This window comes from Lacerta agilis, chromosome 9 (assembly GCF_009819535.1).
Source record: "Lacerta agilis isolate rLacAgi1 chromosome 9, rLacAgi1.pri, whole genome shotgun sequence".
Lineage (NCBI taxonomy): Eukaryota > Metazoa > Chordata > Lepidosauria > Squamata > Lacertidae > Lacerta > Lacerta agilis.
The window spans coordinates 53,843,508-54,131,865 of NC_046320.1; the positions used below are offsets into that span (position 1 = coordinate 53,843,508).

The 288,358-nt window shown below is 41.8% G+C and overlaps 2 protein-coding genes across 6 annotated transcripts; one reads left to right on the forward strand and one right to left on the reverse strand.

Moving 5' to 3' along the window:
- The first annotated feature begins 49,963 nt into the window (after positions 1-49,963).
- PPP3CA (protein phosphatase 3 catalytic subunit alpha) lies at positions 49,964-230,407 on the forward strand. 5 transcript variants are annotated; one of them, XM_033160409.1, is made up of 15 exons: positions 49,964-50,777; positions 135,166-135,366; positions 163,541-163,665; positions 177,681-177,792; positions 179,811-179,956; positions 184,693-184,832; positions 191,987-192,064; positions 196,385-196,479; positions 202,679-202,804; positions 206,467-206,541; positions 212,755-212,781; positions 217,573-217,657; positions 220,580-220,677; positions 224,449-224,478; positions 228,669-230,407. In XM_033160409.1, exons 1-15 carry the CDS (start codon positions 50,720-50,722, stop codon positions 228,863-228,865), a joined length of 1,593 nt encoding a protein of 530 aa, XP_033016300.1. In that variant the 5' UTR covers positions 49,964-50,719; the 3' UTR covers positions 228,866-230,407. The 5 variants fall into 5 exon arrangements, with proteins under 5 accessions (XP_033016300.1, XP_033016301.1, XP_033016304.1 ...); XM_033160410.1 differs by having other exon boundaries at positions 212,758-212,781; XM_033160413.1 differs by lacking the exon at positions 224,449-224,478 and having other exon boundaries at positions 49,965-50,777.
- Positions 230,408-245,566: 15,159 nt separating this feature from the next.
- Positions 245,567-246,574, reverse strand: LOC117052601 (olfactory receptor-like protein OLF4). The gene has a single exon (XM_033159570.1). The coding sequence runs from the start codon at positions 246,572-246,574 to the stop codon at positions 245,567-245,569; it is 1,008 nt and encodes a 335-aa protein (XP_033015461.1).
- Between the last annotated feature and the right edge of the window lie 41,784 nt (positions 246,575-288,358).

Genomic DNA, 288,358 nt, shown 5'->3' on the forward strand with positions numbered 1-288,358 from the left:
AGAGCACAGTCATTGTGGCTGACCCAGTCATTGTTGGAAGAGACCCTGAGGGTCATCTGGTCCAATCGCCTGCAATGCATCTGAAAGTTGTTAGGTGACCCCTATTCCTCTCACAGAACTACATCTTCCACAGTAGTTTAACAATCAACTCCTCTTTGGAATAAATTCTGTTCCAGCAAGTCTGGCCAAGCGTGCAATTTTGACTTGTGATTTTTAGACTGTCCTGTAAACCATGTACATGTGTTTTGTTCCATTAAGTGGTATGTCAATTTTGTTAAATAAATAAGATGTTAAAAAGGTTGACAATCCTCTGCAGTTGCCCACATTCCCAAACCTCAGCCTGGCACTGCCTGGTTGCATCAGTGTATACTACTATCTATTAGAAGAATCACTTGTGTTAATGTAGGTTACTGCAATAATAAGATGCTTGTTTTTTATGACCTAAAGGGCATCTGTCCTTCATTTTCAGCTGCCAAGGAAACAGCTTGGCTTAAGGCAACATTTTAAGAAGCAATTCTGTATATCCTAAAATATGAGATCGCTAATCTGCATCCTTTGATTAATTGTAAAAATGAATTAATAAAAAAAATGCAGTGGATAAGCATAATCTGTGCAACATTAACTTTATTTTCATCCTTAATAAACTCATTTTAGTTCTTTGGGAAGGAGGGCTGGGTAGATGTAATTAGGATATATTGCAGTAAAGGTCAGGAGACAACTAATATTTATACAAATATATCATCACTTATTCCCACACAAAGGCTTAGCAGAAAATCTGTTTAAAATCTATTTAATATGTGTAGGGTGAGATTCTTGCAATATTCATGCTATTTTATCTGTTTAGTACTTGCATTGCATTGTCAAAGATATATTGCAATGATACCTCCTGCTGTTCCCTGCTAGCATTGAATGGACTGTGTCCCCAGTTCTCTACACTCATTTGAAAGTAAGCCACACTTCCACATAGCTGTTGATGGGACTCAGAGCCAATTTATATGTGTCTGCCTTCCCAACGCTGCTACCCCATTGTTTGCCTCCATGTTCCTTTGGTAAAATATGGAAAGCTGGCAGGGCAGTTTTAGGAGTGTCAGAAGTAAGCCCTACTGAGTTTAATGGGACTTACTCCCAGGCCGTGGCATAGTGGGGGGGGGCACAGGGGCAGTTGTCCTGGGCACAAAATTTCAACACCCAATGCTGTTCCAATACAGCTGCATGCTTCTGTTGCTGGGCTCCATGGAAAACAGCTTCTACATGTGAACCAGGACATGACATCTCCAGACAATGGAATGACTCTTCTGCAGCTGTGATCTCCTGGGTTATGCAAGACACCATTAGGCAGTTGAATGCATACTCCATCTGTTTCCCTCCCTCCTACCCAGGGGTGTCAACTTGAATCAAATGATGTGGGGGCCCAGGTAAGCACCACCAAACATAATCGATTACATGACATGGTGCACACACAACATTTTGATGGCAATGCCCATAACCTGCCCCCCGTCCCCCTCAAATATTTTTTTGGGGGACCAAAGACCTCTTGGCCCCTAGGAGTTGGATAGAAGCGTGAGTATCTGGAGGCTGTTGAAGAATGGATGGTGGCTAACAGCTTGATGTTGAATCCTGGCAAGACAGAAGTACTGTTTTTGGGGGACAGGGGGTGAGCAGGTGTGGAGGATTCCCTGGTCCTGAATAGGGTAACTGTGCTCCTGAAGGATTAGGTACACAGCCTGGGAGTCATTTGGAAGGTGCAGGTCAATTCTGTGTCCAGGGCAGCTGTCTACCAGCTCCATCTGGTACGCAGGGTGAGATCCTACCTGCCCGTGCACTGTCACCAGATTGGTGCATGCTCTGGTTATCTCCCACTTGGACTACTGCAATGCACTCTACGTGGGGCTACCTTTGAAGGTGACCCGGAAACTTCAACTAATCCAGAATGCAGCAGCTAGACTGGTGACTGGGAGTGGCTGCTGAGACCATATAACACTGGTCCTGAAAGACCTACATTGGCTCCCAGTACATTTCTGAGCACAATTCAAAGTGTTGGTGCTGACCTTTAAAACCCTAAACAGCCTCAGCCCAGTATACTTGAAGGAGCATCTCTACCCCTATCATTCAGCCTGGACACTGAGGTCCTCCTCTGACGGTCTTCTGGTGGTTCCCTCACTGTGAGAAGTGAAGCTACAGGGAAGCAGGCAGAGGGTCCTGTGGAACACCCTCCCATCAGATGTCAAGGAAATAAACAACTATCTGACTTTTAGGAGACATCTGAAGGCAGTCCTGTTTAGGGAAGTTTTTAATGTTTGATGTTTTATCGTGTTTTTAATATTCTGTTGGGAGCTACCCAGAGTGGCTGGAGAAACCCAGTCAGATGGGCGGGGCATAAATAATAAATAAAATAATAATAATAAATATAATAATAATAATAATAATAATAATAATAATAATAATAATAATAATAATCCCATGCTCCAGCCCATCCTTCCGCACAGCTCCAGGCACTGGCAACCCAGCTATGCCACTGCTCCCAGGTAAGTGTGCCTTGGATTGCAAGTTTAGCCACCCTGGTCACATTCCTATATCAGAAGCTGGGCTGGGAGGAGTAAAATTATTGTGTAGAAAGAAACAATGTAATTAGAGTGACCCAAATTACCCTACTTTCATAGGCAGCCTGCATCTAGATCACAGCAGAGCAGGGGGCTGGTCTGTTATTTTTTCACATATCCCATAGTTGCTTGTGAAGGTGGGAAGGGGCTTTGTACAGGAAACCTTCAAGCAGGGAGGGAGTTGTCGAGGAAAGCCTTCCTCCTTGGAGCCAATGTCTGCGAAACCTTAAGCAGCAGGCTGAGCAGAATATACGGAATTGAACTAGGTGACCTGCATACAAGAGGGCAGTTCCTGTCCAACTCTAGTTACTCAGACCCTGCCATACACAAGGACACAAAGTGATCCGTTTCCGTCTAACCAGAGGTACAGTATATAGTGCTGGAAGCACAGGAGGACAGCAGGCAGAGAATCCAGAGCATCCGTTTCCTTTTCAGACTCACTTGCCATTTATACTGCAGCCCCGAGAGGGTTTTTTTTAAGTGTTTGGTTTCATCAGGGCAGCTCAGACACTTTGGGAAAGGGCAGATTCCTTCTGGGGCAAGCAGCATTCCCAAGGAATGAGACACCACTTCTGCAGCTTCCATACAACCTCCCCCCCCCCCGCCCCCATCCTCAGCCATGCTCCTGGCTGACCCATCTCTGCCTCAATTTTTTTTTTTAATGATCCTATCAGTATTGAATACAATGCAACTTAAGTAACAAAACTGCAATCACAATCAGATCTGTTGAAACAGCCTAAGGCACCATTCATTCTTGGTTGCTGTTGAATATTCGTTTTTAATTTTTTTTAAGTATTACCTTTCCATGCATGCATGCCTTTATGCTTTATTGCAATTCCCCCCCCCCAATGATGCAAGGCAGTCATTTTCTTATTATCCACCTCTCTGGTCATTTATTATAATAGAACAAAAGAAGAGCTTGTTGGATCATGCTGGCAGCTCATCTAGTCCACCCTGTGGAACACCCTCCCATCAGATGTCAAAGAAATTAACAACTATCCAACTTTTAGAAGACATCTGAAGGCAGCCCTGTTTAGGAAAGCTTTTAATATCTGGTGAATTATTGTATTTTAATGTTTTGTTGGAAGCCGCCCATAGTGGCTGGGGAAACCCAGCCGGATGGGCAGGGTATAAATAATAAATTATTATTATTATTATTATCATCATCAACACCCTGTTCTCACAGGTGCCGGCAAGATGCCCGTGGAAACCAAGCACAAGAACGCTCTCCCCTCCAGCAGCTTCCATATACAATATGCAAACCGTTCCTGCGGTTTTGCTGTTTTAGCAAAGCAACGCTAAAATGCTTTTGTTTGCAAAGGGTGCCAAGAATTTAACGTGCAACCGAGAAAGTGGTGTGATGCTTTAGCAATGTTTTCACTCAGATTGCTCTTTCATCTTGCAGAATTATATATTAGTTTTCAACTCCGCTTTCTCTCTGGAGTAGGTGTAGTGTGGTGCATAAGAGGGTGAGCTGGGGTGGGGAGGAGTCCAGAGTTCAAATTTCACCGCTGCCACAAACTCAGTAGGCAGTTTTTATGGAAGTAATTCTTCTTCATCGTCTCAGAGCCACACACTCTTATCTGAAGCATTTTGAACACTAGGGCTCTGTGTACACCTTACAGTTAAAGAACATTTCCCCTCAAAAACAAACCCGGGAAGCTAGTTTCTAAAGAGATCTGGGGATTGTAGCTCCTGTGAGGGATAAACTATAGTTCACAGGATTCTTTGGGAGGTACACAGCCTAGGAACACACCCCTATTTTCCAGGGACAGTCCCATATTTACAGAAGCCATCCCAATTTCTGATTTGAACCCGGAATGTCCCCCTTTTCCTTAGAATGTCCCTATTTTCATCTAATAAATGTTGGAGGGTATGGAGTTATCCAACCCCTGAACCAAAGAGATAGTAGCTGTACAACCTTTAGAAGACATCTGAAGGCAGCCCAGAAGAGGGAAGTTGTTTTTTTAATGTTTGATGCCGAATTATGTTTTTATATATCTTGGAAGCCACTCAGAGTGGCTGGGTCAACTCAGTCAGAGGGGCAGGGTGTAAATAATAAACATTTTATGGAATAGGATATCCCTCTTTTCACTGAAGAAATGCTGAAGGGATGTAGGTATTTATTGCATATGTACTATTAAGCTCTTTGCCTTGCTTGGATTTAACTTGCGCAATTTCAACCAGATTGCCTTCAGTCACACACAAATTCTATGTGCGTAAAAAGTGGTCTTATGTATGGTGTGGATTTTAGTGAGCACAGCATAAGAAATGGAAAGTCTGCTTGCATGGCATGGACATTAAGGCAACAACTGTTGAATCTGCAAACTGCCCTGAGATCTTACCACGAGGAGTGGTAGATAAATCTAAGAAATAAATAATAAGCTTAACTTACAAGTTCCATGTTTTTGCTACATGAGTGAATTTGCAAGTACAAACTCGTAACTTAAACTGAAAGGTGCTTTTTTTCCACCCTGTAATTATTTAAACCAGCTATTTAAATGACCTTGATTGAAACCAACCCCACCCCCCACCCCTACAATTCATGCAGGGATTTTTTCCTTCTGTAGCTCTCAAAAGCAAAAAAAGGAACATTTAGCTTCCAGTTCTCTGTGCTTATTGCACCTAGGTGGCTTTAAAGCTGAATCTTGTGCCTCGTCTTTCATATGCCCATGTTTCCTCATTTGGTCCCTGCTATCCTTACGTTCCTCTCTCTGGGCCTCCTCTTGGGCTTCTAAAGTCCCAGAGCACACAGGATACTGCGAAGCACTGTATTTTGACATGTGAAGCAAGCAAGCAGCATTCATTTAACTTTCGCAGTCCCACTTCCATCTCCCATTTTGACCCCACTTGGGGACAACGGCAGCTGGCACACGAGGCCCGTCACAGTAACCTACCAGCATTTGTGCTGCACGGCACGTCCTCTTTGCTATGCACAAGTCACAGTTGTCCTGATTTTGTTACAGCTGGATGCTGCAGAAGCTGATATTTAAATCTATAGGCAGTCTGGGCCTTATAGCTTGCTACTGTAACGTGGCCATTTATAGTTGACAGATGCCCTCTGCTTGAGGGCATCCTCTGTCGGAAGGGCTGCCCAGATCAAGTCTGGTTCAAAGATAAAGAACCTTAGGAAGGGAGAGCAGGAACCTTGAAGATGTCCAGCCACAGGTAGCATCCAGATAGCAGACTATGGGGAGATGCATTGTATTTCCAATTATAGTAATTCTGTCTACATTTTCATATCATGAATGAGAAAATGCAAATTTTATGCCAATCTGTATTCTTATTTGGGGGGGGGGGGGAGAAAGTACTAATTCATGACCCCAGAACATTTTATTAGTTTTCCAACAATAACAAAAATAATACAAACGGCAGTAATAAAAACAAAAACAAAACAAAACAGATTGACTTCCTTGGTTCCATTGTATATCAATGTGCTACATGTCCATTATAAAGTTTTAACCATTTAAATTGCTTATTGTCCATTCATAATAAAATTACAAGGGGTCTTAAAACCCTGCCAATGTATTAACCACTGTACATTGCTTCTGTAGACAGTGATACCTCGGGTTACAGATGCTTCAGGTTACAGACTCCGCTAACCCAGAAATAGTACCGTGAGTTAAGAACTTCAGGATGAGAACAGAAATTGTGCGGCGGCAGCACAGCAGCAGCAAGAGGCCCCATTAGCTAAAGTGGTACCTCAGGTTAAGAACAGTTTCAGGTTAAGAACGGACCTCCAGAATGAATTAAGTTCTTAACCCGAGGTACCACTGTATATGCAATAAAGTCCTTCCATCCTTCCTTAAATTTGTTGTCATCTCTTCCTCTTAATTTCATTGTCAATTTTGCCATTTCAGCATATTCCATTAGTTTTACTGAATTAGTACTTTCACCTTAGTGTGCTTTACCAAGGGATTTTAGTGCTCTTTATTTTGCAGCTGCTGTTTTGTTCGCTTCTAACATTGCAGTTGTTTTTCCTGGTGTTTTGATGTTGGTGGGACATAATGTAGAAAAGCAACTGATAACTAAAAGGATATGGGAAACCACCCGACTAGAAAACTTATCTGACAAACTCAAACTTGCATGGGGACAAGCAAAGCAGGATGCCTTCACCCCAGTGTGGTTCCCCTTTGTCACATACGCAGTATAACTGGACAATGACTTATCCCCCATAACAGCATACAAATCAATATGGCCAGTGCTTTTTTTCTTTAAAAAAATGTTTAGGGGTACTCTCATTTTCCTACTCATATTGAAATACTGCCCCTCAACGAGGCCTAACTTAGATTCACAAAATGTTTAGGGGTATGAGTACCCCTATGTCCCTCTCCACTCAAAAGCACTGAATATGGCTAACCAGATCCAACAACCTACCCCAACATACACATACAGTGGTACCCCGGGTTGTGTATGTAATTGGTTCCGGGTTACAGTTCGTAACCCGAAAAATACGCAAACCGAGCAAGCATGCGAAAAACCCGGAAGTAGCAGCTTGCGCATGCGCGAACTGTGCAGAATGCTTTTGTGCATTCACGCATCACACGCGTTCCGGGTTACCAGAGTTCGGGTAACCCGAAAAGTACATAACCCAGAGCGTACGTAACCCGAGGTGCGACTGTACAAACAAGCCACACTGCAACCAACTGAATTGAACCAACTAAGCTCTGGACTCCCTAACCTCTTGCAACGTCAAAAGGAAAAGAACACCACACACCCCATCTCTCTCCTCTCTTTACCCCCAATTGTACTTTTGCCACTTACTTGTCTGTTTTGCAACAACAAAATCCTTAATAAAAACAGGGTTTTTTAGGGAAAAAATGTACAAAAGCAACTAGTTATGGTAATAAATACAAATAAAATAAATGAAGCATGTCTGGAGCAAGCTAATGTTTCCAAAACTAGAATTGCCTCACACTTCTCCTGTAGGGGATGGAAGGAGGATGGATACAGAGCAAATAAATCAGTTCATGTAACTCAGCCAGAAGGCCAAAACAAGCAGCAAAGGAGCAATAAGAACAAAGAAAAAGACTGAGAAGTTAGGAGAAGGGCAAGAATAAAGATAAGGAAATTTAGTTTACTAATTTGACCCAGGGTTGTGGACTTCCCAGTTTCCCTGGGGCAAGGCTCAGGACAGGGTTAAACCTAGGAAAAAGTGGGTTTGGGCCAGTGGTTATAGTGGTATCTCAATCGTTTCCAGCTGTGTCCTGTCTTTGAAATGCACTTTCGAAATGGTCACTTTAAGAACTGCAACTGCATTGCAGGTTGATAAGGACAATCTATTACCAGACAATCTTTACACAAAATAATAGACACAGATTTTAATCTGTTTTAGAATTTTAACTTTTGTGTGTTTTAAGGCATGGGTGTGAATTTTCATTGATTTTCTCGTTTCTTTTGTAAACCACTTCAAGGGTTGTTTTTTTACACTCAAGCAATGTACAGTGGTACCTCTGGTTACGATTTCCGCTCGTATCCCGGGGCAAAGTTCACAACTAGGGGCATCTACTTCCGGGTTAGCGGAGCTTGTTACCCAAAGCATTTGTAAGGAGGATGGTACATAACCTGAGGTTCCACTGTATACATTTTATGAAATTGAATGAAAGGACACCAATTTGTTATTAGCAAAGGTAACGGGGGGGGGGGGGAAGACTGCAGGGGAACATTTTCATCTTCCCGGCCATTCAGCTGCAGGGCTCTTGCTTCTCTTTCATTCAGAAGGGCGACTGTGAAATATGAAATTCACTGAACTACAGAATCATGGAAACAGTCATATGACACAGCAGAGAACTGAGACAGTCCTGTGCTGCTGCAGCTGTTGTAGCTAAGCCCATCATGTGAACCTATTTGTATGTCTGGCACTGGCTGCTACCCAGGGATCGAGGGGAATTGTGGGGGAGGGGGACCTTGAGCCCCACAGCACTCCTTAAGGTTATACCTGTTATTAACTGTGAAACACCAATGTTGAACCTCCCTGAAATGTTGGGTGCTGAATGTTGCCCTCATGTTAATGATCAAGTGATCCAGGTTCCAGGATTTTTTTTCTAGTATCACAACCATTACAATAGTATTATGCAGTTCAGCTTCAGATTGTACTCTTTACATATTTTTGACAGTGAACTATGAAAGCTCTGTTCCAGCATCTTGTATTTCATTGTGTCTTGTTTCATCGTTTCCTTAGTAGCCTACTCTTTTCTTATCATTAAAATGGCAGTGTTTTCCTGGTGCGGATAGTGTGAGCTGAAGTCCTCTGCTGAGAGCTCACCACGGTCAAGCCTCAGATACAGCCACATCTGCAGCACGGATGTTGCAAGACTACAAAAAGTGCTTTGCCCCTGCACCCCAAAATATACACAGTGGTGAGCTACGGGTCACAACTTTATTTAACAAACCTTATCTTCAAATTCAACATAGTTTGTCTGCAAGCGCTGTGAAGGCAAGCTTAGCACCCAGCATACTCAGGCATCTGCCAGGGTTCATGTGCCCCAGTAGGTACCACCACGACTGATGCCTTTCTCCCCCCTGCCCACCACCCCCCTAAGCATTGCCACAGTCTTCAGTCACCACCTGTCCTGAACCCCTGGCCTACCTGGCAACGATTCAGTAGGTCAAGTTCAAAGCCATACAAGCAAAGTCCAGGAAATGCAGCCCACGGCCAATCCAAACAGCCAAGTCTGAAGTCTAGTGGTCAGGATACAACCCAGAGTCAAACCCAAACCACAGTCCTATAGAGATCCAGGAGCATCCATGTCAAGGTCCACCAACATGGCCAGTTCAGCAGACATAACACCTCTGGTTCCTTTTTGTACTTTGTGTGCTGATTGCAGCATTTGGGCCTGATGAGGCATGTGACCTTCACCTGCTCCAAGCCGACTCCAGCTGAGGAATCACACACCTTCCCCAGAGCTAGTGAGCCCCACCTGGTCAGCGAGGGAGCTGGGCTATGGGCCCTTGCCTGCCTCAGCCTCCTAGAGTGCCACTCCCACTGCTCCCTACGCCTCAGAGCCTGCCATGTTTGTGGAGAAAGGGGCCCCTCTGGTGATGGGTCCTGCTGCTCTGGTTCCTGTACACTGACCTCCATCCCCTCGCCATCCTCTATCACCCTGTGAGTACTTCCTTGCTTACCTCAGTGTGTCCCAGTCCCAGCCACCACCTTTTGAAAATTTCCAAATTTTGCATTGCAGTTCCCTGGGGAAGTGATGCTTACAAAAGTACATACCAGGTTAAAGGGTAGTTATTAATGCATGCGTTTGTGAAAATAATGTACAAAAATGCAGTACATATGGAAAAATTGCTTTGCAAAAAATGTGCATATTAGAGAAGAAGAAGAAGAGTTTGGATTTGATATCCCGCTTTTCACTACCCGAAGGAGTCTCAAAGCGGCTAACATTCTCCTTTCCCTTCCTCCCCCACAACAAACACTCTGTGAGGTGAGTGGGGCTGAGAGACTTCAGAGAAGTGTGACTAGCCCAAGGTCACCCAGCAGCTGCATGTGGAGGAGCGGAGACGCGAACCCGGTTCCCCAGATTACGAGTCTACCGCTCTTAACCACTACACCAAAATTGCATACAAAAATGTGGTATCTTAGGATACATCAGCACTAATGAATTGCTGGTGAGTTTTCAAAATGTGGAAAATGGAATATAATGAGAAACTGAGAGAAATTGAAACAGAGATATTTAGCCATCGCTAGTCAGAACTGAAAGAGTCAAGGAAAATATTTAATTCATAATTTCTGTGAATGATATTTGCTTTAATGCTACTAAAAAAAGGAGGGTTTCCTCCACCCTACCCCTTGCCAATGAAAGGAATGTGGCTGAGGAATGAGAAATTGTTGGATTTGTTTTCTGCAGCAAACAAAATATCTGTCAATGCCAAAATACCTTAAAGGGATGAAGCCAAACACTGAGAAATCTTTAAAGTAGTGGGAGGACCATCTGACTTCATGGTGGGGGAAATCCCTATTACCCCCCCCACACACACACACACTGGATAATGGAGACAATGAGAGTCAGAAAGAAGCTATGAGCATTTCCTATAGCCCACATCCAGACTCCTTTTCATCAAGAAAACTTCTGTATATATGAATAAGATTAGAGAGGATGAGTCATAAGATAACATTAAACCTCATTCCCTTTAACTAGATAATTCCTATCTAAAACGCTTGAGGCAAAAAAGAAGGAAATACACTGCACACTTTCACAATATGCCGTAAAAATCTGGAAAGTGATTTCTCAGATGAAGGACACCTCAAGGGGAAATGAACAACTTTTACAGGTTTCAAAGGCTCTGGTGGAAAATTGTGCATCAATTCTCAATAGATTTCTGCTGTTTGGTACTCTCCAAGAAGAAAAAGGATGCTACAGAAATTGTGGTTTTCTAGCTTTCAGACAGCATTTTGCATAAGCTTGCATGGAAATAGACTCACATAGCCACAACCCAGAACTCAGGGGGCAAAATTACAATCCCTGGTACTTTTGGATTACAAAATTTCAGTAGAAGCAGACTTGAAATATAGTCCTTGTATATATTGGCAGAGGAGCAATGTCCCCAAATTTCAGCAAGGATCGGGTCTTGTAGGACTCAAGTGCCTCCCCAGTTCAATCCTGCCCCCACCCCATCCCTGGATCACCCATTTTTCAGGGTTTACACCAGCATAAAATCCTCTGGGCTCAGCTGAGTCTGCTGAGCTGGGATGAGGGAGTTATGTCAGTGTGTCTCCCACTGAGCTGGGGTTGGGGAAATACAGCTGCAGAGCCCACCTAAGCCAGAAATTCACTAGATCCTAACTTGCTCCTCCTGGCTGATCTAAGGTTAGAATTGCACCCTTAGAATTCTATCTGATCTGCTGTTTCTCTTCCAGTTATGTCACTCAATATGTCTGCACACATAATACCCAATTTACTAATGTGTAATGATTCCCTTCCCATCCCCAAACAAAAGAGATACAAGTTTTTGTTTACAGGCTTTAATTGTACATTACATCATCTTAAATTTAACTGACAGCACTGGCAACCAATTACCGGTAGTGTCCAGGCTCAATTCAAAGTGCTGGTTTTGACCTATAAAGCCTTAAACGGCTCAGGACCGCAATACCTCAAGGACCACCTCTTCCCATATGAACCTACCTGAGATCATCTTCTGAGGCCCTTCTTTGTGTGCCTCCTCCTTGAGAGGTCCGGAGGGTGGCAACACAAGAATGGGCCTTCTCTGCAGTGGCACCCCATCTGTGGAATGCTCTCCCCAGGGAAGTTCGCCTGGCACCTTCATTATACACCTTTAGGCACCAGGCAGAAACATTCCTTTTAAACCAGGCCTTTGGTTTATTTGATTAACATCCTGTGCCCTTTTAAAATGTGGTCTCTCTCTCTCTCTCTCTCCCTCTGTGTGTGTGTGTGTGTGTGTTTTGTGGTTTTACATTTTGATTTTATTCTGTGAACCGCCCTGAGACCAGCGGGTATAGGGCGGTATATAAATTCAATAAAACAACAACAGCCACCCTGTGCTTCTGATAACAAGAAGGAAGGTGGCTCATTTATTCTATTGTATTTTTTTAAAATGAGACACTCTCAAGATCATTTTGGATTAATGCCAAAATAATCTGCTGGATAAAGTGGGCCAGATTTGGCCCCATAGGCTGGAGGTTGCCCATCCATGCCCTACTTCCTCTTACTTAGTTGCTTTTACACATTGCTGAAATGATGCTATTAGCTGCAGACATGAAGTACTCTAGTACTGGTGCTCAAATCACAAGATGGGAAACAGAGAAGTCCTGACTCCTGACACCTTAACCTTTTGTGATAGCCCTAATAGCTGCTGTTTTTAGAAAGCTTGTGTGTGTGTGTGTGTGTGTGTGTGTGAGAGAGAGAGAGAGAGAGAGAGAGAGAGAGAGAGAGAGAGAGAGAGAGAGAGAGAGATCTGGCTAGAATTGAGCACAGAGAAGTGTTTCAGGAGGACAATACAATTTTTTTCATATAGGCAGCATGCAATGCACATCCACCATACCCTTTCATATTTGCCATTGGTGATCACCACAATGTATGGCAGAGATGAATCGCCATGAATTAGTGCTCTGTGCCCCCTTGCTGGTTTGACAACATAAAAAATCATTATCACCGTGGGCTGGCTTCCTTAGCAGTCTGAGCAGGGAAAGCAGGAGGGGGTGGAATCCTTTTCTCGTTCAGGGTCCCTTGTTGACAAGACAACAGGGCAGCCTTTATTGACGGAGACAACTCTGCTCTGAGGATAAACAGGGATTTTGTTTATACCCAAACACCTGTCCAACATCAAGAATTAATGTATAACCGGCAGAAAATATACTCTCCCAAACAAACATCAAAAACTAGTTCCAAGGATACAGAAGGTGTTAGACTGAAAGTTCTATTTTAAAAACCACATTAGTACTCTCGGCACCAATGTGTGAAATATTCTAGTTCAATATTCTTATGTAACATCCCTGTGTGTGTTTTTAAGAGTATTTGAGAACCTTTCAGTTTTCAAGATCCAACTTTTTCCCCTTTATCAAAGCCAGGCCCATTTTTATTTTCGGAGCTCCCGTTCCTATGTTTTGTCTTATGCTGGGCAGCATAACAGTATTTATTTATGTTGTCATTTAATAGCACATTGGCAGAGCAACCTGCGTATGCATGGTCCTTTTGAAGCACATTTATAGCACATGGCCTCTCCCAGAGCCATGGTTCTCAGGATGTTTAACAAACTACAGTTCCCAGAATTCTTTTTTTCTTGGGGGAGGGAGTGATATTAATGTGCTTTAAGTGTATGGTGTGTATGTAGCTCAATAAGGGTTTAGGGTGCTTAGCAACAACAGAATGCTGATCGGCTGTTGGAGAGGGGAGGAGGAATGGAAGGCAGTATCCTGAAAGATGGATGGATGGCAGGCTGGAACAATGAGCAGAACCGTTACACATGGCAATGTTTTGTTGTGGGTCTCGGTTGTGTTTACTATCTCAAGATGCAGTTAGGAACCCTTGTGGAAAATGTAAAAGGTATCTTGGTGGGACTATTGCTGGCAAATAAGGACAACTGAAGAGTATGAAACCCTCACTTCTTTACTCTTTCCCATTAAATCTTTGTCCATGGACTTGGAAATCTCTTGACTGCATTCTCTAGAATACAGGAGATTTGCACAACCAAAGAGCTGCTAAGCTGTCTCCACACACCTCCCCAAAGTGCAGGCAGCAGCTCACTTTCCAAAACATTTATGCATTGCTGGGTCAAGTTCCCCTGGAATTTTGGCTCCCTAGTTTAGCTGCCTAGTTTTCCACCATGGTGTTGTGCAGGCAATTCTGACATGTAGGCAAATTCAGACATGCCTTGAATACCATGTTTTCATACCTGTGGTTTTCCAGCACAAGCATAAAATGGAATAAAACAGCTATTGAACTCTTGCCCCCTTTAAAAATCATATGCTTTTTTCTGTTTTTCACAAAATTTCCTTTACCATAGCCATATGGATTTTTTTTCTTTCACCAAAAAACACACATACACGCACCCTCTCTTTTGGTCTGTGTATTTGCCATTTGTAGGGCATAGACTGTTGCTATTTTCAGGTGGGATTCAATCACGTACTGGCAAATCCATGTCTGTCTGCCTCAGTACGTTGTGTACTCGATACATATTGCAGTTCATACCTTCAGTCTGTTTTCTGCAACAGGATGGATTGGCAGTGATCTACTGAAGGGTGGGTGCCTTTTATCCCATTGTCATGAGCAGATCACTTCCCGGTTAAATTTGGAGAGCTGGTGATTAGAATGACCATCTTACAGAGACGTGTGGAATATGATGGATTTCTGAATAATCATAGCATCTCAACTATGCAATAGCGAGATGCAGAGAGCTATCGGCAGATTTCTTCTAAGTGCCCTCTCAGGTACTGTGGAGCCTAGAATGATTCCCTGTGGCGTTACAAACTGGACAGGGGGGTGGAACGCAGATTATTATTAACATACAATCTATTCAGTTTAAATCCTACTCTTCCCTCCAAGTGAGTCCAGGGCAAAAAACACACATCGATAACAGTGTCATTAAAAAGACTCACTCCAACAACAACACCTTTGATGCAAGTCTAGTACAGTCAGCTATTAGAGACGTCTAAAACTATTCATCATGACCACTTTTCAAAATGTCCCTTTCTTTCCAGCCTCTCCTGCTGCATCCTTACTTTGTAAACCCTTCCAGCTGGCCGTGTCGCCTCTTAAAAAGTAAAACACCAATTTGCTCTATGCACCTAATGCTGTACCAGGGGAATGAAATGTTTTTGTTGGGTGCCAAAATGAAACCTGTGGCTTATTACCACAATTCATGCTCTTTTACCCCACTTGTGCATCTGTGTGATTGGTGATCTTTTTAATGCTTCTAGAGCTGGATAGACACACTGTTATATTCTTCTATTCCTATATTCCCTTACCTAATGGAATAATGAGGTGATCTAATGTTATGCAAGCTGGGATTTATTTGAGTGTTGAATAGAGTATCCTTTCCCCCCATTTACAGAGCTGGGCAAGCAAGGCCAGAAAATTAGGCTGCATTTGTAATCCCATTTATCTGGGAGTAAACCCAGTTGAATTAATAGGACTTACTTCTGAGTAATCCTATTAGGTGTTGCACTTTGCGTTTTCTGTTCCTCTGTTGTTGTTGTTTTATTTGTACGCCACCCATCTGACTGGGTTTCCCCAGCCACTCTGTTCAGCTTCCAGTATATACAGAAACATAGTAAAACCTTAAGCGTTAAAAACTTCCCTATGCAGGGCTGCCTGTGTATAGCTTTTTGAAACTTTGATAAGATCTTCAAGAAAAACAGTGAGAAATATAATCCTACGCAGGCAACACTGTTCTGCTAAACAGAGCATGCCCAAAACACAAATGAAACACGTGTGGAGTGAAAGGGACACGGATAGAAGGAGGATGAACTCTCTCACTATTTACCTCATTGTGACCTCATTGCTCCCTAGGTGCTTTTCTTCTTTCAAGGCTGACTCCTCATATTGGAAGCAGGAATGCATGTCTTGGCCCTGCCTCTGACAGAGGGTGCCCTGCTGCTCCGTCGGCACCTTAACCGTCAGCATGTCCATCTGCAAAGGCAAAGCCTACGGCTGAATGCGTGTGGGTGTCCTCACAATGAGGAACTTTGATTGCTAGTAGCTGGGAATCACAAGTGCTTGAAGGCACCGTTGCACTCAGGTGCTGCTTGCAGGTTTGCCATAGGCATCTACTCTGAGAAAAGGATGCTGGACTAGATGGGCCTTTGGCCTGATTCACCAGGGATCTTCCGATGTTCTCAGCCCTGCATGATGAAGATGTCCAACTACACGGAAGCCCAATCACAGTCAGTTAGATGCTTCCCTTTGTAGATTTGGTGCTTGATATGTAGTCTTCCAGAGACGGGGTGCATGGAATTGGGGGTTGGGCAGCACAGTTCCACTCGCCATGTAGCCATACGTGTTGTGGAAATACCTGATCTTCTACAGCTAGTATTTTAACAACAATGAAATAATCCAGCTAGACACATTGAATGGGACCACACCTTTCACATCCCGTGTAGTTTGGAAGCACTTGTGCAAATAGCAGGCAGTCAACAAGTTGTGTGCCATTTGGTTTCAGCGGTGATGACAGGCAAGTGTTTTGAGAATCCAGATGCTGCTTTGCTTAGAAAGTAATCACACCATCTACCTAACCTGCAAAGTAGCGCCAGAAGGAATCATATAAATAAAGGAAGAAGATCCAGATGAAGGGAATGAGCAGCTTTCAAATCCTGTTGGGAGTGTTGCCTCACCACTGCAAGGAAGCTGCTGTTGCTAAACAAGCTATTTTTCACAGAGCTCACCAAGGAAGGTTTAATCATCCAGTGCATGGTTTAAAGAGGGGTGGGGGGAACTGGCAAAAATAAGAAAAATAAGGAGCTGCTCCTGGGGAACCTTGAGTTTGAAAATTAGATCTCCCTCCAAGCCACCATAACCTATGCAAACAAAAAGCCGCAGAGCTTCTGATTATGTATGTTGTGATGTGTTTTTGCTATGATGGATGTATTTTGATGAGTTTGCCCTGATGCCCACAAGGTGTGTGACATTTTTTGCACAATATTAACTATGATTGTCCATCCTTTTCTTATGCATGTGTACTTGACAGCAAGTCCTCCTGACTCCATTGGGATTTATTTCTAAGTGAGTGTGTGCAGGATGTCAGCCTTAATTGTAGTAGCAGCCCGTGTGATGCAGTGGTGCCAGGGAACCAATCTCCCAAGACCTGGGATACTGGGACAGCTGAGGAGTAGCAGGGTGGTGGCATAATCAGGCCTCATACTGAAACGGATCTCATGAAGTCAGAGAAGATACAGCATCCTGGAATTGTGACCCCAACAGTGCCGTCTGAACCCCTGCAGAGTCAAGTGACAAAACCATAGGCCAGATGGTCACAGCAGGCCTCCATTGCCTCCAGAAACCCATCCCCATCACCAGGTGATACCAGATTCCAAACAACTCAGAAAAGCTCTTCTGGGCAATTACTTGAGAATGCATTAGAGACCATGAAGGAGGACCTTCTTCACCAGGCTTCCTCAACCTCGGCCCTCCAGATGTTTTCGGCCTACAACTCCCATGATCCCTAGCTAGCAGGACCAGTGGTCAGGGAGGATGGGAATTGTAGTCTCAAAACATCTGGAGGGCCGAGGTTGGGGAAGCCTGTTCTTCACTATCCTCCTTGCCACCTTGTAGGTGTAGTTATGCATTCTAACCAATGTTAAGTAAGTCTTGGAGTGAGTTCGAGAGTTGCCGTAATAATACTGTTCTGTTCCATTTGGAACAGTTTTACTTGTATTATAATTAAAATGGTTTTATCTGCTTTTAGAATTGCATATTCCATATGCTAAAGGAATAAAGAATCTTACAAACAAATAAATATTTCAGTCTTCCATTAAGGCAATTCGATTTTTGCATGACTGGACTGGACCGTAACGGAACAAAGCTGTCAAACTGTCACCGAATGGTGAGTATCTGGAACCAAGGTTTCCGTTCCCAGTTGAAATCCTTCTACAATACAGCTCCTTCTCACCCCTCCCTTTTAAAAAATGTCATGTGTCTTACTTACAAAAACCTTAAAATAGCCCAATGCACTGGGGAGTTAATAACCAACACAAGAAAGCAGTAAAAACAAGATAAATAAAAACGGGGGATAAAGATGGTGGCATAATCTTGCAATATCTTTTGGAATATCACAATGTGTAAGAGACCAAATGCTGAAAGGTTGAGTCTGCACCTCATTGTGCTTAAAGCATGAGTGGTTTGATCGCTGGCAACATACAGTATAGCACATAAGTAACAGCTTCAATGAACAAAGATCTGCATTGTTCTTGCCTGGTGAAAGGCACTAGGTCCAATGTGGAATAAATTGCTTCATCGTTTTAAAAAAGGCCATGCAAGGTCAAGATTTACATATAATGACCCCCCTCTATTATAGGTTGGAAACAGGATGCTGGAATAGATGAGCCACTGGCCTGATCCAGCAAGCTCCTCTTAGGTTCTCAATGGCATCCTCTTGTCCTTATGTAAACTCAGCATTCACAAATGATAATCCTGTTCTCCAGCTTCATTGATGCATAAGCATTTGTCCTCATGTATTGCAGAGATACTTATGGTCCTCTTTTTGCAGTGATATGAGCCGCTGATGAAAACTCAGTGAGGTGAACTCTACTTGTCCATTATTGAATAAACTAATTATAGATATTTTTTTTAAGTGTATGAAATAATTTGGGTTGTAAGTAATGCTGTGTGCACAGAGTTCCCTCCATGCAGCAGGATTTCCCCTTCATCTCATTTCCTTGCACTCACCCATTAAAAAAAAAAATCAGAGGATTCCCCCATACCTCTTGAGCAGAGGTATGCTCCATCTTTTTCTCCGATAGTGATTAACCCAAAGGGCAGGATTCAGACTTTACCAGCTGAATTTAAGCTCAGTAAAGCAAAATCTCCCTTCCGATTGGCCATGCATCTGATAAGATTCAGTGGGTCAGATCGGATTTTCACAAAGCACAGTCACAGAAGAACAGGAAAATTAATTGGGGAATTAATTGGTGCACAGTACGATCAAAATACGAACCAAGAGAAAGTGTGGCTATTACCCACTGACTGATTGTTGGTAGATGCTTCAAATGTTCTGTCGAAGGCTGGGAAGGCCAGATACAAATGTCCTGATAAATAGTTTCTGATTCTAGCAGGCATATAAGTTACATAACTTACCAATGGTGGAAAAACATTTGAGAGAGACAAGAAAAGGGGCCTTTTCAGTGGCTGTGCCTAGATTTGTCCCCTCGTGAAATTTGGATGGCCCCAGGAGCAGCTCACCTAGTGGGTAGAAGTCCCAGTCATAACCTCCTGGCAGCAGCATCAATTGCTGATACTTGGAGGGAGAGCGGAGGGGAGGTGGTGAAGTCAGGGCTGTGTGAGTGCATGGGCAGGAGGGCTGGATTGGCTCCGCTGGGGTGCCCACACAGCTCTGACCTCACGGCTGCTCCCCCGCTCCCCCTGCTGGTAAGTGACAGTGATGCCACTGCTGGGAGCCTATTGCTGTGGCTTTGCCCAAGCCGCCTTTCGTCATTTATTATCAGGTGTTTGTTGTGTGTTGCACAGAATGCTTTTATGTTTTGGTTTTTACTGCTGTTCCAGTTTTATATTGTTGCGTTTATGGGATGGCAGTGAGCTGCCCTAAGTAGTGTTTCCGCACCAGAAGGTTGGAATATAAATGTTTTGACAAAATAAATAAATACTGTAAGCAGATTTGCATAGCTACGTACATAGTGCTTATATTCAAGACAAATCCAGGAAACTTTTAAAAAATTAAGAGGGGGAAATAAAACCCATCACTTTAGCATTCGTTAAAGACATTTGGGTTTCCCCTTTGCAAAACACCAGAGGTTTTGAACAGAATGGCCTATTTGCTAACAGAGTGAGGCAGGTGAGTTGTTCTGTGCTGGATTTTTTCATCCCAGCATGAGAGTTACCTCAGTGGATGCCTTCAGGGTTATCACCCTGATATACAAGCAGACATAGACTTGCAGATGGACATGTGTAATTAAAGCTGGTGCTTATGAAAGTGTTTAAATTTAGAAACCTTGACATGCAAACAGAAAACAATCAGTGTGTGATCCTTCTTATTTTTCTTCCTTTACACTGCTACATGTCTACGCACACTTTCCTGGGAGCAAACCTCGTTTGGCAGGATTTACACAGGACTAGCCCAAAATAATTTTGTTATCTGAAGCAAAGGAAAATACCTACCCCACGCCACCCTTTCACATACAAAAAGCAGTCAGGTTGGTAGTGAAATTGTTATATATTGAAGTTCTCACCTTAGGCCACTAGGGGTGTGTGTGTATATAGTTCATTCTGCTGCAGTTCTCTCTCAGGTCCACACATGCAAATGAGGGATTGAAAGTGACGTTCAGGGATTGGGTAACTACAGAAAGTTGTTACTGTTGCTTGTAGCTGAGTTCTATATAAGCAGGCTGCTGAGCCCTTCAGTTCAGCTCTGTTCCAGCCTGAGAATAAACAGAGCTGCTTGGAGAATCACTGTGTCGTCTGCTATGTCCACCCACTATTTAATAGAAATGTTGGTGATGTGACATCACACCAGAGGGCAGCAGGCTAGATTTGGGGAATACCACCTCCAACATCCTGCTATTCCCAGTCCCACATCCACCAGCCGAGGTGGACACACCATTTTGCCCAACGGTAGGGCTGTCCTGGTATCTCTGAGGAAACTTCCACTGAATTGCACTGCATATCTTGTAGCTACAGCAACTCCAATGAAACAGGGAATTGTGCCATGGTTTGGCAAAAAAGAATAGTAGTACCAACTCCAGACCAAGTGTTTTCTGTTGGTATTTCTGAAAATGAATTAGCTGTAAACAGGTAAAACACTGAATTTCTCTCCCCCCCCCCTTTCTTGGCTGCAACTCAAGCATTTTGACTGATTAATTCTATCAGTGAAATTAATTGATCAATGCTGTTTGCATGCAACGTGCAAGATTCCTGAAGTAAGAAGCATACTTCCTTCATTTGTATATGTGTCAGAGCAGGCATTCATCCTGATTTCTTTGCATAAAACTTATGTGGAGGTTATAGACTATATCTTTTTTTCTTTTTTTGTAAATAAAATTTTATTGATTTTCTTTTCTTCTTTCCACAATAAAGTAATAATTCCACAAATAACATCAAAAACAGGTGTCCCCCCTTCCTTTCCCCATACATACATTTATCCTTTCAACACTATCTCTTGTGAGATTCTTAAAATCTCGCAATATCCCTCCATTCCCACTTCTGGTTCCTTATATATACCAAATTCTTCTGCATTTCCATATGTACGCTTAACCCATTATTATATCTTTAATTATCCAAATTTCTGGTAATTGCAAGTGTTTAGTTGAAGCCTGCTAATGTTTCAACTTGTTTACAATATTTTTGCACATATACAATAAATGTTTCCCACTCTTTTTTTAAACTTCTTATTATCATGGTCTCTGAGCTTTGCTGTCAGTTTTCCCATCTCTGCATAGTCCATAAGTTTGATTTGCCATTCTTCTTTTGTTGGTATCGTTTCTTCCTTCCATCTTTGAGCTAACAGGATCCGGGCCGCTGTTGTGGCATATATGAATATCCTCTTCTATTCTTTGGGTAGTTCATCTCCTATTAATCCTATTTGGAAAACTTCTGGGGTTTTTTAAATAAAAGTCTTTTTGAACATTTCCCCCCAATTCATTATAAATCATTTCCCAGGCTATACCCAGTCTTTAGCATTTGTTTTCATCTGTTTGTGGATTATATAAGGATGTAGGAATCCTGAATTCATTCTGTTCCACCTGTGGGATGTTTACACATCTTCCCATTGATCATTTGTTCATCACACACTTTTCAGTGTCTTTCCCAGGCACTTTCCTAACCCTATAAAGTCTAGGTGCTGTTGTTTTTAAGTATATATTTTTTTCCTGCCAAGGTGACAGAGCACTTTAATTCCCTTCCATTGCACCAACCAAAAATTCATGTTATATGCTCACCTTCCTCCTGTAAAATACTGATAGCCTGAGGGCAACCTAATATTTCCCACATCACTTACAACAGCTGATTCACAACAGATTCGTCTAAATATCCTTCACTGTGAGCAGCATCCTGTTTTTGTTTTTTAAAAAAAATAAATAAAGCTGCCTTACCTTCCTAGTGGTCTTTGCAAAGCACTCAGCTACTGCTACCACTGCACACTCTCAGTATCTCAACAATCGATAGCAGGTGCATTTTGCCAAATGCAAGATGGCCATCGCAAGGATGCACTTGGCAAATATGTCCCCACCTTCAAAAAGAAAAAGAAAAAAACATTAGAAAGCCATCTCCCAGCTGCTCTACATGTCTTATAACCAGCTCAAAATAAGGAGTTGGCAGATGAAAGGCCATAGTAGGTTCAATAGCCAATAATAGATTCATGTGATAATAGGTCAGAGCAACACACAAGAAAGAGCATCCAGGAACCTAGGAAAATCAGTGGTCCAGCTAGCTCAGTATTACCCATTCTGACAGGTGGTGGCTGTCCATGGTTTTATACAAAAGTTTCCCCCACCCTTACCTTGCAGACACAGAGCCTGGAGACCATCAGCAAGGTCATGTATCCACAGCAGCGACCACAGGAGGAATGACCACTGCAAGGAGTGTAGAAAGAAGAAACGCCATGGTACACCTGTATCACCACAACTGGACACCTTCATCTGCCCCAACTGCACCAGAACATTTCTCTCTCATATCAGTCTCTACAGCTACAGAAGATGCTGTAACTCCAACAGTTTGACTTCAATTCTAATGGCACACTCCTCCATTATCTCCCAAGACAGATGGATGCCAACCAGTGATACGTTGAAAGAACTATGATTGAACCTGTGACTTTTGGTGTGCAAAGCAGTTGCTCTACTACTGAGATGGATAGTTACTTCCCCAGCCCCCCAACACACACACACCTGTCTTCCAAAAAACCCACCTTATGGCTCCTTGCACATAATCTAAGCACCATTTTATCTATTCATTCATTTATAATAAAAAAAAAAAATTATATACTGCTATTCATTAAAAAAAATCACTAAAGTTTACAAAAATTATACATTAAAGCATGCAATAAAATCCAAACTGAAATGTTAAAATTAGAAATTGGCTATTATGGAAAGATGTAGTCTTGATTGCCTGCATAAGCCTGATGGAACAGAAACACTTTCAGCAGTCATTTACAAGTTGAAACAGAAGGCACTGCTGAATCTCTGTTGGCAGCATATTCCATAATACTGGGCCAACGACACTAGAGACTCAGTTTCTCTATGTAGTCAAATGAGCCTTGGCAGCTCAGAGAATGACCAATAATGCTCCTGCAGATGATCTCAGTGATGGAGCTGGGATATAAGGGTTCGAGTGGTCCGTGAGGTACTCCATGTTGTTCATGGCTTTGTAAATAAGGGCTTTTTGCAAGATGACATGTCTTAAAATCAGGCCCAGAAACCTGACTTGAGTTAATGTAGGCAAGAATTCCATCACACATGATGGATTGGATACAAAGCATTCATGTCGAGGTGTGGTGGATAATTGGTGCCCTGCAGATGTTGGATTGTAGTTCTCATCAGACCCAAATAGGTAGTATGGTCAAAGGTCTGATATGATGGGAGCTATAGTCTGACAGCATTTTCAGGGCACCACATTGACTATTCGTGATACTACTACTACTACTACTACTACTACTACTATTCATTCATTCATTCATTCATTCATTCATTCATTATCATCCACCCTTCAGCATAAGGTTCCAGGCTGGAGTACAACAACATAAAACACAATATTTAAAAGAAGTTAAAACAAACTATACTAAGAAGCATATAGTGGATCTAAAATGTGTCCCAGTTGTCAAAGGCTAGGGTAAAGAGGCAAGTCTTAAGCATAGAAGAGATTTTGTATGTTGACTTTTGGCCTGAATACAATGAAAATCCAGTCTAGCTGGTGGAGTAACACTGTAAGGAATTAATGTTGTCAAGCCCATAAGTCAAAACGGTAAGCCTTACTGTTTAAACATATGTATAACTCAGTAAACCAGAATATCATGCAGCGCAGAAACAATCAATTACATCTTCTGCTTGAAATTCTTGGGGTGCCCTGGCTGCTCTGTGAACAAAAGAAGCAGCTTTCTTTGTGATGTTTTATATTTCCATTAGCACCCATGATCTTGCTCTTTGGCTAGGCTGACCAATGATCCTTTCATAAAAGAAAACTCTCTGTAAATTTAGAATTTATTTTGCAGTCTGGGGGTTTTAGTTTTAGGTATTTCTTGTTGCAGCCCATCTTTGGGGGTGTTCAAGAGCATGGAAATTGACAGTGAAGTCCAATAGAAATAGTCAGCACTCTATTGTGAACTGGGTATCTATTTGGGGCTAGGAGCATGTGCCCTGCACATGGGGGGGGGGAGAGAAAGGAGAGTAAAGTTCTGTTACACAAGTGCAAATCCTTGCCCTAATGGAACAAGTGCATTCAACCAATAAATATTGTAAATGTAGGCTGAGTTTCCTGGGGGGCTGCCGCTGTGGCTTTTGCTGTCAATGCTAACCATGAGCTCTGGGGTGCCAGCAGGATTTTCTGGAACAGCAAAAGAGGTTTAAAGGCATTTTCAAGGCAAATATTTAAAAATGCAGTATAAGCATGGATAATTGGGAAACACTGGCCTGCGAGCACTCCAGTTGGAGAATAGCCTCTATCAAAGGTTTCATGGACTTTGAAGTAGTGTGATGCCAGGACAAAAGGGAGAAACATGCTAAGAGGAAAGCACACTTGGCAAATCCTCACCGTGATCAACTCCCACCCAGAAATCTATGTCCCCACTGTGGAAGGATGTGTGGATCCAAAATTGGCCCCCATAGTCACTTACGGACACACTGTTAAGACCATATTCACGGAAGAAAAAGCTTTCTTGGCTACGAGTGATCACCAAAGAGAAAAGAGTTCCCCTTTCTTTTCCAGGGACATTATATGGAAAAGGTAATGTCTGGGCCATTTTCTTTCCCAGGGGCAGGCAGTGAGGTTTCAGTTTGTATTGTACCTTAGGAAAACGAAAGATGAAAAAGAATGGAGTATTTTCCCACCAGCTATCTCATCTCATTGTAAAACTCCACTCAAAAAGAATCATGATGTACATTCTATTTATTTTGAATTTATCTTGATCAGGGTAGGGGGGTTGTAGGGATAATTGAATTTGCATGGAGATAATTAATTAAAGGAAAATTGATTTTGAAGCAGGATCAGGATGATCTAGGTAAAAATAGTTAACTGGAGTAAATTAATTGAAGAAGGACTGATTTGGTGATCTGGGGTTGAGTGAAAATTAATTTAATAATTTGGGGGGAGTGATTTTGATTGGAAATAAATTGACTTGCCTTTTGTGAAATTTAAATTATAATCATTGGGGCTTTTTTATTTGCATGTATACACATATGAATTAGTGGATGCAAATTGATGCCCTCCTAAGATTCTATAGATTAAAAGATAGCGCCTTGAATTGTATCGTGAAGCCAATGTTAATATAATAGTTCAGGAATCCTTATTTATTGTATTTATAAATAGCTTCTCCACTTGAAAAAAAAACACGTTGCTGGGATGATCTAGAGCAGAGGTTTTCAACCTTTTTGAGTCTACGGCTCCATTGTCCAACCACATTATTTAAAGGGGAATCCCCACTTATGCAGGAGTTCCATTCTGGGCCACCACACACATCACTGGAACACGTATAAGTGGGGATTCCTGTTTCACCCCTGCCCCTTTTTGGTGCCATTTTCAGCATGTATGTAAGCGGGAGCATGCATGCCAATTACGTACAAGTGAGGATTCCCCTGTACCTGGTAGAAACTTGTGTTGTTTTGTCATTTAGCGGTTTTGCCTATCATTATTTTCTAAATGATTAGAATTTCAACTGTTCAGCTTTGGAAAGGCTTTTTTAAAATTGTGAGCCATTTATTGCCCACCTCAATGTTGTTTTTGTAAGGTGGCACCTAATAAAAGAAAACCAAGACAGGTTTCCTGAACAGCCCCAGCTGGCAGTGACTCAGGCTTGCCCTCAGCAGCCAGGATCATAGAGATGGGCTAGAGAGGTGCCCATTAGGGCAGCACTATTTCAAAGGCAACCAGCATTGCATAGCACAGAGATACATAAAAACATAGAGAAACACGTCTCGTTTGTCTGTTTGAGCAAGCAGTTTCTGACTTTGCTTAAAAGCCAAGTTTTTTTTCATTCATCAGAGAAGGGAAGGAAGGAAGGAGGGATGGGGACCAGCGCTGGTCACGGCACCCCTGGCCATCATTCAAGTCACCCCAGGGTGCTATGGTGCACTGGTTGGAAACCACTGATCTAGAGGGAGAAGGGTGAGTGCCACTTCTTCCAGTGTTCCTCAGAACTAAAAAACTTTTCTAGTCACAATTTTTTAATTGCCAAAAAATGAAGGTGCTCCAGACAAACTAAAAGAAAATAAAATCAAAGAAACGAGGAACACAGATATTCTGTCATGAATAAAACAAACTATGTGTCTGACAAATGTGCCAAAAAAAAAATTCACAGGATTAATGCCATCACAGAAACAAGAAGATGAAGATGAAGAAGAAGAAGAAGAAGAAGAAGAAGAAGAAGAAGAAGAAGAAGAAGAAGAAGAAGAAGAAGAAACAGCAATTTTAAATGACAGACTTGTTGCTGGTATATCTGGTATATTCAAAAACCAAGATACCGTGAAGGCTGTTACAAAGCTTTTTGACTGACATTCACTCGGGAACATCCTAAATAAATTACTTGTCACTTTATGCCTATATGATGAACTGAGTTGTCCAAAACACTTGTTGATAAGGCTGGCATAGCATACAGCACAGGCCTATTCTTATCAGTATCCTTGTGTGATTACCACCTACACAGTACGGGCAGACATCTTCCACATGGTCTGTCACTGTGACAGCCGCATAACAGCAGACAGGCAGAAGGGCTGGCTCAGCCTCACAAGCAACCATGGATGATGGGAATTGTAGTCCAGCAACATTGGTGGGTGGCAGGGGGGGTTCCCTCACACCTGATCTAGAGCAAAATTATTTCCAGGGTGCCAGTAGGAACGGATGAATCTGTCTGTTTTGTTTTCTCTCCATTTCTAATTTTTGCAGTCTAAAGTTCAGCTCAACCCATTTCCTCATCAGTTTGCAATTAAAAAAAAATTAAAATGGTGTCTTCCACAAGAGTCACTGAACATATGGCACTGAGTGGAGAAAAATATAAATAAATAAAAGGCAACCAGTTGCCTCCAGCACATAAATTTGCCAAGGAAATCCAACCTTGCAGGTTGTAGAAGGATACTTAATTCCCCATCTACCTGGATCCCACTGTAATTGGGAGCTCTCAGTTATAACTTGCCTGAAATGCTGTTGTTGTTTTTTTAACCAACACCAGCCCTTAAAATCAGTTCTGTTTCTCTGTCTCATCTATTCTATATGATGCCAGTGGCAAAAGTTGCTGTCTATTAAATTTCTGCCTTAAAAAAAACATACTGTGAGATCATTGATGACTGCTAGAACATGTTGCTTGCTTTCCCAAACTTTGTTTATTTCCCTTAAGATCTCTCCATCTGTTATGCTCAGCTGCTCAACAAAATTTTCCATGTTTTACAGTTTTAACTCTGGCAAACATCATATTTTCCCTTGGTCTTTCCAGCCTTAACGTGGTGGCTATAGTTCAGTCAGCGTTTAGTACAAATAGAAGAGTCCGATCCTTTGGGGTATGGTCCATTGCTTTTCCTCTTCTGATGGAAGGCCCTTTGATCCAGTCGAGCCATTCCTCCTTCCCCATGCCGCCCCACACACCACCTGCCATGCTGTTGGGGAACACCTGGAGCTCAGTGGAAGTGCATTAGTTTTGCATGCATAAGGTCCCAGGTTCAGTCCCTAGCATCTCATGGTACATCTGTGAGAGGAACTAGTCTGAAACCACTCCCAGTCAGTGTAGACATTGCCAAGCAAGGTAGACCAACAATGGTTTGACTCTGTATACAACAGCTTCCTGTGTTTCCAACCCTCCAGAGCAGATTTTTGGGGGAATACAGGAGCCACAAGGAGAAGGGGGTATCATGGAAGATCTCCTGGAGCCATGTTCAACCCACTGATCACAGATTATTTACTGAAACTTTGTCTTTCTTGAACTACACTAGTGGACTGTGCTGCTGGAACTAAGGCTGCAATCCTAGTCCCATTTGCCTGTGAAGTAGTTTCACTGAATTCAGTAGGATTTACCTGGGAGTAGATTAGGAATGTGCTGCTGGTCAGTTTAGGTTGACTGCTTATGGTATTAATGGGACTTGTAAGTGCTGAGTTATCATTGTGCTCTTAGCCTGCCTCCATTTCTGGTTAGGTCTCCATGGACCAAACAATGAAATTAAAAACATAAAAGTAATTTTATAACACAAATGAAGTTTATTACATTAGGCAAAATACTAGGATCTTTTATTTAAGGCCCATTTGTTTTTGCTCATTTTACTTTCTCTGTGCAAATATAGCTTCATTCTCCAAATATACTACAAAAATTATGATCCATTTAAAGTTATTTTTTGTTATCATTATCCTCAAATGGATGGTTTGAGGCTTGCCATTTTGGTTTTGGTTTCATAACAGATGCTGTCAACAACTGAAACAACCATGTGGTTCACTGTATCACATTTGTTTAGGGTTACTGTACAGTATTCTATTTTAAGAGGTTGAAAAAGAGCATTATTGGGAGTGGTTGGCACTTTGAAGAAGAAAAATGTTGAGATTGGGAGTGGGATTTTTATTTATATATATATATAAGCCAACAGGATATGCCTGCAGGATTAGTCCGCCTACATAGCTGGTTTGGGCTGCTTCCCCACCCTGCAAAACTGCAAGATCATCTGGAGGGTGTTCTTGGGTGGTTTTGCTTGGTTACCCCATCGGAAAGTGGGTGACTCATCAAATTACAACCGCAGCTTAGCTGTGTGAAACTGCTTTGTTCCCTTTGACTTGGAAATGTGTATAAAACACACATTTTGTACAAGTGCTGCTTGAAATATAGCAAGATGAACTGCTTGAAATGTGTAATCAAAATGTTATAAAAAATAAACAGTATATGAAGTGCTATGAGACTTTCAAGAATGTATTCATCTATAACCCACAGCGTCAGGCCTCAAAGCTCCATATAAACAGGGCTTTTTTGTTGTGTTGTGTTTCTCTTTCTCTCTCTCACACACACACACGCACACACACACACCATAACTGTAACTAGGGATGGAGGAGAAATTCAATTTGCATTTAAAGATGAACCTTCCTAATTTCCCATCCGGGGAACTGAGATCTGACCACAACAGAGTGCCCACCTTTTCTGTGCTTCAGAAACTTGCTGCCACCAGTTAAAATAGGCCCTACTGGAATCTTTAAACAAAGGTTATAGTCATTGTGGTGCAAATATAAGGCTTCTAAGAGTGTGTGCTATGTGATGCTTGGTAAAATCTCACAAGCTGGGAACCACATAGGGCTTCTTAACATTGAAGACATGTGTTTCGCCCTGATATTACCAATAGCTAACATAGGTAAAGGGACCCCTGACCATTAGGTCCAGTTGCACACGACTCTGGGGTTGCGGCGTTCATCTTGCTTTATTGGCCGAGGGAGCCAGTGTACAGCTTCCGGGTCATGTGGCCAGCATGGCTAAGCCACTTCTGGTGAACCAGAGCAGCGCACGGAAACGCCGTTTACCTTCCCACCGATGCGGTACCTAAATTAGCTACTTGCACTTTGACATGCTTTCGAACTGCTAGGTTGAAAGGAGCTGGGACCGAGCAACGGGAGCTCACCCTGTCACAGGGATTTGAACCGCCAACCTTCTGATCGACAAGCCCTAGGCTCTGTGGTTTAACCCACAGCGCCACCCACATCCCTTAATAGCTAATATAAGCAGAATAAATTTCACAAAGTTAGCTGATGCATGCAAAGATCCTTAATTTTTAGGTACTATTGTTTTGTTGTTGCAGAATTATATGGGTGATTTTTCCCCCCTAGCTCATACAGAGTTCTGATTAAGCACCTCTTAATTAGTGCTGTGCCAAAAAAATATTATCCTACATTCTTTTTCAACCATTGTCCACCAATTAATGGGAAAAGAAATTGCACTTGGAAATTGTCAAAGGGGAGGGGGGAATTCAGTGAAATTCTCATGGGGGATGTGTGTAGGGGTTTTGTTGTGCTCATCTTACTTTTGAGGTGGTTGAGGGGTGTTTGTGATGATTTTTTCTTTTGTCCTACAAATCACTCGACAGCTTTCCCAGGCTCCATTCTTCTGTTAAAGTCCAAGTTACTCCTCCTATGGGACTTTTTCAGATCAGGAAATATGGACAGGTCAGGGAGGCTACAGAGCGCCATAGAAAAGTATACTAGAAAGAAAAATAAACACATCACCCTCAGCCACTGCACAGTGCTGTAAGTTCAAAACCCCACATCTACTACCCCACAATATTGTTTATTTAAAATATTTTATTTTGCAAACTACATCAGAAGAGAAAAGCGGTGAAAGATTAAAACATCACCAGATGACATTAGCAATAAGAATATTCCATCAATCCTAACTTAAACATATAGATTAATATGTCCAAATATGAATCTAAACAAGATTGATGATTATTAGTCATGCATTCCAACGCCAAAAGGGTACCATGAGATATTCAGTGAGGAGTGAATAAAACTCTAAAGAAATTTTAAGCTGCCCTGAGAAAAGTGGTGAAGAAAGCTGTTCAGAAACTGGAAGGCAGATTTTGACACGGCACTAGTCATGTCAGCGCAATGTTTTCTGTTTGTGCAGTGGAACTTTCTGTCCCCTCCTCTTCCCTTGTGCGACCCGCAGTTTCCTCAAATCTGCTCCAAAGCTTTGAGGGAGCCCAAATAACAGATTTAGGGGGCACACAGGGGAGGAAAGTGGGGACAGTTCCATTGTGCAAGTGGAAATCCTTGAGTTGATTTGGATGCGGTAGTTGGAGACCACTCATCTTGCAAATCCGTAAACTGAAAATAGCCCTATTCGGGCATTCAAAAGATGGATGAAGGGACAAACCAGATAGGAACCTCTGCAGGCTTCTGCCCACTTCCACTCCCAACCTTCACATGTTGAACATTAAGGTCTGAAGAAAGATTTTACAGTCGTGCTTTGAATCCTCCTTGCCATTGGGAGTCTTTTGCCTGCCCCCACATGCCCTCCCCCAGATTGTGCCCTCACCTGTTCTTCTGCACACCTAAACAGAACTAATGAATTCACTTTTGCTACCCGATCCAAATGTACTTCCTTTGCTTCATTAATCCAGAGAACTGGATCTGGGCTTCTCTTCCTCAGTCGAGAATTTGGTGCTGCAGTTGTGCTACTAACTAGTTGCCAGCCTCCTACTGGAGGTCTGGCAACCTTTGACATTGTCATATTTGGGTAGTTTTAAGCGCTGTTAAAAGATGGAATCCTCATGCGCCATGTCAGTTTTGCTTGCTTAACATGATCTGTCTCTTTGTCCGACAAAGCACATGATTTCCTCCCCGCTGTTGCGTTAAACTTTTCTGAAATGTCTTCGTATCACATTATGTAGTGCAACCGAGTGTAAAACAACCCCTTGACACTTGCTTTCGTTTTGTCAAGTTCTGTTTGCAAATTCAAAAGGACCTGACATAAATAGCTGTCATCGCTTACTTATTACGGTGACACACTCCACCACTAGCATTTGGGTACATGCAGACACGGCTTATCTCCAAAGATATTGCGGTTCCACACCACCAACAACACCCTCTCATTGTGCTCCAATTAGCTTGCAAGGGAAATCCAATCATGTCACTCAAGACACAATTGCTCGGTTGCCAGAACAAGACTGCTGAGAAATGATACCACCTGTCCACTTTATGGCTCTGACCTCACAGAGTTGAAATACGTTGTGGAATTGTAAGGGCCATTCCTGACTCCTTTTTAATGCAGTTCTGGTGTTTGATGCTCTCCAAGAAAGTGTTGTTGTTGTTGTTGTTGTTGTTGTTGAATACTAATGGGATTTTATGGTTATTGCTCTTAGTGATGGTGGGTGGGTGATATAATGCTTTTATATCAAAGCACATGGTCCCCTGCCCTGGCAAAATAATTCTGGGTATAGTAGTTGAAGGATGCGGGGAATTGTAGCATTCTCAGTTCCTAGAATTCATTGGCGGAATCCACATGCTGTAAATGTGGTTTAAATATATGCTGTGTGCAGAGGCACAGATAGCAGCTGGGCTGATAGCTGAATCTAAGTTTGTTCCTAATACTTGTCCTAAAGAAACATTTCATAAATTGGAAAAAAATAGTAATAATTGTAAAACTGGATGTGGGAGTGTATAATGGATGTGTTCAGTCTTATTTGTTTTCTACTTTCTTGTCATATTTTTGTATTATAAAAATAGTAAATAAATACAAAAGAGTCATTTCATTAGGGAATACCACATGAAAGATTGAACCTTTTCAGTATTATTATTAAATACAGAAGAAAAACAAAGATGTTCAATTTAATCCAATACCTTCCAAAATATCTGAAAGTTAACACCAGCCCCCTGTTCTTTCCAGTGATTTTTAAAACTTCCTTTTCACAATCTGCATACTTAATTTTGATTGCTTGAGTACAACACTCTGAAGGGCATAACAGATCAACAATAGTGCATATACCTACAGCTCCATATGGTTATGTAATGACATGGATATTAAGCAGAACAAACTAGTAAAATTATTTAGTGGAACACAAGGTGAATATTTTATCAATACATCTTTCCATTCTCTAATAACTTACATGTGAACAGACCCATATCCTTCAGAAGACTATCCATGCCCTATTCCATGTGATACAGACACGCTGCATTCCCTTCTCTGTTAAATATTTATGCCTCAGCTCCAGTTCACTGAACTAGCCTGACTTAATCTTTCATGCATAGCCCTTGTAAAGTGAAAAAGAAAACGGTTATGTAATAATTCCACAGAAGTCGAAGGAGCAGTGCCTTGTGACTGTGAAGACTCTCCAAGTGATCGCAGCTCACAGAACAATGAAAGCATAATCATTACTCATTCCTTGCACAAGATACAATGTGAAGTTAGTGCTTCTTTTAGGACACATCACATTGTCCCAGAGCTCTGACTGTTGTTTTTTTTGTTACTAGAAAAAAGTGAGTTTCTGTCCCTCTCCATCTAGAACACACAAACTATATATTAAAAAAATCAGTCAAGTATTGACCATAAAAAGGGGGAGAAGCTAGCCAAATCAGGAAGGCAAGATGCAGGGATGCTGTAGCCAGGTCTGTCAGTCAGGAGCCTCAAGTCAGAGCCCCCCCCCCCCAAAGAGGATCCCTCGACAGCATTCCTTGAACCAAATTCCACTGGAGAACCAGCTGTCTCCACAATATGGGTTTGGAGCTCCCCAGTGCTGGTCACCAGTGCAGGCAATCCATTGGGTGAAGGAGTCTATGACAGCTAGTCAGATTCAGGAGGGATATAAGGTCTCAGATGGGCTCCAGGTTGACAGCTTGGAGCTGTCCAATGTCCTGGGCCTCCAGCTAAGCCCTACATTCTGTGCTGCTGGCTGACTCAAGGTACTGATCCTTTGGATGCCATGTATGTATGTATGTATGTATGTATGTATGTATGTATGTATGTATGTTATTTAACCACCCTTCACCCAAGGATCACAGGAGAGTTTACAGCATAAATACACAAAAAATAACAAAAAAAGCAATAAAGCCATAATGGCCCCCGTCCAAGTATAAAAGACCATAGATTGTTTAATTAGCCAAAGGCCTGGGAGACAAGGAATGTTTTTGTTTGGCACTTCAGGATAAGTAACGAAGGTGCCAGGAGAGCCTCCCTGAGGAAGGCATTCCACAAGTGGGGAGCCACCACAGAAAAGGCCCGTTCTTGTGTTGCTGCCTTTCAGACCTAAATTACTTGCTTAGCTGTTGTTGTTGTTGTTCAGTCGTGTCCGACTCTTCGTGACCCCATGGACCAGAGCATGGCAGGCACGCCTATCCTTCACTGCCTCTCGCAGTTTAGCCAAACTCATGCCAGTCGCTTCGAGAACACTGTCCAACCATCTCATCCTCTGTCGTCCCCTTCTCCTTGTGCCCTCCATCTTTCCCAACATCAGGGTCTTTTCTAGGGAGTCTTCTCTTCTCATGAGGTGGCCAAAGTACTGGAGCCTCAACTTCAGGATCTGTCCTTCTAGTGAGCACTCAGGGCTGATTTCTTTAAGGATGGATAAGTTTGATCTTCTTGCAGTCCATGGGACTCTCAAGAGTCTCCTCCAGCACCATAATTCAAAAGCATCAATTCTTCGGCGATCAGCCTTCTTGATGGTCCAGCTCTCACTTCCGTACATTACTACTGGGAAAACCATAGCTTTAACTATACGGACCTTTGTCGGCAAGGTGATGTCTTTGCTTTTTAAGATGCTGTCTAGGTTTGTCATTGCTTTTCTCCCAAGAAGCAGGCGTCTTCTAATTTCGTGACTTGGTTAGCTGCTCTCCTCCAAATCTTATTTTTGGTGGATCCTCCTTTTGCATTATGGGCAAGACAACCTGTGATATCACTAGTGAATGGTTTTATTAGCCTTTAATTATTTATTTTCGATTTATCTGCTTTATTGGGGGTATGATTTATTTATTTTTTAAAGTGTCAGGGAAGTAGCTGTGCATTTCCTCCCAGGTATTTTACTTTACTTTATTCATTGCATCTATATCACACTTTTTTCTCCACAGAGATCAAGTTGCATTTGGTACCAGTGTCTGAGTTATGGCACCTTAAAAAAATTTAAAGACTTTTATACCACTTCTTAGAACTATTGCCTTACAAAGTAATGTACAATCCATAGCAGTGCATCAGAATGGTTAATATGGTAATAATGCAATGAAGTCTCATTTACAATAAAGTTGACTAAAATCAGCCTCATTGTCCATTATCCCAATTTTTAACCCAAAGCCTATTCTTTAAAAAAATGTATTCAAGGCTTGTTTAAAGGAAATAAAAGAGGGTTGTTCAGTCGTTCAGTCGTGTCCGACTCTTCGTGACCCCATGGACCAGAGCCCGCCAGGCACGCCTATCCTTCACTGCCTCCCGCAGTTTGGCCAAACTCATGTTAGTAGCTTCGAGAACACTGTCCAATAGGGCGTGTTGAATTTTTCATCTTTAAAAATCCTGATTTGAGGGGTGTTAAAAAGTTGTGGTATGATTAGGTAATTTGAAATATATTTTGGTTACTTGTAAATATTTAGGTCTTGCTTGGTAAATATCTATGTGAAAAGTTCCTACTTTTTAATTTTTTTTAAATTTTTCTGTCATTTAAATGTATATGTTATTCCCAAATTTTCATGAAAACAGATGTTGATAAGTGCCTAAAATTGATTACAAGATATTGTAGTTCTGTTATATATGTATTGTAGTTATCTGTATTATTAATATTAATATTAATATTATTAATTATTAATATGTAGTTATCTGTATTATTAATACTGGGTATGTTTAGCCTGGAGAAGAGAAGGTTAAGGGGTGATATGACAGCCATGTTCAAATATATCAAAGGATGTCATATAGAGGAGAGTGAAAGGTTGTTTTCTGCTGCTCCAGAGAAGCGGACACAGAGCAATGGATTCAAACTACAAGAAAGAAGATTCCACCTAAATATTAGGAAGAACTTCCTGACAGTGAGAGCTGTTCGACAGTGCAATTTGCTACCAAGGAGTGTGGTGGAGTCTCCTTCTTTGGAGGTCTTTAAGCGGAGGCTTGACAGCCATCTGTCAGGAATGCTTTGATGGTGTTTCCTGCTTGGCAGAGGGTTGGACTGGATGGTCCTTGTGGTCTCTTCCAACTCTAGGATTCTATGATTCTAATATTATACAATGGTATGCGATTTCTTTTTTGCTTTGTACAACCAGTGATAACTGCTTCACTATGACTACAAAGAAGAGAACAAGGCAGGGAACATTCACACATATGAGCAACATTATTGGAAGTGGAAGAGACATGTTGCCTTCTGAATTACCAACTTTGCGAGACATGTTAAGATATGGACTGTTGCTGAGAGAACAAAGTAAGTGAGGATATGAGAAACTATCCAGCTGCCAGTGTTGCAAAAGACTTATAGCCTAAAGTACTTGAAAAATGGGAACGAGCAAACTGTTCTTTTGTTTTCCCTGTTGTGAATTCAAGAGTTACGGTATTAGCAAAGATTCAAGAAAGTTGAGAGCAAGCAGAAAACATATCTCTTGGAAGGGGCAAGTTAGATATTAAAGAAGCCTTTGCTTCAAAACTTGACAAGCTCTTTGACATTCTCAATTGCAAATGTGAAATCATTATGTGCTCTGAATTTGGCTGTGCTACAGATTGCACAAAAGAAGCTCACATTAATTGCACATGCTCTAAAGACAAGAAGATCCCAGTGAAAGAACTTGCTTTCATTAAAGGCCAGAGAAACAATATTGGTTCTATTGGACCACACCAAATTGGTTTGCCAGATTTTCCAGAACATAACAGACTGATAAAGAAGCAAAAGCGAGGAGAAGTTGAGAGAACAAGACTTGCTGATGCTGAATAGAAAAAGGAATGTTTGCAGACTTCTTCACTTCCACCACATGAAGAAAGTTCCTCCGGGGTTGGAAATGAGGAAAAAGAATCTGATACAGAAGATGGAAGTGAATCAAATTATGATTTAGCAGCTCCTTCAACTTCTAATGGAGAGAAACAGTACAATACATTAGATATTCCTAATGTTGCTATGCAGAGCATCAGATACGGTGTTGGTCTTCGTGCCACAGCTGCAATTACCACCGCTGCATTTATTGATATTGGCTTGATCACTGAAGAGAATACGAAACTTGTTGTTGACCACAATAAAGTAAAGAGAGCACAGGAGAAATTGATGTCATCATTAGACAATGAATTTGAAGAAATTCAAATTCATTGTCTAATGAATTTGAAATTCAAATTCATTGTAAGGTGGCTTACAACAGCAAACAGACTTTGTCGCTTGTGAGTTTCCAAACATGGCCTAAAAGGCAAAAACCTCAATAATTTAAGGCTGATTGTAGAATACATTGTTGGTGTGTACTATCTATGTTGGTTCAATATAAAAGTAAAACATTTGTGGATAGAAGGCCCATGTCATTTGTTGTTTCAATTGCAACAGCTTAGACTGCAAAACAAGGCTGCTGTTTTGCCGACTGTTAAGCGTTCAGCGTGGTATGCATTTAGTGAAATGTTAATTCAGACACTGCTGTGCTCAAATAATAAGGAAGAAAGGAGACCTCGAATTCAAAAGATCATCGATTTGAGAGGTGGCAATGATGATATATTTGGAGATCTTTCAGTACGTCCAAGGAAGACACATTCTATAAACACCTCTGCTTCAAACTTATTGGAGTTGATAGACTGGTTTGATGGAGTTTATGAACCTCCATTAACATGCAAAATGACCTTGACAGAAATAAAGGAATTTATTGACAAGCCTATGCAAGTTCCTCAGTGGCCTTGTCATGGTCAAGGGATTGAAAGATGTGTGAAACAAGTCATGGAGGCTACAGAGAGGCCAAGAAGCAGGTCGTCTGCTTTTGTCAAGAAATGAATCAATACAGGACTTGATGAAACTTGTTATTAATTCCAATTAATGTTATTCTTTTTTTTAAAACTATAATAGGACGTTATAAGATAAAGTGATGATATGTTGTTACAGCTGGAAATAAAATTTCTTTATATTTTGCTTGTATAAAATGATTAAAAACTTTAACTTTGCTTCAAAATGCGAGTTTTTGGCTTTTTTTTAGTGTATTTCAAACAAATCTCAATTTACCAAGCTAAACATCAACCAATCATAAAAATAATTGCAGATTTGGATTCCTCATGTGCAATTACATATTTTTAGACCCCCTCATTGAGCAAATTCACAAAATAAAATTTTCCGTCCTTAAATGACACGCCCTACTGTCCAACCATCTCATCCTCTGTCGTCCCCTTCTCCTTGTGCCCTCCATCTTTCCCAACATCAGGGTCTTTTCTAGGGAGTCAAAGAGGGTACCTGCCTAAATTTCTGAAGCCCTTTGAGAACAATGGATTGAACATGCCTAACTCTTCATAGGACCACACCATTAATGTAAGAAAAGTTGGAGCAGGTAACTGAATGAAACAACAGCAGCCTTCAAAGGACTGAGGTAAGATTATATGAGCTTACTCAAATATGGGGTTGGGAGAGAAGGAGAGTCTGGGCTATCAGTTGTTAGAAAGGACAACTTAGGTAAAAGCCAGGTTATCTTGCCTTCAGAAGGAAAGCAGTCAGATAATTTATGCCCCATGAAATGGCAATGCGATGCTAACAGAATGAAGAAGGAAACCTGAGAGGACTTCAACATGGATGACAAAAACTGAACTCCTTGTTAAAGCTTTAGGCTGCAATCATAACCCTACTTGTTTGGGAGCAAGGGGCATTAAATTCAGTAGGACTTACTTCTGAGTAGACATGGTTAGCACTGTGCTGTTACAGTTGTTGCCACCCAGAGTAAACCCACTGAAATTGATGGACTTCCGTTAGTCATAGCCATTTCTGTGCATGTATGTATCTAACTGTGTGGAATGGATAGAATTCCTGATATCTGCAGGATGTCCTCTTCTGCAGAACACAGTGATTGGCTGAGTACATAAGGTAGGCGGCCATTGCGCAAGCAGACCTCATTCCATTCTTGCAACAACTTAGTTGAATCCTGCCCTGAACTTTAAATTATGAGTTGCTATCTTACCAGCTCTTAACTATCCATAACTATTTATTTGTCTTTTCTTTAATTGTGTTGCAACTTGCTCTGGGATCATCACACAATGAAGGGTGAGTTCAAAAAACACTTATTGAATAATATAATACACAATATATTTCCGTCATCCTTACCCAACCCATTTCCCCCATGTCACTGCAGATCCTCTTCACCCTTATTATTGTTAGCAATTTCTAGAGTGATATTACCTTGCTTGCCTCTGATGTCTCTGGGCACTGGGCAGATGGAAGCCGACTGCTTGTGGATTGCTCTTGGCAAGAGCTGCACACATGGAAATGCCTTCATAATTTGACATGGGGGGTGGGGGAGGGGAGGTAAGATAGGCGATTACCATAGCTAAAAGTTCTATATTTGAAAACCATGTTAGAGACAGAGGAACCTAGAAAGCTATATTATACCTAGCAGCACCATTGGTCCATCTAGCTTAGTATCATTAATGCTCCCTGGCTGTGGCACTCTAGGTTTTCAGGCAAGTGAAGTGCCTTTTCGCAACCCTACCCAGAGACACCAAGGACTGAACCTTTTGCATGAAAAAGCATTTGACCTACCACTGAGCTAACGGCCCTACGGCTCATGTTGCCAAATCTCCTTGCATATTTATTTGGCTGGGCACTTTGCCATGCACCATGCCAGATTGAGGACAATTCAGTTCAAATGAAACAAAATAAAATAAAAAATTCCTTCCAGTAGCACCTTAGAGACCAACTAAGTTTGGTCTTGGTATGAGCTTTCGTGTGCATGCATACTTCCTTCAGATACCTCAGTGTGGTGCCTTCCATAGTTGAAGTTACAGGTAGGTAGCCGTGTTGGTCTGCCATAGTCAAAACAAAATAAAATAAAAAATCCCTTCCAGTAGCACCTTAGAGACGAACTAAGTTTGTTCTTGGCACGAGCTTTCGTGTGCATGCACACTTTTTCAAATACACGAAAGCTCATACCAAGAACAAACTTAGTTGGTCTCTAAGGTGCTACTGGAAGGATTTTTTGTTTTTGTTTTTTGTTTTGACTATGGCAGACCAACACGGCTACCTACCTCTAACCAGTTCAAACAAATTCTACTTGAGGTACAAGGGAGTAATATAAGATTAAGAGACTGTGGATTATTTTGGAAGTATTTCTGGACAGAAGCAGCTTCCTAGTTAGGAACTATTTTAATATGGCAAAAACTTTGCAGGGGAGACAAGTTTTTAGAAAAACCAAGTATGGATAATCCAGATGAGTGTTTATTGATGGATGAATGCTCCTCAGGCATGCAAGGTTTCCCCACCCCACCCCGAATCCACAGGAAGTTGTCATTAAAATGCTGCCACACACCCCCTTTAATCTGGATTTACCTTTCTGATAAATCTGATAATAAATCCGACAAGTCAAAAACACAACCCATACTTGTTGCCAACAACCTGTTTGTGCACCCTCAGTGGTCCATTGGCAATACCATATTAATCCCCTGCTTGGAAGCACCCTGTAGTTTCTCATGCCAAGGCTACATTAGAAGATTTCAACATTCTAAAATGTGTTTGATAGTTTATATTTTTAGTTCCTTACTTAGACCTGCTGCGTGACTAGATAAACTGGAAATCTCACATCATAAATTACACAGAGAATGCTGTAGAGGTAGTAGCCCTCCATTTATCAGAGGTGAGTGTTGAGAGAAGGTAAAAAAACAAAACAAAAAAACAGCAATTTTCTGCAATACTCACTACTTTGTATGTTTACTGGAAATCACGCATAAATTAGCACATCATATCTGAAACAGAGCCCTTCAATGGCTTCCATCTTTACTTTGCCAAATCCTGAAGGAACAGGAATTCTGACTTTGAAGCGTATTTGTTCAACAGGGAGGAGGCAGGCTTGGGTGTAGCAAATTCATCCCAGTTGTTTAAACCATTCCACACTAATGGGACCTGGAGGAAAATGTGCCACTGTATTCTCTCTACTAAAAGGAGTTTTCCTATTCAAGGGTGCATCCAACCAGTTCCTCTAACCAGGCATGTCCAACAGGTAGATCGTGATCTACCAGTAGATCACTGGACATCTGTGGTAGATCACTGGCTCCCCCCAAAGAAGCTCAACAGCTATGGCTCCCCTAAAAAAATCTCAATATTTTTGCCCTTTACCTCCAAAAACTGGGGCTTTCCTTCTCCCTAAAAAAAAAGCTGAACAACTTTGATCTGAATGCCTAAAAAATGGGCCTTCCTCCTCCCCCAAAAAGCTGAACGACTTTGACCTGAACCCCTCAAAAGGGGGTAGATCACTGCCAGTTTTTAACTCTGTAAGTAGATCGCAGTCTCTTGGGAGTTGGCCACCCCTTATATTCCACTCCCCACCCCACCCCCAGGTTCTGTTTTCTTTTCCAATTGTTAATCTAATCTACAATTGTTAGTGCCTACTAAGCATGCTCATTCCTCTTTTTGTGTCGTGTGTGTGTGTGTGTGTATGTGTAATTAAATTCATGCTTTTATAAATCTCAGGGTTTCCATAAGTACGCTGGCATCTGATTCTTTGTCTCAGACTCCCTGTTTTGGTGAAAATTCTACCAGCACCCATCACAAGAGTTCATTATTAGAAGGAGCGATAGACCTTCCACTTCAGCCCCAGCCTTCTTCTCTTCCTCTTCCTACTATTTTGTTTGTTTGTTTGTTTGTATTCCAAGCTTTATATACTCAATTGTTATAAAACTTAAAAGTTGTTTCCAGAAAGAAGAAAACAACAAAGCCACTGGTAAAAAAAAACCCCCAAATACTTTAAACATTCAAAAAATAATTTACATTGTTAGATTAAAATTATTTAAATTTAATCCCCATTATCACTGCTGCTGCTGGCTTCAAAATGTTATTGTACTCTTACATATTATGCATTGCCTGAAGACTGTGCATTACAAAAAAACAAACGAGCCCCTGATTTTGTGCCATGTTTATTTTCTGCTATTTGGTTTTTTTTTTAAAAAAAAAGGTTTTTGCTAGTATGTTTTTGCTAATTAGTATGCAATGCTGAATATTATTTTTAATCACATTTCTGCTGGTGACCTGGGAACACGATTCTGTTGAAGGTGTGGGATATAAATAACAAACAAACGAAAGCACCCTGGAATCAATTTTGAAGAATGGGGCTACACATGTTTAAAATAAACAAACCTCCCCAAATAAGGGGGAACTTGTGTGTTTGTCTGTTTGTTTGTGTGTGTGTGCTGTTTGTTTCATGTTGCTGGAGTCTTCAATGTCATGGAGGAAAATGATTATATTGGTAATTCATCTGGGGAGGTTAGTTTTGCTTTCTTTAGTACCAGTGATCTTAAAATAACATCAAATCATGGTTACGTTGTGTCCGTGTGTTTTAATGTGCCCCTGACAAAAATGTTTTGGACCTAATGTAAATGTTTTGGTAAACCTACAGATCTCCTGCATGCAGAACCCTTACTACCATAAGGCATAGTGAGGCACTCACCTCAGGTGGCAGATGTGGTGGGGCGGCGGCAGCAGCAGCAGCAGCTTCCTCACCGTTGGTCCCAAGTCTCCTGCAGAACAGGGCCATGGTCTGTCTTGTTCCCCTGCCCTCAATTAACTTTCTGCATCTGATGCAGTGGAGCTGCCATAGGCAAACTTGGCCCTCCAGATGTTTTGGGACTACAATTCCCACCATCCCTGACTACTGGTCCTGTTAGCTAGGGATCATGGGAGTTGTAGTCCCAAAACATCTGGAAGGCCAAGTTTGCCTATGCCTGCAGTGGAGGATGCTACCCAGTAGCTACCAATGCAGTAAAAATGAATTGCCAGCTTCTGTATGTGAAATGTCCTTTGCCTCAGACACATATCTGCCTACATATTTCACCCCAGAACCTATGGCTGGGGTAAGCAGTGTGGTGCCATCCAGATGCTGATGGATGATGAGAGATGCAGTCGCAACAAAACCTGGAATGCACCACGTTGGCTACTCTTGCACTACAGGTACAAACAATGGGAAATGTTTGCACCTAGCAATCAGAATGTGAGTTATGACGTTTGCTCCAGTGAACTTGTCCCAGCATTCCAAATCACAGCGCACCAAGTTGCACGTAGGGTTGAACAGGGGTGGGAAATTCCTATGCCTTTTTTGGGCTTGGATTTCAGGGAAGGGATACTTCCAATAGCAGCCAGAAGCTTCTTTTACTAGTATAAATATACACACAAGATGGTTTGAGCATTGTAGTAGGCACGTTTCAAAGCAATTATGTTCATTTAAACCTTTTAGGCTTGACAATAACCTTCAAGGTTCAGTGTGCTGCTTTGTAAATATTTGACTTTTTATAGGGGCAGATTGAGAGCTAGCTGCTCCAGCATTTATTTTTCCATTACAAGGTAGTATGAAATGGCTGCCTGGGTTTGGGGATGGGGGCGGGGAGCCATTTACCAGAATGTGTACAACACTTAATATTCTAATGACCTGAATAATGCATCGCAAAGTTTTTATTTCTGGATAACATGGCAGCTGAATTAACACTCTGGTGCCTATTTCATATAAACTGAGACCCTTGTTGCTGTTCCTGCTATTAAGTGTGCATGTTTTAATATTTAGTGGGATGTGTCTCCTAATGAGAAGAGGTCACTGCAGAGGTGGAGGGCTTCTGGTCCTCCAGTTGGGGCTGATGGGAGCTTTAGTTCAAACCCATCTAGAGCACTACCAGTTCTCCATTGTTGGGCTGCTGTCCAACATGTGCCAGCAAATCAGTGATCATCTTAGCAAAACCACGGGACTCGCTGCCCGTGATAATAACTGTAAGCATATTTTTGTTTCATTATGTAGCTTGACGCTGATGGCTGAACGTTTTTTGCCTCTCCCCTTGCCATATCCTTCCCACTGCTATGGGATTATGAAATTGGATCAAAACTGAACAAAACGTAACCTCCTGCTTCTCAGATAAATGAAAGATAGCCTTCGTTGAGACAGGCACACGCCGACACAGCCAGGCACTCATACGCCTATTTACGTAGGCTAAACAAGTTCATCTGGCAGATAAAACTGATTCTCAAGGACATTCCTATTACTGTTAATCACGTTCCAAACAAATAGAAGCACCATCCAAACAAGAGTTTATATTTCAAGCCAAAACAGGGGTAGGGAGAAAATCATAGCAGTTTAGTGGTAGAACACATGCTTTGTCTGCAGATTCAATCCCTGACATTTGCAGGTAGGGCTGGGAAAGGCCTCTTCAGAGAACCACTGACAGTCCGTGTTATCAATATTGACCTAAAAAGACAGTATAAGGCAGGCTTCCTCAACCTCGGCCCTCCGGATGTTTCTGGCCTACAACTCCCATGATCCCTAGCTAGCAGGACGAGTGGTCAGGGATTATGGGAATCGTAGTCTCAAAACATCTGGAGGGCCAAGGTTGAGGAAGCCTAGTATAAGGCATCTTCCAACACAGGTGGATTTAGAATATTGTGATCAGTTCTGCAGAACTGGGCGCCAAGCCTAGGGGGTGGCGCAGGGCATCACAACTATGACGTAGTGAATTGAGCAGAATGGAAGGTGAGAGGTAGGAGGGTGCCAAACTTTGGCCTGGCTCAGGGTGCCCCTGAAATATGAAAGAGCAAAGCCTGCCCCTGCTTCCAATGTTCTTAAAGACACTCGTGTAGGGGAATGGCTGCTTGTTTTCCCCAGAACCTAGAACCAGCCAGGAATTATGCAAATGCACATTTCTGTAATGCTTGTTAATGTCTCCGGTGCAGCTCCTTTCCCTCAGCCAACATGGGCGGGGGGAATCCCTCCCAACAATTGCCCCAGGGGCAAAAAGATGCTTAGCTTTCTCTTCCTCTCCAAAGTGAAAATGGAAGAAGAGCATAAACCACTCCCCCACCCTCTCTTTTTTTGCGGGTAAACTTTGTACATAGTAGATGCACCAGTACCTGCATCAACAGTGCAAGACTGAAAGAATAAAATTGTACTAAAAACTTTTTCTAATGCCTTGGAATTGGCTATATTTATTCAGTTTCAGAAGAAAGAAGTGCAGCACAGTCCAAACATTGTAAGACCTGAGCAAGGAAATCAAACCTCAGAAAATGAAGGCACAATGCAATTCTTGAGGTCCTCCCCCAGATGCTTCCTTTGAGGAGGAGAAATAAGCAAGTCAGTTGTATTGTGCTTAGATCTGACTTTATAGAATTGCTCAGGGAACAAAGGCAGGGCAGTGAAAAGGCTTCAGGGCACAATGGAAACCTGAATTCTGAAAACCTCCATCCCGGTATTCAAAAGGTATATGGGTATTGGGTGGAATACAGCATCAAGCTAATGCAATTGTTCTGCCAGTGCAAGCATTTCCGCTTGCCAGGTGGAAAAATCTCTCCTCTGCTCCCCTGCCCCATGATGCTCTGGGGGTTCTCCCAAGCAGATTTGGGGAAGAGGACAGCACCATACTAGCAGAACTTGTTGCATTGGCTTTCACTAGTACAACGTAGCTGAATCCAGCCCCATAGACCAAGGTTTAGAATCCAGGCCTTGACAACAGCAGCACATTAAGATCAGCAAATCTACTATAGCATAAAATTTCAAAGTCTGGTGTTCTCTTCATGAGATGCATGAGGTGTTATTCTCAGTTAGCAAGTATATGTATACTTGTATATATACACACACAGACATAGAGACCTATAGAGGAAAAATGAAAACGGGGGTTCAAGTAGCAATGAAGCACAAAAGCAGAGTCTGCAAAAAAATCAACTGAAGCTTAAATATACCCAAACAAGCATGCAGTTATTCACAACAGCAATAATTCATAACAAGCATGCTGTAATTGCCGTGGCGATTGCTGTGATCTTGCTTGTCAAAGACAGAATATTCTCTCTTTCACACTTCTCTAATGGTGTTTTTGCACTAGGCAACTTTTCAGCTGAACGCCCCATAGAAGTACCCTTACTATTGTAAGATTTGCATTTATTTTGCGTTAAGTTTTATTATTTAACTTGCAAAATTATTCTCGTCGCGATGCCTCGCGTGTTAGTATGCATTTTTCCTCTATTCATGGCTGCACTTCCAGGTCACAGCTGCATGGGTTGCTAAGGCACCATCGCCGCAGGTTGAGAGACGAGCACAGCTTGTCTGGAACTTGTACACACTGCACTTTCCTTGTCGTGGCAGCTTGATGACATGCTCTTCTCCCCCTATCAATTTTCTTTGCATAGAGATGAATTGTCCAGACACCCCACTCTGTCAACTTTTAAAAAAAGAAAAGGGTGTATAGCCTGGGGGAGAGTTGAGGGCCTGAGGGATAGGCATGGAACCTGGCTCATGGGCTGCATACACCCCTGCTATATACAAAGTCACAAACTGGTTTCCACAACCAGGTGTGTTGTTCAGATAGTCAGGTGTAGGAATGACTTTGTCTGAAAATATTGATGCTAAGCTTACCCATGTTTCTTTTTTTCTAATTCCCATGTTGTTCCTTGATCTTGACAAGAGGTGACTTCTTCTCTCTCTCTTTTTGTGTGTGCTAAAAATACAATTAATTATCACACATTATATACACCTATACACACATATAATACACATATATATTTCAGGTTTCCTAAGTGACCAGTGCATATAGATATGTACAACAGCGCATAAAAATACAGTAAAATATCAAGTACTAATAATCCACAGTCCACTATGTTGGAGAAGCTGTGGACAGTCAGGTAGCTATTTCCATATCGATTCAGGTCATGCTGGAATTCGGGGGCAGGGAAAGGGAGGTGGGAAGATTAAGAAGACAAATTGTTATCTGAATGGCACTAGCAAACTTGAACAATTGCATCGATGGAAAAACTGACAAAGAAGCTGGAAGATGGGAAGAATTTTTTAAAAAGCAACATGGTATCTCTTTATTGTATATGTAGCACGAAAAGAAAATACCAGACAACCACTGGCAGCAAACAAAAATGGAGAATTCCAGTTATGAGAACAAATGTTTAACTGTACAACAGAGATCACTGCTTTTAACTATATGGTATTTATATACTGTATCTATGAAATTGGTATGTTGTTTTGCTTTTACCAGAAAAGCAAATCAAAATAGTTTTGTCTAAAAAACTGTAACAACACTTATATATTAACACTTCAAAAATTATGTTGCAGGAATACTGCAAGGGACACAATTATTTATACACGCAGTGTATATTTGTGTATCGTTTTATATACAAATAGTCCAGCTTTTTTTTTTTTTTTTTTTGAAGAAAACAACCACCACTGCATGAGCAGCTTGGACACAAGTAGGTGAGGCAAAGTCATCTGAGCAAAGCTGAATTGGATTGAGAACCTGCCACTTTAATATGGATTCTTTCTCCATCCCTAGTCAGAGGTTAAAAAATGGGCTTTTCCTGCCAAAAATTTATATTTAAGCAGATGTACACCTGAGCTTCCTTACATTGCATTGACATGTGCTTATTGGTGCAAGTCTGTTAACCGAGTTAGCTTTGAATTTGGGGTGTCTTTCTTCCTGCCCGTTTAACTCTATTACACTTAATTCTGACTAAGCCAGCCTTAATCCAGCGCTTACATCACAGAAAAGATCTACCTAACGGATTAACCCAGATTAAATGGTTCAAAATAACTAACAATGCTTTAAATTATTTTGGAAAATGTGTGGGAAGCCAAGACATTAAATAAAAACATTAAATAGGGAAAAGTCCTATTTAAATGGAAAAGTCCATTTATGTAAGCAATTGTTTTCATTAGCCAATGGAGTTTAATATATGAGATAAGACTTGGGACATGCAAAGCGAGATATGTAAAGCTTTTATTTGTTATAATTGTGATGATTTTGGCGTCCAGCTGATTAAAACCCCAAAGTTGAGATTGCGAATTTGGGGTTCTCACCAGCTGTAAGCCATAATCATCACAATTATAACAAATAAAGGCTTGACGTATCTCGCTTTGCATGTCTTGAGTCTATCTCATATATTAGTTTCACCTTTTAAGTTGAATTACTGAAATGAACCTTTCCACGATATTCTAATTTTTCGAGTTTCACCTGTAGATGTACTTGTAAGTACAACTGATTAATTAGCTAATTATTAAATTTATTACACTTCCTTCACTGGCAGGTCTTAGGGTGGGTGACTACCATTTAAAATTCAGAATCAAAACCAGTTAGAACAGAGTCCAGTCACAGGAATATAGTGGGTCCTGAAAACACTAATGTCAGGTGTTGAAGGACAGGGCAAAAAGGTGTGTCTTCTGCATCCATAGTCTAGGCACCTGTCTCACTTTGGCTGGTAACTGATTTTAGGGAGCTGGAGCTGCAACACTAAAAGCCTGGTTTCTAGTACAGGCTAAGGGTACCTCTGGAATAGATTGTACTGAGGAGCACAGCTGCTGGGCAGGGATATAGGGGGAAAGTCATTCCCTTAAGATATCCTGGTCACAGGTTGTTTCAGGCTTTAAATGCTAAAAGCAAAAGCTTGAACGCTATGTGGGAGCATAATGGAGCCACTGAAGCTCCTTCAGCAGAGGTGTTATATAATTTAGACAAAGTGCCTCAGCTGCATTTGCACCAGCTGCAGCTTATGAGTTAAGCCTAAGGGAAGCGCCATATAGTGTGTGTTGCAGTAATCCAGTTTTGAGGTTACCCATACCAAGATTACAGTGGGCTAGCTATCGCAGTCCAGGAATGGCCATAGCTGACCTATCAACTGAAGCTGGTAAAAGGCACTTCTCCATCAGCGAGCCAACCAGCAACCAGAGCATGCTTGGCCACAAAATTAAGATGTTTTTGGAGAAACAGAGCTTTATGTCTCCAATACTATGTAACAACTGGAGCTGTTGAGAGCAGTCATTAGGAGGTTTGGAGCAAAGTGTCCTCACATAGTGCCCTGCAGCACCACATAACATAAATGCCAAAGGGCTGGTGAGCAGTCCCTCAGTTGATTCTGGAACAAATGGAGGAGGTAGGCTTGCTGCTGCTGGTAAAGCAGTGTTCCTGGCCCCAATCTCACAGAGCCCAGGAGAATACCTGGGGCCACATGATGGAACTAGGTGAGACTAGAGGCAAAAGTGGGCAGAGCAGCAATGTGACACTGAACCTTCCTATGCAAGGCTACATTCCAGCCACATCAAGCCCGTCAAGCAATAAGCACTATCAAGAACACATTCTAGCAAGGCAAAAACAGTCAAGTGAGAGGTGGTGTGACCTGGGGAGTCAAGGGTGGCCTCAGAAAAGCCTGAGCACCAGAAAGGCCCCATGGACCAAAAGGATCCCCATTTCCAAGCTTATTACTTCAAAATGCCCTGCTGCGTTTGGAGACTCTAGTGGACTTCTGCTCCAAACACCTGTCCTACCGCACCACCGATTGCATTGGGGACGTTTGATCTTTTTTTTTTTTTAAGTCCTAAGATTCATCATTTTATGGTAAAGTTATGAGCGCCTCCGTTTCGATTTCAAAGCTGCCTCGTCTTATTTCCTCAAGCGCCACATTTCCCGATTGAAAGCCGCCGCTGGCGTTTCCTCGCGAGCGCACGTGGCGCTTTCAAAATGGTAGCTTTCCCGACAGAACACCCATCGATCATCACTCTTCGCGATTCAAGTAGCAAGGCAGAGAAAAGCCCTCTCCCTCCTCGAGCTAGGCAGTTCCTCCTCCTCCTCCGCGGAAAAGCAAAGCCCGGGCTGGAGGTGGGCGAGAGGAAGGCCGAGCTCCTCTGCTCAGAGGCGGCTGGCGCGAAGAGGGAACCAACCTTCCGGACTCCAAGGCGGCCTGGCAGCTCCCCCCAGTTGGCCGCAGCACCGCATGGAGAGACGTGCCTGGAACAGCTACAAGGGACACGCAGGCGCGATCCTCGCCCGGGAGCTTCCCCCCGCTCTCCCCCCCCTCCTCCTTCCCCCGCTTCCTCTCCATTCGTTCTGTTTGTAGCAAAGCGCGGATACAGTGGCTGGCAAGCCGAGGCCGCCTCCGCTTGCTAATGATACACCCAGGCGCCCTCCTCGCGGCTGCCGGGGCGGCACCGGAGATGCATGGGGGCCGGCGAGAGAGGGCAGCGGGGGCCGGGGAGAAGAATCCGCGGGCCTTGTCCCCTCAGAAAAGCGCCCGTCCAGGCAGCCGCAGCGGAGTCTCCTTCTTCCCCAGCCCTTCCTCCGCCTGAGGCGAATGAGCGCTCTCCTCGCCTTTCGCTCCTCCTGCTCAACCAAACCCTCGCAGGGCTCGAGTTCCCCGCCCCCCTCCTTTCGCTATTGCCGCAGTTCTAGTGTGTTTTCCCCCACACCTCCTCCTCCCGGCAGGACACCCCCCCCTGCCCTCACCACCCCCTCCCGCTCATTCCCACGTCTTCGCGCCATCAAAGCGGCGCGCGCTATTGCGCATGGTGAAAGCGGCGGCGGTGGCAGCGAACACCTGAGGGGGGGGGGAGAGAAGAGGCGTTTCAAGAGGGTGGGAGGAGAGGAGGAGAGTCAGGCTACATTGACAGTGATTGGCAGCCCGGCCGCAGCCAATGGGTCCTGAGCTAGCGTTTTGGCAACGGGGGAGGGAGAGGCAAGTGGAAGCCTTTAGGCGGCGAGGGTAGGTTGCGCCTCGGACTGAACGGAGCTCTAGTGGCTGCGGCTGCGTGAGTGAAAGGAGAGACCCTGCGAAAGGGGTGGCGGCGCTGCGAGAAGGAGACGACGACGACGAGCAAGGCGACGCGGCGGTGGAGGCGGAGGCGGAGGGGAAGGCACGGCGCGGATCCCGTGCAGCGGCAGCAGGAGGAGTCGGAGCAGCAGCGGCGGCAGCACTTCGTCTTCTCCGGCGCCGTGTGGACTGCTGCGTGGTTTTGTGTGTGTTTTTCTTCAGCCGTGCGCTTAATCTTCCGGCTTCGCTGCCCCCACCCCGCGCCTTTTAATTCCTCGCCGCCTTCGACTGCGTTTTCTCTCCTCAGCACCCACCCCCACCCTTCAGCTTCTTCCCTTCGGCCACTAATTCTAATAAAAGAGAGGCGTGATTGACATAAAGAAGGGGGCAAGGAGAAAAATCCGGAGGAGGGAGGAGGAGCGGTGGAAGCAGCAGCAGCAGCACCGGGAAAAAGAGAAGGAGCGAGCGAGCGAGCGAGAGCAGCAGGCGGAGCAAGGCGTGAAGTTGAACCGCAGCTGAGGCGACCGGGAGCCGGAGGGACGTCGTTTGCGCGGCCGCCTTTGGTGCTGCTGAAGCCGCTGTCGCCGCCGCCGCCGCCGCCTTCAGCTTTGTGTCTGGTGAGGGAGAAGAGAGTCGAGCCTCGGCTGCCTTCCTCCTCCTCCTCCTCCAGGCGACGCTGGAAATGTCTGAACACAAGGCGCTGGATCCGAAGTTGTCGACGACGGAGAGGGTGGTGAAAGGTAAGCGGGGAGCCCGTGACTTGCGGGCAGCCCGGGGTGGGGGGGGGAGCCCCTCTGAAGGGGGAGAGGGCGTCGCGGGCGGAGGATTCTCGTATTCACACACACACGTCTCTGCGCTTTCGTGAGGGGAAAGAGAAAGGGAGGCTGGCTTGGCGCGGGCTGCCTGTCTCTTTAGCGGGGCTGCGGTTGCCAAATGGGCAAGGCGGGGTGGGGGGGGGCGGGGGAGGAAGGAGTGCGCGCGCGGGCAGGGTGGCGGTGGTAGAAATAGGAAGCGAGTGCCCGACGATGGGGATGGTGGAAGGGGCTGCGTATGCGGCTCGGCAGCACTATGGACTAGTAACGTAGGCGATTGCAGGGGGGGCGCAGTTTTCTTTTTCTTTTAATTAATCCCCCACACTGTAGATCTCGAGGTCTCTATTCTAATGGCACTCCTGCTGCTCCTCTTTCTCTCTCTCTTGCTATATTGCAGCAGTTTCCCTCCCTCCTTTGGAGTGCTTACACGGGGCTCGCGAGAGGCAAATCGTGGGGTGGGGGGGTGGAGAGACTGTTGGGGTGTGGAAGGAAAACCCTCGGCTTCGTTCTCCTTTGCAGCTGGAAGACCCGGAGAGGAGTGTGGGACACACACACACACAGCAGGTTCCCCCCTCCCTTTCTCTCCGTCGCCCCCACCTCTATTCCTTGGGGGCATTTCCACCTTCCCTCCGCCCACCTTGGTGTGGGTGGCCTTCTTGGAAGCCTCTTCTGCTGGCTCCCTGAAACGTATTTCAGCTCCCCCGCCTGTAGAAATATGCCTCTCCCTCTCTCTGTGTGTATCTTCAGGTTTTGACAGCTGGGTTTGTCTTCTCTCTTCCCCCCCCCCTCCAATCTCCCGCACCCACCCCCTTGACACAGCTGTTTTCCTTTCCTTCCATTAACATACTGGTTGATGCAGATAACCTAGAGATAGCAGTTGATTGGTTGGGGTAGGGGGAGAAGGAAGGAAGGAAATGGTGGTGGTGGGTTCTTCCCTTTCTATTGGCTGTCCCTTTTGGCCCACTTGTCTGTCCTTCCCTTGCAAGCAGAGAATTCCACCTGTACGTGTACAGCCATTTCCTCCTCCCCTTTGTCTTTTGCTCTTAGCCAGTGCTGGTATGGTAACAGGCAAGCTTACTGCAGCAGCAATCTTTGAGCGATGCCATCCTATCACTAGCGGGATCCATTCCTTTCGTGGATGAGGATTGCAGATTGATTTGTCCAGAATTGGGATTTAAGAAATGAGTGCAGATGTGCTGCCAGGGCAATCCCTCTAGCAAAGCATTACATTGTTTCCACCACCATTTTTTGTTCCCCATCCTGCACTCTACACAAACCCTGGTAAATTGGCTTGGCTAGATATGAAGTTATCTTGCAGACATATTTGGCTACTGTGTCCATGTTTCTCTATGAATGTGTGCGTAACTTTATAGGTTTCAAAAACCCATGCATTTAATTTTTGAAATGCTATGTTCAAGGTGCATGATTTCTTTTTAACATCCATTGAAATTCTCATATATATATATATATATATATATATATATATATATATATATATATATAAACAAGCCATTGAAGAGTGTGTGTGGGTTTTCTCTCTTGCACACATGCATTCACATGCACACTGTAGAAAAGGCTAAATGTGTTTGTGCAAAAGATGCTAGTGTGTGTAATTTACCAATATTAGCCATGTTTATCCAGAAATCCACAGTAATTTAGTTGCATTGACTGCCTATAAAATATGCATAGGATTCCTGCCTTACATTCTGAACCTAAACTTGGAATATCATGTCCTAGTAATTTCACTGGGCTTCTTTTGTTACAAGTTAAATTGTACAGGATTGTCACCAAAGGTCCAATCCACTTCCCACTAAGATCAATAGCAGCATCTCTGTTGGCATTAATGAGGCAGGATTACATCCTTGAAGGCTGCAGTTCCTAAACACACCCATTGAAACTGGTGGCATTCATCCAACGAAACATACATGCTACTGGGTTGTAAGAGTATGTTTAAGTGCGTAAGCATGTTTTTATAGGACAATGGCTTAAAGTACTCTATTAAAATGCAAACCCTTCAAGTCTTTTTTAAGGAAAGCAGGTTCTATTTATTGCTGATTTTGCTGTAAAATCCAAGAGGCCTAGAAATAACATTGGTTAAATGATCCCCATTTCAACATGCACAACACGTGTTTGCTTGCAAATCAGTGGAAATATTACCTAAAATATTGATGTACAGCTGTTTTGTATTTTCATACTAGTATTGAACCAAGTTTTCTAAGGGCCTATCCTTACATATTGGTAGGCACCATACACACACAAGGCAGAGGTTTCAGTAAGCTTGAGGGATCCCAAAGGTTTGTGGAAGTGTTTTCCACCCCCTTAAGAAAAGCAACTGTGAGGGGAAACCCTAGTGGAGCTGTGGGCACAGAATGCTAGCCAGTTGTGTGGGTGGGTGGGGGATGTGGAATGGAGTGTTCAGGGTGCCTAGAAGAGGCCTTGGCTAGCTGGCTGGAAACCTGAGTAGGAGCAGTTCACACTGCAATATTTTGTTACAGTTCCCACTTGTAATCTTCTATACATTATTATATTACAATTCAAGTGAAGGAGAACATTTTGTACTATGCCACCTTAGGCTCAAATCCTGTATGCATTTATGTGGGAGTTAACCTGGTTAAACTCTGGGGGTACTTACTTCTGAGTAAACATTCTTTGCCTTGTACTGTGAGACTGCAGCCAGTATGCATACTTGCCTAAGAGCAAAGCCATTGAACTTGATAGTTACTTATTGTGGTATCACAATAAGTAAATTTAAAACCCTGTGCCTGTAACATGGTTGCAGTGTTGCATATTAGTGCAGCAGATGCTGTATAAATTTTGGGAGTTGGAGGTTGAAGCAGAGACTTCTGAAGTGTTGTGGAGGATCCCCTGCAGCTCTAGCAGGAAATTTGAGTAGGAGTTATTGGTCAAAAAATTGGACTGAATTGATTTGTTATCTCTGAATATGGGCTGCACTCAGATTTGGCTTTTGGTCAATTTAAGTGCAAATGATAAAATACTAAGGGTTGCAGTTCTATTACACACTTACCTGAAGCAATCTGTTCCTAATTTGGTAGGGCTTGATTCTGAGTAAGTATATACAGGATTGGCCTGCAATTGTAAATAAAGTAATATGGCAAGGCTTCTTGCATTTATTTTCCAGATTAGGAAAAGTGAACTCTGAACAAAAGAAGGGGGGATTTTACATAAAGGTTCTTGTTTCATTGGGCTCCTTACATTCATGCCACATCAACAAACACAGGGCTTGCAATTCTGCCAATAACTTTTTTCCTACAACAGAAATGCATTGAGTTTGCCATAATTCGTTAACCAGGCAAACCTTACTATCTATTTGGGCCATGTAGATCCTATATTCCTGTAAGAATAATTCATGAAAACCTAGCCTGCATACTTCCTTGAGAGTAACATCCACTGAATTTGATGGGATTTACTTCTGAGTAAATGTTAGGATTAGGCTGAGTAGCACAGGACTTGGCATAGATTAAGTTGTATTTCACATATTTGTTCAGCTGGTCTGATGGAGATCATGGTGACATTTTATCAATAAGATATGAAATGATTTAACCAACGTTTATTTCATTGTTTGAAAATAATTTAAGTTTTTAAATATGGAACCTGGAGGAAATGGATACTAAGGCTCAAAATGAATACGAAGCAGAACAGACCTCATTTTGTTAAATGGCATTTTCCCTGTACTGATGCAAAAATGAAGATGCATTGTAGAAAGAAAGAATTTGTTTGCCCAGTTGTATTATATTAGCAGTTCAATAACCTATAGATCTTGTTGGACTGAAACTCCTATCAGCTCCAGATAGCATGGCCAGCAGTCAGAGAAGATGGAAACAGTAGTCCAACAACATCTGGAGGGCACCACGTTGCCTACCTCTGTAATATAGTATGTAATATAGTAGCAATATATGTAACTGTTCAATTAGAATCCTGAATTCTCTACTTGGAAAATATGTTGTACAGCTTAATCCCATGCACATTTACTTAAAAGCAAGTCCCATTTTGTTTAGTTGTACTTGCAGCCAAGTTAGTGTACATCTGATCGATGCCTTTTCCCCTCTCTTTAGAAATGTTGATCATCAGGCTCTGAATACTTTCAAATATTTTAAAATTACACAACTTCTTGGTTATTTTGGTTACCCTCAGGCAAGTTTTTCTTCTTGTTTGGTTTTGTGATTCTTAGCTAAGAAATCTGGGCAAAAATCATATCTGGATTGAATATAAAATGGGTCAACGAAAAATTCTCGTGACACCTGGTTTTGTATTGAGGACATTTATTTGGGAATAAAATTCATTTGTGAGCAATACATATCTTAGCTTTGATTCATTCTCTTGGCTATCTCAGGAAAAAAAAATGGGCCAGGAATTTGCCTGACGGCAGAGAAAGAGAAGCAGGGAAGAGGTAACGTGTTAAGATATTGCTAATTTTGATAGGTCACAGTTACCGGTACCTAGAAGAAGACTGGAGGTGTTATAAGAATTTAGTTTTTAATATAACTCATAGGTAGGTAAAGGTAAAGGTAAAGGGACCCCTGACCATCAGGTCCAGTCGTGTCCGACTCTGGGGTTGCGGCGCTCATCTCGCTCTATAGGCCAAGGGAGCTGACGTTTGTCCGCAGACAGCTTCCGGGTCATGTGGCCAGCATGACAAAGCCGCTTCAGGCGAACCAGAGCAGCGCACGGAAACGCCGTTTACCTTCCCGCTGGAGTGGTCCCTATTTATCTACTTACACTTTGATGTGCTTTCGAACTGCTAGGTGGGCAGGAGCTGGGACCGAGCAACGGGAGCTCACCCCTTCGCAGGGATTCGAACCGCCAACCTTCTGATCGGCTAGCCCTAGGTTCTGTGGTTTAACCCACAGCGCCACCTGGGTCCCATATAACTCATAGGTAGATGCTGTTATATAATTACATGTTGGGTTTACAGTTCACTTCAGTGCTATGCAACATAGACAATAGGCAGGCATGGTGAGCAGTTTTTATGGGGTTGACAGAGGCTGGACCAGGCATAGGCAAACTCGGCCCTCCAGATGTTTTGGGACTACAACTCCCACCATCCTTAGCTAACAGGACCAGTGGTCAGGGATGATGGGAGTTGTAGTCCCAAAGCATCTGGAGGGCCGAGTTTGCCTATGTTTGGGCTGGACCAAACTGATGGGCAACAGCTCTCCAGTCTTCCCTGGCCTTCCCTAGAGATACCAGGAAGTAACCTGGGTCCTTGTGCATGCAACACAAGTTACTGAGTGATATCTTAAACCTGGGGTGGGGAAACGTGTGGTCTTCCAGATGTTGCTGATCTTTCTTGAGTATATTCTGTGCTGGCTTGAACTGATGGGAGTTGGAGAGGGCCAAGGGTACTTCATTTCTTGAAAGCAGTACATAAGTGTTTCTGGGGTTGGGAATGGGGGTGGGGCAGGGAGAAGGATGGAACAAATGCTCTATTGGCTTTCAGAGCATTGCTGTTAAGCTTTGAGAAGCTCTGAACAGACAAGCTGATAGATGTAGGGCCATAGCTCTACTTTGCCTGCATGTCCACGTAGGACTGGGAAACCCCAGAGAGCGAATGACACTAAGTGTAAACAGTACAGAACTGGATGAACCAGTGTTCTGATTCGGTATGAGGCAGCTTCCTATGCTCAGCAATCCCAAGTGAAATGGTGTCTCAGAAATGGCAGTACTAGAATACACATGTTAAGGAGGAAGCCAAAGAAGGCTGGTCAAGGGATGTGCTGTTTCTTGTAAGGACATTTACTTTACAACCAACACTTGGTACAAGAACAAAGGTGGCTTAAGTAATTTTTGAGGGGCTAGCAGTATTTTAAAAAATGAAGAAGGCATCTTCAGAATCAGATTTGACGGAATCATTATTTTTCCGCTGCTTTTGAAATATGTGAGAGCCTTAACACACTCACACACACACAGCCATAGCTGCAGTCACTTTTCCTCATAGAATTGGAAGGGATGCCAAGGGTCATGTAGTCCAACCCCCTGCTATGCAGGAATCTCAACTAAAGCATCCCTGACAGATGGCCTGTCCAACCTCACCACTTCCCAAGGGAGTCAAACAGCTCCTATTGTCAGAAAGTTCTTACTGATGTTTAGTCTGAATCTCCTTTCTTGTAACTTGAAGCCATTGTTTTGAGTTTTACCCTCCAGAGCAGGAGAAAACAAGCTTGCTCCATCCTCTATGTGAAAACCCATCAGATATTTGAAGATATTATATTTGCATGCTTCTTTACACTTCACACTCAAACTGTTCGCAGTGCATTGCTCTAGTCACATTAATCTTCTTGGGATCTATCAGCAATTGGGATGAGGCAATAGAGGGCATTACTCAGTACTGCTCTGCTGTGAGCTTAGAATTGGTGTTGGGATGGGGAAGGCAGAGGTAAGACCCGGTCCTTAAAACCCTTGGGCACCCAATAGCTAGCAATTTAAGAGAGCTCAGTGGCGTAGAGCACATGCTTTGTGGGGAAAAGGTCACAGATTCAATCCCTGGTGTCTCCATGTAGAGCGGAGACAGACTCCCTGTCTGAAACCTGGTGAATCCTCTGTTGGTTGGTGTAGGCAATAGAGAGGAGAATGGACATATTGTCTGACTTGGTAAAAAAACTCCCTATGTTTTCAATCCTCCTCCTGAGCTTTCTATGTATTTTACGTTGGTCGGCCTTTCAAAACACTAACAGCTGTTCTTTGGTTTGTGTGCCTGTGTGAATTCAGATGCTATGGAAGCCGAAGGTTTTTGAGCTAATACGACTTTCCCCAAGGGTGTCTGTATTTGCGTGTCATGGTAAGTCATGCAATTGGCTCCTCCCAACTGGCACATGGAGGAATCAAACTAACATGCCCAGGCTTGGCATTGTGCCCAATTCAGGGATTATGGCTTGTTTCACTCCAAGCAAATCATGATGGTAAACCAAGAAAAACGTCTTACCTTATGGAGTGAAACAAACCACAGCCCCTGGTTTGGATGTAATGGTGAGCCAGGGATTGTGGGTTGTTTCCCTTGCATGCTAGCAGATGATGAGCAAAGTGGATGCGATTTGATTGTATGTGGTAATCCATGGTGAAGGTGATGATATTGTGGAAGTAGTCATGCATGCCTAGAGTGTAGTGGTGGCGGTGGAGCTTTCCCATAAAGACTGATGGCTTCATAAAGCACATTGAAAGAATGAGAGTATGAAATAAAAAACTTCACAGAGAAGTGAGCTGTCCCTCCTGGGTTTCTGAGCACCACCATTCAAACTGCAAAGGTCTGTTGGGGTGCATGACTCATATAGCTATCCAGATTGCACTAATGGAATGGGCCTGGGAAGCATGTCACTATTTCATACAACTTTGTTCCAACTCTTATGTAATGAGTAGTTGGCAGATTAATATGTGTCACCGGGTGACTCATTATTAGGAGCCAACGTATTATAGCAGTTGAAGCCCTTTATGAAGGAGATACCTGGCTTTCTGTGCGGTAGATCAAGAAGACCAGCTTATTCTGTACATTACAAAGAGAGCTGCCTGGGCCCTCACCATCATAGTAAGATGCGAAGTTTATTTTAAGAAACTTTGTGGAGAACTGTATTGTTCTGCTACAATGTTTTGCATTCCCAAAGACACGGAAATGATTGTTCTAAGAGCACAGAAGAGTCATTTTGAGGACAAGTTTTAAATAACTGCTGGGTGTTGGATTCTCACCCTCCAACCACATGCATGTTCACTTAGAACTTAATCCCAAAGATTTCAATGGGACTCCCTAATAAGTGTGGCAACCTAACATTCTCTTGTGGCTGCAGGGGACTATTGCTAGTGTTGGGTAAGTTGTCCTCAAGGGAAGCTGGTATGTCGTCATTGGTTTTCTTATTGGGGAACTTCTGATAGTCATCCAAGGAACATCAGTGTGAGTTCCTCCCTGACCTCTCCCACTGTGTCTTAGTTGAGCAAGGGGTTAAGAGTGCAAATACTTTCTCTCAGGCTGTCTATTGTAGTGAGCTACAGTATATGGTCTTCCTTCTATTAACCACTGTGCAGCAGCTATAATAAATGAGTGTACAGTACAGTAATTCAGCTGAAAGCCAGGCATGTTGAAATCCTTTAAACTTCGGCATCAGAGTTGAGCACTTGTTTTAATACCCACCTATAACCACATTTAATACCCACAGTGGGAGCTTAACTGGCATTTATTTATTTATTGCAGTTGTTAGTTACTTTGTTAAAAACAAATATATGTCTCCACGTGACTTAACAAACAAAAATGCAAGTAGATAAAAATAGGTTAAAAGCAACTTTTTAAAAAAACAAAAAAACAAAAACATACAATACAAAACTCCTAAAATGTTCATTCTGCAATAGAGACTAACTTAACCATAAAAATGCCTTAGCTTTAACGCTGTGTGGATTTGCGGTTCATTTATCTTTAGCTGTTTGTATAGCACTTTTCAATGCATGCAGCGATTTACAACTCCCTCCATTGTTTTCACCGCAGTCCTTGATGGTAGCAGGACTTGACTTGAGAGACGGTGTCTGGCTATGTGTACTTACGACAGAATAGGGATCTGTTCTTGGGATTCTCACATTAGCAATAGGCAAGCAGTCACCTATGCCACTAATGGCCCTAGTGCTTGTTTCTGCTTTGCTTAGAGCCTTTTGCAGAAAGTTGGTGCCCTGCATGCTCCCTTGCGCTTAGCTGAAGTACAAGCAGATCTAGCTTATTTATATTTGGAATCCACCCCATAACATGGTTTTCTGGGGAAGGGCAAATGCTGTTTCTTCCAGCTGTATCAGGGAAACCCAAACACTTACTTGCCTTTAAGGCTAATCTAATCTAACGGGTGGCGCTGTGGTCTAAACCACTGAGCCTCTTGGGCTTGCCGATCAGAAGGTCGGCGGTTTGAATCCCCGTGATGGGGTGAGCTCCCGTTGCTCGGTCCCAGCTCCTGCCCACCTAGCAGTTCGAAAGCACGTCAAAGTGCAAGTAGATAAATAGGTAAACAGCATTTCCGTGCACTGCTCTGGCTTCGCCAGAAGTGGCTTAGTCATGCTGGCCACATGACCCGGAAAAACTGTCTGCGGACAAACGCCGGCTCCCTTGGCCTGTAAAGTGAGATGAGCGCCGCAACCCCAGAGTCGTCTGCGACTGGACTTAACTGTCAGGGGTCCTTTACCTTTACCTTTACCTAACATTTCAGTATCCTCATGGGTGATGGCTTCATGCCCAGGAAGTAATGTCTAGCATGGATTCCCCTTGTGTACATGGAGTGTTTTATACCAGTGAGAAATATTAGAGGCTTGTTTTTTTTTAATTATCTGTTGTCCCCGGGACTACAGCTGGTTCACCCCTTGACCATACAATTGCCTTGCATTAAAAGGCCTAGAGATGATGTCCAGAAAAAAGAGAGAGAAAGAATAATGCAGTCAAAAAGGAAGGGTTGCTGAACTGTCACTATCCTCCATGTTAGCCAAATTACACAACTTATATTATCAAAGCAAAGGCTGCTACTCTGCATGGAGTTCAGTGGGCTGCCATGAAGTTATGAAGCTTTGATGGGTTCCTGATAATACTGAAGCACTGCAAATTTCATTTCAGTTCAGTGCCATTTTTTACAGTTCATATTTGAGAGCTGCAGTGCTAAAGAGCAGCTTGGCTTAACTTTTTTTTTTGTAAAAAAAGAATGTTTATGCCATTTTGTACAAATGAACAATGGTAATGGGGCACCATATTGGCTTAATGCCTGTTTTTGTGAGATGTTGGATTGAGGGAAGCTGAATTTAGATCAACAAGCACCTGTGTGTTTGCCTCCTTTAAAAAAAGGTATTTGGTTTCTTTTTTTCTTTTTGCTTATTGCCAATGAAGAAATACAGACGTGTTGTGCATAATATTCTAATGCTGGATGGTTCTTTCGCCACTGCCAAGAGTCACAAGACAGCTTCTTATCTGATGATAAATAATATGCTTGCTAGAGTAATGCATGATGATTTGGAGCAAAGACTGGACGCTGTGAGATAAGCTACAGTAACAAGGCTCTTAAACTCTTGTGAGAGTTGCTTAAGTGGTTTGTGCCCCTATTTTAGTGACCATTAAGCTGTAAAACTGAAGGTATTTCACTCTGTTTCTTTAAAGCAGAAAAGTAGGACTCTTGGTGAACAGCGTTGGTTGAACCAAATTTGAGTGTAAAATTCACATTTTATTTGAACTAGGTCTGGGGATGGGAATGGGGATTTTTTTTTGCAGAAATGTTAGTTGGCATCAAAAAGTGGCCCTTGTTGGTGATCATTTCAAAGGGGAAATTGATGCTCTTCATACTGAGGAAAAATAGCCCTCTTTCTGAATAGTCCTGACTTTTTGTGAATGATGTCGTCCTTTAGCCAAACGTATGTTTTTATGTTGTATGGATGCTGTTTATTATCTGCCCTATGGCCTTCTGGTGAAAGGCAGTATACAGATTTCTTAATAGAATAAATAAATTTGGCAATATGGTGTTGTGACATTTGCTACATGGTCTCTCACTGGCTAGGATCCTTCTAGAAAGGAGTCGGAAGCCCTGGCTTTGTGGGGCGAGAGTGAATTGGAAGTATTTTTAAAAGATGTTTTAAAACTTTATTTAAAATTTAAGAAATGTTTTTTTTTACTAAGTTTTAAAAGTACCAAAAAAACCTTATAATATATAAATGTGAGAAATGGGATTTGCTTAGGCAGCCAGCCTTTTGATAATAATAATAATTAATAATAATAATTAATAATAATAATTAATAATAATAATAGATAAATAATAGTAATAAATTACAGCTTTGTCCCCCCCCCAAAAAACTTAATTTTTCTTCCCACTTTATGGTTTACTGTTAAGTTTCTTTCTTCTTCGTTACTCAGTTGTTCACTTGATATTACAAAATATCAGTAGAAACATATATTTTTATCCCCTCCTCATCTTGTAGAGGAGACAAGGAAAGTCTGAGGTAAAATTAAAACCAACCAACCAACCAAAAACACTAATCTGTTTGTACAACTCATCAGGATGTGCCTGAGTTCAAGCCCATTCATTATGTTCATAGCAGCCAGAAAGTTTTGCAAAATATCCGAGGTATTTTAATTTTGGACCATGCTCTCTTTTTCTAATATGAAACATAGTCCACAAGTGCTCCGCTCCATTTACCTGTTTTTGTCCCCCATCTGTCTCTTTTCTGCATCCCCTACAATGCTGGATAGGCAGTTGACCCATGGCAAACCTCAGACATACCTGGAATGTGGACTCACTCCAACATCCTGTTCTCGCATTGACCGGCCACGTGCGTATGGGAAGCCCATAAGCAGAACCTGAGCACAACAGCACTCTTCCCCCACATAGTTTCCAGCAACTGGTATTCAGAGACAAACTACTTCTGATAGTTGAGCAGATTTATTCTTTAGCCAGGTGCTGCCGTGTTCCTAGCAAGGAAGTTTTGCAAATAAACCTTGAGGAAAACTTTGCCCAGATACTTCATGTCTTCTGTGCAATTATCTCTATGACAGTTAGCCTTGTTCCATGGTGTTCTGTCCCCCCACTTTTTCTTTTTTACACCCTCTAATTAACACAGTACTGGGACTGTAGGAAAGGCCAGTCACACAGCTCATGCTAAGCATTACAAATTTGAACAGCAATGAGCTTCCTAGCTTGTTCCTGGTGCAGAATGCTTTGTAAGGCAGCCGTGCTCTGTCTCTACTTCCTTTCTTCCTGTCTGAAGGGTATTTCTACACGCCAACAACATGAACACAGCTTTGCCCACTTCCTTATTGCACGACACACATGCAAAAAAAAAACCAGTGGTCAACTTGTACATCCAAACATGCCATCTGGAAGTTTCACTGAAGACAGTTTATTTATAAAATGCACAGCATCAGAGCTGTTGGTAATTACAGCTTAAGGATCAATTGAGCTGGTGTCAGATAAAGCAATGGATTACCGGTAGATCTTGCACTGAACTAGTTGTTTCTGAATTCGTCAAACTACTCATCCTGAGCCAATCATATGTATACTTGCTTGGAAATTAAATCTCACTGTATTTAAGGGGGCTTGCTTCCTAGCAAGTCTGTTTAACTGCACTTAAAAGGTGCAATCTTGGTCAGGATTGGGACGATAAAACATTTCACGTTCTTGACTCCCCCCCCCCAACACTCTCTTAGCTGCAGTACTTATAAGTGTGTTAGTAATGTTTCAATTCCTCTCTAGCAGTTTAGTATTAGATTGTAAATTTGCTCTTAATAGTATTTTTATGTGAGTTCTAGACAGAGTTGCTCAAACATGGCAAAGTAAGCTTTACAGCTGAAGGCGATGTTACTTATAAATCATGTTGAAGGGTATATTTATTGCTCTTTTGTATCCTTCAAGAAACCTCATAAAGACAAATGAACGAAGCCACAGCTTGCAAAAGTGGTTGCCACTTCAAGGCAGAACTTAGCAAGCATGCTATTTTATGTGGTTGCATGAGCTCAGATTTTAAGAAGCAGCTTTGTTTTCTTTTTTTTATTTACGGCATGTCAGATGGCTCCTGCTTCTGAGACTGTGATTTGTTTCTTTTCCATAATGCAACCTGTGGTTTAGAAGCTGATAAAAGCATCTCATACTTGGACTGTAAATGCGAGCAGGGGGTGGACCTGTGTGCGGTTGGAACCATTGGAAAGGTGTGTTTTAAACCTACAAAGTAGGGGTTTAGATGAACCAGAGGCTCCCAACCACTACTTTAGAGGTTTAAAACACACCATGGAAGAACTCAGTTTTATTCACCTTTCTGCCCAACATCTCTCCTTGGAAGAAAGGGAGATTGCAAACTCCATGGAGACTTCTGCTCGTGGAAAGAAACACTTGTGTCTGGATAAAAGGTGAAATGCATGACATACCAGCAATATTCTCGGGCTTCAGGTCCTTCATGATGACTGCTTTCTTCTAGGAAAAAGTAGGCAAACCAGCCTTGTATAGCTTGTATTCTATAGTGGTTGCCCATGCTGGCTATATCCACAGAGGTTGGATTAGATGATCCCTGGGATCCCTTCCTTCCAACTCTACAATTCTGTGATTTTGGATTGTGCCTATGGCCTGGTGAAAGATGACACCATTAAGTATCAGTTAAGAGTTATTCTGGCTGGTTGCATTTTTTGTGGTTTTTGTTTTTTTTGCAGTGTTGTCTACAAAGAGCTAGTTGGGTGGTAACTGGTAATTATTTGTTTTGAAGCTATTTTGTTAATACTATCTCTCCTCCCCCCTCCCCTCAGTTTCTTTTTTATCTAAAATCATTATAGTCTTTTGATCTATTGAAGCTGATTGCAAAATTTCATGGGAGCAAAGCCACCTCTTTTGAAGAATGATGCTCCTTAATTGCTTTTTTTATCACTTCTCTGAGCCATTTTGTTTACATTTGGGGCATGGCTGACTTATCCCAGGGCAGGTCTGAAAATAGCCAGCTGGTATGACCTGAATTGAATAGCTAGCTAGGATCTGAGTGCACTGAGTTCACATGGTAAACTTGTTGTCTCCATGTGCTTCTTTTCTTGTAGGCTTCTCTTCCTTAATGATCTGCAGAGGTGTAACACGACAGCAAAAATAAATGCTATGACTGTGAATCTTTACTTCATATTGACACTTACGCCGCCACTTTTCACAGTCCTTGTTTACTCCAAAAGTTAATATTGTTGAAATAATAGCTTTAGTCAAACTCTTCCACTTGCTATTTCACATGTATTTTGAAACTGGCAGTGGAGCTTTGTAAACACCGAAGGCATTGTTTCCTTGAACACTTCTCCACAAATTGGGAAACATTTAAATTGGGGATGAGACACCTGTGGCTCTCCAGATATACATGGACACCCATCAATCCAAGCCAGTGAGGTCAGGGACGATGGTGCAAAAACATTTGGATGATGACAGGTCACCCACCCTAGCTTAAGTGACCCAACCCTGTTTGTGCTTGATGGTGTGAGTCTTTGCTGTGGAATTGATGATTTATGACTTATCCCTCCTCAATCAGGAGGGTGGCAACTCCATTGGGAAAACCCATTGTGCTCGGTTCGTTTAAACTGGTGCTTCTCAAGCTATCTGATGCGGTGATCCAATAGTTCAACCTCCCCCCCCCCCAACTTTGTCAGGGACCAGTACCATGTTTGGTCTCAACCTGGGCTGAGGTGGAGTCCCAGGGGTTGGGCAGCCAGTGGCTCGTAGACTGGCATCGGTCCAAAGACCACCACTTTAGGTAGCACAGATGGACAACTGAGCTCCCATGTATAGCCAGGGTAACATTCAAATAGTCTGTTATAGCTTCTTTTTTCAGGCAAGGCATGTTGTTGTTGGCATAGCAACACTGCTGTTTGGAAGTCAACATGGATATCTTATTATTTTGTTAAAGATTTTACAAGACTGCCAACATCAAGTCCCAGCTAACTTGTTTATACAAAGACCTGGGGTTAAGATGCCAAAAGCCAGTCACACAAATAATTTTTCTGATTTATAGCTTGGTTTGTGTGACTTATGGGAGTGAGATGCCAATGCTTGCTTTCAGTGATCCTGTATGTTATGTTGGGGCATAAAAACCTCTGAGACCTGAAAAATGATATGCAAACAGCTTCACTTTTTTTAAAAAAAAGAAGGGGATAAGCCCCAAAACATTGAACTCATTCTGCAAATATCTGTCTTGTATAATGGTTAGGAATATCCCCTCTAATTCTTTTAACTTAGTAGTTGTTTTAATGTCACCCCCCACTTCATCTCCGCTCTCTTCTTCTGTGGACTTTCAAGCATCTCCTCTAGAACCCAGCCAGATAAATACTTCTCTCCTCACTTACGTTTGCAGAATTAGTGGCCTAGAACAGAGAACACCTGGGCGTTGGATGTTGCATTTTTCAGTCCAAATGTTACGCTATTTGAGCACGATAAGGCTCAAATAATGTCTTTCATGAGACTGAATCTGTGTCCCCTAGCCCCTGGATTAGTGGGGGTGCTTTTTGCTGGATTGATTTGTGTTCCAGACATTGGGAGCACCAGCAATTTCCCCTCCCAGTTTGGGTGGAATTCTCTGACATCCTCCTTAGTTAAAAGTTTTTTTTATGCAAATGCCATGGGGCCAGGATGGATCTGCCTGGTTTTTGCATTTGTCAGCTGCTTCTTGAATGGTAAAGGTTTGTTGGAAGGCTGTGGTTTAGGGATAAGCTGCTTAAGGTAGCACAGTCTGCCAGGGCAAACAGTTTTTGAAAGACATATACAGGATAATGCACCATGCTCTTTGATCACTGGTGGTGCAGTATGACCTAGGGAAGATGAAGGCCTTGTAAATGTGCGCATCTTTCCCTCCCTCAAGTTTGCCTGTTTTTTTCTGTTTACAAAATGCAGCCTTTGGGTGTTGGCTCTGATTTCTGTTGTACAACTGTTGTATGGAGTAGCAGGCTTGGAATGAAAAAGGATTCTTGAATTGCTAACTGCAAATTTTGATAAGGTCATCTCTTGCAAGGTTATCAATATATGGTGTTTGTAAGATGGGAAGACACTGTCTGAAATGCACCAACTCAAAAGATGTCAGGAATGATTCCATATCTTTATTTCCCCTCCCCCCCCCCAGTTCATACGTATGGAAAGCTGGTTATGCATCTGGATCTGGTGTTAATATCAAAAATAGTGCTACTCTAGGCCGTCAGTGTTTGTTTACATGCAGATGGTACCCAAAGAATGGACATCTGAAAGAAACAGTACTGAAGAAGCAAATAACTCTTTTCTGCCTCTAGTTAAAGTTGTCATATTGCAAAGTTTCTTGTCTCTCTCCCCCACCCCCACCATGCTGTGCAGCATTTTAATATGCCAGGGCAAAGGTATGCTGAAGAATTTGCAGGCTAAAATGCATCATTTTGTCCACACACTGGCACATTTTTAATCTATAATGATTCTTACTAGCTTTCATCTTGTTTCCTTTGGTCTCTGCCACCTAAGGTTTCACTTAGTAATCCTGTGAGAATGTCTCTAAAGCTTGAGAATGGCCTTTGAATTTGCTCCAATTACAGATAATTCTGAATCAAATATGGCTTGGCTGGATTAGCACATAGGCTGCCAATACTGCAGTATGGTGCTCAAGACGGATGTGGGCTCTCCCTATCATAAATGTAAACAATTTGTGAAAGCACTTCCACAGTCACCTTACTGCTAGAATTAGAGGATTTAACTTTTCTGCAGATCACTCATATTTTCCTTCAATGCTCAATCCTTACTACTACCTGTATTATCTTTGTTTCTCTAGTAGGATGCTGCAGTGGGTCAATTCATGAAACACTTACTATCAGTGCCTTTTCTTTTCTAAAAAAAATGTTTAGGGGTACTCTAATTTTCCTACTCATACTGAATTGCTGACCCTCAATAAGGCCAAACTTAGATTCACAAAATGTTTAGGGGTATGCGTACCCCTGCGCCCCCCCGAAAAAGCACTGCTTATTATCATTTGTCATTGGCTATCTATTTGACCACAGTCAAATATCCCCCAAATGTCACTGTATATGGCAGCTTGCATTAATTTCTATTTTATTTTTGTGGCCTTTGTTCACAGGGGCAGCAATGTGGGCAATATTTAGCAGCGGAGGGCAAAACTAGCAGCATAGCAAAGCTTCTCTTACTAGTCATTTGGTGTGATTGCAGGCATTAGAAGTCATCACTTAGCAAAGGCCGTTGACTAGTGAATAGAACAACTTTCTCCAACATGAGATGCTTCAGATGCTTTTGACTACAGCTCCCATCAACCCCAGTGGATAGGGATGATGGGTGATGTAGTCCAAAATATTTGCATTGCAGCAAGATGAGGAAGAGTATTGGATTAGGACCAAGGAAGCTGGGTTCATAAGAACATAAGAACAACCTGCTGGATCAGGCCAATGACCCATCTAAGTCAAACTTCCTGTTCTCAAAGTGCTTGACCAGATGCCTACGGGGAAACAATGATTTAAACACATTTGAACATTATTTCATATTATCTGACCGATCACAACCCTACACTTCTTTTACTGTTGTATTTGAATTGTATTTTATGTTTTTAATTATTGTAAACCAGCCTTCCTGCTCGCCAAATGTTTTGGACTCCCATCAGCCCTAGCCAGTGTGGCAAGCAGCTAGGGATGATGGGAGTTGTAGGTCCAGAGCATCTGAAGGACACTGGGTTGGGGAAGGCTGTTGTAAATCATCCTGGGATCAATAAGATGAAGGGTGGTACAAAACTACACTCCGCAGCTCTACTCCTGACCATTGGAGGACAAGTTGGCTGGGGATGATGGGAACTGAATAATATCTCAAGGGCCACGTGTTTCCCACCTCTTCCTTGAGTTGCGAATGGTCCACGGTGGGGCTGCAGTTGGTCCATAGCCTTATCCAGCTTGCAATAGGGAAGAGGCAAACTGACAGTGCTGTCTTTCAGGGAAGCTTCTCTGCCATTATTAATAACAACTGTATATGGCTATGCATATGAAACATAAAATGATTAAGATACAATGATTAAATACCAACCTTTTCTCTTCAGTATTTATAAGCTTTCAATAGTAGGGGTACTCAGGGTTATTAGGATCTCAGTCTTTAAATGGTTGGGTTTGCACTGTCAATGGTTGTCTTTTGTAGCTCTTGTGGAATGGTGTGTTGAAAGCCTTACTCTTTCAGAGAGGCCAGTTTGGGTCTCGGCAATCCCCTGGATGCTTGTTTTAGGACTATTACGTGAGGTTTGAAATTGTGGATTGTGTAAAAAAGAGGTGTCCCATATTACAAATCCTTTGACTCCTTAATGACCATGAACCGCCATGAACCATAATTGCTGTAGTAGCCACATAAGCAGCTTTCTTAATTAATTGTCGTCATTTTCTTTTCTTCATCACTCTTTTTGGTTGGAATTGCAAAGCAGGTATGTTGTTTTCATTTTGAAATGCAAAGGGACAAGCAAAGTTAATCTATCCCTGAAGAAAATGTGTACATTGGGGAATCCCTGGATCTGGCATTGTTATTTCCCTAAGGCAGTGAACCTCAGGTGTAGCTGTCTCACAAGTAAACAGTATTCGCTGTTGATTGTATAGGGATTAGAAATAACATTTTCATTAGAGAGAACACAAGTTGCTCTGGCGTTAATTTCAGATTGGTCATACTATAGTACTTCATTGCTTTGACTGATCTCAGAAAAATGAATCACTTCAAATGAAGCAAACCAGTGTAAAAGCCTACGCAGTTTGTCAAGTAGTTCCCATGGTTTGCTAGAAACTCTGGACCAGTGTCCAGTGTTGTTTTAGTGTTCATAGAAACTTTCACCAGCAATGTTCATTCCTTCTCTAATTCTGTAAAATACTTCCAAGATATCTTTCTGTTTAATCACAATAAAAAGGAGAAATTGGTAAATAAATACTGAGACAATTCACAGAAAGGTAACAGTGTTGGTATTTTGCACCAAAAGCAATTGAGTTTTGTGGTAACATAAAAATCAACAAAATTTTTATTATGTCATTAGCTTTCTTGGTCTAGAGTTGCATCTAATGATGTAGATGTTTGCCCGCAACAACAAATTTGTTAGTCTTTTAAGTTGCAACAAGATTCTTTGTTTTGTAGAAGGCATCTAGCGATGGCTTGGTGTGAATCTTCTCTTTTTACCATAACATGCCTGAATCACTCTTACATGCTGTACCTATGCCAACATTTTGGTAAGATCTTAAAAGGTGAAAGGTGGCTGCTGTTTGCTCTTAAAACTAATCATTGATGAGTCTCAAAGGAAAATTAAACTGGTTGCTCTGGGAGAGACTTCAGAAGAGGTTGTAAATGAGTACTTTCGAGTGATGCTGGATAAGATGGAACATTATATTTGTGCAATCCAAGCAAGAGACAGAAACTAGAACACTTCCAGTTCCCCCCAACAATGATTCAGTGGCAAGTAGGTTTTATTTTGTTCGAATCCGTAGCAAAAGCTACAGCCATCTTTGTGATTTATGCCACAGGATTGGTTTGTATCATCAGTTTGTGGTTTGTCTCAGCTTTCTCCCCACATCTGTTTGTGTTGCTTCAATCATTATTCACACCAGGCTACACTGCATGTGTGCAAAACCTGTCTCTAGATTCAGACAGTATACAAAGTAAATCAGGGATGGGGGAACTTGTAGCCTTCTATAAATTGTGGAATTCCAACTCCCATTGGCAGTTGGCTATGCTGGCTGGGACTGATGCAAGTTGGAAGTCCAACATCATCAGGAGCAGGCTCCCCATCTTTAAAGTAAGCCATGCTTTGTCAACTCTGGTCAGTGACTATAAATGGAACAAATGACCTTGTAAGAGCCTTAAGCTTCAAAAGAGTAATCTCATATGGAGCTGCTTTTACAGAATTGTGATTGCCACTCTCAAACTTTAGTGATTCAAAAGTTGGTCTTGCTCTGCTATAGCTGAGATCAGGTATCCGGTACAGTTGGCTCATGTTACAAATTGTTTGGCTTTTTGCTTTGTACTTGTATTTCAGCTGCAGAATGTTTAATCTTACCCTAAGGCTGGTGGATAGAGTATGCATGTCTTGTGGCAATTAGAACAACATATAAACGTTTTTGCACCAGCCTCATTCCTGTAATAGAGAGTTGGCAGCATCCATCTGGCACGAGGTAGTTGAGTTGAGCTACTTTAGGTGGCATTTCATTCTGAGCAAAAAATAAAATAAAAAAATTAGATCAGTTTTTGTTGCTTAATCAGTGCCTCCCTTTTTGATGCAGAGACTTAATCCCTCTGGAAATAAGTAATTTTCTGTGTAAAGGATGTACAGTGTACCTCAGGTTACAGACACTTCAGGTTACAGACTCCACCAACCCAGAAATAGTACCTCGGGTTAAGAACTTTGCTTCAGGATGAGAACAGAAAGCGCATAGCGGCAGCGGGAGGCCCCATTAGCTAAAGTGGTACCTCAGGTTAAGAACAGTTTCAGGTTAAGAACGGACCTCCAGAACGAATTAAGTTCTTAACCCGAGGTACCACTGTATTGCTTCACCTAACTTATGGACTGCTTACTTGGCCAGCAGCTGCAATGATAATCATGCCTCCTTGATACACATTAGTCTAATATGTATACACACACACACACACACCCCAAATTGAGTTAACCAAGAGCTTTCTTGTTCCCAACTAACTTGAGTACTCTCAGTTGCCTCTCTTCTGTTTGAATATGCAATCATGTAAACACCAGGCAGATTTTATGAGCATGCCATAAAAATGTAACGTGTAACGCAGCTTTGAAATACAGACTTAACTGAAGTTCACCATTTGCTCCAAGCGCAAAGAATGACATGGAAACTGAACAAAAGGATATGACTAATACTTGGGCTGTTTTAGGATTCCTTACTTGTGTGAACATGGCAACTTGAATCAGGGTGATTTTCCTATAGAAATCTGCTGAATTCAGTTTATATCCATCTCATGGCTACTTAGCACCAGCTAGAAGATTTTATGTACAATCCTTTTCTACATTAACCATAATGTGGGAGGGGGGGACCCAGAAAGCTCAGCATTTGATATCACCCCTCCAGCAAACATCAAGCCAGGACCCTGGAATACAGGAGATAACAGTGTATCATCAGAGATGTTTTCTTTACCCAGTGCATCCTGGGTGTGAGAAAATAGCTCTTACTGGGTTCTCCATTTTCCCTTGTGTGTATCTTTTTTTTTTAAGGCAGTTAGACAAATTGCAGTTTGGCTTCTGACATGTTTGAGAATTTGTGTACAGCTTGCAGAATTAAAATCCATGCAGTGCAGAGATTATTGTGTATGGCTGAAACATGTTCCTTTGTACAGAACTTACTGCCAGTGCCATCATGAATTAACCCTTTAAGATAAAGTTACCTTAGAGTATCTCTTGAGCAACACACTGCTAATTTTGGGTGACCTCTTGCGTTGCTGCCTTCCTTCCCATAGATTGCCTGCTTACAATGGCCACTGATAATTCAGTCCTTTTTCAAACGTACATAATTTTGACAACCCGCAATAGCAGAAAGCATGAACCATGCTAGGAATGCTTGGCCATGGTGCTGGTGCTGCCTCTGCACAGGCTGTTGCACTCTCACAAAGGCAGACTTGGTGGTAGTTCAAGTGTGATATTGTCAATCTGTCCTGCTTTTTTTCCAATGTGATTGGTGTTCCTGCTTGCAAAGGGCGTGATAGGTCAGCCGTAAAAATTTTCCCTCTGACTTGCTAGCTGCCTCTTATGCTTCCCAGAAATGGCACTGATCTACTTCCATCACTTAAATAGCCTTCTGTTGCCTTCTACAATCACATAGTTCTTTGCTTTCCTTTGGTGAAGGCTTTTTTACATTCTCAAATGTTTTTCCCTGGCATTTCAGCAATCATATGTATTAGAACCAGATGCAAAGTTTTAAAAAAAATATTACAGCAATACTGCATGGAGCTGAAAATTGTTTCTAACCTGGGATTTTTGTCACTACCATTCCTTACCCCCTATAACCAGTGCTATTTTTCTAGAAAGATAGATGCTGGAACTCACCATGCACAGCTCCCTTGTACTCGAGAAGTGCTGGAACTGAGTTCCAGCTGAAAACAAGCCCTTCTTATAACCAACGTTTGAATGGTTTATGCTGCTTTTCTATATCTTGGCATTGCTTGTCTGCTCATCTACCATTCATTTTTTTTTTTTTTTTTTTTTTTTGCAACAGGCTTTGGCAAGTGGTTTTGGAAGGTCTGGGAGCTAATCTTCACCCCCTTCTGGTTCACCACTCTTTTCATTCTTGTTGTTGTTAAGTGATGATGTGGCATACTTGTCAAGAGACTTGGCTGATGTTACTCTAAAGATAAAGAACCCCTGGGTGGTTAAGTGCAGTCGAATTTGACTACGGGGTGCGGCGGTCATCTCCGTTTTCAGGCCAAGGGAACCAGCATTTGTCTGCAGACAGCTTTTCCAGGTCATTTGGACAGCATGACTAAACCACTCCTGGTGTATGGAACACTGTGACAATTGCCAGAACATATGGAAATGCTGTTTAAGAGTAGCACTCTACTTCACATTCTGATTGTGTCTTTAGTTTACTGAACTGGGTGCAGATCAATTCAGGAGGGATGGGAAGAAATGTAACCTTGCATTTTTCCTATTGCAAGGCCCACAGTCCCTCCTGCTGCTGTCCAGATGTTCTGCAACACTTCTTCAGCTTCTTGTTCTATAGCACCTGAACCACAGACTGGCTGCTTGAGGTTGATAGCTGGCTCCAAAGGTAATGCTATCTTAAAAAAAACAAAAAAACAAAACAAGAAACCTTGGAATTGGGATTTCTAACTTTGAACTGAAGGGCTTGCCTTTTGTTTAGTCTTCAAAGGGATTTGTTATCCGCACAGTGTTTCTTCATTTATGTGCATGTAAAGCTTTTTGGTAAGAAGCCAGGGACTTGACTACTAATACAATGCATCTCCACATTTTGTCTTGGCTTAGTAGCCAGTCATTTATTTGTTGTTCTGCTCACCACTTCCACTGATTCCGCTTCTCTTTCTTGCTCTGGCTCACTTGGAGAGCTTCAAAATGGGATGGATATTTTCTTTGCCTTTTACACTGCTGTAACAGGACCTCTCCGCTCACCCTCAATCATAACCCCCAGAATCTTCTTCCTTGTGTTTATCAAAAGTTGTCAGAGGGAAGAGTGTTGGCTTCTCATGGACTATGCATTAAAATTTAGCATTATGTCTAACCTCATGCACAAATAGAAAGGGAATTTTGTTTCAAAAGCCTCCTCCTTTCCCTGCTCTATAAAGCTTGACTTCCTATTTCCTAGGCCAGAAATTCTTCCAAAGGGCACATATTTGAAATATGGCAAATCTAAAAGTGGTAGGGTGCACCAGAAGTGAGTTGGATTTTGTGGATGTCTCTAATTGTGAAAATAGTATCCTACCACAAATAACAGCTCCAAGTGTAATAACTAAGTTTGGATGTTTTGAGGTTCATCTGTGAATGAAAACTGGGGCATCTTAAAAAGCACCAAATACCATAGGGAATGACTTGAAATGTGCCCAAGGACAAATGTACACTTCACTCATTTGAGACACAGGGCACCTTTTTTTTTGCACTGCTTGAATCACAGAGGAATTGAATCTCTGATCATTGCAGGACTACCTTTTTGCAACACTGCTTCTCAAATTTGTGTGCTTTAATTAGCATCCGTGCCTGAATGTTAATACTTCTGCATCCGACAGAAAACAGAAAACAGAAACTTTAGTCCCATCTACATTATAGATTTATAGCAGTATCGAAACAGTCATAGCTCCTTCCAAAGAATCTTGGGAAGTGCAGTTTGCTAAAGGTGTTGAGAGCTGTTGGGAGACCCCCATTACCCTTACAGAGCTACAGTTCCCAGAGTGGCTAAACATTCAGTCTCTCTTCTGAGGAAGCTGTAGGAATTATAGCTCTGTGAGGGGAATAGGGTCTCCGAGCAACTCTCAGTACCCTTAATAAACTGCACTTCCTATGATTCTTTGGGGGAAGCCATGACTTTTTAAAGTGCTGTGATACTCCTGTGCATTCATAGTGCAGATGGGACCTATGAAAGAGAGTGGCTTGTCTTTGATGACCCAGGAATCCATAAATGAACAGTGCCTTATTCACCTTACATGATAGGGCTCTTGATTTATGCTGAATGTCATGCATATACCATATAGCAGAGCTCTTCATTCCAAACAAAACAAAGTGTCCTTTGTACCTTAAAAAGAACTATAAGATGATACCCGAATTGTGCAATCAGCCTGAAGATCCATCTAGCCCTGCATCCAACCAGTGGCCAACCAGGTGCCTTCTGGAAGCCCCCTAAGTAGAATATGAGGGCAACAGACCTCTTGGATTTCTCTGTTCCTCAGGCAACGTGTTTTCAGTACCATGCTGCCTCTGAATATGGTGGTTCCATATAGCCATCATGAATAATAGCTATTGGTTTATTTTCCTCCTCCATAATTTATACAGTACCCTTCTTGAAACCATCTAACACCACATTTTGTAGCAGCAAATTCCTTAAGTCCCATCTAGTTCAGCATTGTGTTCTGCAGTGGACAATCAGATGTCTGTGGGAAAGCCTGCCAGCAGGACATTGAGCCCAACAGCACTCTCCCCCACCCCACCTCACTTGGGATTCTCAGGCAACACATACTCGGAGGCATAACCTCTTCAGTAACAGAGGTTGAACATGTCCATCCCGGCTGATAGCATTGATAGCTTCACCCACAATTGATTTTTCTTATCCTCTTTTGAAGCTGTGGAGGTCATGGTTGTCACTGCACTTTGAGGTAGTAAATCCAGTAACCTTAACTTTATGCTGTGTGAAGAAGTACTTCCTTTTGTCTGTCCCAAATCTTCCAATGCTCGGCTTCCTTGGATGATCCTTTGTTCCTGTATTATGACAGAGGAAGAAAAGCTTCCCAGGCTCAGGTTTTATGAGCAAGTGAGTGTAAAGTGCTTTCTTTCATATGGTGGCACTGAACTCTAGTATAATGAGAGTGGGAGAAATCAAATATTTTGTGACTATAATGATAGCTTCTTTAAACTGAATCCATGAGCTTCTGCCAAACACAATGGTCTGGTTCATATTAAATGGCAAACTACCACTTAGCATTATGTGTTGAAGCCTATGGGTATATGTGGCTGCCACCCTCTCCTCCTCTGGTGCTACTGCAAGAGTGAGATTGGAAGTTTCCGCTTCTATTTTCAGCTAACCATGGTTTGCCTGAATCCAAACAAACTGTGGTTAAGTGTTGATTATGCTTAGGGAAACAATCTGACTTCAAACCACAGTTTCTCTTCTTTCCCCTAAACCATGATGAGGAAAACTTGGCCCTCCAATTGTTGCTGGATTCCAACCTCCCATCAACCACCATGGCCAGTAATGTGGGATGTTGGGAATTGTAATCAGAAACACCTGGAGGCCACCACTTTCCCACCTTTCCCTTAACCATTCCTAACAGTAGTCAGAGTTCTCAGTTGGAATGAGATTAATGGTGGTGAAGGGGAGGAAGCAGGCTCTCTTTCATAGCACATAACTATGGCTTAGTGTCCCATGTGAATGTGGACAATGAGTTTTTGCTTTCTCTAGAAAGGAATGAACCAGGGGCCAAAAATATGTGAGCTGAGCTCTAAAAACATAAATGGGACGTAATACTAAATCAACAAAGCACGTTACTGATTTCAATATGTTGATTATAATATACAGATTCTGATTCTGTACATTGCCTGCCTGTGTAATAAGAGTGCTGTAGGCATTTGAATGAAATATGAACTATCATCTTATAATGGAAATGCAGCTTTATCTTCGCTCAGAATTACCTTCTCAGTGTCCTATTTTATATGGGTTGTAGAGGGTGAGCTAGGACTACTGTGATTTCCTCCTTATTCGCTTTGCTCTGCTGCCAGCACTCCATTCCACTTGTGCCAAATCTGACACATTTTTTTTCCTGGTCATGCTCAATGCTGCATATTAGAAAAAGCCTCAGTTCAGGTTTTAGGCTTGGCTAGTGCAGTTTATAAGCAAGGGAAATTAGGATGCAGTTAATAATGCATGCTGTGTTCCACAGCGGATCTTGTTCTTGATGGGAAAGTGGCATAATGCATCCCTGTGTGCTGGATAATTTATTGTGCTTTTTGAGGTGGGGGTGGGGAAATGATGTGATTGAGTAGAGAAAATCCTCTTACTGACCTAGAAAAGTCATTTGGAGTGTACATTTTCAAAATAAATTGTTTACGTGATTCTCGGATTGTGATCTGCTAGGATGCAGTTGCTGCTTAATATGGGAATTATTTTTGAATGTCTGCCTGTCTGGTTTTGCTTTTGAACACTTCCAATTTGCTATTCTGATGGCAGCTACGGCTGTTTCAAAAGCTGGTTGAGGGAAGAATGTAAGAGTTATTTTTAAAATTATAAGTATATGGAGCATTTTGATCGAGACTTTGAGAGCCAAAGTAGTATAGTCATTAGAGCAGAGTGAGGAGATTCAGCTTTGTAGAACTCCCAACTCCATTCAGCCCCAACCAGCATGGCCGGTGATCAGGGATAAGGGGATTTGTAGTGTTGCAACAACTGGAGGAGCATGGGAGCCCATCGCTTAGCTAGAGTGTGGAACTACAATTTGGGGAATTGACGTTTGAATCCTCACATACCCATGAAGCTCACTGGGTGGCCTTGGTGTAAGGTTCAAGTGTCCCAGGTTCAAATCCCCACTTGGCCGTGAAGCTCTCTGGGTGACCATGGGCCAGTCACTTACTTTCAGCCTAACCTACCTCACAGGGTTGTTGTGAGGATAAAATGAGGGAGAAACCATGCACACTGACATAATCTCCTTAGAAGAAAGGTGAGATTTTTTATTCCATTCATGTTTGAAATGTGGAAGATAGGACATGGAGACATAGGAGCCTGCATTGTGTGGAGTCAGACCATTGATCCATCTAGCTCTACAGTCTACACCAGGGGTGGCCAACTTCCAAGAGACTACGATCTACTCACAGAGTTAAAAACTGGCAGTGATCTACCCCCTTTTGGGGGGTTCAGGTCAAAGTTATTCAGCTTTTTTAGGAAGGAAAGCCCTGTTTCTTGGGGTTCACGTAAAAGTTGTTGAGCTTCTTTAGGGAGGAGGAAAGCAACACTGAGCTTTTTTTAGGAAGGAACGCCCTGTTTTTGGTGGTTCAGGTAATTTTAGGGGTGGAGGGCAAAGATGTTGAGTTTTTTTTAGGGGAGCCAAAGTTTTTTAGCTTCTTTGGGGGGAGCCACTGATCTACCAGTGATCTACCACAGACATCCAGTGATCTACCGGTAGATCACGATCTACCTGTTGGACATGCCTGGTCTACACTATGTAGCAGGGTTTCATACAGGAGCCTTTCCTAGCTCTCCCTGGGAATGCCTGGAGCTGAAACTTGGACTTTCTACATATCTGCCACTTAGATATGGTCCTTCACCACTTTACAAATCCTTGTTGTTTGGTTTTTTTGTTTTTTTGTTTAAATTCACTTCCCAAAATGCCACAGGAAACTTAAGTCAGGAACATTCATAGTGGAGCTTTCAGATTGTTGATACCCTTCCTTTTCTGTTCTTTCCAGGCTCCTGCATTTTGTTATTTACAATATCCAAGCTTGGCTGGCTGTATCCCAAATTTCTTAGGCAGCAGGAAATGGACCTGAAAGGCACCTCAGGGCAAAAGTTGCCCATTCTCAACGGGAGAGAGGATCTGTTGTACATCCTGATAACATTTCCAAACAGGGTGTGTTATTATAATGGGATGTCCTCGGGTCTCCTCAGCTTCATCTCTTTATTGATACACATTACACATATTGCAGGGAGAACAAGAGTCACTGGGAACATTCTGTTATACTGAAGGCTAATTACAAAATGGAGCTGACTTCTAAGAATTGGGAAATCATATTCATGTCAGAACTGTCTCTCCGCAGGGTTCACAGGTCCTTAGGTCACTCTAGTCCACAACTCTTCCTCTTCAACTCTTTGTTTCCCTCCCCAAACTCTAATATGCACTGAAATATAAATGGTGGCCCTCTCAGGGAGACCGCTCAATAATATTTTTTAAAATTATTAGAGTAATTGTTATTATCCATCATGTAATGGTGTAATAAAGTACAAGAACATGCAGACCCATACGCGCTTTAGGAACACACTGGAAGGTTGGGTGGATTCGTACGTATGTTCCACCTGGATGTACGCAAAGATACATCTCATTTATTCATTTATTCAAAAATGTTTTTTTTTTACTCTTTTATTTCTGCTCATTGTTCTTGCTATTGGTGATGGTTTTTCTTATCTTTTGGTATAATCAACAAAATATTTTAATGTATTTTATGGTATGTTAATATGCTTCTTCTTTTTCTTATTAGGGTTAATATATTGTCAATATACTTTGATGCTATATTTACTACTAGGACAAAGTAGTAGTAGACCTCTGTGCATGGAAGGGCTTCTGATCCAGTGCAGACATCCACTAATGGAAGAGATGGGGTGGCAATTTTACAATTATTCGTCCCATTCTGGAAAGTTCCCCAACTTTCTGGATCTGATTTTTGGGGTTGCAGGGTGTTGGAACTGCAGGGCAGAGAAGGAATCAGCAAAATTTTTTGCCTCGCTTCATCCTGTTCGAAGAGACCTCTGCTAGGCCATGTTGGTTATGAGTCCTTATTTGAACTGTGAAAAGGCAGCATACAAATAAAATTATCCATTTATGTAGATCAACATCTTTTCAATGACTGCAGGAGCACAGATTGGATTCTGCCCATAATCTTGGAGCCCTATATATAGAATGTGCCTATGACTTCTTCCACCCTTTTCAATGTGTGACCTCACCTGAGCTTCTTGTGCACAAAATGATCCTTGGAAAGTGCAGAGCAACTTCATCCAAAGGCACATCTTTTTCTTTTCTTTTTTAAGCCACAAATGTTGGTACTTTCTCTTGAAAGGGTTTCAGATTCCTCTCCTGATACTGGCCAGGAACACTTTTTATTTTTATTTTTGCCCTTTCCTCGAACAATTTCCTCCAGAGCTTCTTAGTTTTGCTTGTAGGATGAGGTTGAATGGATGGTCTTTTATTTGACAACTTCCTGGTTGCTTCCAACTCTATTCCGCTAACTTCCTTTTTTTGTAGCCATGCAGATGCTGAACTTACCACGATATGCAAACTTTGGTGTAAAAAAAAGGGTACAGCCAGATGGCTGGGAGGTGTGAGTGCTAAGGAGTTCCCAGTTTGCATCCTGCCTGAACTCAAGTCACTTTAGGCAAATTATTATTCTGTCAGACAGTAATATGGGAAGCTTAATACTTGCCTGCCTTTTATAGGGCTGTTGGAAAGAAAACTGAGAGTGCATGTGGAGTGATCTCTGAACACTCCTGAATAAATGCTAAGTGGTATTATTAGAGCGGAGTAATATATATTATGTGGCACTGGATGCATGAAACTGCTTTCTTTCTTTTAATGTTCATATTTGGTCATCTGTAAATGTAAGACTCAAAACAGATAATGTGGTCTGCATTTCTGTGCCAACCATTTGTAATCTACAGCTTCGATCAGACTTCAGAGGGCATATTATTATTACTTTGTTTTCTTGAAGTCTCATTGTATTTGACTCATTTTTAACAATCTATAGTTGTGCCCTATTTAAATTGGGAGTGATGGTTCAGACCCATAGGTACAAAAATTAACTACTCAGTTGCTTGTTGAAAGTCACTTTTAATCCGGCTGGGAGGACATTGGGTATTGCTAGGGAGGAGTCTATTTAATCCCTTATTTTCAAGAAGTCTCCTTTCCTTGACTGGTAGAGATGGTCCATTCTCCTCAAGAACTCCCATTGGAGCCACAGTTGTGATACACAATGGAAAACTGCTGGCTAGCACCAATACTTAGGGTTGCACCATTGGGACTGGTTGGGAATAGATCAATATGTTTTCAGACTGTTTAGATTTTGCATGTGCCCATTCAGTCCTGTTTCCACATTACTCTGTATTTTTTTTTAATAATCTGAACCAAAAATCATCTAAATATGCATTCTTACCACAAAATGCATATTTAAACATTATATTATCTTAGTTTTAAATGTTTTTCATCCTAAAATACATATTTTAAAAGACATTTGTTGCTTTAAAAATAAAAAATAAAGTAACTTACCGGTAGTAAATTTCAGAGAAGTATGAAATACCTGTTACATTCAAGTTTGTACATTTGTTCAAATGATGCACTTTTCACATAGAATTCAGAGAAATTGAATTATTTATTTATTTATTTATTTATATTGAGGGGCATGCATCCAGCACATAGAAATGCTTTGGAAAATCTTGCCATTGGTGGCAGTTCTTAGTGGTGGTCATTTAAAAAAAATGAAAACGAGGAGTCTCATATTTTTAATGAACACTAGGATTCACATGTTTGTAGATATTAAAAAAAAAACTTTGTGGAGGCACATATAGACTCCAAATGGCTCAGTTCTCTTTATGGGCTATAGAGAAGTACAGAAGATCAGACACACAAACACGCTCTGTCAAGGAAGGAAGATGATCGGCATGTGTTTCCTATGTTATAACAAGTTTGTTCCTTAGCTCAACTTGACAGATCAGAACTTTTTTTAAAAAAGCAGATTTCCTGCTTACTTGACTGTGCTTGGAAGATTTTGCATTGTGAAATAATTTGTGTGATTACAGTTTATGCATGTAGTCCTAGCATATTTTCCACTGGGTTGAAAATGGTGTGGATAGGCAGCAGCACATGGAATAAAACCATAAATAATACAACAAATCACAGCAAACAGTTAACAAAAATTACAGCATAAAAACAAAATAGAACTTGACAGCCTGGGCAAATAAATAATTGCAAAAGGCTTATTTATTACAAGGTTGGGCTTGTATGTACTCAGAGCAGGGTCACTTAGACTAGTTTCAATGCCAGACTAGTTCATGTTGATATTGTGGTCCCTGTTAGGACTTTATACAGTACATTAGAAAAACCACACACAACCCAGCACTTGGAATTTTGCTCAGAAACAAACTAGTGTAGCTGTCCCAGATATTTATTTGCCCCATTCCCTTTTTGTCCTTCTATCCTAGCACAGCATTGACAAAAAGGGTGTGCACATCTCTTATTTTGGGCATGCTAAGTTCTATAATAGATTGTATACCAAGATAATTATGTTTATTCCTTTTTACTTCTCCCCATAGTAACTGAGAAATGCTGATGTGCCTGTCTTGCTTGGCTTTGCACATTATTTGGCACCATCCTTCTTTTGAAACGAATTGATCTGGGCAAAAATGTAGACTTGCAAGTCACTATTGAGCCCCTTACAGTACTTCCTCCTTCCTGGTTTTGTATGTTACTTACGTTGAAATCTTAAAAAGAAGATGCAAACTTCTATCATTGCTCATATGATCCAAGGAGATACTGTTGCAGTCTGAATTGTTTAATGAAACTTTATTTCCTCATGTTTCAAAAACCAAAAAACAAACAAATAAACCCCACCCCACCCCCATATATATATATCCTTGCTTGCTTTTTGCTGGAAATTGCATCTGATACCTAAATAGGACTCTGGGATTTCTGAGTGTTTTCATTTGTTTCAGGAGTGCTAACTTCAAAGTCAGTGCATTGTGTTTCTCTGCAGCTAACCTTTGGCCCTCCAGGTGTTGGGCTACAGTTCCCATTAGCTCCAGTCATCATGGCCCAATGGTCAGAGATGAGACCTGTAGCCCAACAGCATGTGGAACAGCTATCTCTGCTCTACACATAGGTCCTTTACAATATTTTCCTGGGTCAACACATTGCAAAGGTTTGAAATGATGTTGCCATTGACTGTGTTAATAGGTAACGCCAAGTCACAACATTTGTCTTGTTTAACTATCTGAGCTATGTACTGGTGCACCACAGAGTGGTTGGCTTAGCATTTTGTCTGAACCATCACTCTTCGTTAATTTCTCCAAACAAACCACGATCTCAAGCCAAGCCTTGTTCTCAGAATCGTAGAATCGTCTTCGAACCATAGAACTTTTGCCCAACGTGAGGCTTGAACCCACAGCCCTTAGATTAAGAGTCTCATGCTCTACCAACTGAGCTGTGCTTTCCCAATCACAGTTGGTTTGGAGGGAATGTACCCCAAGTGCTGGTTCAGGCAGAATGCTAAGCCAGCCACTTCATGGTTTGTTTCCCTTCTCAAGGGAGGAGCACAGCTGGAACACTTTGCACTGCATGCACCAGTACTTGGCCTAAGCACAGTATGGTTAAACAAACCATACTTTGTGGCTTAGCATTGCATCTGACCACAACCATTGTCAGAAATAGATGTTCAATGTGGGAAGATGAATTGTGGGCCTCTCTAGAAATCACATTGGATAGTTGCCTGATTACATTTGCTTTTAAGCAATGGAAAGGAAGTGAAACTGGCAAGTCACAGAGAGCATGCAGGGGCATGAAGTGAAGGAGGGGAGAAAAGGCACATCAGCCTGCAGGTTGTTCTAAGTACAGGATTATACTACTAGTTCACTTACATATGTAATATTATATTGTAGCATGTACTTAAAGCTACTATACCAGTTGTTGGAGGAAGAAAAAAATCGCCCCTTTCTTGTGCAGCTTAGTACTTAACAGTCTTTTAGTTCTTTCTTGGATTGATCAAAGCTATCAGAAGGAAAGCAGCAAATGAGAAATATGTTTCAAGTACAACTATTACAGACCAACCAGAGAAGGAGTTTTGGTGTGCTGTGTAGGTTTTGGAATATGTACCACATATTTTGAAGAGGAGCAGGTGGTAGTGACTGAATTGCTCTGGAGTGGAAAATAATGATTGTTGGATCTCAGAAATTTAACTACTCAGTATAAAAAGAAATGTGATATTTAGATAGATGATCTAAAGCAGGCAACCCCAACCTACGGCCCTCCAGATGTTTTGGCCTACAACTCCCATGATCCCTAGCTAATAGGATCAGTGGTCAGGGATGATGGGAATTGTAGTCCAAAACATCTGGAGGGCCAAAGGTTGGGGGTGCCTGATCTAAAGTACTGTCCCCTTACGAAGAGATTCACTGTTGCGGTCCAGAGAATATTGGTGGATTTGGGGGGCCCAGAGCAGGGTTGAGGATGCTGATGCTGGACTCCTGCTTCCATTTGGGTTTGAGGCAGCATCGCCAGTGGTCAGGGATGATGGAAGTGGCTGCAACATTATCTGGAAGACCCAAGCAGTAGCAAGCCCTACCCTAGAACAGCCTTTGTCAAACAAGCACCAATACTTAGAAATATTTTCACGCCTCCCTGAGTTTAAAGAAAAACCTACAGTCCTTGAAGAAAATGGCTTACTGTAGCCTGGTTTCCATTTTTTTACATTTACAAGGAGATTCTTACATGAGGGCACATTCAAACACCCTATACTTGCTGCTCTTCCTTCCCACTGCACACAGTTTGCTGCAGTTTCACTCCAAAAGGCTGAACTATATGCCCTTGCCAGTCATGGCTGCTGGCTTGGAAGGCAGGGGGAGCAACAGCAGGAGAAGCCAGAGCTAATGGATAGTGCAGGCAGCTAATTCTAGTTTTGCCTCCCACCATCCTCCTTCCTGCTGAGTTTTGCAAGGGCAACACGAAGCCTAAAAAGGAAGAAATGTGGGCTGGTTGTAAGCTGGCAAAAAGATGGGGAACTGACTTGAGGGCAGATTGAGGTTGGTGGGGCAATGCGCCATTCATTTCAATGGACCAGCATCAACGAGTCAGTTATGCAGATAGTTCTGTTACTTGGATATTAAAATGATGCTACACTACGGAATCGATGAGATTATAAAGTACTTCTGTATGAAAATACTGTGTCTGTGTGAGTGTACTCATTTAGATAGCTTGATAGATACAACATATAACTTTTCTATATATTTTCTGTAGCTTAAATTGTTTGAGTCTTCTTAACAGTGAAAACAAAGCCATATAAACTTTGTCAGCCAGGAAAGTTTGGGCCTATTCAAGAGATGGCAATGGTCTCAAAATGGGGGGGGGGTTGCTATGAGTTCCAGACATCTTTATTCTCTGTTAATCCAGGTCACCGGGGGGGGGGGAGCTGCTGGCTTTCTGTCCGCTGTGCTGCATTCCACTGCAGATGGAGAATGGTATTGTAGCTAAGAGTGCAGCAGGCACCAGGTGTCACATAAAGGACCAATACGGTGCCACCTGGTTTTAAAAAAAAAAGAAAATGAAAATGAAGCTGTTGCATCTGGCCTGGTAAACTCATTACTCAGGTTACAGATTGAGCTGCTTTTGGACTGTCTACTCTGTTTGATTGCCTGCCTGTCTGCCTTCAACCCATTGTGACTGATTGACATAGTAAACAGTTATGCCAAGAATGCATAGTGTACATGCCTGCAATTTCAGGATTGAGAAACAACCACAAAGCATGAAATTTGAGCCCGCAGGTACAGCAAAATGTACTGCAAGCCCTTAATTAGAATATAGATATAGATGGGCAAATGAAAGGTGGTTTCATCTCCATTCAGTTTTGTAAGAATTCCAGAAGTTTCCAGAAAGTTAAAGGATGGCTGAGTTTCCCCTCTAGTACTTCTTAAATTGTGATAGGAAATAGGTAATAAGTGGGAATTGGGGGGAAAGTTGGCGTATGAAGTGTTCCTGTTCAGGATTCTCCATTCCCTATGCCCCTTCCTCCCAGTTTCCCATTTCTCTCTCCCTCCCCCCTTAACTTTCCATGTCCACAATGCAAGCTTGGGCCTCATTAGACCATTTTGGTTCTCTTCCTCTCTCCCTCTCCCCAGCATTTCCCTCTATAGGTTTCTTGGATTTATACAAACCTTGGAGTTCTTCTTTCTCTTGTGCTTGGATGGCTACATAAGCAATGGCATTCTAAGCTTGAACATTAGCAACAGAGGATATGGTGATAATGCATGTAGACAAAAACAAGAGCTTATTGCCTCTTAAAATGGAGAGGGTCATTTGAGCCCATTTGAGGTCGCCAACAAGCCTGTAAATAAAGACAACGGTGTGAATATAATCAACTTAAAAGAAAGTCTTTCTTGCAATTCCTTATAAAAACTCTTACTACAGTGAAGCAAAAAATTAGAAAGCACTTCAATGGATTTGTAAGAAAAATATAATATCAAGTTAATAATATGCTCTTGGACCGAAAAGAGGTTAAATGGCATGTTTTCATCCAAGACCTGCTGCTTGCACATGTACTGCACAACAATAAAATGTTGAGAAGAAAAGCAGAGATCAACTTTCAGTGACATTTAGCAGATGATACACAATTATCCAAGCTTGTTTCATCCAGAGCAGGCTGTGAAGAGTTGCAGGAGGATCCCATAAAAGCTGGAATACATAAAAGTCTGTGCCAAATGTGAAATGGTGCAATGCAATGCTCACTGAAGTAATCTGTTTTATATCTGCAAATGCTTGGGTCCTTCTCTCCCCCCCCATAACTTTTTTATTAATTTTCACATATTGAAACAAATAAAACTTATTTTCTATAACGAGAAGTATATCTCATTAGTAAAAACATATATAAAAACTTTCTTATCCTTTCTCACTTAGTTTCATGACTTCCTCTAATCCCTCTTTGCTGATTTCATTATAATACATCTTTAGCAGTCTTCCATCTCATTTTAAACATTCTTATTTCAAATCCTCTAATTTAGAAGAGTTTGGATTTGATATCTCGCTTTTCACTACCCGAAGGAGTCTCAAAGCGGCTAACATTCTCCTTTCCCTTCCTCCCCCACAACAAACACTCTGTGAGGTGAGTGGGGCTGAGAGACTTCAAAGAAGTGTGACTGGCCCAAGGTCACCCAGCAGCTGCATGTGGAGGAGCGGAGACACGAACCCGGTTCCCCAGATTACGAGTCTACCACTCTTAACCACTACACCACACTGGCTCTACATTCTTTCTCTATCTTTCTCTATCTTTACTAACTATTTTCTAATCATTTCCAATTCTAAATACACACCTATGCCTCAAATTCTTCCAAAAACTTTCCTCTTTAACAAATATTACAATATTTTTTAAAATACACTTTAAAATTGCTCCAGTCTTGCTCTATCGTCGTCTCCTTCTGGTCATGGATTCGTCCAGTCATTTCGGCCAGTTCCATATATTCCATCATCTTCATTTGCCATTCTTCTATTTTTGGTATGTCCTGTATTTTCCAATTTTTGGCAAGCAATATTCTCGCAGTTGTTGTGGCATACAAAAAGAATTTTCTATATTTTTTTGGGCAATTCCTCTCCTACTATTCCAAGTAAAAAGGCTTCTGGTTTTTTTTAAATAAAAGTACTTTTAAATACTTTTTTCAAATCATTATAAATCATTTCCCAGAAGTCTTTTACCCTTGGGCAAGTCCACCACATATGATAAAACGTTCCTTTTTCCTCTTTACATTTCCAACATTTGTTATCAAGTGTATGATACATTTTTGCTAATTTCACAGGTGTTAAATACCATCTGTACATCATTTCCATCATATTTTCTTTCAAAATGCAGCAAATGCTTGGGTTCTTCATTACCACAACTCTGTTTTACTTTGCTACCTACCAATTTCAGCCTTGTAAAGTTGGCCATCTTCAGTCAGATGAAATCCCTAACCATGGATCTTATTTATTTGGGTTTGTTGCTAGCAGTTATAAATGTGATCCAAAGAATTACTTTTGACGTGAGCAAACCTAGTGACCTGCCTGATTCCCACCCTCCGCCCCTTTAAACAATAGAACTCATTGTCCTCTCACAGATTGTTTTGCCATAGGAGATGAGTGCTGCTTGAGCAACATAAGCTGTAGACATCCTTGAACATCTGAATTAGTTTAAGAGGTTCTTTGGATTCTCCTGGCCAATATCTAAGGTCTGCTACCACAGACCATTGTGATGAGTGGTAAACAATGGCCTGTTTGGACATTCAATTCCCAGTTTGCTAAACTATAGAAGACAGTAACTAGCAACAGAAACATGCACTCACTTCTCATGCTTCCTCTCTTCCTTAGTGCCCACATCCCAGATTAATGAAACTATAGTTAGCTGTTACATTAAAACAAGGAACTGTAGCTTAATAGCATTTTGCTAACTAGGATATTAAACCTACTTCAAACAATAAGTTTATCAAGCTGGGGTGTGAACATCTGAACTGGGTCACTAAGGCAAGGAACTGTGGCTTAAACTGATTCCGTTTGGTGCATCAGGTGCTGTGGGCAGGGATATTTAGGAACAACCAAAATAGTCTGATTATGGACATGCTTAAAACTATTCATCCCAAGACCATTGCTGTGTGATAGTATATTGAGAAGGAGTGGTGCTCAAGAAATGGATAAACCACTCGCTCAGCCTTTCTCTGATTTTCCTTTTCCATGCCTGCTAAGGAAAAAACAGCTGACTGTTCCAGCATGGTGTTCTGTCCCTGTGGAAGTAGGTTGTGATTCCTTAAAACCATCTGCATTTGTTTTCTTCCCTCTCTTCTGAAATGGAATACACAATTACCAGCCAGAACGTTGCAGGCTTTTAGTAGTTTAATGTCCAGAAGATTAAAAAGATACTTTTAAAAGCATTGATTCATAATTCCCTTGGTATACAAACTCATTCCTTGCTCTCTTTGTCAGGGCGATTGTCCAATAATTTCATTGATGCAAAATTAAATAAAAAAGAATTTGCTGGGATAAATTGCGAGAAGCTCAGCTACTTATGGCCCTACTAAGAGGTGTCTCTCCCGATGATTGAAGTGACTGGGGCAGGGGGGATACAAGGCAAGATGTTCCCGAAGGGATATAATGTTAGTAGAGCCACAGTTGGCTCCTGAAGTCATGTGGTCTCACTGGGCTGACCAGGCACTGCAGTATACATCTTAGCCATTATTAGGGTGGTGCTATAGAGCAGCAAGCAGTTTCTTCTACCTGCAAGCTGTGGCATAGAGGTGAGGTACATGAAACCTGCTGGTATACATCTATTTGAACAGGACCTGAGCACAACAGCACACTCTCGACTATTTGTCACTCTAGCATTTTGCTGTTTTGCAGTACCAGCTTTAAGCTTCTTTCTCATCGTACCTTTCCTTATATGGCAAGATTGATGTCATAATAAAAAGTAATGTTTTTGAAATGTTTGTCTTTCCTCTTGGCTAAGGGCTGGAAAGATACAAGTCATGAAAAAAATAAAATAATATTTTCCAATGCAAAATCCTTCTTGGAAAAATGTTGGCTGCTTTGAGACCAGTTTCCCTGTTTGAAAACATACAGTAGCATAGATGCGTTCAGGGTTATAGCTTAACTACAGGTGAAACTCGAAAAATTAGAATATCATGGAAAAGTCAATTTATGTAAGCAATTGTTTTCATTAACTACTGGAGTTTAATATATGAGATAGACTCATGACATGCAAAGCGCGATATGTCAAGCCTTTGTTTGTTATAATTGTGATGATTGTGGCGTACAGCTGATGAGAACCCCAAAGTTGAAATTGTTAATTTGGGGTTCTCATCAGCTGTACGCCATAATCATCACAATTATAACAAATAAAGGCTTGACATATCTCGCTTTGCATGTCATGAGTCTATCTCATATATTAGTTTCACCTTTTAAGTTGAATTACTGAAAGAAATGAACTTTTCCACGATATTCTTAATTTTTCTTTTTTTCCATAATCATTTTTATTAGTTTTACAAACATACAATATATTTTACAATTTATTACATATTATCTTTTGATATTTTGGCTTCCTTTAGCCAGGACTTCCCCCAATCCTTCCATCTGGTTTCCAAAATTATTTCCTTTTTGTTTTTATACTTCTTCCATATATCATTGCTTTAATATTCATATCTAACATAATCGTTACTTATTTCATCTTACAATAATATTTATTCTTTACTACAAAACCTCTTGCAATCCTATTAACGTATTCAATTGTGTTTCCCCCCTCAAATAATTTACAATTTTTTTCCAATCTCTAATGAATTTCTGATCTCGCTGTTCTCGAACTCTCCCTGTCATTTTATCTAATTTTTCGAGTTTCACCTGTATAACTGAATAGCACAGCCATTTGTTCAGGACCCAATGCAAATTTTGGGTCAAACCCATGAAACCTAATGAAAGCCTTTGTTTGACTCTTCACCTTATTGGATCCCCTGCTGTAAATGAGTACTTAGAAGAATTTGCATGAAATTCTGTGAAGCTAAGACATTGTTTTGCATCGTGCAGGTTTGAATGCCCAGCATTAAAGCTAGGCCTTAAAAAAACAAATTTTTACAACCTTGTGTTGCTTTGAAAAGGTATTTGGGTAGATATCACAATTTTGAATTTGGTATCTTGGGAGTCTAAAAAGTGCTATCTGGCCAAAGCAAATGCAGTTCAGTACTTTCCTCACAGGGGCTATTAAGACACAGAGATAAGTACTCCATCCAGAATAAGATTTGTTTTGTATTCATACCTATTTTAGATCTTTTCTTGAAAGGGCTTGTCCAAATGCCTTCCCTTGTTCATTGCTCCACATAATGCAAACTGGCTTCTCAGATGCAGAGAACAGCAGATGTTGCCTTCAGACTGTTCTAGCCAATTCACAATGAGTTGCTTTTAAAGACCTATTTCTTACTAATGGACTTGAGACGAAACAAGACATGCATTTTTTAATCCCATTAGTTAAGTATCTATCAGATATATGCCCCTTCAGATGATAGCATCCAATGTTGCATGCATGTTTCATCTGCTGCATTTGTGTGCATGTTTCGCCAGAGCAAAGTGGTACAGCTAAATTGAATTCAGTTTTGTTTCCTGCTTCACTTCATCCCAAGTTCCTTAACTTGTTCCTGAGGTGCCTATTTTTAGCTCAAGCCACTACTCAAGTGAAGTTGCTTTGCTGGCAGCGCTTGGGGGATTCCTGAAGGTGACATCATCTAATCAACAACAAACCTGTCTCCAGCTGTCATTACAGTGTTGAGTTGAGGGTTCAGAAAAGGGGAAAGCCACCCTCATCTCATACAGAAGCCTGTTTATTCAGCAACAAAGTCTAATTTAAAAATGTAACTACCTCAGCTTTCTGCTCAGTTAATAATATAGTCAGCACTTTAGCTATACATAAATTTGGGCAATAGATTAAAAAAAATACTTAGTTTCTTGGCTGATTTATACTGTTCCTTGTTCCCAAATCTGAGGAACCATCTGCAAAATGGACTGCTGCTCTTAGAGAGCTGCAAAAAGGTTGTCTTTATGAGTAAATAGCTGCTAGAATGCTTATTGATAGCCATAGTGAGACAATTGTATTTCATATATTTCATTTAATTATTTTGGGTGGGTGGGTAAACGAAGGCATTTTGGGGCTCAAATTATCATCATTTTAATTGAAATTAAAGGGGAACAGGACTCAGTCCAGCTATGAGTAAATTTGGGATTCTCTTTTGACTGCTAAAGCACTAGGACTTAATGGAGCTTACTGTTGTTTGATTTTTTTTTAAAAAAAGCCCACCGATTATTCTGTACATTTTACTTTGGCAAATAGAAAAGGCAGCTAATGAAAAATCCAAATGACAGTCAATTCGTGTTTTGTTTTGTTTTAAAGCCATGTTGTGAGATCAAGCATTTCTGCTGTCTGTCCTCACCTACACCCAGAAAAAGGTCTGAAGCCCTTAGCTGAAAAATATACCAGGAGATTCTGAAGGCGCAAAAGATTCCAAACTCAGCTGCTGAAAAATGATACTGGGATACCATAGATAATATGTTCCTCCAGTGAGTAGTTTGAACCCTGTCACAGGTGACAGCTGACCTACTTACTAAAACCTTGTTAAAAGGATCTAGGCAGCCCTGGTGCCTTCAAGTAATATGGACACGCATGGCTGCAGTTGTTCTGTTCCAGAGTCTGCTCCTGCTTGCTCCCAGAACAACGGCTTGCTGTACAGTCGTCTGTATCTTTTGTATAATTGGCACTGCAGCCGTGTCAAAACAGCATCTTGGCAGTGTTTCAGTGGCGTTTAATAAGGGGAAGAGCAAAGTTCATAAGGACACACATACCCCTCCCTTTTAACTGTCTTCAGGTCTGTAATGAGAGAAGGGTTCACTGGTAGCTTAGCGAGAAGGCAGCAGCATCTAATACCCAGAATGGAATTTTATTTATGTGACTATTACCATTTAAAAGACACTTAATGGATGGCAACCAACGCTGACGACATTTTAGAACTGTCGGCTCACAAATGACACACATTACTCTTATGCCACCAGTTCTGTTTTAAAGGTTTGTTTTAAAAGCAAGGGTAAGACACTTCGCCTTGAGCATTTTTTAAAAAAAGTTTCAGACCCGTGTCCTGATCTTTCCGAAGCGACTTTTATTAATGGCCTGAATTCACTTTTTAATTGCTTTTAAAAGAAGTTGCAGTCTCCTTTCTGAATGGATAGGAGCTGCGGCTGAAATAAAAGTTTCCTCGCGGCTTTTAGCATTTGTGCTTTGATCAGCTGCATCTAGAAGAAACAGTCAGTTCTCCTTTATTTCTTCCAGAAGGAAACACATTATGCGTCCTCATTAGTTAAGCAATATGACAAATGCCATTTTGTGTGGCATCAAAACAGAGGCATTGTGTAGAGAAGTCATGGCACATAATAGGATTGCTTTATTCACTTAGTCTGTTAGAGTATGCTATATGCTTTGCTTCACACATTTAAAAGGGGGAATTAGGAGGCCAGCAAACCCAAGAAGAGATGGGGGCAGCATGGGATAAGGATAGCACTGTAGAGAACACATTGCATCATAGTTGCGAGACTGACAAAAGGAGAAAGCCCCGGGGAATTAGTTTATGCTTCATTTTATATCAAATACTTGATGTGGGATTCACAGAAGAACCTTTAACATTCCTTTTTCATTTTTGAATCCAAAGTAGATTTAATTAAAAAGAAAGCCTCCATAGATTATTGGTTTGCTAATGAATTTTAACTGAAGTTCTCCATTCAATAGGAGTGTGCATGGGCTTGGTAGTTCCAAGTGGTATGGAGGACACCTGTGCCACTCTGTTGTGGATCATCTTGGTGAAACTTTAGAGAGGATCTATATCATTTAATTCTGAATGAATTTCAGGATTAGTTTCTGACAGCTGCCTAAAATTTAGGAAAGGACCATTAAAGGAACGCTAATACAATTCTCTGTAATATCTATTATGAATGAAATAATTTTACTGATCAAGGACAAGCATAAAGAGGCCAGCAAACTTTTCTTCCTGCTTCTGAGACTGCAAGCCTGTATTCAGGGATGTATCTGTGAGTAAGCCCCATTGAATTCAGTGGGATTTATTTCTGAACAGACATGCATAGGATAGTGTTGTTAGTGCATATAAATCCTTCAAGAGCCACATAACAAAGATATCTGTTGGGGATCTGGCGATGGTGGTTCTTAATTTACACAAAGCTCTTAAAAAAAATCTAACTGCTACTGCAGTTTTTATAATCACTTAATGTTAACATAATCTGCCTAATCAACTAATATGTTGTTTAAAGTTTGCCTTTCAGTGATTTAATCTAACCAGTTAATTGAGTTAAACGTTGCAGCCTAAATTATTAAGTGTTTTGCAGATTACAGTAATAATAGCTAAGCAGTCATTTAAACATTTCACCCTTCACACACTCCCCGACAACAACAAAAGATCAACAAAAAGTTTTTGGATATAGAATAATCCCTGGGGTGATGCTTGGGAATGAATAAGGCAGGTGGGCCACAAGCCCATATCCGTCCTCCCAGTTAAATTCCTTTTGTCCCTGGCCCACCCTTCCCTTTCCTGCATCAGTTTGTAACTATGCAACATTTCTCTATTGCTACATGCCCTTTGCTGCTGTGAAAGCAGAGGATTCCTCTTGGTCTGCTGTGAGAGGGTTGTCTGCTAACATCTTTAGCTGGGCAGAGGGGATTGGACTCTCCTCAGACAATTTGCTCATTGTGTTTTTCTGAGTAAGTAGCATAATGACACTGCTGGAAAGGAGCTCTGGGACCCTGTTGACCTTGGCCAGAGCAGTACCTGCCTCCCACGCTGAATTAAGTTATCTCTCAAGGATAAATGCAGAGATGCTCACTGATGCAAACTGTGCTCACAGGTAAGGTGCAGGAGGAGGGATGATGGGCCTGATTCCATCTCATGACTTCCTTCCCAACTGTCTCTCCCCTTAGCTACTATTCTGGCTTCTTGTGGCTCTCCAAATGTTGTTGGACCGCAACTCCCCTGATTTCTGAGCATTGATGCCATTCTATTTTGGGCTGATGGGAGTTTGGAGTCCAGCAACACCTGGAAGGCCACAGATTCCTGTCTGCTTCTGAAAATGCTATGTCTCACTTCTGCAAAGTGGGGCAGAATTTCTGAAAATGGTTTATCCAATGGGGCTGACCCCCTTGACTGGCAAAGCATTCAAAGGTCTTGGCTCAAGACAGCATGTAACTTGTCTCCATGTCATCTAGGAATGTGGAGCAGGAGACTTCCAGCAGGATTGCCTCAGTGCCCATGGTGAGCACTCCCAATTTGATAGCAGGTGGTTAGTCACCATGGCCTAGCTGTTTTAGATAGCAGTTACATGATTACAGTCCTCCAACGTGGACTCCAGCAGACATGGAAAGAGGCACGACTAGCTTTTAGTGAAGCCCACTCCTGCACTTCCATGTGCTTCAACATTCTGTGGTATGCGAGTTTAAATGGAAGCAAGTTGAAGAACTGATTTTTCCCACCAGCATTTCAGTACTGAGTGTTCGGAATTGTTGCTAAACCACTGAATTGCTACATTTTATTATTACTATTTTAAATCTCTTTGGCTGTCACTAAAAACCATTTGAATAGCTTCTTGTAAGTATTTTAAAGTACGCAACTCAAATACACTTGCTTTCAGAGGTTAATAAAACCAGCTTCGCTTGTACTTACCCTTTTTAAATAGAGTACTGAATACTGAGAAACAAGGGTTGTTGTTTTTTTTTTAAAAAAAATTGGACGTTCCTAACTTCATGTTGCATGCTTATAAGATCTGTAATCACAGTATGAGCTCCCTTTGTTTATTTCCTGTAGCTATTATCTCCCCCCACTAATTTCTCTGGCCCCGTCCACCACTGGCAAGTAGCCAGTGTCTGGTTATCTGGAAGCAAATGTGGTCCCCAGGTTACCAAAAGTTCCCCTCCCCTATGGGTACACATAGCTCCAGCTTTGTCATTGGACAAAGTGGGTTCAGTGGTACAGAAATACTTGTCCCAGCCTCATCTGGCACTGAACAGGGAACGGCTGGCTGCAGTAAGCTCCATATCAGCCCTACTGCATTACATTGTACACAAAGATGCCCTTTGAAGACTCTTCAGAAACTACTCTTAATTTCAAAATACACCTGTTAGGTTCTCATCGACCAAACCCAGTTAGCCCGTTTTGCTGACCTTTAAGCAGTTGCGCTCACTCCAAGTCAAATTTCATAGAATCATAGAATCATAGTCTTGGAAGAGACCACAAGGGCCATCCAGTCCAACCCCCTGCCATGCAGGAAACACCATCAAAGCATTCCTGACAGATGGCTGTCAAGCCTCCACTTAAAGACCTCCAAAGAACGAGACTCCACCACACTCCTTGGCAGCAAATTCCACTGTCGAACAGCTCTCACTGTCAGGAAGTTCTTCCTAATGTTTAGGTGGAATCTTCTTTCTTGTAGTTTGAATCCATTGCCCCGTGTCCGCTTCTCTGGAGCAGCAGAAAACAACCATTCTCCCTCCTCTATATGACATCCTTTTACCGTATATATTTGAACATGGCTATCATATCACCCCTTAACCTTCTCTTCTCCAGGCACAAATTTCCCAGTACAATTTTTAAAGCTCTACACAACTTGCCACCGGGGGACCTGAAAGATAAATTAAAGGACAATCCAAATACCAGTTGGGCAATGTTGGGGTACGATTGAGCGGTGGCACCACCAACACACCCACAGCCCTCATTGCTTACACGGGACAGGGTTGGAAAGTGGGGGCAGGCAAACTGCTGTACAATGATCAGACCAGGATTGGGCCTGATACCATCAAGTCACAGCAGTGTGGCTGAGTCGGCATCATGTGGCTCATGGGCCGGTTCAGCCTCTTACCCCCACCCAGCCTTGGAACGGCCTGTTTTGGGGTTTTCCATGGGTTGCTGGTGAGGATCCTGTTGCTGCATTTCCATCTGCCAGCATTTTCTATGGGCAGAACAGGGAGCTCAGCACTGGGAAGTGATGCAGGTGTTACTACAGAGTCAGAGGCGAGCAGGACTGACTGGAGGTATCAGCCCAATCTAACCCCCCATCTCCCATCTTGGGTTTGGATTGCATCCTTATTCCAGCAAGGTCATCTTCAGAGGGGCCCTCCTCCTGTGGTGCCACTGGTGCATGAGGTTGGTATCAACTGACCACATGGCCTGCTTAAAGCTCATTTAAATCATATGGCTTCAGCCAAAGAATCATGGTAACTGTAGTTCAAGAAGCATGCTGGGATTCCTAGGCCTGTGAGGGTGAAACTACAGTTCCCAGGGTTCTTTGGGAAAATAAATGCTGAAAATGCATAGTGTGGATGTGATCTTTGATGCCCTTTCAGCGCTAGGTGGCTGCCACCTCTGATACAGTTTTGGTGCTGCAAATTTATCTTCTGCCTTATTCTGCTGTCATTCTGAAATTGCTTTGTGAAGGGTTTTTTGTTTTAACATTATTGCTTCTTCATGTTGTATACTGCCTTGTAAATATTTAGTTTGAAGGGCAGGATATAGTTTAAATAAAAAAAAGTTTGCTACACTATTCACAAATATTTTAAGCACACATAAATTAGCAGTGTTTGTTTTCATGAAAATGTTGTCTGGGAACACAGAAGCTATAGGGTGTGGAACAGCGGAATAAATACTTTTAGCTTCAGTGTAAATACCAGGGATTTAAGCAGAAGTAAATGGCATTTACCAAATGGGAAAAGTCAGAGTCTGTAGAAAGTATCGCTGATCTTGTTAAAAGAAGAGCTGGTGTGTTCTTCTCCCCCTCTCCTTATCCTCACACCAATCCTGTGAGCAGTGCCAGATTTCCATATACAGTAAGCTAAACAAGTTATAGTTTAGGGCCCCACTCTCTTGGGGCCCCCCCCAAAAAAAATAAAGGGGAAAAAACTTGGATGTACATTTCCAAAATATAAGATAAAAACAAATAAAATAAAACCTACATACAGCAACAGTGTGTATTTCACTATTAATATACTTCTTAATTGTATTTCAGTTCAACAATTGCTTTGATAAAATACATATTTTGTTATGTGCAAATGGCTGTAGCTACCTTTTAGGTCCATAAATTACCATATACGTAGCATATATTCAACACAAGAAACAGCGGCAATTTGTTGTTGACAAAGGACAGCCGAACATATAAAGGACCCCATTACCTTCAGTAGCTTAGGGCCTCATCCAACCTAAATCCAGCCCAGCCTGAGAGGTAGGTTAGCGTGAGAGATAATGGGTGGTGTTAGGTCACCTAGCAAGTCTCATAGCTGAGGATTTTAAGCTTGGCTGGTTTAAGGCCAACATAGCCAAGGTAATGTGCTCTGGATGTTTTGGACTATAGCTCCCATCTTCTGTCATTGGCCATGCTGTCTCAGGCTGATGGGGGTTGTAATCCAAAACATCTGGATCGCATTTGCCACCCCTGATCTGACCAGTAGGACTACTGTAGCAGGGATACAGTGGTGCCCCGCTAGACGAATGCCTCGCTAGACGAAAAACTCGCTAGACGAAAGGCATTCGCTAGCGAAAGGCTGTCTCGCGAGACGAATTTTCCTATGGGCTTGCCTCGCAAGACGGAATTTTTTTTTCCCTGTCAAACCGCTATTCTCTCATTGGTGCTTCGCAAAACGAAAAATTCGCTATATGACAGCACTCGCAGAACGAATTATTTTCGTCTTGCGAGGCACCACTGTAGTTGCCTCCAGTTTTAATGGTAACAAAAAATAGATGCCAACTGCAAGTGCAATAGTAGGCATGCTTAGCAGCTTCAAGGTGTTTACCTTTCCTACTAAATAAAATCAAAGTAAACCGATTAAATCAGATATTCTAGGGCAAGTATGAGATGCCTGTGACCCTCCAGATGTTGCTGAAGTAAAAGTCTCATCAGCCCTAGCTCCTCTCCCCTGGGAGGCTTGCCTGGTATCTTCTTTACATATTTTTAGGTGCCAGGGAAAAAAACTTTCTCTATAAGAAAGGTTGATTAATATTTTGTGGCATTTTAAGTGTGTTTGTGGGAGGGGGTTATTGGTTGGTGTTCCTTTTATTATGCAAAATCGCTTTGTATTTTTATGTTGTCAACTGTCCCCTTGGATGAAGGGTGGTATACAAACTTAATAGAAATAAATAAATAGTTCAGTTCTAAAAGTGTAGCTCGCTAATTGAACTGGGCTGCATGCTTTAATAACTAGACATCAGCTTGAACATTTCATTGTGACTGTCCAAGTCTAATGGTGCCAAAATAGCACAATCTCAAGGGATGGGAGAAAGAAAATGCAGCCAGTGTTGCGAGCTCCGTGATTTGAGTGATGTAGCTGCTAGCGTATATGTCATAATGGGATCTGTACGCTTATAAGTTGTAGCTTTCCATGCCATGCAACATTATTCATTTTTATGTTTCAATGTTCACAAAGCAGCCCCAGGTGGCTGGTCCCTAGGCTTAGGTGTGTGGGGGTGTCACTTCTTTAGAAGTGAACCTGGCCAATTCAGCCTTTTGAAGCTGTACAGTTATCCGCGCTTTTCATTCTTGGGTGAATGACATGAAATAGTCATAGTGCATTTAGAATGCTTTAAAACATTTAATATGGCACGATATAAAGAGATCGCCAGAGTTTTGAGGGAATTAAATGGCCTCTTCTCCCCTCTCTCTTGTATCCACGCGTACAATTAGCTGTACTTCTAAAAGGGGAAACTGCATGTACTTGTAATGTGTCTTCGCAAAGCAATGCCATGCTCGCTCCTTCTGATCCCCCATCCTAATTCACGATGCCTGGGGTCATTCCATGATCACCTGACCTTTTGCTTGCCTTTGATTACAGGAACCAATTTGGGAAAATTGGTTTGCCTATTTTTTATTTCATAGAAGTGTAGAGAATTCTACATAGAATTCGGTCATGGTGTTCCGTTGCCCAGAAGTGGCTTAGTCATGCTGGCCACGTGACCCGGAAAACTGTCTATGGACAAACCCCAGCTCCCTCAGCCTGAAAGGTGAGATGAGTTGCCTTTGACTGGACTTAACTGTCCAGGGGTTCTTTACCTTTACCTTTACCTAGTTAAGATCAACCACATTTTAGGGTAATATTAAACTGTGGTTACTGGAAAATGGAAGTCAAAACTGCAAAACCCTTTTGGCTGTGCCAGAGGAGGAGAAGGAGAAAGCATCTGACCCTGAGGCTTGCGGTGGCTTGTTTACATCGTACTAAACCATTGGTAGCCAATGTAGTGCCATCAAGATGTTGTTTAAATACAGCATCCATCAGTCCCAGCCATCATGGCAAATGGTTGAGGGTGATGGGAAGTTACAATCCAACAGCAGATGAAGGGCATCACATTGGCTACTCCTGCACTGAATTATAATTATGGTTACTATGCTTAAAGGTGACTGTGGCATCCAGACATGGCCATTACATATTCTTTTATCCTGTTATCAACTCCCCAATGAAGAAAGGATACTTATTTAAACTAAAATGACTGCATTTGATCCCCACAAACTCACACAATGTACTTTGCTCCTGGTAAAGGACCAAAGAGAGTGTTATTGATTAGGGCACACCTTCATCAGTCAATACCTGAGCTATCTAGTAATGCCAAAGGGGGAGGTGTTAAAAGCAAGGTGCGTCCTCTCTTCTTAATGCTGCAGCTGGCAAGAAGGTATTTTCTGTCCTTCTTGATAAGCTAGAAATGGGGTGAATGCTGCTCTTTTAATAAATCAGTACTAAATAAAACATGTTCCATGTTGCTTAGTTCAGACTTGTTCCCACATAGGATGTTAATGTAGTACAGAGTTTTTGTATGAAAATGTGATCGGAACAGTTGGTACACCTTGATGCAGATACCTTTTAAGCTTGTAAGTGCTTTCTGTCCAGACATTTGGCTCATGATCTTTCTCCTCCCCCACTTCTCCTCTGTTCTAAAATCTTGAAGATTAAGCAATAATCTTAGCATTATTCACTTCTATCTTGTTTTTCCCCCTTAAAGCCATGTTTTTCATTGGAAAAATGACTCCTGACAAAAAAAAAAAACCTTAACTGAATTAATATTATATGGCATGCTTAAAATTGTCCTTTCAATCTCAGCACAGGTGTGAGCATGCAGAAAAGCATTTTAAGCATCTCAACCTTGTCCAGTGGTGCAATGGCTGCTTTGGTGCTCAGATCTTTAGCACAGTTTCACTTTGTTGCACCAAAGTCTTCTATGGGGGACAGAAACTTCTAGGGGATAAGAGCAAGAGGGGCCAGTTAGAGTGCTGCACACTCCTATTAATTTAAACAATGTGGCTGAATCATCATATGGTAGGATACACATGTCCAAATATCCTCTAAATATATAACTAATGTTGTTTAGCATTTGATCTCTAGACCGAATCCTGTGCAGATGTACTTTCAACGTGGCTTCCTCACAATTAAATGTGAGGTCCCATCTACTCTGATGGGCTGCCCATCTGTCTTGTCTACATCTCTACAATGTTGTAACAGGAAATGGTTTTACTTTTTCAAAACAAATGCATTTAAATATAAGCTGTTTGTTTTGATGTTGTAAACAATATGAGAAGGGATTAGGAGCCCAGCTGCATGACAAGTTTACAGAATATACATGCCAGTCTGTCCTGCCCCTGTCGATGGAGCCTTATTTTTTTCTAGCTACAACTTTATAAAGCTCTATGGTTACATGTGTTTGTAAGATGCTCCAGGGCCACCCAGGGACAGATTATCCAAGGGAAACAGATTATCCAGGCATGTTCCTCCATCATTTCCAGACAGCCCCATATCTCCTGATAAAGCTACTGGCTTGATTTAATAAAAGCTGTAACAGCAACAACAGCGACAGCAGCAACTGTTGTAGTAGATAATAATGTTAATAATATTATAAGGTGATCTCTGAATAAAAATGCAATGGTGCCAAAATATGTGCTTTTTTGGGGTGGGGGTGATTTGGAAGATACTGTGTTTGAGAGAGAGAGAGAGAGAGCACACACACGCCTGAGATATGCTTATGACCTCACTGGGCTGGTTAAGCTATTTTGTTAGTATCCTGACCATAGCTGTCAATCTTTCCCTTTTTTGCAGGAAATTCCCTTATTATAGCATTGGGAAACAGCAGGGAGGGTTGACAGCTATGATCCTGACCGCAGATGTTTGGCTAAAGTATGCCTGTTTTCTGAAAGCTTTGTTAAGTCCCCAAAATAATGGTTGGGTCTTGAACCTTTTGATACGTTCTAGAACCATCCTTGGAGCTAAGGACTTTTCCATTGCTGATCTTTCTTACGTCTTCTGCATCATGCGCTACAGCATCTCCTAGTTTTGCTACAACCAGCACTTTGCTCCTTTCACCCCTTATGGCGGTGCTTTGATTTTTCACATGTGCACGAGCAGGTGTCATGATAGATGCTACTGCAATGTTTTTCTACAGCTGGCAATGTGCACAGCGGCTCTGTTAGGCAAGATATGCTGCTTCTCTCTTAACTCATGCATAGTTTCATCTTGTGCTTGGTATCCTTACAACCAAGTACAATTATCAAAGTCTAGAGGCTAGTGTGCAAGGCCATAGGTTGTTACTTTGTATGTGTTCTTGAAAAGGAGGAGACAAAGCCAAAGGACTTCCAATGACTCACATTGTGCATTAAAGAGGAAAAAGAGTACCAAGTTGGGACAAATAATGGATTGGATACTGGCTAAAATATAAAAAAGTGATAAGGGAGTGCAGAGGTTAAACATGCCTGCGGGTGTGTCATATTTTAATGAGTGTTGCCTGTAGTATCTGTTCATAACTGCCGGTTTCTAATACAATTGAGGGGGAAATTGAGAATTGGGAGCCTTTAAAAATTGCAGTTCATAAACAGCAGAAGGTAATGGCATTCATATAGCAAATAAAATGGCTGAGACACTGACAGACTGTGGCTGAGAAGTAGTGATTTATTTATTTGATATCTATACAAACAATTATTTGCCACCCCTTCTGGCACTCACATACCACTTGGGGCAGCTAACAATTAAAATCAACTATAAAATACATATATGTTTTATAAATATAGTATTTAAAATGGAAATAATATAATAAAAACAGAGACAGGTGCAGCACATAAAACAGAGACGCGGGGATGTGTGTGTGGGGGGATTGCCTATCTGAAGAAGCCAGCCAAAATACAAAGGTTTTTGCATAACATGTTAGGAAAACGGTGTTGAGAGTCTGTAACTCAGCAGGTTGGAGAACTTGTGACTCTGCAGATGTTGTTCAGTTACACCTCACACCATCTATAACCATTGGTCATGCTGGCCGGGACTGCAGTATCTGAGTCCAACAATATCTGGAGTGCCACAGGCTTCCTGCTCCTCCTCCAGTAATTATTATTTTATCTTTAACTGAACTAGCTAAAATTGGTGGAGATTTACAGGATTGTGTGGGGAAACCGCATGCAGCAAAGGCCTTTGTGTTAGATCCTGATAAAGAGGTGGTGGGAAATTCACCTGCCAGGACTTCAGAAACTATAATGTTCAGATATATGGATATTCTGCAGAAGCAGGGGAAGGTTCTGTGGATGAATCATTTTGGTGACTAATTAAATAAAGCTGTAACGTGTTCCTATGGGCTTGAACTTGAGTGCTCGAAAGGGAGTGGGGAATGAAATGTGCATAACGAGTTGCAGAATGAGAGAAGAACAAAACCATAATTCATCAGGGGGCATGCCCAGATTTTGCAGCCCATAAAGCTGTAGTAATCAGTTATAGAATCCATTAAGGAGTTATCTGCAGGGTACTGCGAACTGATAGAGAAACGGCTGTGTACTCAACAGCTTAAATAGCTCTTTGTTGTGCTGATGGTTTTCAGGCTTCCCTGTGAAAAATGGCTCAGGAGACAAAAGTATTTTCAATGTCACCTTTTCTAATTTGGAAGCCATGGAAAGGATGCAGGAAACATAAAACATTTCACCAGTGGGTTTTCCTTTTCCCTTTTGCAAATTAGTTTAAACACCACCACCACCATCACCACCACCCCATCCATGTCTCTGTTGTTGTTCAGTCGTTCAGTCGTGTCCGACTCTTCATGACACCATGGACCAGAGCATGCCAGGCATGCCTATCCTCAGAGCCGTCTCATCCATTGGGGCTGGTGGCGCGGCGCACCAGGGCGCAATGGCCTGGAGGGCGCCTCCGCCCTCCAGCCCCGCTGGCAGCGCCTGCCGGCAGCGCCCTCTGACTCCCGGCAAGGGAGCTGGCCGGCCACGCCACGCCCTCTGGCTGCCCAGCAGAGCACAGGAGCTCTGCGCGCCCTTCCAGCGCTTCCGGGACGGGAGGCGAGGGCAGCCGGCTCGCGCTCCCGCGCGCAGCCGGATGGCGCGGCGCAGCCGGGCAGCTCGCGCTCCGCGCGCAGCCGGCCACCCGCCCGCCCGATGCAGCGCGAGCTGCCCAACCGCGCCGCGCCGTCTGGCTGCGCGCGGAGCGCGAGCCGGCCGCCCTCGCCTCCCATCCCGGAAGCGCTGGAAGGGCGCGCAGAGCCCCGCGCCGCTCCAGCGCCACGCCCCTCATCCCCCGCTCGCCCACCCCCCTCCCAAGGGGTGGAGAGGGCGCCGGAGGGATAGCCGCGCCAGGGAGGCAGATCCCCTTAAGACGGCTCTGCCTATCCTTCACTGCCTCTCGCAGTTTGGCCAAACTCATGTTAGTAGCCTCGAGAACACTGTCCAACCATCTCATCCTCTGCCGTCCCCTTCTCCTTGTGCCCTCCATCTTTCCCAACATCAGGGTCTTTTCCAGGGAGTCTTCCCTTCTCATGAGGTGGCCAAAGTACTGGAGCCTCAACTTCAGGATCTGCCCATGTCTCTACAATCTCCTAATTTTGTAAGGGGCTTTTAAAATCCTGGGCTCAACTAACTCAGGCAGATATCTGGACAGGTTGCACATCTCATAGAGTAACAGCATGTTTCCTCAAGGAGCTTTGGGAAGCTGCTCCTGACAAGGTAAGCATGACTTTGTATACAAAGGTAACACAGTCTTTCACTGTCAGGGTAGACTGTGGTTTGTCCCAAACAGGGTTCAGGATCACAGGAAAGTCTTGTGCATTCAGCCTCCCTCTTATAAACATGCCATTGATTCATGGGCAGCAGGGAAGGTGTGCCAAGGTCAACAGGGGGTCCAGTAGTGGAGGCAGGGCCAAGGGATACAACATTGCTCTGTCCCTGTTTGTGATTGCTGTCAAATGGAGGATAGAAACTGAAGAGGATTTCCATTTCTATTATGTCACTTGAAGGTTATTCAAAAGTTACACATGTACATATAACCATGTGCAAGTTTTTGTGTGAAAGAGTGTACCCTTCCAGATTTGTACACCTGAGCTATTATGTACACAAACGCTTCACGTAGGTGCTCCTGTAAAAAAAAGGAGAGTTGTGGTAATGAACACTTTATTCATTTGGTGAACATTACATGTGAATTAGAAATGAGCAGTTCAGCTTTGTGTGTACACAGATTGTACACTTGTTAAATGTACAATCCAACACCCCTCTGGTGAACTGCAGTTAATTTAGTTTGTTGTGTTGATTAGGTAAATGGAGATTAAATAAAGTGTCAATACCATTTTCAGCACACGCTTTGGCATGGGGTGATACTTGGTTGCTCTACCAAGTGTACAGATTTTCTTTTAGCTATGGTATTGAAATTATACTTGAGACTTTGATAAATGAGGGGTGTCATTTCAGCTGATGAGTGGCACGTGTTATACACACAATGAAAGGATTCCTAAACCCTGCCTTTAGGTTGCAACTTTCAATATCTTCCTTAGTAATAAGTTTGAATTGACAGAATAAAGAAACATTCCTTGGCCGTATATTCAGATCATGACAGTCTCTTAAAATGGCCAAGGACTAAATAGAGAGATTGGGTATGGTAGTAGGATTTGGCAATTTAAAGAAATCATGTGGATGCTATGCTGAGATTCTGAACATTCACTGTTTTCAGGCAAACTTATGTGCTCAACATACTAAAATGTTTTTAATTTTTTATATTGGAGTGGATCTAGCCAAAGTTAGCGTAGTTGCATGTAGTCCCACACTGTAATCTATGAGACTAAATCATTATTAACTTGTCCCATTGACTAAAGTGCATCCTACCTGTAGCTAAGGTAATCTAGCACCAACCACCTGCTTTTCAACAAAGAAGTGTGCTTTACAAACATGTTTCAGTAAAGCTGTTTAGAGACTTAATAGGGGCAGGCTGCCCTATGTAGATCTTCTACCCTAGAAAAATAGGTGGGGTGGCAAATATAGGGCTTACTACAGTAAACACTGCAAATGTGGTTTTTGGCTCCTTGGCTTCCCCCACGCTGACATGGCAACATGTGCTGGTGGCAGCTAGCCAGTCAGTAATGATACGTTTGCACAGTGCTGATTTGGGTGCCCTCTGTCTCTACATCCTATCTGTTGATTTTTTGGTACGTATGGAAAATCCCTTGGTTTTCTCCCTAGTGGCTTTGCATGTGTTTGGACATGTATACGCTCTGAATGATAGCATCTACAAAGTAGTGGCGAGTGTGTCATCTATGCAGCTGTCTCCTGCTTGGTTGAGGATATACATATTCATGCAGTCCGCAGCTTAGATGGTGGTTTTCCTGTGTTCTCTGGTTACAGGCATTTGCATGATGCATATCTCCCCTTTCCTCCATCCAAGCTGCTGTCACTCTTTACTATCCTTTGCAGCAAGGCCTGTTATATCTCTGCCCCCCCCTGCTCTCCACTTGATTTCTTCCTGACACAGACAGTGCTAAGAGAGAGTAGTGTGGAGACATAGTTCTTCTCTCCCCACAGTTGATGCGCTGAAACACCTGTGAAAGGGAAAGGAAGGAAAACCAACCCAGAGATTAGAATTCCCCATTTCTGCCACTGATCTACAAATCAATGAGATCCATTGGGTCTCAGCCAGTGAACACTTGTTTGGTGTTGCATATAGGAGTGTCAATGGGCAGATAGGATTGTTTGCAGAACAGCAAAAACAGCTGTGCTGGCTGAAACTGATAGACGTTATACTCCAAAACAGCTGGAGGGCACCAGCTTGAGGAAGTTTGCCATAAACAAAAAATACAAGTTGTTGCTCCGACATGCTCATGAGCTCTGAATTATGAATGATGAAGTGTGGTAACAGCAGAGGTGGTGAAGATGCAGGCAAGGATAATGGAGGAAGGAATATGGCTGAATTCGGCTGGTTTCTGTAGACACTTTTAGCCAAGAATCTGAGAACTAAGTTCGTTGTGAGAGATAATCATGTCTGATATTTGAAGGGGAAGCAGGAAGGAAGCTGTCAACGACCAACTGAATATTTTGGTTCCAAAAACTTCAACTTTATGAATAAGTTCCTAAATCACAGCGATGCTGTGACAAAAATAGAGAAGGGTCTCATGATTGCTCCTGTTTGTGTTTTTTAATATATAATAAAAAGACAGCTGTTTGCAGTTTTCAAAGCATTGTTTCTTTCTCAGCTTCTATTCTTCCATTATGTTTCCTAATGCAAGCGATATGCAAAGCAATCTGTTCCACCGTCGCATGCTCTCTTCGGATGTCTCCGCAGTGCACCATGCTCCTAAATCGCTTCTAAACTTTGGCTGTTGCAGCCTCACTGTTCATTTGCTTTTGTTAATAGAACACATGATTTACTTTTTCGGACATTCAGCATGCAAATGACATACCTTGTAAGAAAGTAATGATATAAATCTAAGCAATCCCATCATGATACAAAAAAAAATTGATGAATATTTTCCGCTCAACCCTCTTTTGATTCCCAAGACTGGTGTAAGTTGCAGCATTAAAATTGTGACATAACACATACCGGTATATGATTCCGATTCTACCCACAAGATTCATAGCAGAATACAGCGGCAGCTGGTGACAGAAACCTGTCTGGTGCTGCCATGTTACATTTCGTCCGGGGAAACTGAATGGTGGGAGGTACAGGGCAGACAAAAGAAATGTTTCTTCATGGTTAATCTGGTTATGGTGACCACGACCACACAGTCATGTCACCAATTTAGGCTGTTTAAAGGGTTGGGCAATTTATGTGTCACAAGGTCACCAAGAAAGACCAGGGTTCAGTATGGCTTGACCCTTGGGGATATTGGTACCCAAAGTCACCTTCATATTCCTAATCTCTTGGGCAGGCTGTGGTGTATAAAAAGTGTGTGTTGAGCAGAAACTAAAATTATGGTTTAACTGTGGCAAGGTGGGGTAACATGATGCCAGCATATGTTACTCCTATTCCAAACTCAGTTCAGGAGGAATTTGGAGGAATGCAGCTTATGCAACCCTCTTTGCTGGCTAAATTCCGCTAGGTTGCTAGGTCATGTGACCAAGACGAAAGGTGTTTGGAATAGGTTTAAGTTCTCATTGCCCTGCTCCCAGAATCCCTCTTCTGGGGACTTGTCTCGGCTGAAGTTATGCCAGCTGAGTCCAAGTTGAGTAAGGGATTTACACTGCATAGCTCCAACTCAGCTGGGAAAGCCTGACCAATCCAATTCTCCCATCCCAGTGGATCTGAGGTTTTGATCGTGCTATTGCAGGTCAAATCTAGGCCTGAGTTTATGTGGTGCTCCCTTCCTAGACACGTATGAGTCCAATTTGCTGAGTTAAAAATGAATTATTGTGTCCCTGAGGAAAGTTTCCACCAAAATGTATTGGGCAGCTTACTACTCCATCAAAATTCTCAACATTTCCCAGTGCTATTTTGATACTTTCCTCAAGTCCCCGCCCTTTCCCTTTCCCTTTTGTATCTGGTCATGGCTTTTCTTCCCCCCCCTCTCAAATGCTGACTCAGTAGAGTTTAGCTCATCAGTAAATCTAGTCATGTAAGTAAGTAAACACAAAGGTGTCCTGAAAAATACATTGGATTCTATACTTTACAATATAATTCAAACTATTTTAGCTTTCAGGTAGTTAAATAAACATGTCTGGAATCCTTTTGTATAAAGTGGCATATAATATGGTGTGTTGGATAATGTGTAGCTTCTCTACAGAATTTTGGATCATATGAAACTAATTCAATTGTTATGTAATCTCTAGAACAGTGTAGAGTTCGCAAGAGGCCATAGCAACTGCCACATTGGAATTGTTACTGCTTATTATCTGTAGTTCCTTAATGATTCACTTGTTGCCACCATCTATCTATCTATCTATCTATCTATCTGTCTGTCTGTCTGTCTTTCATCTATCTACCATATGAATTTTTATTGAAAGTTTTCAACATAAAATACAGTAAAAACCAAACTATTCTAAATTAAAATAGAGAAGGAAAAAACAAAATGAAAAAGAAAGGGAGAAAACGCAGAGAGAAAATAGGAGGGGAAAGAAAGAGATTAAAATAAAATAATAAAATACAGAGCCCTTTATTGATGCTTCACTGGGCTGAGCATTCAACTGGGCTGAGTGAGGAGAAGCCATCAAAAGAAGATTTTTTTCTGTTTGTAAGGCATATATGGGGCAAAATAGCCTTTTGTTTGCTACTGAATCTTGCAACATCAATGATTTCTGAAATCCTAGAAGGAAAGTAATGCTAAATAAGTGATATGCAACAGGATATTGCCATCTGTAATGCTCCTATTGGTGATTCTAGCCACTCCACTATGTCCCCTTCCTCCCTTTAATCTTTTCTAGTCAGTATTCCATGACCACCTAGGACACACAGTTCTCATTTGACTGTTCTGTTGTTGTTTTGAATGTATCCCTTTTCTTACAGTTTATAAGAAGTGGCAGTTCTAATAAATATTAATAATATGCACAACAAACTGAGTACGCTGTGTTCCTTTGACCACATCTTTACAATATAAGAGGGCAAGTAATAATTGCATACACAATTTAAGCTCATACCCTTGTTTGCAGTCATATATCTATCCAGAGTGACCTGTGCTAACTCAGGGGAGCAGTTTCAGAAGACTCATTATTCACATACATAATAAAACATTAGCCATGAATCCACAAAATGGTCATGATCAGTCTTACCCTAGTGAGTCAGTAGTGCTGAGAAAACTTTTCAGATGGAGCATCCTACCATATTGACATTACACGTGGTTTTGCACCTTTGGTACTCAAGATCTTTGTGATCAGCGTTATTCTTTGATTCTGTAAATTGTGGTGACGAGGAGGTAGTTTAACTTCCTTCCTTGCAAACAGGGACTATCGTCTTTCAACCAGCTGCTGCATGTCTCCAGTCCTGCCGGGTTGGGCAAAATGCCTTTGTTTTGACAACTGTTTGGTTTTGCTGTAAACCAGATAAAGGGTTTTGTAATCCCCGGAGCTGGGATTTCCACTCTCTTGTTTGGCTTCAGGGTAGAATCCTGAAAATTTTCCTCTTGGGTTCAAAATAGAAGGCAAGTGCACACATCTTTCTCAACGGCTGATGTAACACAGTTGTGTCACAGATGCACAACCTCTGAACACCAGGCTTGCGCAATGTTCCAAACATCTAGCTCTTTGTTGCCAGTAACCATAGGATACACATTGCTGTGCATGCTGCTTAACATAAGGCCCAAACAGAGTGTTCTTGTCTTGAATTGAAGTTATCAAACCTGGTTGCAAAACCATTTTTTTTTTTTTTTACTGAACACAACATTGTGCTGGCTATTTTTGGCATTTAAATTACTCATCTGTGTACCTCTTCCTGTTTTGAGTAAACTGTGGATCCAAGTTTGTTTTTCCATCTTCACATTCACCCTGCCCCCCAAAAACAGCTCCCACACTTAGAAATCTAGCACATCATGGAGAAATGGGTTTTAGCTTAACTGTTTCCCTGATCGGCTAGTTTTCTGCACATTCTGATCCTGTAAAAATAGCAATTACATTTAAAAGAAAAACAACCAACTGGGGTGTCTCACATGTCAGCTAGCTTGTTTACTAAAAAGTGAAACCTTATAAGTAGAGTGACAGTAGCAAATTTCAGTGGTAGGAAGCGTGTGATTCACTGATTAGTGAGAGGGTTCCACAAAACAAGAAATTAGGGGGGTGAGGAGAAGAATTGCTGCCTAAGGGCAAGTTACTGTACATCAGTGGTTTTCAACCAGTGTGCTGTGGCACCCTGGGGTGCCTTGAATGATGGTCAGGGGTGCCACAGGCAACACTGACAACACCGGACTTTCCCCCTCTTTCCTTCCCTCCACCCCCTGATGTCCTCTCACATCTCTGCCTCTCAAAGGCTTGCATGGCTGTTTGTTGCAGCAGCCCTGGCTACAAGCTCCACAGGTGAATGGTTCCTCTGGGGCTGGCCAGGGGGCAGCTCAGAGAGCAGGGGCAGCAGCAGCTGCTGCCCAGAGGACTCCAAAGGAGAGGGGAGAGGAGGCTGAGCAAACACTCCACATGGGAGTGTTCGTAAAAGGGTGAGAGGCTGCCAGCTCTGCAGGTGAGGGGTGACATAACTTGGCTCCCAGGGGTGCTGCAGAAAGAATGCAAATGGTCAAGGGAGCCGTGGACTCAAAAAGGTTAAAAACGTGCTGTTTCTCTTGTGTGCTCAAGGTATGGCTGTTAGAGTTACAGCAGAAGTAATGTAGCTCTGGGGCTATGTACACACTATACCTTTAAAACACATTCAAAGCACATGCTTTCCCTTAACAAACTACAATGCCCAGAATTCTGGGGAAATGCACATCAAATGCACTTTAAAGGTATTGTGTTTACACAGCCACATTCTGCCTGTAGTAGAACAGTCCTAGTAGGCTATGTCATAGTACTGATTTGGAAGTTTAGACATACTCTGATTTTTCTCAGTTCTCAACTGCTTCTTAACTTTTGATGGTTCTTTTCTCCCTGAGGGATCAGATCAAAAGCCCACCTAATCTAGCATCCTGTTTCTCATAAGGCCTTACTAGGTGCCTATGAGAAGCCTGCAACCAGGACATGAGCTCAACAGTAAGCCTACTTTCCTCAGCACCGTTCCCCATAAAATGGTATTCAGAGGTGTACCACCTTTGATGCTGGAGGTGGAACATAGCCATAATGGCTAATAGTTATTGATAGACAGATAATAATGCTACTTATTATTTGTAGGCTGTCTAATCAGAATATCTTCCTGAAGTTAGTTCTGTCCTATAGATTTCGTAGTTAAGACTGATACAAATTTTAGCTCTGTGATTTCCTTTTCTGCCTTTAACGCACTTTCCCCCCCTCTTTAATCGTTTTTCCCCCTATTTCCATTTATTTGTTTATTGTTGGTTTTAATATTTATAGCAATATGCCCCTCAGTCATTCTTTCTCTCTTTGCATTCCTTGCTGTTGGCTGGCATTTCTTTTGGCAAAGTTTGAGTTCGTTTTTGTTCTCTTTTTTTTTGGGGGGGGGGGAGACGAGACACTTCTGTTTTTGATACCAATAGGTATCTTGACTCTGCTCATCAACCATATTGGCATTATCTTGGCCTTGACGTTTCCTGATTCCTCCCCAAGATCATAGAGGCATATAAGTATGCTATTTGTGGGCCAGTAAGCCTTTTTTTTGTACTTGCAATGGTTAGCTTATCATTTCATCTTTCTCTTCACATATAAACAGTACTTTTTATAAATATTTCTTGGGTTCTTTTTTTTTTTAATGATCAAAAGAACATCCCAGTTTCAATACTAGCTAAGAAATGTAGAGAGTTGTGTTTTTGTTTTTTGAAGTGGTCTGAAGTCTTGAAATCAATAGTAACTTTCCTTACGCCGTGGTCTGCCTGCTCTGCAGTTTTCTATCTCTAGGGAGACATCCTAATTGATTTTTTCCCTTGTACATGCCAGACACAAAGTGATATTGTACAAACTCAAATTTTGCTAACCTGTTATCATGATTAATATGGTGTGCCTCATTTGGTTTTGGAGTGAACTTTTTCTGATTTACAAGCAAGCTGCGCTGTTTGGTACACTGCTCTCTTTGAACAATCACAATGCCTTGAGTTACCGGTAAATGAATTTCCAGAACCGCATTGGTTCAAAACCACTCTTCAGATGTGGAAGGTGTGTCATATACAAAAGGTTGCCAGTCAAGATGGCAAGCTCACATTGCAACTTAGCCAAGACCATATTGGAAATTTTTTCAGACCTTTGGTAGATCTGGTTTGTCTGCTTTGGTGTCCAGCTCTTTTATTGTATTGATTAGATTTTAGCTATATATTTGTTCCAAAGTTGGTGTTGTTTTATTATGTTTGGAAACTGCTTTGGGATCTTACGGAGGGAAAGCAGTCAATAAAGTCTATAAATAATTCAGACCAATCATCTTATTTGCATTGGTTCCCTTATGTTATCATTTGCTCCATTGACATGGATGCCTGTTGGCTACTTTGCAAACGATTCCGATATTTTTAAAGTGTGTTACATTTATTTTATAGTCTTTCTCACAAAGAGCTCAACTTTGTGTTGCTGCTTTGAAATCACCCAGGGGTTGTGGGCTGATGGAAGATGACTTTCGTCTGTCTCTTGCATCTCTCTTACTCTTTAGTCTTAATTGCATGCCCAAACAGAGAGAACCCCCCCCCCCAGTATTTAAAAATATTGCCATTCCCTCCATTTGGAAAAAAAAGTAACAGTGAGTTATAGAATCATAAAACTAACCCACCACAGAGTACTGCTAATTGCTTCTTGTGAAAAAGAACCACCCAACATAGTTACAAAAGCAGATTTGATACTTCGAGAGTAAGTTCATCCAAAAACCCTCATCGTGAACCTTGCTAGCAGAAAACCCAGGGGTGACGAGAGGCTGACTGCTGGCTGAACAAGGTGATGGTTGAAACCTGCTGTGGAGAAATTGGTCTGAAACCTGAGGAGCTTGTGTTGGAAAGCTGAGAAGGCTCTCCCTGAGCAGAGGGGAATTCAAGCCTTCAGAGCTGAGGAGGTTGGCTGGCAGGGGTGGGTGGGGAGGAGGCTGCGAGAAGGGCAGCAGCTACACAGACTGTCTCCTAAGGCAAAGGAGCACCAACCCAGCAGTGCAGCTTGGGTCTAGAGCCTCAAATGACCACCCAGAGGGTGGAGATATATGAATTGTGTGCTTCATAGGAACCATTTGTTGGCAATGAGCAGGTGTTTTGTACCCAAGTCAACATCACTAAAAGAGAAGCACTGTTATGGTGGGGAGGGGATTTAAAATCTAAGAATGTTTCTGGCTTTTGTGGAAATATGGTAGTTATGATGTAAGGCGTGGAAGCTCCAGAGGCATGATTTCTTGGCTGCCTAAAATAGGGATGGCAGAATCTGATCTTGTGGGGCTCCAATTCCCATTTGCTGCAGGAGCTTCCTGCAGCCAATCAGAAGCCACAGAAGTTGCACCAGATGTTCGGCTTCTGAAAATCATTTGAAAACCAGAACAATCACTTCCAGTTTTCGATCGTTTAGGAGCCGAAACGTTCAGGTTTACAGGCGTTCGACTTCCGAGGTTTCACTGTAACATCTTCAGGGTCACAGATTCTCCGTTGACCAAGAGTCATTTGTTTATCTCAGTCTAGAAATATTTTGCATCTAGCACTGCTCCCCTCCATATTAGATGCTGTAATCAGGATAGCAAAAAAGAAAAAGGAGAAGAAGAAAAATGTTTGTCACCTTTCTTGCCTAAAGAGTCCCTTAGGAATTAATAGTGCAATACCTTGCAGGTGATGGGTGGCTCTTGGGTGCTGAGTAAACACAAGCTGGCAGCTGTACATGGAGTCTGTTTTCGTTGCATAAAATAAAAACAATTAAATTGGACCCACAATTTCCAGGATAGCTGAAATTGTGTTTTGTGTTCTCCTTGTGAGGTAGATGCATCCATTTCGGTTTTACTCAAAATGAGAACTGAGACACGTTTGAAGTTATGTTTTTACTTCAAAGGTGATGCTGTTTTGGTTAATGATCCCACATTGTGTGCTTTAGTTTAAAGCCCAATATAATCTTACACAAAATCTCTTTGAGGGACTGCCAAAATTCTTACACCGGCCCTTTAAATATCCTCATTTTGATGCAAGCACCATTTTTGTCACTATTCGTGTTTTGTTAGAATCCATTTATTTCTAGGTGTACATTTATTTTAGAACTGGGAGTGTTAGTTGGCAGATGACAATTTTTTTCTTGATTAACGAAGACTAATGTCAACCAGTGAATGAAAATGTTAAGGAGAGAGGATGTTAAGAAAGCATTGGGTGTTTTTTTCTTTTTTAATGTTATCATGGTTCCGGTGTTGTAGTGCGTTAGGGAATGAAAAGGAAAGTATTAAAGATGGCCTGTTTAAAAGTTCTCTCATGCTGCCTTAGATAGTACTGAGGTTTGATAATATGAAAATTGATCTAAATTTAATCAAACAGATGAAAATCAGATTAATCAACTAATAATATTTTAAAAGGAGAAAAAAAGCAAGGTCTGGCTGTGGCTGATGGGAGCTATATTCCAAAACATCTGGATGGTTAGGAAATACTGTTCTAACACTACCCCTTTCTTATCCCCCCCCCCATGGTAATTCCTTCTACAATTATGTCTTGGAAGCAGAGAAATTCAGGTGGATCTGACAATCTTCTTTTCCGGCTCCCTTCTCTCCAATTTAAATGAAGTTAACTTTGCACTCCCACACTAAGCCCAAATCTATCCTCTGATTCACACATGCTTTCTCATCTTTCACCTCCCAGCCTTAACCCATCCCTTCCCTTGGTTGCAGTCATAAATTGTAGTTGAATGGCCATAGTGCCCATGCAGCCTCCTCCTTCCCCAGTGGTGGGGAAGAACAATAACAACCTCAAACAATTGCATTCCTCTTGAGGTGGTGGTGGAAGCAGCAGCAGCAGCAGCAGGTCTACCTTCTCCTTGAGAAGTTGAGCACAGCCTACATAGCACAGCCCACCCTCCCTCATCTTCCTAACAACCCTGTGAGGTAGGTTAGAATGAGTATTAGTCACTAGCCCAGTAAGCTAGTGTGGCTGAGCAGGAATTTGAATCTGGTTCTCCTCACCACTAGACCAGTGTTCCAACATTTTACACCACACTTGCTTTCAGAAATCATTAGGCACCCCCAGTGTAAACAGTTGTGTGTGCCGATTGAAGCTTGGACAAGACAGGTTGTTGCATCATATGCACACACATACGGTCTACTTTACTGTTTTATTTGATGCAATTGAATTTACTGATAGCCTTCTTTCACCACATTGCTACAGCTGATAGAATAAAGTATACCCCTTGTCCTTTCCCCACCCCGAAAGACACGGGCATACAGTCTGTAAGCTACCTTAGGAAGCCATAGGCACTTTGGAGTTTTCGTCCAATAATTCAGCTCAAGAGTAATCCTATTTGCTGCATGAGCAAATTTCCCCCAGCGCCAAGAAAATATGAACCCTTTCCGTTGCATTTCATATATCCCAAATATAAATGTTCTTAACTTTCTCGGTACAGCAATTAGCATTCATAGACCTTTCTTGTGTGTGGGCTTTTTCATGCATTTAAAATCTTCCAGTACACCCTTCTTTTTTTGCTGGAAGGAAAGCAGCCTAAGCTTAATTCAAAGGAGTATGTTCCCACAAATGCTAATATTACAGCTCCACCCACACACATACTGCAGAGGAATGTGTTACTAGAGGTGCATTATGGTCATTCCTTACTGGAAGGGACCCTCTTCTACAAAACAAATCGATAATATTGTATTTCTCCCCAAAAGGATGATACAGAAGGGGGGGCTCTTGGAGCTGTGGTTAGTATAAGTCAAAGCACGGGCTGTGGAAGCTGGCATCTAGCATTCACTGTAATGATAAGTAAAAAGGTAAAGGTAAAGGGACCCCTGACCATTAGGTCCAGTCGTGTCCGACTCTGGGGTTGCGGTGCTCATCTCACGTTACTGGCTGAGGGAGCCGGCGTACAGCTTCCGGGTCATGTGGCCAGCATAACAAAGCCACTTCTGGCGAACCAGAGCAGCGTACGGAAATGCCGTTTACCTTCCCGCTGGAGCGGTACCTATTTATCTACTTGCACTTTAACATGCTTTTGAACTGCTAGGTGGGCAGGAGCTGGGACCGAACAATGGGAGCTCACCCCATCGTGGGGATTCGAACCGCCGACCTTCTGATCAGCAAGCCCTAGGCTCTATGGCTTAACCCACAGCGCCATCCGCGTCCCATAATGATAAGTACTGTATATTATTTTTTAAGGGAAAGCAAGCATAAGGAGGGGAGTACTGGCTCCCTACCGCCCCCCACCCGCTAGGAATCTTCATTTGCAGAAGCTTGCTGTTGACTTACAAAACTTTTCATCTTGTGAGCAAAAACAAAGCATTGACATCATAGTCTTTTTAGGTGCCTTGGATATAGGCCACATGCCTTAACTTTTCCCTGGACAGGGCATTGTTTGCATATCTGGTAAAATGGACGCTGTGAAAGACTTTTTTTTTTTAATTAATTCTTTTTTCATTTTTACAAAATAAAAAACAACAACAATGACAGTGACAATGAACAAACAAACAAACTCACACCTTGATACATTATGAAGAAAGAAAGAAAAAAGGGAAAAAACAAAAACAAAACAAAAAACAAACAAAAAAGAATATCTATACTTACAAAAAAGTTGTCACAAAACCAAGTAATTTTCCTAATGCACAAAACTTTGTCTTCCCACTGAAGGATAACAACAAATGTATATATCGACTAATACTATTTTATCCCCCTACTTATTTTCTTTATACAAAGTCTTGTGCACATTTAGTGCTTATATTGACTTCCCTATTCCTACGCTCTACCACTTCAGAATATATCATATAAATAATCCAATTAAACACTGAAACTTCTATCAATATATCATTTACTTCATACCTACTTCACTTAAAGAATTACCTTTTTCATTTAATATTTATTACTTTTCCCACAAGAACTATTACAAAGCGTATACCATGTTCGGGTCGCACCTCATTTTTAAGTACCTTAAAAACCCGTGCATGGGGGATGGATACCTACAATTCAGTAAGGTCTCTGAATGGTTTTTGGTCTTCCTTTTTTTAAAGCCAAGCCAAGTCCTGGCAGCCATGTGCTGCTGAACAGTTTGAAACTGGAGCCTCAAGTGCCCTATGTGAATCTGTAGGGCAGGCCTCCTCAACCTCGGCCCTCCAGATGTTTTGAGAATACAATTCCCATCATCCCTGACCACTGGTCCTGCTAGCTAAGGATCATGGGAGTTGTAGGCCAAAAACATCTGGAGGGCCGAGGCAGAGGAAGCCTGCTGTAGGGTCATGCAAATCTGTAGGCATTTGTATGGGATGGGGCTTTGAAGCTGCCTATCAAAAACTGCACCTGGATAGCAGACTTAGCAGGCACAGAGGTCACCAGGTTCAAGTCATTATGATGAGATATATTGTAGCTCTATTTAAATTATAGTAATTATGTCTAAATTTGCACCTATACTAAATTAGCATATATGTTTAAAAATGCAAAACTACCTCCACTGTCAAAGCCAGTATGCCTCTGAGTACCAGTTGCTGGGAATTACAGGCGAGCAGAGTGCTGTTGGCATAGGCTCTTCTTTTGCTTTTAAATTATCTCTCTTTTATGTGTTTCCTCATTTTTGATGATGCATAATTGGCCATCCTACCAGCAGAATTTCTTCTTTATTTTGCAACCTCACCTCACCTTTTCTCCCATATTTTGAACCTGAGAAGTCTGGATGCTTGCTTCTTCTTTCAATAGACTTCTAGACAGGGTCTTAAATGTGAGGTGCCAAAAGAAAAGTCCACAAGAAGCCTGTAATCAGTACAGGTTGTGTACTAGAGGAAAGCTGCTGTCCACTGTGATATTTCCAAGCTTTCCTACGCTGCTGTGAAACCCAAACCATAAATTACAGAGAGAATTATGGGTGCTGCTTATCTATACCTCCAAAACTATGTGCAATTGAAAATTCATGAGACTAGAGTTTGACCTCATATTAGTGTAATGCCATCAGCCAACGAGGCAGAAAAGGGTAGGGACAGTGCTGAAGTGATGGCAACCCATGTGGCTTCTTGTATTGCACCTGAGAAATAGAAACTGACAGAGGTCTTCAAGAAGTTTAGCTCCATTCTGGATTGAAATTTCTATCATTGGACAGCTTCAACTTCCATCTTCAAGCAAATCTTTCTAATACGATTTATTAGCACATGCCATGAGATAACAGTCATAACATGAGATAATCAGCTGTAGGTTGCAAGGTGATATGAATTGAGATCCACACCCACAACATTAGAGAGATACAGTACAGTTTTAGAAATCCGTGCTATAGAAGTAATGCAGATCCTGGAAATAAAACAGCATAGAAATAATTAACTTGAGCTGACAAACTGATCCGGAATATTGGCATAGGTGGAGCTTTGTTTTTAGCTTTGTTTCCTAAATACAAGTAAAATAAAGCATGCTAGATTAGATCACTCTTTAGGGCATCAATTTTTTCCAGTGCAAGTTAGCACATGCAAATTAAGCATAGAAAAAACAACCCCAGGATTTCCCCCATATTACTGCTTTTTCTAGAATGTGGCAGGCTGGTAGACATTCAAGAATGAGGTTAGTAAATGTCCACCAGCATTGGTTTCCCCCTGGCTCAATATTACTTTTGAGGGAGCTGATACACTCTGAATGTTTTGCAGAACTCTTCTGGTTTCATGCAGGCCACAGAGTTAAGGGCATCCCTGTCTGGGTCATACTATATATTCAGACCCACCTAGAAGTGTCAGTGGTGTTCAGGAGCCTCTGACGGAGGGGACAACTTCCTCCTAGTTGGAATTGAATGTGGAATTTTGTTGTTGGCATCAGTCTGTCTCGAGAGACAATAGAGCGCGCCTCTGAGGGTAAAGACACAGTGCCTGCTGTGGCTGCTGACACCAGTAACTTGTAACTGCTGCCTCCTGGGAGCACATGGGGGGCACTGGTGGGAGGCTGGAGGGGGGCGGAGCACAGGGGGCACAATAGGCTGGCTGCCATGTTCCCCGGCCTGCTTTGGACACACACAGGTGCCTCAGAGTTCAGACATAGGCACACATAATAAAAATAGCGGGGAAATGGAAATTCCCCTCTGAGGAGGCCATTTCGAACAGCGAGACGTTGCTGTCAAATGCACATACGAAAGAAGCAAAACAACATCAAACCTAGTGTTATGTGAAATACATTCAACAAGCACACAGAACGTAACCAGCTGTGCATTCACATAAACAATGCTTTTTTGTATTTTTCACAGTATCAAATATTTCTCTTGTACATAATCAACACATAAAGTTCAACAAAGTAGCACAGAATTCCCAATAGATCAGTTCATTCATAGAGTCCAAATATTTGCTAGTTTCTGTTCCATGTATGTCTTTGGAGTCAGTGTGGTGTAGTGGTTAAGAGCGGTAGACCCGTAATCTGAGGAACCGGGTTCGCATCTCCGCTCCTCCACGTGCAGCTGCTGGGTGACCTTGGGCTAGTCACACTTCTTTGTAGTCTTTCAGCCCCAGTCACCTCACAGAGTGTTTGTTGTGGGGGAGGAAGGGAAAGGAGAATGTTAGCCGCCTTGAGACTCCTTCGGGTAGTGATAAAGAGGGATATCAAATCCAAACTCTTCTTTTTCCTGTGTTGTTTTGCTGCATTAGCAGCACCAAAGTGACCTCTCTGGGGTGCAAGCCTGGGCAGGTTATAACCTATCCTGCATTTACTGGAATGAATGGGTTGTATTCAACTAAGTTTTACTCAGAGTAGAAATAAATCAGGGGTCAGCAAACTTTTTCAGCCGTGGGCTGGTCCACTGTCCCTCAGACCACGTGGTGGGATGGACTATTTTTTTTGGGGGGGGGATGAACGAATTCCTATGCCCCACAAATAACCCAGAGATGCATTTTAAATGAAAGGACACATTCTACTCAAGTAAAAACACACTGATTTCCGGACCGTCCATGGGCCAGATTAAGAAGGCAATTGGGCCGTATCCGGCCCCCGGGCCTTAGGTTGCCTACCCCTGAAAGCTAGGTCCATTTATTTCAGTGGTTCTATGAGTAAAACTTAGTTAAGTACCATCCTATGCATTTAACTTTATCCTTGCTGGAAAGTCAATATGTGACTTGAATCCCCACCTTTTGAGTAGAACAGGGGTCAGCAACCTTTTACAGCCATGGGCTGGTCCACCATCCCTCAGACCATGTGGTGGACCAGACAATTTTTTTTGTGGGGGTGGGGGGAATGAACGAATTCCTATGCCCCACAAATAACCCAGAGATGCATTTTAAATAAAAACACACATTCTACTCATGTAAAAACACCAGGCACGCCCCACAAATAACCCAGAGATGCATTTTAAATGAAAGGAAGCATTCTACTCAAGTAAAAACACGCTGATTCCTGGACCGTCCATGGGCCATATTGAGAAGGCGATTGGGCTGCATACGGCCCATGGGCCTTAGGTTGCTTACCCCTGGAGTAGAAGGTGCAAGGTGCTGAAGAACAGCTAGCTAAAGGATTTCATAGGTTGAGACTGGGCATGAGAAAAAGGAGTAGAAGCCTACTGGGACAGTATGCTTGGGAAACCCAAGTTATGTTGCGCTGCTTGTGTGTAACTGATCTGAAAATTGATAGGTTTAGCAGCTGCTTAAACAGCTGAGGTTTGCATTCTCTGAAGGCATGTAAAACCAGCAGCGCTGCAGTGTGCTCCTTCACTATTTCCAGTATATGTGGATTTCTAATGGACTAATGAATGGTGAAGGGGCATAAGCTCAGTAGTAGAGGACATAGAATTGTAGAGTTGGAACAGACCCTGTGGGTCATTGAGTCCAACCCCCTGCAATGTAGGAATCTCAACTAAAACATCCGTAACAATGAAGGGGTCTTGGGTATCTACAGGTGGGGCTGACAGACCTCTGCCTGAGACTTACAGGAATGTTGATAATACTGTGCTAGATAGAACTTTGGTCTGATTGGCATAGCAGGCCAGCCTATTATGTTCCTATGAAATATGGTTGCATTGCACTAAAGCTAATGATTAAAGCAGCAGGCCCTTGATAAAGTAGTTGGGTTTAGATGCTGGGTAACAGTGACTGGAGGAATTTGCTTTTGATCGTTTCAACTCTTTGCCACAAAAGGACAAACTTAAAATACAGTTTTATTGTGAGTTGATACAGCTGGTTCCATTTTCTCCCCATGCTGTTTGCATTATTAACCTTGTGTGATATTGGCTTCTTGTTATCCACAATACAGCTGTGAAATTAGGTGCAAGGTAGAATTTATCTCATCCCTATTCTCATGTTTTTCAGGTAGGGTATATCTTGGCTTTCTGTCCTTCAATAGTTTCTTCCTTGTGCCTCATTCCTGCACGTGGTCAAAACTTGTCCCAGTGCCATGAAGTGGATTCAGATAAAACATGATTTTAAAGAGATTACCTTCTCCTTTCCCGTGTGCAAAAAAAATAAATAAAAAAAGGAAGGGTGAGTTGATGAGACTTGGACCAAAATAATATTTTTCACAAATAGAAATGCAATGAGTAAATCCCCGTTAGAAAAAGAGCTAGATTCCTATGGTGCAATGCCTCCTTGTTTACATATGCTAAAGCAATCTATTATTATATTGTTTAAGATGCTAAGGTTGTTACCTAGCATGGTAGTTATTACATGTAGAAATTGACAGCTAAATTATTGGAGCGCTGCAATTTTATGCATGTTTACGCAGAAAGGAATGGCATTGCATTCAACAGAACTTACTAATTTGTGATTTTGAAAATAACAAGCTTAGCAGGATGATTGAACTGATTATTTTTACATATAGAAATTAACAGATAAATTGATTGATTAGAATTGGAAGATGAAACCTAACTTGGAGGAAAGCCCCACTGAGAGGAAACATGCAATGAATGTGTTGAGATTCGGAACACTTTGGTTTAGAAGAAACTTCAGTGGAAGGAAAAGAGCTGAAAGTAATTTTGGTGAGAAAAGCATAGGTACAAGCCCCCTGCCCCCTGCCCATGGTACACATAACCTCACCTTCTTTTTGCTTTGTGGGGATTTGACATTGGTTTGGATAGGTGATGGCTTATTTTTCCTAGTTTCAGTCTTGGTTATTTACCTATATAAGAAATTACCAGTAAACGATTCTGAATAGCTATAAAAGCTGAATCACGACCATTGGGAAGGATCAGTTACAGGTGGGTAGCCGTGTTGGTCTGCCATAGTCAAAACAAAATCGAAAATTCTTTCTAGTAGCACCTTAGAGACCAACTGAGTTTGTTCCTGGTATGAGCTTTCGTGTGCATGCACACTTCTTCAGATACCAAAGAAGAATATCTGAAGAAGTGTGCATGCACACGAAAGCTCATACCAGGAACAAACTCAGTTGGTCTCTAAGGTGCTACTAGAAAGAATTTTCGATTTTGTTTTGACATTGGGAAGGAGTTGATTAAGTTAGGCCTTTGCTCAAGTATTTCAAAGATTTTTGTATGTATGTATACAATTCAACCCCCCCCCCATGGAAAGAAAACAGTACTAAGTACTGAACATCTTAGAAGTTATTATTATGAATCTGCTGCAGGTTTTACTGGAGCTTAAACTTTTTCTCCCCCAATTTTCAATTCAGGTTGCTATTCTAGTTGTTAAGTATGTTAGGATCAATGGATTGAGGGTGGCTGGGGCGGGGGAGATACAGAACTGGAACAAAAAGTCACTGGGATTTGCTTATTACAGCATTTTATGAGAACAGAGAAAATTGAGTGGTTGTCATTCCTCATACATAATGTTCTGTAACCGTGGTTGTGGAATACTTTCCTTCCTTCTCTTACTAACATGGTAATTGGTTAGACCTTGTGGAATGAAGATCCTGTAAGGTTAGGCTATGGGATAATGTTCTCATTAGTGTCTCATGTTTCCCTCCTCCCCTAGAATGAATGGATATGAACTGGGTCAGAGTTGCAAAAATAATTTGTGAGCTTCCTCAGATTGATGGATTCAGTCTAAATCAAAGGCAAATGTAGGGTATGATTCTAGCGAAAGCAGTGAACTAAAACCTGGCAGTTCCCTATTGTACACTGACTATTCCTTATGCTTATAGAAGCCATCATGCATGTTGAGCTCTTGCTCTTTGTACTTGAGACATTGCTGACCCTGAGATGCAGAGCCTTTCAATAAATTTTGCATTGTCTTAGAATCATAGAATCATAGAGTTGGAAGGATCATCTATTCCAACCCCCTGCAATGCAGGGATCTCACTGAAGCATCCCTGGCAGATGGCTATACAATATCTGCTTAAAACCTTCAAGGAAGGAGAGTCCACCACCTTCCAAAGGAGCCTGTTCCAGTACAGAACAGTTCTTACAGTCAGAAAGTTCTTCCTGATGTTTAGTCAAAATCTCCTTTCTTGTACCTTGAATTGATGGATCTTATCTGTGTTTTGATTGCGCGGGGGGGGGGGGGGCAGGGGGCGGCAGGAAGCAAGTGGTGCATTATTTTGCTTATTGGTAGAAATATGAAAGTTCGTGTGCAAGGTCTTCCCCAGTAGAATGTGTTGCCCATCATTACTAGCTGGACAGAGTCTTGGTGATGAGACACACACTGTGTGCTGAGAAACGAAGCTACAGGTAGTCCTTGTACAAAGAAAACAAGAAGGGAAGCTAAAGTCACTTAATCAGGATAGCAACCTGAGGACCTTGGTTTCCTTGTATCAGAGAGAGAAGGGGATCACAAGAATAATAGAGTAAGGAAATAAGACCCATGGAGGAAATTCCAAATAAAGTTGCCGTATTCACATTGCTATGAAACGTGACTCAGAGGCAAAAATGTGCTTCTTTCATTTATTTTGTAAAGATGCTGTACAGGGGTAGGAGTTTTGTGTTCTTTTGTAGCCTGGAACCATTATTCTGTTGTCTTTCCAAGTTGTTTCCTCATTGCTGATTGAGATATTCAAATAAAATGGTTGAACAGCTAAGTCATAAGAAGGTTGCATAGCTCGTGCTGTGCCATGGTGAAATCAGCAACAACTTTACTCCTACCTACACAGAACTGCCCACACACTCCTGGAACGCTCAGTGGGTGTTTAACTAGGTACAGTTGGACCTGTGTAATTAGCTTACATTTTCCCAAACCTTTTCTGAGCTGTAAAATGTCAAACATTTAGCTTTTAAATAGAGCCACCATGGTGCCTGAAACATCAGGAGCCAGGAAACTGTTTCTTTTCAAATACAAAGTAAATGTGCATAGAACACTTGTATTAAGCTACAGGTAACGATTGTAACACGGCTTGAATGTCACAGCACTGTGGTTATTCTGTACCAAAAAGGGAAAGAAAAGAAAAGAAAGGGGGGGGCGCCGCCACCACCACCTTGCATTTGGCAAATCACAAAAGAGCTGTGCTTCAGTGCTGTTAAGGAGGATTGTTTTGGGGATGTTTCTAAGTGCTTTAGGCTATTTTTTTCTCAAAGAGGTTGAAAGAAATCCATTTGAAGTTGCAGAGTCCAGTACATATGGCTCTGTGGGATGAAGCTTTGATTCTCCCCAACCACCACCACCCCCCCTTCTACTTCTGGCATGCCTTGTGAGTAGGAGAAAGCAAGGGAATTTCTTTCCCAGCTTAACCAAAGAGGGTTGGTGTGCTGTTCTGGAAGATGTGAGGTATTTAAATATGGATTGTTGCTGAAGAGGACAATTTTCTTGTGGGAGAGCAATTTTGTTATCAGATCCTGCAATAACTCCTACTTAGGACACGAGCTTCTATAGGAAGGCTTTCCAGAGTCTTAAAGGGGGTGGGACAAAACCCTGCTGTGTAAACCTCTTCAAGTGCAGCCAGGATTTAATAAGGAGACAAATATTTTCTGCCCGGAGGCAGACCCCTTGAAGGAGATTCTCAGGATGTGATTAAATGACCCCAAACAGAAAAACCCTAGGAAATCTATTATTTAATTTTAGAGTTCATATACTTCTCTTCCTTCAAAAGGAGCCTAGAGCAGTGTACATTTTAGCAAAACTACCATCACTTACAGCAATAATTAAAACATCTTCATAAACAATGTTTCTTCACACAGCATGTAGTTAAACTGTGAAACTCAGTAGTGAGGGGCACCAACTTGGATGACTTCAAAAGAAGATTTGGCAAGTTTTTGGAGCTATCATTGGCTATTGGCCAGGATGACCATGCTCTACCTTCACTATTGAAGGGAGTTGGCATCTGTGTGTTTCAAAAGACAATGGAGTGTGCCTCTGGGGGATGAAGCCAAACGTTAACAGCGCCGAAGTGACCTCCCCAGGGAGCAAGCCTCGGCAATGTGTATGGAGGTCCTGGGCTGCCCAGATGACAAGACTCCTCGGCTTCACTGATGTGGTCCAAAGGAGAGCAGAGCAATACATTTGGCACCAGCTTGGCTGCAGGAGTTGCCAGGAGGAAGCGTACAAGGTGCCATCCAACGGTATTAGGGACTCCATTTGGATTTGCTTAGGGTTTGCTCCTTAGCCTTTTCTTCTTCTGAAGATGCCCCACAAGGCAGCAGGTATGGATTTTTTCCCTCTGGGTTCACCTTTCTCACAAATGAGTATAGCTGCAAAATTTAGGATCAGAGTGCTCCTTCTCCTAGATGGGCTACCTTCCCAGATTGACGAGCCCCATCTGCTCCTCATTTCCTTCTACAACACTTGCAGTAACCTCATTCTTGACCACTATTGGTCTCGTCCTCTAAATCCACCAGAGCCAGAGCCTGTCATCACATTCAGGGAAAGATTAAAAGCAGTGTGCCCCTGAATATCAATTGCTGGGAATCAAAAATGGGGAGAGTGCCGTTGTGCTCAGGTCCTGCTTGCAGGCTTCACCTCTGTCTATGGTTGGCTAGATGATGTTGCACTAGATGAGCTATTGGCTTTATGCAGGAGGCTCCTATGTGTTTCTATTCAGTACTTGTATATTCACCTAAACCTTAACAGAACAGTGGCATTTTCCATTACAGCATGGTACTTTTGGGGAGGGATCTGTTGTTCAGTGTTTCCAGCGATGCTTTCTGCTGAATTAATTGTTCCTATAATGGCTTTTCAATGGAGTGTAGTTGTTCTTTGTTCAATATCTAATAAAAGCAAAATCTGTCAACGCACTGCTTGGAAGCTTTATGGAACAAACTTGGGTGGGACACTAAGTTCAAAAGCAAATTCCACTGATGGAGGTCAGGAAGTTGTAATCAGCTTTTCCAGATGTAATCCTGCATGTGCTAGTCTACACTTAAAGGGATTTTGGTTGAGCCTGGCTGTTTCCCTGGGTTTTGAAAAATGTTATTAATAACCGTAGTCAAAACAATTGACATGAAAAACAGGAGATAATGTGTGCATGTAAGGCTACGTAATCTACATTCGCTTGGCTCCAGTGGTATCCTAGCATGAGCAGAAAGACGTTTCTGTTCACTAAAGGGGGTCTCTGATTTCAGCTTCTGTTCCACACTGAAGAATATTCAGGTGGGTCCCCTGACTCTGAATCAGCACTGGGGGGATCATGGGAGACTGCAGGGAGTTTTACATTTCCTAAGCAGGATTCTGTTCGCTCTTCTTTGGACCTTAACTGTCATTTCTTTATGTATGTGTCCATGTAAACTCTCCTTCTCTCTCTCTCTCTCTCTCTCTCTCTCTCTCTCTCTCTCTCTCTCTCCCACACACACACACACATACACATTTTTGTATCAATGTATTTACACTTTGTGTAAGAAGAAAGCATGCATTAGAATAACCACCAGAGCTTTAGGTATAGGCCGTAGTGAAGAACTGAGTGACTAGACCAGTCTTTGCCTGCCCAACCTGGTGCCCTCCAGATGTTGTTGATCTACAACTCCCAGGACCTCTAGCCGCTGGCTGCGCTTTTCAGGGGCTGATTAAAGTTGCAGTACAAAGCACTAGTAGGCTACCTGTTTGGGGAAGGCCGCACTTTTTATTAATACCAATTGCAGCTTGCGGAAGGTCTTGTTCCATAATTTATTAGCGTAACTGCCCCCCGCCCCTTTAATTAATTATTATACTCACTTTGTTGGTCTGGATGAGACACTTGAACTCAAAGCAACTTTGGTCTTGTGTACGGCAGGAATATAGGAGACTGCCTTACACTATCTGGTTTAGTCCTGTTCACATGGGCTGGCAAGGTTTAAGATTGGGAGCCTTCCCCAGCTACATCCAGAGATGCTTGGGATTGAACTTGGGTTCAATCCTTTTGCAACAAGTATGTCAGCCAAGTATGGTGGTCAGAAGGCTCTTCAAAGTCAAGTGTGTGCTTGTTGTGCTGGCCATAATTTTATTTCCATTCCTTAGAACGGTATGCACATTCGTGTTCATGTTACCTGCCTATCTTCAACTGTGCAAGTAGATTTTTTTCCCCCTTGGGCCTGAGCATGGTGCTAGAAAACCAATGGAAAACTTCCACAAGTTTTGTGTTCCATTGGTCTTGATTTTGAAACTTCATCTCAAATAAAGATTTTGCTTATTCATTTGTTTAATTGTATAGTATCATCAGACTGCATGGTGCATTTCAGTGTAGAAGACAGGTATTCTATCTATGCATCTTTGGGCAATTCTCTAGTGTAGCACTTTGTTTGGCAGACTTCTCTACTATAAGTGGGCTGTGACTATGCCGTTTCTTAGCAACCGTGGACTGTAATGACTCACTTTCTACGTACTGTATGTCACCTGTAACAAGCAACTCTGCAAAATAAGTCTAAAATAGCTGTTACTTCACAGCAATTGTTCTCTGCAAATATGCCTTCATCTTTCTCTTTTGAGCAGGTGAAAAAATAATGTTTTAATTATGCCTAGTTGGCAGCAGGCATTGCATTTTTATATTAAAAACAACAACATTGATTTGCCTTCTGTACACTGCTTTTCTCCATGTGCATATCAAAAGAATTAGTCTGGAAAATAAGACAATTGGCTGCTTCAGTAGTATTATATTTGAACCAAATGCCCAAGACATTTGTAGACACGATATGTTACTTATTTGTTAAGGGTATAAAATTTCAAAAGGTTATAAAATGTCAAATGGTTTAGTAGACATCATTTTGTAATGGAGAATTTTTTTGGGAATTGTGCTATCAGTTAGGATTCCTGGTTTTCACCCAGGTGGCCCAGGTTCAGTCCCCTGTATGGGAAAGAGTTGCTTTTTTTCATCCTGGTGGTGCAGCAATGAAGCTGCTAGCACATTTTCAAAGTTAAGCAGGGTCCAGTATGGTTTCAGATGGGATGGGGAACCGAATGTTGAGGTTCCTGCATTGCAGGGTATTGAACTAGTTGACCCTCACCAGCCTTGCAGCTCTACAATTCTTTGATTCTAAGAATGAAGCTGTAATCCTAACCCTGGTTACCTAGGAATAAGCCCCATTGGATTCAGTAGGACACGAGAAGACATGATCAGAATTGCCAAGCTCTTGGCTGCATTAACACTGAGAAATATAAACATCATTGAGCTGGTGCAGACCACAGCAGCGTGTGATTCTCTGCCCTCCTACACAAAGTTCTTAAACAAAGTCTTTTTCAAGTCTTCTGACTTGAGGCAGGGAGTGGGGTGTTCCTACTGTGCATGTGTTTGTTTGCACATCTACAATGTGCACATATGCATGAACTTCTCGGTTGCAGGCATGGAAATGGTGGAGTTGAGTCTGGTGCCTCCACCCATCCTGGGAACACCAGTTTATGTGATGGAGAAGCTGGGACACTTGAAAAGGACTCAAGGTTAATGCTGACAAGGGGTTTCAACCCAGGTTCAAATCTTGCTTAGTAGCAAGCCCTGATTAAGGAAGCAGAAGCATGCTGCTTCTACCTAAGCTTATTATGTCTGGGGGAAGGGGAACCACCATTGCCCGTTTGAAAATAGCCACTACCTAATAGCCACAGTACGTATTTGTTGCTTTCAGGAAAAAGTGAGAAAGTATTGCAAAGCTTGATTGGCTAGTTCTTTTTAGGTTACAAATGGCCAATAAAAAATGTTTGTTGGGTTGCTCACTTTGCTTGAAAGACTGCTGTGTTTCTCTTTTAGCAAACATGCACAGAAGGAAGTATTTGTTCAGCTTCGTTTCTGTTGACTTTGTTAAACTGCTGTGGGGGCACTCATGGCTCAAGAGATGACGTATGGACAGGCACCCCGAGTCACAAATATTAATATGCTTTGTTGAATCTGTACAACCTGCTCATGGGAGGCTGACTTCCTTGGCATGAACAAACTTAATTAAGCTTAACCAATCTGAAGAAGAAGAAAATGACACTTGCCTTTCGCTCTCTTCTGGACATCCAACTAATCTCAGCTGTTATTGTAAATTATGTTTGTTATCTTTGGCTAGCTACTGGGAAATTCAAGCAAGGATCACATGGTGGCACTTGGTTGTGTTTCTTACAAGAAGGATGAGGTGAAAAAATGTCTCTGTTTTCAACTTGTTGCAATATTATCTGGGGGACCAGAAGCCCAAGGGGAAGAATCTACAGAGTTAAAAGGCAATCCTCAGGAGTTCCTCTTTGTTCTGATCCCTAAGGGAGATGCCACATGTAGGTTGAGTAGAAAGGACTAGACCTTTTCTCTAGTTCAGGTGCTGTGCAATAGTGAAATACTATTTAAACAGCCCAATGAGCTGTTTTCCTTTCTTTTTTTCTTTTTTTACCCTAGGGCTGCTGCATATTTACAAAAAGAAGTTAAAGGTAATTTTTGTAATGTGGAATACTAAAACTTCTCCTAGCTGGGATTTTCTTCACTGCAGAGGCTTTCAGAAGGTGGTCTGCTGTCCTTATAAAAGTTAGGAACATAGGAAGCCATCTGATGCTGAGTCAGACCTTCACCCAGATAGATTAGTACTGTCCGCATGAGCTGTCAGTGGTTCTCTAGGATTTCAGACAGAATTCTCTCCCAGCCCCACAAGGAGATGCCAGGGGTTGAATCTGGGGCCTTCTGCAAGCAAAGCAGATGTTCAGCCACTGAGGGTATGACTTTACCCATAAGCTAAACACTGCTAAGAACCACTTCACGTGTCGACTTGGTTCATTTTCCTGCTCCTTCATTCAGTGTTCTGATAAATGGCCATTTTAGCTTTACTCCTTAAGCATTTTTTAAAATTCGTGTTGTGCAAGTTCTCTAAAACAATCAGCATAGCAAAACTTTGATGGCCCTGTTGTCACCAGTTACTGCTGTCATGAGTGATCTCTTTATTTTATTGGGAGCCAGTGTGGTGTAGTGGTTAAGAGCGGTAGACTCATAATCTGGTGAACCGGGTTCACATCTCCGCTCCTCCACATGCAGCTGCTGGTGTTTGTTGTTGTTGTTGTTGTTGTTGTTGTTGTTCTTCTTCTTCTTCTTCTTCTTCTTCTTCTTCTTCTTCTTCTTCTTCTTCTTCTTCTTCTTCGCCAAGGATTATCAGAGAGTGTCCCCCCCCCATTTCAATGCCATTTGGACCCCCTTTTTTTACTTTATACCCACGTGCCTTCTAGCTAAGGATAACGTCTCATTCTTCTGATAAAATGAAAGCTTATGCTGCAATAAATTGTTAGTCTTCAAAGTGTAACAGGATTCTTTGTTGTGTTTTCTGAAGCAAGCTAGCAGGCTTGTTCTGCAGGAAGTTGTGTTCTCCGTATTTCTCCCGTTTTGAGAGTTTCCACCTGGAAAATAGTTATTCCAGGTGACTAAACTCTGCATAGTGAAGGAATTAATACTGCCCTCTCTTGGTACTGGCATGAATTGCATTTTAATGCCATTTGGTTTTAATATTTTAATGAGCTTTTTGCTAATGCAATGTGTGGTGCACCATGTCTATGTACTGATTCTATTAACAACCAGGTTAATGGGAGGCAAGTGTTCAGCCACTCATGATTTTGCCTTTTAAAACAACAACAACAACAACCTTTGTGCTAATAAATTTGTTAATCATCTGCAGCTGGAAAATATTTTTAATTGGCTAGCCTCATATGTTAGCAGTTTGTTTAGTGCTTTCAGTTTTTGAGCAACACTACTGTACTATGTTTTCAAACTCAGTTTTCTTTAAAAAAAAAAAAACCCCAACAAGAATGTGCTCCTGCTCACCCCACTCTTTAATGGTACAAATTGGCATGGCTTTCTTAGACTTTGCATTTTTGAACCTTGACCTCAAGACTAGACTACTGCAACACACTCTACATGGGGCTTCCCTTAAGCCAGTGTTTCTCAAACTGGGGCCTCCAGCTGTTGTTGGACTACAACTCCCATCATCCCTAGCCTGCAAGACCAGTGGCCAGGGATGATGGTGGGAGTTATAGTCCAAAAAAAGTTGGAGACCCAAGTTTGAGAAACAGTGCCTTAGACTTAACCTGGAAGCTGCAGCTGGAGCAGATTGTAGCAGCTACAATGTTGACTGGGGTACCCCCATTGACACCATATAACACCTGTGCAGAAGGAGCTGCACTGGTTGCCAGTATGCTACTGGGCACATTTCAATGCCCTGCTTCTAGCAATTAAAGCCCTGAACTAACAACTTGGGACCAGAATATCTCAGGTGCTGCCTTTCCCACTGGATGCTGCCTGACAGCTGCACTCCTCGGATGGGGGCTGTGCTGAGAGTACAACAGGTGTGCTTAGCCTGTGCTAGAAACCAGGCTTTTGGCATTGCAGCTCCAGCCTTCTAGAATAAATGAGCAGCCAGAATCAGACAGGCACCTAACATGATGATGTTTACATTTTTGTTTAGGAAGCTTTAACCCAATCAACTGCAGAAGATCAATTTTATATCGGGTGAAATTGTTTCACTGTTTTCAGAATTTGTATGGATGGTTTTATTCTTTTTAGAGCCCGTGTTTCACGTTTTATTCCACTTTTTTCTGTTTTCATCACTTGGACGGCTTTATGCCAGGAAGCGGCCTATAAATTTGCACAATAGTAACAGTTATTATAATAAACATGTTAAAATGTATATGGCATAATGTCACAAACAAAATAATATTGTGGTTATTCCATTTGAAGTGCTGGCCTGCGGTTTTTCCTCTCCAGACATATGATTAAATGATAATGAAGCATAATTACTGGTCTGCTCTAAAAAAAAAAAAATTAAAAATGGTGACAACTATAAATAACCTTCGACTTCTGAAAACAAAACAACAGTTCTGACTGAAATAGTGGGATGAGAGGTTGTAGTCTTCCTGTTTTATAAATGGATGTCAAGGCAGCTTACAAATAAAAAATATAAATAGAAGTACCGGTAGCTGTTGGAGTGGATAGGGTACCTTGCAGAAGTTTTAGTTCCTTTACTTGTAGTTTCACTGCATTGTAAATTGGTTGACAGTTGCAGAAAGCTTTGAACAGATGTCAGAAGTCCATCCCTGCTAAAATGATTCCTTCTTTGCGTTTAATCTCACTAGAAGCATCAATCAAATATGCCAGCCAGCTCAGTCTTATCCCTCCAATCCTTGAGGATGGCATTAGCTAAACAGTGGGGTGAGCCAACCCTTTCTCCCCCATTTTGTTGTTGTGTTGTGTTGTAGTGTGTGTGGTCCTATGCTCCTGCTATACATGCTGATTCCCATCCCAGGTCCAATATCCTATGATTATCACTAAAGTGAGTGATAGCCAAGACTAAGGCAGAAACAGCCATTATGAACTACAGTGAAGAAGGAGGGGGAAAGACCAGTGATGACTGGAAATGGTAGAAGGGAGCTGAGAATCAGGCCTCATCTGCACTATACATTTAAAGAAGCAGCATACCTCTTTAAACAGTCATGGTCTCCCCCCCGAAGAATCCTGGGAACTGTAGATTGTTAAGGGTGCTGACAGTTGCGGAGACCCTTGTTCCTTTCCCAGAGCTCCAATTCCCAGTGCTTTAACTGTCAAGTCCCTCTTCACCAAGAACTTGGGGAATCGTAGCTCCGTGGGGGCACCTAACAACTCTCAGCATGCATAGCAAACTGCAGTTCACAGGATTCTTTGTGGGAAGCCACAGCTGATACAATGCTGCTTTAAATGTAGAGTGCAGATGAGGCCCGAGTCTCGTGTGGAAGGGGCTTCTACGTGCCTCATGTAGAATCGTGCTGCTTTATGTGTAGTCATTTGTAGAATTTAATATTCAGCATGGTTGTCCGTAGCTGAGTTGTCAGGTCAGGCTGTGTATCTGTGTTGGACCATGTATGTGTACATACATGCATGTAGCGAAAGGATTGTCCTTGTGTGTAGCATAAGCTTAACTGGAAGTCAGGTTGCCTTGTTATAATGTTAGGAAGTGAAAGGAGAAAACAACAGTACATGCGGTGTGTGCCAATAATTGCGGTGTGTTCCCCTCTGCTGGCACCGCAGAGGGTGTTTAATTAAGAACCTTATTCCCATAGCTGTGCTGAGAACATCAGCAATGATGCTGACACAGGCAGCACTAAACAAAAATATTAACTGTTTCTGCAGCATGCTGCTGCCTGGTGATTCCTGGTCAGTGACTGTTGGGGTGTGTGTGGAAACAACCAGCGCTGAATTCTGAAGCAAGTCAGAATGCAGGCAGTTCAGCCACCTCCTTCTCAGCTTGATGATGGAGCAGTAAAAACTCAGTTCTGTCCTGTTAAGTCAGGTGGTCTGCCTTCCTTTCCTGTTCCACTCCTCACTGAGGAGGCAGTTTGGTGTCATGGTCTGATCCCTAGCGTGGTGAGATGATGGTGTTCGGAGGAGGGGTTTAGATTTGTTTGACACTGGGGAAATGTTTTAGGACAAGCTAGGCCTATGCAGAAAGGGGTTGGCTTCACTTGAACAGGGATGAACCAGACCTTTTGGCACTTAAAATAAAAATAAAATGGCAGAGCAGCTTTTAAACTGATTGTGGGGAGGAAAGCTGACAGGAGCTTAAATTCGATGAAAATTTGGATTGCGTAGGACTAGGCATTGTGAGTGTGGGGAGCAAGATAGCAATTCAGAGAGGCCCAAAGGCTACATGCCGAAACACAAGTAAAGAGTGAGACTGTGTACAGGTTTTTCTACAGTAATGCCAGAAGCCTCCAAGCCAAGATGGGTGAAGTGGAGTGCTTGATCTTTGAGGGCATAGCAGTTACAGATACAGATACAGCGAGCAAAACAGAAACCTGGTGGCGTAGAAAGAACCAGTAGGGTATGGTTATAGAAAGGACAAAGAAGGGTGTACTGGAGGTGATATTCCTCTGTAAGTCAGAGAGGGCATTCAGTCCAGCGAGCTAGAAATCCCGAAAAGGCAGGCACACTAAATTATGTACAGTAAAGACAATGCACCTCTGCATAAACTCAGTACAAGCAAATCAGCACAAATGCTCAATAAACAGGAGCCAGCAATTTCAAGGAGTTTCTGGCTCCCTCCTTGCATTCTTTACACCCATACGGGATGGGGGAAATGCCACCTGAAATGGCTGTTTAAGATGCAGAAGCTTCAAGTGCTGCTGCTACATAGCTCTGGAAATTACAAATATATGTTTAGGGATGTACTCCATTTGGTGAGGCTGGCCTATACATATTGTAGATAGACTAGTTTTGAATCCTCCCCAGAGCTTTTCATTCACTTTTCTTTAATCTGACCTAAGCACAGCAGTGGCAGCTTGGATGAGTATAATTACCCTGCAGCTGGCAAGGCAGGCAGCCTCTAATGCCACTCCAATTTAGCTGCTTGGGAAAGGGGGTTAAGCTGGGATAATGCTACATCTTGATCCTTGAAACTGAGAGCATCACCTCTCTTGCTTTTCTGCTGGGAGCAAGAAAGTGAAAGCGGCAGTGTCACATGAGTTCTGTAAAGCCTATCACTGCTGTGTGACAATGGGAGGCTTTGCACTAAACCCTTGATGGGAGAACATCTTTAATGTTGGAGTCAGTGCCCAGAACATCAGAATTGTCATTCTCATAGAATTATAGCATTGGTAGGGCCCAGCTCTGCTCATTGTAGGATGTACAGTGCAGGATGCAACCACAGCATTCCTGAGACATGGTTGTCCATCCAGCCTCTATGTAAACACTTTCAGAGAGGACACACCCACCATCTCATAAGACAGTAGACCAGACCTTACTGCTTAGGGAGCTTCTCCTAGTGTTAAAGCAAAATCTGTTTCCCTGTTATTTCCATCCAGGGGCTCCAGCCCAGCTCTGTGGATCAACAGCAAACAAGTGGGCTCCATCTTCTACATGATAGCCCTTATTTGCTCTCATGTCTCCCATCAGTCTTCTCTTCCCTTTGCATGTCTATAATTGTTTATATAGTTTACAAGTCTTTTCAAGAGTGGTGTGTTTGCACTTATTGATGTTTTTGCTAGAGTTGCCTTACGTCCTGTAGGGTCTGTGACTTACCAACTTGGTTGCATTTTGTGTGGTTGCAGAAATATCCTTTGGTAGAGACAAGCATTGCCAGGGGAAAGAGGAAAGTCCATAGTAGCCACAGTTACCTATCTTGAACTTGAGTAGTTTTTGATTAAGGTTTTGAACCTTTGCAAAGGTTGTACCTTCTGTCTTCCCTGATCCTTTGCTAAGGATTGTTGTTGTCTTTTCAGGGTGAGAGCAGGGTGGGATGAGAGCAGCCAGCCAGAGTGGCTGGGGCAACCCAGTCAAGTGGGAGGGGTATAAGTAACAAAATATTATTCTTATGGGATTTAGTTAAGATTTTTAAACTAAAGTTAAATTGCTAGGGATTACAAAGTGTGCATAAGTGCTCAAGAAGCCTACTGACTACAAGAGGAAACAGTCTTATTGCCTGACAGTCTAATAAATACGGAAAGTTTATGAAAACCAAATTGGTTACCGGTAGTTAAAAAAAACCTTTGTTTTTATTGGGACTAATGGGTTTGCTTGGTGTATTGAATCCATCTGTCTTTGTTCTTGCAGCTGTCCCATTTCCTCCAAGCCATCGGCTCACAGCAAAGGAAGTGTTTGACAATGATGGAAAGCCCCGTGTGGATATCCTAAAGGCACACCTTATGAAGGAAGGAAGGCTGGAAGAGAGTGTCGCTTTGAGAATAATAACAGAGGGTGCTTCAATTCTCCGCCAGGAAAAAAACTTGCTGGATATAGATGCCCCAGTTACTGGTAGGTACAAATAACAACGGCAAAATAACAGGAATTCTGATGCAATGTGATCATAAAACATTTATTGTACGTAACACAAAGGACATTAAAAAGGATTCTGACCCCTGTTGTATTGGAATTGGGGGAGTTCAGTCCATTGTATATTTCTGTTCTTTATGTTTGACTAGCCTTGAGTGGGACAGAAATACGTTTGCTCTCTAGGTAGGAAAGTGCACAGGAATTGTTTCATTAGGGCCCTATGTCAAGTCACAGAACTGCTCTTCTGTGGGGCAACGTAACCAGTTTCTTCAAAGGTGCTCCTTAGTTATTTTAGTTAATTGAATTTATATATCACTTCACAAACCCCAAAGGAGCTCCAGAGCAATTTACAAGATAATAAAATACAGAAACGCAATATAAATAGCACATCTGTTTGAACAAAACAGGTACAGCTATACTAAAAGTTTTCATCCGAAGATTCACTGAAGAATGTAAAATATCCATCCACTTCCAGCATGTGCATGAATACCAGAAACGAGGACTCAAAGCCAAACCATTAGTGCTGTCCAAATGCTTGGGAAAATAGTGCGCAAGACTGCTTAAGCAGTTCTTTGGGGTAAAAATGAATAAAATAAAATAAAAATAAAATATTTGTCCCTGGAGGAGGGCAGTGTTGTGACTTGAAATGCATTCCTCTGCAACTTTGATATCTTCCCTCTCCATTGTTTCCTGTACTATCACATTTCCTCACTTCCTCTGGCCTGCACCATCTGTAACCCAGTGTGCCGATCACAACCCACCATCCATGTAGAGTGGAATATTAGACCTTTTCTATGTGTTCTTTTACTTGGACTGCAGAAATGGTGGGGGAGGGATTATTAAGCACCTGGTAGACTGAAATACATGACTGGTGGGGTCTTTGTTCATTGTGGTAAATATTGTGTTTGTCTTGTTGGGTAACAAGGTGTGCTGCATATATATATATATATATATATATATATATATATATATATATATATATATATATATTACATGTGGCTGCGTGTATATATGTATAAGGAAACATGGAAACATCTTCTTGATTTCTTGATGGTTTATGTGGACTCTTCTGACAAAGGTCGCCTGTATCTGTCAAATAAGGAGGTTCACTAAGCAAATGATATTATTTTCATCAGGTCATCAATGCACACAATGTTTTACAAAGTAAACAGAAGCTGCAGAGGTTGGTCCTTGCCCCAGCAAGTTTTCCATTCACAACTGAACCTGTGCACAGTGATGCCATTCACCAAACCCAGCAGGCCAGCACACACACTTAAACATCAATCCAAACATCTGCTGTCACTGAAGATGTATGGAGCCATGAGTGCATGCACAGCTTGGCAGCAGCACCAGAAAGCAGGTGGTGGTGGGGGAGGCAGATCAGGCCTGATGCTAGCCAGGGCCAGCTTGAGAGAGTGGCCTTCCATTCATCCACCCATTCTGTGGGCAGAAGAAGAGGTCTGTGCTGATGGAGTGACCCAGAGGTGGCTGGCTGGCTGCCTGAGCCCGCAAAACCATGCACAGTCTAGCTTAAGAGGAGGAGGGGGAGGAGGCGTTTGGGTTGCAGCTTTGGTGATTTGCTTCCATGGGAAAAGGAAAATGTTGATTGTCATGAAAGAAGACATTTAATACCAAAAGAGAGAGAGAGAAATGTTAAAAGAAATAACAAATGAGAGGGTAAAGGAAGAAACAATCACAACAAAACGTTGCCAAGGGAATTAATGAATTGTGCTTGGCTAAAGAACCCGATTTTGCCCTAGGCAGAGAAAACTTTCCCACCCAGTCATTAATTTGCATGAAACAATTTGTGCCTTGCTCTTTCTATCTTAATTGTCTTCTTCTTTTGGTTGTGTATCTGAATGGAAATGCATTTGCTTCTTCCACTGCATGCCTTTCAGAGAGCACAGTTCAGCCGATAGTTCTTCTGCAGAAACCCTGTTGAAATGAGGCAGTTTTGTAAAAGTTGCAGAGTGCAGCTCCCATTCATTTTAACTGGATTTATGGGGTGAATTTCCTGGTGGGTTGTGCCCTTTTAGTTTTTTAAATCATGGCTCTGGAGTCTATATTTTCCTGTAAACAGATAATTTCTGAGGCTGTAATGAGGTATGCATAAAACAATGAAGAAGAGGAGGAGGGGGAAATCCTCAGTAATTTCCAAATAAATAACCTACCCCTACCTAGGATGGCTGTATTGACCCTCCATATGTAGCATACTTCCTCTGAACACCAGCTTCTGGAAGCAACCATGGGAAAGGATGTTGCCTTCAAAACCTGCCTCTCAACTTCCCATAGGCATCTGGTGGGTCACTGTAGGAATCAGCGTACCCAACTAGATGAGTCGTTAGTCTCCATCAGTGCTCTTCTTACACTCTTCACAGTTGGTTCCTTTGTTTTCCTTTTAAAAGTGGCTGATTCCCTTCTAAAAATGGCAGTAAAACCTGTTGTACGTTAGGAACTTCTACTGATTCAGTTGTAGGGCTGTTCTGTTCTGCCTCTAAGTTTCCTACTCTAACATAACTTCTTATTGCTGTATAGTCAGCGTTTAGGATTGTGCCGATATTGCTTCCTCCCTGTTGTCTATAGAGTGGATTGGGATGGTCCATAAGAAAGCAATGTTATCCAGTATCCTCTTACCCATCTCTGTCCATTTACCCACCACCAGTCTCACCTGTAGTACAGTCGTACCTCGTGTTGCGTTTGCTGCGGGATGCAAACGGCACGGGTTGTGAATGCACTGAACCTGGAAGTACCGGAACAGATTACTTCTGGGTTCGGTGGTTCGCGCATGCGCAGACACGTCAAATGACGTCACGCACATGCGCAGAAGCACCAAATCGCATCGGGCACATGCGCAGACCCGGCACTCAGGATGCGGACTGCTCAGGATGCGAACAGGGCTCTGGAATGGATCCCATTTGCATCTAGAGGTACCACTGTACAGCTTTGTAGATCTGCTGTGGATCACATTTGAATATGGTGGTGGTTTCTGGTTCTGTGCCAGTGTGCCAGTAGACCAGCTTTTAGCAATGAGACAATGCAGAAGGGGGTGTACAGTGCACTGGTGGAGCCAACTTGGCATTGTCCATGTTTTTGTAGGCAAAGTCGCCCCCTGGTGAAGCCCTTTAGTGCAGGCACTTGGAACCAAGTTCTGCTGAAATTAACAAGACTCGCTTCTTAGGAAATGCTGAGCTTAACAAAAGTCTTGTAAGGAGCTATAGTGGAGGAAGCTTGATTGGGAGTGCGAGACTCTTTCAAGAGCAGTTTTTTTAACACCTGCATGCTGTCTGTGTATATCAAGTTAAGCCAGAAGCTCAAAGAGACCTTCAGAAACTGCTTTACATTTTTTATATAAACTGAGCATGTACAAACCCTTCTTCTCTCAGTGCTGGATTTCTGTTGTGTTGGTTTCCCTCCCTCCTTCTCTGTGCATTCTAGTTTTAAATTACTTCATTGAATCTTCTGGGGCTCCCTTGGGAAATTATTGCAGTGGCTAATAGACCTTGGTTTCTAAATGTTTCCTGATGTTCAGCTTAAATTTTCCTCTGCTCAATTTCATCCAGTTGCCAGTATCAAAACGAGCAGATTGCAACTGGCTGCTATTGCAGTATCGGCAGGGATTTTGCAAGTGATCAATAGCTGCTGTAATAAAGAAGTTTCACAAATGAGTTGTACAAAAGCCAATATGACTGCCAAATGAATTGAAATGTTAATATCAGATGTTCAAATGTTGTTGGTGAGGAGACAAAGCAGGGTGAACTCTGAGCAAATGTCCTGAGGGGGGAAAGTAGATTTATACAGTACTTCATTGGTTTGAAAACACATTTTTGCTCCTGCTCAATTAATAAAGGACAGCCTCTTCAACTCTTAAAGATACAAATCACAGGCTCCAATAGATCGACCTCTATCTGTTATATTATATTGTGTGATATAAATATATGACATGTATTGGGTCTCCTGGATATTACTGAGTGAGAGGAGCGTGATGAAGTGGTATACAAATTGTTGAAATGAATAAATATAATGTGAATAAAGTGAAGGAGCTTGTGACCATGTGTGTGACAGAAACATCCAGCAACTTATGTAATCAGGTTTAGCTGCTTCTTAATGCCATTTATGTTTTTATCCTCTAAATAGGACATTGCCTCCATTTTAAGAATATCTTCCACAGTGTATACAGGCTTGTGTATTATCAGATATGGAAAACCACAATATGCTATGCAAATTAAGTAGATTTGCTCCACTGTCATTTGTGTAATTTTATTTTTTCATAAGCATTTTTAGACTTTCAGTTTTGTTAAACACATTTGGGGCTGGGATTTGGTGGCACTAATGAGGAACAGAAGTAAATGGAGTGTGAGAAATTCATAGAACAGGGAAACAGTGGTCTTCCAGATGTTGATGGACCACAACTCCCATCATCCCTTTGCATTGCTCATGCTGGCTGGGGCTGATGGGATGTGGAGTGAAACAGACTGAGGGAGCAACAACATTTGGCAATTTCCCCCCTTGGGATAGGAATATGGTGCTATCCAGGACACTGAACCCTACTCAAAAAAATCTTATTCACGCCCACTTCAACAATGCCCAAAGGGCAAGAAATCTGTTTCACTTTCAAGGAAAGGGAAAGGAAGGTTGGAGGGTGGGGTTGATGCCACATTCTATAATAAAAAGTGTGTGTTGTGCAGAGATATGCTGAATACGCACAATGTCAAATGTTGCCACCGTGCTTATCTGCAGCTCTTTTCTTTGGCATATCATGATTGATGTGTGGCTTTTGCTGTTTTATTCTAAGCAGTAATCACTAAGCCTTTGAGCATGGTATCCAAGGTGGAGATGAAAATTTTGCATGTAATTGTTGGGCCCACGCAGGGATTCAAGAGATGAAACTGAGATGACTTGGCTGGCTGAGCTACATTTCATCCAGGCATGGTATGAAATGGTACTGGAACAATGGGAAAGGGAGGCAACAGAGTCCCATGAAACTAAGGGAGAGGCCTCAAGCCAGACATCTAAACAAAAGCAGGAAGGCATTGCGGTCATGTGTGTTGTACTAATTGAAAAAGTGGGTGATACAAATACTGCTCTTTTGCCAATGAAAAAGTACTGGAGAGACGGGCACTCTCCTCTAATAATTAATTGTTTGTTGTTCCTAAATAAGCCAGTCCACTTTGAGAATCCTAGATTTCATACTTCCTCAGTGTCCTAACATCTTGATCTGGAGTCTTAGCAGAACAGAGCACTCCTGTCCCAGATTTCAGTAAGCCTGACGCGGGCTGCTTTGGCCAAATGCTGATGTTTTCTAGTAACATCTGTTTAAAACCATCTCAAAGCCAAGAAAAGAGATTCAAATCTCTCTCTCTCTCTCATTATAGTAAACAAACAAACAACACCCAAACCTCACCAACAAATTGAAAATAAATAAATGTTGTTAATATGATTTTACCAAGCCAGAGGGGAAATGTCTAAAGTTCAAAATCTCTGTTCAGAAATGACACTTAGCTGCAACTAATCCTTATCCGAAATAGCAGAGTAAACCTTTTGTTGATTGGTCTGAAAAGTGAATTGCACACACACACACAAAGAAGACAGCTCTGTTTTCTGTGCCTTTACTCGGGTCATTTTGCTCCTCATTTTTTAAAATTGCAGATGAGTTCTTTTAGGAATTAGCAGCTGGTTAATACTTTGCAAATCCTAGGATAGCACTGGCAGGTGTTGCCTAATCTCTTCTTCACAACTATTCCACCTCTGTAACATGGCCAGCGGGCCTTGATTCCCCTGAAATAGCAAGGAATTAGCAGGAGAGATTCTGGCCCCAGATGGGACTGCATTAAATACACTAAAATCGAGGGATGAGAGCACTGCTACATGCACAGATTTCTTTGGTTCTTGCGCATTACATTGTGTTTGTGTGTAATATATGCAGTAGGCTATATGCAATATAATAAACACAGTTAAAAACAGCTCAGAAAATAATGGCAAATGAATTGAAATGAAATGAAAGGAGAAAAACATGACAGAGATCTATTCACCCAGCTAGGAAAGCCTGTTGGAACAAAGATGTCTTCAGCTGTTTCTAGAAAGTGTAGATAGTGGGAATTTAATAATCTATATATATAAAATCCTTCAAGCTGCATGTTTGTTTGTTTTCGCCTTTCTCTGTAACCGCTTGACCGATTGGCGTCAGATGTGGACACAACATGCCTTGGCCGTATGGGGAGGATCTTAGGTACCTAGATTGTAAAAATATAACACCTTTCCCAGGTAAATCCATGAATTTGTGCAAAAAAGCGCTCTCCAGTCGACGTTAAATAGCACAGCACACAACACCCGTTGTCGATTCCTCCCCCCCCCCCCCCGACGTCACTGCCACCATCCAATCAACAGGCACGCCGCCCGCAAAAGGCAGCCCGCACGCAAAGACGGAGTTTGGCCTTGGTGGCTTTTAGATGCCGCCTGCAGCAGCTATAGAGAGAAGCCGCGCCATAGCCACGCCACCCAGAAACTTCCTGTATGCCTTTTGGGAGGGCGGACGGATCGGTAGGAAAGCTAAGCCACCCACTAACACTGAGATAGCCAGCTGATAGAAGCGGTAGATACACAGCGAAGCAATGGCACAGACAGGCCGGCTGCAAACGTTCTGTCCACCATTTCCGGATTCGGACGGCCTCACCTGTACGAACAAATATACTGCCCTCCAATGCACATCAACAACACCAAACCAAGACATACAAACAATTCAAAAAAAGGAATCAGAAAATACAACAATACTAATAATGAGTTATATACACATGAAAAATAACGAGCAAGAAAAGAAAACCAAAACAACCTCAACTTCAACGCAAAGACCTATGGTAAGACATCGATTTTTCTTTTATACTGCATCTTCCTTTCCCTTTACACTAAAGCAGCCGCAGCAACGCGTGGCCGGGTCAGTAACAACAACAACAACAATAGCAATAATAATAGTAATATGCAAACAAGCAGTGAGGTTTAACAGTGCAATGCCAACTGAGAATGGATCCTACAGTGTAGCCTATAATTTTTTGAAACATACGAGGGATTCCTGCAGTAGTGGAAAGTATCCCCTAAGATAGGACACTGCAAAGCACTTAATTGGGGTGGGTGTTGCTGAAGTTGACTTGCCTAAGGCCACCTCATGAGGGAGAAATAGAATCCAAGACCTCCTGCTTTGTTGTTCAAACTCTTACCACCATTTTATAGCAGCTTTGTAAAAGTTCATATGACTTCATTTTTTTATTTAGTCTTCAAAGCAAAACACAACAAGTTTTAAATGTGAGATATGGATGGTCACAGCCTTTTTACTCATTAAGCTGAGCTGGAAAAGTCTGTCCCACTTTCTGACCAAGCACTAGATATTCTACTTCAGCTTGGCTCAAGGAATTTCGGCCCTGTCAGCAGACTGCTTTGGGTTTGCAGGCAAAGGTTGGCACTTTCAATCTTAGTTACTATCTCAGGTTAATATTCACTCTTTGGAATCCCCTCAGTGTGGGACACATGCCAAAGTAACATTTTAATTAACTCAAAAGTAGCACCCGGCCATGAGGTAATAACCTCATCACACAAGACATACTCGAGTAAGTAAGTAGAAACTTCAGTTCTTCTAACTCCTTGTTACTTGGAAGCCTCCACTGAGCACTTCCGTGATAGGAATGGAAGGGTGTTTTCTGGGATGTTGGCACCTGAGGTAGCTGATGCTGAATGTGCAAGTGTGTATGCTGCGATTTTAAAAATCAACAAATTAAAATGTCTGCTCCAAAGTTTAATGCGCAAAATGAATGTGCCCAATTCTTTTATAAATGCAATAATGCAAATTTACTTTTTTGCATCTTTTTTCTGGTGGTAAGATAACTTTGATAAGAAAGAAAACAAAACCTAAGAGTATTTGATTAGGAGACACTGTGGTTAGTCCCTCTGTCTTAGCAATGTAAGGGGAAGAGTTTTGCTAGAGTTGCCTCTGTAGCGCAGATCATGGTATGGGATATGACTATGACAGCAGTGAGGAAGCAGGAGCCCCCGTGGAGAGAGAACAGAGACATTATCATGATGCAGTTACAGGTGGGTAGCCGTGTTGGTCTGCCATAGTCGAAACAAAATAGAAAATTCTTTTTAGTAGCACCTTAGAGACCAACTGTGTTTGTTCTTGGTATGAGCTTTCTGAAGAAGTGTGCATGCACACGAAAGCTCATACCAAGAACAAACACAGTTGCTCTCTAAGGTGCTACTAAAAAGAATTTTCTATTTTATTATCATGATGGCTAGGGTTTCCTTGCCATTGTGAGACCAAAGGGTGAGAAATAAGACAACAGGGATATTAAAGAGCATTTCCCACCCTCAACAGTGCAGTTGGGGAGCTGTTCAGGTAGCACCTAACCCTCCCATACACCCTTCCTTGATGATGAGCACATTGGCCAGGTCACGCTCTTGAAGCCTAGCAATATGTTTGTGGTACCTAATTGACTGTGGCCAGGTGTGTTTTTGGTCTTCCCATTGCAGGGGGCGGAGGGCAAGGAATTATATCAGTTTGGCTGACTGTTCAGTGGAGCTTCTCAAAAAATAAATCGAGGAGGAAGGTCTAGAATCAATAGGCAAGAGATTCCATGATCCTTTTGGGGGCCACACCAGGGTGGGATTTTTGGCAGCAGTGTCTTGAGTAGCAGCTGTTTGAGAAACACCATGTTGCTTTTTACAGAGAGGGCAGATTTGCCCAGAAGGAAACAGCTCAGAATTGAACTGGGCCACACTGGGAGGGAAGAGGGAGAAGGGGCGCAAGTGTGCTTCAACAGCCAAACCAACTTTCTTGATCATAGAATGAATTTAATCGCATTGCTTGCCTGCATGCAAGTTGCAAGTTATGTTAATGAATGAATAAAAGCTATGGCTTATTTAATCCTAGCACAGGTGTCTGCCTCGTTCTTTCTGTCTGCAATAAGGTGGCAGCTGACTGTCCCAGCCGCATGCAATGATCCAGCTTGGAGCGTGGCTTTGGTGCCTTGGACAGTTGGCTGCAAGAACTTGGGAAAATCCCAGAGCAGCTGTGTTTGGTCTCCAGGGCAAAATGCCACCTGCACCAGTCTTTAGCTGGCAAGCAGTCCATGGAAAGCATTAATATATCAGCTCTAGGAAAGCAAGCATTTCCTGATTACTAGCCAGTATATTCTCTGATTATGTACTTCACCCAAATGTGTATAAGTGTTCTTGAAGCCTAATTGTAAAAACAGGGTTAATATAGTGTTTATTTCTAAACTGCGGTTGTCTTGTTTACAATTTGATTGAACAAAATTGTTACTACTATTACATGGGATCATTAACATCAGACTTTTGAGTGACACATATAACAAAGAAATATGTCCCTATTTTCTGGAGGTCAATGCTGTGCAGGTATCATGTGATCCTGTATCAGCACATTTCTCCCAAATAAGTCCTAGTTGTTTTTGTCTGTTTCATTAAATAGCCTACTAGTTCCTTTCACATCCCTGCTGGAAATGTGGTCTGGAGTGCCACACACTATTTTTGGGAAATTACCGCTCCATTGTAGTTTTGAACCCAGGTCCTGTATAGTGTCTCTTAGTCCTGTATAGTGTCTCAGAAGTTGCTGATGAGAAAAGTGGAGTTACAAATAACTTCAAAGAAAAATGGAAATAATAAATAAAGATAAACTGTTTTGAGAGAGAAAAGAATAAAAAGGATACTTTATAGCATCCCCTCTAATGATGCTAATGTTAATTTGATTGCTGTGGTGGAAATTGTATTTCCGCCCACTTTATCATATTAAGAAAAAAACCTCTACAATAAACTGGTTGAGGATTTCTGATTGGGGTAATCTTAAGTGTACCACCCTGTTGTATGTTTCTGTGGGCACAGAGGAATGGAGCTGTTCTAAGTCTCTCTCTCATTTCTGCAGCATGAAATTCCAAAAGCATGTTGCTGTCTTTTTACTACCCCCCAAATTAATATTCTATTCAGCTGTTAAGGTTGTATCTTTTGGCCTAAGCCTACCTTTGTTGCCTGTAAGAAATAGGTGGCAGATGGAACTGACAGCAGCAGTTTGCTCTGCGTCAGAGAGCGTAGCATCACGTGAGGTGATGTCAGAACAGAGGGACTCATCATTTCCATTGCACATGCAGAGCTCATCATAGAGACTTCTGGATCGATGTGCATTGCTCTGTCAACAAATTCTGTTTAATGTGACGAAGAGGAATTTACGCTGCTAAGGGAAACAGCTGGCTGAGTTACTTTGTTTGGATTTCTGCCTTTATTTTTGGCTTGCTGGGTAGAAGAGCAGGTATCTTGTATCACATCGGTTATGCCATTCCAATGTTTGTGTTAAGTGATTCAGAGAATTAATGGAAGCTAGACATGCATTTAGTATAAGAGACAAATGAGCTGTCAACATGGTCAGGAGGGTGTCTGTACAAGCTGTGAGATAACTCTTGATGGCTGTAAAGGAGTCCAAATTATTATTAATATTATTATTTTTAAATGCCTTGGCATTATGCAGTTCGGATGAAATTGGAAATTGTAGCTTCCTACTACATGAACTAGGCCCAGAGACACTGAGATCATCTTGTGCATCCCACGAGGAAATTGGAAGCATCTGCTTCTGTTTGAAACTATTGTTTCCTTGTGATATTCAAAATTTGGTTAATTTAAACTATGCTTTCGGAACAGGTAAGTACAGTGGTGCCTTGGGTTACAAACGCTTTGGGTTACAAACGCTTCTGGTTACAAACTCCGTTAACCCAGGAGTAGTACCTCGAGTTGAGAACTTTGCTCCAGGATGAGAACACAAATCACGCGACAACGGCGCAGCAGCAGCAAGAGGTCCCATTAGCGAAGGCGCGCCTCAGGTTAAGAACTGTTTTGGGTTAAGAATGGACCTTCAGAACAAATTAAGTTTGTAACCCAAGGTACCACTGTACTTGAAACCAGTTTGATCCTGGCTGTTTTAACTTTCATTTGCCCACGGTCCCCTGATTCCATGTCATAAGGAACTGTGATTGTTGTTGTTTCAGAGGAAGCAAAACCTTTACATCTTCTCATGGGTGCAAAAGAGGAGGGATCTAGAGAACATACAACCCTAAGACTTGCCTTGGCTTGTTCACATACTGGGAAACCGTGCTTTCCCATTACATCTCAATAGGTATTGCATATCGCTCATCCGTCCCAATTTAAGCGGGACATTCTGGAATTACAGAAGCCATCCCAGCTTCTGATTGGACCACAGAATGTCTCATTTTTGGTCCAGTGCTCTGGTGCAAGTCAGCTGGCTCCTTTAAGAGCCCAGGACCAAAGAAACAAGTGTCCTGGTTTGGATCACCTTGATGCTGGAGGGTATGGTTTTGCTGTACTAAATGTAAGCCTATGCAATGTTTTAGTTGAGCTAGCATTAACATTCTATTATGTCAGTACTGAGCCCATACAGATATTCACATATCCTGGTGATCTCTTTTACTCCAGTGAAGCTTGAGTGTCTATCAGATTCATTCTGTCATGTAGGAGGTAAAGTTTCACTATGTATTAAGTGCAAATGTGTGTTAGAATGGTCATAAACACAGTCAGTACTGTGGTGTTGCACATGCAAGCGGTGTGTTTGGAAATACTCCTTTTTGCCCAGTAAGAGATGGAACATATTGAACAAGCCTGGATGTTTGGTTTTTTTGTTTTTTTTAAAATGGGATTTAGTTCTTGAGCACACATGGAGGAAATGACAGGCTTTAATTTGCCATTGCACCATTAGCAGTATTATTTTGCTGTGTGACATCAATGATTCCGTCAGACAGTTCAGAAATCATCATTTGCCTTCTTACTGCAGCAAAAAATCACCATTAGCTTTAATTGGAAAAAGAAGGATGTCCTGTTAATCTCAAATTGCTTACTTCAGAAATGCAGTAAGATTAACAAACTTGATCAGTGTCAGAGAAAGTAGATAAATAGATAATAGGCTTGGTGATAAATGGAGCATTTTCATAAGGTACAGAATTCTGTACGGAATTCAGAATATTTAATCACTCTACAAAAATAATTGTTTTGATTACAGGTATGTGTTTTAAAAGCTTAACAGTTTGGACTAAACCTGGCTTTATATTCATTTGTGGAAATATAATTAACTTAATGAATATGATGAATCCCAGTTTTGTCTGATGTGTTACAACTAGTCTATAAGTTTTTTTATTCTATATCATAAGCATCCTCCAGCAGTTCAGTGGTGGAACTCTTCTCGGAATTTTATCCTGAGAAGGAGACAGATCCTTGTACAAAAACTGTCTTTGAAGAAACCTCTGTTTTATAACTGGGCTGCCAGGGGTTGAGAGGGACAGCAACACTGCAGAATGTTATTAAGGAGAATAATACCTTGTGTTGAATATATTATTATTCTTAAGGAGAGTTCAAAATGATAAGCTGGTTATAAAATTTACCTCTGTTCCTGCATAATTCTCTGCAGAAGAATCATAAAGCCAAGGGTAAATGCGAAGATACTTAGAATCCGTTTAGCAGTGGCATCAAGGCTCCTTTTGCAAAGTAAATGTTCTGGGTCACCACGGCCTCCAGCTGAACAAAAGGTTGCCTGGACTTGCATATGAAATGAAAGCAGGAACCAAGAAAATGCAGCACTTAGTGTTGCAGCTGCCATATTGGTGAGCAAATACATGACTGAACCAGGATCTTCAGCTTTCACAGCTTGAGCTCTTCACAATACGGCTACAGTATTCTAGTTCATGAAGTCAGCTTTTGAATGATTGCATCGCTAAGAGCAGATTTGGTTGATTTTTATTTATTGCATTCATATTTCACCTTTTTCTCCAAGGAGCTCAAGGTGGGCTACATGATTCTCCCACTCATTTAATCCCAACAACAGTCCTATAAAATAGGCTGAGAGACTCCAAGGTCCTCATCCAACACTCTTAATCACTTCACCACTACTAGCTCTAGCACCAAAGGCGGCTTCTGAACAGTCACTGCAAGCTTGAAAGCAGAAACTGATCTGAATGCTTCAGCCACGTAACTGATATCATTATCATGAACACTATTAAGATCATAGTGCAGCAAATAAAACATCGCACAAATACTCATTGATGATCCTATTGTATGCTGAAATGATTCATTCCAAATAACAAATATATCTGGACCTTTCTTTCCTTGACTAAAGGTTTCCCAGCCTTTGCAATCTTTAGTAAGTGTATTTCCGACAACTTCAAAATCATGAAGGCTACAAGGAAAGGGTTAAACCTAGTGTTTTTCATACTTGAGAGTAGACCCATGTGTTGTATCCAACATTAGTCATACAGTAGACCCATTGAAATTAGTTGACATGAATAATGTAAGTGTAGTAATCTCATTGGGTCTTCTCAGAGTAGAACTTAATTCAATGTAGCCCATTGAAATAATGGACTTAAATTAATTTCAGTGGGTCTACTCTGATTCAGCTGGATATCACTCATAAAATATGAGGCGGGTTTTTCCCATGGATCTGACAGGAGTATGCTATCTGTAATGTATTCTCTTAAGAAATAATTTGCCTACTGCTATTTTAGAGGATTTGAAAGTGGTTTATAGACTCCACACTCTCTCCTCCCCCTCCTTTTTTTTTTGCTACAAGGATTGCTCTCCAGATACACACTGCTTGTACATTCAAAGCCTTTTGCATGGTGTTTATGGAAGGAAATGCCACGTTCTTTAGACAAAATAACAGAAAGAGAATTCTTAAGACAGTCAGCGCTATGGAGATTGCTGTTTTCCTCTTTTATGTCTTCAGAATGACTGGGAATGGTTGTACCTCTAGTTACGAACTTAATTCGTTCCGGAGGTCCATTCTTAACCTGAATCTGGTTCTTAACTAGAGGCGTGCTTTCGCTAATGGGACCTCCCGCTGCTGCCATGCCACACCACCACCGCGTGATTTTCGTTCTCATCCTGGAGCAAATTTCTCAACCCGATGTACTAATTCCAGGTTAGCAGAGTTTGTAACCAGAAGCGTTTGTAACCTGAGGCGTTTGTAACTCGAGGTACCACTGTATTGACAAGAGCATGTCCTAGCAGGAGGCAAACTTGTGAACTGATTGGAAGAAATAGATTTAAAAGGGTTAGTATCTCCTGAAAGACAAGTGCGTACATACCTTAAGTTCATCACTTTAAAAAGGAGAATGTTGAGACTAAGGTGTTTTTTCTGGGTACCATGTCTACCATGTGTAGACAGAGGTCCGGTTTGCACAACATAGCAAGTCAATCTTCCGAGACCACACAAATGTTTGGGGTGCCAGGGAGGAGCTTGTCACCACTTCGCCCTCCTCCCTTGATGTTTTGACTGCCACACTGTTCTGAGCGTGTCATCTGAACTGGGACTTGTGGCTAAACTCTCTCCTCACCAACCACAAGCTGCAGCCAAGGTGTATCCCTCGCTCATGATTAGCAGAGAAAGAGCTCAACCACGAGCCTGGGTCCAGACAGCACACTAAACCAAACTTAGCTCAGTGCAGCACCATAGTAAAAAAAAGGGCCCAGGAGGAGCACAGCAGCTACAATCTCTTCTCCAGAAACCTGTACATTCACAGTTTGGTTTACTGTATTATGTGATCCAGGTCAGATTGTTTCATAGAGGAGAGGAGAGCTCTGGGATGCCTTCATGAGACTATGTTGATTTTTTTGAAAATTAAAAAGGCACCCCAGTACATAAAATAGGGTGTGAATAAATCAGGTACTGTGCACTATTTGTTTTTGTTTAAGTAAATAACCCTCTAGGATGTAGGGCTTGGAAGGTGTGATTCTTAAAGTACTTCAGGATATTTTGCCTTTGTAGTTGTGCAAGGTATGATTATTCAAGCCAGGACAGAAATAAATACTCTCTCTTATCGCCTCCCCGCCCGTCCCCAACAATCCTTTATGTTGTAAGCTTCCATAAGTCAGGTGTTCATTACGAAATCCCTTGCTCTGTGCTAGCCTTAACAATGTTTCCAGAGACACTATAGGCATTCCTGTGAACTGAATTGGAAACGCTGACCGAAGAAGCTCTCCCTTCCCCCTTTCTCTGCTGTCTGTTTGTTGTGCAATCAATGTGTAAAATCTCTGAGATGATATTGCCATGTGTGCACTGTGGAAAGGTCAAATTACATTAGGAGGAGCAGGAGAAGTAGAGACATCTTGTCCCTTGCCAGCCATTTACTGTAATAGCTGTTCTATTAATTGAAAAAACTCTCCTGCTGTCCAGCAAACAAAACTCCAAATCCTCTGTCCATTCAGTACTTGAGAGCATTTGGAGCATTCAGATCAAGGGATTATCGTTGTAGCAAAGGGCTTCAGAGAAGCATATCTGAAATGTGCCAATTTAGTTGCCCTGAAGTCCTGTCTTCCATGTGCTGCTGTACATGCAAGAAGGCATAAAAATCATTGTCAGTGCTGCTTGCTAAATGTCTGCCTCTTTACATAAGAAGTATTCATAGATGTTCAGTTTCTGCTGCTTCCATATTTGTAAACCTATGTGGATTCTAACTGCAGGTGTCCCCATTTCCATCTCCCCCCTCATTCTTACTTCATAAATGTACCGTACAACACTTGAGTACTGTGTTCATTCTCTATTGACAGTATGTAGGGCTGGTTAATGCATGTATTTCTATCAGCTAATGGGTACAGGGTCAAGCGGTTACTTGCATATGTAAATGAGCCCTCACAGTTGCAACACCACAATTGAAACTTTTACACAAGTTTTTACAAATCCATTCAGTCTATACATTCAGCTAATCATCGATCAAATGGTGAATGTGTGTGAACCAGACTATAGTGCCAAATTGTGGCAAAGTTTACTGCTTTCTGGCAAAGCCCCTGATCATATAAGCATTTGTCAACCTGGCATGAGCGGTATGCAAGTTATTATCCTGTTCCCTTTTTTTGGTAACTTTCTCTCCCTAACAACAGTATCATATGTGTATATGTGACATTGGCCTGTTTCACACAGCACATTGAACCATCGTTTAAAACAAACTATGGTTTAATGTGAATTTTGCTCAAAAGTCTTTGCAACGCTATTACAATGATCTTGCTGCTGCTATGCTGTTGATGAAGCAAACCAGAACTTGTTTGTTGCATTGTTCAAACCCAGACCCGTGGTTTATTTTCCCCAAACAAACCATGAGTGGTAAATGAAGACAAATATTTTTTATTGCTTGAGGTTTAGAGAGAGAAAAAACCTTGGTTCACACAAAGCAACAAACCCAGACCCTGGCTTATTTTGTTCACAGTGTAGCTAGCGTGTTGCAGGAATACCGAGGGAACTTTTATGCAATGTGCACCAGCACACTGCTTGTTCACACTAAATGATAGTTTGTGAAACAAATCATGACTCGTGTTCCTACAACACTCGAAGGGGCAGGAGGCATATTCACATTTCATCCATGGCTTAAAACCAGCTAAGACATAGCATAATGTGTGGACCAGTTCATAGTGATGAGTACCTCTGCTTGATGAGTCAGCTCTGCCTGGGGATTTACACAGCCAGCTGAGCAGGGCTGGCTGACATTTACAGCAGCCTTGATGGTATCCTTGCACTTCAATGCTTAACCAGATTTGCAGCAGTAATGTAGTAGAGGAGGCAAGGTGAAAAGTCCTGACTGTGCAGGAAAGCAGGCCAGGTCCAACATTTGCCAAGCCCTTTCAGGCTGGCCGAGTGGTAAAAGCTGATGCTTCTGTACTCAAAAGATCCATGGTTCTGGATCTGATACCCATTCTGTTGATTTGTGGCTGTATCTGCCTACACTTGGTCACTTAACTGTTGCTGGCTCTCCTGTCTCTTTAGCATTGGGCCCTCCATGTTTCTCAAGCAGCAGAAATAGGCATGCATCGTGGCATGACCAAAACAAAGAAAGATCTTTTATCTACTGCTGCAGTCGAAGTGCTTCTTCCTCCCTTTATAAGTGTCAAACCAGGGGGCCTTCTGGGATTGCATATAGATAAGATATAATTTTCTGCCTTCATGGAATTCAAATGGGGTGCCTTGTGTATTTGACAACAATACTAATGTTAATACTATGTTAACAATGGCTAAGGCAAAACAATGTTACTTGCATTGTGTCAGCCTTATCCTTGTGTTCTTGTTTTCCTGGAGAGTTGCATCCTTGATCTATCATTGCCTTAATGAGGGGAGGGACCCATTTTGCTTTTTCACAAGGTCTAGTATATAAATACAGAAGCAAACCGGGCCAGTGATTACTTTTTAGCCCCTGTGACATAGCTGAACTCATAGACAGACCTTATGTGCAGTAGAAACCCAGCACACTACAGCACCATTTATGAATATCAAGTATGTTGGGGGACAGCAAGATCCACAGTTGGGAATGTCCATCTGTTCTCTCTGCTGAAATTCTTTAAATTCCCTTACTGGTAAATAAAGGATCACATGTGAGCAACAAGAATCAGCACTTCATTATCAAGCAGACAAACCCTCTACAAGAAACTGATTGTACTACTTTTGCAAAGTTTACATATATTAATTTATTTTTTGATTATATATTGCTCATGATGATGAAGAAATTTATTGAACGTTAAGATATCCTAATGGACCAATTTTGCCCAGAAGCAGGCAATAGGCATGTTAGTTGGGAATTGCATTGAGTTCTGTTTTAAAGCAAGATTAAGTTACCGTACCCTCTCCTCACCACCACCAGTGAAATGGAATTGGTTTGTCTCAAGTCAGGAACAGTCTTAGCTAATGTCATGCAGTACTAATATCACTCATGATAGTGTTCATGAATCTATGTAAGTTCCCACATCCATTGCAGTCAAGATGCTTCCATCTCTAGTCACTCAGAAAAAGTGTTCGCCAGTGACTCTAGGATGGTGCAAATTGTGTCCACAAATATCTCAGCATAGTGTCAACCAAACAACCCCACAAGAACACAGCAATCAATTGATACAATCACAAACACAAAAACATCAGCTTCACCCACAGTTAAGCATTCTATATCCAGTTTATTTCAGTTTATTATTAAAAATACTGACATGTCTAACTGTTCGTCTGAAAGCAATTGAACATAGACAGTTGCCTCACCTTTTCTGGATTATGCCTAAAGTTGGTGCCATTTGTTTTAATAAATCTCTGTCATTGTTGTGTTTGAATTTTACTGTCTGCTGCCAACTATGTGATTTTTTCAAGACCTCCTTATTGTGCATCATCTCACAATTTAATCCTAATTTACACACACTCTTTTGACTGAATGAAGGATCTCAAGGAAGTTTATTATTTGAAGAGCAGGGAATCCATCAAAAACATGTAAAACCAAAGTTAATAAAATTAAGCATTTTTTCTTCTACACTAGTGTGTGTTTTTAAGTAAATCTGTAGAACATGCTGGCTCACAAACCAGCAGTAGAATAAGACCATGTGAAATTAATTGACTGTCCCCTTCTTAGCGGGTCAGAAATAGGCCATCCTTCAAAAAACCATAAGTAAGCAGGAATGACAGGTTGTTCTGGAGAAATCATTTTACTGCTGAATAAACCTTGCTCCTCATAATTAATAATCTCACTTCCAGTGGCTGGAATATCTAAACAGAGCCCTGCCTGATAACACATGAGAAGGATGAAAAGTATATTTTTGTTAACAAAGGGTTCGGTTGTGTTTGAGAGCTCTTCCGTTTTAAAATGTCACGAAGTGAATACTGCAGAATATATTATTTCCTTAATATGTTTTTATACTCTCTATAGACACTCTGTAAAGGATAGCAACGGACTGATAAAATGAATCCATTGATAGTCTTGTTCTGCTCCATGTATTAAGGAATTGCATAGAGTGCAGCACAACAATTGTCTTTTGGATTGTTTATACTGGATTCATTATTATTATTATTATTTATTAAATTTCTATACCGATCTTCACCCGAGCATCACAAGGTGGTTTATAATAGACAAACACAAAATAACATTGTAACAAACAAAAACCATCACACATGCACACACAGTTTTGAAGACCATTGATTGTTTAATTAGCCAGAGGCTTGGGAGAAGAGGAATGTTTTTGCCTGGTGCTTAAATATATGTAACAAAGGCACCAGGTGAGCCTCCCTGGGGAGAGCATTCCACAAGCAAGGAGCCACCACAAAAAGACCCACTCTTGTGTTGCCACCCTCCAGACCTTTCATGGAGGAGGCACATGAAGAACGGCCTCAGAGGGTGATTGCATGGTCTGAGTTGGTTAATATGGGGAGAGGTGGTCCTTAAAATATTGCAAACCTGAAGCATTTAAGGCTTTATAGATCAAAACCAGAACTTTGAATTGGACCTGGAAACTAACTGGCAGCCCATGTAGTTTGGCCAGAACTGGCATTCTGTGCTCAAACTGTCTTGTCCTGGTGAGCAACATGGCTGCTGAATTCTGCACTAGCTGAAGTTTCCAAACCTCCTTCAGAGGCAGCTCCATGTATGCCGTGTTGCAGTAATCTAACCTAGGTGTAGGGAAAGGGTTTCTGCAGTATTCAGTGTTTTGAAGGATCTCAGTTAGAGACTGTGTCTTTCAGATACCTCACTGATTATGTAGTCCCATACAAATAACATTCCATGGCATCTGTTCTAGTGGTGCGGCTCAGGTAATTTTGGACACAGGACTCAAGGGAGCCCCATTCTTCAATACAAAACATACAGTGAATGTTTCTCCCCCTTGACAACCTTGATAATTTGTTAGCTATACTGCTGTTGTTGCTGTTATCATCTTTATCATCATCTGCTACCACTACCATGGACATATGTTTCTTAATGGGAAGCTTGTCTAGACATGTATAGGATTGTGCTATGAATTACAGCTATATAGGACTGCAGGAGATCCTTTGGAGACACACAAACTCATATATGGTTAGAGACAGTTTTTTTTTACTTCCACATGATGAGAGACTGCTAGGTGTAATCTGAAACCTACATAACATCAAGTAGAATCTGATCTAGTCAACTCTCCCGTGCTCTCTCCTGCGTTCTATTTTAGGTTTGATCTGAGATCCAGTCCATGTTTGAAAGGATGCATTCATCGTGAAGAGTAGTTTTCTTCAACAAATCAAAACAGAGGCACTTTAAATAAGTGTGTGAGTTCTATCCTTTGTAGCCATGGTAGGAGCAGAAGAAGCACTTCAGAAGGCATTTGATCACAGGGAGGTCCCAGCAGAGTCACAGAGTAGAGTAAAGAATGCCAAGTAAGAAACATCACAGCCAGATTATGCGTGTTTCTCACAGATCCTTCTGATACTTTGAAGGGAGCAATGGTAGATAGAGGGGGTGTAATTATCTTTTTAAAGAAGAGCACCCGGTGTTTCAAAAGATCCCAGATTTCTTTGAACAGACTGGATTCTCTCTTTCTTCCCATCCACACTTGCACAGACGTGCTTCAGACATCTGTAGCTCCAGTGTCTCTTACTTTGGAAACTTTTATCTGGCCAGCCTAATGCTACATCATCAGTCATACTGCCAGGTTGTTGTTGTTGTTGTTGTTGTTTTGGCTTCTTAACAAGAGGCAAATGCAGCTGGAAAGAGATCATTTTGCAAATTCCCTGCTGCACTTCTCCCAATCTTTTTTAGTAAGGGGGGGGGAATAGAGTAAAGAGAGGTGCCATGGGTGAATTGTTCCCAACACCAAACCTTGAGTGAAATCAGTGGGTGTGCAAGGGCAGGACTCCCTAACTCACTGCTCCTAGTTTGGGCTTTGACTCCAAGCACATTGTCTCGTCTACAGGCAGCATAAGTTCTTCATCCTGTGAGAGGCTGTGTACCCCACTCAGCTACCTTTAGCCAGCCATGCACAAGGCAGGATGCTAACTGAAGATAGGGATCTATCCAAGGCTGAGGAGGGGAGTGTGCACTTTCCAGGAGGGAAAAGGAGCACAATATGTCTCTGGGAGGGAACAAGAAGCTGTTGTGATGTTCCACAGCTGGGGGCACAGGATAGTCCCAGGGAGCCATCAGCAACACTAGAGAGGCTGGGGCTGGTTTTGATTTGAATTCTGAATGCGTCCCTTAGTTCAGAGCAGAGCTTGAAGTCTTCAGAGCACACCACTTGCAACATCCATGCAAAAAACTGGGAGGGCAAAGAGAATGAAAAATACCTGAAGTGAAGCATCAGCTGGCACAAAGTCTCAAGCTTCAGCAATTTTCATTTCCTCAGAATGTCACACATTGCCCAGAGGCATTCTGGGGAAATGAAGATGAGACGTAAATGTAGTCTGTGCTGCCCCACCCTGTAAAAATATTTCTAAGAAGAAAAAGAGAGATTTAAATGCCACCCCCTTATGAGCCTGATAGGTTCACACAGAAATTCTGCTATGCTGTTTGTATTTATTCAAAGGTTTTATTGGCAAATTCATATAAGGAAATTCAGATGATCATAGGAGGACATCTAACCATACACTTTTCCATTGCCCCAATTCAGTTTATTAATCCCAGGATGCTCTGAGAGTACTTTATCAGAGGATGCCATGCCAAATTCTTAACAGTTCTCTTCAGAAATTCATTACTGATTTTTAGAAAATTGGACTCAGGTTTTAAGCTTACGTTGTATCAAAACCTTTCAGGGCAAAATTCTTTAGGTCTTTGGTAAACAAATAAATCTTTAGATAATTTATTTAGATAATCTCTCCCTCTCAATAATGTGCTTAATGTCATATTAATTCATCAAACACAAGCCTACCCCCAAACAATTTTTAATCAGAAAAGGTTATTGAATGCATGTTTTCTTGTTCTCTCCCTATTTATTGTTGACTGTGTACTGTTTGCAATGTACGTGATGTTGCAAATGTCCATAAATATCCTTGATAAAGTTATTAGACATGCTTCATGGATGTTGCCTGGTGTGCCGTGGGAAAATTTGAAAAATTCGAATATCAGCTTTGTGTTCAGCCAAACAGACCCAGGTTGCGCACTGAATAAAGTATTTTATAATTTTTCATATTTCTGTTTACTTACTATTTCATAATAAAGTAATTATAAAATACTTTCTTTGTGTTTATTTGATTCCTATTCAAGAGAATTACTTTATATATAGTCAATATAGGCACAGAGTTAATTTTTTTTAACATTTTCTAATGGTGGTGTGCCTCATGATTTTTTTCATGAAACAAGTGTGCCTTTGCCCAAAAAAGGTTGAAAAACACTGATCTATACTGATGGAATGTATGTGTCAAGCAAGTCCAGCTATGGTGGCCTCTTTGAACATATAGGTTGTAACTGTTGCTTTCCTCTTGCCCATAGACAAAATTGAGAGTAAACTTTGAGGTTTTAAATACCTCATAGTTATCTTTGTAATTGGTTTTAAGACTAATAACAGCAGGTTGCTCTGAAATTGTGTCTCCTGAAGAAAGGATGCCATGAACTCAGCAACTGTTTCTAAACCTCCTTGTTTCATTTCCCATTCATGTTTCCCATTCTTTGTAGAAATATCCCATTGAGATTTTATCTGGGGATGATGGATCCTCTTTTTATTTGTAGCTCACACTGCAGATTTTAAATCAGCCAGTGGAATTCAGCCAAAAATATAGAATGCACTCTTCCGTATGCGACCCGGCCTCTTGTGTGCACATGTACTAAACAAACTCTGGCATGCTTGAAGCTGCTTTGATAAGACAGGAAGCAGGAGGAGGAAGTGGTAACTGTCAACACAGAATGTGGCACCAGAGCCATATGCACCACCCCAGTCATTTATTTCAGCCAACCATCAAATATATGCTTGATGAAGAACCAAGGTTTTTTTTGCATCTAGATGGGATGAGGTGCAGCTGGTGCAATCTCTCAAGTTACCCCGTTAAAACAACTTGAAACGTGGAAGCAATTTCTGCTTTACAGCATGAAACAAATATAAATATATTTTCACTGCTATATACTACAGCATTGCTGATGCACATGACAGCTCATTACAGCAGAGAGTTTTGGAGATATGGAGAGAAAAGGGTGTGTGCAAGAAAAGGTTGTGTTGTTTAAATGACACCAGGATGCAAAATGGTCTGTAAATTGATGGGAGAGACATAGTGCAGCTGCAACGCATTTCAGTTAAGAGGGGGATTCTTTTAAGTATTTCATTGTGGGATATACAAGTTCTTATCCAGAAACAACCACAAGGAGCAGCTGTTAAGTGCTTAAATTCAACCACTTGGTGTGTTTTTCTTTCTCATATGGATGTCACACTATGATGCCATGTGACTGAAGAGTATCTGAGCATGTGTGTTTTCATGAAGGCAAAGGAGCCTATTTGGCCTGGCCTCACCCCAGAGTGGCAGGGCCAATAGCAGCTTGCAGCATAATAGCAAGAAGACTGTTCCCTGTAAGTTAAACGGGAGAGCTCTCCTCTAAAAGCCCTTGGGCTGTGTTTTGCAGCTTTCAAGATAAAATATTTAATAAGTATCTGTGGGCGGCAAAGCAAGCTTTCATCTCGAAACCCAATAAATAATATTGCATCCATTTGCAGCCATTGAAGAAATCAGATCATGAAAGGATAACTGCATTCAGATACTTTCCTACTGTGCCGATTTTTTCCTCCTCTTTCTCTCAAAATGTATTTTCTGTCATAATAAAGTTGTACTGTGTATACATTTTGATTGCATTAACTGAGAGGTAAGCTGGTAAAATGGATCTAATGGCTTTATTAAACTAAATTGTGCAGAGCAGAGAAATCGCAATGTTATTAATAGGAGCTACAGAAATTGCTTTTGATAAAAAAAAATAGAATCTTAAGACATTTCATTAGATTTTAAATACTCATTTTAATTAAGTTGTCTAATAATTATTTTTTATTGGAATTCAAGGGTTAGTTATTGGTTCTCTTTACTGGAGATGGGATGAAGTATTTAGGGGCTTTTTACTTGGAGTTCTATTTTTCACTATAAGCTAATTCTGCATTTGGTTAATGTCATTCATTTAATGTTGGATTTGATTATTTGAACAAATAGTTGTTTTATGAATGAGGAAAGGATAGAAGCTTATTCTTGATTTAGGCATAAATCCTATCCATGCTTACCTGGGAGTAACCCTTGTTGAAAACAGTGTCTCTGGCTTCTGAGTATAAAAAGGTTATATTGGTTATACAACAAATTTTCCTTTGTTTCCTATTGTGCTCTGAAATGTGTGGCTTTGGCAAAGTGAATAGCCTATGTTTCAGGCCCAATTCATCTCATGAAGTTTACTATGTTCAGATTGGCTCTGCATATTTAAAGTTTGAAGGCTAGCACCACTGCCTTCTGCTGCTTGCCTTGACTGCCTGATCTCTGTATACATCTGGCATTGCTTTTTATATAGTAAACTATGAATGCATTTCCATTCATTGATGTTTTCTCCTTATGCGGGCTTACCTGAGAACAATCCTGAGCCCCTTCTAAAAATCTAAAGGGCCCTGCTGGCTTCTGTTGAAAGACCTATCTAGCATGGGATTCTTCTTGTTGTGGTTGCCAACCAGATACCTCTGGGGAAGTCCACAAGCAAGCAAGGCATCTTTCATTGGTCCCTAGAAGGTGGTGTTCAGCAGTATCCACTAGTGGCAGTTGATAGCTTTTTCCTCCAGAAATTTCTCTAATCCCCTTCCAAAACCATCCAAGTTGGTGACCACTATGATATCTGTTGGAAGAGAATTTCATAGTTTAACCATGTGCTGTAGGAAGAATTGCTCTTTTTTCTGTCCTGAATTTCCCACAATTCAGTTTCATCAGATGACCCAGTACTATGAAACATGGAGGAAAAACTACCGGTCTACTTTCTCCACACCATGCAAATTTTTTCTCACCTCTGTCACCCTCCTTGACTCACCTTTATCTAAATGAAAAAGCCCCAAGTGTTCTACCCTTTTATCACACAGGGGTTACACCAACCCTCTCATACAGCAGAAACTGCTTTATTTCAACCAGCATTTTAAGGACTTTTGTTTTTAAATTTACATATGACTACTGCTGTTTTTATTTTTGGATTGCTATTTCAGAAGATGCAGTAACTTCTTTTTCTCAAATACTCATGACTTCCCCCTTCCCCTCATTTAGCTGTGTTTCTTACATATTATTTCAAAGGTGGGATATAACTATTGGAAATATATGGCAGACAAATAACATGAAAATGGCCACCAATGAGCTCAGAGCAATAGAATTAGAATAAACAGTTGACACACATGTGTTTTGTTTTTTGAAATTCTCAAGCCACTTACTAGATGTAGAAGAATAGGAGGAAAAACAAGGAATAATTTGCTTTAACAGTAGTAACATTGGTTTCATATATCAACCAGTGTGAGTAAGGGCTCCAAGAACATCCCTTTTGCCGTAGTTGCTGCATTGATTTCTTGTAGCTGTCAGGCAAGGGCTGTCCTAATGATTAGAGGAGGGGAAAGAAGGTTAATTTGCAGTTTTCCTTTAGATAGTGAGTCAGGGTAGCATTTGCAATGCTGTGGGGGGGAAAGACAATGAAATATGAGTAATGTTTGTATTGTATGGCATGGTAGATTTTAGTGCAACCTCGTTAACAGCACTTGTACTACACCATAATTTTCTTTCCCTGTAAATAAGTGGCTTTTTTCCTTCTCTTTCCTAATTTTGAGACATTTATCACTCAGTAGTGCATGATCTCCGTAAATAAAGAAGTGTGAACCAGTGAAGTGGCCAAGTCTGCTAATGATGCAAAACTGTTCAGGATTGTTAGAAGGGATTACAAAGAGCTCCAGAAGGACCTCTCCAAACTGAGTGAAAAGGCAGTAAAATGGCAAATGCAATTCAGTGTAAACAAGAGTAAAGTGATGCATGTGGGGGGGGTATTAATTTCACATATACACTCATGTGGTCTGAACTGGCAGTGAGTGGCTGACCAGGAGCAAGATCTTAGGGTTGACAATTGTTGTTGTTGTTGTTGTTGTTCAGTCGTTCAGTCGTGTCCGACTCTTCGTGACCCCATGGACCAGAGCACGCCAGGCACGCCTATCCTTCACTGCCTCTCGCAGTTTGGCCAAACTCATGTTAGTAGCTTCGAGAACACTGTCCAACCATCTCATCCTCTGTCGTCCCCTTCTCCTTGTGCCCTCCATCTTTCCCAACATCAGGGTCTTTTCCAGGGAGTCTTCTCTTCTCATGAGGTGGCCAAAGTACTGGAGCCTCAACTTCAGGATCTGTCCTTCTAGTGAGCACTCAGGGCTGATTTCTTTGAGAATGGATAGGTTTGATCTTCTTGCAGTCCATGGGACTCTCAAGAGTCTCCTCCAGCACCATAATTGACAATACTGTAGCTCAATGCAGATTTCAGCCCAGTCTGTGTCAGCTGAGAGAAAGTCATCCAATGCTAGGGATCATTAGGAAAGGAATTGAAAATAAAACTGTTGATATCATGATAATGCTATACAAATCTATAGTGCAGTCGCTTTTTGAATACTGTGTACAGTTCTGGTCATCTCACTCAAGAAGGACATTGTAGAGCTAGAAAAGGTTCAGAAACGGGCAACCAAAAATGATGAAGGAAGTAGAACAATTCCCCTATAAGGAAAGGTTTGCAATACTGGGACATTTTAGTTTGAGAAAGAGGTGGCATGATATAAAATCATGCGTAACAAGAAGAATTATGTATAAAATTATGCATAACATGAAGAAAGTAGACAGATAAAAGTTTTTCCTCCTTCTTTCATAACACTAGAACTTGTGGATACCTAACGAAGCTGAATGTTGAAAGATTCAGGACAGATAAAAGAAGGCACTTATTCATACAGTGCACAGTTAAACCATGGAACTTGCTGCCACTGGAAGCAAAGATGGTCACCAACTTGGATCACTTTAAAAGAGGGTTGGAAAAATTCATGGAGGATAGGGCTGTCCAATCCTCTTTTAAAGTGAAACAATGGCAATACTCTGCTTTCATGGTCGGATGCCATGTGCTTCACATCTATTTACAGCTAGCATTTAATTAAATAAGTATGTTGTAAAAACTAGAATTGGTTTTGAAAGTGTACAAAGTTGACATTTGAATATATTGAATTTAAAGGCTATATCAGTATAACTTTATATTTTTGTAAACTATGATACACTCTAAATAAATCTACGCCCCCCAAAAATCATCTTACTTACATATGTGTTTGTGTCTGCTGCATTTATATCCTGCTCCCCCCCTCCCATAATGACACTCAAGGCAGTGTGCATAGGACTATCAAGCAGTCTTCCTTCTGGGTGCTGACCAGACCCAGAGCTGCTTATCTTCAGGCAAGGTTTCCGTCTCATGTGCCCTGGAAATACATGTACTCCCTTACCAACTTATTTGCAGCTTCATTTGAGTTTCATGTGCACATTTATTACAGCTGGTGCAATTCTTTCCCAGTTGCACATGTTTCATACTTTGAAAGACAATCCTATTTCAGCAAATAAAAAGGAGTTTGGGAAACTGCATGTCACATTATTCTTCCCATTTATTTATCTAGAGCAATGGCCAGCTCTCCCTTTAATCTCCCTGTAGAATCATGCTTATTAGATTCAACACCAAATTGGTGATATGTTTCAATGGTAGTCCCATTACACAAATCAATGCAAGGTTACCAAAGTGAAAGATAGGAGAAGGCAGCGCATGTGCTTGAAGTCTAGTACAGTGGTGCCTAGGTTTACAAACTTAATCTGTTCTGGAAGTCCGTTCTTAAACCAAAGCATTCTTAAACCAAGGCATGCTTTCCCATAGCAGTGGGGGCTCAATTTACAAATGGAAGACACTCAACAGGAAGCGAAACACGTTCTTATTCCAAGGCAAAGTTCACAAACCAAAACACCTACTTTCAGGTTTGCAGAGTTCTTAATCCAAATTGTTCATAAACTAAGCTGTCCTTAAACCAAGGCACCACTGTATTGTTATGCACATCACAAAAAACAGCTTTGCACAGCCTTCCCCATCTTTGGGTCCTCCAATGTTGTTGGACCACAAATCACATCATCCCTGACCCTTTACCTTGCACGCTAAGGATATTGGGGGTTGTAGTCCAACATCTGCAGACTCAACCATAGGAAGCCTGGTTTGGTGGGTCATGCCAATGCACCCATTGTAGGCAATACCACACTAGACAGGTCTGATGCAAGTTGTTTAGGCTCTAAAACATTACAATAAGCCCCAGGTAAAGATTTAGAAGTATAGCTGTGTTTATAATGTTCTGTATAAATTGGTCTTTCCGCTTGTGTCTCTCTCTCTTCCAGTTTGCGGGGACATCCATGGACAATTCTTTGACTTGATGAAGCTCTTTGAAGTGGGAGGTTCTCCTGCCAACACACGATACCTTTTTCTAGGGGACTATGTTGACAGAGGGTACTTCAGTATTGAAGTAAGTTTTATTTCTCACTTTGGCTATGAAATTAATTTGTGTCCAGATTTATTTGCTTCACACACACACCCTTTAAATATTCTTTCCAGTGAACGCATGGTCGCATGTCTTACCGCTATATTGCTGTAGCAAACATTGTGTAAAGAAATGTTTCACATAAAATGTACCATTGAATTATTGCAGGCAAAGTGTGTGCATGTTTTCTGGCCATAGTTACTTATCTAAATTTCATTTGTCAAAATTTAGAATAATAAAAACGTTACTTTTACCAAATTTTGAGCTGCTTTATTTTATTTTCTCAAAACCTGAAACTGTATTTCGATGTGTTAATGTCTAAACATGGCACTGTAAAACAACCTTTGCATTTTGGCTAGAATTAGAGGAAGTATGCAGCCATATTCATCACCTTTGGGCATGGATTTCTTAAACAGCAACCCCTTCATGCAACTTGGTGGTTACTTTTAAAATTAAAGAGGACTTCCAAAAGTAACTTGTGAGCCTGCCTTTCAATGGAAACTGTTATAAAATTCTAGCCCAAGTCTTTTGGTAAGCACCTAATTTAGTTCTTAGGGTCCCCAGCACTGTGAGAGGAGTGGGGGAAACTAATACATGATGTTAGCCTACTTGGGTGAGGAATTATTTGTTGGCCACAGCTAAATTCAGCAGATGCAAGTATTGTAAATCTTCATATTGTAGTAGTTAGTGGGAGAGACAAATTTTATCATGGTCACAGAACAGTAAAAGTTGATAGACTTTGGATAATTAATTTACAAAGAAAACATAAGATTAACAGGGGAGTCAACAGAAAATTTATTTTATCATCTGCTTTATAATTTGTATTGAAGATTTTTTTTAAAAAAATCTAGCTTTTTAGTAGTGCAATAAGAGTCATCACATAAACCGCAAGATACCAGTATTTCAGTGTGCCTTATTGTTAGAGTTCTTAAGAAAGGAAGTATTAGCCTCTCGCTAATATGAAAGAACATAGTCCACAGATATGTTTCTCTTGATTCCACAGGTACAAAGCTGTTCATTAAGTGAGCTTTACTAAATGGGCCACTTAGCAAAATGACAGAACATTAAGATAACCAAACGTAAATGCTCTCCTATTTTTTGCTCCTAACTAAAGCCTGCAAGTATTAAGTTTTGGTGGTTCCATAATTTGGAGTAATATTTTGGCCTTATTATCAGCTGCAGTTCTCAGATGGTGTAAATCTATGTGTATTAGTCTCTGATTAACAAAGAATGGAACCTTTTTTAGACTATAGTTATCCAAAGAATCATTTTACTCATGATCCACATCCAGTGGCTCATATAAGAATCCAAGAGCAGTAAGTGGATGTAGCACAGAAGTAGAAGAGGAAGAGTGCAAATGCTACCATGATTTCAGGGCATTTGTCAAAGCTTTATGTTTAATTTATTAAGCTGATATTCTTCCCTTCCTAAATGAAGGGTGCCCAGGGCAGCTAACAACATAAAGTCTGAAAAGACCTTATCCAAAACAACAATGAAAATGGCAGGTTTTTATGACCTATAGTGCCTGAATCTTCCAGTCCTCTTCTGAAGAAATGAACAAATAAAAATTGTCTTTAAATTCTGTCTAAACATGGCCAGAGAAGGAGACTCCCCAGGGGGGAGTTTCAAAGATGGGGTGCTGCAGTAGAGAAATATTTCTCTTGTGTTCTCATCCTCATTGCCACCCACAGCAGGAGTGCTGAAAGAAGAGTCTCATCCCCCAGTCATAAACTATGGGTTGTGGCACATGGAGAAATGTGCTCCTTCACCTGAAAGTATACCCACTTAAATAACCATATTCCGCACACAGGATGATAAGCCCAACATCTTTCTGAGGAAATTGGATTAAACCCTTTTCCTGTTGAGTGGTTGGAGTATTGGATTAAGTCTGGAGAGACTGGGGTTCCAGTCGCCACTCAGCCACGAAGTTCACTGCATGACCATGGCCCATTCACTCTCTCCCAACCTTACCTGTCTCACAGGGATATTGTGAGTTTCAGGAGGACGTTGAGCACTGCCTTAAGCACTTTGGAGGAAAAGCAGGATATAAATGTGCAAGGCAAATAAATAACATTGCAAGATTCAGTCACTTGGGCTTTATGAAAATCAGTCAGGGTAGTTCTATCACATCCATTGTTTGCAGTCTGGTGCTGAATTTGCCTGATATCACAAGCCAGTGATTACTGATTTTACTGACTGAGCCAGCCTAGTTCTAGAGTCCAGTCAAAAGAGATTTTGTCAAATTGGTCAGTGAACTCCTTTTCACCAGCCTCATGCTTTTTCTATGCACCCTCTTTTGCTTGAGTGTGTTTTGCTTAAAAATAGCTAAAGCAAGCTAAGGAATTAAATCTGTGCTGGATGATCTTGAGGAAATTCTCTTAAACAAGGGTAGATTATTGTAGTCCATAATAATTGGAACAGTAATAGGAGGGAATGTGTTTGGGTAAACCCCTTAAACCAGTTTAAAAAGCCTCATATTCAAGCCCCTTGTCATAAACTTTGTTGTGGAGTCATAGCATATGCTTAGCCAAGGGATCATAGCCAATATGGAACAGTAGAAACATAGTTATCTGAACATATGAAATAGTCCTGATAAAATATTAGTTTGCTTTATAAATTAAAAGTAAGTAAGTGCCAAGCACACTCTTTAGTTTGGGACAGGCTTATTTCTTATTGAGTAACTGGATTGTATCTGTTAGTGTACTTTCTGCATCTTCAAATACGGTATGTAAAATTGAAGAGGCCAACCAATGTTTATATGTGGAATCTTGAAATAAAAGAGCCAGAGATTTTAAAATAAAAGCTGACAGTTTAGGAAAGAGTTTGAATGTCTCCCCACAACCCCAGCTGGCTCCTTGAGGGGCTTGTGAAATTCCCTTTGGGAAGGTTCAATAGCAGAATTAATCTTCTGGAGCAAGAATAATCTGCTTTAATGATGAGATCCACTAAGAAGAGAAACGGTAGATCTTATTGCTTGGCATCATTTAGTAAGAGATTAGCAGATGCTTTTCTTAAAAGATGTCCTTTCAACTTGGCAAGAAACAACAGGCTGTTTCCAACTAAATTATCCTCCCTCAGAGTAGCATTGAATAAACCCCAATGCATTGTCTTTGAATGCACTAAGTCAAATTAAATTATTATAAACTGTCACTTTGCAGCAGCAGGGGAGAATTACAATTATTATTATGAAATTAAAAATGTGTGATCTTTAATGTCGTCTGTAGCATAAATTGTTGCTATTGCTTTGGGTTAATTATATGTCTGGCTTCTTATCTGTACTGAAGGTGGATAATTTTGACCACCAAAATAAAGGCAATGTCTACATTAGCCAAGATAATAAATTTAGTTATGGAATAGGGGAGGAATTAGTGTCTAATAAGTTATGTTTTAGGCTAGTTAAAGACCTTTATATGAATAATTTCATTTGAAACAAATGCTGTCCGGTTACAGGCTTAGCCACCGTGGTACCCAGAGCTTGTTATATTCCTTGTGCAATCTGCACCTGTATCCTGTCCTGTTTAACGCTTTTGATAATGACTTTACCAAAGAAAGAGAGCTTGTGCACTTTAGGGAATTTGCAGTTGACATAAAAGGAGGATATACTGCAAATACCATTGGGGATAGTGTTAGGATTTGAAATTGTCTTGACAAAATGGAGAACTGAATTGAATGAAATTCAGCAGAGGTAAATGCAAAGAATACAAATTGGGGAGGAGCTAACACTATGGAGGGAGATTGGGGAGGAGCTAACACTAACGAGCTAGGCAGTAGCATTGCTTAGAATTTGATGGTATATTAGTAGATAACAAGCTAGATATCAGTGAGCTTTATGATAAGACAGCAAATGCCGTATGATTTCAGTTAGTTTGTGGAGAATGTCCATAAAGCAGGAAGCCACCCAAAGAAAGCAGATTTGGCTACAGTCATACACACACTGGTTGCTTCCAGACTCTATGTGGGGCTGCCTCTGAAAATCTTCAGCTGATACAGATTGCAGGTACCAGACATCTGGGGGGGGGGAGATAAGCAATCTGTGCATGTCACACCCAACTTATAATACATACCTGTTTGCTCCTGAGCTAAATTCAAAGTACCGGTACTGGTCTTAACTTTTAAAGCACTTTTTAGTTTGGGGGCAGGCTATTTGATGGACCACATACATCCTAATGAACCTATCTGGATATCGTGCCATGCCATCAGGTCCACCATTATAACAATATGGTTAACAGGTGCCAAGGACAGAACCTTCTCAGCAGTTGCTATGGATGGGTGCACCAGTCTAGTCTCATTCTGTTCCCCTTTCCAATGAGTGCACCATCAGCTTTCTCTGTCCCATTTCCACTTATATGTGCAGGGTTTCTTAATAATAAACACACACACAAACATTTTTTTCTCCTGTGACTTAACATTTCTGAAAAGTGGCTTTTCCTACTTTTCCTCTTTTAAATTGAAAACACACACACACACCAGTGTCCCTGTGACTGTTGGTGGCATGCCATTGCACCTTGTTGCTCTCAGGGCCAGTTATGGCTCTGGCTTTCAAAAATCATTTATTTACAAGAAGAAAAATCACTAAGAAAAATATCACCCCAAAAAGTACAATTTGTTGTTGTTGTTCAGTCATTCAGTCGTGTCCGACTCTTCATGACCCCATGGACCAGAGCACGCCAGGCATGCCTATCCTTCACTGCCTCTCACAGTTTGGCCAAACTCATGATAGTAGCTTCGAGAACACTGTCCAACCACTTTGTCCATGGAGTTTTCTTGGCAGGGATACTGGAGTGGTTTGCCAGTTCCTCCTCCAGGTGGATCACGTTTGGTCCAAACTCTCCACTATGACCTGTCCATCTTGACCTGTCCATAGCTTCCCTGAGTAATTCAAGCCCCTTCGCCACGACAAGGCAGTGATCCATGAACAATAAAAGTACAATAAAAAACATTAAAACACCATAAAATCATAAATTTTGTTTCTTAGCTGTTCCAAGTGACTTAGTTGGACACACTGTTGAATTCCTACTTCCTATCTCCCCATATTCTTTACATTTGTCATCAACAAAATAGTAGTAATCTGGCCACTGCCTTTTATTTATAAGCAATTTTTGTGCTGCAGTCAAGCTGTGAAACCGGAAGGTGCCTCCTTTCTAGGAATGACATAAATGGTCTTTTTTCCTGATTGGCCCTGCCTTCTTCTTGAAGAGGAGTTAACCTTACTCCCTTCTGACCAGAAGAACATGGCAAGCCCCAACTTTCTACTCCATACCTTCATGCTGCCTTTTGTACTAAGCTATTAAAGCCAGATGAGCGCCGCAACCCCAGAGTCGTTCGTGGCTGGACTTACCAGTAACTGTCAGGGTTCCCTTTACAACTTTACCTTTTTACACTGTAAGTCAAATCCGAAATGCAATTTGATCTCTTTCCTTTCTTCAACTTGCTAACTCCTGTTCAAATTGTGATCCACTTCGAATCCAGTTGGGTCTCCTCACGCAATGAAGTCATTCTTGCATACAGAATGGGAGAATGGTCCACATTTATTCTTCTAAGCCTTGTTGAATTTTATGTTGTTTTAGCCTTCTGCCATTTGAGGCTATGTTACATTTTAGTTCTGTGAAGGGGAGACATGTAGACTCTATCCAAATTTTCTTTGAGGGCTTGAACTGAAAGTTCCTTCCAGCTCTTTTTCCCCCCCATGGTGGGTGGAATTCTCCTTGTATGTAGGCTGCAAATAATTTCTTTCAGGTTGAGAGTGCATGAAGGAAATGTCCCCATTGTTAAGAGCAAGGCCTGGAAATTATGCAAGGTGGGTGGAAGAAATCTAATAATGCATTGGAAAGGAAAATAAAGCACTTCAAACTTCTATTAAATGCACATGGCAGAAATAAATAAATGCTGTACAGCATAATAAAATCTTGAAGAAACACACACACACTTTTAAATGCCCTCCTTTCCCATGCGTTAAGTGAAGATGTTAGGTTTTGTTTATTCTGATTTGGCTTGCAAATCTTGCAGTTTTGTTATTAGGACTTTTTTCTGTTTCCTTTTTTTACTCCCTCTTGTGGGCAGGTTGTAGGAAGGAAGCTAGACAATGACACACTTGATTAAAGCATACAGATTAGAAAGATGATGAAACGAAGAAAGCACGTCCTATTTGTGCTAGTACTGGCCTGCACAACTTGTGACCCATAATACTTAACACAGTGCATTTGGGTGGTCTTCATATGCCTTATCGGTGTTCCTATCATCCTTCAAACAGCCCTGAAAGGAAAGTATTACTTTTCTAATATTGTATGCCATGAGGCTAGTTTGTGGCAAGAACTTAAACAAGGACTTCTGATTTGTACTAATTAGCCATGTATTATAGCATACCTGGCTCCTGACAATCCCAGGCAAGCAGCAAAACAAGGGAAATATAAGAGTTATTTTTTTCTTTTCTTTTCTTTTCTATAGTTTTTTATTGAGTTTTTGATAATTTTATACATATAAAACATAACCATTTCAAACATTAAAATACAAGGTTCTTTTGAACCTCTGGAGCTTCTTCCCTCCCTCCATGGGTTCCATATTTAAATTTAAATTTGCTGCATCTTTTACCATTATCCACCTACAGTATTATATAAACATAATTGCCATAAATAATTCCATATTACAAGTGTCATTACACCCCTGCCAAAGATTTTAACTGTTTACAGCGGTCTTTTAAATAAATCTCAAATTTACTCCAGTCTTTAGAAAATATTTGATCTTCCTGTTTCAGATCTTCCCGGTCAGTTTCGCCATCTCCACATACTCCATCAGTTTCATCTGCCATGCTTCTTTTGCTAGTATTTCTCCTTCCTTCCATCTCTGGGCTAGTAGTATTCTTGCTGCCATTGGGGATATATGAGTTCTTGGTAGATAGGTAGTTCTGTGGCTGAGAGGTCTACATTTGTCAATAGTGGAGAATCTTTGCTTAGCCAGCAGAACAATAATGCTCTGTCCACAGTGGTTTTTCCTCTGGTAAGCTCCCAGTTCAGTTGTATGGGTTATATATATAGTACTGCCCTTGCAAACTGGCCTGTGCTCTTAGATCCTCTTCCAAGGTCTTTCGCTCTATGCTGTCTCCTTTCAGGGTATGCCATTCAGCTTCAGGGGAGAGGACATTTTTGACAGTGGTGCCCTGTTTGTTGAATGCTCTTCCCAAATATAAAATCTGCCTACCACCAACACTTCCATCTTTTTGGCACCAGGTGGAATAATTAAATAAATTGTTATTTATTTGTTGGGTTTATTCGTTAGAATCATCCCAGGGCAGCATACAATAGCTACACAGCAAATGTCACGGCTGCATGCGAAATGCAGTCAAGTCGCATAATAAAGAACACAACATTAAAATCACCAGAAGGCTGTACAGGTTTCAAGCAACAGTAACAGTCCATCAGGGCTTGACCAATTCAGTGACTTCTAATTTACTCAGTCACATTAACCTGTGCAAATGTCATGGTGGTTTTAAGGGTCTTGTCAGATGCTTTTATCGTTGCTGTATTTTATTGTACTGATTGTATGCTACGTTCCATACTAAAATCCAAAAGGAAGAAGCTCAGTATATAAATGTTTTATATCTTGTTCTTCTAGGGAGTTTTGAGGATCAAGTGTTTGTCTTCCCCCATTAGCTGCATTTGCCTTTTTGAGAGAAGTAGGGCTTTAACTTCAGATCAGACTATCATCATCCCCATTGGATTACAACTTCTAAAATATCTGGAGAATATCTTGCATCTTGCTTTTGTTGGGTGCGCGTGCACACACACACACACATACACACACACACACAGAGCTCTTTCATTTCCCTTTGTACCTGTTCACCCCACAGTTACAAAGAAGGCATGGGATAAATCTGAGTCTTTGAAGAAATGGCAAAGGATTTTAAAGCAATGTTTGGTAGGGGAGAAAGATACAAAGATGGGGAGCCAAACTTGAAGTAGTTTTGAAGTCCTTGAATTTGCACAGCCCGACATTATTCCTTAGTCATCCAAAACCTCAAGGCTTGAAATGCCAGCTGGTAGTGAGAGTGTTTTCATGCAGTTTTCCCACCATAGATCCTCTACTGGAAGCCTTGCGAAAGCGGCTGATGTTCAGAAATTTCCAGGCTGACTTCCAGGCAGAAAACAGTTCAGAGGAGTCTCTTGAATTTCATATAGTGAGCTATACGGTGTAAGAACAGCTACTAGCAATTTGTCTGTGTATTGGCTAGTAAATACAGGCTCCATTGTGCAAACACACACACACACACACACACACACGTACGTCACTGAAAAACCCTTTCCATCAGTCTTCAACTGTATTAAAGGGAAACAGAAATCCCACAGCCCAACATTCTGTTCCATTTGTACTCTGGCACGCTCTGAGTTGAAATACTGGCTATTATGAGTCAGATAATGTCCTGGGATTTCTGGAAAAAAGGTAAAAATACAAATTTTCCTAATTGTTCTCATAATTGGAAAGTGGTATACTACATGTACTACTGCACATTCCTTAACCATTCTGATATGCTTGACAGTGAGTGACTGGTGCAATGCTTATTGGGACTGAGTCATAGCCCAGTCGGTAGAGCATGAGACTCTTAACCTCAGGGTTGTGGGTTCGAGCTCCACGTTGGGCAACAGATTCCTGCATTGCAGGGGGTTGAAACAGATGACCCTCATGGTCCCTTCATACTCTACAATTCTATGATTCTATACTTCATACTGGGGTAATGGTGGTTTGTGTATGTCAGTGCTTCCCTGTATGAAAGACTTGCAGCACATAGAAAACAAGTGTGTCACTGTAAGGGATTAAGTTTACCTGCTTATGTAACTGGAATGATAGTAGGTATCAAAATAACAAGTGAGAATCAGTATATGTGGCCTTCCAGAAGTTGTTGAAATGATTACTGGGGAAACCCAGCCAGATGGGTGAAGTAAAATTAATAAAATTATTGTTATTATCATTATCATCATGTCCAGGTAGGGCAGAGAGACAACCCTGTCTGAATCCTTGGGGAGAGTTGTTGCCAGTTAGTGTAGATAATAGTGGCCTACAGGGGCCAGTGTCTGGGTTGGCAGCTTCCTGTAACTTACCGGTACATGATCCCATTTGCTAAAGAAATAAATTGACAACATCTCTTGGAACACTAATCCACCTCCCAAAAACTAGTTGTGTCTGTACTTCACTTGAACCTCCCTGATGTCCACATATTGGACTCAGTTTCAGAATAGGGCCACTATTTGAATTAATTCAAAGTTACTGTGTGTCTGTAGCTGTGTGTGCTTATTCTAGATAGCCCAGGCAAGTGCTTATTGGGAGCGAGGGCACATAGTCAATCTCTACACACACACCTGCTTAATTCACACTGACTGGGATAGCAACAAAGGGAACCCTTCAATTCTTCATATAACCTCTGGTTAAGTACTTAATTCGTTCCGGAGGTCCGTTCTTTACCTGAAACACCACTTCAGCTAATGGGACCTCCTGCTGCCGCTGCGCCGCCAGAGCACAATTTCTGTTCTTATCCTGAAGCAAAGTTCTTAACCTGAAGCGTTATTTCTGGGTTAACGGAGTCGGTCACCTGAAGCGAATGTAACCTGAAGCGTATGTAACCCGAGGTACCGCTGTATTACCTTCCATTGCTTAAGAAACAGTTTCAGACAGTATGAAGAGAAGAATGGAGGGAAGGTTGCATTCTGCGGATTGGAGGGCTGGATTAGGATTCATTGCCATCAGTTGTTGACTTGCTTTGACATAGAAGAGAAGTGTAAATCTTAGCAATAGGTGGCTATGTCAAATTCTAAATAATTGCATTTAACAATGCTACAGTTGTTGTGGTCACAATTTAATGACCATTACTACGTGGAGCCTTCATCACAAAAGATATTGTGCATTTTCCAGAAGCCTTCAATTGAATCAACACAAAACACTTTAATTAAGCCTCATAGCATCTTTGAGTGGTAAATCAATATTGTGATATGTAATCTGTCACATGGATAAATATGCTGAGATACTTGGAAGAATGGGAATCTTGCCTGAGGTCACTCAATTAGTCAGTGACAAAAAGGAAAAGAAAGCTAGCCAGATGGAAGTCCTTTCACTGTTGTAGGCTATAACCACAAAAGAAATGAAAACACCCACTGAAGAATATGAAGGAAATGATTCAACACATTAATGAGAAGCCATGGTGAATGGGCACAAGAAATAACGAAGATATCTCTTGAACAAAAGACAAGGGCAGAACTGCATGTTGCAAAGAGCAGGGGCTGCTGCTAAAAATGCCAGGTTCCCTACTCAGTTCCAGAACATCTAGTCCTGACTATACTATGCACTGGGTTTCTCCAGGCCCACCAGTGGCAGTCAGTAATAAAAAGTTGGGGCCAAGGAATTGTATACGTGTGTGTGTGTGTGTGTGTGTGTGTGTGTGTATATATATATATATATATATATATATATTGTGATAATGTTAAAGTATGGGTAAATTGAGCTAGATATTACAGAGGGGGGCGAGGTTGGGGACAGCATCAGTGCCAAATATATTCTCTCTTCCTCTCTCTCTCTCTCTCTCTTGCAAAGTAATATCACATTATTGTGTCCCACACCCGTCTGAGCAATGAGAAGCAATGAGAAAGTTATCTGAGCCTGCAAACAGCCATTGGATTTCTATGTTTAAACAACAACGACCAACTGGGATGTCTCACATGTCAGCTAGTTCATTTATTGGAAAGTGAAGCCTTATAAGCATAGGAGTGACAGTAGAAAAATTCAGTGGTAGGAAGTCTGTGACTCACTATGTAGTGACAGCCTTACACAAACCAGAAGAAATGAAGGTGTGTGGGGGGGGGGGGAATCACTGCTTTTCAGATCAGGGAGACAGGTTATATGGTGCAACGAACACATTGTTACATACTAAGGGCATCTTTAAGCTCTACGTGTTGTTTCCCTTGTATGCTTAAGGTACGGCTGTCCACTTTGGGAAATTTGCTTGTGCTCCTACCGAAGTGATACAGCTCTGGCACTGTGCAAACTCTACACCATTAAAGCACATTTGAAGAATATTCTCTCCCTCAAAGAATTCTTGGCGTTGTAGTTTACCCCTCAGAGCGTTGCAATCCCCACCATCCCTTAACAAACTACAATGCCCATAATACTTTGAGGGGAGAAAATGTGCTTTGGATGTGCTTTAAACGTACTGTGTGTACACAGCCTAGAGCTGTGAGCTAGAATTCTTTGCTGTGTATTTAGTAAAACAGAACAGCCTCTGCTTCCTTCCAGAAAGGTTGGGTTACTGGGCAGTTTCATAGTACATGAGTTAGAGGTCTGCTTGTGGCTGCTTGCATCTCCAGCAGACATGTGATGCCCCTGGGCTTCAGGCATGTTGGTATCCAGTCTAAAAAAGCATTTTCTGTTGAATTAAACTCCGTATAATGTTGTGAATGGCTAGTTTAGTACTATGTAAGGCTTTCCCCCCATTGTGTGTGCTCCTCATTCTTTGTCCTACTGGGTTTAGAACACAGCTTAGTCTGTTACATACTAATGTGTATAGGCACTAAAGAGTTTTCTCAAGAAGAAGAAGCCACATGACTTTTGCGGGAGATATGGTGTGTCTGCTGCACTCAATGCATCTGGGCCAAATGTTGCTTCTGTACCATACTTGAGTTTTAAGAGTTGCCAGGTGGATGCAGGGAGTAAATCAAATTCGTCCTGAAGTGTGGTGCTTTAAAAAAAAGAGTGATGGCCGCAGCAGAGGGAGCTCGAGAAGGTGCTCGCCTGCCTGCGCCCAAGTAAGCAGGCTGTGTCTTTCATCCCAAGCAAGCAGGGTACCTCCTTCCTCCCTTCTTTCTGGCCTCTCCTCCTGCCCACTCCCTCCCTTCTTATTTAAGACATCATGATATATCACTGTATTGCTATGGTTTGCTGGTGACATATCATAACGTTGAAAACCAGATATCGCCCAGCACTAACTTGCACAGATCGTTGTGATCATGCCTCCTAAGAAGCCGTCCTGAAATTAAACCTCCTCCCCATTTCAAAAGTTAGAAGGTTTTCCCACGCAATTGTGGTCTTCTCCCCTGCTAGCATTTTTGTTCTTTCTCTAAATTGTTTGTTATATGTTGTGTTTCTGGATGTTTCTATTACCTATGGAAATGTCCAATCCCTCTTCTGATATTTTTTTTTTTTAAGTACTGGAAGGAGTGCTGTAGGTTAATGTGCTAGCTTTTGTTAATCAGCATCTCATGCATGAAATAAAGCCTCTGGGAAGCTTTTGTCCTCATTCTTTTCCAAGTATCTAAAGAAGAGATGACTTGGCAATAAGATTAGCTATAGGGTTGCTTAAAAGAGAGCAACTTCAAAAGTTACATTTTTCTTTCTCTGTTCTCCAGTTCACGTTTGCCTCTCTTTTCTCTGCTCAAGTCTCATTTAATTTTGTGAGGTTTATATGTGGTGAATATTATCTACCACCCTCCCTTCTCTTCACACACACACACCCCTGGGCACACATGCACTACTTTAAGGAGATAAATTAGTCTTTAACAAGCATGAAAACATTTTTTTTTTAATTCTCTCCAACATCAGTGATATAAAACAAGAGAGAGCCCACCAAAAGCACCACAAATTCTTTTTAAAGGCCCATCTTGGTCAGCAGTTAAAAGGGATAATTTGTCAGATTCCGAGATGACAGAAACCTTTAAAAACCAAACAATGGTTTGTTTTGTTTGTGTATTTGTTACATTTATATCCCACCTTTGCATAAAAAGTGTCCAAGGCATTGTCTGAACTTACACTAGTTTACAAACCATAGTTTTGAAGGGGCTGCCGAGCAACAGTTTGTGCTAACTGGTGTTGTGCCAAACTTTCACACCCCATTCCGCATCCCATTCAAAGGGCTGCTGGAGTGAAGCAAAGATTGCTTTGAAAAGGTAGGTGGAATTTCTCAACAGAAATTTTATATTTTTCCTTTTCCTGCTTATAGTGTGTGTGTGCGCGTGCTGAGTTGGCTTTGTTCAATCCCAAAAGCATTTAGAGGAAGTTTTTCACTTAAGGTACTCAGAGCAGTACAGCTCGTTGCAATGACTCCTGGTCAGGCATCTCTTCTTGAAATTGGGATGGCACCAAAGGTTTGGCACAGCACTAGTGCAAAGTTTGCTGTTGTCTGAAATCACAGATCCTTGGAAAACCACAGTTAAGCGTTGCTTCACCTCAAAAGGCTGCTGTATCATAGATATAGAAGTAAATTATGAAAACAGATCAAATGAAAAATGAAAGCAGCCAAGCAACTCTTCAACTGTGTTTTGCCTGCTGTACATCTGGAGAGTTGAATCATGTTGTTGGGTTCTTTGCTTTCACGCAGAAACAACAGAATTTTCTCTTCCTCTTCTGTCCCCATCCAAGCCCCTGGAGGAGACCTTCTAGAGCTGATTCTGGGGTTGCTTGCAGAGCAGAGAGGATATGGAAGTCCTATTGTAACAATGGAACCTCAGTAGTACAGCATTGGACACAATCCTGAGATTTCAGTAGAGTTTAGTAGATCACTTACAGATTTTATATCATACAAAGCTATTTTATTTCTCCACATAGCTTTGCAGATGAATTTCCTTTCATAAAATGCTAATCAAATGCTCTGTGCTGATAATTGTATGATATGCTTTCCTAGCTAATTAGTGTTGTGCTGTCTACCCAGTTGGGTTATTTTTTCCTGATGTGGTTTTCCTGGGTTTTAGAGAGCTTGGGAAAGGGCTGGGAATAAATTATGTGAAAATAAATGTCCACATTATTTAATATTAAGACATATTAAAACATCATTATGACTAGTTAAGCCAAGCTTGCTGTAGAACGTACACAACACACAACTATTAAAAATGTTTGATAGTTTTGGTAAGCTTCTGAATGAGCGGGCATTGTAATTAGAAAATGTTTTAATATTTAAAATGTTGTCTTTTGTAAAACAGAATGCACTCTTCATCTTTAATCAGCATCATTCTTCTTCTTCTTCTTCTTTGCAGTGTGTGCTGTATTTGTGGGCCTTGAAAATTCTTTATCCAAAAACACTGTTTTTACTGCGTGGGAATCATGAATGTAGACATTTAACAGAGTATTTCACATTTAAACAAGAATGTAAGTATGAGTCAAAATTACTTCTTTTTCTAATATTCTTTTTGGAGATGGTAAACGTCTATTCAGGGTTAAGACAAGTAAACCAAAGCCATCTTTAAACCTGCATTCAGTTTAAAGGAAATTATGCTCATGAATTGCTGCAATATGATAGACAACTTAGTTCTCATAACCTTGGTGTACGATCCTTGCCCATACAGTCATGCCTTGCCCATACACTTTACCTTGTTGCCCTGGATACAGGACTGCAACATAGAGTTCTACTGCCCTGTGTTTGTTCCAAACCGCTGTGGTCTTTCAGCAGAGTGACCATGATCCAAACAGGGTAGCACATGGGCCCTGTTTCGCTGGAGGGTTAGTCTGATGGCCATCTGATGGCAAGAAGGAATTGACAGGCATCGGGAGTTTAGAGAATGTGACAGGGCAGTAGGTCACACCTAGGAAATGGAGGTAGAAACTTAGGACCATATCACATAGCTGTCAACCCTCCCTGCTGTTCCCCACTGCTATAATAAGGGAATTTCCCGCAAAAAAAGGGAAAGGTTGACAGCTATGCCACATCATCATCACCATTTCAATGATGGGTCAGGGTGGGTTACAACCATTTAAAATTCAATATTAAGAACTGTTTAAAACAAATTACACTAACAGGAAAGAGGTGCACTTAAATAGGGCAGCTACACATATAGTTGGCTCTTGGGTCCAGAGTAGGGGCAGGGTTACCAGCAGTCAGTCTTGCCCTCTTGTAACTTTGTTCCCTCACCTGGGTACCAACCTCTTTTTTTTATGTTGTCTGCTCCACCACCACATGCACCTTTTTGCCTTCAGAGCTGCATTAAAATCCACAGTGCCACATTTGGGAAAACATGACCTACAGAACAATGCACAATGACATTTCCTTTACAGAGTGGAGCATAAAAAGGTTGTTAATTGACTTGAACAATTTATAATTTACTGAGTTTTTAATATGCATATTTATAAATTAACATTTCAAATTAATTGAACAATCTCATTTATTTCATAATGATGTTCCTGCAAATCATTAAGAAGATGTGTGGTGGCGGTTTCTATACTGACCTACCCTTTCAAAGGGCGGGAGAATATATAATAGAATCTAAAATGAAATTATAGCTCTTTGGAGAAACCTTCTAGGATGACTAGAGAACTGTTGATAGGGTGGGTTTTTTATATAATGTCACTTTAAATGTTCATTAGTCTCCGTGACATTTAGCATTCATTATTTCATCATTTAAAATTTGCTTAATATTTATTCATTTAAAGGATTTGTATGTCCACATACATTGCCTAATGGTGTTCAAGGAAGCTTAATAAAATCTTTTAAAATTATAAAATATCATAAAACAAAACGGCAAACAGAATGAAAAGCCCAATTACTCTAAAATGATAGATGAAAGCAGGAAACAACTAATTCAGAAGCCTTTTAGGCGAAACTGGACATACAATCCTTGTGAACTATAATAAATTAAATTAAGACATCAAAGTTAACTGCCAAAAACTCAAATGAGCACATCAACCTTTGTCTGTTGCCTAAAGAAAGGTGGCAGGTTCATCCACCCTTGCACACCAGCCTAAATTCTGCAGGCATGGTCAACTGGGAAACGTTAGCTAATGACTATCTTAGCAGCCCAACAGGTTCTGACCGAACATCTTTACCTAAAAGGCATGAATCAGTAGCACTGAATATCAACCAAGTCACAATCAAAGCAGAGGATTTGAATGTATGCTCAGACACCCTTGCCCAATGATGCACTGTTGATGGTTGGAAAGGAGAAGTGGCAGTTTTCATAGAAACTGCATTATCTCTTCAACGGAAGACCATAAATTATTTACTTGCAAAGGTGTGCAGAAAATATATGGGAAGAGATTAATATGTCAATATTAATAATTTAGTCTTTGAGACTAAAAGCTGGTTCTCACAGGCCCACAGAATTTAGGTCTGAATTCTTTAATACAGTATTCTCCCTCTTACTTTTTTCTGATACTATCTTATTATCCAAAAGGTAAAATAAAGTATTCAGAACGTGTGTATGATGCCTGCATGGATGCCTTTGACTGCCTTCCCTTGGCTGCTCTGATGAACCAACAGTTCCTATGTGTTCATGGTGGCCTGTCTCCAGAGATCAACACTTTAGATGACATCAGAAAAGTAAGTTTGGATAGCACAACTCCAAAATGCCACTAAGCAAACTTTGCTTTGCTCCAAATACCATCTCTTACTCCCCCCCCCACTGTTATCTTATGGGAAAATAATGAGTGAAGGGTTGCATCCAATGTTAATCATCCTCAGGAGTGGATTTATTGAAATTAACGGACATGGCTAAGTTAGGTCCATAAATATCAGTGGGTCTACTCTGAATAGGATTTAGTTGAAGACAACCCAAAATGTTTGTAATTTGTCGTTGCACTGAAACTCTTCTAGGATTGTCCTCCTTGGTAGTTGTCCTAAAAAGTAAGAAGAAGAAAATAACTTCACTTAGCTCGCTTATTTAATGTGGCAACTACAGAAATGGAGTTAATCGATCATTCTTATTTTGCTTTCCAAAAAAACTGGTTTTGTTGTGTGTAGGGGATTTGCTGTTGAATTCTCTTCTATACATTAGTCCTTTACTCCAATACAGCTATGGGTATGCAGGTATCTATGCTTGGCTATTTCATCCAGAACATATATGCTGTGTGTACATGCAAATCAAATTTTCCATCTGTGGTTCCCAGTGATACCATTTGCAGAATGTTGTTTCCCTACACTGATCCTTATCTTGATCAGAGTGCAAATAGTTACCACCCCTTTTGATAACTTGTCATGTTCAAACGATATGTTGTTGCGTATTCAGCGATTGCCGGGATGGTGGCGTTGACCCAGGGGTGTGCGGCAATTTCCAATACCTTCAATAGTGTGGGATCTGATTTAGAATATTTATTTGACTTCAGTTTAGTAAACTTTTTTAAAAACAAGTTTATATTAATTTTATATTCTGGAAAGTTTTTCCCATCGTCAGATTATTTGAACTGAAATAGGGGAAAACTCATGATAAAGCACACTTTAGGTAACACCCTGTGAGAGTGCTTAGGATGGTACATACCGTTCTATCCACCCATGAAGAGGAAAACCAGATGGCAGATGGCCCAGCTCTGCCCAGACAGTTAGCTACCACCAGTAGTCCTCATGACAGAGGTATCCTTGAAAATTGTGTGTTTGAAGCAGGGTACCTTAGGCTTGGGATCCACTGGATCCTAAGCTCTGCACATTCCCCAAGGTACCCTCAGCTGCACCAGCCTGGAGCTGGTATAGCAAACGAGCGAGCTTCCAACCTTCTGTCTGGCAGGGCTTTGATTGTAGCAGAGGATCTGTTGCTCTGCACTTCCCCAGCCTCTAGTGATGATTGCTGTGTCAATGTGGTTTACGTTTCTTTTCAATCAAACACAAAAGCTTTGCTTAGAAATTATTTTCTTTCAAATACTTGTGAATGGTTTCGAGATACAGCGATTCAAGGGCAGAGTTTACATATGAAGAAAAATGTAGGCATGGAAAACTGTGAACATAGTAATTTTATCATACTCAAAAGAAGTCTATTGCATTGATACTAATATTAAATATGTGTGCATGCTTCCTAGTAAGGGTCACCTGAAGAAAATGTTTGATTTGATTAGCATTGTAGCCATTCATTATGTTATGAATTATTTCCCCCCAGGAAGGGGTGGGTTTTTAGAAATGGGGGGGGGGGAATGCATTGCATAACATTTTCCACACCACATCACTGTGGCATTCATTACCCATAATCTAGAGATGACTTTTTGGAAACTATGTTAGTTTTCAAAAGCAATAATTCACTGCAATTTTGGTGGAGCTTGGAGCTGATGGTCAAAGCCATGAATAAAAACTGATTTGCAAGCTGAAGCAAGAGCTGTTGCAAGAGATATTCCACAGATGCCTCCTCCTTCTACTTCAGTGAGATCTCAGTAGCCTTATTAACAGTTACAGGTGGGTAGCCGTGTTGGTCTGCCATAGTCAAAACAAAATCGAAAATTCTTTCTAGTAGCACCTTAGAGACCAACTGAGTTTGTTCCTGGTATGAGCTTTCGTGTGCATGCACACTTCTTCAGATTCTTCAGTATCTGAAGAAGTGTGCATGCACACGAAAGCTCATACCAGGAACAAACTCAGTTGGTCTCTAAGGTGCTACTAGAAAGAATTTTCGATTTTGTTTAGCCTTATTAAGCTATTCAAGACACACCATGCAGTGATAATTGTGCGAGGCAAGAAGGTAGAGCCTCACACAATTATCACTCTGCACGCATTGTGTGCCTGCCCTCATGCCCTACATTGACCTCCTCCCAATGTACATTTGGGAACCTGTCTGCAACGGGACAGCATACCAAATGTGAGTTAGCTGTGAAAATGCAATGACCGTGAGCTGAAATCTTGAGAGGGGGCAACCTACACAAATTAGCAGACTGCTTCGTTGCAGACTTGCTCCAAAACATGTGGACAGTATTGTGGAGGGCATTATGTGGGGTGTGGCAGTGAGAGCGAGACAAGTAAGTGTGGCCCCACTCTTCTACCTCACATAGTTATTACCCTGCATTTTGAATGCCCAGATAAGGTCCTAGGAGGTCCTTCTGTATTGGAATGCTGAGTATATGTTCCTTTTAAGTAAATCTTTATGTTGGTGTGCATGTGTTGGATGACATCTCATTCATGGGAACAGTCCAGAGGTCTGTGTGATGCAGATTACCCACTGCAGAACTGGCAAAGTGCAATTGATTTAAAATGGAAGCGATCGCTTATAGTCTCCTCCTCACAGCCAAGCTGGACGAAGAGAGGAATCTTTAGGAACTGAGCTCCAATCTGCATAGCCCCACATCTGTGTATCTCATCAAGATTTCAGGTTCCTCATGCAGCAACAGAAACATATCTGCTTATAATGAGAGGTGTGTTTACTTTCTTGTTCCTCTTAAGCCCCTGGTTACACTTGTCTTTTGGAGGGCAGGACTGTGTATGCAGCACAGCTTGTCTTGGAACCCCTAAACTAGCCTGCTGCCTAAAGAGCAGCAGGGGACGCTATCACATCACCCATGTTTAAATAAGATTCAGCAATCAGACCAGTTCAGTTCTGATTTGGAATGGAGTGGGATGGTATTGTCCTTTGCCTCGGGCAACAAAATGTCTTAGGACAGTCCTGTTTATGCATGCTCACAAAAGCATGCATAAAGCGACAAAACTCAAGAAAAATTCCAAATAATTGGTATAATTACAGACTGTATGCTGCTCACAAGAACTCTTTCCACATGAATTCCATTGACCTTGTTTGGATGCAGTACCAAACCATAGCGCATGAATAGTTATGTGCATGAACATGCACCCTATTCCATCTCTAAATCTCAAGGAGACTGTCATCTGTCAGTCCAGTTATGACCCCGAAGCAAGATGTGTGTGTGGCGGGGAGAGAAGTAAAGTTGAGGGGCATAACCCTTCTTCCTCTGTAGTGAATGAATTCATCCTCTCTCAAGATGAATTCCAAAGGGTGAGGGTTGCAGTGCTTTTCTGTGCACAGTGGAGATCCTGCAGTAAACATCCAGCTAAGGGCAGGTTAGTGGAGATTTCCTGTTCAGCAACAGATTTGTGTTACTTAAGTCAGGCAGGCAGACAATGGTTTATTTACACCATTGATGTCAGCATTTAAATAATGTGTACAACTCCGATTTTAAAAGTATTAAATAGCTCTATTATTAAAATGCATCTAGGGAGTTTTTCAGTTGATGGAATTGATTTCCTTTGCTGTTCCTCCCCTCTAATCAATGAGATAATTGAATTTACTGTGTTTTTATATATGCTGGAAGCTGCCCAGAGTGGCTGGGGCAACCCAGTAAGATGGGCGGGATACAAATAAGTTGTTGTTATATATTGAGGGATTGCATTCAGCTGTTGATGGCTGAGTACACTGGATCACTCAATTAATTAATTAATTAATTAATTATCTGGACAGAGATACTGGTAACCTAATTTCTGTTGTCTATGCTCTCATAATCTCTAGGTTGGATTACTGCGGTATGTTATATGTAGGGCTGCCTCTGAACATGGTTCGGAAACTTCAACTGGTGCAGAATTCAGCAGACAGATTGCTCACTGGGGCAAGACTGTTTGAGCATATAATGCCAGTCCTGGCCAAACAACACTGGCTGCCAATTAGTTTCTGGGCCCAATTCAAAGTGTTACTTTTGACCTATAAAGCCTTAAATGGCTCAGGACCACAATACCTCAAGGACTGCTTCTCCCCATATGAATTGGCCCGGACCCTGCAATCATCACTTGAGGTTCTTTTTCATGGACCTCCTCCTCTGCAGTGGCTCTCTCCACTTATATTGGGAAAGTCTAAGTCGGAATTTACCAAACTTGAGTCTCCAGCTGTTTCTGTAGTACAACTCCCATCATCCCTAGCTAGCAGCTCCAGTGGTCAGGGATGATGGGAATTGGTTCCCTGTAATCTCAATTCTCACAATGACGGAACCACCAGAAGGCCCTTGCAGCTGGACCTCAGTGTCCGGGCTGAATGATGGATGTGGAGACATTCCTTCAAGTATACAGGGCCAAAACCAGTATTCATTTTGCTGTAGTGATGAGGTTTAATCCCATTTTATAAACTGTCATAACTATATTCTGTGGTTGCACATCAGTTTGGGACCAGCAGGCAATCTTGGGGCATTATGGTTCTACCAGGGGAACCACACTCTGTTATGGCTCTGAGTTGAACTGTGGGAGGAGTGGAAGTCTCAGGACCAAAGCACGGGAATGCTTGTGCTGTTACACTGTTGTTCCTAAATGTCAGTGCCAGATCTTTCCCTCTAGCACCCTTAGCCTTTTTCTTCGTCTTCTCTTTTTCTTAGTTAGATCGATTCAAGGAACCACCTGCGTATGGACCTATGTGTGACATCCTGTGGTCAGATCCTCTAGAGGACTTTGGAAATGAGAAGACTCAGGAACATTTCACTCACAACACAGTCAGGGGGTGTTCATACTTCTACAGGTGAGGATGCTTTCTTGTTTCATATGGCCCTCTGCAGATGGTTGTGGCTGCTTCATAAACTATCGTAATTGTGCCTTGAGTTGCATAGATCTTGAGTTCTGCCTTTTAAAAGAATCGAATCTCTGTCTAAAAACCAACATTTCACTCACAACACAGTCAGGGGGTGTTCATACTTCTACAGGTGAGGATGCTTTCTTGTTTCATATGGCCCTCTGCAGATGGTTGTGGCTGCTTCATAAACTATCGTAATTGTGCCTTGAGTTGCATAGATCTTGAGTTCTGCCTTTTAAAAGAATCGAATCTCTGTCTAAAAACCAACATTTCTTCCATTGTGTTTAAGCAACGTGTGTACCTATTGAGGTTCTGTTTCAACTAAAATACATATGGACTTGCACATGACAATTCAGTCAACAAGAATGATTATCACTCAATGTGATAGTGGCAGGACCCAACATGGGCTCTGCCAGTTCCCTATAAATCAAGAAGTGATATTCCTGAAGATGGTGAGCTGTTGGGGGGCAAGGAGGAGGTTGTATCTTTTAGAAAACACTTTGGAACCTGCAGTTTTCCTCAGCATAAATCTCCTCAGCACATTACACTGAGCAGGTCAGAATATAACAAGAATCATAAGTAAACTTCTAGTGAGTTCCTAGAGGGGCAATATATTATTTGTAAGTCTGTTGAAAAGCTTCCTATGCTGAGTGTTGGCTATGCTGTCTAGGGCTGATGGAGTTGTAGTCCCAAGAATAGCTGGAGGTTATCCCTGCCTTATCACATACAAAATGAACCTACTGCTAGTTAAAATGTTAATTTTAAATGTTAAGATTGTGATCAGTTGTGTGTGCAAAATTCTACAGCCAATCTTTCTGTACTCACAAGAACACAAAGTTAACCTAGGACAACCTCTGTTTGCTAGCACTCAGTATCTTGAAATATATATTCATTAATCTCCACCCAAATTACATTTTTACTGGCACACTAATACCATAATGCAATGTACTGCAGTGCATAATGTGGTTATTCCACTTCTTCAGTCATCTGAAACAAAGGAATAATATGCTATGACGTGCGTAAAACACTTCATTATTTCCTCTAGAATAAAGGCTTTCAAGCATTGTTTCTTCAGGGACCCTTTCTACATTGATTTGTCTGCTGAGAAGCAACTACATGTAAGCTGCAGAAATCCTTCACATTACCTCCAGAAAATTCTGGGAGTTACTCTGGCATGAACAGTCTGCTTGTGAAGGGGATGCTAGTGAGGCCTATCGGACCTCACAATTGCCCACATGAACTGAAAAGGTATCGTAGAACACAGTCAAGACTGGTGGCTGTACATTGCAGAGGGGAATTTCAAATGGTGGGGAAAGCTGCCTTTTAGGGAACTGTCCACCTTTTTGATCTTCTCATTGAGCAACCTCTGATGTGATTGTGAAGAAGTGCTGCACATGATCACAATCTTCAGTTCATGGTACATGCAACCCTTACCTCTAAACAGATTATGCACTTCTGAGTTTAAAACAATTCATCTAGCACCATGAGCCTAACAGAAAGGACTCAGTCCTTCTTGTATTTAGCAAAACCTCTAAACAGAAGCTTAATCTATATTCTTGTTTACATACATATATACTTTATTTGCTTTCCTTGATCAGAGGTAAAACCCCAAACCAGCAGTCTTCTGAAACCTTAAAGTGCTAATAGATTTTCTGTGGCATAAAGCTCAAAATAAATCTTATCAGTGAGGTTCCACCAGGTTGTACTGGAACTGGGTAATTCATTTACCCTCCCAGAAGTAAAATCCAAGAAATTTGATGTAAACTTCAGGCCAACGCATAGGGTGCCTGGAAAGGAAGGTGAAGGCCACAAAGCAGAAACTTGTATCAAAGGCCAGAACTTTATTTTGCCCCACCCCTTTTGCTTCTGACTCTGTCTATTTAACCATGAGAAGTGGAATGACTCTGTGCCTTCTGTTGAAAAGGGTTCCCCACCCCTAGCCTAAAGCAAGAGCAATACTGTAACTTCTACTTAGGAATGCAAGAAACATCCAACTGGTTTACATTTTGATGCAGATTTATCTAATTTGCAATGCCTGAACCAATATGTGAATCAAAACTCAACTGTCCATAGAAATTTGCACTTCTCTGAATTTTGCAATGCAGTTCTTTTTTTAAAAAAAAAAGTGTACAAAAAGTATATATTAGAGGAAAGTGCACAAAAATGTGTATATTGGTGAAAATTACTTACAAACATCTATATATTGGGAGAAATTAATGCGGAAGATGTGTACAAATTTTCCTAGTGCCAAAAGGTCAAACGGATGTGGAAATAACTGAATTTAAGACTGGAAAAGGTGAGAAACTGAGAAGAATTAGAATTGGAAAAATTCACCCTTCCCTACCTCTACTTGAGTAAATACACAGATAGCCTACTCTCAGTTTTCATGAAATATTTGGTTTACTGACAAATTGCATTTAGTGATATGCATCCAATTTCCTTTTTAAAAAACAAAACAAAAAACCTCTTGCTCTGTTCATTTTTGTTAAAGTTCAATGTGATCTTTCATATCTAACTGCAAGCTGGTTCCAAAAGTACATCTTTCTCTGCTTTGTGAGTTTTGTAAAAAAAAATTAGTAGTGTTAACTGATATATAAGTAGCAAAATATTTTCACAGGACCTTGGCATGATATTTACTTGTTACACCAAGTTTGTAGCCTCACTTGTTATACCACCACCTTGTGGCTTAAATCATTTGGACTACAAATGATTTAGTTTGATCATAAAAGAACAAAAGCAAAAACGACTAAATTTAGTCAGTGAAATATATGCATTTTATTCCTTTGTGAATTATGTATTTAAAAGGTTTTGGACTCCCTTTTCCAACATAATGCATCAAATGTAATGAGGTACATATGTATGTAAAGCTGTAGTTGCACAAATTCAGCAATATGTTAAAGAGGGAACATCAAGCCTTTAATTTTAGGAGGAGAATGGAGAGGAAGTTTGTCCAAGCATGCATGCAAATCGTAGGGAGCTGCCTTATACGATTGGCCCACCTAGTTCTCTATTCTCTACAGTGAATTGGCAGTAGAAGCTTCAAGCAGGCTACCAACCTTTTCCCAAAAAAATAATAATAAATAAACAGAATGCCTATATTAGATGTCAAACTCATTTTTTTAAAAAAAAAGCTGCTTTAGATTCTTGATTTCACAGTTTCTAACCAATCACTGCTATACACAGTCATCTGCTATAAAGTCTCACAACTAGTTTCTCTTGAGCACCATCCAGAAGGAAGTTTATTTGTTTTTAAAATGTAGTGCAGGAACTTAAAATGTGAGCTCACACATTTTTTTCAAATTATGCGCAACTGCATGTGAGAGGGATATGTAATATACCAGCTTACCACACGAGGGAGCTGCTAACATTTTGTACTTGGGCATTTCTATTCTGTTTGGGCATATTGCATATGGTGGTAGAAGCTCAGCATGGCTCAGATGGTCCAATTAAGTGGTCCAATTAAGTTTGACCAGGCCCTACTAAACCCCCTGAGTGTCGTCTGATTGCTCAGTCTGAACAGCTCTTCTTTAAGTCAAGGCAAAACTTTTCTTTGTTTTATTTATACAAGTATTCACATACTGCCCACACATGTACAGTATCAAGGTGGTGCACGATAATCTGTGCAAATGCAATAAAATATATAATAACATAAAACAATACAGAATAATTGCAAGAATGGTTGACTCATCTAAAAATAGAAATGAAGCAACTGATGAGACCTAACAGCAGAAAAAGTTCTTTAGGAGACACCTGAAAGTTAGCAGCAAGGGTGCACGCCAAATTTCTGCTGAAAGAGCATTCTGCAGCATGGGGCTGGCAACACTCGATGCCTGACTTCTAGCTGAGGCCAGCCAAGCTTCTGAGACATGGGCAACAACTAACAACACTCAAATGAAGCCATCACTTGAGAACCTCAAACTGCTTCATTCTTCACTGTTTTCTGTTTGCCTTGCCTGCCTGCCAGGATCAGCAGCCTTGGGGTCTTCTGCATGCTGACCTGGAAGTAAGCCTAACTGAACTCAAATGGGACTTACTTCAGAGTAAGCATGGCGAGCCTAGGGCTTGCTGATCAGAAGGTCGGCGGTTCGAATCCCCGTGACGGGGTGAGCTCCTGTTGCTCGGTCCCAGCTCCTGCCCACCTAGCAGTTCGAAAGCACGTCAAAGTGCAAGTAGATAAATAGGTACCGCTCCAGCAGGAAGGTAAATGGCGTTTCCGTGCCCTACTCTGGTTCACCAGAAGCGGCTTAGTCATGCTGGCTACATGACCCGGAAGCTGTACGCCGGCTCCCTCAGCCAGTAACGTGAGATGAGTGATGCGACCCCAGAGTCAGGCATGACTGGACCTAATGGTCAGGGGTCCCTTTACCTTTACCTTTAAGCATGCATAGGCTTGAGCTGTAACTGGGCACAGACCCGTAGCCACGAGTGGAGTCCTTGTCAACTAATTTGCATATCAGACCAAATGAATTTGATTATATTAAGGCTGTTTGTTTGTTTATAAAAGAGTATTCACAGGAAAGGAGGCTTTCCATTTGTGTTATACACTTTATAATATTGACATACAGTAGTTTTATTAATACACACGACAGTTCTTTTGATAACTTTTCTTTAAAAAAAAAAGTTAGTTCCACTACAGAAGTCCCATATCAGTTGTACCACAATGAGAGGAAAGTGTATGTTTGAAATTGCAAATATACTTTGTTTTTTAATTACCAGTAGAACTGTATCTGAAATCTTCCTCTTTATTTTATATTACCAGCAGCTCTCTTGGTTATATAACTAAAAGCCAGTTGCCATAGCAACCTCAATATAATGTTAGTTTCGTGGGATAGATTCATAGAAAGCATTTAACCCAGTGTGGTTAAGTGAAGTAAGAGACTGTTGCAAACAGGGCAATAGATGGCTGGGCTTTTTTCCAGATCCGTGTACCTCTTCTATATGAGGAAAGAGTAACAGTAGTCTTATCTTGCTCATTCTCTCCTGCCCCTTTGAGGTTTGGGATGCTGAACAGAAGCAGGAGCTACTAAACTCAGTTTTCAAAGAAAGTGAAGGTGTTTGTGGCTATTTAGCTTAGGAAAAAGAAATGGCATAGAGAGGAGATGATGGAACGGGAACAGCCAACACAGTGCTCTCCATATGTTGTTGGATTACAACTCCCATTATCCCTGACCATTGGCTGTGCCAGCTGGGATTGATGGGAGTTCAACAACATCTGGAGGCCATCATTTTTTGCCGCCCCTGTGAAAAGAGGTTTATGGTAATAGAGGTTTGTGACAGAGGTCTGTGGAGAAGAATTTACTGCCTCTCTCTCATAATACTCAGTGCCATCCAGTAAAATTGATTGGCAGTAGATTCAGGATAGACAAATTGACTGGCAGTAGATTCAGGACAGACCGCCCCCCCCCCCAAAAGCACTTCTTAACACTATACATGATTCATTTATGGAATTTGCTGTCACAAAGTATGGTGGTGGCTCTAGATGTAGCTGGTTTTAAAATGGCATTAGACAGATTTATGGAGGACAAGAACTGATAGTGACTATTAGCCATGATTCAGCATGGGGATTCCATTTTGCTCAGAATTACATCATTTGCTGAACAGGGGGAGGCTGCTGTTTTCATGTGCTGGAGTGGATTTCCTCAAAGCATTTGGTGAGCCAGTGTTGAGAACTGTCTACTGGAACAGATGAAAACTTGGTTTGATCCATTCATGGAAAAGTGCAATAATACAGCTGAACTGGGTTGGCCACTCACCAGTCTGTTTGTTAAGTAAAAACCCAGACCCTGGAAGTCAGGATTGTCTGTGCCATTTTACGTGTGCTGGAAAAGGGCACATGCCACAACCAAGGCTTCCTTTTGTGCTTAACTATGTGTAGAACATACACACCAGAATACATTATTGAACATGTTAGAAAGTACCACATTTAGTACATTAGTGGTGGTGAAGGATTCAGTCTCTGAAATCAGAAAGAAGCTTCATATCACAGAAGTACTCCAGACCTAGACAAGAGAGCTTTGCTGTATTTGTATGGACATGCCCACAGCTCCACTAAATCCATTAAATTGTAGTGCAGGCCATCTACACAAAACCAGAATTCAAACTCGGCTAATCCTCACCCTGTTGAAATTTGTGTATATTTCAGTGAAATGAAGAATATCACTTTTATTACTCATCTTCTCTCCCTCTCTCCCACCACCCCTCTCTCTCCAGAGAACTGCAGTTTATAAAGTTTCATAAATCCTATACTTGGTACTAAATGTGTAGCTTTTTGTGGGTTAGCATGAGGTACCCATGGAGAATTAAGAAGCTGCTAAGTGCATTCACATTGAGATAGAAATAGAAGACTGATCCCCCTTTTCCTAACTTTCTCTCTAAAGGCACCAGTATCTTTGTAGAGTGAATAAAGTTGGGAAACAGCTACAGCAAACCTCAAATCATTTAAATTGAATTGAAATGCAGCTACTTGGAATCTAGTTTCTGAATTTGCTGAAGGGAGGATGGGGCTTCTGAATCCATGTTTGACGATAGCAAACATGGATTCCATGGATTCAGTGACCAACCATATTCCCCAAGGAAGTTCATTAGGGGCAGGGAAGGAAGATCCAAAGCAATCTACAGGTACTTCCAGTTCTAAGCACAGTGTCCCAAGACCTTTCAACTTGGAGAACTTGTTTGTTTAAACCACAGTTTAAGCAGCCTTAGCCTTGTTTGAGCCATGGTTTTCACAAACCACAGTTCCCTGAGTTGGGGCACACCAGAGAAGTATGGGGAATTTAAAGCCAATCTCTTTTTGAGATGCAAAACAAACAAACAGTAGAGATTGAGTATGCAAGAATGTGACTCATTCATACAACAGGAAACCCTGGCCTTCCATTGTGTCTAAAATTGGCCAGTGACTTCTGGAGTTAACTTGCAACTTATTTTTGACTAGTAGGGGAGAATATACAGTGATATGCTTTTCTTTTCAGTGCTGCTTTCCATTGAACTCAGTAACATTTAAGTTTATGCATATATTTATGTATTTGTGAGTGTCTGAGGCTAAGGCACGTTCTCTGTTTTTGTTTTTGTTTTATTAAAACATGCTCCTTTTCCTGCCCCAACAGTTACCCTGCTGTTTGTGACTTCCTACAGCACAATAACTTATTATCTATACTCCGAGCCCATGAAGCCCAGGATGCCGGGTGAGTGGCTTTCCTTGTTTTTTGAATAAATTATTTTCCGGCATGTTGCCATCTTTCTTACATTTCTTACACTGCTAGGGTGAAGTGCTTGTTCGGTATCTTTCAGAATGTAAAAGGGAAAGGACTGGTGTTTAAAAACAGTTGGATATTGACTTTTCAGGGTACGTTGCTTTTCCTTTCAATGTGTTTCTAGGGAATCTTGACAGCATCCTGAAACCCTGGCTCTCTAGCAGATGGAGAAACGAGTGGGAGATGTTTAGCCTCTTTAAAATGGTGTAACGTCCAAATCCCTATATCTTACCTAGAATTCTTGTTCCCAAATTCTATGGTATCCTGCTGGTGCAGGAAGTGCCCCCTACAAGGGTTTAGATACACTTTTAATTTTTAAAATATCCCAGGGTGCACACAGTTCTGGCACTCAAAGCAGTTTGGGTGGCCCTCTGCTCAAATTAAAGTATACTATGATGATATAATTAGAACAAAGGGCTTTCCCTTGCTCAGCTGATAAACAGCAGGAGCATATATATCAGCTCTTTACAGCTTGTTAACTTTCCGTACCTGCAGGGCTCTTTGGAGAGGCACAGTTTGAAACGGGAATATATTTTCTAGGTCACTGAAAGGAAGTGCTTCCACTTTGCTCATCGTAATGGCTAAAGTACCAATACTTTTTACACAAGCACAGATGGAAGGAATATAAATTATTGACACTCAGATAGAAGAGCCATAATTTATGAATGTATTACAAGATCTTCCTCATTTAAGTAGCATGGTATCCTCATTTCATCTAGCTATGCAGTGATGTGTGCCATATATTATACTCTCTTTTCATAAATTTATACTGTTGTCTTTTCCAAGGGTGCTCAAAGCGGCTAACAACAATATATATATATAATTTTAAAAGCACCCATCAGCCAAAAAATGTTCCAGAAATATGAAATACCAAAAATGGTGAAATATATAGCAGCATTTTATTTTTTTGAAAAAAGTATTAGCGAGATCATTTTGAAAATATCTACTGAAGAGAATGAGCCTGCAGCATGAAAAACAAAACAAACAAAACCATAAACAGGGTGTTAACTAGATCTCCTGTAAGAATGGAGAAGAGATTTCATTTGGTCCACATCTTAATGCAATGCAGTTCTCCAAGCAAACAAACAGTATATATGAAAATGTGCATATCAGGGTTAAGTGTGCATGAAGATGCATATATTAGTGAAAATAGCATACAACATGCATTTTATTAGGGGAAATGGCATACCAAAAAAAGTGTGTATTTGGCAAAATTGAATATGGAAACCTGAGGGATCTACACTAAAATGATGACATATTTTTGTAAAGATTTATTTTGACAAAATACAAACTGGTGCACAAATGTGGAGAACTCGACTTCGGATTGGTGAAATGGGAAACTAGGAGAAACCCAAACTGGCAGATCAGTTCATCCCTACTTCCAGGGCAGATGGTTCTAGGAGAAAAAGCTTTCTCTTGTTTTTTGTACTAAATATACCTAGATATGCAGGAGACCTTCCACATCTGATAACTGTGGTGCTTTTGTGACATTTTGGGGTAATTTCCGGGTTCAGGGCAATGTGCGGGTGCATGATCACACACATATTGAATATGCGTCAATTGATTGTTTCCTATACATCCTGAAATTCACCCAGCATTCCATTCAAACTGCAACTTTAAAGGAAGTTGGTCAGCCATTATTTCCCATCAAGAAACCCCCAAAATTTCCAGAACACTATTCTTTATTTCCTTCCTTCCTTTCTTCTTACATTCATATGCAACCTGTCCTCCCAGGAGCTCAAACCAGCATACATGTGATGTCTGACCCCATTTTATCCTCACAACAGCCCTGTGGTGTGGGTCAGACTGAGAGTGCTTGACTGATCCAATGTCACCTACCGGTATTCATCCATCTGGGAAAGCTTGTTAGAACTAAAATTTCATCCAGAAATCACAGAGAGTGGGGACCTGTTATATCGTTGTGGAATGTTGTCCCACAGAACAGGGGCAGTCACAATAAAAAGTCTTGCTCCAATTTACTGTGGAATGGACTCTTAATATCCTTGGAACTTGCTGGAGAAGTTCTCCTGCAGACCATGGTGACCTGCTGGGTATATAAATGATATGGTGGTCTCTCAAGTAACCTGCTCCCGAGCTGTATAGGGCCTTGTATGTTGATGCCGATGCCTTGAGTGTAGCCTGGTGGGTTGGGATCCATATGACTGAAGCTCTTTTGAAGGCTATTAATAAGTTGCAATGAAGATGGTGGTACAGCTCACACAAGTTGACTACTGCTCTTTCCAGGATGGTCAGAGCAACCATTGATGCCGGGTAATTTCCTTGGTTGAAGAATTTCCTTGGTTGAAGAGCTAACAAATTTGAACTGCGCAAAAGGACACTCTGAACATAATATTATTGCTGCTACATGACAAAATAACAAGGAAATAATTTATACAGTACCAGAGATCTTAGTGACCCTAGGAATTCCCTCCCCGCTTTAAGCAGCTCCTAAGATTGCCAGCTGCCTTTGAAACTTCCCTGTATTCCGAAATTGGTTTGCCACAGGGTGCATCAGGCTGCTGTTATAAACAAAGAGACAACCTGTGAGACCCACCTGGACTATTGCAGATGGCTGTAGTACATATGCCCATAAAATACTCTCAGTATCCTTATTGATGTGCCCCAAATTCCTCAAGTTCTGTTTTTGCTGTTGGTGTACAGAAAGCCAAATATTGCTACAGAACCTCAATATGCAATTAGAGTAGAAGTGGTAGCATACTGTTCTTTTTCTTTTTCTTCCCCCCCCCCCATTTTGTTGCCAAGAGTTTTAGAGATTTTATATAAGTCAGGGAACTAAAATGCTGTGTCTGATCCTTGCCTTGCCTCTTGCTAGGGAGAAAACATCATTTTTGTTGGTTTGATTTCAGTATTCTGGGGTTTTTCATTTTCATTGCTGGCTGACTAAATATAGGCCCGCTGAGACGGTAACATTTCTGTCACCACAAGCAAGTGTAAATGTGCCGAGAGAAAAATGGAGTGTATATCAGAATATTTTGTGGCCCACATCCCCACGCACTATTTTTTAAGGTGTGAGCACTTTTATATCTGTAGCAGAACCTTAAGTATATTGTGCACAAAATACCAGGGAGGGGTGTGTGTGTGGTTTTTTTTTTTTTTTGGTAGGTCCAGAAACACATTGGATGCCAAGATTCCTCTGCTCAGTTTGGGGTAATTCCTACCTCCCAGGACAGCAACACATGTCCTGGCCTAGGATGTATTAAATAATTAAGGAATGTTGTCCAGCCCTTCTGAGAGGCTTTAGGGCATGCAGGGATCATGGGATGGAGAAAAATTCTTGTGCAAGCAGCCTTCCAATCGTAGTCTTTGGATACACCACGTTGTTTCTATTTATTTGGAGAGCTGGCCATTTTAAAGCATGCTTCATTACCCTAGTCCATAGTGTGCCACAGGTTGCTTTTCAAAGTTGGAGGGAAGGACCCGAAAGCAGCTTATGGTGCCCAAGCACACTCATAAAGCTGCACATGCTCAGCCAGACTGTCAGGGAACTGTCCCCGGCTCAGTGCAGGGTGGTGGAAGGGCTCTCGGGATGCTACAGAGAGCCTCAGCGCTACCTGACCAGTAGCACCTGCTCGTCCAGCGGAGGGAGCAGCGAGGTCTCCAGTCAGCTCAGGAGCTGGAGAGCCGAGGCTCTGGGAATGTTGGAGAGACCCTGCACTCCTCTCACTCAGCGGGCGAGGAGGGAGACACGCTATTTCCGTTGCCCCAAGTACGCAGAGGGGTGAAACGAAAAGAGGGGAGGCGGAGATTTCGTATACTAAAACTCTTACGTTGGGGTCAGAACTGGAAGGGGCCACTCCCAGATTCTGCAGACAGTTGATACAGACATGAACTTTTAAGCTCTGCACTGTACATAGTATGCACAATAAAACTACTAAAGGAACGGCTGGAGTTTCGTCTGGTTACTCATGAGCAACCATCCAAGGACCTTACACAGACCTTCGTTCTAATTGCTGGAAAAAGACCTATGCCTATCCAAAACACAAATGAACACAACAAAACTCTGTCCACAAACTTTTCCCATTAACTTTTAAATTACCTGTAAGTCTGTAGTCTGTCCAGTACATACTCCATTCAGTCTTCACTAAAATAATTGTGATGATGCACATACAAGTCTCTGTGAAATACAAGCAATGTGCATTCATGTGACTGTATCTGTGACAAGATATAAATCAACACAACTCTGCGAGAAATTTATGGTACTAATAAGGTTACTTATGCCATTTGTTATAGGTATCGTATGTACAGGAAAAGCCAGACAACAGGTTTCCCTTCATTAATTACAATTTTCTCAGCACCAAACTATCTAGATGTATACAATAACAAAGGTAAGAGCACTTGTTGCCCCTGCAAACTTAGCTTTGCTTTAACTTACTGATTTCCTCTTCCATTGTTCTACCTTGGTTGTGTGGTTTTTTTAAACTTCCCTTTAGTTCAAGGTCGATTCTTATTACACAGTTTTTGTATTAAGTGAATGGATTTGTGGATTAACTGCCTCGGGGGTGGGGTGTCTTTTCCTATCTGCAAATTGTAAATTTTAATGATGTATGAAGACAGATTTCAAAAACTAAAGCCATATTATTATTATTGTTGTTGTTGTTGTTGTTGTTGTTACTGTTATTGTCATGGTCATTATTAATTACCTGCCCTTCACCATAAGGTCCCAGGGTGGGTCATTAAAAATTAAAGCTCAATATTAATAACAGTTTATAACAACTTAAAATCACAAATGTTCAAATATTTTCCCACTGTGTCTTGCAGTGCTCTTTAGATTACTTTAAAGCAAGGGCAGGGAACCTTTTTCAGCCTAGGGGCCGCATTGCCTTCTGTGCAACTTTCCAAGGGCCACCTGTCAGTGGTGAGAAGGACCAGCGGTAAAAGTGAACAGAACAATGAATGTAAATTTAACCTTTGTACTATAGTCCAGTTTCTATACACACCTCTACCTCCAGTCAGTCATACCAACAGAGAGTCATTATCAGAGTACAAGGATACAGCCCATGCAGGCAGATACACTCAGGGAGGGCACAAACTAGGGTCAGTGAAAGGTTGAGGAGGAAGTTTAACCTGCAGGTCAAGCAGATCTGGGTGGCCACATTTGGCTCCAGGTAAGAAGTCCCCTGCTCCCTGTTTTAAACCTGGAAGAATATTGAATTTCAAAAAGCCATTGAAATTCTGGCTTGTTTCACACATGCCCGTGCATCATTCATTACATTATCCTTCACTGAAAAGCATTGTGTTTTTCAGCGTTGTTTGTGGGTGTTACAAAAGATCTGCCGAGGGGCTGCATATACATTTAAGGTACATTTAAAGCACTCCCCCCCCCAATCCCCTGAATCCTGGGAACTATAGCTTGTAAAGGATGCTTTGAATTATATTTATAAAAAGTAAATCAACAGTTTCCAGGATTCTTTTTGGCAGTGGGTGGGGGGAGGTGCTTTAAATGTATGATTTGTATGCATCCACAGGTATGTAATCTCTGATTGCTGGTTTGCAGATACAAGTCGCTAATTCATACTTCAAGTGTTGAAAATGCAAGTGCAAACCACAGATGCCCTGAACAGTCAACCTGAATTGCTTAATGCATGCACACAAAGTCAGATGTTCAGTCCAGCCCATTGCACGTTAACTTGGAAGCGTTAATGAGTCTAATGAAAGTTATCTGCAAGAAACAATGCACAGGATTGCAGCCTAAGTTGCATGAGGAATGCAGTACTGCATCAGCTAACAGAATCCTAACAGGGTCCCAAGAGGACAGTGACCTGAGATTCTCCAGTCCCACAAGGATAAGTCTCACGATTTAGAAGCACTAAACTGTGTGTGCCAACAACTGCCATATAGACATATCCATAGTCAACATTCAGGCCGTCAGTCAGTCAGTGCCGGGAGATCTCAGTTGCAGATGATTAGGGTTTCCAAGAGCAGGTGAACAGTGCTAGAATGATTATCAGCATCACTCCCACTACAGAATACAGAAAGCAATCAAGTCATGCAATTGCATTTGATAATAGTAAGAAGTAATTCTAGGAAGCACTGATATATTTTTCTCTGAAAGCTTAATGGGCAGCATAATTATCTTTTGTACAATATTTGAAAATTGGCAATCCTTAAACAATACAGATATGGCAGCGCAAAGCTACTGAAAGAACACGCAGAACCAAACTCTCCCATTTAATCTGCTTTGGTTTTGGTTAATTTTTTTTGGAGTTTCTTTTAACATCGATCGGTTATAAAGCATGTTTTCCTTTTGCTCTTTTGAATAATGGCTAGGGTACTTTCCCCCTGCCCTGCTCCCAGCCTTTAAAATAAAGAAAGCTTTTTTGAAAAGCAGTTTGAATAGTTGTTTTAAAGTTACTTATATTTGAGAGCAATATCAGCAGCATAAATTATTGATGTGATGTAAGTTAAAGTAGCTTTTAGATTCTCTGGATGAATTATTCATTTTATCACTTTAAAAAAAAAATCCTAAAAACATTTATGTTTTAGCCAACTGCTCTTTCGGTGGAGGGCGGGGTTTAGAACCTTCTTTCCAGAACTCCTATTTTAAAATGTATCATATTAGGTTTCATAAATTATAAGTATTAATGTTTCAGCCATATGAGGGAACTTGACCAGTAGAAGGATTTTAGGGCCCCCTATAAATATTTCATAAAATAGCTGTGTTTTTCATTTTGGCATCAGTGATAGCAGTAATTCATTTTACTTACCCTTCCATACTAAGCCAAATCACGTGTTCACATGAACAGCCAAGCTGTGTTTTGCCCGGTTGTTTTGCTGTTATACTACACTGAGCTGTCATGGTTTGGCTTAGCATGTTGTCGAAATCCGACATCATGCCCAACCAAGCCTCAAGCTGAATGAACATCGCTTGTGCCTCTTGTTTAGTCTGTACCTAAACTACATACCCCAGCTTTGGACAAAACACATGGCTTAGCACAGCAGCAGAATAACAGAGGACTCGCAAAGCATCCACACCCCAATCTCCCAGAGTCTACACTTTGGCACTAAGACATGGTTTGATTTAGTGTGACAGGTGAACAAGGCCCCTGGTTCATGCTGAGAAACATCTTCATTTTTAGTATTATATGTGCTGGAAAAGAAAGGTGACCAGAAGTAAATAAGAGAAGTCACATTGAAATTACTGACTCACTTATACTTTGCATATAAGAGAACGGCAAAGCATTTTCATCTTTTCTAGAAATCAGAGCCTATGTATCTGTCCTAAAATAACATAATGTTAAAGGGAAGGTCAAAAAACAGCATATGTTCCATTCTTTTTATATCTCCTTCACAAGCACAGCAGAGATATTGGTGGTTCACGCTGTGAGTAGGGGGATGTAAGTGCGAAGATGCAGTTGGAATCTAAGATTACAACAAAATCCTTAGCTGCACAGAACTTTAGAGCTGGTGAGAGATACATGATCAGATCATTTCCCTGATCTCAAATAGTTTTGGCTCTAAGGGGTACATGGTGACATCTAGCAGGAGTTGAATTTGAGGGGTGGGGCAGGGGGACTACCTAGCTGTTCTGATCTTGGGGTCACAATATTTAACCCTTTACAGTGGTACCTTGGTTCTCAAACTTAATCCGTTCTGGAACTCTGTTCCAAAACCAAAGCGTTCCAAAAACCAAGGCACGCTTTCCCATAGAAAGTAATGCAAAACAGATTAATCCGTTCCAGACTTTTAAAAAGAACCCCTAAAACACCAATTTAACATGAATTTTATTATCTAACAAGACCATTGATCAAAAATGAAAGCAATAATCAATGTACTGTACAATAAATTAAATAAGACAGTGTTCTGGATGATAAAAATAAAAATAATTATTTTTTCTCACCTGCACTGATGATAGTCATTTCCACAGTCACACAATCAATCAGTAGCTGAACTGGGTTCCACACAGTCACAAAAACAAATTAACTGAAAAAGCCTCAAAAGCAAAAGCGCATAATAAATAGCAAAAACAAAAGTGCCAAACTTAATCCATTCTGGAAGTCCATTTGACTTCCGAAATGTTTGAAAACCAAGGCGCGGCTTCTGATTGGTGCAGGTGCCCCGGAAACAATAGCCGACAGCCGCATCGGACATTCGGCTTCCGAAAAACGTTCGAAAACTGGAACACTTAGTTCTAGGTTTTCAGCATTTGGGAACCAAGGCGTTTGAGAACCAAGGTACCACTATACTTGTGTTAGGTTAAGAGAAAACAATAGAAATATTTAGAAAAGTAAATTTTTATATATAAATACACACACATTGTAATATAAACGCACACATGCACATTATTATTATTATTATTAGATTTAAAAACATTTTTATTGAAATATGCTTAAAAATAAAATCCAATATCCATACAATATTGCATTCAAACTCAAATAGTTACAAAAAGAACAAAAGGCAAAAAAGGAGATAAGTTACATACAGTGTTACATTGAACTTAAAAAATTACGAAAAAAAGAAAAAAAGAAAAAAGCGAAAGAAAAGGTAAGTTACACACACAACTCACATCCAGTTACAAAAAAGAAAAGAATTACAAATAATAAATAGATTAGAGATAAAAGTTACAGATATAAATTAAAAGACTTCCTAAAGTTCTACTTCGTGTTCCTTACAGATATTCCAGTCAATGCTGTTTATTTTATTTTATTTTCCCCAATCGAGCTTATATCCAAATACTATTATTTATATCTACATTTTCTTAACTCCTGTGAGTGAATCATTCCAGACAGATCAACAATCTTGTTTCAACTCCTTCTTTTTTCATATATTCTACGTATTTCCATTCTCCTGTCACTTTTTGGTTTGAAATATTTCTAATAGCTGCCATCATTCTTGCCAAATTCATAAACTCTACCAATCTTAAGTGCCATTCCTGTAATTTTGGGACACATGCACATTAATAACAGTTCCATAACTAATAGGGGGTGGGTTGGCCATATCTTGCTTCTTGACCTGGGTACTTAACACAAGATGATGGCCCACAACAACTCACAATTTGACATGATGTCAATTTGACATCATGTCAAATTGTGTGTCTCCTATCATCTGTGAGGGCCTACCTTCTTCGTTAGAGGTTAGAATTCCACCTGACAGGTACCCATATGTTGCTTGCATGGGTAAATAGCAGCTTTGGAGGATGATTTACACTGGAGAAACAGTACAGGGGAAATGTTGTACATCTCCTCCTGCAGCTCTTAGCGCAACCCAGTTAAGTCTCTCCTGAGGCCACTTTTACAAAAAATAATAATAATAATGTTTGAGAATGTATAATGAATCGCCCACCACCTCAGTCGTGAATTCTCTTTTCTGTTGAAATTATATTAGCTTGTACAAGGCATAAATTCAATCTGGAAGCTGTTCAATAATTAATTAAGTTAAATTGGTTGGTGAACTGAGTTCATGCATGTCTACTGTACAATCCCCCAATTTTCAGTGAATGAGATTCTGGTGAAGTAGCCTACACAATTACAAAATGACATTCCTCCTTTATAAATAAGTAGCTGTGCAATGGCCCACAGCAAGGAAGCAAAACGGATTCTCAAGGATTTCATCCAGGCTGCATTTTTAAATGAACCAACCTAATTTGCTTCCCACATTAAAATGCAGAACAGAATGTAGTTATCATTCAATTTTCACATTTCTCTTCCTTTTATTATATTTTTGGATGAAGTGCATGCAAAAGTTTTGAATGTGCAACATTCAAAATATTGCACATTTTTGTGTAGGGTTTTTTTTTAAACAACAACAACAAAACATTCAGATTGATGTGGGAAAAGTTAGGGCAGACATTTCAATGAACATATACAAAGTGGACACGGACCAGAAGTTTGTGGATTCACCCCTCCCTAAGAAGTAGCTGCTAGAACAAAAGAACTAAGTAGTTCGCAAGACAGTCTGAAATATTCATTTAAAATACCGATAAAAAACAATTATTAAATGCAAGTTACGTAACTTATAAGCAACTATCAGCTTGAAAACACATACTTACTAAAATTGTGTGTCAAAGTTACCAGGTTTTCTGCAACAATTTGGGGTTGTTCTTTTTAGCAGGCACAGAAAACAAAACAGTGAAGGTTCTTGACCAATATCAATTGTCAGGGAGTTTGAAAGGGGAGGTGCTGTTAAGCCTAAAATACTAATTTCTTACAAGTGCAAAAATAAAATGTGACACATGTAAAAATGCCAGTTCCACATATCTAAGTGGCGTAGCTGTCAACTTTCCCTTTTTTTAAAGGGAAATTCCCTTATTCCAAATAGGATTCCTCGCAAGAAAAGGGAAAAGTTGACAGCTATGCTAAGTGGACAGATATGAAATGAAGTGATCCTTCAAATAAACTGATCCCAAGCTGATGAGGTGTTTGTATACTAATAGCAACACTTTGAATGTGGCCCAGTCAATAACAAATGGGCAGCCATTTGTTACAGATTTCTGAGCATGATCCTCACTTTCGTCACAAGTTTACCATCCACGATGGAGGATCAGGCCCCAGGCATATGATAGTAACAAATGACTTCTTTCTTTTATAGCTGCAGTTTTGAAATATGAGAACAACGTTATGAATATCAGACAGTTCAATTGTTCTCCACATCCCTACTGGCTTCCAAATTTCATGGATGTTTTTACATGGTCTTTGCCATTTGTTGGAGAGAAAGGTAAGTAACTTGCTTTCTTTCACGAAACAGTTTCTCTGTGGACTAGGATGAGGGGAATGGGCTGTTCACTAAAAGGGACCTGCCACACCTTGATGCACAAGATATTCTGAGGCCTGAGAAATGTGCCATCAGGGAGAAAACCTTCTTTATGATGCACTGAGGACTGCAGTATGATCAGCAGAAGTTCTTTTTGTTCCCAACCTTTTCTTAACAGCAAAAGTGATTTTTATTTATTGTGGTGGTGTACACTTCCTTTGAAATTTGTTCAATTTTCTGAGTGGATGAGTTATCAGAGACTGGTGAAAAAGTTTAGCATCGTTATTTTTCTGGCCTCTTTACAGCAGGCCTTTATGTTAGTGTTTCTCAAATTGAGGCTCTTGCTCTCTTCCATCACTTCTCCTATACAACCTCCCTCAATGCATCAGTCCAAGATGTAAGAAATCTGCATACCTTGGGAGAATCTGTTTTTACTTAAAGCTGCTATAGTGTAGTCATTTTTGCTTTTAATGTAAATCGAGATGGAACAGGTAATTATAGGAGGTGTCATACATAAATTAGACATGATTTTAATTTTTAAAATAAGATATCAGATCCCAAACTTTCTCAAAAACTAAAAGAATGAACTTTTGGTTTGGAAGTCCTACTTCCTAACCCCACAGATTGAAGAGACCCACTCTCCAGATCTCACATATGCACAAATTAAAACAATTAGTGAATGGTTTGAGGATGTTCCTGTGGTGGTTCCATACCTTTGGAATTCATTTCCCAGCAAAACCTACTGGACCGTCTCACTTTGTAGCTTTTGGCACCAGTTTCCTACTTTTCCCCACCTCTATTCATGGTTTGGGTTGCCATATTTCAAAAAGTGAAAATTCAGACACAAAAGGTGTTGAGCTCTATTTAATGAAATTCTCCCAAATCTACACTTCCAACATGGGCTGCCATACATACAGATTTTCCCAGACATTTCAGCGATTTCCACCTGGACTCTGTTTGCAAGGGCCAAATGCCACCTATGTCCAGGAAATTTTGGACGTATGCCACAAACTCTAGATTGTGTTTTGTTGGTTTCTGCTGTTTCAAGAGGTTGGGTGGGCATCTCAATGTGTTAGTTGGCTTTTATTGATATACTGATTTTAAACTGACTTGCATGACTTTGAGTAGCACAACAGTGGCTTGTGGTTACTTTCTACTCAAGGAAAAAGCACAACTTGTGTTTCCAAAGCCCTCACAAAGATGGGGGACATACAGAATGCCTTTTAGATGGAATGGTAGGAATTTAGATCCTGTGTGCCTTGAGTGTCATTCTAGCTATGCTTGGGAGTTGGGTGTTTTTTTAAAATCATAATATCAGAAGCTTAGCTGGTGTCTGTACAGCAAAACAGGAAAAGTACCATAAGGGCCAAGAAGATGCCAGTGTGGTTAATGAGCAGTCAAAGAAGTCATTAGAGGCAAGAAAGCTTCTTTCAAAATATTGAAGCCTTATCCAAATGGTAGAAAGTAGTGTTTTTTCCCAGGGGAATGCAGGGGTATGCATACCCCTAAACATTTTTTTAGAAAGAAAAAAAAACACTGGTAGAATGTATTGCTAAAGATAAAATCACCAAGCATATAGAAGAACAAGCTTTGCTGAAGCAGAACCAGCATGGCTTCTGCAAGGGCAAGGCCTATTAAAGTTCTTTGAGAGTGCCAACAACCATTATAGATAAAGGTGGTCCAGTTACTGTTGTGCACTTGGACTTTCAAAAAGCTTTTGACAGTGTACCTCACCAAATATTCCTGAGTAAGCTTAGCAGTCATGAAATAAGAAGAGTGGTCCTCTTGTGGATCAGGAACGGGTTATGTAGAGGAAGCAAAGAGTAGAAATAAATGGACAATTCTGTGAATGGAGGTATCTAGAGAATGAAGTCTGCAAGGATCAATATTTGGTATCTGTGCTTTTTAACTTGTTCATAAGCATTCTAGAGTTAGGTGAGCAGTGACATGGCCAACGTGGCTGTTGATACTAAATAGTTCAGGGTGGTTAAAACAAAACAAAAAACCCTTACATAAAAATGTTGTTCATAATTTAATCTACATAATGTCCACCATTCTTAAGGTGCAACAAGATTCTTTTTTGTCCTTATTGTGAATTAATTATTGCAAAGGGGGTGTTTGCTTTACAACCAAGCTCTAACTTAAATAGTGCTTTCCCAATAGCCCCACTTTTTGCAATATTTCAGTTATAAGCCAATTTTTAAAATTAGAAGCTAAAATCCAGTCCTTCCCCAGAATTTTTAAAGTTGGTTCTGCCAGCTGTTTTAATTATGCTTTCTTTGTAGAGAAGCTATTCAGTTTTCCCTTACCATTCCGCCTGTCATAGCATATTTGCTATAAACGTGTTTATTTTAGGTATTATTTTAGGTATACATCTAAAAATGTGATTTGTCAATATGGCAGATAATTGAAAATGGTTGTGTCATGCAGACCCACTGATCAGGGAAATGGAACAAATGGCAATTTCCTGTTGAATGTACACTGGGGGTTGTATTCAGCTGAAGTTTACTCATAGCAGACACATTGAAATTAATGGACGTTAAGTTGTTTGTGGTCAGTAATATCAGTGAGCCTACTCTGAGTACAACCATTGGTAGCAAAGCCAAGTTTGTTGCTGCATAGTACAGTGGTACCTTGGGTTAAAACTTAATTTGTTCTGGAGGTTCATTCTTAACCTGAAACGGTTCTTAACCTGAAGCACCACTTTAGCTAATGGGGCCTCCCGCTGCTGCTGCGCCGCCAGAGCACAATTTCTGTTCTTATCCTGAAGCAAAGATCTTAACCTGAAGCGTTATTTCTGGGTTAGCGGCATATGTAACCTGAAGCGTATGTAACCTGAGGTACCACTGTATGTGAAACAGTCCTAAGAGGATGGGAAGCTTTGGAAAGCCGACATTACCATGTGCTCCAAATACATTACAATTTGGTAAATGTATTTTAGGCTAACCTCCAAGTTCAACAAAATAGCTTAAACAGAACTGCTTTTTCAGCAAAATCCAGGGTGTGCTGGTGCAGAAGTCTCCTGACCTTAGAAAGACGCTATCAACTTGCATTAACAACCACCTAGTGCTAGGTTTTGCTTATTTATTTGAAGCATTCATTTAGACAGAAGTGCTTTCTTTCCATGTTTAAGCATCGCTGGGTACTTAGCAAAAAATATCTCTTTTTTGTCACTAGCAGCACCCAATAACCTTAGCCTTGTGCCTAGTACATGAGAGAAAGTGAGAGGAATGAGTAACAAACCTTCATTGGGGACTGTAGAAAGCTGTTCACGTTGAGCCAACAAACCAAACTTCTGAGGAAAAGACACTAGGCTTTCCGTTTGTAGTTCAGGCACCGAAAGGGAGGGATGAAGTCTGTATATTTAAAAACAGGAACTTTACTTGTGCAGTGATCCTTCAGTTTTGGCAGTGCACAGTACCAATTATCCCTTATTAACCACATGAGATCTTGGACCTCACTCTGTGTATTCACACAAATAGCATCAAAAGTCCGGTGCTATTGGCATATGCAAAGTATTCTTTTGTGCTGTGACTGTCATTAATTCCACTACACTGGCAGCTTTCTTGTCGGACACATCAGGTATATCCATCTCTCACACATCTTTCATGTGGTTTTCTTTGCAGTGACAGAGATGCTGGTCAATGTGCTGAACATTTGCTCAGATGATGAACTCGGAACAGAGGAAGATGGCTTTGATGGTAAGCGCCTTGTGTCTTTTGCCGAAGTGGTTTGTTCCAATTAACGTTTGTGCCTGAAAACCATCTTTATTAATCTCAAGGCAAGTCATAGGGTGGGCTATGGGAGGAACTCTCTGGACTACAGTTAAGTTCTTCCAAGCTGCCCAAGACAGTGTTGCTGCTAGACAACGGTATGTTTGCTTTTATGCATGGTTTGTTGGAAAATAATGAAAAATATATCCTCCTCTCTCTTTTTTGCTCCTCTTCAAATCAAAAAGGCACACAGTTCCAAAAAAATACCTTCTCTATGCCCAGAAGCCTGTGCAGAATGGGCCCAGTCATTTATATGAACAAAATGTGAAAGTTGGTTTTCCCTTTGCCTGATAATACCGGTAGAAGGATATTTGTCTTGTTAGTTATTACAAAGTTCTTACGTTAGAGGCCAGCCATAGGGTGGCAGCTGAACTTGAAGTTAAGGTCCTCCCTGCTTCAGAAACAACAAGTCCCTGATGAGACCGTTGTTCTTCCATGTCCAAAACAAATAGATCATTATGAATCTATTCCACACACCCCAGCAAAATAAAATTTTAGACAATCCAAAAATCTTGGCTTAGCTCCTTAGCCCAACCATTATCAGATCACTGTGAATGACCTCTGTGATAAAGGTGAGTGTCTCCTAAAGCAGCTTATCACAACTTGCTCCTCCCTGAGTCCTCTGTCATGTACAGAGAGCCTGGGGTATAGGGGTGGTTTTTCGCATTTGTGCTACAATATGAAGAAGGTAAGAAATTGGCAGGAGCATCTAACAAACAGTGTGAAGAGCTCCAGGTGTTTCTTGCCTTATCTTAAGGTTGCTGAGAATTCTGGGAAGGGGATCCACGTGGTGCTGGACATCTCCTGGCAAGCTGGTGTGGAAAAACTTGTGTTTAGATATTTAACTCTACCCCCAGCAAACTAAGAATTTGATCATGGTTTTTCCAAGGAAGACAAGATAGACACCATGGAATGTGTGTATTTAACATGCATAGCTGCTAGATTTCATTTCGGCATGGCATTCCCAACCTTGAGAGTAACAACCTTCAGCATATTGCACTAACTGGAGCTTCTGGATTGTTTTATGGCCTAGCACTTTATAAGTCTTTCAAGATGACTCAGTAGTTATGGAAGACTTTATTGTTCTAATGACTGATTCCCCTCTCCCACCAAACTCCATTGTTTGAACAGATAGATCAGTTCAGCTGTTTGAGAGAATGGTGGCTTTGCCAACATAAAGAGGCCAATTTGGGGTCTTCTGTGTCTTCAATCACTATGTCTCTTATTAATGAAATATTGAAAGGTGATCAAAGTAAATAAACTCGGGGCAGTTCCTAGTGTTTCTGCCTACATATTTATTTTATTTTTGAGGCAAGAGGGAACCTACAACACACTGAGGTAAAATAAAATACAGAGAGGAAGTATAGATAAGAATGGGTGGCCACTGGGTTCTTAATTGTTAATTTATAGTATTGATATAGAAGCTCAGTCCTATTCCCACTGTCTGTTTACTGTGATTGGCAACAACATTCATCTAACACAGAGATAGAAAAATGGTGGTCCTCCCAGATGTTTTTTGGACTCCAACTCCCACCAGCCCCAGTCAGCATGGCCAGTGGCCAGGGATGGTGGGCATTGTAGTTCAGTGACATCTGAAGGGTCCTCACTGATGTAGAGCCAAGGCCATAGGGTTCTTCACACTAAAGAGGTCCAACAAACATAAAACCAGTCTTAGAACTGATTTCAAAGTGTGAAATGAAAACCTGCAAGGTAGCCTTTATCTTATGCATACCACGTGTATATATTATGGTGGGGGATAATGCATTTTATTTCAAAAGTGCCTTGGTATCAGCTAGTAATTTTACATCATTGAACAGGCAGAGTATTGCTGTCTATTATTTCTATGGCCTTATAGTGTACCTAATGCTTTATAAACCATATCATGTTAAATTCTACCTTATTGTGAATAAGTTAATACCCGTACTTTAATGGAATAATTTTCATATAATGTCTTCTGCTTTCCCTAATTGCTGTACTTAGGCTATATTTTCATCTCAGATACATGAGACAGATTTTGTTCCTGCCTTGAAGACTTGTTAAAAGTTTTCTAAAACTTCTTTGTTAGAACTCCAGTTCTTATTTTTAGCAGTGGCTTAAGCTGAAGTCATAAATATATACTGTAGAGTAGCTTCTTTCTCTTTAGTGACCATGCTGAAAAACTACTGTCACAGAATCTAAGCGGATTCAATTTGAAGTATACATATTAGGGACTTAGCCTTCAATCCTAAATTCCACTTACCTTGGGGTAAGCCCCATTGAATTTAGCAGAATTTATTTATGAGTAGACAGGGTTAGGATTGCTCTGTTCCGTTGGTCTCTGTGAACTAAGATTCTCCTTTAAAACAAACCGGTCAGTTTCTAAACATGCCAACTTCAAACCATAGGTTATGAGGATAACTTGCTTAACAATTTGATTGATTGAATATCCCCTTGTTTGTTTTATACCACAGTCCCTAGTTCATATGTAATACTAAACTGAGATGCTTTAAAAGTGGAACTGAAGTTGGCTGTGTATAAGGAGGAGGGGGAGTGTGTGATCCCAATACTTTGGTGAGATTTTACACAAGAAATAACGTTGGAAGAATGGTAATATTTATAGGCAAATGTTCCATCAAAATTCTTAGCAACTGGAGTTCAGAGACATACCTCCTCTGTCAGGGTGAGGCAAGCAGCACATTCAAGAGCTCGGGTGCCTCCAAAATGGGACATTGGAAACTTGCAAAACTAATGTTTGTCACGTCAAGCTGGCCTAACTTTAACCAGAGGACTGGGTACAAGGCTTGTCAGTTACACCATCTGCCTGTGCGGAGGCAAGGATTCAGTATAATTGGGAATGAGGGAACATTCCTTCTAACAATGATTGCATACACGTGTAACGTTAAACCATTCCTGCTTTCCCCCTTCCTTCTGTGAGGCTAGGAGGACTTCTCGAGTTCAGTTTCATTCTCAAAATGCCAGCTTTTATAACCAAAACTGTAAGGGGGGGGGACTGAATACAGTGATACCTCTGGTTAAGTATTTAATTCGTTCCAGAGGTCCATTCTTAACCTGAAAATGTTCTTAACCTGAAGCACCACTTTAGTTAATGGGGCTTCCCACTGCCACTGCGCCGCCAGAGCACAATTTCTGTTCTTATCCTGAAGCAAAGTTCTTTGCGTGGCGATATCCCGACCCCTCCTGTGGTGAAATAAAGACACAAGACACCATAAGTAAGGTTAATGTGCATAAAAAGGCCACAACTTTATTGGTTACGGATGTTGAGTGGTATTGGCTTAGGCATTGGACCTAACCGACTATATCTGACTCCAGTCCGTTGTACTGGCAGTTCAGGAAGGGTTAACCACCGATAGGTGAGCCCTACCAATGCACATCAGCTAGGAACTCACCCTGGGGCCACTGATAGGGGGCGTGCCTTGGGCCCTCACCTTCCACGGCTTCGGACAGGCACACGCCCCTCGGACACCTTTAACGAAATACCCTTCAGCATTTTGGGGGAGGTGATGGCCCAACCTCCCCCCCACCTTCTGCCTTCTAGAGATAGTCCAATGCCTAACTGTCAAAACCAAAGCTGTGACGAGTTGCTACGAGGTAGTCGAAAACCACCAGGCCATAGCCAATTTGGCAAGTGGCAAAATTCCTGCCAGGCCCCTCAACAGTGACCAACCAAGGTCCATAGCAAGGTCGAAAATGGCCCTGCCTAAAGGGTGGGTGGGCGGGAAAACCGGAGCAGCTGGGCGAAGAAGGCAAGAGGCTGAGCCCCGGCCACGCACTTGCTTAAATGCAGCAAGCCACGCCCACCGAGGGACCAGATTGGTTGCTCTGAGCAGGACCGCACCCGGGGCTCAGCCAATGGGCCAGGGGATGGCAGCCATCCCCTGAGCATGTGTAGGGCTCGTGGGCACCCGCAACCCCCCCTCCTTGCTAATGCGGAAGGGGCTTAACCTGATGCATTATTTCTGGGTTAGCGGAATCTGTAACCTGAAGCGTATGTAACCCGAGGTACCACTGTACTTCAAGCATGCCTCTTCTTTCAAAGAGATACAAATTTCTCAAACAATCCAAATTGGTTTTTTCATCAACAGTCTTGCTTGGCTCCTAGTCATAACTGTTGATAAGAATCTGCATTGTCCCCATTCCAATACCTGCTAAATAGTATATTTGCCACAACCAAACTAATTACTACTAAAAAAAAGAACCCACCTTATACACTTGTGATAATATTCCTCATTCTTTGCTCCCTGACTGCTGATTCAGCTCAGTGACATTTTTCTTCTTCATTGCCTTCCTTATCCCCAACCCTCATTGCTTTTTAACCTGATTGCCTGGGGCATCCCACATGATAACCATCTATGGTCACATCACACCAGATGCACGCTGTTGTCAACAAAATCACATGTGTTGCCACAGACAGGTTAAATAGCAGCGAGGGCAAATGGTCTGAGAAGAGATAAAAATGGTATAGAGAAGCAATGGCAGTAAGTGGTGGGAAAAGACAACAGATAGATGGGGAAAGAAGCACTTTTCATTTAAAAAAATGATAATAATGTGAAACTAGGTTTTGGATTAGATCTAAGATCACAGCCCATCAAAGTACTGAAGCAGAGACTGCATTAGATAGATAGATAGATAGATAGATAAGATTAGATAGAATTTTCTTGATGGAACTCTCATAAACAAATAGCTTGCTGTAGCTTCCATTTATTTTAGAAGAATCTCTGCTGATTCTAATTAATATATGTAGATGAGGGACTGGTGTCTAGCAGCAGTAAAAATAGGCTTTCTGAGACAGTATGCCCTGTGATTATTTGTTCTGACTTGTTGATTTGCCTGGTTTAAGGGAAAGGGAAAAAACTTAAATTCTTATATAAATGCAATGTATCTAAATTTATTTTGGTTTAATCTTGTATTTGTCATCAAATATTCTTAAGGAGGGAAAACAAAGCAATATGCTGATTGTTTTTAAAAAAACAAAACAAAAAAACTTTGTCTATTGCCTAGCAACCTGAACTAGTCTGTACAACTAGTTCACACTTTACGTGTTATTTTCCTAATTAATGGCATTCCTGGCTTACTGAATTTGACTTAGATGATTAAAAACCTTAGGAGGCACTAATTAAAATTATGCACTTACAATAGACGATTTGACAGCGGATGACCTGATTTGTCCTTTGCACTGTCATCAACAGGACAAACACTTCTTCTTGATTAAACCTGGTCTGATTTTTTCTTGCTTAGTATAATTTCAGTGAAATATAACTGCAACACCTGGCACGTATTTAGTGGACAGGACCTGCTAGGGATTTAGAGCTGGTGCATAGCACATTGGCTGGAAAGTGAGCAGTGAGTTTTCCATCTTGAGAGAATTTGTTGATTGCATTGTGAGCGAAAGATGGTATGGTTATCAAAATCCCCTGTGGATTGTTGCATGTGTGATAATTAGAGTCTAAAGTGCTATTTTACTTGGGGGAAGTCTATCCCACATCTCAACAAGGCATTCATTATGTCTTGGGCCCATGCAGTCAATCCCCCTCTGCTAGGCCATTCGCGTGCTCTACCCCTGCATTATTATTTTTTACAGCAGCCCTGTGAGGTAGAGGTTAGGCTGAGAGATAGTGACATGCCCACGGACATCCAGTGAGCTTCATGGCTCAGTGGAGTTTCGAATGAACCTCCCCAGTGCTAGTCCCCCCACTTTGACCACTGCTCCATGCTAGTTGTCATTTACATGGCAGAAATGCTATGATGAGTACAAATCCATACATATACATGCCCCTCTCCTCCTCCCCTGGTTAACATGTAAAGGTTGATCCCCTTTAAAAAGAAGTTGCATGCCCCAAGCACCATGGCCAATAATAGACCAGCCTTGTGGTTGTCTTGCTGCATTTTAGTTTATTGCACAAGTTACTAACAAGGCTTTGAGCTGCAGAGTGCTTTTCTTCTCATCATTGTTTTTTCCATACCTTCTTGCTGTTCCCTGCCTAATTTTGTTTCTTTTCTATTTTTCAGAATTACTTAAGCATTGCTTTCCCATTGATGTTGTCGTGTTTTATACTTTCCTCCTCTGCCTCCCCCCCTTTTTTAAAAAAAACATCTGCAATCTTCACTGATCTGTTTCTTTTCCCCCCTTTGGAATATCATAAGAAGATCCTATTTATGCGCAGAAGAAAGGTATTATTAAATGGGCAAGAAAGGCTTAAATTTAATTTGCTTTTGTGTGACTTTTCCCAAGTGCTAACTTTCAGGAATTTCCTTCTTCATATCGGCCCCTTTGATCCCTCCCATTCAGCGCCAGTGCTTGATTCTGCCACAGTCTCAGCTCTGGACTGAACACTAGTGCCCATTTACTTTAAATGCTTGAAAGGAAAATGCACTGCATTTACTTTGGTAAGGATTAAGCTACATGTAATCGCCCATGACAGATCTATGTCTTTGAAGGCATGCTTGCCCCATTCACATTAAAATCAGGATAGGCAATTGAAAGGGCCATATGGCATGGAGATCTCTAGCCCATCCCTACCAACTGCTATAATTTGAGCAGACCCTCCTCCCTGCATGGAGGAACATATTAGGAGTGGAGGGGTGGGGGGTGGAATCAGCACCTCCTGCCTGAGCACAGCTTTAAATTGCACTGTACATTTTATTTATGAATGGGACAAAGCTGCAGTTTCAGCCTTCGACTTGCTGTCATCCCATGTAGTTTGGTCTTTAGGAAAATGGGAATGCGGCGTTTTACGCTTAGCGTAAACATTACCGTGTGTCGATAATATTCACTACAAGGGCTTAGTTACGACCACTGCTCCATGCTGGTTGTCATTTACATGGCAGAAATGCCTTGAAATACAGTATTGGAAAGATCTAGCATTTGAATGAACTAGAATACTTTTAAATCAATTGCCAGGGATCAACAACAAAAATGAAAATATTGTACCTCAATTGACAAGAGTTTCTAGAATCGTTGGTTAAATGTGGAAGACCTTTAAGTCCAAATGCAGCACAGTTGTCATGCTTCAATGAGTTTGTAGTTTTAAAGCCAATTGATATATTTAAAAAACAGCAACCCTGCACCATTTATATAAGGTCAGCATGTGACATTATATGCTCCAAATATAATGCTGATCTTAATGTTTTTCCTACCAGCAGGTGTAACTTTACAACCAGAAATGTTAAGCTGCAGAAGACGCACAGCTACCCAGTCACTTGCCTCTTAAAGAGTTATCTTTGCAGGCAAATCAGATATATTTTCTGTGTGTGACCAAAAGGCCTCTAAGATGCTGTGTTGCATAATTTAATAAGACAGTACATGTTTTTGCATAATGTTACCCTGGATAGTACATTACACATTCCTGTATCTGACACAGCTGTGCCATCTTACGAGACTATTAGGCTGCTACACTAGTATTTGAACCAGGGTTGGATCCCAATGCAACATGAGTTTTGGCATTGGGACTTAAAGTCCTCAGCTCAGCTTTGCCAACATAGAAGCATATATAGCAGTGATGGCCAAACTTGGCCCTCCAGCTGTTTGGGACTACAATTCCCATCATCCCTGACCACTGGTCCTGTTAGCTAGGGATGATGGGAGTTGCAGTCCCAAAACAGCTGGAGGGCTAAGTTTGGCCATCACTGATATAAATATTATCCATCATTTCAGCTGCCAGTCTGCTAGCAGAATTTAGTGTCTACATTTCAAAAAAAAAATGTGCCATAGAATCTAACCTCAAAGTGAGATTACTGCAGTGCATTATACATGCAGTGCTCATCAGGACAAGATGGTTTGATCATATAATGCCAATACTGGCCCAACTGCACTGGCTGCCAATTAATTTCCAGTACTGGTTTTGACCCATAAAGCCTTAAATGGCTTAGGACCGCAATACCTCAAAGACCTCCTCTCCCCATAATATAAGCCAACCCAGACCCTGCAGTCATCATCTGAGACCATTCTTTGTGTGCCCCTTCCACAAGAAGCCTGGATGAAGGAGAAGGGGCCTTTTCTGCAGTGGCTCCATGTTTGTGCAATGCTCTCCCCAGGGAGGCTCCCCTGATATCTTTAGACCGCAGGCGAAGACGTTTCTCTATAACCAGGCCTTTGACTGATTAAGCATTCTATGGCCTTTTAAATGTATTTGTGGGAGGGGGGTTATTAGTTTGTTTAGTATGTATTTTGTGTTCTCATTTTGTATCTTTATGTTGTAAACCTCCCTGAGAACTTCAGGTGAAGGGTTGTATACAAATTTAATAATAAATAAGCAAATAACCTTTTTTCTAAAGTGTTGCCAGTGTGTCATATTTCTCTTGCCTGAGGGATCAGGTCCAGCTCTTTCTTATGAACTGAGCCCATTGCATATGCCTCAGGCATCTTCCTTGTCAGTTTGCACTGTTCCATGTTGCATAGGAAGATGGTGTTGAAACTAAATGAGTGTAATGGCTTTTAATGCTGAATGAATGTCGTGGAGACTATATAGAATTGGAATTCGCTCATAAAATTTGTTAACTATTTCTAAATGGTAATTCCAACATTAGTCAATCTCTGAGCTGACCCATTGAAATTAATAGGCATTAACTTAGGTGCATTTCTAGTTCAATACAAGCAGCAGACATTTGTTTTGGAAACTTAAAATATATTACGGAGGGAAGAAGCTTGCTTGAGCTGACAAAATTATGTAATTCTAAGGGCTATATAACATTATTTACCGGTACTTAAACTGATTTAGTTTTCTGTAACATTTCTTGTCTCCTTTTTCCTACAAGTATTTATGTTTGTTTCTTGTTTTTCCCTTTCCCCCACTATATACCTTTCAGAGACAGTCTTGTCTTTATCATTTTCTTGCCTTGTGGTACCACTCAATGTGTTCCACTTTTCCTATATAGTATTTCCCCATATTCTAGTTTTATGATTAAACAATTACAGAGTTTGCTCCCTTGAATCTGTGTTTTACCTGCCATTTAAAAATTAACATGTGCTAATAAATTCTGTTTCCCAATCCTGTCCTTTGTATCTCTGACAAATGATATTTACTGATTATTTACCTACTTTGAAATTATTATTGTTATTTCATAGAATCATTTATTTGTTTATTATTCAACACTTAAATCGCTAGTTTCTATGTTATACCTAAGGGCCCAAATTATCATTTTCAAACCTAGATGGCTATGAAATTCAAAGTTGTAGGATATTATTCATTTATAGAATTTTAGCTGTCCTTTTTAGCCAAAAGGTCTGCCAAATCAGCCTGCAGATCATTAAAAGAAAACAAGACTATAAAATCTGATTGTTAAGTTGAACAGGAACACAAAATAGATTGAATTCTATTGGATCATTGTTCGATTAATATCTGATACATGTGATATCGCTGTCAGGCTTCTCTTAACCATTTTTAATTACTAGCCACTTTTAATTGCATTTGTGCCATTCCTATTTAGAGCTGGTGCACTCTTATTTAAAACACACTCATCATCTCCCCTCCTCACTGCTACACCTGAGATATCGCATCACTTTGCATTTTCTGGTACAACAGTGAGAGAAAAGCCTCATTTCCCTTTCTTACCGAGATTCTGAAACCCTCCAAAATAACCCCACCGCTTAAAATAACAAGTACATGAATTTTAAATACTTCAAATGTAAAATTCTTTATGTTTGCTGCTTCTCAGATATGCCAAACAAAATTTTTTGCATTTGTTTCGAAGTTGAGACATGAAAACTTCTAGAAACCAATTGTAGGCTTATTTTGTGATGCACTTATTTCTTCTCCCATTCTGTTGTAAACTTTATGGCATAAAGCATGTAAGATGCAGTGAAACCTTATTTGCTTGAAATCAAAATCTGCAGGCACACGGCAGTTAGGAGTTAGATTTGCTAGCCATCTCAATCCCCCTAGTATGCTGGGTTAGTCTTAGCATTAGGCAAAGTGAGGCAGCAACCTGAGGCGGCAGATTTTGAGAGCGGCTGCAGACTGTTCCTGCTGTGCCTCTTGACCTCTGGGTCCCAGTAGCAGCAGAGCGTGCTTATTGCTGGCCTTAATGTATACCCTGAGGCCCTTAAACTAGCCTGTTGTCCTCAGGTGTGATGGAGAACACTGTCCTACCACCTGTGTAAGATTCAGCTGCCAGTCAGGAGGGGTGTTCTGTACATGGAATGGGGAGTCAACAGAAGGTCCTGAGTCAGCCCCCCAGTGCTTTGCAGTCACAGGCACTCCCTGTCAAATTGCAGCGGATGGTGAAGGCTTGAGTGTCTTTATCTCTGCAGTTAGGATTGCTGGTTCCTGAGTCTGAGCTGGTGCTCAGTATTCCTCACCCAGAACATTATAAATAAGAAATCACTATTGCAAGTTTGCGCTTTGAAAATATTTTAACTCCTGGGTCAAGATAAAGGCAATTTGGAGATGAATTAAGCCCCAAGGATTAAAAAAAATAATTTACTCCTAGACTTCCACAGGCTCCCTGCAGTGGTTTGTAATGGTTTTGTTGTAGATTTTTGTATACGCAGGAAGGTATGGAGGGGTGGTGGTGGTGGCAGAAACCGAACTTCCAATAGAGGCAAAATGCTAAGATGTTTTCTACCCTAGCTTCGACATTTTGGTAGGAATAGAATGTGCCCCAATTAGGCACTTGATAGTTTCTCTTTCCCATTTATTTCAGTAGGGATAAATTGGGGTTGCTTAGTAAGTTAAATTTTCATTTTTAGGAAGGAAGGAAGGAAGGAAGGAAACAACTAACCCTATAATGGTTGGGATATTTGGAGTATAAAGGTTTGCTGAAAGGGTTTTTCCGATATTACAAGCAACTGCTTTGGTCGCAAACAACCACATTGGCATGGGAGGCTTAAACGGTCAAATTCTGTGGGGTTGAGATATCTTTCTCAACTGGGAAGCCAGGCTGCCATAGAATTAGAAAAAAGTACTCAAATTTTATCATTACTTCATGTTCTTCATGTTTATTATTATTATTTCCCCCTTATAGGTGCCACAGCTGCAGCTCGGAAAGAAGTTATAAGGAACAAGATCCGGGCAATAGGCAAAATGGCTCGAGTATTCTCTGTGCTGAGGTATGACTTCTTTGCTACTGTTTATTACAAGGATGACAAGGTGCTTTAAAATGCTGCTTCTCTGTTGGTGCACTCGCCACTTGAAAACTTTGTTTTTAATCCCCTCAAACTGGTTCTGTTTCATCCAGAATGTAGCCTTGATCATCATTATCACTTTTAATTTGTATACTGTCTTTCTGTCTTACAATACCCAAGGCGGTTTACAAACTGAAAAAAACAAAGAATGCACACCTTACAACAATCCAATGCAATACAAAAAAATGTGATAATAAAACATAACTTCAAAATACGCAACCTACATCAAATAAAGTAACATTCAACGTCCAGAGAAAACTGCTAGATGGACCAATGATCTGAATTGGTATAAGGCAAATTTCAATGTTCCTAGGTCTCTTAACATTGGCCTTCCTCCGTACTGCTTTGCAGCCATTCAGGAGCAACCATGATTTCCAAGCTCATGCCAAACCACCAAACATCTAATGCTGTCATAAATCACAAAGAAGATGAAATCATTGGGTTCCAAGCAGCAGCACACAATGGAAATTTCAAATGGTTATAATCCTCATCAGAATATAGCCGTGTGAGCTCACGCGAAGTATGCATACCTGGCAAATTCATTTAGAATGCAAATACATCAGGTTGTTGATATCTCGTCAAGATAAGCCTGCATGGCTGTCAAAGATGTGCCAACAAGGTGTTAAATAAGAATAAATTGGAATTTTAATCTTAATAGTAGGCCTCTGCCGAGGAAGTTTGCATTAAAATGATGCAGTCAGGAATATGTGTTTCTCACGCCTTTGCTACTCCTTACCCCAGTACAGTCGTACCTTGGTTGTCGAATGGAATCCGTTCTGGAAGTTAGTTCGACTTCTGGAAACGTTTGACAACCAAGGGGCAGCTTCTGATTGGCTGCAGGAACTTCCTGCACATAATAGGAAGCCACATCAGACGTTCGGCTTCCAAACAACGTTCGCAAACTGGAACACTCACTTCTGGGTTTGAGGCATTCAGGAGCCAAAACATTCCAAGTCGCAAGGCGTTCGGGATCCTAGGTACGGCTGTATTAGAATTAGGAGGTAGGGGACCAGTTGTTTTATTTACAGGTGAAACTTGAAAAATTAGAATAGCGTGGAAAGGTTCATTTCTTTCAGTAATTCAACTTAAAAGGTGAAACTAATATATGAGATAGACTCATGAGATGCAAAGCGAGATATGTCAAGCCTTCATTTGTTATAATTGTGATGATTACCGGTATGGCGTACAGCTGATGAGAACCCCAAATTAACAATCTCAACTTTGGAGTTTTCATCAGCTGTACACCATAATCATCACAATTATAACAAATAAAGGCTTGACATATCTCGCTTTGCATCTCATATTTTAAACTCCAGTAGCTAATGTAAACAATTGCTTACATAAATGGACTTTTTCACGATATTATAATTTTTCGAGTTTCACCTATATTATATATGTATCCTGTTTTTTAATGGGACGCGGGTGGCGATGTGGGTTAAACCACAGAGCCTAGGGCTTGCCGATAGAAGGTCGGTGGTTCGAATCCCAGTGATGGGGTGAGCTCCTGTTGCTTGGTCCCAGCTCCTGCCCACTTAGCAGTTCAAAAGCACATCAAAGTGCAAGTAGATAAATAGGTACTGCTCCGCCGGGAAGGTAAATGGCGTTTCTGTGCACTGCTCTGGTTCGTCAGAAGCGGCTTAGTCATGCCAGCCACATGACCCAGAAGCTGTATGCTGGCTCCCTCTGCCAGTAAAACGAGATGAACACCACAGCCCCAGAGTCATCCGCGACTAGACCTAATGGTCAGGGGTCCCTTTACCTTTTACCTTATCCTGCTTTTTAGGCCTAAATTTGCATCCAAAGTGGCTTACAGCAATACAAAAAAAATCCAATACATAACAACATAAGTGGCATCCAACTAAATAATCGCACACAATGGACAACATGACTTTTTGCCCTCTGTGCTTGCTGCGCCTTCCTCACATCTGCTCCGGGGGTTTAGGGAACAGCCATAACAGATTTAGTGGGCACATGGAGGGAAAGGATGTCCTATTCCACAAGTGGAAGTTGTTCTGCTCATGCAAGGATTTAAGAAGATGATAAGATCCAGGTGGAACAGGCCAGTGTCCCACCTAGTGCAGCATCCTGTTCTCACAGTGGCCAACAGGATGCCTGTAGGAAACCAGCAATCAAAACAGGAGCACAAGAGCACTCTCCCCTCCTGTGGTTTCCAGGAGGCATTGCTGTTTGCAGCTGTGGAAGCAGAGCCTAGACATCGTTGCTAGTAGCCACCGGAAGCCCTCTCCTCCATTAAGTTGTCTAATCCTCTTTTAAAGCCATCTAGGTTGGTGGCCATCACTGCCTCCTGTGAGAGTCAGTTCCAAACTATGTGCTGTTGTGAAAAGTACTTCCTTTTATCTGTCCTGAGCAGGCATCCCCAACCTGTGGCCCTCCAGATGTTTTGGCCTACAACTCCCATGATCCCTAGCTAACAGGACCAGTGGTCAGGGATGATGGGAATTGTAGTCCAGAACATCTGGAGGGCCGAAGGTTGGAGATGCCTGGTCCTGAGCTACTTAGTGCTACTTTGGATACAACTCATGTATTATAAACATGTAACGAGGGTATGGTCTGCGGCCACATTTGCTAAAATAAAGTGGTTCTGGGTCTGGTCAGTGCCTAGATGGGCCACTGCCTGGGAACCACATGCACTCCACCTTAGGTTCCATGACAAAATAAAAGTGGGATATAAATGAATAGAGATGTTACCAGAGGGAAGGGAAGGGTGTCCCTCAGCTGGAGCTGGAACTAGATACAATGAGGAAGCGCTTAGCTCTTCCCTTCTCTTCTTTCTGACGGCATAAGTTGCTGTCTACAATTAACATTGCTTCATCCTGTTTCTACCAGGGAAGAGAGTGAGAGTGTGCTGACACTGAAAGGGTTGACCCCAACAGGAATGCTGCCCAGTGGGGTGCTCTCTGGAGGAAAACAAACTCTGCAAAGCGGTAAGCATGTTTGTGAATGTGTGCTATGATGTACATAAATTCAGCTGCTAAAGCACAGAATTCCTTTCTGCTATATAAATGCAGTCTCTTCAAGAAGAGAGAGAGAGAGAAAGAGAGACCACAGAGTGACTGGAAGCTGGCTCACAAAATTTGGCTGAAAAACTAAACTAAATAAATAAATGCACGCAACCCCTGTTTGCAATACTTGGCAATAATTAAAGGGAGGCGGTGACTCTGCATATATAGGGGAGAGTTACACATGTGAAGGGCAAAATCATCTCTGCTATTTCTCTGGGATACTGCTGCTTCATATGTAGGTAAAGACTCATCTAAATGACTGGGGATTTTGTTTTTGTTTTCTGTTTTTTTAAAAAGGGGGGAGCACACGCATACACAGCCAAGCTGCTCCCTGACCCCACTCATTTAGGATGGGTTGAGCCGTCCAGAAACCACATTTAGTGGAGATCCATGCATAAGCCTTTGGCATCAGCATGAGGAACTTAATTGAGGCTTGCACCAGCTTATTGTGATAGCTTAAAAACATATCTATCTTGGTTCTGGCAGCTTAACTTTACAAAAGCCGGGGCATATCCATTGCATGTGAATAGGTTTTCTTTCTTGCATCGTTCTCAAACCACTTCCCTTAGAAGTAGTCCCCATCCACAACATATACAGGCAAAAACTGGGATCCCAAGAAAGTAGGTGATACCAGTGACATTTGTATTCCCCAGTTTGCCCCACCCCTTATTATTATTATTATTATTATTATTATTATTATTAGTGGAGGGAGGGCCTGGCATGGACAGAAATGTAGTGCCCTGTGGCTGAATTTGCCAGTGCATCCACCATTTTAACTTATCCTCAACGCAGCTCCCAAAGTGTTTTTCACAGGAACCACATTATCGGGTGATTTAAATGGCAGAAATATGAGCAAGTCAGCTGCAGGGCAGGTCCTGTGCTGAATTCATGCATCTGGACCCCCCAGTGCAGCAACTGCTTTCGTTTCCTCATTGTGCAGTGAGCCCAGTGCTTTATTCAGGTTTCCCTCTACTGCCATTGGGCCTCACACCTTAGCCTGCAAGTCAGGTAAGACAGGCACCATTGCAAGGAGGGGCCTGCTGCTGGTACATCACTCACAAGCAGAGTACTGGAGCAAGCCATGGAGCACAATGCCAAGAGCTTTGGCAGGCAGTAGCTAAAGCTCCAAATAAGTGACCTGAGCTTCACTCCCAAGACATGTCTGCTTCCCCACCTCCTCCCGAGTCCCAGGCAACCTGAATCCAAATACAGTGGATCAGGCTTGGAGTGAAACTTATCTGCCCTGTCTAACTTCTTAGTTGACAGCTTCTAAAGGCCACGGATAAAAAGGGTGGGAAGAAGATTCTTTGCTTGAGAATCCCATCTTTCAAAGCTTGAGAAGGCTTTCTTTCCCACCCATTGTACCCACAGGCATGCAAGTCTGCTTTTAAGTGTATGGTATTCATAAGCAACTTACTGAGCATGACCTCTCTCCCTGTACAAAAAATGGCAGACACTGTGTATGTGAAAAACTGCAAATTATTGGCCAACATGCCAATCCTCCCTTAGGCCAGCTAATAACTACCAAATTGCAGTCTTCCTTTTCTCTTCTTCATGGAGAACTGCAGTATTGGAATTCTGTAACAGGAATTCGGTTTTTGAGGGCCAGTGAATAAACTAATGGCATGTGAATAACTAATGCCACATATGGCAGACTCACAATTTACTTGAATAAAGGGGAGAACATTTTAATGGTGGTTGTGCTGTATATGCAGGCATTGAGGCACTTTCTCTCACTTACTGTTTCAAGTCATATTTTGTAAGAGTTATGCAGCCGTGCTATAGCCAGTAGAATATTCCTCTTGAAGTAAGGAGCCACAGTCAAATATTTTAATGTATTAACTGTTTTCTGTTTTTACTATTGTGTAACATGCACCCATGAGTGTCCAATCATAATTATGATGTAGCTTTTAACTGTGAGACATGGAGATCCGCCTTTTCAATAACTCAGTCTCAGCCTCTAACTTTCCCATTTCTTTCTTGGAGTTTCTTTCCTGTATTTTTCCCCTTTCTGTCTCTTTTTCTCTTTATCTAGAAGATTCAGGTATTCTGTGGTAAACTCTTTTTGGTGGCTTGCGTGTTACACATATGGTAACGTTCTGCTTTGTAAATGCTGCAATATGATGACCAAAGTGTGTTTGTCACACTAATGAAATTATTGAGGCACATAAGTGATTTGCTTCATATTATTAGCCCCTTGGCATTCATAGAATTTTATCACCCACCCATCTTGGAGGAAAAAAAACAAAAAACCCGCTGTTGTCTTGATACAATTGCTTGTCTCAGATTGTCCAAAAGCCTGGCTATTGGGAAATTCCCTCATACTGCAGTATTATAGCTTAGTGAAACATTACTATACACAACCCATTAGTTAACACCTTGCACCATTCACCAAATATACTGAAATCTACATAGTTTCTGTTAAGCACATTTTGCCGACTGTGCTATGTATTAACAGAAAATATGAGCAATATATTGTGTGAAATGTGTACATTCTTAGTGACCATTATTTTAGTGTATTGTGCTGGTTTGGATCCTTTTTCTCATCTTAAGTTTTATTGTCTCTTTCCTCTTTCTTATTTATTATGCATATTTATTTTGGTTATTGAGTTATCTTATTTGCTGCACCCGAGGGCTATAGATTCCATGGGGGAACTTGTCCTTGATGCAAGATGACACTTGATGAGATTCCACTGATCTCAGTCCATATTAATCTTTGCAACTACAAAAAAAATGCAACATTCTAAACCAGACCCAGGCCAGTATGTTTCTCTATGGGCAGATAGGCTTCCTTGCTGCCATACTTAATGTCAATGGTGATTTAGGTGCATCTGGCTGTCAAAAAGACATTCAAGCTATAATGTAACAATGCATTTCTAATATTAACTTCTTTGTTCATTTCTGTTCGCAAATGCTTCTTAAGCCCTATTTAAAAGGCCATGGTGGTTTGAAATCTATGCTATAGTACCAGCAACTTTCAAATGGTCAGTTGTTCTGCCAGTAGTTCAGATCTAAATAAAATTAAAACATAATTAACAATATGGGGCACTTGAAAAGATGGTGTTCTGTGCCACTCTAAATAAGGAAACCCACAAACAAAATATTGAACACTGAAAGTTCTTTTCAGTATTTCTTTAGTGTGTTTTTTTAAACAAAGGCATACAGGAGAAAAGGAAAGTATTTCCCCAAATTATCAGAAACCATCTTTTCCCTTAGTCCCTCTGCTGACCAAAGGGTGCTTCAATATTTTGCTGATCTGCATTGCTGGTACTTTCGTCCACTGGCTTAATGCCACGATATGTCTTACTGGACACTCTGCAATCTAACCTGCCCCATTCAGTGTTGCAGCCACCCTTTTATACCTTCAACTTTGTATATTGTATGGACAATACAGTATAGCATTTCAATTTAATCCATGTGGCTGTTTTATTTTATTAGGCATTTAAGAACAAATGAGTATCTATCACTATCTCCCCCCTCCCCATTAAAAAAAGAAAGAAATCTATTGCCTGCAAATTACGATACCTGTGTCTGTTTTGTGTGTAGCATTCTATGTTGTCTTCTGTGTCAAAATCCAGCACTTACAGTAACCTTCAAGTGTACTAGCTCCTTTGCTATTCACTGACTTGTTCTTAGAGTTAAATCCTCTGCTCATTTTTCTCATTCGTTTTGCTACCCCTTTCTTCTCTTCAGCTACTGTTGAGGCTATTGAGGCTGATGAAGGTAAATTGGCCAGACCCCTTTCTGTTGTTGTTACAACAGAGAAGGGCTCTGCTGGGTGTATTCATTTTTGCTGTAGCTTGTATAGAGTGTGTGGGTGTTGAGCTAACAATTGTGGCTCAGTATTAACCTAAGTTTACTTGCTTTAAAGGGGAAAGTGTTCCTTTCGTTGTTGGTGTTGTTTCTTAAAGTTGCAGCCATGTTCTGATCTGTGTCCATTAAGCTTAAAGTGCTGAATCAGTGTTGCACAAGGATAAGAAAGCTTGCAACTCAAGGGGGCATGGCAGCACTTCAGTAAAAGCCATTTGACAAACAGTTTCCCTTAAGGGGGATTAATCAGTTCCCCATGTCACCTTAAGATATATCTGAAAATTGAGAGAACGCTAAAGTTGAATGGGGTTCTCCCTTTGCTGAGATCTCTAGTGAAAGTTATTTTTGAATGAGTCTTCACTGTAATTTAGCATATTTTAAAATGTCCCTTTAGTGGGGATATACTAAAACAATGGGGATATTAGGAGTTTTTCCCCCCCTGCAAGTTTCAGGAATTTTCTCTAATGTAGCTATTAAAACCAACACCATTTCAAATGACTGCCAGCACAAATGAATTACTGTCGAAGATATTGAATGCAAAACTTCAAGCTGCCTTTCTCAGGGATCCTTTTGTTTCAGCTCTTAAAACAATTTTGTTAGTTGTACAGTTAATAGATCTCCAAATGCATACTGAAATATTTCTATACATGATGATTCAATTAGTAATTCAAATTGTTTTGCACGAAGACTCTCAAAAGTTCCCCTTTAAAACAAAACCAAAAAATTACTCAGTTGTATTTTGTTCTTGCCCCCCTAAAACATGAGATTTTTTTCCAAAAAAAGAAGAAAAAAAATCATTAGTCATTAGTTCCGTTGGCATGGAGTAAGACTGCCATTTTGGCCCTCCTATCTGTTTTTTGATCTTTTTGTTACAGGAGTGAACAAAATTCTTAGCAATAAGTAAGAGAAAATACAACTGCTTTCTAAATAGCAGTGAGTGAGCTGCTATTTATGTTGGAATTCTCTATTCCTGTTGGCAAATTCTACTCTGCAATGTGCATTCTTGTTGACAGTTTGGCTGTTTTTTTTCCTGTGATTTCTGTGACTGTGTTGTGTTTTTAGTATTACTTCTCAATGTAAACTGCTAATAATCATTGTCTGACCAGCAACTGCAGCAGAGCACATTCTTCAGCACAAAAGTGTATAAATAAGTCTGCTTGACACCAAGATGTGCAGCCCATTTTGGGAATATGCGTTGTTCAAGTTAAACTTCTTATTGATCATTACATTGCACTGTAACCAAAGATTGATTGATTGATTGATTGATTGATCTGAAAAGCTTTCGCCTTTGGGAAATCTAATAAGGATTCTGTTTACATAAACAAGTGTTTACTACAGGCCTGTGCAGGCCTCTGATGGAGTCTAGATGTTCATACATCCAATCACAGCTGAGCATCCTGCAAAATTAAACTGCCTTACACTTCACATTGCCATTCATTATACACCTATGTCAAAGGACTGGATCAAAATTGACAGCACTGTGGTGAATTTTTAAGAGGGCCGGGGTTGAATGTTCTGCTATGAGTCTTTGTTCAAGTTATCTCTAGTTTGAAACCTATGTGAAATTTGTGGGGAATAGGTGGGAACATGTGGGTTACAAGCGGTGAAGGGAAGTTTCCAGACAACCAAGGGTGGTAGATTCCACAGCAAACTTTGTTGTCTGAAGTGGTCCAACATGCAAAGATTAACCATTTTGGAGTGGATCCAAAGATACCCTTCCACATGCAGGAGGCATCTTCCACTCACAGAAGGGCCATTTTACACTAGGGTCTCTTGCTTGAGAAAAGTGTGCAAGTCTTCTTCTCTACAAGTGTTCCACTATTATTCTACTTGCACATGCTCTTGTTCCAGCTGAAGAATTAAGGCCCTATCTGTTCTAGCATTGTATGGAAATCTTGCACACATTTTATGGAACCACTCACAGCTCTTTGGATCCAATCCACTGACTTAAATTGTTGGTTTTTTTACAGAAGCCATGATAGCTCAAAGCCATCTTTATGTTCCACCCCTTCAGATGGCCCAGTATGCAGTGGTTTCCCCCTAGCAGGAAAAAAGAAATCACCACATGGGGGGAGGGGAATTGGTCCTCTGTATCTGTCTGCAGTCCATATTTCCACAGCCGTGGTTGGCAAAATGTCAGCATGAGAATATTTGTCCTTGCCACAAAATTCAACACAAGTGGTTTAATAGTACCAGGGACTTTGCCTTCAAGGAGAAATGTGAAGGGCGGGGGGAAGTCATCTCAAAATTCAGAAAGGATTATGCTTTCTCCCTAATGGAGAACAAAATTGATTATACCTCTTGACAGATAAACCAAAGAGCAAATTCAGTTCCCAACTCCCTACTTTTTGCTCACACCCTCCCAGTATTCTCTCCCCATGTTGCTGGTACTAACTGACCATCTTGGCTATCTTGCATGTTAAGAAACCCAGCAGAAAGAAACATAACCAACATTCTTGAAATATATATTTGTTCAATTTATATATATTTTTAGTAAAATAAGAGGTGGGAAACACACCAAGGGTTAACAGCAACCAATAAGTTAAGTCTGTTTCTTGGATTGCTGCCCAGAGCCCTTCCCCTTTTTTGTTTTAAACACTCTAAAGTAAGCACCTGAAAGGATGGAATTGCATCAGACCCCTTGAATTTCCCCCCCTCTCATTGAGTGAAATACCTAGTGAGATCAATGTGGAACTCCTAATGTCATTGCTGAAGGGCAAGTTCATTGACTTTTAAATTCACTTACTGGCTCCTACGTTCCTACACTTTCAAAGTTAAGAAAGACAAATATGCCAAAAAGAATGATATTCAGCATCCATGTCACACTCAATTACTGCAGTTTAACCAGATTATCCTGTAGTGCTGTAGGTCTGACAGAGAAGGTTATTGTGCCTGAGTAGTGCATGATCATTTCTTCTGTAGTGAAGACACTGAGGACCTTCTGTCTAATGCATTATAAGGGTATCCTCGTATGATAAATTTCATAAACACTCAATGCAGGTTCCTGTATAATGGGAACAATCTGTTTACCAGGATTAAGGGAGTGGACCATTGCATAGCTTGCTACTGCTCTCCATCCCGCTTCCAAATAACAACATCAACCATGATGTTGACTGGGGTGAAGGCTAACCAGAGTCCTAGTTTTTAGGCGGGAATCTTAACCAAGGTTTGAAGCTGGTTAGCAAAGCTTGTTAAAAGGAGAACCTAAGTCCTCATTTGGCATCATACAACCTCTGCAGTGAGGTTGGCACGCCTGGAAATATAGCTATTGAAAGGCCACAAACCAGAGTTCTTGGGCAAGCTATAGTTTTGAATGTTTCATCATTACTGTGAAACCTCTTGACAGCTGCTTTGCTGTTAAATTCATCCTACATTGCCTATTCCAAAGAAAACAACAACAACAACAACAAATGTCCCTTGGAAATCAACAAGAATTCTATCTTGAATGAGACTGTGAGGACATCGCAACCATTTATCACTCAAGACCAGTACAGACATTTTCTTTTAATACCCTAAAGTCATTGCAAGATTATTTTGCATTCCCAGTTTCAAGCCAGTGCTTTCATTCGTACAGACACATGTGGGAGCTGCCGTTTACAACATCAAACCAGCTTCCTTTTGTAATTTAGTTGCCACCACAAGAAGGCATACATTCACTACATGCAGTTGACAGGGCAAAAAAAATATTGTGATGGCTTCACTGCACCAATATGTGTGAAACTGGACCCTACACTTTTAAGACAGGAGATTTTAGTTTGTTATTTTTCTGTGAGCACTACTTGTTCCTGAAGAAAATGTTCATTCCACACCGAACCACTAAATAAAATGTCAGAATTGAATTTTGTTGGGAGCATCTTTAAACTTTCAAGATACATTGGCTATCTACTTTCTAGCTGTTTCCAAATCCATCCAGAAGCTTTAATTGCATTGTCATTTTATTTTCTTCACCGTGAAGGAATTTCTCAACTCAGTTGACTGTTCAGTAAGCTGATAAAATGCCAACACTTTGTCGCCATTGACTTTCCTTTCCTCTCTGTTTTTTTTGTTTTCTTTTGTTTTTCCTCCCCCCACCCCACCCCACCCCACCCCAATTCTCTGTGTAGCTATCAAAGGATTCTCGCCGCAGCATAAGATCACGAGCTTCGAAGAAGCCAAAGGCTTGGACCGGATTAACGAACGGATGCCCCCTCGCAGAGATGCCATGCCATCCGATGCCAACCTTAACTCCATCAACAAGGCAATCTCCTCAGAGACTAATGGCACTGACAGTAATGGCAGTAATAGCAGCAATATTCAGTGACCGTTTCCAACTTGTGATTTTTTTGTTTTTGAGCTGCAGGGCATGATGGGATTGCTGCTTATCAGCAGTGGGATGTTCTTGCCTCTGATGATAGCTTACTTGCTCTGGGGGCCAGGTGTTGGATTCAGTTTACAATATCATCTAAGAAGAGATAGTAGACTTTATTTTGGTGGGTGGGGGGTGGAGGTTCAATGCCTCCTTGGATATGCCTTTAAAATGCTTGTAGAAAACTAAATGAAAGCTAATGCTGGTATATATTGCAAAGTTAGGGGAATGAACATGTTTTCCTACTGCATTGGAAACTTCTAGATACCGTATGTTAACTGAAAGGCCTTTTATTATGTTACTGGACATGACAATTTTGTCTGATTTCTTACTAACTATTGTACGTTTACAGTTGCAGCACTAAACATGGACAACATCAAAAAAACATTTTTAACAAAGTGATGTACAAACTAAATAAGGAGACTATTTATTGATAATGTTTTGCTACTCTTGTCAGACGATGGCTATCTTAAAAAAAAATTAGGCAATCTTAAAAAAAAAGTTGCAAATTTGTTAAAAATGCCAAAAAGGACAGTTTAATTTTGTACAGATTATGCTTACCTCAGGTTTCTTTAGTGTGCTTGAATGCCCTTCTTTAAATATAACATTTACCTTAACTAATTTGGCAGTGAGAAATCTTTTCTTTTAAGTCTTTAAGGAAAATAAAACTGGAATAATGATACTCCTTTTTTCTTTTCTTTTTGCTGTTTATATTTAGGAATCCTTTCTTTATTCTTTTTCTTTTTGGTAAATCAAGTCTTGGTTGTGGCTTGCTGAATTTAAATATTTATGAGTGGTGCATTTTTAAGTATAGTGAACAAGACACCATATTAAGTGCAGTGAAAGCATCTATATTCTGTAAAAATCTGCCTATGCATGTTTTTTAAGAAAAAAAAATTGGCTGTATAGGCCTGTATGGGACTGTAATGCGCTTAGTGGTCTGACTTATACTGGAAATGTATGTACTGGCGTACTTTATATTCTCTAAAAAGAAAATGCTAATGCCTTTGAAATTTTGTAATCAAAAAAAAAAAGCTTTGAAAAATCTAAGGGGGAGAGTATTCTTAAAAGTTTTTAATATAAGCTTGTCAGTGCACATATCGATGGTTAGCATGTTTAGCAAACCTTGTGAAATTTAAACTAAGTTTGTAGTTACATGTGAAACTAAATGCATGATAACTGTTAATGTCATGATGGTTTAGTCATTTTGTTATGTTCTGTCATGTGCCACAAACCGTGTAATTTTTTCACTTTTTTCCCTTTGTATATCAGTTACGGGTTACAACTGGTTCATTCTTAAAGGAAGATGAAAAACCAACAAAAGCAGTCCACTGATATTTTTTAACAATTGTATAAGTGCCCAAGTAATTCACTACAGCCTACAGCCTTGCCTTTGTAATTTGACTTATGAAATGTTGGCAATCAAAGCATGCACTTGTAACAATGAAAAAAAAAAGCATTTTATATTACTACTCAATAAAAATGTGCATGAACCTATGGCTCCTCACACTAAATCTCTGGAGCATGCTATTACGTGTTTAATCCTCACCATGGGGGTAGGAGGCTCTCACCACGTTGCCTTGTCTGTTGCATATCCTAGGTAGCAATCCCTGCACTCGGGTATGCATGACTTAAGTGAGACTTGAGGAACAGAAGAAGCTGCCCTGTACCATGTCAGAACATTGATGCATCTAGCTGAGTAGTGCTGACACTGGTGATAGCTCTCCAGGGGTCAATCAAGCCAGGAGTATTTTTCATCCTTATCTGGAGATGACGGGGATTGAACCTGAGACTTTCAGAATGCGAAGCACAAGGTCTACCGCCACAGCCCTTCCCCTCTGCTTATGCACATTCCGGTAGCCCAACTTGCAAAATCATAGGGATCATCTTGGGATAAAAAAGGAGATTCTCAAGTTGTTTCACACTTCCATTGTAGCAAAAGGAAAATGCCTTTCACTTTGAGGGTTTCGCTGCAGAGGTGGTTTCTTCCACATCATTAAGCTGCTTGTCCTTTGCAGGTCTGATCGGCTTTTGGCAAAGGAGGGTGGAATGTCTGGACCGTTTCTTTCAAACACATCCCAGCGGATCATTCAACCTATACTGTGTCCTAGATGCAAGATCTCTTTTGCCCATTCCTGCAACACCCACCTACCTGCACCAGTCATAATTACGGACAACGCGGAAAGTACATATGTCGATTCCCTTTGCTTGAATGGTAGCAGTTTAATTTTGCTACACAGACTATTTGTGCTGCTACTTCGACAAGTCGTCGTCGTCGTCGTCCCCCCCATTTATTTTACTATTTATATATCTCATTTATAGCCCACCTTTCCTCCAAAGGGCTAAAGGCACAGTGTGCTGGTTATGTCCCTTCCACTTCATCCTCACAGCAACCCTGTGATGTGTCTTAGGTTAAGAGACAATGACCAGCCTAAGGTCACTCAATGGACTTCACAGCTGAGCAGGAGTTTGCCATATTACCCGGCTGGCTGAATTTTACCCAGATTCTAGCCATGCCTCCCAGTGCCGCTTTAAACGATAAGCTGACTTGAATTCTCAGCTCTCATAAGGGGGGGGGGGAATCAAAGGTTTGAGGCAAAAATGTGGAAGCACTGTGTGTGAAGGAGAAAAGGCAACGAGAGAGAGCAAGGGAAGTATGTGCATTTTAGTTATTTATTATCCCAGCCTTACTCCAAGGATTTCAAGCGTAGTGTGCATCATTCTCCCCTCTCCCTCTAGTTCAGGGGTCAGCAACCTTTTACAACCTTGGGCCAGTCCACCGTCCCTGACCACAAATAACCCAGAGATGCATTTTAAATAAAAGGACACATTCTACTCATGTAAAAACACACTGATTCCCGGAACGTCCGTGGGCCGGATTTAGAAGGCGATTGGGCCACATCCAGCCCACAGGCCTTAGGTTGCCTACCCCTGCTCTAGTTTATCCTCACAACCTATCCATGGGTTAGGCTGAGCAACAGTGACTGGCCAAAGGTCACCCAGTGAGCTTCATGGTTGAGTGTGGAGCCCAAAGTATGGCTGTATAAGCAAAGGGGGATATTTTGCATATAAATACTTAACTACATTTCCACAGGATTCCTTGTGAGAGGCCATGACTGTTAAAGTGGTATAATACTGCCTTCATTGTATGCTGCAGATGTGGCCTGAATTTCCCTGCATCTGAAGTATCTAATTTCCGGTGTACAGCAGTGTCTTTTGTGTAAAGTAGCGATTTTTAGGACCCGTTCCAGGAATTTCATTTCTGTTTTGTTTTCTCCACTTACTGATAATGAACTGTCACTGAAAAATTCATGATGGAAAGTGAGACACTGTGATATCACCAACACATGTTACAGTCACTGCGTCCCAAGCAGGCCACATTTCCTCCTGCTGTATTTTTGGAATAAATATATTTTGCAGGCACATTCTTGCACAGGAGCATCTGTCCACCATGAGGTACGGAATGTGCCGTTCCTCCATAATTCACACTTTGAATCTGGCAAAAGGAGCACTATGGAGATTTGTATGATATGAAGAATGAACAATAGCAGGAGATCAGGTTTTGCCTCAGTCTACAAAAGGCTGAGGAATATCTCTGGTACAAAAACTTCTGGGCAACATTGGGTGGGTTAGACTATTTTCTCTTTCTGTTCAAGAAGCCAATTGTGATTTTTTTTTAAAAAAAATTGATTTTTTAAAACAAATTTTAAGATTCCATAACTTACTTATTTTTTGTATGTTTCTTTAGTCTATCAATAACTATCATTCTGTGGGCAACAGTTGCCTCTTGAAACACAGAAATCAGTAAACTAGTTTTCCTGTATTTTTCTGTGGCAACTACTGAAGTTTTAAGGAGAGAAGCCACCAAGCTGTGACCCAAATGTTACCATACCCTCCAAGAGTTCTCTGTTGAAAATAGAAATGTCCCTTCCAACATATCTCCAATGTAAATAGGGACATCCTACACTATGGGCCATTCTAAGCACACTGTTTCTAGTGCTAGAGCTGCTTTTTAAATATCTATATCTCCATGCTTCCACATTATTTTGTGTGGAAAGTGTTTTGTGCCATTTCCCACATTTCATGTGATGCTCAGTGTGTGCTTTGAGCGACCTCATATAGCACATTTCCCTTGTTGTTGTTCAGTCGTGTCCGACTCTTCGTGACCCCATGGATCAGAGCACGCCAGGCACACCTATCTTTCACTGCCTCCCGCAGTTTGGCCAAACTCATGGCAGTCGCTTCGAGAACACTGTCCAACCATCTCGTCCTCGGTTGCCCCCTTCTTCTTGTGCCCTCCATCTTCCCCAACATCAGGGTCTTTCCCAGGGAGTCTTCTCTTCTCATGAGGTGGCCATAGTACTGGAGGCACATTTCCCTACCCATTGGCTATTCTTTTTTACAAAAAGCCAGCCACATCACTTATTAAAAGAGGGAACTGAAGTTGTTTCTGCTGTCTAATCTCCCTCAAGAGCATTAGGTACCCCTCAACTCAACCCCCCAACCCAACAAAGGCTATAAATACCAGGGACATGTGCTCATAACTCCAACTTTTACTGCTTGGGAGTAAAGGAGGGATATGGCTGCAGCTACAGAACTTTTCTCCATCTGAATATGCCCCAAAATTGGTGTGGACAGGAAAAAGGGCAATCACTCTCCACTAATCGGCAGCATGCAACCAGTAGGGTAAATAGCCCACTACAGTTTCACTCCAAAAAAAACACTGAAACAAACAACAACTATAGCACTGTAACTGGTACGTTTGGAAAGGACCCATGGTATGCACATGGTAACAAGTTCTGCTGCAGTTTTATAGAACACCAAAGATTCCTATCCACAAGCTGGAAAGGGTGTCCAGCATAGACTTCTTTGCCTGGGAAGAAAGGAGTCATCAGTTGCCCTTGGTTGAGGCACTTCTTAAAGAAAGCACTAGAGGTACTGGATACTGGTGTAGAGCTTTCAAAACCCCTTTGTATTTTCATGCAAGTAAATGTCATGAACTGGCAGGACAATGGGGAAAAGGAAGAGGATCCTGGCGAGGAGTGTAGGACACACCAGGGCAAGCTGGGGATGGGGAAGTAGAGGTTGGTGTAGGAAGTACTCACGGGGTGACTGAGGATGACAAAGGGATGGGGGGGTCTGCACCAGAGCAGCAGGGCCGATCACCAGAACCAGAGGAGTCACTGTCTCTCCAAACATGGCGGGCTCTGTGGCGTAGGGAGCAGCGGACAGGGTGCTTCAGGAGGCTGAAGCAGGCAAGGGCCCACAGCCCAGCTCCCTAGCTGACCAGGTTGGGCTTGCTAGCTCTGGGACAAGAGGTGTGATTCCTTAACTGGAGTAGGCTCAGAACAGGTGAGGGCCACATGCTTCATCTAGCCCAGATGCTGCAATCAACACACAAAAAAGGGAAGCAGAGCTGAGGTACTGTGTCTGTTGGCCCATGTTGGTGGACCTTGACTTGGATGCTCCAGAATCTCTACGGGGCTTTGCTTTGTTTGGACTTTTGACATATTGATTGACCCTGCACTGGGAACTTGCCATACTGACTTGCAGGTGGGCCTGGGGTTCAGGGTAGTAAAACAGTTGGTTCATGGTGGTTCATATCCACAGTTGATTAGATCCTGACTGATGTCATATTAGTATATAATTGAGTTGTCCTCTTGTGTCATCTCCTGCTATGTTGGATAGTGTGGCTTGGCCAGCACCATCTGGTCTTTGCTACTGCCAACCATCAAAAAACTGGGTGAGATGTCCTCCGGGTGTTGCTGGACTCCAACTCCCATGAGGCCCAGTCAGGATAGACAGGGATGATGGGGACTGTAGTCCAGCCACACCTGAAAGGCCACAAATTCAACATCCATGCCGGGGGGGGGGAGGTGAGACTATGAGGGAAATGACCACAGATGTACATTTTGCACAGGGAGCTTATTAGTTTCAGAAAAGCAAAGCCAAATATTCCAAGCTGTCACTTGTGGTTTTAAATATGTATTCACAGCAAAGTAAATATTTGCACCAGCATCAAGCTTAGCAGTGCAAGTAGATGCACACTTTTCTTTTTTTTAACATGGAGATTATCTTGGGGGGGGGAGGGGGGAACCGCCTCTGTACAGCAGCCCTTAGAGTCAGACTGGTCCTAGAGGGAATGGGAAGAACACAGTTTTAATACAAGTTTGAAATCATTTTTTTTCCAAAGCTGTCTTCCAATTTTCCTTGGTATTGCCAAGATTAATTAAGGATGAAATCCCTGAAATATGGATCGTTTGAAAGAAATCAGATGGGAATGAAGCTTTAATAAAATTGTCAAATGCCTAAATACATAATTTATCTCCACACTGCAGATCCAGAGTGATGAAAAATATACTCTGCAGAAAGTTGAAAATTAAATTACAGTATGCCCATGTGAGCCCATTTTATGTTATTGTAGTAAAGCCCAAGGTCTCTCAGGTTGGCATAGATGTTTTAACTCTTTATGAGAATTAGGACTATGGCAGCCAAAGGAAGATGTCCAACGGAGTCCAGACCTCAGACCTCTTCCTTCTTTCCCCTCAGAAGAGAGACACCACTCCCTCAAGACTTTTGCGTCCTCTCTTCATCATCATTTGCCCAGTTGCTGAGGTTACAGGCTAGTCATTGCCGCTTGCTATCCTCTTCTTTGTGCTATTGTGTTAGAGAGGGACCTGTCGAGGCTACGTTGGTTAGATTCTGACAGGTGTGAGGGCTAAGCATTCCCAAGTGCTGCCTGTTGACTTCAGAGTTTAGCCATGGCACCCTCAAGCCTTCATCAATGGGTTAGAGAACATTTTACCTCCATTTGTTCTGATGCATTCTCAGGGATTAATTCCCACTTGTCTGGGCCTGAGCTGGGCAGAGAAGAGTTTGAGACTGGAAATTTAAAAAGTTAAAGCATTGTGCCACACGTAGACAATATCACCGTTCAAAGATCCATACTTTGAACATTCCTGAAATGGTCAATTATCCAAAGCCTTTAACAACTCAGAAACCAAGCCTTGTGAGGAACGCTTGAAGGAGCTGGGTATGTTTAGCCTGGAAAAGAGGAGACTGAGAGGAGATATGATGGCCATCAGATATCTCGAGGGCTATCGCATGCAAGAGGGAACGAGCTTATTTTCTCCTGCTCTGGATGGTAGGACTCAAACCAATAGCTTCAAGTTACAAGAAAGGAGATTCCAATTAAACATCTGGAACAACTTTCGAAAGTGAGAGCTGTTCGACAGTGGAATGGTCTCCTTTGGGAGGATGTGGACTTTCCTTCCTTGGAGGTTTTTAAGCAGAGGTTGGATGGTCATCTGTCATGTATGATCTAGTTGATCTGCATTACAGGGCGTTGGACAAGATGAGCCTCAGGGTGCTTTCCAGTGCTACAATTTTATGATTATACAAACTTGTTCTGTTATAGCAACATCCAGCATTTAGGCCAGGAGTGGGAGCCTATGGCACTACAGATGTGGCTGAACCTCAGTTCCCGTCACCCCCAGGTAGGTACCATGGCCAATGGCCAATCATGGCTGGAGCTGTTGTCCACAGGTTTCCTGGCCTGGATTTAAGCTATATTTCAACTATAACTAATGAAGGAGTGGGGGGAATTCTCAAACACACAAAGCAATCCTTGTAAATAGCCAACCTGCTGTGGCAAGCAGCAAAGGAACCCCGCACCCCGCAAAGCCTTATAGGTATGCACACAGATAGGAAATCTCCATTATCTGAATAATTGTAATGCTGCTTAAAGGCTTTTCCTTTTGTCACTTAATAGAGATCATACTTCCCGTGCACAGCTATGTTTAAGCAAAGCTGGTTGCCATGGTGACACTAGAGCATTCTAAAAGTGTCAGCTCATATCCAAAACTGAATTTTTGAATTAACCGTTTAGGTGAAGCATTAGAAGGTGGGAACTCTTCTGTTCATGCACGAAACTTAATGTTTATTCCAAACGTTAAATTGTTAGTGGTAGTAGTAACAGTATTTAATCCTTAGCAATGCATACAGGGCTTTATGGGCATCTGTACTTAGTATATAGGGCTTTTAGATTATTCAGAGCATATCATGTACATGGTAACCCTTTCTGTTAACTCTATATAGTGAACGGGGAGATGAGGCTCAGAGCAAGTGATTTGCCCAACAGCTACCACTCTTGTAGGAAAGAAACCTCCTGGTTTATAGTTCAGTACTACAGCTTGTGATTCTGAAAATCCCGGACCCTTTGCTGGCCAGCAATAAGGATAAAATATGGAGGAATGTAGCTGATCAAGTTGGTGGCCATAACTGGAGCAAAACCAGGATAAGATTCTGGTGGATTAGGAGAGAAGGCAGTGCAGAATCTGGGAGAGTCCAGATAGAACTTAGGACATCATAAAGCAGAACATGGCAGAATCAAAAGTTTCCTTATTTTCCAGTTCTGTTGCTTGATGGAACACAATTCTGCTGTTTGGACTAGAGTACCACAGTATGGCTGTGGTATTATGTTGCATGTTTCTTCATTTACACATCTGTATTTAGGTGGTTGGATATCTGTGTGGTCCGTTTCCAAGGCTTTAAACCAGCTAATAGCAGTCAAGGAAAAACTGAGACACCCATAATATCCACATAAATTAAAGTTCTATCACCTGTGCTTAAACCGGGCCATTGAGAACCAGATCAAAGTTGTTCAACTGTTAACTCCCATCATCCCCAGCCAGCATGGCCAAAGAGAGAGGTTTCATAGCTTTTGCAGAAGTACACAAGCTCATTCTTTTATCTCCTGCCAAAGGAAGGGAGTGCCACAGTTGTAGACCAGCCACTGCGAATGTGATCTACGTATACTTGTTGTTTGAACTTGGCACATTCTATCTCTAAGGAAAGTTCTGCTGTTACATTGAAGAAAGCAGCGATCACTGGCATTTTGTTCTTTCATTCTCATGCAGTGAAGAGTTTGCTTATTTGCATTATCGATCATCTTTCTGCCAAGGCACTGAAAGCAGTTTTCAGTCTTAAAAGAATGACATATAATATTTTAGAAAGGAAGAAAAATACCAGATACCAATTCTGAAATAAGACTTGGACCATGCACACACCATACTTTTAAGCGTGCACACACACACACACACACACACACACACACACACACCGGAATCCCATGGAATGTAGTTTTAAGAGTGCTGGGAACTGTAGTTCTGAGGGCAAACTACAGCTCCCAGTGATTTTTCAGGAGTGCTTTAAATGTACAGTGTTTATGCAGTGTTAGTTTAGGGGGCCTTATCCACTGTAAAAATAAATAAATCAGAAAACCACTGGAGTTTTTCTTGATGTATGTGAAATATTTGTTTGTACATTAGCAGATTGAGAAAATAGTTTATTAGAAACTAGTCAACCAGCCTAAACACAGAATTTGCCCATGTTCCAACATTTGCCATGATCAGACTCCCCATCTTATTCTTGCAAGGATTGGCTCTAGGTTACAGGGTGTACCTGGCAAAATGACTTGGGATAAGTGGGTTCCCCTGGTCACATGGTCACTTGCTCTCTGGAACTTGGCCTTTCCTGGCAGCAGCGGTTCCATCTGGCAAGACACTTGCCATTTTATCATTCCTGCAATGTGGACATTTTAATGTCCCTGCAATGGAGCATTGTGGGAAAATCAAGATGGCAGGTAACTTCCTGGGCTCAGCTTCTGCAGTCATGACCCTCAAATGGCAAATGTTTGAGAAAGAACTCCTTCCTGGCAGGAAGAAATGTTAGTGAAATGAAGGAATGGTTGGTACCTTGTAAAGGAGCAGTGGCTGTCCAAGATGGGGACTGAAGTCCACATTCACCCTTTGCCATGCCTTCAGGGGCCACATGACAGCAAAGGCTTTAGTCACCCACCTACTCTCTCCCCCCCCCTCTCACACACAAACATATCTACAACACCCATGCAGAAGAAATGTGTCTTACCTCCCCTCCCTACTAATCAAATGACTTTAGGGTCATTTGTATCCCCATCAGGTTTCTGATAGTTTAAAGCTCTCTGCTGACCCTTGTGCTATGTCTAACATATACGCTGTGGCTGCTACCAAACCCTGTGGAGTACTGGGAGACCAGTAAATTTGCTTAGAGGCAGGTGGTTTTCTTCCCCTACTGTCAAGGTTTAGGCTTAGGTCAAACCACAGAGGGCATCCATGATGGGATCTCCCAGCTTTTTTCTTTAACACAGCCTTTGGGGCAAGAGGCCTTCAGAGTAACTAGTCCCAGGGGATTCACTTGACTCATCCCTGGCAGTGTACATGACTCTTCCCAGATCTGCTGCTTGCCCCCTTAGGAAGCATGATGGGAATTGGGAATATGAGTACAGATGTTTAATCTGGAGATGGACAAAATTGAGATCACAAATGAGCAGCGATATCATGCCAAGATTCCCTCGGGCCAATATCCAGGTCTAGAATAGGTGGAGTGTTCTGGTGTCTGTGTATGCACAATTTTATTTCTATTGCTACTGGGAAATGACAGCTAGAGCCGTAGTCATTCTATGATTAAGGAGGGTTTCCAAGATGGTAGGTGTGACTTAGGGCTGTGTAAACACTGTGTAATGCAGGTGTGCTTCTTTGTAGTTGTTTTTCTCCTGGAATTGATAAGGGTTAAGGGAAAGTACTACACAGCAACATGACGGGAAAGGGAAATGCCGTGTGTGTGTGTGTGTGTGCCATGCAGACAAGTGGAGGAAAAGCCGTGCTCCTTGGAGACACACAGAAGCCAGATTGCGATGAGTCAGAACCTCCAGGTTTCCTGGAGACTCTTGGCTCTCTCTATCCCTATACCTTGTGTTTGAGGAATGATGTCTGGAACAAAAAGAGCAGGGGTTGGGGGTTGGGGAGAGAATGCAGCTCCATGAAACATTCATAAAATGTAACAGTTCATAAATCCTGGTATAAAAATTCAGGGAAATAAGAGAAACAAAACATGCCTTGGGGATTGAGCAGCAGCAGCATTAGAAATGATGCTGAATAATCTTAAAGGAGGAAAGCCTAAGAGATGCTGGTGAAAGAATGATAGAAGGCCATTGGGGGGAAAGCCTTGCTGACTGCGTCTTCCATGCCATATGCCAGAATCAACACTGGGTTTTGTGTCGGAACACAGGCAAAGTGTGGCAAGAGCCTTTGAGCTGCAGAGGTCATGCTCTTAAAGAGAATGCAAGGTATACAGTAGAGGAAAGTTGGTGACATTTTAAAAGAGAGTGCCTTGTACGTTGCTCAGAAAGTAAGAACAGACTCAAAAGAACAGACTCAGTGAGCTGCTATGGCTTAAAATTTATTATTCTCATCGGCGGACTGAAGATACAATGAATTGTTTAACTCAGGGGTAGCCAACGTGGTACCTTCCAAATGCTGCTGGACTACAACTCCCATCAGCCCCTGCGAGCGTGGCCAGTGGTCAAGTACGATGGGAGCTGTAGTCTAACATATGGAGGACTCCACACTGGCTTGCCTTGGTTTAATGTGTTTAAATCTAGCATTTATTCTATCTCTTTAGAAGCCAAGTGACAGAATGATCTGTCTATGGAAATGTGATGCTATCTAGGATGAGTGCTTCCACTTCACCCAAACAGATGAAATGCCTTCCCCAATTTGGTCAAAGAGGGCACAGTTTTTCAGAGAAGTCTTGTATGCTAATTTACAGGTGTAGTTGTAATTTTCAATATGAATTCAGTGCATCTCTTCACAGTGAGAAAGGCTGTGTGTCTGCTCAGTCTGCTGTCCTGGTGTTGCTACCTGTTGAAGGGCAACTTCAAGCCCCCTCCTTCTCTCCCATCTTATGGATCTTTAGTTGTAAACTGGACCAAAAAGCCCTTCAGACAGAAGATGCCACCAGACAGAGGACCATTTCTGAAAAACAGGACACATAGACAGCCTACTCAGAGCCCACCCTGCTCCCTCCAGGCATGTTTTGGAAAAGAAAAAGATAAGCTCCTGGATGGAGCTGGGGAAAGGAAAACATAAATGGAGAAATGGTAGGGTCTAGATTTGGAATGGGTACAAATTTAAACGGTTTAATTTTTGAATGTCTAATGAAGACTTGCCTGATTAAATTGTTTAATCCCAACCCATTCCGAATTAGGTCAGGGGGTGTTGTCACATCAGTTGAGAGAGGTGGGGGGGGGGAGGGAGGGATTGAGGAGAGACATTCTATTTTAAATGTATTATGCAAACATGTGTTCTTTGGTCTGATTTCTGTTTCCTCTCTTTGGCAGTGTTTAAATGGCCATCCTGTCACATAGTAGAGCTTTTATTTGCCCTAGATATTGCCATGTGTGCCCATCAGGAACCATGGGAAATGTGAATGTTAATGTTTCCTGATACCACTGACTAAACTTGGGACAAGGAGGTGAGGGCAGTGGCATGGCAACAGATCAGAACACTGTAAGTCAGTCTCAGATCCCAGGAAAATCTGGGTCTGGTTTGGAATATGTGTGGGGTTTTTCTAGCATGCATTTAACATCACACTATTTAGCTTGGGAAAAATGCATTGTTTCTATTATAATTGCACAATTCTAATTGGAATCTAAGCATTTCAGTTCTCAAGGCCAGAGGGCAGTAGCTCCTCTCCACTACACAAGAAATGTCAATACAGTATTACTGGACTCTAAATTGCATGGGCAAAAATATAGCTCTGGAGCAACTAGATTTAATGTTGGGGAAGTCAATGTTTTATTATTGCAAATCAGAGCTCGATTAAGATGGCTACAGTTCTAGCATTAGTTAATATCTTTGAGATTTTATGATGGATTTTCCAGCTCATTGGCTCTGTTTGTACTGAACTCATTTCTTTTTGTTGCTGACATTTAGTAAGGCTGGAAAGACAGAGACAGAAGCCCCAAATACCCAGATTTCTGCAATGCACATGCGACATTTCTGCCTGCGTGCAAAAAAATAATAATACAAAACAACTTGCAAGTGTATTACTTGTAATAAAATACAAGTTGGAGATACAGTTATTTCTAAACATTGTACATTTGTCCATGGATAAAATGGCTTTGCTGCTTTTAAAATGACTTTGGCGGTCACCCCTCCCCACTGAGCTAAATAGTGGATTGACCACAGCCATGGTGCTTGCTCCACTACAGCTCAAAGCAAGTGATTTGCCACTGTGCCTAGCACTTGCTGATCAGAAGGTCGGCAGTTCGAATCCCTGCGACGGGGTGAGCTCCCATTGCTCGGTCCCAGGTCCTGCCCACCTAGTAGTTCGAAAGCACGTCAAAGTGCAAGTAGATAAATAGGGACCGCTGTGGCAGGAAGGTAAACGGCGTTTCCATGCGCTGCTCTGGTTCGCCAGAAGCGGCTTAGTCATGCTGGCCACATGACCCGGAAGCTGTATGCCGGCTCCCTCGGCCAGTAACGCGAGATGAGCACCGCAACCCCAGAGTCGTACATGACTGGACCTAATGGTCAAGGGTCCCTTTACCTTTACCATATGGTTTTCCCAGTAGTGATGTATGGAAGTGAGAGCTGGACCATAAAGAAGGCTGATCACCAAAGAATTGATGCTTTTGAATGATGGTGCTGGAGGAGACTCTTGAGAGTCCCATGCACTGCAAGAAGATCAAACCTATCCATTCTGAAGGAAATCAGCCCTGAGTGCTCACTGGAAGGACAGATCCTGAAGCTGAGGTTCCAAAACTTTGGCCACCTCATGAGAAGAGAAGACTCCCTGGAAAAGACCCTGATGTTGGGAAAGATGAAGGGCATAAGGAGAAGGGGACGACAGAGGATGAGATGGTTGGACAGTGTTCTCGAAGCTACTAACATGAATTTGACAAAACTCCGGGAGGCAGTGAAAGACAGGAGTCCCTGGCGTGCTCTGGTCCATGGGGTCATGAAGAGTTAGACACAACTAAACAACTAAACAACAACAACCAACTGTGGTATGAAAGAAACGTCCCAATTTATAGTTCAACAACATATGGGAGGCCGCAGTGGCATAGCATTTGGGGGGGAGGCGCAGAGGCAATTGCCCTGGGTGCAAAATTGTTAGCGGTACAAAATTCCAACCCTTCATGCTGCCTCAAAACGGAATGACTCTTATTTCTCCGGCTGTGATTTCCTGAGTGACACAGATACCGTTAGGCTGTTGAATGTGTATGTGTACTCTGTCCATTTCTGTCTGTTTCCTTCCCTCCCACTTGTTTCATTCTGCATGCTGAAATAAAATTGCCAAGGTCACTTGAACTGGATGAACTTGAATTAAAATTATAAACTTCTTCATTTTCTTGAATGCATAACTCTTTGGGAAATATTGAACTAGTCCCTCTTTAAAATGAACTTTCCAAGCTGTGCTTATAAGAGTTGTTTGATTTGGCAGCACAGAGGAGGGACTAGTTCAAGTTCAATATATCCAAAAAAAAACAATGCATTCAAGAAAATGGTTACAATTTTGAGAAATAGGCAATCCTATGTATGAAACCCAAGTTTTATATATGTGAATTTATCCAGCTTTACTTAAGCAAAAAGATGGAATTTAGCTAAACACAGCATTAATGGCCAAGGTAATAATTCTGTACTGGAAAACTCTTACTCATCTTGCTCCTAGCACATTGGGCCAACAATTTAAGTGAATGAGCTGGCCTCAGAAGACCATCAATAATAAACTGAAATAGTTTTCAAGCTGCACAAGCAGCTTTCTTGGAAATTCATACCTAGGAAGCCAAAATACATTATTCATATAAGTTGCATCAGAGTTGCAATTTTTATGCTGGACTGTGATCTGAAATATTTATTGCTTTTGATCAGTACTTTCCAGACCTTTTCCTGTACCTAGGATTCAAAAGCGTTTGCATAGCCAGCTATGTTCAAAATCTTACCTTAAGATTGGTAATGATCCTCATATCCATTTTTCTGCTGTTCATCACATCCTAGTGGATTGTTTGGTGGTGACACAGAACAGCCCATTCCCAGTGGCACCCTGCCCCACAACCCATTTGAGGAATACCCTTCCCCTGCAGACTCTCACACCAGAGGTGGTGGACTCTCCTTCCTTCGAGGTTTTTAAGTAGAGGTTGGATGGCTATCGGCCATGTATGATTTAGTTGAGATTCCAGCACTGCAGGGGGTTGGACTAGATGACTTTTGGTGTCTCTCCCAACTCTATAATTCTATGTTTCCACAGGTACATCAGATGCTGAAAATGTCAGTTTAACAGAAAGTGAAGATAAACTTATTTACTTGGATAGTTTTAGGCTTCTCCTCTGTTTAGCTTTTTTCCTGTAGTTGTTGGTTTTCTCTATAGGCGTTTTTAGGAATTTATGCTATATGGTTTCTTTAAGATGACGTATTTTGTGTTGTAAACCAGGGCGCCCAGCTGTGGTATTGGTAGCAGTGATAGGCTATATACATTTGCCTAAATAAATATTGTATCTATGTCCAACAGAAGGAGTGTGTATACACATAGCAATTCCCTCACACATTACGGTACTGTGTAATGTTAGATTTAGATCTGAGTGCAGATAGACACTCAGCAAACCCAGTATAGTAAAAGCGATAAAAGCAATGCTATTTTCAGGGTTTCATTGTACTCCTCCATCCATGTGCATTCACACATCTCTCATATGTAAGTTTCCATATTCATTTAATGGGAAGTACTCTACTCATGAACACAGACTTTTGCATGTGCTGTTTTCCCACTGAAATGAGTGCGGAAATCCCTATAGCCAGAGAGCTTTTGTTTGCATCTCAGCTCTGAGATTTCAGAGCACTTTTCAGCCACCAAGAGTGCCATCCTTTTTGATGTTATAACTTCCTATATCTCACAGTTACCCCATCGGTCTCAGCTCCATAAAGATTAGTTTCATTCTAAGGCCTCTGGTTATTTGGGTACACATGCAAGATTCTCACAGGGCTCACCAACATGACACCCACAGTCACCCATGGGCCTGCCAGTGGCAGCCATTTTGTGACTGTCACCCATGGAACTTTCTCAGAATTCCAAATGTGCTCACCAGCTTCAAAATGTCAGGAACCCTTTGTGTTCATCCCAAAGTCTTTCCGTTTGCTCCTGTACCAGTGTTCAGACAGGATGGCATTTGGGCTTTAGGAATCATCACAGCCTGTTGCAGATAAGGAAGGCGCATGTCTGATAGTTAACTCTTTATTAGCAAGAGAAACATTTGCAGCGGCTTCCCTGGTTCTTCAGATACACAAGTGCACATGTTTCTAGCCTCTAAGGAGTCCAACCTGAGACTTCTCCTGCATGGAAGGCACCACTGCTCTTCTCACTTCAAGCCCCTCCTGGTTCTAGGAAACAGTGGAGCAGGGGAAGGTTAGGGAATCTACTGATGCATCTGTCAGCTGAACAGCCTCTACTTCTTCCGCCACATCTGGCACACCTTCCTCCATCTCTGTCTGCCCTGACTCCCCCCTCTCCCCTGGTTCCTGTTTTGTGGGTGGTGTCACACCCAGAAATCACTGGTCCCCACTTCTGTGTCGCTCCTCTGGTCCCCTGCCACTCTCCAGAGCCCTGGCAATCCCTGACAGGAACATAGGAAACTACGTTATATTGAGTCAGACCATGGGTCAAAAAAGTTTAGTATTGTGTGCAGTTTCTGGCAGTGTTCATCCCCAGCCCTATCTGGGAAATTTTGCATGCCAAGTTGGTGTTCTACTGTGCTCCAGCCCTTCTGTGTGTTTTAACAAGACGTTAGACACCCAGTATGTGTTGTAGCCTCAGCAACTTAATCACTCCTGCCCTTATATCTTTGTTTCTCAAACCGTAGATTATGGGGTTGAAAATGGAAGGCACATTGAAATAAACAAGGTCAGAAATAGCCCTTAGGATGGACAAGAGGTTCTCTTTAAAGGGATCTTTGACTTCTAGACTTCCTGTCACTATAAAAAACACCAATGTCACGTAGAAAATGGCTAGCACTAGACCGTGAGTGGCAGCTGTGGTGAGCGATTCTCTGGAGCAGTTACAGTGGTTCATGGTCTTTGATACTTTCAGAATCTTGTTGTAGGAAAAACCAACTAGAGAAAAGGACCCTATAAGATGAAGAGCCATTATGGCAAGCCGGTAGACTTTGGGGTACACAGACAAATCCTTGGAACACAAAATGTCCTCCAGGGAAGAAGGAGTGCAAAAGAAGCTGCAGGAATGGGCAAGCTGGCAAGACTTTTGCCCAACAAATGTAAGCACATAAATCATGGGATAAACAGCTGCAAAAACCCAGGAAATGCTCAGGATTTTGATCATTAGCCTATTTGTGATTTTTCTTTCGTAATGAAATGGCTGGCAGATGAAACAGTACCTGTCAATTGCCATGGCGGTGACTGTACAAATGAGGAGGTTGCTGTGAGCATTCAAGGCATAATACTGGATTAAGCAGGTCGGCAAAGTAATGGGGCGGAAGGTGTCTCGGGCAAACATCGCAAACAGGTAAGAGTTAGTAGCCACAAGTCCACCAAGATCCACCACTGACAGTTGGCAGATGAGAATGTTTTTTGGGGTCCGCAGAGCTTTTTGTGAGCAGATGCTGAGGGTGAGGATCAGGTTGGACAGAAGCCCAAGCAGAAAAAGAGGAGTCAGGAAAATCAATATGATGTGGGTTTTACTCCTTGCGTGAATGAAACCCCACAAAAGTACACCCGTGAAGGAGGTAGCATTGAGGGTGTTGAATTGGCTCGATGAATTGTTAGAGCTTCTTTCCATTCCTGCTTCTGAAGAGTCAGTCTGGGGTCCTTCCGGGTTTCTTTTTAATATTCACATTAGCTGGAGAAACAAAATATAATGATGGTGAGGATGATAACTTTGCTCTAGTAGCATATGTACCAGCATCTTTTTTTAGCATGGAGGGCTGCTGCATAGAATCATAGAGTTGGAAGAGACCAAAAGGGTCATCCAGTCCAACCCCCTGCCAAGCAGGAAACACCATCAAAGCATTCCTGACAGATGGCTGTCAAGTCTCCGCTTAAAGATTCTCCAAAGAAGGAGACTCCACCACACTCCTTGGCAGCAAATTCCACTGTCGAACAGCTCTTACTGTCAGGAAGTTCTTCCTAATGTTTAGGTGGAATCTTCTTTCTTGCAGTTTGAATCCATTGCCCCGTGTCCGCTTCTCTGGAGCAGCAGAAAACAACCTTTCTCCCTCCTCTATATGACATCCTTTTATATATTTGAACATGGCTATCATATCACCCCTTAACCTTCTCTTCTCTAGGCTAAAAGTGTTACTGCACATGTTTTATTTCTGTAATGGAGGAGTCTGTATAAAATCTGCACTTCAGAATTGCTATTGATGAAAGTGCCTAAAAGCGTTAACCTTGACCATCTTTGTTGATTTCAAACTGTTGGCGAATGTGTTTAATCTTTTATGTGATGCCCTTTGGAACGACAAAATACAACCACCGGTAGCTAGGCAAACTAACTGGAGCACCTGTATTGGAAGTGGGCTTGGAGTGATAGTGGTTAGGATTGTAGGAAGCTGCCTTCAACTGCTGGTCCACCTTGCTCATTGTCTACAGTAACTGGCAAGGGATCCCCGGGGTTTCAGACAGAGGCATTTTCTACCCCTACTTGGAGATACCCATGATTAAACCTGGGATCTTCTTCATGCAAAGTGTACCGCTGTGCTATGGGTGGACAGGTACTGATGTGGTTGTGCTTCCTCCCCAATCTGATCCTACTAATGCATTTGTATTGGCTGGTCTGTTAGAATGTGATAGGCATTGTACTTGATCTGTTTTGTGGATACCATCATTCCATGCTTCTGTCATTCATACTGGGTAAATCAGTAATACTAAAACACTCACAAAAGTTGAAATGGTACAGACATCCAAAAAGAGATGATGATGATGATGATGATGATGATGATGATGATGATAATGATATTTCTTATACCCCAATCACTATGGGCAGCTTTTGATCATGGATCATTTAAGATTCAATGAACGCATGCACGCATGCACGCGCACACAGACACAGACACACACATACACTTGTAGCATTTTTGTGAGTATTACTTTTTTCAGTGTGGAAGGTGCAATTTCAGGGATGCTAAGCTATTTACCAAATGACAAATAACCCTCAAAAATAAATGTGACATTGTTGTAAGGAAGCAGATGTTGGCTAAACATTAAGAGACACTTCCCAACACTATGACCTGTTCCATAGAGGAGCCTCAGGAGGTGGTGGGTTCTCTGATGGAGGTATTTAAGCAGAGACTAGATGGATAATGCACCCTTCCTGCATTGAGACTGTATGACTTCCAAAGTACCTCCCAATTTTATTACCTTCTTCGCAGAATGCCACGACCGCAGTCACTTCAGTGTCCATGTAATGTTTTCTGCAACTTCTTGGGATCAGTTTCAGTTAATCTGGCCTGGTGTTGTGGACAAAGCTTTTGCAATAATACAGACAGTGACATATCTGTTCAACCCTTTCCCTTCTTGGAACATTAAATCTTGCCAAGGGGAGTATGACTTAAGGGGTCCAGGGTATATGGTCAACACATATTTTGGGGTGGGTGGCCTTTATTAGGAGAAAGACATGAGACAGTGACCCTGTTGTTTTTACTTAATCTCTCAATGGCTTGTGAGACCATTGTCTATAGTATCCCTCTGAGCTGACAGTGGGCTGGGCATTGGAAACCCTGTTTTATAGTGGCTCTGGTCAGATTTTCAGGATCAGTTTCAGAGAATAGTGTTGGGTGATTGTCTTTAGACCCCCTGGCAATTGAGCAATGGGGTGCTTCAGGACACCATCTTGTCCCCAACAAGATAAATTGTATTTCGAGGAGTTAGTGATCTGACATGGTTAACCTTCCTGCCTCTTTTCTTCCTCTGTTCCTTAAGTTCTTTGATGGCACGAAGAACAGCCTTTAATGCCCTAATCAGTTGGAAGCAAATGACAGTGATAGGTACCTTCTTTGATGTTCGACATTGTTTTGAGAAAGTGAGGCATTGGGAGGGGGTGGCTAATGAATAACCTGCGCATAGCCAGTAATGAATGATCTGCTTGTAGCCAGTTGGGCAAGCCATACAGGCTAGCTATCTGTAAATCAGATGGTTTTGGGCAGATGTTTTGAGAAGCTACTGCAAGGACTGATGGCTGTGGGGCCGTGCAAACTGAGACTACCTGAGAGAGTCACTTCGCCTCTTCTTGAGGGCTTCCAAGTGGTAGGTTGAAGTGCTTGCTTGGTAAGTATACAGGTGAAACTCGAAAAATTATAATATCGTGGAGAGGTTCATTTCTTTCAGTAATTCAACTTAAAATGTGAAACTAATATATGTGATAGACTCATGGCATGCAAAGCGAGATATGTCAAGTCTTTATTTGTTATAATTGTGATGATTATGGCGTACAGCTGATGAAAACCCCAAATTAACAATTTCAACTTTGGGGTTCTCATCAGCTGTACGCCACAATCATCACAATTATAACAAGCAAAGGCTTGACATATCTCGCTTTGCATGTCAGGAGTCTATCTCATATATTAAACTCCAGTAGCTAATGAAAACAATTGCTTACATAAATTGACTTTCCCACAATATTCTAATTTTTCGAGTATCACCTGTATATTGCTTGCTGTTTAGAATAAAATCTTTAATTTTCTCGCTCACTTGTGTTTTGTATTACTTCTGAATCTCATTTTTTTAAAAAACCACCTTGCATTTGGCAAGACAACATCCATATGAAACTATTAGGAACAATCATTAGGAAATTTAGAGGAAAACACCTACAGTACATTGATGAAACCCAGCTCTATTTATCTGAACCAAGAGAAGCCATGCAAGCTCTGGACAGGTGAATGAACTCAGTGGTGGGCTGGATGAGGGCCAACCAGCTGACTCTGAATCCTAGCAAAATGGAGGCCCTATGAGTGGGTGGTTCCCATGTCCAGATACTCGGTCAATTGTTAGATTTGGATGAGGTTGTACAGCCACTGACAGCAGATTCATAGCAAGGCAGGTGTTCTTGGATCCATCTTCATCACTAAAGGTCCAGATGACCTTTCAGTGGCTAGGAGTGCATTTTACCAGCCTGGGCTCGTAAGATAGCTGTTTCTGGATCAGGATATCCTGACCACTGAGCATAGAAACCCATGATAAATTTCCACATTTATGTTCAAAGTTAACATAACCAATCATGAATGAACATTTTTCCAAGAAGGGACAAAAGAGAAGCTGGGGTTTTTTTGGAATAGAAAACAGAAGCAAAACAATGATCCCTACCTAGAACGTCGCAGCCTTGTCTTAGCATGTCGGCTGCTTGGATGGTTTTTTCATTTGCAGTGTTTATTTGCGCTCTTTTATCAACAATGCAATGGTGCATCAATATTTTTATTGCTGTTTTATGCTTTTATTGTGATTGTTTCATGATGATATTTTAGTAACTTATTAAGTTGCCTTGATTGCTATTTCTGGTATGCTATTACAGGTATTCTTTTTAATAATCGTGTCCTTGATAATGATAATGATGTTACCATCAAGGTAGGGGGAATGAAAATTATAGGAGCCGGAAGAGACACATTGTGCGCACCACCAGACTTGGAAAGGACAGACGGTGAAAAGTGAGACTGCAGCTCATTACCACACCCTTGGAAACATATTGAGTCAATGTGCAGTAGAAAGCTCATATCATTAAGCTTTTTCTTTCTTTTTTTCATGTACCAGAATAGGAGTGAGTGTGGGACAAACTTATTAGAAACTGCTTTCCTGACTCATTGAAGGTTCTGTCAGTAGTGGACAGTGTGGAGGGACAGAGCTGCTCACCTGATCCCTGGTCATTTGCTTCCGTAGAAGGGCAGTGGCAAGATGGCAAAGATGTTGGCATTGTGCAAACATCCTGGCAGGAGTGCTGGAGATGCTCCATCCATGCCATATTCACCTTGCTTTCTTAACATTTGACACAGGCCTCTGACTTGAAGAGTTTACTCAGTAAGAAATCTGAGCTGGCAAGATCTTAGCTGGGCTGAAACTTGCTGGAAGTAAACAAGACTGTCAACTAGCTTTAAAGATAATTGTACAAATTTGAAGACACTAGCAGGACTGAAGTAAATCCTACAATGTGGACTATAGTAAACATTAATAATTGCGTGATTGGATTAAAATAAGGTACCTGTTGAGGGGGAGGAGGGAAGTTGAAAGCTCAGTAGAGCTATTTATGTTATTGTGTTATTGTTTTTGTCTTGTTTGTTGTGTGAAACTAATAAAAATTTATATATATGTATGTATAAAAAGACTGTCAACTAGCTACAGTGGTACCTCAGTTTTTGAACATAATCCATTCCGGAAGTCCGTCTGAGTTCTGAAATGTTCGAAAAACTGAAAACTGAAAGTGGAAGCCTCAAAACAGAAGCCTCAAAAAACTCAAAACGGAAGCCGCGTTTCCAAGGTGCATTCAAAAAGCAAGGCATTTACTTCTGGGTTTTCGATGTTCAAATTCCGAAACATTCAACTATGGAGGCGTTCGAAAACTGAGATACCACTGTACTTTGTTTGCAGGGCGGTTAAGTCTTCATATGGGTCTTCTGACTCTTGAGCTACACTATAAAATTCTAAAGCTGAAGCTGCCTCGATACTTTTGGTAACATGTTTCCCACTGACAGAGTGTTTATCTCTGAACTACACTCTGATAAAAGGAAACATTATTTTAAATGGTGTTGAACGTTTACTAAATCCCGGCACATCTGGAAAACCTGAATGTCACATAGCTTCTTTTGTATCAGGAGCTGTAGGAACCCATGGGCTCTGGACAACAATTCCCCTCATCCTTGACCCTGACCATTGGCCATGTTGGATGGGGCTGATGGGAGTTGGATTCTAACACCTGATTGGCCACATGGTCCCTATTTCTGCTCTAAGTTTGGTTGTCATTTTTTGCCATTCTCAGCTAGTTCTGAACAAGGATGGGCCTTGTTTAAAAGCTTAGTGTCCCGTCCCCACCCACCCCATCAGTGCTGCAGAATCAACAGCCCTGCTGGATTAAACCAAAGGTACCGTATTTTTCGCTCCATAGGACGCACTGGACCATAGGGCGCACCTCATTTTTAGAGGAGGAAACCCAGGAAAAAAAACATTTTTCTGGTTTTCCTCCTCTAAAAGCCCTGTTTGTTTGTTTTTTTGAGGATCAGCTAAAAGCTTTGCAGCTTTTTTGCAAAGGGAAAAGCCCTGGCTTTTTTGAGGATCAGCTGAAAGTTTTGCAGCTGTTTTTGCAAAGGCAAAAGGCCTTTTTTTAGGATCAGCTAAAGGCTTTGCAGCTTTTTTGCAAAGGGAAAAGCCCTGTTGTTTTTTTGGTTTTTTTTTGAGGATCAGCAAAAGGTTTTGCAGCTTTTTTTTGCAAAGGGGGAAAAGCAAAGCTCCTTTTGCAAAGGGGGAAAAGCAAAGAGGAAAAGCCCCATTTTATGGGGTTTAACTCACATTTCTGAAAAATCTTAAGGAAAAGGAGCCATTTCTACTGTTTCCAGACAGATAATCTAATCAGCCAGTCACATGTCCTGGGGAAACAAACAACCTCCCTCTGCAGCACATTCAACAAAGGAGGGCGTGGCTGAAAGGGAGCCGGGACTCTTATCTCTCTCCGATCTCTTTCTGATCAGCTGCTGAGCGGGGTCCTTTCAACACTCCCTTTTCTCTTTGTAAAATAAAAAACACAATCTGCTTTTGGCTCCTGGGCAATTTAGCTGCAGGGACCACCATTCGCTCCATAAGACGCACAGGTATTTCCCCCTACTTTTTAGGAGGAAAAAAGTGCGTCTTATGGAGCAAAAAATACGGTATATCCAGTTCGCACGGATGATTAGAAGGTTCCCCAACTCATCATTTGTGTGTGTGTGCTATGCACATAGGTGTACCTGCGCGCGCACACACACACATGTGCTATATATAAATGCAAACACGCACCAATTTCTTTTAAAAGGGGGGGAATGCCTCCTTGTCTCTCACACTTCTGATCTACTTGTGCATAATTTAAAAAAACCAAGGGAAGAATTGTTTTCTGTTGGAACGGATGGCTTTTACTCACTTTGCCAGATAAAACAGTTCATTAATCAGTTGTCTACAACAGAGATAATTAATTGGCTAAGATACCTTCAACTGCACGATAGTCCTATTCAAATCATGTTTCAGATAACAATGCTTCTTACCTGGTAGGAGTTTGCTGTTTCCCAAAGTACAATTTACGATGAGATGCTCTGTCGCATTTAGCATAAACTTTTATCAACCAGCAAAGCTTGTTTTTTTTCCAAATGCTTCATTTTGGTGAACTTTATAAATGAGGCACTCTTTTATTGCTGGTACAATTCACCCTGATAAAGCCTCCTAAAATGCCCTCGAAGGAATAAGCAATTAACACAAGATCTTTCAGTGGGACATCCCCCTTCCCCCAGCAACAACTTGTGCATGGACACAGGTGTTAATGTCAAGTTCAGAAGCTAGACTTAAGGGACTTCCAGTAGAATAGTTTACATACAAAGCAAAAGAAGTACTGGGGGGGGGGGGGGAGAAAGAGAGTTTAGATCTGTGTTAGTAAGAGATGTTTGTTTTTGTCTGTTACATCTTGTTACTATAAAACAAACCAGATCTCAAAATCAAACATGGGTAGCAAAATTCGTCGCCTTCGGTCTAGTTTTCTAAGCACTGAATCTATAATTTTAAAATATACAACAGTCCCAATAATGATAAAGTATAAATTTATTGACACTGTCTTAGTGCTAAGGACTTGGCAGTTTGAGGACTTGCCCTGAGTCACATGACTAGCTCAGTTGGTAGAAGATGAGACTCTCAGGGTCGTGGGTTCGAGCCCCACATTGTGCAAAAGATTCCTGCATTGCAGGGGGTTGGACTAGATGACCCTTGTGGTCCCTTCCAACTCTATAGTTCTATGGGCAGTTCCTTAGGCCTGTAGTGTTCAGTTCTTGCAGAGGGTCTGAGAGGTTCCCCTGAATAAATCTCTTTTTATTAAACTGTTCCTCATTCTTGGTGCCTGTTATTGGACCCAGAAGCAATACAGTCCCTGCCTACAGGCCCACAATCTAATAGACACAGCACAAAGAGAAAAATAACGCAGAGGGAAGCAAGCAATGGATCATATGCTCCTTCGCTAGCTAATGTCATTCTATTTAGATTCCTCCCCAAAGTGGCAAATGAAAGTAAGCAATCAGCATAAATGTTTCTAGATTCAGGTAGGTAACCGTGTTGGTCTGATGCACTTGAAATAAATAAATGAATGAATGAAAATTTTTAATGTCCAATAGCACCTTAGAGACCAACTAAGTTTGTTCTGGGTATAAGCTTTCATGTGCATGCACACTAAAGCATAAATGTTGTATTTTGGATTCCTTGACGTGCATTTCTATAGAGAATATTGCCACTGCTTTCAAGTTACTGGTTCCAGAGCTCAAATGGGCTGAGGATCAAAGGGCAGAGAATGACCACGTTTCCATTTACATTCAACTGTGGGTCTCACTAGCTGGTGATTTAACTCAAACTCAATGTGGTCATTTGCGTGGGCAGGCGGAGTCCCCCAAAACCCAGGCGACCCCTGAGCGGAATAATGACACAAGACAACATGCTATGGGATTAAAATTGGCCACAACTTTATTAAGATTCAGGTGTAGGGAGACCTTGGCTCAGGCATTGGGCGTTTATCCTTCCCAGCCCCCAGCTGGGGATCTGCAAAACTGCAGGGTTATCCAGAATGTCTGGGGATTGGGCTAGCTCTGGAGAACATATGTTCAAGCAGAGAGCCCGCCCCCCATTTTGCCACCACTGGTGGGGGAGAGCAATGACAACCTCTCAGCATATGGACAATGCCTCCCCCCAATACCCCTTTAACGGGGAGCCCTGTTATCGCCGCCACACTGGGGGCATGGAGTCACTGCCCCCCCCCACCCCATTTAGGAAGATGACTAAAGGCCTGAAACCACCAAAGTTGTGTCGAATTGCTACGGGAAAGTTGAAACCTGCCAATGCAGGGAAATTCCTTTCCGGCCCTTCAACAGCGGCCTTGGCATAGCAGCACCTGAGTGCCTGTGGGAAAAAGGTTAACCTGTAAAGTAAGCGTTAATTGAGGGAGTGGAGGGTGGGAGCCTGTCTGCTGCTTCCTGGTAAGCTACACTCTCTATTGTGTGGGCTGGGTAGTCCTGGGTAGTCCCTCCCCTTACCTGGCCAATCCCTTAGCTACGCCTCCCCCAGGCGGGATTGGACAGTTAGCTGGGTAGGCGGAGATCCCAGGTATCCTTTCTGGGGGAGGGTGCAGCCAGCCCAGGAATTCAGGGGGCTATGCGCGACCACGCAAACGTCGCCCCCCATTTAATGTGGGGAGCGGCAATTCCAGTCATTCAGACCTTTTTGTAGGATTTCATAGCTGCTCAAATTGCCTGTGTCCATGCAGCTGTTTCATGAGAGTCAGATTCAGGTGCTCTAAGATGTGCTGTGTGGGGTTCAATAATGAGAGAGAAGCAGAGAGTCACTGCAAAATGGTACCAAGAAGAAAATCTCTCTCTCTCTCTCTCTCTCTCTCTCTCTCTCTCTCTCTCTCTCTCTCTCTCTCTCACACACACACACACACACACACACACACACACCTGCTTTAACTCCTAGTCTCTGCAGGGGGGCACCATTTTCTCTCTCTCCCTCCCTCCCTCCCGCTTTCTTGCAAATGACAGCCCTGTTTTTATTCACTTTTTTTTGTTTTGAAATGGACAGACCCAGGAGACTACAACAAAGAATAAGTTTGTCAGACTCCAACCTGCAGAAATGGCACTGAGCTAAATTGGCCCTTTGAGAGGCCTTCTCTCCTCTCCTGTGTAGACGGGAGGTGTTGTGGCAACTAAGAGACCAGGAGACACAGTGTGGGAGTCTGGCAGCACCTCTGAAAGTTTGATATTCTCCTGAGTTTTGTCTCATGTCAAAAGAAAATGCAAACCTTGGACAACTAATATTTCCCATGAAGGAGGCTGTGATGCCCAGCGCTGGGAGTTGACTCTGTCGGGTGATGGATGAAACAGCTTGTGGTTTTAATGCAGCTGGGAAAATGTTATCATTAGGCATTTGCCATTTGGCTTATCCAAAATCTGATGCCCTCAACCAGTTTTATAAAAGTGGGAGAATGCTTTTATTCTTACTGAGAATAAGGAGCACACAGATACACACCACAGAAACCCCAACCACATAATTCTACTCATATTTACACAAGAGTGAATTTGTGTATATTGAATGGGACTTCTTCCCAGGTAGTTGTGCACAGGATTGCAGCAGAAGTTATTTCAAGTTGTGCCCATGCACAGGTATTATGGCTATTTGTGCCATTTCCCTCTGTTCAAGGAAAGAACCGAGTGAAGATTGGCTATTGACACTTTGTTAAAGGTGGTAATAGGGCTTAATTACCGGTAGAAAATGGCATGGATTTCAAACGTCAAAGCCAATCCCATTGTAAAAACTGAAGCATTCCTGAGCTCCCTGGAGAAAAGGTAGTGTGCAATATAAACAATGTATTTCAGGGGAGGTGTTTTTCGGTTCAAGGGCCGAATTGCCTTCTGGGCAACTTTCCAGGGGCCACATGCAAGTGATGGATGGGGCCAGAGGCAAATGTGGGCAAATCAACAAGTATAAATGTTACCTTTATACAGTAGGCAAATTCCTACACACCTTTGCATACTATCCTCCATCCAGGCAAATGACAGGTATTGTCAGAGTTCAATGACACATTCCAGCCAGCCAAAAACCAGTTACCTTACTATTTGAGATCCTTATAATTAGAAATGGCAGTGGTTGTCCCTGGAAACATTTGTATACAAAGCATGCATTTGACCAGTGGGTTATTCCCAACACTCCCTTTAAAATATATTTGGCCCAGAAAACCAGTCATTTTGGCATTAGAAAAAATGAACCTGAAGGACAAAGGAAGATTCTGCATATTTAAAAAGGAGTAATTGGCAGCAAGAGAGAATCTGCTTTTGTGAGTCATGTTCCATCTCAGAAAATTTCAGAGCTCTGCTTTCTCGATTGTATGGGACCCTCCACCTTCCACCGCAAAAATGTCAAGTTTTGGTATCCGCACAGTTCCTCCTTGTTTGTTTTCCATGACAGCCTGGCTCTCCAAAGTGCCACTAATAACCCAGCATCCAATTAGCTGCGCAGGTTTGTAGCTTTTCTGACACTTCTCTCAAAGCATCTCTGGGATGCTGCAGCCTACAAGCCACTTCTTCTGTGCGAGGCTCAAAAGGCAGAGGCTGAGACAAGGCAAAAGCGACGCGTTTATTATGCCGTGCTAGCGGGATAACGGAATACGTTGCTTTCAACGCTAAACAGTGTTGTTCGAGGGGTGGTGGTGGAAATCCCATGGCCTGATCAAGCCCTCCATTACCTATGCCTGCAAGGGGTTCCTCGAATCGACAAGCTGGGCCCGCAGTGTTGCTGTGTATTCATTCCCAGGAAATACTGCAGAGTGCTTGAAAGAACAGCAATTTAAAATAGGTGGGTGGTTTGTGGGTGTAATAAAGAGATGACAGCAGAGCCTTTCTTGAGGCTGCTGCTTACATTCTGCGTTGCCATATTAACAGATTTTGCAACCTTTGTTCCCATGGAAGTACAAGCTGGTGCATGGAGGGTCTGGGTCTTTATGGGAAATATTTGAGATGGTAATCATGGGACTTAAGCTCAACCTTTTTTTTTTTTTAGCTATCAGCTCAGAAACTAGAAAACGCACCTCATTAAGCAGAATGTTCCCCAATGAGCATAGCAAAAACATCAAGAATCACTTTATCATTAACTGCAAGTGCCACACCTCCAACACTGCATCTGGGTCTCCCTCTTTTTTTAGGAGCCACGCCCAGGTGGTGGAGCCCTGAGATGACAAAAAGCATTTCATTCAGCTTCATAACATCGTGTGCATACAAAAACAAGGTACTGGTTCATATCCTCATACATTTCTCTGGTGAAAATAGGGGCATCCTACTCCATAACAACAAACAACAACAACAACAACAACAACAACAACAACAATTTTATTATCTATACTTCTCCCATCTGATTGGGTTGCCCCAGCCACTCTGAGCAGCTTCCAACACGCATAAAAACAGAACAAAACATTAAACATTGAAAAACTTACATATACAGGGCTGCCCTCAGATGCCATCTAAAGGTTGTATAGTTACTTATCTCTTTGGCTCGGGGGTTGCATAACTCCATACCCTCCAAAATTTCTCCAATGAAAATTGGGGCATCCTAAGGAAAAGTGGGACATTCTAGGATAAAATCAGAAACTTGGATGGCTTCTGTGAATCTGGGGCTGTCCCTGGAAAACAGGGACACTTGGAGGGTCTGCTGGTTGCTTGCAAGCTGCCACCACTCATTGACAAAGCTGCCATGGCACCATAGAAGGTTCATGGACAAAAGTGGGAAGGGCCAGTCCTAGGACGTTGATAAGCAGTGCAGTTGCTGGGAGGATAATTTGGAAGGACATGGGGTGTGTGCCACTGGCATCCCTTTCCTTGGGTTTGTCCACAAGACCTTTGCACAACAGTTAATGAGCTTCCAGATAGAGATGAGGAGGCTAGAGAGAGGCTGAGAAGGCTCTGAAAATCAAGTTCATGACTGCTATCCTAGGGCTGCCATACATCTGGGATTTCAAAGGCGGAATTGACACCTGGGGGAATTTCCAAAACGTGGTGCTTTGTCCTGGATCTTAGGCAAGTCAATTGAAAAATCACATGGAGGGGAATCATGTTTTTTGTAAAAATGCTCAACAACTTTCGGGGTGTCCTGGTTTTTTACTTTTTGAAACATGGCAACCCTAGCTATCCAAGGCAAAGATCAGAATTTGGGTCATCAAGCTGAGTTGCAGGCAAGGAAAGATTAATGCCAAGGTAATCAACCCAACCAAAAGCAAAAACGTAGGGAATGTTCCAATAACTGTGTGTGTGTGTGCGTGTGTGTTTTCATTCTCAGTGGCCAGTAGTGGTTAGGACCCATTGGGACCAGTGGGGCAGAAAGCAACAATACCTTTAAATCATATCTGAAGCACATTTCCCCCCCTCAAAGAATTCTGGTAATTTGTGAAGGATTGCTGGGAATTGTAACTCTGTGGGCCATAAGCTACATTACTCAGAATGATTTGAGGGAAAGAATGTGCTTTTTAGGTATAATGGGTACACAGCTTAAAACACAGTCGCAGCACGCTGTGTTTCACATCAGAGCACTCATGGGGAAAAGGGTGCTTAACAAACATGTCCCAGGACTGGTCCTCCACCCCACCCCCCAATTAGTATCCTCCCTTACTGCTTTCTCCTCCACAGGGGGAAAGTGCTGGTTCCGTCTAACATACCCTGTTGTGGAGAGAGAGAGAGAGAGAGAGAGAGTTGTCAGCATCTAATTTTGGTTGGTTGGAGAGGAAGTCCTAAGGGAGAAAGAGTTAAGCATCTCCTCCTTCTCCATAGCCCCATACCAGCCTTCCAGTTTTAGAAACAAGCTACTAAAAGACTTCTTTGTTTTCTCTCGGTCTCTCATCTTCTTCAGCTCTCTCTGTCTCCCAATTCAATGGCACCATTGCTCTGCCCTCCCAGGAGCTGAAGGGTGACCCTTCCCCAAAAGCAGGAGAGAGACATCCAGTCATTAGCATCCATTCATGGAGCTTAGCAACCAATCAGCTCAACAAAGGATGGTCAGCCAGCAGCCTGACAATATTCTGTCTGTGACTCAGAGTTGTCCCTGGTAAATTGAGGGAGATGGCAAAATATAATAGGAGAAGATTTGGAGGGCTGCTTCTGAGGAGGCTGGCAGCTGGCATGGGAAATGAGTTTTTGAAGTATGCATGCTACAGGTACACACACACACGCGCACACACACGACAACTTGGTGTGTCTTCTTGCCCCCTCAAATCTATATATAAATGGCCTGTTGGCTGGGATAGCTCAGTCCGTAGAGCATGAGACTCAGAGTTGTGGGTTTGAGGCCACATTGGCAGGGGCATAGCAAGGTAAATTGGTACCTGGGGGCAAAAAAAAAATTGCCATCCCCCCCCCGAGGCATAGGAAGGTCAGGTGGTACCCGGTGCGAAAAATTTCTTGTCACCCCCACCATTGATCCCCCCTGCAAAAATGGTTTTATGTTATTTCATATTTTCTTACAAAGGAATTATAACAATTTAAAAAAACTTTTATTTATATCCCGCCCTCCCCGGCCGAAGTCGTGCTCAAGGTGGCTAACATCAGATACATAACATTGGTATAAAATCGAACAATAATTAAATTACCTCCTAAAAACATCTCAAAATCAAATTAAAGTCTAATTAGATGGCTTTCCACAGGGTTAGGGTTGGGAACAGTAAGTGTTCTCTGAACTGAAATTTCAGCCTTCACGATGTAGGAAAACAGCCAAGTGAACAGCTATTTTGGTGGCGGAGGGTCAAGATATTAACTGATATGCATGAAATTTCATATATAGCTATATAATTCCTAGTATAGTAAGATAAGACCTTTGGAGCAGGCATTTTAAAAAAAAGTTTTTTATGAACCGCCCTCGTAGGACAGTAATTGTTCCTTGATAATTTGTCACCCCCTCCATTATGGAAACTAGGTCAGACCACCCCCTACACCCCCCTTGCTACACCCCTGCACATTGGGCAAAATATTCCTTCATTGCAGAGGGTTGGACTAGATGATCCCCACGCTCCCTTCCAACTCTACAATTCTACGGTTCTATGGCAGTTTTCTATGTTCTTATGTAAGATTTGCAAATCTCACTTGCTGGACCGTGGGTCAATACAAGATGTCAATAAAGCAGTCTCTCCGCACCTGGTGCTCTCCAGGTGTTTAGGACAACAACTGCTGTCACCCCTGACCATTGGGCATGCTGGTTTGGAGCTGAAGGGAGTTGGATTCCAACAACATTGGGAAGGTACCGCATTGGGGGATGCTGCGGTAAATAGACTAGAGTGAGGAGAATTAGACATTGCATCTATAAAGCAGAGCTGCAGACCCCTCACTGGCAGAGGTAATGCTGATGTAGGGGGAACTTGGCTAGCAGGGAAGACCAGTGAGCAACCTCCAGCCTGCAGGCCACATGAGGCCCATCCCTTCTTGCCGTTTGGCCCACCTGGCAGCGCCCCCCTACCCTATATGACATCAGGTGTTGAGAATAAAAAGCAGCGGCCAGGCTGAAAGGGGTTTTGCAGGTGCTGCCCACGTGAGCTGAGTCAGCTCCAGATGATTGTGCCCTGGAATGAAATGAATAGGGTTGCCAGACTGCAATCCAGAGATCCGCTTTGCTCCTTTCAAAAGGCATCATTTGCCGCTTACTCACTCCAGCTCCCCCAGTGCTTTGGAATGCTTCGTGATGGGTTCTTCTTCCCTGGGATTTTCCTTGCCTCCCTCCTACCTTCCATCTGTGGCTAAGTTTCCTTCAAGAAAGAAAATGCTCGCAGTGGTTAGGAACGAGTTGCAGATAGGGTTGCCTCTCTTGACACACACACACACACACACACACACCACAGCAGCAGCAGCAGCAGCAGCAGTTCTGGGATGCAGGAAGCTTGCCAGGGTAAATTTCCCACTTGCCATGTTGTTAAAGGCCCAGCAGCCCTGCCTTGGGGTGTGGAGAAGGGAGGGCGACATTCAACATGAGGCTCTGCACTTCAGAGCACCTACCCTTAACTTAATGTACACTGACATCCGGATTATGCAACTTTGCTTAGGGCTGTTCTTTTTCTCTCACGGCTTGCCAGTTCCGAGATCCAGGTGAGACATTTACAACATCTGAGCTCAGCTTGGCCCAGGCCTTATAATCGCACCTCTAACAAAACCTACAGAATCCTTTAGTGTTTCGTTTTACTTTTAACCCCACCCAAATTTCTTCACCTTCTTTTATTTTTCAGATGGTTTGCAAATGTGACGAATATTTGTTGCGCAGATCTCTGGCACTTGTCAGAAAAATCTCTACAAAGTAATTGCTTTTGACTTCTTGCTGGGTAGAATGTCCCAGCTGCCTTGTCATATTTCTTAGCGTCTTCATTTACCTCGTACCCAATCCTGTTTCAGCCTCAGCTGCTGCCCCCCTCTCCAGCATGCTAGGAATGACCACTTCCTCTCAAGAAAGCAGAACACTAGCATCAGTGCTGAGATAAAAGGCTGCACTCCAAAACCACTTCCCTCAGAGTGAGCTCCTTTGAATCCCATAGGGCAGCGATGTCCAGCAGGTTGATCACGTTCGACTGTTCGATCCCCAGGATGTTTTTTGGGATCATGGCCGATCGCTGGCTCCTCTATCCGGCCCCAAATGGAAGACGGAGTTTTTGCTGCGATGCTGACTGTTTCATTAGTGATCTGTTGGTGAATGTCTTTCTTCCTTTTTTCTTTCGGAAACAACAACTCTGACCTGAACCCCCCCCAAAAAAACAAGATATTCTTCTCTCAAAAAAGCACAAGAACTTTGACCTGAAAACACCCCCCCCAAAAAAAAACCAGGGTAGATCACTGCCAGATTTTTATTCTGAGAGTAGCTCGCAGTCTCTTGGGAGTTGGATGCCCCTGCCATAGGGTATATTTCTGAAGAGACATGGGCCACATTCACACCCTGCATTTAAAGCACATTTAGAACATCTGAAAAATCAGAAAAATCAATCACAATCATTAATTTCATGATGGCCATGATCAGTGCCTATCAGCCATCAAATGCCTCAGTAAAAAGTCAATAAGGAGCGAGGCAGATGCACCGCACAAGGGAGGGCATTCTACAAAAAGAGAACCACCACGGAGAAGGTCCTGCCACACAGTGAGTCAACACCAACCAGGCAGTAGTCAGGGCCTGAGATGGTTTCTACTGAGACAGATATGGAGACAAACAGCTACAGTAATGTAATTTAGCGCTGAGAATATGACTTCCCGCACACCTTTTTAATCCACCCCCTCTTTTTGGTCTGTCCGTCTGATCTAGAAGGAAAACTGCTGCAACCTTTGCAAAGTGTAGTGTATGCACTAATGGCTGATTAATTCTGAGCAGGCAGGAGGAAACGGTGGAATGAGAGAGAGAGAGAGAGAGAGAGAGAGAGAGAGAGAGAGAGAGAGAGAGAGAGAGAGAGAGAGAGAGAGAGAAGCAGCAGCAGGGTAGAATCCTCATAACTGTGTGCGCACTAGATAGCTCTGCCCTTGACTCATCCAGGAATTGCAAATGTAAGCTGATAAAGCTGGCAGCCTATACTAATCCACAGCTAAGTGCACGAAAACTGATTAATAAAACAAAACTACAAGCTCTAGCAGTTCCCACCGTTCAGCAGTTGACCCGCTTTAAAAATAAATAAATAAATAAACAAACAAACAAACGAATGAACACATAGATGTGGCTTCTTTCCTGAGACAAGGTTCCTGTTTGGGGATGCAGCAATAGCAGTGACCGAGAGCATCTCTCGGTGCTGCAACCAACCCTTTCAAGTGCCTCTCTCCCCACCTAGGGGTTGGAAAATATTCCCCCGACACATGTTTTCTACCAGGTCTTCCATTTAAGGTTCTATTAAATGCTTCCTGGTGGTTTGTGCTAATGTTCTCATTATTTAGAAGTGACAAAGGGATACATTTTTGTTTCCAGGAGAGCTAAAGGTCTTAATTTTCTTAACGTGTTTATCTCACTTGGGAGCTATTCTTGTGGCAGTGCTATTAGAACGGCATACATTTGGAGCAGGCTCAGCAAGCTGCATGCTTAAAACCTGTGATCTGTATTTGTTCATCTGAGCGAATGTGGGTGTTCCACTGATATTTAGCAATCCTGGTATAAACAACACTGGCTGGTGCATAGACAGCAACTGGCCTCTGCTGGGCAGAAATGGAACTGCAACCTGTATGGTTTGCTGTGTTGTGGTAAAGCTGGGCTGGTTGTACCTTAGCCCCGCTGGAATGCAAGCCTGATTTTTTAGGGAAACATTGGCCTACGATCCACACAACCCGCTCTGCTTGCCCTGACTTTCAGCACTCTCAGCCTGTGAAAAGGCAAGGTAAAGTTAAAGGACCCCTGACAGTTAAGTCCAGCCACGAACGACTCTGGGGTTGCGGCGCTCATCTCGCTTTACTGGCTGAGGGAGCCGGCGTACAGCTTCCGGGTCATGTGGCCAGCATGACTAAGCCGCTTCTGGCGAAACCAGAGCAGTGCACAGAAACGCTGTTTACCTTCCCACCGGAGCGGTACCTATTTATCTACTTGCACTTTGACGTGCTTTCGAACTGCTAGGTTGGCAGGAGCTGGAGCCGAGCAATGGGAGCTCACCCCATCGCGGGGATTTGAACCACCAACCTTCCGATCGGCAAGCCCTAGGCTCTGTGGTTTAGACCACAGTGCCACCCGCGTCCCTTCTGTGAAAAGGCAGTTATGAAGCCTTTGGTTGTGAGCTGTTGGGAGTTGTCATTAGGAGATCAGTAAGCTGTTGCTAACCGTCTCAGCAAAAAGAGATTAAAACACATTATTATTATTATTATTATTATTATTATTATTCCACCCTATACCTGTAGATCTCAGGACAGTTCACAACATAAATTCACAATATTTTTAAAAAAACACAAAATAGATAACAAAAATAAGAACAAAAACAAACCAATAATCCCCCCCTTCCACAACAGATTTAAAATGATGTCAATCACCCAAAGGCCAGGTTGAAGAGGAACGTTTTCGTGTGAGCCTAAAGATGTATTAATGAAGGCACTAGCTGGGGAGAGCATTCCACAAATGGGGAGCCACTGCAGAAATGACCCATTCTCATGTTGTCACCCTCCAGACCTCTCCCAGAGGAGGCACAAGAAGATGGGCCTCAGGGGATGATCTCAGGGTCCAGGTTGGTTCATATGGAAGGAGGGAGGTCATGACAGAATTGCTTTAAATCAGTACATGGCTCAGGCTAGGAGGTGAGTTCTATCACTGCAGTTTAAAGGGGTCTAGTCTTTTCAGCATATGTGGACCTCTGCAGAACAGGGGAGATGGTGCTTCTGTTGGAACTGGGGTCCTCAGAGTCAGAGCGTGGCAAGGAAACTGCTTCAGGCTGGAACGGTGTTGACCGAATGGCTTCCTCCTGTGCTGGAGTTTCTGTGACAATTAGGATGGTTGTGGAGAGGTCCTTCTCAATTTCTGGTTCTCCATCTAAGTCCATGAGCTCATTCTCCCAAAAGGAGATGTTGGACCTTGAAGCCATGACATGCAACTGCTATTAGGATTGTCCTGTATTGGTGAAGAAGAACATGCAAGCTTGCTTCCTTGACTATGGAACAATGGTTCTAAGAACAGAAGATGAGTCTTGTTTGATTGGGTCAATGGCCCATTTAGGCCAGCATCCTCTTCTTGCAGAGGTCAGCTAGATGCCTGTGGGATCTTTGTCATAATCAATTCTAATATTTTAGGAGTAGCTATGGGCTATGTTTTTTAAGATTGCAGAAGTAGACCTTTTCTTCCTGAATGTGCAAATTGCTTTGGATGCCAAGGGGCTGTCTGTCAGTCACAGCCAGTTTATGCATCACATGTACCTAATGTATGCAGGTGTGTGATGATTTTAGTGCTTGCAAAACACTAATGTGCAAACTTGCCATTACTATGGAACAATCCAGGAGAGCACAGAACAATTTCTATAGATTTCAAATAGTTTATTCTAAGGCAGCCAAGCAATTAAAACAATTTAGCCAATTGATGTCATTTTAAGTGGCTAACTGAGCCATTCATCCCCAATATACCACAGAAAATTGCACACTCTCACAGGCCAATTCTTTCACAGAGATCCTGGTGGCTTCTTCTTCTTCTTTTTAGTTTGTTCATTCCTCTGCTTGTTTATTTTATTATGCTTCCATCGCTGCCTAGTAATGTTTGTTCTCTGGGAATCTCGCAGAAATGCAAAAGTGTATGGTATAATATTGGAATGCAGTAACAAAACAGAAGAAAGCAACATGAAAATTGGTTATTTCCGGTAGAAGAAAGGGGTGGGTGGGAGGAAACCCCATTAATAAAACTTAATATAAAACAAAACACAAATGATCGATTAAGAACCCCAGATTGTAAAACACCAGACTTGGGTGAATAAAAAGATCTTAACATTATACTTACGACACAATCGCCATTCCATAGCCAAGAGGCTATTCCATAGCCAGGGTGCGACAATGAAAAAGGCCTGTCTCACTTAGAGAGACGTGGGGAGTAGGACCTCTGAAGCGGGTCTTAAGGGCTGGTCAGGCATATATATGGAAGCTGATCCCTAAGGTCACCTGCTCCTAAGCTGATATGGGCTTTTAAAAACCAACAGTCACCTCCTGTGCTCCTAAATCCTAAGAAACTTTGTATGTGCAAAAGGGAATTGAAAGGTGTGTCTGAACACCAGCCCTTCCCGGTCTTCTCACACTTTGAATTCTCCACAAAATATTTTTAAAAACAGACCTGTTTTCGTCAAGGCCCAGAAGTTCACCGACTTCCATTTGTATATTTCCACTTTCAACACTTCTTGTAAAATGTGAAACCACCTGGAGACGTGTGCAGAAACTGGCATCTAGATCAAAAGTGGGGGACCCTTTTTTGGCCTGAGGGCTGCATTCCCTTCTGAACAATCTCCTAGGGGCCACATGGCAGGTGAGGCCAGAGGCAGAAATTAGTGTCTGCGCTACCTTTGTACTACAGGCTGTTTTCTGCACATGCTCAAACACTCCTCTCTTTCCTTTCATCCAGGAAAGAAAGAGGTGCTATTAGGTGTCAAGGAAATGTCCCAGATTTTTAACCAGGGCTGTGGCTGGGGAAGGGTGTAGCCTGCTAAGTGTTTGGAGGACCAGATAGAGAGTCTTGGAGGGCCACATTTGGCCCCCGGCCTGATCTAGGTGTACCTTTAAGAGATTATTCTGTGTTTAATTCAATGAAGTTCTAACAATGTAGCTCATAAGAACCCTTTTGCTTTGTTCCATCCTGTGGGAAATCAGTTGCTATGCCAAACATGTTGATGATGTCCTCTCCTCTCCTCTCCCCTCTCCTCCCCTCCCCTCTCCTCTCCTCTCCTCTCCTCTCCTCTCCTCTCCTCTTCTCTCTCATTCTTTCATTCTTCAGTGGCTGAGCCCCACAGCCAGCAGGCTGGGCCATGCACACTTTGGCAGTTCCCTCTAGCAGCAGGAAAGGATGATGAAGGGGTCTGCAGAAAGAGGAAGAGGCCACAGCTGTCCAAGCAATGGAAAAGACCATGTGCATGTTGGTGCTGGCTGATAAGCGCTTTTGTTTTCGGATCTAGGAGTGAAACATAAAGAAACCTGAAATATTTACAGCTCTAAGGTCGGATTCTGACATAACCATTTCCAGTTTTCATGCTAGTGGTGGGAATGGAGTGTGAGAACTGCTGTATTCAGAAGAACTTCTGCATTTGATTCCACCCACATCTGCTGTGCCAGTCTTATTTCAGCACATTTCAATATTAAATGTTAGGAGCTGTTTTGGTGTTGTTATTTGCAGGTCCCCATACCTGGGAAAGTAGAATTATAGAATTGTAGAGTTGGAAGATACCCCAAGGGGCATTTACTCCAACCCCCAGCAATGCAGGAATCTAAGCTAAAGCATCAATGACAGATGGCCATCCAACCTCTGGTTAAAAAACTCCAAGGAACTTCCGGCGGCGACGCCATCGCCGGGTGGTCGAAGGCTGCTTCGGGTCTGAAGCGCCTTGTCCATCCCGGGGGTTAGGAGCCGCGCTACCGCAGCGCGCGGCTCCGGTTGGGGTGCGGGAAGAGCGTCCCGCACCCTGGGCTCCCCGGCTGCGCCCGCGGAGGCTCCGAACCCTTCCCCTGCCCCCCTGTAAAGGGGGAGTGGGGGTGAAGGGACAACGGAGCCGGGCTTACGGGGATATGCCCCAACCGGGATGCAAATGCGGCGGCAAAGCCCGCGGTGAGCGTCTAAGTTCTACCTGTGAAGAATGGAGCTAAAGGAACCCGGTGGTCGTGAGTAAATAATCTTGGCAGAAATCGTGTTTTTGGAACGATCCGGGGGGAAGGAGAAAGGCAGCCTGCCTCCCTCCCTTCGAGCCTAAGAAATTAACCAATTTGAGGGATTGCTGCCACAGAACTGGTTATAAAGTATCTAAAATCGATACATGAGACTGGCAAACTTTTTTCTTGGGAAGCTAACTAGCGGAAAATATCTCTATTTAAAGTTGCGGTGTTTGCGCTCCAGCTTAGGAAAATGGCGACGAACAAAGAGACAGGAGAAGAAATATGATACCCACTTCCTCCTCCTCTGCCAGTATGCTGGGTTTCGTCCTTGAACTGGTATTGAACTCTGGACTAACAGATGAACAAAGGCTCACTGCCTTGAAGGTGGAACTAATTTACAGAAAAGTTAAAGTCTTGTGTGGGGGTCTGAAATGGAACCAACTGCCCACAGAGGAGGCTAACAAAACTTTTGACACTTTGGAAGAAAATCTTGTCAAAGAGCTGAGAGGATGGATGGAAAGATGGGAAGAAATGAATGAGCTACTTCGGAGAAGAAATTCGCTTGTTGGGGGTGGCAGTCCCAAGGCGATGTCAAGATTTGCTATATCCAGTCCCCGAGGTGTGAGCTCGGGGGCCAGGGACAGAGAATTAAGGTATTTACAAGAAGAAAAGGAATGCTACAAAGAACCGGAGAAGCTGAGAGAGGGAGAGTTGGATACCTCGGAGCTCGTGGCAAGGAGAGCTTTGGACTGTGCCTGGATCTGTGGACGTTGGGAGAGGGAAGTTGCATGGAAGTTCAGTGCTGATGCCATCAGGAGAAGAAGAATGGACAGAGGGGGTGTGGGGTGAAGTATTAAGTAAAATCTAAAGCAATCTGTTATGGTATTTTGAAATTGGAGGGTGAACACTGTCAACAATAGTTTGTTTTATTATTTGTTTGAACATGAAAAGAGATATTTCAAGTTTTTATGTTATTAGCAGCAGTTCAAAGGATAGAAGAGATAGATTTGATGAGGACGATTTGTGAGGATTGATGAGGATGTAGTATAAATAAAGTCAATTTAAGTGGTTTAAGTTTATAGATTAAGACGATTAAGATTAAGATGAAGATTAAGATGAATGTTTTACTTTATATATATAATTAAGTTTAATTTTTTAAATGAAGAGGTTAAAAAGTAGATTATGGATATAAACTCGAAGGTGAAAAGGCAGGGGAAGTCAACTGTCAAGATTGGAAAAAGAAATTTTTTTTTTTGAGATGTCTAATTAAGAAGAAAAATCATGGCAATTTTTGTAATAGATGTGTAATTGTATTTGTTTTGTATGTGTATAAATGTAGGTGTGGTTAAGGTTGTATGTTGTTATAAGTAAAAATGTCAATAAATTCTTATAAAAAAAAATAAAATAAAAAACTCCAAGGAAGGAGGAGAGTCCGCAACCTCCTGAGGGAGACTGCTCCACTGTTGAACAGCTTTTACTGTCAGATGTTTTTTCCTGATGTTTAGTCGGAATCTGGAAGTGTGAACATTGTGTCTGCATCATTTTCCTGAATAATGTCAGGCAGACGGGTAGCTTTGTTTGTGACCCTGCTTCTGCCATGCTCTGTCCTGTCTGAACCTGGGGTTTGAAACTAGTCCAAAATAGGTTGCAAAATTCCACAACTGCCTTGATTACATCTCCCATACTGTTGGTTCCTGTATTGTTTCCTGATACCATAAACTTCAGCACTCAGAATGTAAATTGTTAATGCTTTCAGGGATGTCCATTTGTAAATAAGTCACAGACTAATTTGGTTTAAGGGGTCTTTTGTAAGAATTTATGGTGTTTCTGAGAGGCAGACATTTCTTAGGGCTATGCCACTTCAAAGAGCATGTCAGTCATTGCTAGATAGTGAGACAAAAAAATGTAAGTTTCAGTGGAAGTTGAACTGTAGCAGTACAGAAGCAGTGCTGATTACTACAAACCCAGGATGGGATGGAAATCATTGCCTCCTTACATCCCTAATGGAGACTGGCTGATGTATTTAATGGTGAAGGTAAAGTACTCTTCATATGCTCGGGAGCAAATTCAATGATTATTGATGAATGAATTCTTAAATCTGAGACGTGGTAATGAAGATAAACCTTGGCATAAATCAACTCCTGTTGTGTCAAGCTTGGAGGTGGTTCTTGCTGTGGAGCAAGGTAAAGTGCAAGAGAAGCAGGAACCCTTGAGGGAAAATTGGATTTAACTGAAGTATGAGACGTCCAAACCAGTCAGGCCTTCTGACTCGCTTGAAAAACAAGGCTCTCACAGCACTGAGATAAATAGCCTTCTCTGTCACTTCTTTGGAATGAGAATCAGTGGAAACAGCAAGTTCTGCTGCAGCATCATTTCCGTGAGGTGGCAACAAATTATTATGGCACACGTTATATTTCATCAGCAGGTTTGGCTTCTCCCTCCCCTTTGAAGACTGCTCTCCTGCCCCAATCCCCCCACTTTCTAAGCAAAGAAGAAGTTCGTTTCAAAAAGTCATACTTAACCTGCTGGTTTTGCTTGCTCTGAAGAGGCTCCTTGAGCTTTGAAACGTCCGCTTAACCTGCGAAGCAAGCGTAGAGACACCAGTGAACAAACTCTCAGTGGTAGAGAAACACACTTTGTGTATTAGAAGATTTCAGGTATTGGTCATTCTCTACAAGTTCAGTGGGCCATAACGTGGTGGCAATGGACATGCTTTGTGTGTTAGAAAGTTCCATAGTCAACCTCCTAAAGAATTACAGGTCAAAGGGAAGGAAAGACGCCTGCCTCATACAAGACCCTGTTTCGCACAACAAAACAACTTCCATCCTGACCTCTAGTAATTGGTCTGACCTGCTACACCATGCGACATACATTGGAAGGCCTGGTGGACACACCCAACAATGGACAAGAACATTATCACCTGTCTCAAACAAGAACAGAACAGGAAATGCCTGGATGGGGATGGAGCTAAAATCCACACCTTCTGAAACAATATGAGAACCAAAACGCAATGTTTATCCCAAGCTTGTGATGCAGTTTGCCAACCCAATGTGTTGGGTTTTTTAATGAATATATTCCAAAAATACTGTAAACAAGTCAATACATTGGCAGGATTTTAAATAAACACTTGCAATTAGTAGAAAATTAGAAAAAAAAGGGAAATAATAATTGGAAAAGTATAAGTATGGAAATGCAGAAGAACTTGGTTTATATAAGGAACCAGAAGAGGGTATGGAGGGAAGTCTAGAGATTCAAAGAATCTCAAAAAGAAGGTTCGTGAAAATGTATTTGTATAAATCTGAGTTAGAAATGTGAGTTCATTTTTGTTTTTAATTGTGAAAATGAAACTGTGGAAAACTAATAAAAAATATTTGCAAAGCTAAAAAATAATAACGAATATATTAGTAAAAAAATTAATGCATTGTATTATGATAAATTGCTTGCAAAATTGTGTACAACAGGCAAAACTGCATACAAAAAGGGGGAGGGTTGGTCCATCTAGCTCAGTATTGCCTAGAGACACCTTCCTCATCCTAGTGCCTTCCAGATAATTTGAAGTACAACTCCTATCAGTCAAAGCCATCATAGCCAAGGATGATGGAGGTTATAGCAGAAGACATGTAGATTGGGGAAGGCTGCTCTACCTTGACTAGCAGCAGCTCTGGAGGGTTACAGACCAGGGTCTTTCCAACCCTATGTGTGCTTTATTTTAGATTTTGTAAAACAACAACAGGGATTTCTTTTAAAAAAAATGCATGTGTATTATGTTTCCTTTTTTGCTTCACATGAGTCTGCTTAGCACCAAGGAGAGCTACTGATCAATGGTGTTGAGTGCATTTGAATTGGTTCAGATGCAACCAGTGTGGCTTTTGGAGAAGATTTTGGCATATGTTGCTAACACCGAAGGAGATATAAGCAATTTCACAGAGGGCCTTTCTCAGTTAATGGTGGGTTCCTTACTCCCAGGAGGGTTGTCAACAGGCGACTCTGCAGTCTGACTTTTTGAGCAAAACATACCTGCAAGAGAGAAACGAAACCTCGGGGGAGAGTTTGGCATTAATTTTAAGTGCATTTTTAATTTTAATTTTAAGAAAAGCTCATCTCTGACTTGTGTCCACAAATTCAAGATACTTCCAGTTTTACTAGCTGTGGTGTTACATGCTGCTATAAAAATATTAATTATAAATATAGAACTTGGGGAAGTGTGAAACAATAAGACATGTTACTAGGTCTTTTAAATGTTTCGCTCTCATTTTGACTGTTGATGGCTACCTAAGTTGAAATGTACAACGGTCCTTAACAGTGCGGTATAGTGGTTAAGAGTGGTAGACTCGTAATCTGGTGAACTGGGTTCGTGTCTCCGCTCCTCCACATGCAGCTGCTGGGTGACCTTGGGCTAGTCACACTTCCTTGAAGTCTCTCAGCCCCCCTCACCTCACAGAGTGTTTGTTGTGGGGGAAGAAGGGAAAGGAGAATGTTAGCCGCTTTGAAACTCCTTCAGGTAGTGAAAAGTGGGATATCAAATCCAAACTCTTCTACCACTCTGCAAACCAATTGTCTTCTGCCCATTTTGCCTGCAAAGCCACCTTCATTTTCAGACAGTGGGACATATCCATTCCCAACAAAGTTGCTTAGAATTCCCAATGTAGCTTTCTTTTCCACAACAGTAGCAAGCAATGGAGTCTGTTTTGTGTGTGCTCCTTACTTGTATGACAGACTAGGCATGGGGAGCCTTTGATCCTCCAGACGTTGCAGAACCACATCTCACACCACCCCTAGCTATTGCACATCCTTGCTGGGGCTGGTGGGAGTCGTAGTCCAGCAACATCTGGAGAGCTGAGGTTTCTCCACACCTGCTATCAACCGTTCTTGATAGTCGCTTGCAGGAGAAGCTGTAGCTCAGCAATGAAAAACATGCTGGTCATTGTAGACGGTAAGCTAGCTGGACCAATGATCTTACTCAGTATGAGGAAGCGTTCTATGTTTCATGTGGGAATGGCGAATGATAAATATAGACGGGTGTCTCCAACAAAGTCATCCTCTAAGTATGTGCAGTTAGTCAGGTCCTCTTGATTTCAGCAGGCCTTGTCTTAGTGGCTTTGTTGAATGGAACTCGGTATTTTGCACACAAAGGCTGCCATCCTCTGCACACTTACTTTGGAATAAGCCTCATTGAGCCCAGAGGCTCTTACGTATAGGATTTGTGCCATAAATGTGTGACGTTAGTGACATATCGTGAGATTTGCTTCATGCCCCAATGAGGCATGTGGCCCTTGAGGCTGGTGAGCTATATGAAAGGCGGAGTGGCAGTTTGCCTTTTGCAAGAAATGCTAGATCGCTGAGTATTTCGTCACACTTCTTTGATCCTGCAGGGATAAAAGAGTAAGTGACCAATTGCAAGTGCTATGCTCAATTAAAGGTGTGAGAGAGGCTCACTGGGAGCTAATAGCACCTTTATCGCTCTTATTAGGCTATTCAGAGTACACAAACACAGTCATACATAAACATCTCCCTAGGAGACAGGCCAGATTGACAGCTACTTCTGAAAATCAGTGATGATGCGTTACTAAAGGACAGCGAACCTTCGGTTCTGGAAGAATTAGCATCGCCCAGAGATGATGCCTAATGAGAACAGTGGGAAAGCCTTGGTGATAATGAACAGACAGAGATGTGCAGGGATCCCCTGGAGCCTTAGAAATCCCACTGGTTGCTTTTTATTGCATTGGAAAGGCAACCCGTGCCTTTGCTTATTAATTCATCTTGATGACGACTCGATATTTGTCCAAAATTGCATGTGGCTTCATCGCAAATGGCCAAGAAGATTAGACACTTCATGCTGTCGGCACTTTGTTTCTCAAGTTGGTTTCAGGGGTTGCATGGTGGTGAGCTGCATCCATGTTAAATGTCAAAACAGGAAAAGCCCTTTTCTTTGCAATAGCTTCATCTGTCTTTTGAATTAATAGTGGGGATATACTGGAGAAAAACAGGAGTTGAAGATTTGGGTAGTAACCTGAGAAGGCTCATCATTGCAGGGTGAAGTTACAAGGACCTGATCTGTATGCGGTTGTTGCAAGCTTTGGGAAAGCTGCCCTCAAACAAGGCATCCCCTTTGGGTCCAAGACAGGTAGGCTTAGGCCACAACCACACCATACATTTAAAGCACTATGATACCACTTTAAACAATCGTGGCTTCCCTCAAATAATTCTGGGAGCTGTACTTTGTTAAGGGTGCTGAGAGTTGTTAACCCACTCTGGTTTCCTAACTTCAATTGCTCTTCACAGGCAAGTCTGAGAATTGTAGCTCTGGGAGGGGAATAGGGGCACCCTTCCTTTGCTGACAGAAGCTGCAGAATCATTCCAGCCTTTTTCTTCTGCCTGCATCTATCTCTGTCTTGTGGTTCTGACTCAATCCAAACTCCACTGACCACCTTTAGTGGAGCGAGTTCTGTGGGGTAAGGGACATTCTTTTGTGGCACTTAAGCAAGGAGGAGGTGGAGCCACCCTGTCCTCAGCCCTCCAGATCTGCCCTGCCTCTGGTCACCTTGGCACGGGACTTTTTGTCTGCAGGAAAAATCTCATTTTGGTTTCTTGCGGGGGCAACTTTTCCAAATGTGGTCGCACCATAAATTTGTATAATGGCATTGTGATATTTCCCTTATGTATGCACCTTAGTGCACATGTCTCCCTCATATTATTCTGTTCACATGATTTGGTTGGGGAACTGCATTGCAAAATTTGGAGAATTCAAAGGAGAGCTGCATTTCAGGTATTGTTTTTGGAAGAGCCAGTTAGATAAGTTCATATTAAAATGTGAATGGAATCAAATTCCTTCCCTATTCCTAGCATATCAGTGCTGGAAAGCTGCAAGCAATAGAATGTTCTGTTTAGATTAGGCCTGATGCTGATACACAAGTTATTTTGTACCAATGGTTCTGATTTAGGGCACAGAACAGGAAAGAATGCAACTATAGCTTTCAGGTCACCACTTTTTAGATAATCCCAGTACAGTGGTACCTTGGGTTAAGAACTTAATTCATTCTGGAGGTCTGTTCTTAATCTGAAACTGTTCTTAACCTGAAGCACCACTTTAGCTAATGTGACCTCCCGCTGCCACTGCACCGCCAGAGCACAATTTCTGTTCTTATCTTGAAGCAAAGTTCTTAACCTGAAGTGTTATTTCTGGGTTAGCGGAGTCTGTAACCTGAAGCGTATGTAACCTGAGGTACCACTGTATATTTCACAGCACAGCAAAGGCAATGTATATTTAAAGCCAGCCTGCTATCATTCCTATCCTAGAAATGCAGAACTGCCAAACATCTGAGAGCTGTATATTACGAAGTCCACAAAACTGAATGTCAACACATTTTTCTGGAAATGTATATAAATAAGGATTGGCGATATTTTTGCTAACTGTGCTGACACCGAGAGGGTGAACAAGAGCAATATATCGCAAATCAAGGACAATTCTCTGTAAGCAGCTGGGAGTTTGGAAGGGAGGGCAAGAGTCTGGGCTTTTCGTTTTGAGGAAGCACATTTCCTTTCCTATATTTTTATGGGCCTTGTCATTTGTGTTTAACAGCTGCCTGCCGTGCAGGAATCCAGCAGGCAAACCTTTTCCTGAAATGATTTTAGAAAATGATAGGCAAAGCTGTATCTCCTAAAGTTTTGAATGTGAGGCTGCTGTTAAAATCGCAGGAGCTGGGTCAGTAAAAGAAAAGCTGGCCATCAGGCAGAAATCTTGCATGTGGCAGAAAGGGTATGTAGCGCAGCTGGTGAAAGTGAGCAGGTGAGTGGGCAGTGCCATGGTGGCACAATCTGAAAGGCAAGGGCTTGCACTTTTTCTTTTTCCTGAAGTGGTTTTAATAAACATAATGCAAACAATTCAATACAGTGAACCAAATCCTTACGGGCTGTGGGTTTGAGCTCCACATTGGGCAAAAGATTCCTGCATTGCAGGGGGAACCCTCATGGCCCCCTTTCAACTCTATGATTCTACAGTATGTTCATGTTCTTCCTCCACTGTTGAAAGCAGTATGCCTTTGAATAGGAGCTGCTTGGGATTTCAAGTGGGAAAGTGCTGTCACACTCACATCCTGCTTTGTGAGTTTCCCCTAGGCATCTCTTGGCTACTGTGAGAACACAAAGCTGCGCCAGATGGCCCCTTGACCTGCTCCATCAGGGCTCATCATACGCTCTTAAGAGCACGGTGTTTCAGTGCGACACAGATTGCTAACTATAGAGCAGCACAAGATCTGTAAGCCATCTCTGTGGCGTGACCTTCACGAAGACGGGATGCACAATACAGGTTTTCGGAGAGCGACGTTGGTCCCTTTGGCAAATGTTTGCCAGTCCTGTGTGCCGCGTTATGGCAGAATGAATTAAAGCAGGCCCTCTGCCACCACACAGACGCACAAGAGTTGCACTAATCCATAGCAGCAACGTGTGGGAGTGACCAGGCACCGAGGGCACGGATTTGCAGTCATGTTACCTGCCACGTCGCCTACTCACCGCAGTGTAATTGCTTCCTCCAATGCTTCAGTCCTAGAGGCAATCCGACACGAAACGAAAGCTGGTTATGCCAATCAATACGCCAATCAATACACTTAATTTTCTTTTACCATTTGTTAATGGGGGAATGAAAACAAGTAATTGGATGCCATCGTCATCTGCCTGAGCTCTGCGCTGCACCCGTCTCCCACTCTTTGCTGGCAGACAGCAATAATTAAGCCCTCCTGCTTTCATTTTGGATTGGCCTCAGATGCTGATCGAATAGCTTCAGTGCAAAAGCACAGGCACAAAAGAGCACAATTAAAGTGTGTGTTGTGGGGAGGGAGGGAGGGAGGGAGGGATGAATCTACAGACACCAGAACATACAGCGCATTTCCCATCACTCGGTTTCTCAACACTTGCAAAGGAACATATGAATTGATGCCGCTGAAAATTGATTACTGTAACACTGGCTACATGGGGCTGCCCTTGAGAAGGTTCCAGGACCTTCAACTGGTGCAACATGTTGCTGGCTGGTGCTCATCTGTCAGAGAACATCACTCAAATCTTGTTTGAACTAACTACACCATTGACCTGCTTATTTCTGGGCTCAAATCAAGGTGCTAGTTTTAACACTCAAGCCACTAAAAGGATTTTATTTGCTTCCGTGTTTTTGTTTTATTAAAAAAAACTGGTTTCATTAGGGAATAGTTTTATTGATGTGTTTTATCAGATATGGTTTTTATTATATTATAATATATATTATATATTATAGATAATAGATGATAGATAGATAGATAGATAGATAGATAGATAGATAGATAGATAGATAGATAGATAGATGATCTAAGGGAGTGAGTGGGGCCATGCCTGCTTATCCCCTATCACTCCACACATTTGGAGGGACATCTTGAACACAAAAGCTCATACCAAGAACAAACTTGGTCTCTAAGGTGCTACTGGAAGGATTTTTTTATTTTTTATTTTGTTTTGACTATGGCAGACGAACACGGCTACCTACCTGTAACTGACTTTTCTAAAGCGCTTATTACATTGCATTTTCTCAGTAGCTGACATTGTGGTGGGACTGCACTGCTCACCTGACCTCCCACCAGCTGAGTCATTGCTACATATCATTTTGGAGAGGAAGAGAGGTGAGATAGCAGTGAGGTGGGGCACTGCAAGGACACCGGCAGAAGCAGTGCTTGCACTATGCTGGCCTCGCCACTGCCTTGGCCCTCCTGCCCTCCATCCCAGTTTGCAGCAATGACTCAGCCAGTGGGAGGTCAGGTAAATGGCTCACCATGCCATCTGCTACTGCATTTGGTCCTTTTTCTGAAAAGTGTGTGTGCATGTGTGTGTGTACACACACACACGTATGAAGAATCCATTGATTAAAGGGTACATTAGCAGTAATACTACAGTTGGTGTCTGTGGGATTCTTGGAGCACCGAACACCCTCAGCTCTGCTTTCAGCTACTAATTACCCAACCAGTCATTAACTGCTGCTAACAATTGATTTGCAGGGAATTATTGCTTAAATAGCGGGAGGTATTTAAGAACAAAATAAATTAAAACAAAGAGCCTCTAGATCCCAGGCAGGGAAAGGGGACTGTTTGTAACAAAGAGAGGAGCTGCTACCGCATTGCAATTACACACTGATAAACAATCATTGAGAAGTGAATTTCTTTTCAGTGCCAACGACATTTTGCATCATGGTCGCAGCGTCTGTGCTAATTAAAAAATGATTGGGAAAGAGTTATCATGATGTTATCAGAAACCTAATGGAGGCTGCTTGTTTTGTACCGATAAGGCTTATTAAAAAAAAAATTAATTGCAAGCTGCAATCATTCTAAGATGTGCCACATACTACTTACTCTGTAGCAGAGATGGGGAACCTGCAGATATTGGACTCAACTCCCATCAGCCCCAGTCTCAACAGAGCAGGGTTGATGGGAATTGTAGTGCAGAAACATCTTAGAAGTCCATTGATTCTTCATCCTTGCTCTACAGCAGGCTTCCTCAACCTCGGCCCTCCAGATGTTTTGGGACTACAATTCCCATCATCTCTGACCACTGGTCCTGCTAGCTAGGGATCATGGGAATTGTAGGCCAAAAACATATGGAGGGCCGAGGTTGAGGGAGCCTGCTCTAGAGCATCCAGGAATGCCATGGCTCACAAGAACTTGGAATACTACAGATTTCCAAAGTTTTTCTTCTACATCCTGAACATGGCAAGGCTGGCTGGAGCTGATGGATGAGGTAGTCCAAAGGATCTGGAGGGCACCAGGTTAACAAAGGCTGTTCTCATCTGTACCTAATGGTCAAAGGCCTGGAAACAATGCCTTATGAGGAACGGCTTAGGGAGCTGGGTATGTTTAGCCTGGAGAAGAGAAGGTTAAGGGGTGATATGATAGCCATGTTCAAATATATAAAAGGATGTCATATAGAGGAGGGTGAAAGGTTGTTTTCTGCTGCTCCAGAGAAGCGGACACGGGGCAATGGATTCAAACTACAAGAAAGAAGATTCCACTTAAACATTAGGAAGAACTTCCTGACAGTAAGAGCTGTTTGGCAGTGGAATTTGCTACCAAGGAGTGTGGTGGAGTCTCCTTCTTTGGAGGTCTTTAAGTGGAGGCTTGACAGCCATCTGTCAGAAATGCTTTGATGGTGTTTCCTGCTTGGCAGGGGGTTGGACTGGATGGCCCTTGTGGTCTCTTCCAACTCTATGATTCTATGATTCTACCTAGTACAAAATACAATAGGGGGCAGATCGCTCTGGTGATTCTGTAATTTGGTACCTTGGTTCTTAAACTTTATCTGTTCCAGAAGTCCGTTCTAAAACCAAAGCGTTCCAAAACCAAGGCACACTTTTCCATAGAAAGTAATGCAAAATGGATTAATCTGTTCCAGATTTTTAAAACCAACCCCTAAAACAGCAATTTAACCTGGATTTTACTATCTATCAAGACCATTTCTGGGTTAAGGTTAGGGTTAATTTTAGGATTGGGTTAGTGTTAGGGTAAGGATTAGAATTAGAATTAGAATTAGGGTTAGGGTCAGTGTTGTTTTATGTTTTCTTGTGATTTTGATTCATTTCCACTGTACAAGGGAAACAGGCAACAAGTTGACTCTGCAGAAGGCACTTCTAATGCAGCAGCTAAAGTAAGAAATTGACTTGTGGCACCTCAAAAGACAAACACAATTATTACGGCACCAGCTTTCGTCAAATACATGAAGTGTTATCCTGAGCTGAATGGTGCAGGTTGGAGAGAGCAGTTGCAAACAGTGAGGTCAGACAAGTACAGACAATGATAATCACATCATTAACACACATACAAGACAAAATAAAAAATAAAAAAAATTCCTTCCAGTAGCACCTTAGAGACCAACTAAGTACTTAGAGACCAACCTAGTACTGTATTTATAAACCTTGAAACACATGTTGAGTGATAGAAAAACCCATTGTCCAAAATTCATAGCGCTGAACCTCTTGAGGAATTGCAATTCAGTGGTTTCATGTCATTGAAAATTCTTTCCTTCCAGTATCAGTGTTAGTAGTCAGCTACAGTGTGTCCTAGGTATTTGAAGAGCTCCCACACTAGTTTTTGGATATTTTACAGTTTTGCATCCATTTATTCTTTTGTGCAGAGGCCAGCATGTCTGTCCTCTGTAGAATGCAGAAGGGCATGGCTGGCAGTCTCATATGCAGTATTGGAAGCTGAGCAAGTGAAGGAATCTCTAATGTTGCGGATGGCATGATTCGGCCTTGTAACAGTGTCACCAGACTAGATAGGGAGACAAAGTTGGCACCTAGGCCAATCACAGATTCCATTCCTGGCTGTGGTCCTTGTGTTGGTCTCTCTGCTAATGTAGCCTGTGGACTTTCACTAAGGAAATAGTGTGTGTTCAGCTACAGCGTTACAGGGGTGGCTAACCTTTTCTTGCCCACAGGCCATGTTCACCTTTGGCCAACCCTCCAAGACCCACATGACAGCAGTGGTGATGGTGGTGGTTGTATTTTTATTTAGATATTATTATTATTATTATTATTATTATTATTATTATTATTATTATTATTATTATTATTATTATTATTATTATTATACCCCGCCCAACTGGCTGGATTTGCCCAGCCACTTATTACCCACAAGTCTCCAAGCCACATACAACAGATTAAAAAAAATAAGAAAGAGCACAAAGGAAACTTTGGCAGCACACTAACAGGGATGGGGAAATTTGATCCAGTTTGCGTTTAAAGTTGAATCGGTCAAATTTTCATTTTTTAAAGCAATATTATAACCAATGCCCAGCCACCCTTCAAAATTCACACTTCTCTGAATTTTGCAATGCAGTTACGAATCTGAGCAATGTTTACAAAAATGCATACATTGGGGTGGAATGTGTATAAAAAATGAATACATCTGTGAAAAGGACATTAAAATGCAATGTATTACTCAAAACCCCATACAAAAATGTATCCATTAGTCAAAACTCAGTACCAAAATGTGTTTCTTAGGAGATGTTTACACTAAAATGCTGAAGAATTTCCATGCCCTTTTTTTTTAAATGCAAATTGCTACAGAAGTATGGAAAACTGAATTTAAGATGGGAAATATGAGAGATGTGAAATGGATAGCTCCTTTCCATCCCTATACACTAGTAACCAAACAACACAATCTCAGTCTATCAAAAGCCTGAGAAAAAAAGATAAGTCAACAATATATCAACCAAGGTGCCAGGTAGACCTGACTAGGTCCCCATAGATGTGGAGCCACAGCTGAAAAGTCCTTGCACCTTGGCACCACCCTACAACCCTTGGTAGTGGCGCCCGCCCTGTGGAACGCCCTCCCATCAGGGGTCAGAGAAATGAACAACTACCTGACATTTAGAAAATACCTGAAGAGGCAGCCCTGTTTAGGGAAGTTTATAATCTGTGACTTTGTATTGTATTTCAATATTTGTTGGAAGCCGCCCAGAGTGGCCGGGGAGACCCAGCCAGATGGGTGGGGTACAAATAATAAAATATTATTATATTAGAGAAGGGCCTCAGGAGATTGAAGTGATTGGGGTATGCCCACCCGGCACTCTCACACACCTTTCCATTTATTTATTGAATTTATTTACCACCTTATACCCAGAGGTTTCCATCCACCCCGCCTCTATGTTCTCCTTTTGGGGGGTTTTCAGGGAGATGGAAAGAAATGCTTGATGAGTTGGACGCAAACAGGCATACTGTTAAAAAGGCCACTTTTTTTCTTTTCTTTTTTACATTGAATGTGGTCGGTAGGACCAGGCATTTATCTCCCAAAGCTTCTGGCCTCAGAAGGACCACAAGAGAGGAAAGATAGGCAGAGTCTGTTTGTTTGCAAAAACTGAACTAATGTTGAAGGGCAAATAAGGGCAAGCACTGGAAGGGGGGCAGGATATAATCATATTGTGGAGCCACTCCATAGCATTTATATAATTTGAGGCAAAAATCACCTACACTAATGACATGACAGCAGAGGATTCCAACATCATCCACTTACCATGCCGTTGTTTCCACAGAATAATATCTCATTTAGTCGGATTAAGAACAGTGAAGTGCAAATTAATATTGATTAGAAATCTAGAAGGGTGTCATCCGAATTAAATGTCATGTCAATTTTTATTTCTAGTTTTGCTGCTCAAAAGAAGAAGCAAATCTTATGACATGCCTGGAGGAAGCGTTTGGCTTTTAACAGAGGGTGGGAAGTGAATCTTTCCCTCCCCCCCCCAAGGCAAGTTCTGCTATTTTCAAGAGGGGCGTCTTTAAGAACAGAAGGGCAGTGATGGATGCAGAGCTATGAAGAGGGGGAGTGACATGATGTCTGAATATGGGCAGAGAGCAGCTCCTGCTGTCTAGTCTCCAACCTCCACCTTTGGTGCCATGTTGCCACCAAACTGCATTCATTGTCCGAGAGAGAGGTGGGGGGGGAAATCACTAAAATCTACAGCTATTTCCATTGCCATGGCAACAGTTGCAAGAAAAGCTTGCGATACAGTCAGATACAGACCCAGCCTATCAAGCAAACACAATTTGTGGTGGGTTTTTTTTTCTTTGCTTCTTCCCCCGCCCCTTACCCTCCTACAGACATTTTTATACAGTTGACTCTGGATTTGGATTCTCTGCGTTGCTGGGGTTAGGGATGGAGGAGAAATTGGTTTCATTTAAAGCCAAATCTATCAAATTCGCACTTCCGTAAACAATATGCGAACTGAATCACCGCTATCCTTTGAAATTTATGCTTATCTGAATTTAGTGATGGAGTTCTCCAACCAAATGATGTTTAAAAAAATGCATGTATTGGGGAAATTATACATAAAAATGAATACACAGTGGTACCTCGAGTTACAGATGCTTCAGGTTACAGACTCCGCTAACCCAGAAATAGTTCCTCAGGTTAAGAACTTTGCTTCAGGATGAGAACAGAAATCGTGTGGCAGCGGCACAGCAACAGTGGGAGGCCCTATTAGCTAAAGTGGTACCTCAGGTTAAGAACAGTTTCAGGTTAAGAACGGACCTCCAGAACGAATTAATTTCTTAACCCGAGGTACCACTGTATTAGAGGAAAATAATGTACAAAAATATATTATGTGAAGGAAATGATTTTGTATTTTTCACCATCACCTTGTGATCCACTATGGGCACAACAAACTTTTTTTTAAAAAAAAACCAAGCTGATTTTAAAATGGATTTGTAAAACTACTTCTCATGAGTCTGGTATGTAAACCTACAGCTATAGTCCACACTTCATCATGTGCTCTCTTGATTCGTAGATTCTTCACGGTGACATATAATTTGCATGTATTGTAAATATTTTATGTTACCCTTCGATCAGGTCCTTCGGACAGTCTACAAAGATAAAAAAATTAAAATTGTAAGTACAAAAAGCCAAAACAGCACTTAAGAACCCTTGGGAAGGGCTGTAGTTCAACGGTGCACAGCTGGGTCTTATGAGATGGTTACTCCTCTCTTGGGGTTGCCGATCAGAAAGTCAGATGTTCAAATCCCTGCGGTGGGGTGAGCTCCCATTGCTCAGTCCCAGCTCCTGCCCACCTAGCAGTTCGAAAGCACGTCAAAGTGCAAGTAGATAAATAGGTACCGCTGTGGCGGGAAGGTAAACGGCATTTCAGTGCGCTGTTCTGGTTCGTCAGAAGCGGCTTAGTCATGCTGGCCACATGACCCGGAAGCTGTATGCCAGCTCCCTTGGCCAATAAAGCGAGATGAGTGCCACAATCCCAGAGTTGTCCACAACTGGACCTAATGGTCAGGGGTCCCTTTACTTTTACCTTTAACCACACAGTTACCTTTTACTTTACCTATTTACCTACCATATGTAGTGGCATGTAACCTTCGAGTAAAAAAAGATTATATTCTGAGGACCCAACTCCATGTTATGTAAATGATATCAATAAGCAATAAGCTCATGGGTTGTTGTTTTTTAAATGAAATGCTAAATTCATAGCAGAAATTGGCATTGGCCTTTCAGTATGTGGGGAGGGGAGATTTAAGCCTTTCCTACCCAGCAGTGATCTTGGCAAAAATCTTGCATATGACAATGGGGGGGGAGCCTAATTCATGCCAGTCACCATCACCAAACACCTGGCATTTATTTATTTGTAAAACCCACAATTAGGTCATTAACATAACTTGTCATTAGACCCTGAGGAGGGGAAGAAAACCCTGACATTTCATGTCAAAACCTGAGACCACAGAACCCTCATCCTACAGTATCCTTCCCCAGCCTGGCGTCTTATGTTGCTATTGGACTTCAACTCCCATCAGCCTCAGTCAGCAAGGCCAAGGGTGGCAGCTGTAGTCCAGCACATCTGGAAAAGAACAGGCTAGGGAAGGCTGTCCTCCAAGACCCCATGAGGCCAAACATATTTCTGACTACTAGCCAGCTTTCATCTTGAATCTAGTGGGGCCATCAAGACATTGATCTAACTATCAAAGTGAAGAGTTAAAATGTCAAAACAGACCCTGAATTTGCCAAGTTATCATTCCCATTAAGGAGTGCAAGAACTATTAATTATCTCTTAGGGAACTTTTATTCCGAGCGAAGGGCTCAAGATAGCAGTTCATTTCATCTTGAAGGCTGTTTTGCCTGAAACTGTAATCTCAAGTCCTTTTACCAGTCAGAAAACTTGACAGGCAACCAAGTAGGTTATTAATATATGTGATGGCTTCAAGTGCAGTATCAGATTTACTGCTTGGCTTGGGGTATGTCTAGACGGGTTGTTTTATTAAACAGCAGAAGGTTTAGAAATTGTTTGCAATGACAGGGCTAACTGACATCATTCTGACTCCTCTAATCAGAGAAGATGTGGGATTTGAAGAGGGCAAGAAAAATACCACCCTCTCTTTTTAATTAATAATGTGTATATAATTTCCTCTGCAAAATTAGCTAGATAGTTCTGATCTTAATACACTCTACTTAATTAAAGAAAATGCTCTTCCTGACAACATTCTGATATTAGGCAAGTAGGTCAATGGCTTCCCTTTGTCTAATATTTGTACATTTCTCTGAAGAAAAATGAGGCCTTCAAATCACAGAAGGTCTTATTACCCAGCTACCCACATTGCATTGATTCAGATCCTGGTATCGGGTAATTGGATCTTGCCAGTTTATTCTACAATAGAAGGGCATATGTTATTTAGATAGTTTGATAATGTGAGAGCGGTGACTTAAGAAAAGGAGAGGGGGCTGGGAAACTCATCATTATTTGTTACTCTAATCCAAATATTTCAATGTAAGAAGACTCAATTGAGTAAAAGCTCAGGCACACTCCAGAGGAGCCATGGATCCCCAAATCTCAAAACTGATGTTGAATGTGGTCCAGTCCTGTGCATGTTCACCTAGAAATGATTCCAGCTGTGTTCATGAAGACTTACTCCTAAAAACACACAGGATTACAGTCTTACATGAACACTTACGTGGTCAAACAGGATACATCGGCCAGGATGTTGCTGAACTAAATATCATCCCTGGCTAACAACTTCCGGAGAGCCAGTGATTCCCCACCTCTCAGAACATGTAGAAGCCAGTGGGATCATGCTCAATAGCTGATGTGTGCCTGGAGGAGTGATGCAAGCAACAGATGCAAACTCAGTCCACTCCACACACTCATTTTCAACAGAGTGCTTAATTTTAGGTAACAATTCTATACCCTCTTACCTAGTAGCAAACCTCATGTCTAGCTTCTGAGAAGCATTAAGCTCTTTTGTTCCCAGTAATTAGAAAATTACTGGAGGGTTTCTAGTTTAATTGGCTGGTAAACATGACACTGATCAGTTGATTCCCCAGTTAATTTACCAGAAACACAATTATTTATATGAGCAGTGGCAATGGCCATTAGGCATGATGGCTGTTCACAACCATCAGAGGGAGTATGAACTTCTGATCCAATAGGGTTCCTCTTATTCTCAGTGTGGCCAGCAGTGAAATCAGATTCAACTGCCCATCTGGCAGTTTCCGAGCACAATTCAAAGTGTTGGTGCTGACCTTTAAAGCCCTAAATGGCCTCGGTCCTGTATACCTGAAGGAGCGTCTCCACCCCCATCATTCAGCCCGGACACTGAGATCCAGTGCCGAGGGCCTTCTGGCGGTTCCCTCACTGCGAGAAGCAAAGCTACAGGGAACCAGGCAGAGGGCCTTCTCGGTAGTGGCGCCCGCCCTGTGGAACACCCTCCCATCACAGGTCAAGGAGATAAACAACTACCTGACATTCAGAAAATACCTGAAGGCAGCCCTTTTCAGGGAAGTTTTTAATGTGTGAAATTTTTGTATCTGATTTTTGTTGGAAGCTGCCCAGAGTGGCTGGGGGAAATCCAGCCAGATGGGCGGGGTACAAATAATAAATACTATTATTATTATTATTATTATTATTATTATTATTATTATTATCCTCCTTAGGTAGCAAAATGTCTTGGACAGGTCCTGAATACAATTAAGAGAACAAGCACATGTTTCAAATGATGGGGCGTTTATGCGTTTATACGTTTATAAGTCTTCGTTTAGTCTTGAATAAAGGCTTTAACAGGTACATTAGGCTTCTATCATCTTTGTATAAGAACAAATTTCACACTTGTTGCATTTTGTAAGCAGCTTAACAGCAGTAATAATCAGCCAACTATCTTCCACAATTATTCCACTAGTGACTGGCTTTTGTGCTGGTGTTTAAAAGATGCACCTAGTGAAGAAACACAAGATTAAATAGCCAATGATACAGGACAACAGAGCTTTCTGGCATTAATATGAGTAATTCATTTACCATACTTTGCTGGTATGAGTAAATAGATTCCCCCACCCCATGCAGCAGAAGCTAATGACTGATTATAGTTGCACATTGCCATAGAAACTAGAAAGAGCTCATCCATAAATCAAAGGTTATAAAGCGAATACACTCAAAATATGTCATTAGAGATTGAAGTCACCCTAGACTGATTCCTTTGCAAAATGCCCTGCGCCCAAATCTTATTTTTTTTTTTATTGTGTGCATCGAAGGAGGATTTATCTGCAAAGTGTTCTACAAGACAACTGACTAGATTATGTGTATTTGTAGCTATGTTTGCAAAGGCCAACGTGAATGGCAGCCCAGGCTCTCTGTGGGATGGAAACCAGGCGCTGATGAGTCACTGTGTATGATGCTGTTTTACATCAGAGTTGCTTGCTGAACATACTGAGTATGTGTGCAAATCAATGAGAGAGACGCAGGAAAGGTGCATGCGGATTGCCCAGCATGCATCATATGTCATAAGACCTCGGATCCTTTTGTTGCTCTCCTGTGGCTGAACTCATCAGTTGACTAGGTTAGAAGAGGCAGGGCAGCAGGAGGGATGTGGGAATTTCTTGTTATCCATTGTTGGACTCCATCTCCCATGAGCCCCAGCTAGCAATGGATGGCGACAGGTGGAATCCAAAAAACATTGGGGGCACACCATTACCCTTCCCATAAGCCCCAGACACCATGGTAAATGGTGAGGGGCCATGAGAGATGTAGTCCAACAACTTCTGGAGAGCAATATCTGAATAGCATCTGAATCTGCCTATGTCTCCCACCTCCTCAATTCTGGGGAAGACATTTCTGGGTGCTTTCCATGGTAATTCATTTTTCTTCTCATTTCACTTTTATCAATACATGGGACAGCATGGCGCTCCCCACATCTTTCTGAATCTTATGCTTTTGCATCCATGGTATTCCAAGGGGGCAGTGCATATTTGAAAGCCCCAGTTTTGTTCAAGCATAAACCCTCCTCTTTCTCCATGCTTCCCATGTTATATAATAATAATAATAATAATAATAAGAAGAAGAAGAAGAAGAAGAAGAAGAAGAAGAAGAAGAAGAAGAAGAAGTTTGTTTGTTTGTTTGTTTCGACCCCCCCCCCCCAAATATGGCTGGGTTTCCCCAGCCACTCTGGGCGGCTTTCAACAGAACCCTAAAAACAGAATAAAACTTCAAACATTAAAAACTTCCCTAAACAGGGCTGCCTTCAGATGTCTTCTAAAAGTCGGATAGTTGTTTATTTCCTTGACATCTGATGGGAGGGCATTCCACAGGGCGGGCGCCACTACCAAGAAGGCCCTCTTCCTGATTCCCTGTAACCTCACTTCTCACAGGGAGGGAACCGCCAGAAGGCCTTCGGAGCTGGACCTCAGCTGAATGATGTGGGTGGAGATGCTCCTTCAGGTATACTGGGCCGAGGTCATTTAGGGGTTTAAACGTCAGCACCAACACTTTGAATTGTGCTCAGAAACGTACTGGGAGCCAATGTAGGTCTTTCAGGACCAGTGTTATATAGTCTCGGTGGCCACTCCCAGTCACCAGTCTAGCTGCTGCATTCTGGATTAGTTTCAGTTTCTGGGTCACCTTCAAAGGTAGCCCCACATAGAGCGTGTTGCAGTAGTCCAAGTGGGAGATAACCAGAGCATGCACCACTCTGACAAGACAGTCTGCGGGCAAGTAGGGTCTCAGTCTGCCTACCAGATGGAGCTGGTAGACAGCTGCCCTGGACACAGAATTGACCTGTGCCTCCATAGACAGCTGTGAGTCCAGAATGACTCCTA

Coding starts and splice junctions, on each gene's coding strand:
- PPP3CA (XM_033160409.1), top strand. CDS start 50,720: ATGTCTGAACACAAGGCGCTGGATCCGAAGTTGTCGACGACGGAGAGG. Junction 163,666..177,680: donor GAGGGTACTTCAGTATTGAA/GTAAGTTTTATT, acceptor TCTTCTTTGCAG/TGTGTGCTGTATTTGTGGGC. Junction 196,480..202,678: donor AGATGTATACAATAACAAAG/GTAAGAGCACTT, acceptor TTTCTTTTATAG/CTGCAGTTTTGAAATATGAG.
- LOC117052601 (XM_033159570.1), bottom strand. CDS start 246,574: ATGGAAAGAAGCTCTAACAATTCATCGAGCCAATTCAACACCCTCAAT.